Source organism: Coregonus clupeaformis, chromosome 16, assembly GCF_020615455.1.
Source record: "Coregonus clupeaformis isolate EN_2021a chromosome 16, ASM2061545v1, whole genome shotgun sequence".
Taxonomy (NCBI): Eukaryota; Metazoa; Chordata; class Actinopteri; order Salmoniformes; family Salmonidae; genus Coregonus; species Coregonus clupeaformis.
Window position 1 is genome coordinate 56,961,208 of NC_059207.1, and position 280,711 is coordinate 57,241,918.

Consider the following 280,711-nt stretch of genomic DNA (forward strand, 5'->3'; position numbering starts at 1 on the left):
CTTATGTTCCCTTTATCTAATATTAGGTTTTGGTTGAAGATCTGATAACATTCAGTATCACAAATATGCAAAAGTAGAGAAAATTAGAAAGGGGGCAAATACTTTTTCATAGCACTGTATGTATATTTTTAACATACTCCATAATTGACTTTTGAATTGATCCATCACACAAATTATGGCAATGTGTAACCTATTAATAGTTGACATTTATTAGTATACCTGAAACTTTAACAAATACTGTACATAATGAATAAATACAAATTGTATTATTATTATTATTGAATACATTCTAAACAACTTTAAAAATACCCAGGAAGCATCAAAAGAAAGTCAAAGTTTACATTAGCACAGAAAGTCTTTCCTTCACCTTGTCTTCAATGTTCGCAAAGTATTTCATTTGGGCGAAAAGTGCTTTGGCAGCTTGAAACTCTCCTGTTGAAAAGGAAAATTACTGTATATGGAGCAAAAGCAAAAGAAAGTTCAACCATGTGACTCACAAGCACATCTGAAAGCATCTGAATAAATACCAGAAGACTGAACAGTGAGTAGAAGGGAGAGAAACATAACACTTTAGTATCTGAGGGCAACATCCCTTTGTGCAGCGATGCATCTATTTGTTCAGTCAAGTCTTTCAATTTCTCTGCAAGTAAAAGGGGTAAAAAAAGTGTAAATACATTTTGCATTGAAGTGCAATATGGTACAATTTCCAAAAATCACATCCGTGAGCATATCAAAGCCATTACTGGAAAAATAAACAATACACTGATCAATTTTGTTGAACTCACTTCCTGCCGATTCAAATCAACATATTCATGAAGAAAAATAAGTAGGCTGAGTAAAATGACTTTTTGAACCCACACCTTTCATAGAGGCACCTATCTTGTCCAATTCTTCTTTGCTCTGTTCCTCATCCAGTGCTTCGTTGATCTCCATAAGAAACATAGGATTGGCCCCAGTATCCATCCCCTCCTCTATGTACATGCCCTTTAGCTCCAGCTGAAATAGAAGCAGGAAGTCACTTACAAAGACTGATTCAACCTGGAAGGGAAGACAACATTCCACCGGTTGTCACAGATAGCAGGAAGTCACATAAAAAGACAGATTTAAACTGTTCATTTTCTGACATTGAAGGGAACACAACATTCCACCAACTGTCTGGGATGCTACAAAAACAACAAATTAAAAGTCTAGACGGACTGATGGGGGCTTTGTGCTGCTGATTGCTATGTGGGGGGGTCAAGGCTGGGTAAATGTAAAATACTTTGTGACAAATTTTAAAAAATGGTTAAGCTACATAAATACTATTTGATTGATTTAATTGGTTTTAGAAAAGGGACTTAAGTGAAATGGTGCTAACATTAATTCAAAATGGGTCTATTTTAGGGCTCTCCAACCCTGTTCCTGGAGAGCTACCGTCCTGCAGGTTTTCGGTCCAACCCCAGTTGTAACTAACCTGACTCAACTAATCATTAGAATCATGTGCGCTAGATTAGGGGGGTTGGAGCGAAAATCTACAGGCCGGTAGCTCTCCGGGAACAGGGTTGGAGAGCCCAGGGGCCTCATTTATCAACCGTGCGTAGGCACAAACGTGTGTGTAAGCCATGCGTGTGATTTCAACGCAAAGTGCGCATATGAACGTTTGAGTACATTTATGCACAGCCATGAGCATGCGTAAGCACAGTGCCAAGTTGTGGAATAAGCTGAAATAGCCGAATCCACTAATTTGAAGGGGTGTCCACATACTTTTGTATATATAGTGTACACCCATATACATACACTGCTCAAAAAAATAAAGCGAACACTTAAAACAACACAATGTAACTCCAAGTCAATCACACTTCTGTGAAATCAAACTGTCCACTTAGGAAGCAACACTGATTGACAATACATTTCACATGCTGTTGTGCAAATGGAATAGACAACAGGTGGAAATTATAGGCAATTAGCAAGACACCTCCAATAAAGGACTGGTTTTGCAGGTGGTGACCACAGACCACTTCTCAGTTCCTATGCTTCCTGGCTGATGTTTTGGTCACTTTTGAATGCTGGCGGTGCTTTCACTCTAGTGGTAGCATGAGACGGAGTCTACAACCCACACAAGTGGCTCAGGTAGTGCAGCTCATCCAGGATGGCACATCAATGCGAGCTGTGGCAAGAAGGTTTGCTGTGTCTGTCAGCGTAGTGTCCAGAGCATGGAGGCGCTACCAGGAGACAGGCCAGTACATCAGGAGACGTGGAGGAGGCCGTAGGAGGGCAACAACCCAGCAGCAGGACTGCTACCTCCGCCTTTGTGCAAGGAGGAGCAGGAGGAGCACTGCCAGAGCCCTGCAAAATGACCTCCAGCAGGCCACAAATGTGCATGTGTCTGCTCAAACGGTCAGAAACAGACTCCATGAGGGTGGTATGAGGGCCTGACGTCCACAGGTGGGGGTTGTGCTTACAGCCCAACACCGTGCAGGACGTTTGGCATTTGCCAGAGAACACCAAGATTGGCAAATTCGCCACTGGCGCCCTGTGCTCTTCACAGATGAAAGCAGGTTCACACTGAGCACATGTGACAGAGTCTGGAGACGCCATGGGAAAAGTTCTGCTGCCTGCAACATCCTCCAGCATGACCGGTTTAGCTGGCGGTGGGTCAGTCATGGTATGGGGTGGCATTTCTTTGGGGGGCCGCACAGCCCTCCATGTGCTCGCCAGAGGTAGCCTGACTGCCATTAGGTACCGAGATGAGATCCTCAGACCCCTTGTGAGACCATATGCTGGTGCGGTTGGCCCTGGGTTCCTCCTAATGCAAGACAATGCTAGACCTCATGTGGCTGGAGTGTGTCAGCAGTTCCTGCAAGAGGAAGGCATTGATGCTATGGACCGCCCGTTCCCCAGACCTGAATCCAATTGAGCACATCTGGGACATCATGTCTCGCTCCATCCACCAACGCCACGTTGCACCACAGACTGTCCAGGAGTTGGCGGATGCTTTAGTCCAGGTCTGGGAGGAGATCCCTCAGGAGACCATCCGCCACCTCATCAGGAGCATGCCCAGGCGTTGTAGGGAGGTCATACAGGCACGGAGGCCACACACACTACTGAGCCTCATTTTGACTTGTTTTAAGGACATTACATCAAAGTTGGATCAGCCTGTAGTGTGGTTTTCCACTTAAATTTTGAGGGTGACTCCAAATCCAGACCTCCATGGTTGATAAATTAGATTTCCATTGATAATTTTTGTGTGATTTTGTTGTCAGCACATTCAACTATGTAAAAAAAAAAGTATTTAATAAGATTATTTAATTAATTCAGATCTAGGATGTGTTATTTTAGTGTTCCCTTTATTTTTTTGAGCAGTGTATATATAATATATATATATATATATATACACACACACACACACACACACATACATACATACATACATACATACAGCCATATATATACACCCACACATACAGTGGCTTGCGAAAGTATTCACCCCCCTTGGCATTTTTCCTATTTTGTTGCCTTACAACCTGGAATTAAAATTGATTATTTGGGGGTTTCTATCATTTGATTTACACAACATGCCTACCTCTTCGAAAATGCAAAATATTTTTTATTTTGAAACAAACAAGAAATAAGACAAAAAACTGAAACTTGAGCGTGCATAACTATTCACCCCCATACCACAGATTCTCAATTGGATTGAGGTCTGGGCTTTGACTAGGCCATTCCAAGACATTTAAATGTTTCCCCTTAAACCACTCAAGTGTTGCTTTAGCAGTATACTTAGGGTCATTGTCCTGCTGGAAGGTGAACCTCCGTCCCAGTCTCAAATCTCTGGAAGTGTGAAACAGGTTTCCCCTCAAGAATTTCGCTGTATTTAGCGCCATCCATCATTCCTTCAATTCTGACCAGTTTCCCAATCCCTGCCGATGAAAAACATCCCCACAGCATGATGCTGCCACCACCATGCTTCACTGTGGGGATGGTGTTCTCGGGGTGATGAGAGGTTTTGGGTTTGCGCCAGACAGAGCTTTTTCCTTGATGGCCAAAAAGCTCAATTTTAGTCTCATCCTATGGACAGATACTCCAACCTCCGCTGTGGAGCTCCTTCAGGGTTATCTTTGGTCTCTTTGTTGCCTCTCTGATTAATGCCCTCCTTGCCTGGTCCGTGAGTTTTGGTGGGTGGCCCTCTCTTGGCAGGTATGTTGTGGTGCCATATTCTTTCAATAAAAAAAAAATTTGATTTAATGGTGCTCCGGGGGATGTTCAAAGTTTCTGATATTTTTTTAAAACCCAACCCTGATCTGTACTTACATTTACATTTTATACATTTTCGTCATTTAGCAGACGCTCTTATCCAGAGCGACTTACAAATTGGTGCATTCACCTTATGATTTTTTTTTTTTTAATTGGGGGGGTGGGGTAAGGCGGGGGTAGAAGGTTTACTTTATCCTATCCCAGGTATTCCTTAAAGAGGTGGGGTTTCAAGTGTCTCCGGAAGGTGGTGAGTGACTCCGCTGTCCTGGAGTCGTGAGGGAGCTTGTTCCACCATTGGGGTGCCAGAGCAGCGAACAGTTTTGACTGGGCTGAGCGGGAACTGTGCTTCCGCAGAGGTAGTGGGGCCAGCAGGCCAGAGGTGGATGAACGCAATGCCCTCGTTTGGGTGTAGGGACTGATCAGAGCCTGAAGGTACGGAGGTGCCGTTCCCCTCACAGCTCCGTAGGCAAGCACCATGGTCTTGTAGCAGATGCGAGCTTCAACTGGAAGCCAGTGGAGTGTGCGGAGGAGCGGGGTGACGTGAGAGAACTTGGGAAGGTTGAACACCAGACCGGCTGCGGCGTTCTAGATGAGTTGTAGGGGTTTAATGGCACATGCAGGGAGCCCAGCCAACAGCGAGTTGCAGTAATCCAGACGGGAGATGACAAGTGCCTGGATTAGGACCTGTGCCGCTTCCTGCGTAAGTAGAGCATGAACCTACAGGATCGGGTCACCGCCTTGATGTTAGCGGAGAACAACAGGGTGTTGTCCAGGGTCACGCCAAGGCTCTTTGCACTCTGGGAGGAGGACACAACGGAGTTGTCAACCGTGATTGTGAGATCATGGAACGGGCAGTCCTTCCGCGGGAGGAAGAGCAGCTCCGTCTTGCCGAGGTTCAGCTTGAGGTGGTGATCCGTCATCCACACTGATATGTCTGCCAGACATGCAGAGATGCGATTCGCCACCTGGTTACTTCTCCATAACTTTGTCCCTGACCTGTTTGGAGAGCTCCTTGGTCTTCATGGTGCCCCTTGCTTAGTGGTGTTGCAGACTCTGGGTCCTTTCAGAACAGGTGTATATATACTGAGATTATGTGACACTTAGATTGCACACAGGTGGACTTTATTTAACTAATTATGTGACTTCTGAAGGTAATTGGTTGCACCAGATCTTATTTAAGAGCTTCATAGCAAAGGAGGTGAATACATATGCACGCACCACTTTTCCGTTATTTATTTTTTAGAATTTTTTGAAACAAGTTCTTTTTTTCATTTCACTTCACCAATTTGGACTATTTTGTGTATGTCCATTACATGAAATCCAAATCCATTTAAATTACAGGATGTAATGCAACAAAATAGGAAAAATGCCATGGGGAATTAATACTTTTGCAGGGCACTATATATATATATATATATATATATATATATATATATATATACATACACACACACACAGTATCTCACAAAAGTGAGTACACCCCTCACATTTGTGTATATATTTGAGTATATCTTTTCACGTGACAACACTGAAGAAATGACACTCTGCGCAACAATGTAAAGTAGTGAGTGTACAGCTTGTATAACAGTGTAAATTTGCTGTCCCCTCAAAATAACTCAACACACAGCCATTAATGTCTAAACCGCTGGCAACAAAAGTGAGTACACCCCTAAGTGAAAATGTCCAAATTGGACCCAAACTGTCAATGTTTTGTGTGGCCACCATAATTTTCCAGCACTGCCTTAACCCTCTTGGGCATGGAGTTCACCAGAGCTTCACAGGTTGCCACTGGAGTCCTCTTCCACTCCTCCATGACGACATCACGGAGCTGTTGGATGTTAGAGACCTTGCACTCCTCCACCTTCCATTTGAGGATGCCACAAAGATGCTCAATAGGGTTTAGGTCTGGAGACATGCTTGGCCAGTCCATCAGCTTTACCCTCAGCTTCTTTAGCAAGGCAGTGGTCGTCTTGGATGTGTGTTTTGGGTCGTTATCATGTTGGAATACTGCCCTGCGGCCCATTCTCCGAAGGGAGGGGATCATGCTCTGCTTCAGTATGTCACAGTACATGTTGGCATTCATGGTTCCCTCAATGAACTGTAGCTCCCCAGTGCCGGCAGCACTCATGCAGCCCCAGACCATGACACGCCCACCACCATGCTTGACTGTAGGCAAGACACACTTGTCTTTGTACTCCTCACCTGGTTGCCGCCACACACGCTTGACACCATCTGAACCAAATAAGTTTATCTTGGTCTCATCAGACCACAGGACATGGTTCCAGTAATCCATGTCCTTAGTCTGCTTGTCTTCAGCAAACTGTTTGCGGGCTTTCTTGTGAATCATCTTTAGAAGAGGCTTCCTTCTGGGACGACAGCCATGTAGACCAATTTGATGCAGTGTGCGGCTTATGGTCTGAGCACTGACAGGCTGACCCCCCACCCCTTCAACCTATGCAGCAATGCTGGCAGCACTCATACGTCTATTTCCCAAAGACAACCCCTGGATTTGACGCTGAGCACGTGCACTCAACTTCTTTGGTCGACCATGGCGAGGCCTGTTCTGAGTGGAACCGGTCCTGTTAAACCGCTGTATGGTCTTGGCCACCGTGCTGCAGCTCAGTTTCAGGGTCTTGGCAATCTTCTTATAGGCCAGGCCATCTTTATGTAGAGCAACAATTCTTTTTTTCAGATCCTCAGAGAGTTCTTTGCCATGAGGTGCCATGTTGAACTTCCAGTGACCAGTATGAGGGAGTGTGAGAGCGATGACACCAAATTTAACACCCCTGCTCCCCATTCACACCTGAGACCTCGTAACACTAACGAGTCACATGACACATGGGAGGGAAAATGGCTAATTGGGCACAATTTGGACATTTTCACTTAGGGGTGTACTCACTTTTGTTGCCAGCGGTTTAGACATTAATGGCTGTGTGTTGAGTTATTTTGAGGGGACAGCAAATGTACACTGTTATACAAGCTGTACACTCACTACTTTACATTGTAGCAAAGTGTCATTTCTTCAGTGTTGTCACATGAAAAGATATACTCAAGTATTTACAGAAATGTGAGGGGTGTACTCACTTTTGTGAGATACTGTGTATATTATATACAGTGGGGAAAAAAGTATTTAGTCAGCCACCAATTGTGCAAGTTCTCCCACTTAAAAAGATGAGAGAGACCTGTAATTTTCATCATAGGTACACGTCAACTATGACAGACAAAATGAGGGGAAAAAATCCAGAAATTCCCATTTTAGGATTTTTTATGAATTTATTTGCAAATTATGGTGGAAAATAAGTATTTGGTCAATAACAAAAGTTTCTAAATACTTTGTTATATACCCTTTGTTGGCAATGACACAGGTCAAACGTTTTCTGTAAGTCTTCACAAGGTTTTCACACACTGTTGCTGGTATTTTGGCCCATTCCTCCATGCAGATCTCCTCTAGAGCAGTGATGTTTTGGGGCTGTGGCTGGGCAACACTTCATCTGACCATATGACATTCTCCCAATCCTCTTCTGGATCATCCAAATGCACTCTAGCAAACTTCAGACGGGCCTGGACATGTACTGGCTTAAGCAGGGGGACACGTCTGGCACTGCAGGATTTGAGTCCCTGGCGGCGTAGTGTGTTACTGATGGTAGGCTTTGTTACTTTGGTCCCAGCTCTCTGCAGGTCATTCACTAGGTCCCCCCGCGTGGTTCTGGGATTTTTGCTCATCGTTCTTGTGATAATTTTGACCCCACGGGGTGAGATCTTGCGTGGAACCCCAGATCGAGGGAGATTATCAGTGGTCTTGTATGTCTTCCATTTCCTAATAATTGCTCCCACAGTTGATTTCTTCAAACCAAGCTGCTTACCTATTGCAGATTCAGTCTTCCCAGCCTGATGCAGGTCTACAATTTTGTTTCTGGTGTCCTTTGACAGTTCTTTGGTCTTGGCCATAGTGGAGTTTGGAGTGTGACTGTTTGAGGTTGTGGACAGGTGTCTTTTATACTGATAACAAGTTCAAAAAGGTGCCATTAATACAGGTAATGAGTGGAGGACAGAGGAGCCTCTTAAAGAAGAAGTTACAGGTCTGTGAGAGCCAGAAATCTTGCTTGTTTGTAGGTGACCAAATACTTATTTTCCACCATAATTTGCAAATAAATTCATTAAAAATCCTACAATGTGATTTTCTGGATTTTTTTTCCTAGTTGTACCTATGATGAAAATTACAGGCCTCTCTCATCTTTTTAAGTGGGAGAACTTGCACAATTGGTGGCTGACTAAATACTTTTTTTCCCCACTGTATATATATATATATATATATATATATATATATATATATATATATATATATATATCTCTTATGTAACTATACCAAACATAACATATCATACTAATTTGAGTGTCCCGGATTTACATTTACTATGTTACGTCTAGTCTATGAGACCAGGATGGACTAGGTTGTGTGCGTGTGTGTGTGTGCACAAACATAGTTTATGCGTTAGAAATGCGATATGATCACTCACCAATCCATCATCTGGAAGAAGGATGCTCCCTCATTTGGAGGCTGGACAAAGTTACAATATAAACATTAGAAGGCTGGAGTTTGTTCAACAGACTGTCCACAGTTCCAACAGTTCTGCTTCACAGAAGCTGTGCAGAAAGTCCTTTGCAGTGAATTGACATGTTTCATCTTGTTGTTGTTGTGCCTCGTGCCCTTACTGCTAGTGAAGGTGGGAGTTGTTGCATAGCGAAGCCTTAGATACGCATTGTCTGTTCGCCAATAATTTGGGTGAATGCTGAAGAGCCTGTGATGTGCAAATAATCCGCAAATTGTTCAGTGACAGCATTGTTGCCAGCTAAAAACGTGGTTAGCTCGCTGGTTATGAGGCTACGTCTTCTTCTTCGATGAGGTTTAACGGCGGTTGGCATCCAATAAATGTTGCATTACCGCCACCTACTATACTGGAGTACAACTCCCTTATACTTTGCTTGAAAATATATATATACAGTGGGGAGAACAAGTATTTGATACACTGCCGATTTTGCAGGTTTTCCTACTTACAAAGCATGTAGAGGTCTGTAATTTTTATCATAGGTACACTTCAACTGTGAGAGACGGAATCTAAAACAAAAATCCAGAAAATCACATTGTATGATTTTTAAGTAATTAATTTGCATTTTATTGCATGCCATAAGTATTTGATCACCTACCAACCAGTAAGAATTCCGGCTTTCACAGAACTGTTAGTTTTTCTTTAAGAAGCCCTCCTGTTCTCCACTCATTACCTGTATTAACTGCACCTGTTTGAACTCGTTACCTGTATAAAAGACACCTGTCCACACACTCAATCAAACAGACTCCAACCTCTCCACAATGGCCAAGACCAGAGAGCTGTGTAAGGACATCAGGGATAAAATTGTAGACTTGCACAAAAGACCTCTACATGCTTTGTAAGTAGGAAAACCTGCAAAATCGGCAGTGTATCAAATACTTGTTTTAAAAAAAGTATTTAGTCAGCCACCAATTGTGCAAGTTCTCCCACTTAAAAAGATGAGAGAGGCCTGTAATTTTCATCATAGGTACACGTCAACTATGACAGACAAATTGAGAAAATTTGTAGGATTTTTTATGAATTTATTTGCAAATTATGGTGGAAAATAAGTATTTGGTCACCTACAAACAAGCAAGATTTCTGGGTGTCACAGACCTGTAACTTCTTCTTTAAGAGGCTCCTCTGTCCTCCACTCGGTACCTGTATTAATGGCACCTGTTTGAACTTGTTATCAGTATAAAAGACACCTGTCCACAACCTCAAACAGTCACACTCCAAACTCCACTATGTCCAAGACCAAAGAGCTGTCAAAGGACACCAGAAACAAAATTGTAGACCTGCACCAGGCTGGGAAGACTGAATCTGCAATAGGTAAGCAGCTTGGTTTGAAGAAATCAACTGTGGGAGCAATTATTAGGAAATGGAAGACATACAAGACCACTGATAATCTCCCTTGATCTGGGGCTCCACGCAAGATCTCACCCCGTGGGGTCAAAATGATCACAAGAACGGTGAGCAAAAATCCCAGAACCACACGGGGGGACCTAGTGAATGACCTGCAGAGAGCTGGGACCAAAGTAACAAAGCCTACCATCAGTAACACACTACGCCGCCAGGGACTCAAATCCTGCAGTGCCAGACGTTTCCCCCTGCTTAAGCCAGTACATGTCCAGGCCCGTCTGAAGTTTGCTAGAGTGCATTTGGATGATCCAGAAGAGGATTGGGAGAATGTCATATGGTCAGATGAAACCAAAATAGAACTTTTTGGTAAAAACTCAACTCGTCGTGTTTGGAGGACAAAGAATGCTGAGTTGCATCCAAAGAACACCATACCTACTGTGAAGCATGGGGGTGGAAACATCATGCTTTGGGGCTGTTTTTCTGCAAAGGGACCAGGACGACTGATCCGTATAAAGGAAAGAATGAATGGGGCAATATATTGTGAGATTTTGAGTGAAAACCTCTTTCCATCAGCAAGGGCATTGAAGATGAAACGTGGCTGGGTCTTTCAGCATGACAATGATCCCAAACACACCGCCCGGGCAACGAAGGAGTGGCTTCGTAAGAAGCATTTCAAGGTCCTGGAGTGGCCTAGCCAGTCTCCAGATCTCAACCCCATAGAAAATCTTTGGAGAGAGTTGAAAGTCCGTGTTGCCCAGCGACAGCCCCAAAACATCACTGCTCTAGAGGAGATCTGCATGGAGGAATGGGCCAAAATACCAGCAACAGTGTGTGAAAACCTTGTGAAGACTTACAGAAAACGTTTGACCTGTGTCATTGCCAACAAAGGGTAAATAACAAAGTATTGAGAAACTTTTGTTATTGACCAAATACTTTTTTTCCACCATAATTTGCAAATAAATTCATTAAAAATCCTACAATGTGATTTTCAGGATTTTTTTTCTCATTTTGTCTGTCATAGTTGACGTGTACCTATGACGAAAATTACAGGCCTCTCTCATCTTTTTAAGTGGGAGAACTTGCACAATTGGTGGCTGACTAAATACTTTTTTCCCCCACTGTATATATATACAGTGAGGGAAAAAAGTATTTGATCCCCTGCTGATTTTGTACGTTTGCCCACTGACAAAGAAATGAGTCTATAATTTTAATGGTAGGTTTATTTGAACAGTGAGAGACAGAATAACAACAAAAAAATCAGGAAAAACGCATGTCAAAAATTTTATAAATTGATTTTCATTTTAATGAGGGAAATAAGTATTTGACCCCCTCTCAATCAGAATGATTTCTGGCTCCCAGGTGTGTTTTATACAGGTAACGAGCTGAGATTAGGAGCACACAAGGGAGTGCTCCTAATCTCAGCTTGTTACCTGTATAAAAGACACCTGTCCACAGAAGCAATCAATCAATCAGATTCCAAACTCTCCACCATGGCCAAGAACAAAGAGCTCTCCAAGGATGTCAGGGACAAGATTGTAGACCTACACAAGGCTGGAATGGGTTACAAGACCATCGCCAAGCAGCTTGGTGAGAAGGTGACAACAGTTGGTGCGATTATTCGCAAATGGAAGAAACACAAAAGAACTGTCAATCTCCCTCGGCCTGGGGCTCCATGCAAGATCTCACCTTGTGGAGTTGCAATGATCATGAGAACGGTGAGGAATCAGCCCAGAACTACACGGGAGGATCTTGTCAATGATCTCAAGGCAGCTGGGACCATAGTCACCAAGAAAACAATTGGTAACACACTACGCTGTGAAGGACTGAAATCCTGCAGCGCTCGCAAGGTCCCCCTGCTCAAGAGAGCACATATACAGGCCCGTCTGAAGTTTGCCAATGAACATCTGAATGATTCAGAGGAGTACTGGGTGAAAGTGTTGTGGTCAGATGAGAACAAAATCGAGCTCTTTGGCATCAACTCAACTCGCTGTGTTTGGAGGAGGAGGAATACTGCCTATGACCCCAAGAACACCATCCCCACCTTCAAACATGGAGGTGGAAACATTATGCTTTGGGGGTGTTTTTCTGCTAAGGGGACAGGACAACTTCACTGCATCAAAGGGACGATGGACAGGGCCATGTACCGTCAAATCTTGGGTGAGAGCCTCCTTCCCTCAGCCAGGGCATTGAAAATGGGTCGTGGATGGGTATTCCAGCATGACAATGACCCAAAACACACAGCCAAGGCAACAAAGGAGTGGCTCAAGAAGAAGCACATTAAGGTCCTGGAGTGGCCTAGCCAGTCTCCAGACCTTAATCCCATAGAAAGTATGTGGAGGGAGCTGAAGGTTTGAGTTGCCAAACGTCAGCCTCGAAACCTTAATGACTTGGAGAAGATCTGCAAAGAGCAGTGGAACAAAATACCTCCTGAGATGTGTGCAAACCTGGTGGCCAACTACAAGAAACGTCTGACCTCTGTGATTGCCAACAAGGGTTTTGCCACCAAGTACTAAGTAATGTTTTGCAGAGGGGTCAAATACTTATTTCCCTCATTAAAATGCAAAACAATTTATAATATTTTTGACATGCGTTTTTCTGGATTTTGTTGTTGTTATTCTGTCTCTCACTGTTCAAATAAACCTACCATTAAAATTATAGACTGATCATTTCTTTGTCAGTGGGCAAACGTACAAAATCAGCAGGGGATCAAATACTTTTTTCCTCACTGTATATATATATATATACCCTACCATCTAACACTACACTCACAAAAAAATAGAATAATAATAATATTAATAAAATAACACCACCCTACTCCACTATTTAAATATATTTAATCCTACCTCAGGCCAACAACCTGAAAGGATGGGACACCACCACTTAACACACCGTGGAACTCTTCTGATGTCAAGTCTCGCACACTCAAATACCTCTCTGCAGCTGCCACCACAACCTCAATTTTCTGCCACTTACGTTCCATCCCTGCAGTACAGTTGATAACCATTGCTATAAATGCTAAAAATCCAATCTTACTGAAACATATATCACTTCTTGGCCTATCCCTCTGTACTGGTACAGTTCTACTACTCACACCACTCTTCTCAGGATCCCTCCCCCTTGACCCATCTTCCTCTACTTTCTTCACTGCCTCATCATATGACAACTTCTGCACTACTATAAACCTGGAATCCTCAACCTGCCTCTCTTGCATGGGACATCTCTGATCCCCAGCCCCATTGGCACCCCTACAATTAACACATACCACTACTTTCCCCAATGCTACACATTCCTTTGTCTCATGCCCTTCATGCACACTTCTCACACCTAGGAACCTCCCTCCTACACGCTACTGCCACATGCCCATAAGCTTGAAACCTGTAACAACGTAACGTATTCGGCACAAAAACTCTTACAGGATAACTTATATATCCTAACATCACTTTGTCGGGCAAAGACTCAACATCAAAACTCAAAAGAACAGACAATAACTATTCTGTTTCACCACTCACGCCACCCTGTTTGCGTCTCACCAAACGACAAGCATCACAAACAGTAATCACTCCTTTCAATGGCGCCCTTTTCTTGAGAGCGAACCAATTCACAATTCTTTCCCCCATTTGTTTAACTCTGAGCGCCTTCTCCCTCTGACCAACAGAAACACAAACAATTATCACTAGACCACTTCTGGTTACCCTCACCGATTCCACTATACCCAACGCTTTTTTCACCCAACCTGAAACCACAAATGGATCAGCCAAAAGGCAAGGGCCCACTCTTTCCAAAAACGTCACTCCTACTCTACTGTCAGACTCATCTTTATCCTGACACTCTGTGCAAGCCTCAGGCTCCGTGTACTTCACCACACCTACCACCTCTGATACTTCACCCTCATTCTTCCTCCCTCTCTCGCTTAGACCTCCTCTGCCTCTCTTTTTCCCTCCATTCCACCTCCATCATCTAAGTATACTTCTCCTTATGATAATACTGCACTTCTCCTGACATACATCTGTTTCTTGCTTTCTCAAGGGACGCCATTTACGAGGCTCTGCCTTTACCACACTTTTTCCCATCCCTCTCTCCTCCTGTCTTCAGCTCACTCTGCTTATACTTTCTACCATTCTTCTTTAACAAACCATCTCCCTTTTCCCGCCATTTTCCCCCGACTCAATCTCACTCTCTTTACATTTACATTTTAGTCATTTAGCAGACGCTCTTATCCAGAGCGACTTACAGTTAGTGGGTGCATACATTTTCACTATTCCTCTCTCTCTCTTAGACCTCCTCTGCCTCTCTTTTCCCCTCCATTCCTCCTCCGTATCGCTGGTTATGATCATCTCAAAACATAATCATAGAGCATTTCCTAGAGAAGCAGATGTTTCTTCTTCTACGGTGTGACAACCAACAAAAAGCGTACTAGTGCCACCTATAGGAAACTGGCATAGGTGCAGGCTGTAGTGCTCTGTTAAAGACAACAGATGAACAGAAGACAAGCTACCCCCACACCAAAATGTATTTCTGTTAGCCTGTGGGGGAGCTAAACTGAGTAAGTTTTCTAGTAAATAGACTCTAGTTAGCTAAAACGATAGTCAACACAGGCCTTAATTCTCTGGAGTTGTTTGTACTAATGCCGGTCAATGTAACGTTAGTGTGCTGGCTATGCTAGCTAGCTAACATGCTGACAAATCTCAGTTAGAAAGCTAAGTTATCCAACTAGATAACCATCTTAGCTATTTTAGCTGCAGTAGTAGTTAACTAATGTGATGCAAGCTATCACTAATATGATTATTATGATAACGTCAAACACTGGCTAATTGTCAGTCGATTATAGCTAGCTAGCAGTTGAACTTCACAATGGTCTGCGCACAATAGACCCACAGATAGAACAATGCGAAAGACCGGTTTTATCTGGCATGACTTGGCCAGCTAGCATGGTGATGTTAGCTAAGCTAGCTTTGCCATTAATTTAATGACAAGACAAAGGCTAGCTAGCTATTATTTCACCGTAGAAATTGCATTTGTCTTTAGAATTTTGTGAGACTATAACGTTACTTGTATCATTTTTGTCCGATTTTGCAAACTTCATCTAACATCATCAGACTACTGAATAAACTACTGTTAGCTATGTCATGTGACGTTAGTGTCACCCTTCAAGTGCTTAAAAAAAAGTATTAAGGAATGGGATGTTCGATTTATGTAAGCTTAAGCTATTCGTGTTATACACAAGTATAATTATTGCAAGTCTGTTTGCTAGTGAGTTTGTCTGATAGGTATGAATTTACTTGCATACGGTAGCTAACCCCAGTACTACAAGACCAGACATCATGAAAGAGTTGCTTGCTAGTCCTAATTATTCTTCGCTTCTCTTTTCCTTTTGTTTTCAGATCAGCCACCCACCCATTCCTATGGAGATAAAAGAGACCTGGGCTCATGAGGATTGCTGGGAACACACCGAGTGGGATATCCACCAAGCACTGGAGGACAGATAACACTGCACTACCACCACTGTGGTAAGAGCATCAGATGTTTTGATACCTGCACAATTCACATAAATCAGGCTAATCTCCCAGAGATGTCCTCTAGACATTCTTTATTTATTTACTTGGTTTTCTATTCTCTGTACTCTTATCAGAATGCTTGTGTACTTTGTTTTACACAAGAATACGAAGTTGAGTCATATATTTGGCTACGAGTCCCTCACCGAGTGCTGATTAATTTAGGTTCTAATGGCCCTGTAGAAAGAAGTCTTACCACTCAGTGCTTTTTATCAGCACTCTAATGGGATGTCTGGTCTCATAATAGGGTGAATTGGGCTGAATTGTGGTGATGTTGTGTGTGGGAGTAGACTTATATGGGAGGTCCGACTGTGCTGGGCTAGTCTGTGGTGGGGCCAGGCAGGCATCAGACTTCTCATCTCCACAGGAAGTCTGTTCTGTCTGTCTTCCTCGCTGAACAGATGAGTGCCAAGTGATGAGGGGCAGGGATGGTACCCTACATTCTCAGGAATTTGTTCTTTAGAATATGTTCCAAAAACGTTTCTTCAATCCTACAGCATTGTATGTACTTTATTATTTATTGGCAACGTTGCAGCAGTCATTTTGGAACAGGTTCTAAACAACTAAATAACATGTTCCTGAAAATATAGCCTAGTCTAATGACCATCCAGAGAGGAGAAGGGCCATTAGGTGAGGGCCAGGGTACAGACAAATGTTTCTCCAAGCAGGGAGACAGCCAAGGGTAGGAGACAGTGTTAGGCCTACTGTGAGACGGGCTGGAGACAGCCAGCGCTGCCTCCTCCTCTAAGGTAAACAGGATCTCCTCCTGAAGGTCGTTGGAGCGTTCCTCAAGGCCACTGGAGACAATGCCCTGGGTTTTATTATCAGAAACGACTAAGAATAGAGAGCAAGGTGGTTGTCGTGCTTTTGGTTTGTGTTTGGACCAGACGAGCCAAAACGGAAGATTCCTCTATAGAAGTGTTACGGTTGTGAAGATAATGTTCTGGAAGGGTGTGGCACGTGAGTGACAGAGGGAGGAGGGGTGGGGGGCGCACATGGTAAAATGTCTGAGGTTTCTCAGCCTGTCTGTTATGGAACTTTTCAAGATTTTGAGTTCTAGGCCTAGCCCTAAATAGAGAAGACATATTTTGTACGCTTTTCACAAATGGAGACTTAATGTTCTACTGTAATTTATTCCAGATTTTGTTAGTTTTGTTATTTTAAAATATGGAATACTGGGCATATAGGATAGACTAGCTAGACTACAAAATAAATGTACTCATACATGTTATTCGATCATTTCAACCAAACTGCTCGCACGCGTCAGCAGGCTTCTCCATAGCCAGGCGCTAAAATAGAACTTGGTTCTATTTCAGATGCTTGACGCGCTGCAAGTCCCGCTTCTCCCATCTACTCATTGGTTTTCACGAGCATACTAACCCACGTGGGTGAATAAAATATGAACGAGGAGAGACTAATCAAAGAAAACAAACTAAAAACTAACTAGATTTCCCTTTTTATCTGTGGATTAATTGTCGGAGTAGACAACACATGATTTTGTGACTCAAATAGGGTCAGAATTCTACAAAGATCCAGCAAAAAAAAAAAGAACCATATGCATTTCAGTTAAAATAACAACCCAATGTTTATCTCCCAGGACAAATTAGCTAGCAACAGCAAGCTAGCTAAATGTCCATGAGTGTTTCATGTGTCTTTTGACCTCTCCCCAAATTAATATAGTTGGTTTTGGGATTTTAACCTCCGTGTCTTGAATGCGTCTGGTGGGGAAAGACAAAATCAACATGTGCACAATGGCACACGCGGGGTCAGTTTGGTCAAGGTGTCAGTGTTTCTTTCTTCATAATTGAAGTGATTTACAAGGTGGACCACACACTTAAATGACTAATCTAACCACTTATAAATTAGAAAATTAGATTACTGCTAAACTGACTTTGGTCTTCTGAGACATAGTGTGTGTTTGCCAGGGTAATGAAGATGCTGTCCAATACCTGCCCTATGGGAGCTAGATTAATTGGACCTGTTTAACAATGGTGAAATCAATAGCAAAGCAAACCCCAGTGTAATGCATCAGAGATTCAGGTGTCAGAACATGCACGTGATTGTCAGTCTTTTCATTTCATTGATACACCTTTCAAATGATCCATTTAGTATTTTCTGATGGATGACCTAACATGATGCCATTGATTTATGCTGCTGCCACTATAGGATATTTAGTACACATCACATTCATTCAACATAGAATGCTATGGTAGTCTTCATTGAGTTGAGTGTTAAATTGCTAAAAGAATGTAGCCTGTTATTCATTGCAGTAGCTAATCTATATGTTCCATATGCCATTATTATTTGTTATGGCATAATAGGGGCTTTCCATATTTTTGTTATTGTATTGGAGGTGGAGCCCACCATTATAAATGGCAAGTATTTCAGAAAGTTTCTTGATATTCTGTAATTTGATCATAAGATAACTTTGAACTTGAACAGATCATGAAACAGGCTGTGTTTCAAAATTCATACTTGTGTTCTATTTAGAGCGTATAGCAAGTACGGACGTCAACTGTCATTTTTCAAGTACGATTCCAAAAGTAAGTATGTGAAAAGGCAAGTATGGACTTAGTTTACCGGAAGTTCCATAAGCGTACTTGGCAGGTCTGGATAACAAAGCACGCGTGGGAGCATACTTTTTTGTTCCCTTCACCAGGGAGGCTATCCCATAACACCTTGCGACGCAGCGAAAATCAATTTCCAGAGCATTAAGGAATAACTTTGTAAAATGTAAGTATTACGTTTTTATTCAACAAATGTTCAACAAATTACTTTCATATGAATTTTGAATTTAAATGTTGCGTCACTGGTGTTTATCAGCCTGCTAGCCAAGATAGTTAGCTCGTCGGACGTCATAGGTAGCTAGCAGGTGATCTCCTCAGTGTTGCCAACTAATTTTCAGGGGAAGTGGCTAGAGACAGGTCGATTTGTTGCTAAATGACGTTGTGATGTCATTACGTAATAACATAAAACTGTGTCATTACGTAGAATACACGATAACGTTACTCAAATTGACTGGCCAAACCTGGTCAACAAATATGATTTAACATTTGTTAGTTTAGATTTGTTTTTATTATTATCACATTTTTATTTGTAAAAGTAATATAAACACAACACATTTTATATGATCAGATATTTTTATTTTTAAACAACACATTGAATTATTGAACAATTACAAATAACACATTATTGAACAATTCTATTTTATTAATTTTCTTATTAACTAGTAAATCTACGCATTCTGAACAATTATAGTTTTAAGCAGTGTATTGGTAGTTAGTTAACATGCTACCTAACTGATCAACAATTATAGGTACAAGCTAATAACAAGGTATATATATGCTATCTTATTGAACAAGCAACTTAACCCAAATAATGATGTGTGCGCTAGGCATCTCTCTCCAGCTCTCTACAGGTTGTTGTGCTGCTTGGCTGGCCTGCTGCTGCCTGTGCACGAGCTGAGCGCCTGCTGCTGACGTCACTCTCAATGCACTTTTGCAGCAGGCACGTGTGTTGTGACAGAGAGTTTTTGTGTCATTTAGAGGGAAAATGCGTGCATTTTAGCGTTTGAGTCACTTTTCAAAAGTTGCTAAAAGTTCCAAATAAAATGTTTAAAGTAGCTAAATTTGTTGCTAGGTACTGTTTGAAAAAAAAGTTGGCAGGGTAGTCTGAAAAGTTGCTAAATCTAGCAACAAAATTGCTAAGTTGGCATCACTGCTCGTCCTGCTTATCAGCTGTTTAGAGATGAGCAACTAAACTAACTAATCGTAAAGTCAGCAATGTGTCAAATGTCAAGATCCAGACAGTTTTTTAAATCCTGAATTGGTATACTTGCTAGCCAGCTAATGACAAATGTAGCAAATTGTTTTTTGCCCATTTGTTTTCAGGGACAGATGGCAACTTATGCTTTCTTTTCACCCCATGGCATTGGCTTGGCAGGACAAAAGTTGTGAACCACAACTGATTCATCTAGGCTTGCTAGCCAGCCAAGTTATTTTTGCATTCTTTCATGATCGTTCAATACATGCATGTAGTGTCTGTTTACCTAACATTAGCTGACTTTCTTCTTGTCATTTTCCTCTCCCCTCTTGTGTTGCACCATTTGCATATAAAGAACATTTGTTGAATTATGAAATGATCAACTAAAAGTAAATCGGTGACAACTTGATCAAGCCTATGAATATGCAAAACTGTTTACAAAACCATTGCACATTAGTAAAGGTAGTTGTGTTTCTAAGCAACTTGAACTAGGGGTGTGATCATGAGTCCAAACTAAAACGAGAGTTTCTATTGGACAAATTCGGGTAGGTTCCGCCCCGTTTTGTTCCGTTTGCTTCCATTTAAGAAACGTTTTGCAACAGAATCGGCAGAATTAATACACCCCAGCACTGAAATTTGAGCAGTAATGTTAATTTCTCCACCCTTTATGTTTCTGCTCTGTTCTCCTCAGGTTGAAGCACATCCCACCCTAACACCCAGACACATGTAAAGACCTTGGAAACCTGCCGTAAAATCACACTATCCCTGGAGTTAATTTCAGCAGTGTGCAACATCACTACATTAGATCACAGTAGATCCACACATTTTATTCGCTATCATGTAACTTATGAAGCTCATTCTAAAATACAGTGAATTCTGTCCCAGGTGCAAGTTTTTATTCCTGCCCTGCACAAACACCTTATTCAACTATTCGTGGTCTAGAAGTTAAACGAGAATTAGTTGATTGAGGTGTTAGTGAAGGGCTGGAACAAAAACCTCTAAACTCCTGTCCTGTGTAACAAAATAATAATAAATAATAATAATTGGCTGTCATGACAAAATTTGCCCTCATGTACTGAACAAGCTTTTAAATGTTGGAGGTTCATCTCCTTGAGATGTCCCTCACTTGGGGATGACTTCTCTTGTACAATGGACTGTGTTCTAAGGATTCATGCACAGATACAGGAAAACAAATAAAAGTGATAATATTTATAAAAAATGACAAGCGTTGATGTCTCCCCACGGTTCTGGTTTTGAGGTTTGGGTATCTGGGGGCTGCAGTTAATCTGTCTAATTCCTTGCAAGGAGAGAGAAATGCATTCATAATATTACAATGGTGTAATTATTTAATGTAATTCCTGTTTGATATGCATGCATATAATTAAATTGGACACGTTCTCCTTTATAATGTGTTTGTTTTGTATCCAATGCATTTACACGTAGTTTACATTAGGATGAAGTAGCCTAGGCCTTCTAATCTAGTTATATTGCATCATCACTCCAATCAATATTAGTTATTAATGCATAAGGTGAATATAAAACCAAGCTGTCTTGAACATCATATGCATGGATGTTATGAATTTAGCACTGAAAGCCTGCTCATTAGAAATAAAACACCAGCAGAACTAATGCAATGTTAGATTCACAGTGAAACACCAATATTCTGCCTATTTATCATTCTTAAACAGTAAGCAAAATAGCTTATTTTAAATTATAGTTACCTGTCATACGTCCACAACGATGTAGCAGCAGACCAAGCAATGTGTGAGAGGAGGACCCCACATAAAATTATTATTCTGGTTGGTGTTAGCTTAATTCACTAACAAGTACTGAGGAGAAAGATTCTGTGTAAACAAATGTAGCTAGCTGGCTACGTGATGATGCGGTTTCCTGTTTAGGTTAGTCCCGTCGAAGTACGTTTTAAATGTTAACGGATTTTAAGCACTGGGCATTCTCCATACTAGACAGTATGCTCTCTCAGGTGTTCTTGGAAGTTCACCGTTGAAAGAACGGGTGAACGCAAGTGCGCATTTTCAAACACAGCTGTATGTCATACTACTCTCCTCTTCCCAGGTAAACCATGATCCCCATCACTGAGCTGCGTTACTTTGTAGACTGTCAGCCGGCCTACCGTATCCTGAAGCCATGGTGGGACGTCTTCACTGACTACATCTCCATAGTCATGCTCATGATCGCCGTGTTCGGGGGAACGCTGCAGGTCAGTGAGCGGACATTCCCTTTTTTTCTATGTACTTGATCTTCTTTTTGTCTAGCTCCTGTTACAATTCTAATTCAATTGTATTGTTATATGCACAGGATACAGCGTAATGTACACCGTACAATGAAATGCTTACTTTATTATTTTCGATGTATCTAAAATGCTCTCGTTTCACTCTACAGGTCACCCAGGACAAGATGATCTGCCTGCCCTGCAAGTGGGTGGTCAACCAGACCTGCAGGAGGTATTTCAACGCCACCCTGTCAGCCCCGCTGTTGTTGGAGCCCAAAGGGATCCAATACAACCTGGATCGCCACCAGTACAACTATGTAGACTCCGTCTGCTACGAGAACCGCCTGCACTGGTTCGCCAAGTACTTCCCCTACCTGGTGCTACTCCACACCCTCATCTTCCTGGCTTGCAGTAACTTCTGGTTCAAGTTCCCCCGGACTAGCTCCAAACTGGAGCACTTTGTGTCGATTCTCCTGAAGTGTTTTGACTCTCCCTGGACCACCAGGGCTCTGTCTGAGACGGTGGTGGAGGAGAGCGACCCCAAGCCGATGAAGATGAATGGCTCAATGGATAAGAAGGTGTCGTGTATCAGCGAGGATGTGGAGGCTAGCGTCCCCATGCTCCAAAGGACAAAGTCTCGCCTGGAGCAGGGTATTGTGGATCGCACTGAGACAGGGGTCCTGGATAAGAAAGAAGGTGAACAGGCAAAGGCCTTGTTCGAAAAAGTGAAGAAGTTCCGCATACACGTGGAAGAGGGAGACATTGTGTACAGGCTCTACATCCGACAGACTATTATCAAAGTCATTAAGTTCATTTTGATTATCTGCTATACAGGGTATTATGTGCACAATATTCAGTTCAGCGTGGACTGTAGTGTGGATATAGAGAGCCTCACGGGGTACAGCATGTATCATTGTGCTCATCCTCTGGCCACGCTGTTTAAAATCCTAGCCTGTGTCTACATCAGCTTAGTGGGGGTTTACGGCTTAATTTGCATGTATACCCTCTGTTGGATGCTACGGCGCTCGCTGAAGAAATACTCCTTCGAGTCGATACGAGAGGAGAGCAGTTACAGCGACATACCGGACGTAAAGAATGACTTTGCTTTCATGCTGCACATGATCGACCAGTACGATCCACTGTACTCCAAACGCTTTGCCGTCTTCTTGTCTGAAGTGAGCGAGAACAAGCTGCGGCAGCTCAACCTGAACAACGAGTGGACTCTGGACAAACTGAGGCAGAGGATCACCAATAACTCCCAGGAGAAGCTGGAGCTGCACCTGTTCATGCTGAGCGGCATCCCAGACACAGTGTTTGATCTGATAGAGCTGGAGGTAGTTTGTGTAGAATTACCTGTGTTCCTTGTTGTCTGTGCCTTTGTTTTGTCTATTTTTTAATGCCCACACTGTAGCAACTTTGTGATTTGTTGTACAATTTAGGAAAAGCACTTTCACATCTGAGTCGGCTTGTTGCAGGTGTGTGGGAATAATTAGATGATATCTTAAAAGAAGAGAGAAACTCGCACAGTGCTCTTGTCTGTGTCACTTCAGTTTATTGGGCTTAGGTATCGGCCTTTCAGCCCAAATGTATTACTTTTGTTATTATTGATATTATTCTAGGTGCTGAAGCTGGAGCTCATCCCAGACATCACCATCCCTCCCATCATCGCCCAGCTGGTCAACCTGAAGGAGATGTGGCTGTACCACACCCCGGCTAAGATCGAGGCTCCGGCCCTGGCCTTCCTCAGGGAGAACCTTAAGTCCCTCCACATCAAGTTCACGGACATCAAGGAGATCCCTCTGTGGATCTATAGTTTGAAGAACCTGAGCGAGCTGCACCTGACGGGGAACCTGAGTGCAGAGAACAACCGATATATTGTTATTGATGGGCTACGGGAGCTGAAGAGGCTCAAGGTAAAATGCACTTTCACAGACTAGCACACTCATCGATAGTCCTTATCCGTGAGGCCTTTTTTAGCACCTACTATTGTTATTTTAACTGCCTTGTATTTCTTTCACCTTATGTATGTAGAGCTTTGAGTTTTCTCTAATGCTATAATTAAATGCATTTATTATTAAGGTCCTCCGGCTGAAGAGCAACTTGACCAAGCTACCTCAGGTGGTGACGGACGTGGGGGTGCACCTCCAGAAGCTGTCTGTTAACAACGAGGGCACCAAGCTGATTGTTCTCAACAGCCTGAAGAAGATGGTGAACCTGACTGAACTAGAGCTGATACGCTGTGATCTTGAGCGCATCCCACACTCCATCTTCAGCCTGCACAACCTGCAGGAGATTGACCTCAAGGTAATTTGTAATTGCTGTTTGTTACAATCAGTGTACTTTTACATGTTCTCACACATTTTATTATGCGATTGTCTTGTTTTTATTCATCTTGCTGATTTTATTATGTAAAGTGACTTTGGTTTCCCGGACACTAAGTCTAGTCCTGGTCTAAAAAACATGCTCAATGGAGATTCTCATTTGGAATTGTTTTTTAGTCTAGGACTAAGCTTAATCTGTGTCTGGGAAACTGGCCCTGGATGTTTTGAAAAGTATGAATAAAATGTATTATTATTGTCATCATTGAAGGACAACAACCTGAAGACCATCGAGGAGATCATCAGCTTCCAGCACCTGCACCGTCTAGTCTGCCTTAAACTCTGGTACAACCAGATTGCCTACATTCCCATCCAGATCGGCACCCTCAACAACATGGAGAGGCTCTATCTGAACAGGAACAAGATCGATAAGATCCCCAGTCAGCTTTTCTACTGTCGTAAGCTACGCTTCCTGGACCTGAGCCACAACAACCTCACCTACATCCCAGCAGACGTGGGGTACCTGCAGAACCTCCAGTACCTGGCAGTCACAGCCAACAGAGTGAGTTCTTTCGTTTTCAGCTTTGGTTTGTTGGACTAAACATTTCTGAGGGTTTTAAATACAATTTATTCTGGATGAATTATTTCTGAGGAATGTGTTTACTTATCTGAGAACTGTGAATCAAATCGCATTAACACTGTGATTTGGGTTTCATTTATTTGTTTATGTTTTCTTAGTCTGTTATGACTAGGAGGTTTAACACCTGGTGTTTTGTCTGATAATGACAGTTTTACACATTGTAGTGTTTGTGTCACATATCCACCTGATACTATCTCTCTATCCTACTTCTCCCTTTTTTCTACCTCTTACCCCATTTAGATCGAGACCCTGCCCAACGAGCTGTTCCAGTGTAAGAAGCTCCGTACTCTGAATCTGGGGAACAACTGCCTGACATCTCTGCCGTCGCGCTTCGGGGAGCTGACGGGGCTGACCCAGCTGGAGCTGAGGGGGAACAGGCTGGAGTGTCTGCCCGTGGAGCTGGGGGAGTGCAGGCAGCTGAAGAGGAGCGGCCTGGTGGTAGAGGAGGACCTTTTCAACACCCTGCCCACCGAGGTGAAGGAGCAGCTGTGGAAGGTGGACAAGGAGACGGCCTGAACAGATAAGGGTCGGAGGTGGATGTTAACTAAGTTGAAACAGACACAGGCAGGACCCCTGGAGGACTGGAGAAGACTACACAGAGCCAGACAGCTCGCTTTGACTCTACTGCAGGGCTGCTTTTCAAGGGAATCTATGCTAATGTCCCACCGCCATGTTACTTTTTTTTCCTGCGAAACCGTTTTAAAATGCAGTTTTAAAAGGGACATTGTTAAGGTAAAGGGTTATGTTTTACAAGATGTGTGCGCGTTGAATGAGATGAGATATCATTTTGACTGTGTTGCATATGAGGTTGCAAAATGCAAACGCGATATTCCTGTAAGAGAAAGGACTTAAATAATTAGCCAGCAGATGCATTTTCTGGTGGGCAGTGTTATTGTCATTCAGACAGGGTATATTATCCTGCTATACCATATCGTAACCCACTTATATAACACAATACAGTAGACCACCCTTGATCCAGATTCTCTAGGGTAATAAGGGACAGTTAGAGATTTACGGAACAGGGACATGGAGAAAAATGGGGGAGGGACTCGGACCATGCTTTTTAAATTTCAGTCGCAGGGAGGGTTTAGAATATTTTTTTGGTGTCCTGTAATTTGTAATTGATTAAATGATATTTAATCTGTTTTAGAATTAGATGCTTATTATATAACGATTATATAATCTCAATCAAATTATCCATAGTTTATAGGCCTAGGCTATACGAAATGCATGCTTGGAGAAGCACAGGGCAAAGTTCTATTTGTAAGGAAATTAACTTCCTGAGTGTTTTGTGCTGCTCTGATGGTGTAAATAAAACTAGGATACACTGCAATGGATATTCCAATCAAGAACCCTGCTCTGCTCTTGCTGATCGAAACCTTTGTGTGCTGTCTAACCAATGGCTGTGCTGTGCAAGGTGGCAGTTCAGGAGGCGAGTCAAAGGCTTCTTCTGAAAATAATTTTTGATTAGTTTTTTTTTTTAAACACTGGTGCACGCAGACTACTGCTGTCCTGTTCGGTTTGAGAGGGAGAGCGTGAATATTAGGAAGACCGGAGGTTAACTTTGATAGCTTGCTACTTTCATTTTAATTAAAACTATTTGTATGCTGCTGAAAGTAGGCTAATTCAGGCTATTTTGAGTAGGCCTAATTCATTTCAACAGTCTTAATTTTAATTTGACTTTACTAACAAGAGGGCTTTGTGATAGAGCCTATTTCTTCCTATTTAAGAAATGAGGTAGGCCTACCTGTTTGACAGACAAAATTATAGGATGCTATCCATAGATTTTCTCGGCCAGTTCCTCCACCCATCATGCACTCTTTAAATACCTCTGTGTGTGTCAGTGAAGGGCTTGGTGTGTTAAGTCAAAACCACGGCTCGAATTGAGGGGGTAGGTGAGGGTATGCCATACCTTTTGTTAAAGAAAATGGCAAAAAGCATTTTGAAGAAAATAAAACTGACCCTATTATATAAAGCGATCTATAATGGTGCTTTAGTCCATGATGCTTTATGCTAGAAAAAGCTGTAAAATACACGGGAAAGACGTGACTCGGATGCATATGGGGATATATTTGGTTTGTCTCTTTGACATTGAGGCTGACCTACAACCTTCTATAGCCGAGGAGACAAAAAAAATTGACTCTAAAAGTAATCTAATGTGTGATTCTGTCGCTATCAATTGAGCTATTCACTTTATGTAAAATGTTTAAACTCTAACAGCTTTTAGGGAAGCATGCAAGTTCAGTATGCAAGGTCAATGCATGCCTCTGACACAGCAAAACACCATGTGCATAAGAGGAGCCTGCTTGTCATCAGAAACGTGGATTATAACACAGCTGTACACAATTAACAAAATATTAACAAAATATGCACTAATGGTTTTATGACCAAAGTACAACAAATACATCATAGGAATGATGGCTGGCTATCGCTACGTAAACCTGGCATTGCATGTCACGCACTAATTGCTATAGTGTGCAATACTACCTTTGCTCCTTCTAGCCAAAGGTTAATACAGTATGATCCCCCGAAAGGGGATTCTTTTAAATTGGCAGTGCTTGGATATTTTCACATTTCAGTTAATGGGAGGAGAGATGTGAATAAGAAGTCAAGAAAATTTAAAGGGATTTATGAAAAATGTATATATTGCACTAGATGGATGAAATCATCTTATCTACAGTAAGAGGATAACCTCGTATTACACAGTCGGGCAAATGCACAAATACCACAGTGTGTAGGCTATTTATGTTACTGGAGGTTATTATGAAATGCAATGCTGGCGTAGACAATCAACTCTAATTTCACAGTGTCTTTTCAGTGACATTATACATGTTTGAATGGAATGATGTACATATTAATGCTAGATTACATAGAAAGTGAGACAAGACTAAAAGTAAGGGCCAGATTAAGCCTAGTCCAGGACTAAAAAGCATTCTCAGTCTCAATGGAAATTCTCATTTGAAAGAGGTTTTTATTCCAGGACGAGGCTGAATCTATGTCTAGGAAACCGGACCTGCCCATCATCAAGTGTGGGGTGTCTTGAAGAAAGTGTGTCCCCTTATGTCTTGTGCATGCAGTTTTCAATATGGAAACTGCATTCGGTGTGCGGGGTGTTTGTGTTGAAGTCTGTGAATCAATGTGTCGTCCCATAGAAACCCATTTAAATATATTTTTTAAATCTACTCTCACTCACTAACCTAACTCACTAAATCAATCTTATTGAAGCCACTTTAATTTTTGTGGATTTTCAATTGCTTGAAAACAATTCCGAGGATGCCTACATAAAAAAAGAAATTGACGATTTATTTTGTGTTGGGTAGTGTAATCGAGTGGTAAATGCAATGCAAGCAATACTTTATGATATTAATTTGAAAAATAGTCGCACTTAGACATTCCATTTTTCTTCAGTGTTGACAGCTATTAGTACAGTACAACAAAACCTTCTCAGGAAATTGGCATTCAATTTTATCCTTGCATTTCTTTTGTTGCCATTTTCTTTTTTTCACTCAGTATTTTGATGTTAATTTAAACAGTTGTTATACCACACATTTTTATATTTCTATACTTTTTGAAACATTGTTTTCTAGTTTTTGTTAGCATTTAATATAATAAGAATTGCTGGTTCGAAATTATGTCGAGCTTTGAATAAAATAAATCTGAAATCATACATCACACTTGTAGCAATTCATTTCTATGTCTTCTGTTTGTTAAATCGGTATTGTTTCAGAATGTAACTATGTTAAAGGTTTCTTTTGTTTCTCACTTGAATTAAGAGTATGGAAGAAATGTATGTGTATGTTTCATGTAGTTCTGTTTTTAATCTGAATTGTCATCCTCCCCAACATGTCATTTTGACACAATATTGTTTCATTACTTTATTGAAGACTGACAACCCCAGTTTTACATTTCATTCAGACACAGTGACTAGCAGTCAGTAGTGTAGCTGCAGTATTACATTTATTATAAAAAAAGAATCCAGCACTTTAGGAAAATAACTTTGCTAGTTTGTTTAAATGACATGAAAGTTGTGAACTGTGTGTAATCCTAATTATGTCCTGAAGCATTGTCACCATTCCCCTCCTCCTTTACTCCTTCATTCCTGTTCTGAAATTATAGTATAATAAATGTAATTATGCACATATAATGGTCTCATTTTACCATTTGCTTCCTGAATCAATTTGTTTGGATAAATTGAGCACTTTATGCTGCCTAACCATGACAACCACAAAAATCAAGAGGCTTGATATGGTTATGAAATTACATTTTTGAAAAAGAGATTTCAGATTTTCTAATAGACATTTGAAGATGTTGTTCTTTGTGTACAGAGAGAACCAAAGGTCTCAGCACATTTAAGGAACTTGACAAAAACGTTATTTTCATGGTGTTTCATTACTTTAACAGAACGTTTCCTTTAATTTTCCTTACGTTTTTGGTAATGTTCTTAGAATATTCGTCAAGTGGTTTGACATGTTTTCATATACAGTGGGGAGAACAAGTATTTGATACACTGCCAATTTTTCAGGTTTTCCTACTTACAAAGCATGTAGAGGTCTGTAATTGCATGTAGAGGTCTGTAATTGTTATCATAGGTACACTTCAACTGTGAGAGACGGAATCTAAAACAAAAATCCAGAAAATCACATTGTATGATTTTTAAGTAATTCATTTGCATTTTATTGTATGACATAAGTATTTGATACATCAGAAAAGCAGAACTTAATATTTGGTACAGAAACCTTTGTTTGCAATTACAGAGATCATATGTTTCCTGTGGGTCTTGACCAGGTTTGCACACACTGCAGCAGGGATTTTGGCCCACTCCTCCAGACAGACCTTCTCCAGATCCTTCAGGTTTCGGGGCTGTCGCTGGGCAATACGGACTTTCAGCTCCCTCCAAAGATTTTCAATTGGGTTCAGGTCTGGAGACTGGCTAGGCCACTCCAGGACCTTGAGATGCTTCTTACGGAGCCACTCCTTAGTTGCCCTGGCTGTGTGTTTCGGGTCGTTGTCATGCTGGAAGACCCAGCCACGACCCATCTTCAGTGCTCTTACTGAGGGAAGGAGGTTGTTGGCCAAGATCTCGCGATACATGGCCCCATCCATCCTCCCCTCAATACGGTGCAGTCATCCTGTACCCTTTGCAGAAAAGCATCCCCAAAGAATGATGTTTCCACCTCCATGCTTCACGGTTGGGATGGTGTTCTTGGGGTTGTACTCATCCTTCTTCCTCCAAACACGGCGAGTGGAGTTTAGACCAAAAAGCTCTATTTTTGTCTCATCAGACCACATGACCTTCTCCCATTCCCCCTCTGGATCATCCAGATGGTCATTGGCAAACTTCAGACGGGCCTGGACATGCGCTGGCTTGAGCAGGGGGACCTTGCGTGCGCTGCAGGATTTTAATCCATGACGGCGTAGTGTGTTACTAATGGTTTTCTTTGAGACTGTGGTCCCAGCTCTCTTCAGGTCATTGACCAGGTCCTGCCGTGTAGTTCTGGGCTGATCACTCACCTTCCTCATGATCATTGATGCCCCACGAGGTGAGATCTTACATGGAGCCCCAGACCGAGGGTGATTGACCGTCATCTTGAACTTCTTCCATTTTCTAATAATTGCACCAACAGTTGTTGCCTTCTCACCAAGCTGCTTGCCTATTGTCCTGTAGCCCATCCCAGCCTTGTGCAGGTCTACAATTTTATCCCTGATGTCCTTACACAGCTCTCTGGTCTTGGCCATTGTGGAGAGGTTGGAGTCTGTTTGATTGAGTGTGTGGACAGGTGTCTTTTATACAGGCAACGAGTTCAAACAGGTGCAGTTAATACAGGTAATGAGTGGAGAACAGGAGGGCTTCTTAAAGAAAAATGAACAGGTCTGTGAGAGCCGGAATTCTTACTGGTTGGTAGGTGATCAAATACTTATGTCATGCAATAAAATGCAAATTAATTACTTAAAAATCATACAATGTGATTTTCTGGATTTTTGTTTTAGATTCTGTCTCTCACAGTTGAAGTGTACCTATGATAAAAAATGACAGACCTCTACATGCTTTGTAAGTAGGAAAACCTGCAGAATCGGCAGTGTATCAAATACTTGTTCTCCCCACTGTAGTTTGAGAACGTTGAGAAACAACGTTCTTCTGTGGGAATTTCAGCACCTCAGCATAATGTTTTCTGCAGGTTTCGTCATGGTTCTATTTAAAGTCATGTTCTCAGAACATTAAGAAAACTTTTGATAAAAACCACAACAACACAGTAACATTCGGAGAACGTTCGAAGAATGTTATTTAAAAACATATACATTCCTTCAACACAACTCTCTATCCTCGATCTTGTTAAATGACCTTAATGAGTGCTTGTTTCCTTTGAAATGGGGTCTGTTTGAATAGACTGAAATGAACAGCTTTGCATGCATTTAAAAAAACATAGCATGCTAGCTTCAAACTGGTGGCGCAGTGGATTAATTCCATGGCTTGAGAGCAGAAGATCATAGGTTTTAATCTCACTGACGCCGTGCCGCAATAAAAAAGGAATGTGTTTGCATGATTAATGCCTAAGCAAATTCATTTCCATGTGTCCCATCTGTGCTTGGAGTTCAAAACAGTTAACCTAAGCTAGCAGTGTTATTAAAAGTCTTATTGTAACATTTAGTGAAAGTTTTAAGGAAGTAAAAAAAAAAAATCAAAATAACCTTTACATTTAATTCCCCAAAATTCACAACATTTAGAGAATGTTCCCAGAATGTTATTTAATTACCTTCAAATAACCTATAATTTCCATTCTCAGAACGTTAATAAAACCACCCAGGAAAACTCTTAGGGGACCAGAGTAAAACGTTCTCAGAACATTCCTGCAACCAAAAAATTGTAGTTCCCAGAACAGGTGAAATTTTCACTTCCGTTATAAGAAAGTTTTAAAAACTTTCAGTTTTACCGGTCAGGAAAGTTATGGCTTTGTTACCAGAACCAGTAGGAAACCAAAAACGTATGCTCCCACAACTTCCAAGGAACCAAATGTGCTAGCTGGGTAGAGCTTGAGACATTAAGGAATATAAATACACAGGTAGAGCTTATCTGTGAAATCAGTTTGAGTTGCAGCAGTAGCAGTCTCTACATCATAGCACCATCGGTTCAGCTCTGAACTCCACAACAGGGTGTAGTCCAAGGTCACTGTCACAGAGCTATTGGCAGTGCCTTGATAAATATAACATAGTAAAACAAGGCATTGATTAAAACTGTTTATTTCGAAGATGTTTAGTAAATGCAGTAATGGTTCTCAGCAATATTTAGATTTTTGATCACCTGTAAAAAGAAGAGAACACATGAGAGTTTGTAGTCTCACACCTATTCATTTGATTTAAAACTCAGACACTCAGGTAGGATTGTCAAATGTTTGCCTGCTGACAGTACTTGGCACCTCTGAACAGTGTCGGCAGTCAATCTCTTTGGTGTTTACACAGCAAAGACCCAATGATGTATATAAACCCTTGATTGCTGATACTATGTATTGGCCATTGAGAGGCTTTGAAGCCACCAGTCGGTTAATAACGTGCTTTTACATTTCAGATTTTTTTTCCAATCCCACAAAAATTGCAACAAAGCGCCTATGAAAATCCCTCACTCTGTCACTCAGAAAACTTATTCCAGCTTCTGCCTGACAGCTAGAAATCTTTGCCTGTAGGTGTGCGTGTGTGTAGGCTAACTGCCCCTCCCCTCTGAAGCATAGGTTACTGTAGCCTATTGATGATGTTACAAGCATAATTCTGAAATTAGGGAGAGATGTTTAATTAGAGAAGAATGGATTGACTTTTTCAATGCTAGTTACGGATACAATAGTTATCACGTTTCACATTGGATTTATTAACTACAAAAAGGTAAGATGTGTTTTTAATTCTAGTGCTGCTCTGCACACACAAGCTTGTTAGCTATCTTGCTAATGTTTGTTCTGGTCCAACGTTAAACCAACTCGGAAGTTCAAAGATTCTGCAATCTAGAATCGGTAGGTTTGTTGCTACCAGGTCAGTACCAATGATTTATATAAACACTAGGTCTCTGATGGGGGTGTTGTGTTGAAGCCATGGTGCCTCCATCTTGGCACTCCCACAGCATTGTAAAACATATTTTGGAAGCTATAGAAATGCATTTATTAAAGTCTATTTTCTTTTCTTCTTTTTCATTTAGCAGACACTCTTATCCAGAGCGACTTACAGGAGCAATTAGGGTTAAGTGCCTTGCTCAAGGGCACATCGACAGATTTTTCACCTAGTCGGCTCAGGGATTAGAACCAGCAACCTTTCGGTTACTGGCACTGTGCTCTTAACCACTAAGCTACCTGCCGCCCCAGGTAGCTTAGTGGTTAAGAGCACATTCGTTTTTGCCATATGTATTATATTGCAGACACATTTATGCATACTTTGAAATTATATTTTGTGACCTAAACATACAAATACAAAATTAAAAAATATATTAAAACATTTTCCTTGAAGTATATATTTTTTAGATTACTGCCCCAATACAACAACAAAAAATATATGTAATTTGGTCCTTGAAACATTTACAGTGGGGAAAAAATAGTATTTAGTCAGCCACCAATTGTGCAAGTTCTCCCACTTAAAAAGATGAGAGAGGCCTGTAATTTTCATCATAGGTACACGTCAACTATGACAGACAAAATGAGAAAAAAAATCCAGAAAATCACATTGTAGGATTTTTAATGATTTTATTTGCAAATTATGGTGGAAAATAAGTATTTGGTCAATAACAAAAGTTTCTCAATACTTTGATATATACCCTTTGTTGGCAATGACACAGGTCAAACGTTTTCTGTAAGTCTTCACAAGGTTTTCACACACTGTTGCTGGTATTTTGGCCCATTCCTCCATGCAGATCTCCTCTAGAGCAGTGATGTTTTGGGGCTGTCGCTGGGCAACACGGACTTTCAATGGGGTTGAGATCTGGAGACTGGCTAGGCCACTCCAGGACCTTGAAATGCTTCTTACGAAGCCACTCCTTCGTTGCCCGGGCGGTGTGTTTGGGATCATTGTATGCTGAAAGACCCAGCCACGTTTCATCTTCAATGCCCTTGCTGATGGAAGGAGGTTTTCACTCAAAATCTCACGATACATGGCCCCATTCATTCTTTCCTTTACACGGATCAGTCGTTCTGGTCCCTTTGCAGAAAAACAGCCCCAAAGCATGATGTTTCCTCCCCCATGCTTCACAGTAGGTATGGTGTTCTTTGGATGCAACTCAGCATTCTTTGTCCTCCAAACACGACGAGTTGAGTTTTTACCAAAAAGTTATATTTTGGTTTCATCTGACCATATAACATTCTCCCAATCCTCTTCTGGATCATCCAAATGCACTCTAGCAAACTTCAGATGGGCCTGGACATGTACTGGCTTAAGCAGGGGGACACGTCTGGCACTGCAGGATTTGAGTCACTGGCGGCGTAGTGTGTTACTGATGGTAGGCTTTGTTACTTTGGTCCCAGCTCTCTGCAGGTCATTCACTAGGTCCCCCTGTGTGGTTCTGGGATTTTTGCTCACCGTTCTAGTGATCATTTCGACCCCACGGGGTGAGATCTTGCGTGGAGCCCCAGATCGAGGGAGATTATCAGTGGTCTTGTATGTCTTCCATTTCCTAATAATTGCTCCCACAGTTGATTTCTTCAAACCAAGCTGCTTACCTATTGCAGATTCAGTCTTCCCAGCCTGATGCAGGTCTACAATTTTGTTTCTGGTGTCCTTTGACAGCTCTTTGGTCTTGGCCATAGTGGAGTTTGGAGTGTGACTGTTTGAGGTTGTGGACAGGTGTCTTTTATGCTGATAACAAGTTCAAACAGGTGCCATTAATACAGGTAACGAGTGGAGGACAGAGGAGCCTCTTAAAGAAGAAGTTACAGGTCTGTGAGAGCCAGAAATCTTGCTTGTTTGTAGGTGACCAAATACTTATTTTCCACCATAATTTGCAAATAAATTCATAAAAAATCCTACAATGTGATTTTCTGCATTTTTTTTCTCAATTTGTCTGTCATAGTTGACGTGTACCTATGATGAAAATTACAGGCCTCTCTCATCTTTTTAAGTGGGAGAACTTGCACAACTGGTGGCTGACTAAATACTTTTCTTCCCCACTGTATATTCAATCCAGCCCTTATTTAGCAAAAACACTCATGTTCAGTTTAAACTCTGTTCAACCCCTGCTCTCCCTGGCTTGACCTTAAGATTGATTGTTGGACATGACAAGTCCACACTCAATCTTTCGAACGTACCCAAACCCACTCTTCTCTTCCCTCCCGTCATGCTGTAATTACTCATGATTAGTATAAACTCTGTTCAACTCGGGCGCCGCTCTTTCCACTTTGTTTGAGGAGAGAGGCAAAAGGTCACAGTCTGGTTTCAGTCCCTGATAAGGTAGGACAGCCATGGATTAGGTAAGAACGAGGAATTCGACCCTAGGTCAGATCCCCACTTCACACACACACCCAAACCCAGTGAAAGAAACCATTCAAGTTCTTGCCTAGCAACAGAGAATCCTTACTATATGTTCGTCATGTCTGTGATTTAACTTTGTTTATCCAATAGTTTACTAAAAAATCTTCATAATTGACAGTCACATTTTCTGATCCCTGGCCTATAACTTGTCTAGTATCGTCATCTGCTGTAGAGGGCCTCTCACCATCACCATAAAACAGAACCAACCAGTGAGAAAGAGTAGATAACCCATACATGCAGTCAGCATGAAGAGGGGGAGTCTCAATTGGTTGTTTTCTCCTCGACTCCTCCGTCCTCCTCCCCTCGGTGACCCATAAACCGATAAGTGGTCACCATATGGAGGAGAGTGTAAATTCGTTAATATGTGAGCAGAGGAGTTTCCTCCTCTCCTCGATTGCCTCCTTTGGCAGAGGATACTGAAGTGCATCCTTCTTGTATCATTTGCGGAAGAGTTTGGAAATATACCACACCCACATTGAAACAGCTGTTTACATGGAGGGAAAAAACATGCACACATTTAAAAACGGTATGCTACTTATCCTTTTATCTATAAAATGTCTTGCACAACTAGCTATATTTATTTTGACCACTTTCAGAGGTGGAAAAAATAACCAATTGTCACACTTGAGTAAAAGTAAAGATACCTTAATAGAAAATGACTCAAGTAAAAGTGAAGGTCAGCCAGTAAAATACTACTTGAGTAAAAGTCTAAAAGTATTTGGTTTTAAATATATTTAAGTATCAAAAGTAAATGTAATTGCTAAAATATACTTAAATCAAAAGTATAAATAATTTAGAATTCCTTATATTTAGCAAACCAGACGGCACCATTTTCTTGTTTTATTAATTTACGGATAGCCACTCCAACACTCAGACATAATTTAGAAACGAAGCATGTGTGTTTAGTGAGTCTGCCAGATCAGAGGCAGTAGGGATGACCAGGGCAGTAGGGTAGACCAGGGATGTTCTCTTGATACAGTGGGGAAAAAAAGTATTTAGTCAGCCACCAATTGTGCAAGTTCTCCCACTTAAAAAGATGAGAGAGGCCTGTAATTTTCATCATAGGTACACGTCAACTATGACAGACAAAATGAGATTTTTTTTCTCCAGAAAATCACATTGTAGGATTTTTTATGAATTTATTTGCAAATTATGGTGGAAAATAAGTATTTGGTCAATAACAAAAGTTTCTCAATACTTTGTTATATAGCCTTTGTTGGCAATGACACAGGTCAAACGTTTTCTGTAAGTCTTCACAAGGTTTTCACACACTGTTGCTGGTATTTTGGCCCATTCCTCCATGCAGATCTCCTCTAGAGCAGTGATGTTTTGGGGCTGTCGCTGGGCAACACAGACTTTCAACTCCCTCCAAAGACTTTCTATGGAGTTGAGATCTGGAGACTGGCTAGGCCACTCCAGGACCTTGAAATGCTTTTTACGAAGCCACTCCTTCGTTGCCCGGGTGGTGTGTTTGGGATCATTGTCATGCTGAAAGACCCAGCCACGTTTCATCTTCAATGCCCTTGCTGATGGAAGGAGGTTTTCACTCAAAATCTCACGATACATGGCCCCATTCATTCTTTCCTTTACACAGATCAGTCATCCTGGTCCCTTTGCAGAAAAACAGCCCCAAAGCATGATGTTTCCACCCCCATGCTTCACAGTAGGTATGGTGTTCTTTGGATGCAACTCAGCATTCTTTGTCCTCCAAACACGATGAGTTGAGTTTTTACCAAAAAGTTCTATTTTGGTTTCATCTGACCATATGACATTGTCCCAATCCTCTTCTGGATCATCCAAATGCACTCTAGCAAACTTCAGACGGGCCTGGACATGTACTGGCGTAAGCAGGGGGACACGTCTCGCACTGCAGGATTTGAGTCCCTGGCGGCGTAGTGTGTTACTGATGGTAGGCTTTGTTACTTTGGTCCCAGCTCTCTGCAGGTCATTCACTAGGTCCCCTCGTGTGGTTCTGGGATTTTTGCTCACCGTTCTTGTGATCATTTTGACCCCACGGGGTGAGATCTTGCGTGGAGCCCCAGATCGAGGGAGATTATCAGTGGTCTTGTATGTCTTCCATTTCCTAATAATTGCTCCCACAGTTGATTTCTTCAAACCAAGCTGCTTACCTATTGCAGATTCAGTCTTCCCAGCCTGGTGCAGGTCTACAATTTTGTTTCTGGTGTCCTTTGACAGCCCTTTGGTCTTGGCCATAGTGGAGTTTGGAGTGTGACTGTTTGAGGTTGTGGACAGGTGTCTTTTATACTGATAACAAGTTCAAACAGGTGACATTAATACAGGTAACGAGTGGAGGACAGAGGAGCCTCTTAAAGAAGAAGTTACAGGTCTGTGAGAGCCAGAAATCTTGCTTGTTTGTAGGTGACCAAATACTTATTTTCCACCATAATTTGCAAATAAATTCATTAAAAATCCTATAATGTGATTTTCTGGAAATTATTTTCTCAATTTGTCTGTCATAGTTGACGTGTACCTATGATGAAAATTACAGGCCTCTCTCATCTTTTTAAGTGGGAGAACTTGCACAATTGGTGGCTGACTAAATACTTTTTTCCCCCACTGTAAGTGCGTGAATTGGATCATTTTTCTGTCCTGCTAAGCATTCAAAATATAACGAGAACTTTTGGGTGTCAGGGAAAATGTATGGAGAAAACAAGACTACAAGCAAATTGAAAAAGCGTGCTGATACTTGGAGTAGCTGTCCTTGGAAGTTGTGGGAATGTATGTTTTTGGTTTCACACTGGTGGTGGGAACGAAGCCATACATTTCCTGACTGGTAACAGAAGTGAAAATTTTGCCTGTTCTAGGAATGTTTATTTTTAGGTTGCAAGGAGGTTCTGAGAACGTTTTACTCTGGTTCCTTGAAAGTTTTCCTGGGAGGTTTTATTAACGCGTTCAGAATGGAAATTATAGGTTATTTTGAGTTTTTTTTAAAGGGGAACCGCACCCGCTGATTTGGCTCGTTTTTTATCTTGCTCCTCAGGAAATGCTGGCGGCCATGACAGAAACCAAACGTGAGTTGGCTTGGGGTGTGGTTTGATGTGGGTGTTTTTTGGGTGTGTCCTTGCCACCACCAAGACACACCCATCTGTCAGAACTTTCTCTGCAGCTGTTTCCCCCCACTCAATCACAACAAACAAATCTCCTGCAGGTTGAGTTCAATAATTACAGGCAGATGTATGGTGAGCTTTTTGTTATTTATGTATTCTTTATTTATTCAGGGAAAACCCATTGAGACCAGGGTCTCATTCACAGGGGTGACCTGAACACAGCAACACAACAATCAAACACAATATGAAACAAAACAGTAATCAAATGACAGCAAATTACCTTTGAATAATTAATTTATAAAGCCCTTTTTACACGAGCAGATGTCACAAAGTGCTTATAAAGAAACCCAGCCTAAAAACCCAAACAGCAAGCAATGCAGATGTAGAAGCACAGAGTAATATGCGAAAAATGCAATTGCTGAATTTATGTAGATATTCTAAAGTAAGTGTTTTGATAACTTTCAAATGTAGTAACAGGTCCATGTAGAATAACCAACCCTGTACATAATACCATAGAAGCAGGGTTCAGCTAATATAACAATGTGCACCTTTCATCTTTCCTTGTCATTCCCAGCCGATACAGATACTGTGCCTATCAGCATTTTGTCTGGTGGTAATGTAGCTACCTTGGCAAACATGTCAGAGTGGTCATACATTCCTCTGTGGTGTCCTGTATACAACAGGAGTTTCCTGATCCTGGAAATCCACAGTGTTTCTCCTTCCCCATATTGACTGATACCATTCAATTGAATAATAAAAAAGACAATACAAGTAAGGGTTGTGTCTAGTAAAATGTGTATGCAGAGTGCCAGGTCTCTCTCCATTCAGAGACATCAGTATCAAGCCCGTCACATCATCTTGCAAGTCTCCATGTGCTGCCTCCATACATGTTTCTGTGAACACATACACACATAGTCACTGTTCTATTCCCAATGGCATTTAGGATAGGTAATATCTGACACACAAACATGTACTATGTTGAAGTTTGAACAGGTCAGATAAAACCTACCCAATTATGGTCTCCCCATCAAATGACTGAGGCTGCCATCTGGCAAAAGCATCTCCAGTCCATCTGCAGAAATAGGCAGAGTTGAGGCAGAGTTCATCAGTGACACATGGAATGAAAAGGGTGTTGCTATTACTGGACATTAGTGCTGTGCTGTATTATTAGTAATCATCTCATTGTGGATGTGTTGAGGGCCAGGTCTCTCTGCGTCTCATGCATCTGTGAACACATACACACAGTCACTGTTCTATTACCAATGGCAGTTAAGGATAGGTGATATCTGACACACAAACATGTACTATGTTGAAGTTTGAACATGTCAGACTAAACCTACCTAATTATGTTCTCCCCATCGATGACCGTTAGTAAGCAGGCAAGAGGTGAGGTTGGACGTGAGATTTTTGCCAGAGCCCCATTAATGGGCATGGCAGCGTAGATCAGCTCCTGGCCCCTCATCAAAGATACTGGTCAGTCACACACAAATACATTCACACATAGAGCACTGAATACATTATCAATGGTGGTTATGATTATCCTGGTGGAACCAACCTGATCGCTACGTTCACTTTTCTATTTGACTTCAGATATCATAAAATGTAAAGTGAAATAGAACGTTGAACACAGCGAACAGGCTGGTTCCACCAGGCTAATCATAACCACCATTGATAATGTATTCAGTGTGTATGTGTATATTTGTGTGTGACCGACCAGTATCTTTGATGAGGGGCCAGGAGCTGATCTACGCTGCTATGTTCCAACAGGCTAGGTTATGCACTGGACATTATATGCATCTAAGAAGTAGAAAATAAGCAACAAATAATGTGTTTACATATATTATGTTTCAAAATGGGGTTATCAAATGTTTCAAAGTAATGAAGTGGGTTACCTTCTGTATTTGTACAAATTATGAGCCTGTGAAAGCTGTTGCCACTGACAGGGGAAGGTTGCTGGCCGGATACTTGCCAACATGTGGCTGACTGTTCCATTCATAGGAATGCTCACAGCAACTTGATAGTTTATCAAGTTGGGTCTTTTTTAATACAACTTTTCACATTTCACATAACACACATAAGCTGTCTTTGTTGATGAAGCTGTCTGTGTCATCAGGGCAGTAACTCGGTTCACTATCAGAGGCTTCATGATGGCATGTCCTTTTCATAGGAGTCAAGGGAGACTGACAACAACGGAGGTACTTGTGTCGCATTACACACTTTTATTCTGAGGTCTTGCCTGACAAGCTGTGAAAATAGCAAGTGAACAGTGAATGAAATTATTTTTGGAGGTTGCTAAACCATTGCAATCACATTGCTGGACATGTTATCATACCCACCTTTGCTCCTTCTGGTAGGTCCCGGCACCCGTTCATGACAAGGGGTTCAGTCTGACACCCAACTGTGCACTTTGTCTAACAGAAAAACAGGTTCAACGATTGTCATCATCCCTTAATTATATACTGTAACTCGAGAAATAACGTTTGGAAGCTAATTCTATGCTTTACAAATGTAGACTGACTGACTCCAGATTGGATTCGATTCAGGCCGGTGACGCCGTTACACTATGCAACCAACTGTGACAAATGTTTTGCTATGGCCCTGGGTTGGTTTGAGTGTGTTGCTGTTAGTTAGTACATGGTTGTAGTTAGACATGAGTTAGTTAGTACCACCATAGCTGCATCTAATATTTATTTGTGCCCTAGACATGGTTTGCACCTTGGAGGCTAATGTGTCTATTTTGTCTAAATTACACACATTTAGAGTGGCATGGAAATACGATGGCATTGCTAAAGTACGCCATATTATGATGTTGTCAAATTTACTTTAGAGAGATGGCAATGTTGCCATTACTGTTACTATTAAAGTTTGTCAAAAATAGCTAGCAATGCTAATGTTAGCTAGCTAACATATGGTGGTCCCCTCAATCTTAGTTAGCTGGCTAAAGTCATACTGCATCTAAAGTCAATCTGGTAACATCACAATCATGACAAAAGGTTTCCTTCTAATTATTTGCCTTCTTTTGAAACGTTATCGTGTTTCCAAGCCAAATCTGAGTTGTATTGAATGTAGCGGGTTTACTAACATGTTAGTTCTAGTAGCTATGTTGATTATGACGTTAGCTAATATGGTGACAACGATGTAGGCTGTGTGTAGTGGTTAGCGGTTATGATATGAAGGTTTGGCTTGGTCACAGACAGCTGATGTGTTGTGCACTGAAGTCCACAAGCAAAGGGACAAGGTGAGAGGAGGAGAGCGTGTAGATGCGATAACTAATTATACAACGATCAAAGGGATCATGATGTTTGTATGTGGCTGCTATGAAAGTAAACTGTGTTTGCATGTGCTCAGGGGCATATTCATTCCACCGATTCGGTTGAAAAACATTTCTTAATCGGAAGCAAACGGAACCAAATGGGGATAAACATGCCTGAATTTGTCTAATAGAAACTCTCGTTTGCAACTGTTGGACTAATGATTACATCCTAGATCAGCTAGATGCAGGCAAGAGTGTGTATTGAATGTGTCACTGTCTGTTACCTTGACATTCATAGGTTAGGTTGTAGCAACCTCATGATGAAATAGGGAAATGTTGAGTATCATGTAGTAGCCTAAAGCTATCGATGTTACATTGAGCTGGGTGAATGGAATATGAATGACAGTCATCCAATATGCTGTAATAGAGGCCATGCTCCTAAAAAAATGTATCATCCTCCCTCATCTTAAACGGCACCGACCACCACTGGTACACACACATAGCCCAATATTAGACCTCTGATTAATTAATAAGTTGAGGTCTACGGCCATTCCATAGCGAATGCGTTTAAGACTTTGTTAAAACTCATGATCCAATGACTGTACCTGCTAGCAGCATGTCCCAACACTATCTGCCATAACGCTGTGAGGTCGCTTAGGCAGAGTGCTCCTTTATATTTTGTAAATATTTAATAATTTGTAAGTGTTTTTTGTTATATTTTTAAATGAACTTTTTTGTTGTTGATAAATCTCTGTTTTGATCACATAAATATGGTGGTCTTCAATGTCAAAGTTACAGGACTTTGGTGTTAAATCCGTTTGCCTTGGCTAGCTAGCTAGCTGAATGGCTAAAGTTTGCATTTAAATAATGCAGCAGCAGCTCAGGCTATTTTGTTTCACCTGCGGGTTGGAAGGTGGAGTCTGGGGTGTCTGAGATGTCAGAGAGGCAGAGGGACTTTTCCTGACCACTGCTGATGTGTGGTTGATTTTCTGTCGCTTTACTGCAGTCTGACAAAGCGATGGGCCCTGATGGCCCTGATAAAGAGCTCCTGGCTTGTCTGACAGACTGACTTTCTCATTGGCTGTACTGTACCATCGATGCACCCTCTGCTCAAGCCATACTGACTTTTCCGAACTGCCTCAACACCATTTGTTTTCCATCTTTCATTTATTGTTCATTTTTTTATAATATATTCTGTTTACAAGAGGACTGCAATGGAAAAAAAGTTTTTTTGTTATCCTCTATGATTTTTAAATGCATTGTATCCACATGTGTTGTTGTATTATATATTTTTTAATGGTCAAATAAATCAAATCGTATATATCCCACGTCTGAAGCTACATCCATAATCGGTAGACCGTTCTGATTGGAGAATGAACAAGAAACTATGAAAACCAGTTTTTAGCGTCTATGTTTTGTGCTAGAGGTCTAATATTGGGCCAACACACATGCTATGATTCTAAACAAATTCTGTAATTCAATGCTTGCAGATTTGTTTCTCCAATAATATTATTTTTGTTTGATATATTATTGTGTTTTACATTTTGTACCAAATAAAATATTTGTAATAAAGTGTGTATTTTAATTTGTACATCATGATGATAAACTTGACTCTCCTTGGTTTGTGAAATCCATAAAGAAAACTACATTCTGCCATTTCTGGTCTCATTTTGATGACGTCAGAAACTTGCGTAAATACCGTGGGACAGAGTTGCTGAGCACTGCCACGAGTGAATTTGACAGATTTCACTGATTTAAACCTAATTGTGGTCATTTAAAAGCAGTTATGGCTTCAGAGGAAGTATTTAAGGTGAGTCCGAATGATTTGTGCATGCTCATGTTGGATTAGCACATTGTCAAACGATGCCTATTGCCTTATCTGTCTGCTAAAATCTGTTGTAAACTCTCGCAAGCAGCAGATCCAGATGGTAGCTTCACTGGACGTTAATGTTTTTGTTTACATTGATTTTTGTCTCTTTAGGTATCATCTTTGAAAGGCAAAGTGACTCTGATCACAGGTGCCAGCTCGGGCATCGGGGCAGGGACAAGCATCATGTTCGCTAAACTTGGTGCCTTACTCGCATTGAACGGGCGCGACGTGGAAAACCTCACCAACATAGCCAAACAGTGCACGGACCTGGGTGCTGCCGAGGTACAGTCCAGTGTGCAATTCATGTCATTGTCATGTTGATACAATGTAACAGGTCGTTTACGCTGACATGGTGTTGTGCTTGTTACAAAGTAGCTAGCTATAACGTTCTACATTCAGTCCTGCTGCATAGGTGTGTGGGTTGTCAGTATAATGGAATGGATTAAATGAAAATGTGCAAAATCCGCCCACTAGTGCCCGTGGCGTGCTATATCGAACGCTCCTAATTGCAATAGCTGTATTATGACAACACCACTGTAACAAAAGTGATGAATGAGTAACATGCTCTGTCCATTGCTGCCCACCAGCCCTTGCTTGTACCAGGGGACCTGACTAACGAGGACACTGTAAAGAAGACCGTGGAACTGACCATTGCCCACTTTGGCCGGCTGGATGTGCTGATCAACAGCGCTGGCATCCTGGCCATGGGCAGCATTGAGACAGGTGACCTGGCTCAGTATGACAAGGTCATGAACGTCAACGTCAGGTAGGATTAGCAGACCTGTAATACCCTGAGGAATAGACTTCATGATAGACTGTAATGTAGGGCCTTGAATGACATATCTAGGGCACCACAAACTATCCATGTTCTGTATTTATTCATTGCAGTGCATTGTTATGCAAAATCATGTACTAGAAGATCATGTCGGTATGTTTCAGACACTAACATCTCTACTTGGACTGTTCCCCCCTTTTCTTTCTGAACCTTTTGTTATTCCACAGATCAGTGTACCATCTGACTCAGCTGTGTGTGCCCCACCTCATCAAGACTAAGGGTTCTATCGTCAATGTGTCCAGCGTCAACGGGCAACGATCAGTAAGTATTACCAGACCATCGTCTGTGTGTTGCTTTATCAGTCTGTTGTAGCGGAGGTGAGTCGGACTCATTCTCTTGATGAGGTAGCCCTGCCTTTGACAAAAAATTAATAATTAGTGTCACCTTCTGCCCAAGATGGAAATGTACTCTTAGCCTAATGGTTAAGACGTTGGAGACTGAGCTTCAGATCCCACCTGCGACAGTCTATTCCAGTATGATTTCTGATGCACACAACATTTTTTTCTAGTTCCCAGGTGTCCTTGCCTATTGTATGTCCAAGTCCGCTATTGACCAATTCACAAGATGCATAGCACTTGGTAAGAACAATTTGTTTTTCACTTTTCATTCTACTTTCTGTAATATGTATTATTATGCCGGGGGAAAATACAGGAGGTACTCATACGACTCATATTTCTTCCAGAGCTAGCGTCGAAGCAAGTGCGAGTGAACTCTGTCTGGTATGTGAAGTCTATGTTTTGCTACCTAATTATTACGTATTATGTAGTTATTACAACATATTGATCTCCCTCTCTGTTGTCTTTCCCCCTCCAGTCCTGGTGTGATCATAACAGATGTCCACAGGAGAGCAGGGCTGGATGAGGAACAGTATGCTCAGGTAACCTACTATGTTATACAGAGGGACCTCACACATCATGTTTTACAAGGTTGTGTTCACTGGTTGGGGTTCCAAAGTGTATGTATACTGTAGAATTTCAATGTTTAGAGAGCACATGGCTTACTATATGACAGAATTTTGTCAGTCACCTAGCTATAATGCAATCGTTTTCTATTTCTCTGTCTCACTCAACTCAATCACTCACTCACTTACTGTCTCCTTCTACCCCATCTCTCTTTCTCTTCATTTTCCTCTCTCCTCCCCTCTTCAGTTCCTTGAGAAGTGTAAGCAGACCCATGCCCTGGGGAGACCAGGTGAGGTGGAGGAGGTGGCCCATGCCATAGCCTTCCTCGCGTCAGACGCTGCCACTTTCATTACCGGGGTCAACCTACCCGTGGACGGTGGCCGCCACGCCATGTGTCCAAGATAATATCCTGTGACGTCATCAGTGACTGGCAGCCAATACAAACCTGAACTGTCTCACTTGGTTTGTGTCATTTTTTATTTTTATTTATTTTTATCTATCAAGTCTAGACAGACAGAATATAATGAACTGTAGAGTATGGCCTAGTCTAGGGCTATAAAATATAAATAATGTCAAGATCCTTTAGTTCTTCTGCGTTCATCTAGATGACTGTACGCTTAGATGGGAGATTGGGTTTCAAAATGGGACATGAGTGCCCTCATGTGGTAAATATGTGAAGTGTAAGACTTGACACTTCAAAAGGAAAAACCTTTCATATTTCAGTTGCAATAATACATTAGCTATACAAAAATGTAAAGCCTCAGAGTATGCACTATGATAATAATGAATTCAATATTTTATTGAAAACTAACTCCGCTAAAGGTGTCTTTGTAGCTGACAATTTAAGTTGATTGATGATTACCTTATATGAGAGAATGACTCGATTGAAACACATTGATCTTCTTGGGTTTCAAATATTTATTGAACACCTGAATGTTGAAGAAAATGAAAGTGTTGAAAACTAGAAGCTGCAATATTATGAAGCTGACAGACAGAGGACCTGCAAAGATGAATGAATGAACATTATAACCACTAATAACATCTATCCCTTCCCCTAAACATAAATCTGCTGTTTCACTCAGTAAATGTGTTATGCTTATAGTAATGAAAGAAATGCAAATGTAGGGCTCTTTTGAGTTGTGTGATATGAGAGGTATTCTGAGTTTATGGTTGGTTGGCCTGTAGAGTATCACAAACATGGTCAACAATAAGGTGTAAAACAGTAAGGTGTAAAAGCATTGAAAACGGTCCAAATACAGTACAGTTTTGATTTTTTAAAACAAACAAATATAAAACGAAATCCATGAATCCCCAAATGTATACAAAATAAAAAAAATGCTCTGCTGATGATAGGAAGTGTAATAGATGACAGATAGTCGCAAAACCCATGGACATTAAATAACATAAATTAGCATGTTGGGATCCACTGTATAAAACAAAGCTTTGCATAATTATACACATTTATACATTTTCAACAAATCGTAAAAATAAGACCTACATCTTCCATAATAGCTTCAGACTCGTAGAAAGGGGGTAAAATAATGATGCAGGGGGAAAACGCTGTTTTGCTAGCTTGAAAAGTGAATGTAATAATTTTTCTTCTTCTTTGCATTCATAATGTATAAAAAAATATTCCCTTTTGAAGTATAAAAGGCATGTAGATATATTCTGTCAGGATTAAACAAGACCCACCACAGGAGTCAGTTAATTATTTTAGCTGAAGGTATCAGGTATCATCATCTCTGTTTCTTTTTTATTTGAAAGCACCGAAGCTAGTTGAGAGATGGGAGGTAGGCAGACTATCTGACACTTCTGGATCCACTCTCTTACCTCAAGCTTCAATTCACTAGTTTTTCATGACTGGTGGGCATTTCGTCTGCACCTAGTCACAAGTAGATTCATACCTCATCTGCAGACTAGGCAGGAGAAGATGGATGGGAAGCATACACCTGTGGATGTATGCTAGGAACTATGCCTACACCTGAATGTTATGATAATATTATATCCAATGTTTTGAGATCACTGTAAACCTGAATTGCTTTGAAAAACTGCAGAACGAGATATATATATTGCACTTTTATATTAAGATATACATATAACATGTATAAATAATATATGTGTATGTATGACATTTTAAAAAGACAAGATGTACTGCATAATATGCTAATACATGTATAATCGTTTCCTATCACTTTACACATCTTTCATTACATGTTGAGTTCAGACCATGAAAAGGAATAAGTTAAAAAAAACGTTGTCCAAGTGTGATGATGTCAGAAGAGAGATTGTCATATTATTTTTCTCTCTCACTCTGGCATTCAGGGCTCGTGCCGTGCAACAGTAAAACAAGTCCCTGAAAGAAGCCAAAGCTTAATATCTTCTCCTCGGGCAGGCGGTAGGAACTATAGTGCGAGACGCCCCAGTATCTCTGCAGTTTCTCCTGGTCCGTCCCTCAATGGCGCCTCCTTTATGTTTCTGCAGTCCGAGCATATGCTGGAGGGTAAGGGACCTGACCTGCCCTGCATCTTCTGATGGGCCCCAGTATATGGGGACAGGGAGCCCCTCCTAACCTCCGCCATCCCCCCTTAAGTCACTCCTATGAGGAGGCTGTGTATGTACTGTATTTTGGGTTTCTATAACAACAGGCCTCTATAAGAAGCACACAGGGCCCACCTCTAGGTGGTAGTGCGAGCCAGGCTCTGTGGCTGGTAGGTTATACACGTCCAGGATAGGGAGTAAGTTGGGGTCCTGGGTCTGGAAGATGAAATGGGTCTGGTGCCAGCGGCCATCTTTGATCTGAAAGACAAGCAAGTTCAGCTGGTTAGAAAATCTTTGTGAGATGTGGAAATAAGAGAACAAAACAGTTTGAATATTGGAGCACGGAGTGCATAACATAAAATGCAGAGACTGAACAGTATTTCGTCATGCTTTGCACTATTTGCAGATTGATATGATATACAGTGCCTTCAGAATGTATTCACAGTCGCACCCCTTGACTTTTTCTGAATTGTGTTGTTACAGCCTGAATTTAAAATGGATTTAATTCAGAGTTTTGTCACTGGCCTACACACAATACCCCATAATGTCAAAGTGAAATTATGTTTTTTGACATTTTTACAAATTAATAAAAAATGAAAAGCTGAAATGTCTTGAGTCAATAAGTGCTTAACAAGTCACATTAATTAGTATGTACAGACTCACTCTGTGTGCAATAATAGTGTTTAACATGATTTTTGAATGACTACCTCATCTCTGTACCTCACACACAGAATTATCTGTAAGGTCCCTCATTCGAGCAGTGAATTTCAAACACAGATTCAACCACAAAGACCACAGAGGTTTTCCAATGCCTCAGAAAGAAGGAAAAAAAACAGACATTGAATATCCCTTTGAGCGCGGTGAAGTTATTCATTAAATTTTGGATGGTGTATCAATACATCCAGTCACAGAAATGATACAGGCGTCCTTCCTAACTCCGTTGCCGGAGAGGAAGGAAACCACTCAGGGATTTCACTATGAGGCCAATGGTGACTTTAAACAGTTATCAAGTTTAATGGCTGTGATAGGAGAAAACTGAGGATGGATCAACAACATTGTAGTTACTCCACAATACTAATGTAATTGACAGAGTGAAAAGAAGGAAGCCTGACAGAATACAAATATTCCAAAACATACATCCTGTTTGCAACAAGGCACTAAAGTAATACTGTAAAAAATATGGCAAAGCAATTAACTTTTTGTCCTGAATACAAAGTGTTATGTTTTGAGCATGTCCAATACAACACATTATTGAGTACCACTCTCCATATTTTCAAGCATAGTGATGGCTGTATCATGTTACGGGTACGCTTGTAATCGTTAAGGACTGGGGAGTTTTTCAGAAAAATAAATAAACGGAATAGAGCTAAGCACAGGCAAAATCCTAGAGGAAAACCTGGTTCAGTCTGCTTTCCACCAGACACTGAGAGATGAATTCACCTTTCAGCAGGACAATAACCTAAAACACAAGGCCAAATCTACACTGGAGTTGCTTAGAAGACAGTGAATGTTCCTGAGTGGCCGAGTTACAGTTTTGACTACAATCTACTTGAAGACCTGAAAATGGGTTTCTAATAATGATCAACAACCAATTTGATAGAGTTTAAAGAATTTGGAAATAATAATGGGCAAATGTGGCACAATCCAGGTGTGGAAAGCTCTTAGAGACTTACCCAGAAAACTCACAGCTGTAATCGGTGCCAAAGCTGATTCTACAAGTATTGACTCAGGAATGTGAATACTTATATATATTAGATATTTTCAATACATTTGCAAAAATTGATAAAAACATTTTTTCACTTTGTCATTATGGGGTATTGTGTGTAGATGGGTGAGAAAAATATATTTTGAATTCAGGCTGGTAACACAACCAAATGTGGAATAAGTCAAAGGGTATGAATAATTTCTGAAGGCACTGTACAACTGGGTAATTACATTCTGGTTAGATAAGTAATAATATAGTATCCTTATTACATGGTATAATGGCACATTTATGCAAAATGTTGCAGAACCATCTTTAACTGGTCAACATACCCAGCAGTCATCTCTCACTATGTGGGGCTCTAAGAGTCCTCCAGCCTGGATCATGTCTCCGCTCCAGGCCTTGAAGCTCACAGCGGTGGGAGAGGGCTCCAGGGAGGAGCTGTTGGCCCACACAGGGACGTTCAGGCAGTGGATGGTGACGTGTTGCACCGCCTCAGAGCTCAGGAGGTGGAGGAAGTTCATTTGGATGCGACCTACACCAATCTCCAGCTGCAGACGGAGACAAACATCAACTACCGTTACAATTCCATCCCTAGTCTCTTGTGACAGACGAAACACCAGCAGGCATGCAAGATCTGGTTCTAGGTGCCCAGATTACTAAATCCCCCAAAATCCTATTTGAGGTTAAAGGTTAGGGCTTGTCAAAAAGCCACAAAAGACAGGAAATTCAACTGAGCCAGATAATGAGAGAAATAGAAGTTGATGCTGACCTTGGATACTGTGATGGGTTTCAGACAGGTCTGGCCGCCGCTGCTGAAGTTACATGTCACTTCGATTGTGTCAGCCGAGCAGCCGAGGTTTGGGTCGATCCAGTAAGTGCCTTTAGGGATGGAAAAGAAACTGAGTGAAAAGGGAGTTTGGATACAGGAGTAGTGTAATTTCACCAGAGTGGACACATATTGACAGCTAAGTGCTGAGGGGCTATGGCAAGGATGTAGTGCTTTTGGAAGAGGCGTCACTAGCTTCGTCAGGTGTATAGACTTATTCTTTAGGCCGTAGTTATAGCACATACAAGCCCAGAGTTTTTCCTTGTAAAGGCACGTGCAGGCTAAACTATTGGCCCTAGGGCCTAGTAACTGAATAAATGAACCTTATATTTTTCTGTGGAAATAGTGTCACAGCTTTTCCTGTCATTCAGACGACATTAGTTCCAACTTCTTTACCATCGTTCATCCTCTGTTCACAGTCCTTGAGGTCTCGGCAGACGCGTGCGGGGTTGTCGTGGGTGCCTAGCGGGTTCTTCAGGCTCTGGATCAGTGTGCTGAGGTAGTGGAGGGTCTTGAAGATCTCTGTACCCTGATGGTCCAACATGGGCAGGTCCATGTCATGGTAACTCTAGAATGGAACGAGGACAACGGTCACACTAAGCACCAACCAAACTGCCACTGTATAGGCAGACATGATAATGTGCTAAAATGTATGAAGACAAAGTCAACATATGGGGAGCCTACAGTAGCCCATAATCATTGATTTGTAAGAGGCTTACTTCAGTTTTGTACATCGAACTCCATATAACGGGCACCATGTTTGATGTGCACCACATTTGACACACTAACATAAACACACACAATTATCCTCTGGCCACATTGATCAATTGTCCTCTGGCCACATTGATCAGTTAGCCTCTGGCCACATTGATGAATTCCCAAGGGATCATCTCACAAAGAACTCACCTCTGACCTCAGTGCAGTATGGGAATCAATAATGACTTGGAAAGCAGCTCCAATAGCCTCCTTTCTCTGGAAAAGAAGACACAGTGACACAGTAAGACCACCCTGGAACACCTACTTTCACCCATCCTCTTCATCCTTCCTGAGACAGTCAAGCTTTAACGTAAGGGTAAAGCAGACTTACAAATGTCAGAGAACCAGGGAGACCCTAGAAACCAAAGGAAATAGAAAGGAGGGGTTTAATGCATGGTACAGTCATAGTACAGTGTACAAAATAATGAATAATACAATTAGGATAACACTGCCACAGAGTTACATAAATAACACAGAGGACTTACTGGGGACCCAGGCAGTCCACGAGGACCAGGAGGGCCCCTTGGTCCTTGCACCCCCTGTTTGTGAAAAGAAACAACAGACAATAATACTTCAACTGGGGACTGGTCTTGACCTATCAATATAATGAATTTCGTCATTTAAACTCCTTTACCAGGAGAAGCAAAAGCAGCATCAAGCAGCAGCCTGGCAGTGATCCCTCACTCTGAAATTATTCCATAACAGAGGAGCACTAAGGGAAATGAAAAGGCCTTTGGGTGTCGAAGCTAAATGCACTCTAAGTAGAGTGCTCTCCATACTAAGCACCCTATCCTTCCTGTGGTCAATGCTAAGCATGGGTTGTGTCCAAAATGGTACCCACTATTTGGGGAATAGAGTGCCATTTCAGACACAACCTCTTCTATAGGGGATAGGATTCATCAAAGATATGGACACGCACCATCTCCCCTCGACTCCCTTTGTCACCTTGGGGTCCCTGATGGAGATAGAGAAAAGAAAGAGGGGAAATCACTCCATCATTGCCAAATAAGAGAGAGGGTTAACATGTTTTGCATATCAGAGGGTATGAGATATGATGATGTACATACTGGACTACCACTGGGGCCGATGATACCAACTGGGCCTATGGCACCAACATTACCCTGGAGAGAGAGAAAATAATGGTGATAAAGTAGAAGTATAGGTAGATATCTGATCAGGCAGTTTGACAAGGCAGTGACAATAGGCAGAGAATCATTTTTCACCTGGCCTAACCAGGGAAAAAAACGGGCTTTATAGTTACAACTACGGCCCAGAGTTTTCCCTGGTCAGGTAAAAACTCTGGCTCATAATGTCCACATTTTTTCTAAGCTCTTCTTACCATCAATCCATGTGGCCCTTTTGGTCCTTGTATCCCGGCTGGGCCCAGATCTCCTGGAGGTCCCTATGGAGATACAACAGCCAGGTCACTCATTATACAAGTCAGTATTCGACGTCCATCCATGTTTGAGGATGTCGGGAGATGATGCGGAAACGTTGTTTTTGATATTTTTGTTTTAAGCTTATCCCAAACCTTAACTCTTACCTTAACCATTCGGAGTTAATGCCTAAACCTAACCTTAAACACTTCGAAATGTGACCTTTGGAACAACTTCGAAATGTGATGTTTGAGAAACATGGATGAACATCTAATTCTGACGTGAGACTGTGAGAACTTGTTGGATACAAATATATGTTTTGACAAACATACATATTGATAATGCACACTTAATGTGAAGTATGACGGTCTGGGCCAAATGAGTGGAAGGTTACACCATATGGGCATATCATCTGCTTAGCATCCTCTGTGTTGTGTGAATGTGCATACACTGTATATCAAACTGAAACACTGTAGGAAAATCTCCAAGTGGAGCACTGGCAGTCATACGACACACGAAATTACTGCCTAAAAGTACAGTAAAGCCTGCTAACGTCTCTGTTTTCTCAGCTGGCCAGCACCTGCAGAGCAACATCACTACAGAGTAGCAGAGTAACAAAAGTTATGGCGTGTTAAGTGACATTACGCGTGGGTGCGTTAAACTTCTTGTGGACCGTTCTTCTGTCCCAATGCAGCAGTCTTTAATTCCGATTTATCCCTTTCAGAGCAAAAACAATAAATGCTACCAAACCATTTGAGGCTTTAAATTCCTTTCAAGCTCTTTAATAATGTCCAGCCAATCTCTGATTAACCACTGAAAACGGGTTATGCTTTTTGCCGTTGTTTTATCAGAAACATATTTTTGGCCAACTGAGAAGGTGATGGTCCATCACTAGAGACATTTAACTATTTTAAATGTTTATGCAAGTATTTATTCAAGAGCAAGATGTGTTTGTTGTGTTTCATTCACCATTGCAGGATTCTTTCTGGATCAAAAAAGGGCATGGGTGGTGGGCGTGGCAGGGGGCGTGGCAGGAGGCGTGGCAATGAGTGCGGTCGGCCGTTGCGCGGCTACATTTGAAAGAACATTTTAGAGGCCCCTTTCTTGGCGCTGCAGAGAAAAAAGCCAATTTCCTGCAATTCTACAAATTTTGCCATGCAGCTGAGAGAAAATGTTGCAGTCTTAAACTAATTTCCTGCAATTCTATATATTGTGCCATGGAGTTGAGATAACATTTTGCAGTTTTAAAGCTAGTTTCCTGCAATTCTATGCATTTTGCCATGTTATCCAGTTTTGCTGTGTTCTTTTGCTCAAACATAACACAATTAATACTGCTAAATTAATTGTTTTTGGAATTTTCAATTCTCCCTGGAACACACTGTCATACACGTTGATCCAGAGTATCCCAAACATGCTCAATGTGTGACGAGTCTGGAGAGTATGCAGGCCATGGAAGAACTGGGTCATTTTCAGCTTCCAGGAATTGTGTACAGATCCTTGCAACATGGGGCTGTGCATTATCATGCTGAAACATGGCGGCAGATGAATGGCACGACAACGGGCCTCAGGATCTCGTCACGGTATCTCTGTGCATTCAAATTGCCATCGATAAAATGCAATTGTGTTCGTTGTCCGTATCTTATGCCTGCCCATACCATAACCCCACCGCCACCATGGGCACTATGTTCATAACGTTGACATCAGCAAACCGCTGGCCCACACGACCCCATAAACGCTCTCTGCCATCTTCCCGGTACAGTTGAAACATGAATTAATCTGTGAAGAGCACACTTCTCCAGCGTGCCAGTGGCCATCGAAGGTGAGCATTTGCCCACTGAAGTCAGTTTCGACACCGAACTGCAGTCAGGTCAAGACCCTGGTGAGAACGACGAGCACGCAGATGAACTTCTATGAGACGATTTCTGAGAGTTTGTGCAGAAATTCTTCAGTTGTGCAAACCCACAGTTTCATCAGCTGTCTGGGTGGCTGGTCTCAGACGATCCCGCAGGTGAAGAAGCCGGATGTGGAGGTCCTGGGCTGCCGTGGTTACATGTGGTCTGCGGTTGTGAGGCCGATTAGTCGTATTACCAAATTCTCTAAAACGACGTTGGAGGCGGCTTATGGTAGAGAAATGAATATTAAATGATCTGGCAACAGCTCTGGTGGACATTCCTGCAGTCAGCATGCCAATTGCACCCTCGCTCAAAACTTGAGACATCTGTGGCATTGTGTTGTGTGACAAAACTGCACATTTTAGAGTGGCCAGCACAAGGTGCACCTGTGTAATGATCATGCTGTTTAATCCCCACATTTGTGGGATCTTTTATTTTAGCTCATGAAATATGTGACCAACAGTTTACATGTTATGTTTATATTTTTGTTCAGTATACATATATATATATATACAGTATATATATATATATATATATAGTTTTCCACACCTGGATTGTGCAACATTTGCCCATTATTCTTTCAAAATTCTACAAGCTCTGTCAAATTGGGCTCCCGAGTGGCGCAGCGGTCTAAGGCACTGCATCTCAGTGCTTGAGGCGTCACTACAGATCCCCTGGTTCGATTCCAGGCTGTATCACAACCGGCCGTGATTGGGAGTCCCATAGGGCGGCGCACAATTGGCCAAGCGTCGTCCGGGTTTGGCCGGTGTAGGCCGTCATTGTAAATATGAATTTGTTCTTAACTGACTTAAATAAAGGTTAAGGATAAAGGTAAAATAAAATACAAAAAATTGGTTGCTGATCATTGCAACCATTTTCAGGACTTGCCATAGATTTTCAAGTAGATTTAAGTCAAAACTGTAACTCGGCCACTCAGGAATAGGGCTGTTGTGGTGACAATATTACCACCACACCGGCGGTCTCAAGTCATGAAGGCAGTCAAATTCCACATGACCTTTTAGTGACGGTAATTAGGCTTCTCCAAGCTCTGATGCTGCTGATGGTCATTAGTAGCCTATCAAGCTTGCTAACTGCCTGGTCCTCAGCACTCTATTGTCCCTCTAATCACTCTGACATCAATGCAAATCTAATCGAAAATCTAATCAAACACTTAATGAGAGCCCATGAGCTCATGTTGTGCAACATTTCTATAGGCTATGCAATTGTGTGAGAAAACAGAGTGATGGCCTCTATTAAAAAGAGAAGGATCCCATCAGCTTTCTATAGGCTAGGCCTACTATATTTACTTCTCAACTTTCCTAATATTAAGCACATTGCTTATCTTTACAACAGGAGTATAGCCTACCTGGCTGGCATGAAAATGAATCACGGGAAAAGTGTCCTCCATTCGCTATTTAAGTGCATAGATTACATGTATTTTTTACCCTGCCCCTGTTTCGAGACAGGTGCATGATAATGGTCCATTCTAAATAAAACAAATTTCACACATATATTATTTAGTATATGTAAAGTCTAGATTCAATCAATATTAGCCTATCACTATATTATCAGTTGTGAATGATGCCCAGCGTAAGGCAAGAAACAATGCCTTGTTTTTGGTTACTTTTTCGAATCATAGTCGCACACCTCATGTAGCCTAGCCCATAGGCCTATATGTTTTGATAAGGTTTGTATCACAACTAAAGTGGCCAAATAACTTCTTAAAATTAAGCACATTCATCCGCTTTACAAGGGGTGTAGATCCTAACTGGCATACAGAAGCAGCGCGTGAGTTTCAAGTTTTGGGAAGATCATTTTCACCATAAAAATGCACCTTCATAATAAAAGCTTACATGCATAATCGCATTTGCGGTCACTTTTGATAATGGTGTTTTCCCACTAATGGAACATTCACGCTTATAGCCTACTGCCGTGTGTGCATTGCTGCGCTTATAATGTAAAGAAATAGCCTAATAGTTTATCAAAATTTTAAGCTAAACATACTGATCTGTTGCGTCAGCCTCATTGCGTAAAAAATATTTTTTGGTGCTAGTGGTTGTAATAATTTGGGATCTATCTATCGCATCCCACAACTGTCCCAGACTATGTTTGGAATATTTATTTCTTGCACAGAATAGGTCAACTTTTGTACTATGGGGGATAGTAGATTGACATAGGCTAGTGCTTTTGCTGTTTGTTAGGCCTACTCATCTTGTTGGCTGACGAAAAGTAAATGTGGACAGTTCTTCCAATATCTTCAATATGCACCTCAGAATTGGATAAGGATGCGCGCAGTTGCCTCCCCGATGCGTCTGTCTTCACTTGTAGCCTGTGAGATAGACCCGATCACGTGATGGAGAGCCATGTGAGTGAGAGGTGCTTCAGAGAAGGGCACAACGCAGCACTCCAAGCCAAGGGCACAACGGCCACTGGCAGCAAAATGCATGTTTTTTTTAGGGTGCATTACGGCCACACAAAGGGGATGCGGCTGTGAAATTTGAGGCATTATCAAGTGCTTGTCAAATTGTGAATGAGAGACTGATGAAGTGTGTACAGCCTTTGCAAAAAAACAAAGCAGAGCTCATGACTTTCAAGCGACTATTTTCAAATCATCATTAGAGTTGCATCATGCAGCCTTACAATGTATTAAACATCAAAACATATAGCCCAACGTTTGTAGAACAACTAAAGTTACATGAATAACTCTAAATTAAGCATATAGGAGTACCTATTTCTTTGTTAACCGCTCAACACAGAATAACCGCATGTGCGCACACCCTACATTTTCTTCATATCACGTTTCTTTAGACCTGAGGTGGATGCTATATTACATGGATTTATTATACTTTTTTAAATGTAGATGTTCTAAAGGTCTGCATCAGTGGCTTGTAGGCTATGTGTGGAAGCCAGGAGATTCTAAATGTGTTTATGTTAATTAACGGTCAATTACTGAGAGACCGACAGTTATTTGCTTGACAATCACCGGCTGACGAAATTTAGTGACCGACACAGCCCTGCTCAGGAACATTCACATTATTTTTGGCAAGCAACTCCAGTGTAGATTTGGCCTTGTGTTTTATGTTATTGTCCTGCTGAAAGGTGAATTAATCTCCCAGTGTCTGGTGGAAAGCAGACTGAACCAGGTTTTCCGCTAGGATTTTGCCTGTGCTTAGCTCCATTACGTTTCCTTTTTATCCTGAAAAACTCCCCAGTCCTTAACGATTACACGAATAGCCATAACATGATGCAGCCACCACTATGCTTGAAAATATGGAGAATGGTACTCAGTAATGTGTTGTATTGGATTTGCCCAAAACATATATATTTTTTAATGTTATTTATTTAACTAGGCAAGTCAGTTAAGAACAAATTCCCCTAACCCGGACGACGCTGGGCCAATTGTGCGCCGCCCTATAACACTTTGTATTCAGGACAAGAATGTAATTGCTTTGCCACATTTTTTGCAGTATTACTTTAGTGCCTTGCTGCAAACAGGATGCATGTTTTGGAATATTTGTATTCTGTCAGGCTTCCTGTCAATTGGGTTAGTATTGTGGAGTAACTACAATGTTGTTGATCCATCCTCAGTTTTCTCCTATCACAGCCATTAAACTATGTAACTGTTTTAAAGTCAGCATTGGCCTCAGTGAAATCCCTCAGCGGTTTACTTCCTCTCCGGCAACTGAGTTTGTGGTGACTGGGTGTATTGATACACCATCCAAAGTGCAATTAATAACTTCACCATGCTCAAAGGGATATTCAATGTGTGCTTTGTAATAGGTGCCTTTCTTATATATTTATTTTTTTCTTGCAGATAGATTGTAACTTCCATCAATGTAATTGTCTGCATCACTTCCAATCCCCCACATTTTCTCGCAAATATATATATATATACAGTGGGGAGAACAAGTATTTGATACACTGCCGATTTTGCAGGTTTTCCTACTTACAAAGCATGTAGAGGTCTGTAATTTTTATCATAGGTACACTTCAACTGTGAGAGACGGAATCTAACACAAAAATCCAGAAAATCACATTGTATGATTTTTAAGTAATTAATTTGCATTTTATTGCATGACATAAGTATTTGATCACCTACCAACCAGTAAGAATTCCGGCTCTCACAGACCTGTTTGTTTTTCTTTAAGAAGCCCTCCTGTTCTCCACTCATTACCTGTATTAACTGCACCTGTTTGAACTCATTACCTGTATAAAAGACACCTGTCCACACACTCAATCAAACAGACTCCAACCTCTCCACAATGGCCAAGACCAGAGAGCTGTGTAAGGACATCAGGGATAAAATTGTAGACCTGCACAAGGCTGGGATGGGCTACAGGACAATAGGCAAGCAGCTTGGTGAGAAGGCAACAACTGTTGGCGCAATTATTAGAAAATGGAAGAAGTTCAAGATGACGGTCAATCACCCTCGGTCTGGGGCTCCATGCAAGATCTCACCTCGTGGGACATCAATGATCATGAGGAAGGTGAGGGATCACCCCAGAACTACACGGCAGGACCTGGTCAATGACCTGAAGAGAGCTGGGACCACAGTCTCAAAGAAAACCATTAGTAACACACTACGCTGTCATGGATTAAAATCCTGCAGCGCACGCAAGGTCCCCCTGGTCAAGCCAGCGCATGTCCAGGCCCATCTGAAGTTTGCCAATGACCATCTGGATGATCCAGAGGAGGAATGGGAGAAGGTCATGTGGTCTGATGAGACAAAAATAGAGCTTTTTGGGCTATACAACCCCAAGAACACCATCCCAATCGTGAAGCATAGAGGTGGAAACATCATTCTTTGGGGATGCTTTTCTGCAAAGGGGACAGAACGACCACCGTATTGAGGGGAGGATGGATGGGGCCATGTATCGCGAGATCTTGGCCAACAACCTCCTTCCCTCAGTTAGAGCATTGAAGATGGGTCGTGGCTGGGTCTTCCAGCATGACAACGACCCAAAACACACAGCCAGGGCAACTAAGGAGTGGCTCCATAAGAAGCATCTCAAGGTCCTGGAGTGGCCTAGCCAGTCTCCAGACCTGAACCCAATAGAAAATCTTTGGAGGGAGCTGAAAGTCCGTATTGCCCAGCGACAGCCCCGAAACCTGAAGGATCTGGAGAAGGTCTGTATGGAGGAGTGGGCCTAAATCCCTGCTGCAGTGTGTGCAAACCTGGTCAAGACCTACAGGAAACGTATGATCTCTGCAATTGCAAACAAAGGTTTCTGTACCAAATATTAAGTTCTGCTTTTCTGATGTATCAAATACTTATGTCATGCAATAAAATGCAAATTAATTACTTAAAAATCATACAATGTGATTTTCTGGATTTTTGTGTTAGATTCCGTCTCTCACAGTTGAAGTGTACCTATGATAAAAATTACAGACCTCTACATGCTTTGTAAGTAGGAAAACCTGCAAAATTGGCAGTGTATCAAATACTTGTTCTCCCCACTATATATATATATATATATATATATATATATATATATACATACACACATACATACATACATATATCATATATCAATTTGTAAGTCGCTCTGGATAAGAGCGTCTGCTAAATGATGTAAATGTAAATGTAAATATACAGTTGAAGTTGGAAGTTTACATACAATTACGTTGAAGTCATTAAAACTAGTTTTTGAACCACTCCACAAATGTCTTGTTAACAAACTATAGTTTTGGCAAGTCGGTTAGGACATCTACTTTGTGCATGACACAAGTAATTTTTCCAACAATTGTTTACAGACAGATTATTTCACTTATAATTCACTGTATCACAATTCCAGTGGGTCAGAAGTTTACATACACTAAGTTGACTGTCCCTTTAAACAGCTTGGAAAATTCCAGAAAATTATGTCATGGCTTTAGAAGCTTCTGATAGGCTAATTGACATCATTTGAGTCAATTGGAGGTGTACCTGTGGATGTATTTCAAGGCCTACCTTCAAACTCAGTGCCTCTTTGCTTGACATCATGGGAAAATCAAAAGAAACCAGCCAAGACTTCAGAAAAAAAATTGTAGACCTCCACAAGTCTGGTTCATCCAAACGCCTGAAGGTACCACGTTCATCTGTACAAACAATAGTACGCAAGTATAAACACCATGGGACCACGCAGCCATCATGCCGCTCAGGAAAGAGACATGTTCTGTCTCCTAGAGATTAACGTACTTTGGTGCAAAAAGTGCAAATCAATCCCAGAACAACAGCAAAGGACCTTGTGAAGATGCTGGAGGAAACAGGTACAAAAGTATCTATATCCTCAGTAAAACAAGTCCTATATCAACATAACCTGAAAGGCCGCTCAGCAAGGAAGAAGCCACTGCTCCAAAACCGCCATAAGAAAGCCAGACTACGGTTTGCAACTGCACATGGGGACAAAGATTGTGCTTTTTGGAGAAATGTCCTCTGGTCTGATGAAACAAAAATAGAACTGTTTGGCCATAATGACCATTGTTATGTTTGGAGGAAAAAGGGGGTCATTGCAAGCCGAAGAACACCATCCCAACCGTGAAGGACGGGGGTGGCAGCATCATGCTGTGGGGGTGCTTTGCTGCTGGAGGGACTGGTGCACTTCACAAAATAGATGGCATCATGAGGAAGGAAAATGATGTGGATATATTGAAGCAACATCTCAAGACATAAGTCAGGAAGTTAAAGCTTGGTCGCAAATGGGTCTTCCAAATGGACAATGACCCCAAGCATACTTCCAAAGTTGTGGCAAAATGGCTTAAGGACAACAAAGTCAAGGTATTGGAGTGGCCATCACAAAGCCCTGACCTCAATCCTATAGAAAATGTGTGGGCAGAACTGAAAAAGCATGTGCGAGCAAGGAGGCCTACAAGCCTGACTCAGTTAAACCAGCTGTCAGGAGGAATGGGCCAAAATTCACCCAACTTATTGTGGGAAGCTTGTGGAAGGCTACCCGAAACGTTTGACCCAAGTTAAACAATTTAAAGGCAATGCTACCAAATACTAATTGAGTGTACGTAAACTTCTGACCCACTGGGAATGTGATGAAAGAAATAAAAGCTCTCTACTATTATTCTGTCATTTCACGTTCTTAAAATTAAGTGGTGATCGTAACTGATCTAAGACAGGGAATTTTTACTAGGGTTAAATGTCAGGAATTGTGAAAAACAGAGTTTAAATGTATTTGGCTAAGGTATATGTAAACTTCCGACTTCAACCGTAAATACATATACATATATATATATATATACATATTATTTAAAAAAAATTAATTCCCTTTATTACTTTCCAAACCCACCACCATTTCCCTAATTGGAGCAAACTAGTGAACAACAATGCTTAGGCCTCTACTTCCAGCTTATACATACTATATACATTTTATGAACACAGTCAATCCCACAATAATTCTACCTTGCTCGTTTTTACTCCTGAACCTCCTCCACCCTCAACCTCTCCGATCATTTTCATGATGTCCATCCGGTTTGCTTCTATATGCCATATCTTTCTAACTGTGCTCTTTCACAAAAGCTCTCAACCTATAACCTATATACTTATTATGGACACAGTATGCTTTACATTAGTTATCTTGTTGTTATTCGTTTTTGTTAATTGTTATTAGTCCCATCCTTCAGCTCCATTCAACACCTCCCATTTATCTCCTAACACTATCCATATTGGATTTCTAATTGCCATATATTTTTCAAATGTACTGTAACATTTTTGCTAAAAGTATTATTATATTATTGATCGATTGACTATGACTTTTCAGATCACCCATTAGTGCTATCTGCAGGGTTAGCTCCAGGTAAATATTGCAATCCTTCAGCCATTCCTGGACCTGTGACCAAAAACAAGCTACAAATGGACAGTACCAAAACAAATGATCTAATGATTATGTCTCCTCGCAGCAACATCTGCAGAGCTTGCATCCCCCATATAAATAACATTCTATTGGTAGCAGGAATTATGTATAATAATTTAAATATTATTAAAAATAGTTTTGAATCCGGTGTCGTTTTGCGTATCAGTTCATAAACACTATGCCATGGAATCGGTACATCAAAAATCTCTTCCCAGCTATTTTGCAATCTCCAGTTGAAGTCGGAAGTTTACATACACCTTAGCCAAATACATTTAAACTCAGTTTTTCACAATTTCCGACATTTACTCCTAGTAAAAATTCCCTGTCTTAGGTCAGTTAGGATCACCACTTTATTTTAAGAATGTTAAATGTCAGAATAATAGTAGAGAGAATGATTTATTTCAGCTTTAATATCTTTCATCACATTCCCAGTGGGTCAGACGTTTACATACACTCAATTAGTATTTGGTAGCATTGCCTTTAAATTGTTTAACTTGGGTCAAACGTTTCGGGTAGCCTTCCACAAGCTTCCCACAATAAGTTGGGTAAAGTTTGGCCCATTCCTCATGACAGAGCTGGTGTAACTGAGTCAGGTTTGTAGGCCTCCTTGCATGCACATGCTTTTTCAGTTCTGCCCACACATTTTCTATTGGATTGAGGTCAGGGCTTTGTGATGGCCACTCCAATACCTTGACTTTGTTGTCCTTAAGCCATTTTGCCACAACTTTGGAAGTATGCTTGTGGTCATTGTCCATTTGTAAGACCCATTTGCGACCAAGCTTTAACTTCCTGACTGATGTCTTGAGATGTTGCTTCAATATATCCACATCATTTTCCTTCCTCATGATGCCATCTATTTTGTGAAGTGCGCCAGTCCCTTCTGCAGCAAAGCACCCCCACAGCATGATGCTGCCACCCCCGTGCTTCACGGTTGGGATGGTGTTCTTCGACTTGCAAGCCACACCCTTTTTCCTCCAAACATAACGATGGTCATTATGGCCAAACAGTTCTATTTTTGTTTCATCAGACCAGAGCACATTTCTCCAAAAAGTACGGTCTTTGTCCCCATGTGCAGTTGCAAACCGTAGTCTGGCTTTTATATGGAGGTTTTGGAGCAGTGGCTTGCTGAGCAGCCTTTCAGGTTATGTCGATATAGGACTCGTTTTACTGTGGATATAGATACTTTTGTACATGTTTCCTCCAGCATCTTCACAAGGTCCTTTGCTGTTGTTCTGGGATTGATTTGCACTTTTCGCACCAAAGTACATGCATCTCTAGGAGACAGAACGCGCCTCCTTCCTGAGCGGTATGACGGCTGTGTGGTCCCATGGTATTTATACTTGCATACATTGTTTGTATAGATGAACGTGGTACCTTCAGGCATTTGGAAATTGCTCCCAAGGATGAACTAGACTTGTATCCTGTTTCAGTAATAATGAAATCAGACCTTCTTCTTGAGTGTCTGATAATCTACCATTTACATAGGAGTGGTTAAAACATGCTAATAACGGCCCTCTGAGTATATCAAAAAAGGTTTGGTATACCTCGACCAGTATGCAATCCAACCCTGCATTTTTCCCGGACTTAATGTCTTTAATTGCATCCAGAAGTTCCTCCTCTGTAATTTCATCTTCACATGAGTCTTTCTGTATGGCTGTTAATTTTACATTATCAATACAAAAAAATCCCTACAATTAGCTTCAGTTAGAGGAGATGGAGGCGACTGAAATGAAACATATGCTTAAAGTACTTTGCTTCCTCCTTCAAAATATAATTTGGTGAATCATGGGTGCGCTTCTTTGTAAAGCATTAAAAAACCTCCCTGGTCTCTGTGGTTGACTCTGTGTTTGAAATTCACTGCTCGACTGAGGAAGCTTACACATAATTGTATGTGTGGAGTACAGAGATAAGGTAGTCATTCAAAAATCATGTTAAACACTATTATTGCAAACAGGGTGAGTCCATGCAACCTATTATGTGATTATTTGTGAAGCAAATGTTTACTCCTGAACTTATTTAGGCTTGTCATAACAAAGGGGTTGAATACTTATTGACTCAAGGCATTTCAGCTTTTCATTTGTAATGAATTTGTAACAATTTTGAAAATCATTATTCCACTTTGACATTATGGGGTATTGTGTGTAGGCCAGTGACAACAAATCTAAATGTAATCCATTTTAAATTCAGGCTGTAACCCAACAAAATGTGGAAAAGGTCAAGGGGTGTGAATACACTGTAATTAGTTAATTGCTCAAGCCACAGCATAAAACAGGTGTGTTCAGAATGTTCTAGAGAGTCCATGTCTGAAAGGGGAGCTGTTGTTTTAGCACCTGATAATGCCAAGCTGTTTTATTGTTTTATCTTGCTCCTTTTGCACAATAAATCTTAAAAGTTTTATTCTCAGTGTACGTTTTAAGCCTTTAAGTGCATAAGGTGACGGCCGGCCACGTTTACGGCTTAGAAGGTAATTATTGTGGGGGAAACCTTATAGATGATTAATGAATTGTTTCATTCGATCACGTGACTCATGTGTGAGATGAAAACGGAGGGAAGTGTAGCGTACCTTTGGTCCGAACATTCCGAGAACCCCTGGGTACCCTGATTCACCTGTGTCACCCTGAGGAGAGGAGAGAGACGGAAACATCTTCATCATCATCATCACCACCATCATCACATATTCTAGTCATTACCATAAGTATATGGTCATTACGCATTACCAACCAAATAGCCTTTGAGATACAGATGCAAACATTGACAAACCACTTTGGTGACCAAGAATTTTCTATGTAGATGTCAAGAGAGAGTGAATAGGGCTACATAATGAGTAACTTCTTCTCTGACTCCGCACTATTGCTATGTTACTCACAGGCTGTCCTTTGGACCCCTGGTCACCTTGTTTCCCTGGCAACCCCATTCCACCAATGTGGCCTCTTTTCCCTGAAGGTCCAATTTGGCCTGGGAGACCCCTCTCACCCTGTGACACACACACATGGACAGAAACCAGTTTTAATGGAATAACAAGCAAAGTGCATCTTCCTTTTTCTTAACACCTTAAACAATGTCTAACATGATGGGTCTCTATAGTTCATTGCAGCACGTTCTCTCTTCTCTCTCACCTTCGGTCCGAAGGAGCCCTGATCGCCTGGAAGCCCTGGTACGCCTGTTTTACCGTGGTTTCCAGCTTTGCCGATAATGCCAAACTCTCCGTCGTCCCCTTGCTCCCCCTGAGGAGTAAACACACAGAGCTGATGATGACTGAAGCCTTACAGAAAACACCCTCTGGGCCTCGTTTCCCAGTTGCAACGTAACCTGAGCATTAAGATGCATCGTTATTTACGAGCCAACTTTTTAAGAGTGTTTCCCAAACAAGCACGTAGAGAGAACGTTCGCTCTAAGTGTTTCATTAGACCATGCTTTGATACTGATAGGATCGAAAGAAAAGGAGTGCTGCTCTCAGATGAGCCTTCTCCATTTAAATCTTACCAAAACATTAGAATTATTCCACAATACTGACGACGAATCAGCTCCTAGAGAGATATTACAACCTATGGCTGCAAATAGGCTATAGAAGCAGCTTATTATGCTTACTCAATAATAATGCACTACATCACAGATTGGGCACATCATTGCACATGTTGTCACACATCATGAAACACATTGAGGCAAAAATTACAGACAGTAGCATTGCATCAAAATACTACTCATGTCACGGTTTCGGCCGAGGCTGCTCCTCCTCCTTGTTCGGGCAGGCTTCGGCGGTCGTCGTCCCCGGAGTACTAGCTGCCACCGTTCGATGTTTTATGTTTGTTTGGTTTTGTCTGTTTGTACACCTGTCCCTTGTTAGTGTTTGATTTTGTTTCCTATTTAGTTATCGTGTGTTGGGGCAGGTGTTATGTGTGATTGTTATGTCAGCTGTTGCTGTTGATGGTTTTTCTCTCTCGTGTTGTTTGTGTCGAGAGTCCACACTGCGAGCGCCTTTTCTTGTTTTACGCACTGTTGTGTGTGTGTGCGTAATTTGTTCATGCCTCCCGGTTGGGTTGGCTATTCACCTGTTTGGAGTTACTATTTTGGATTACTAAAGTCTGTTGACGAACACCCTTGTTCCTGCGCTTGATTCCCTGCAACACATCCACACTCAGCGTTCTGACAGAATCACACATCACACCATGGAATCAGCAGGAGCAGCCCTCCCGCGGAGCCATGTGTATCCCTTGTCTCAAGAGGAGAGGAAGGCAATGGAAACTTACATCGCCGAGTCTCTGAGACAGGGATACATACGGGCCTCCACTTCACCCGCTTCCTCGAGCTTCTTTTTTGTGAAGAAAAAAGATGGAGGTCTGCGCCCGTGTATTGATTACCGCGGTCTCAATCAGATTACGGTGAAGTACAGCTATCCACTCCCTCTGATTGCGACTATGACGGAGTCATTACACGGTGCTCAGTTCTTCACAAAATTGGATCTCAGGAGCGCATATAACTTGGTGCGCATTAGAGAGGGCGATGAATGGAAGACAGCGTTTAGCACGACCTCCGGACATTACGAGTATCTCGTCATGCCATATGGGTTAATGAATGCTCCCTCAGTCTTCCAATCCTTCGTCGATGAGATTTTCCGGGACATGCAGGGACAGGGAGTAGTCGTGTACATAGACGATATTCTGGTGTACAGTTCTACCCGAGCAGAGCATGTAGCCCTGGTGCGCCGAGTGTTGAGGAGGCTGTTGGAGCATGACCTATATGTCAAGGCAGAGAAATGTCTGTTCTTTCAGAAGTCGGTCTCCTTTTTGGGTTATCAGTTGTCTGCGTCAGGGGTGAAGATGGAGGTTGACCGGGTGTCAGCTGTGCGTAATTGGCAAACCCCAACCACTGTGAAAGAGGTGCAACAGTTCTTGGGTTTTGCGAATTATTACCGGAGGTTTATCCGGGGTTTTGGACAGGTGGCAGCTCCCATAACGTCTCTGTTGAAGGGGGGTCCGGTGCGCTTGCGGTGGTCAGCTGAGGCGGACAGGGCTTTTGGGAAACTGAAGGACCTGTTTACCTCAGCGCCGGTGTTGGCGCATCCGGATCCCGCTTTACCTTTCCAGGTAGAGGTAGACGCGTCCGAGGCCGGTATTGGGGCCGTTCTCTCACAACGGTCTGGCACACCACCTAAACTCCGCCCCTGTGCTTTTTATTCTAAGAAGCTCAGTCCGGCGGAGCGGAATTATGACGTAGGGGACAGGGAGCTGTTAGCCGTGGTACAGGCCCTAAAGGTGTGGAGGCATTGGCTTGAGGGGGCTCAACACCCTTTCCTCATTCTAACTGACCACCGTAACCTGGAATACATCCGGGCAGCTAGGAGACTGAATCCTCGCCAGGCCCGGCTGGACTATGTTTCTAGCCCGGTTTGTGTTTAAAATCACTTACATCCCTGGGTCCCAGAACGGGAAGGCAGATGCCCTGTCTCGGCGGTATGACACGGAGGAGAAGTCCGTTGAGCCCACTCCCATACTACCAAAGTCTTGTCTGGTTGCACCGGTGGTATGGGAGGTCGATGCCGAGATCGAGCGGGCGTTACGCACCGACCCAAGTCCTCCACAGTGTCCAGTGGGTCGGACGTACGTTCCGCTCGAGGTACGCGATCGCCTCATTTATTGGGCTCATACGTCCCCCTCCTCTGGACATCCAGGTATCGGCCGGACAGTTCACTGCCTTAGCACTAAGTACTGGTGGCCAACGTTAGCCAGGGATGTGAGGATTTATGTCTCCTCCTGTTCGGTGTGTGCCCAGTGTAAGGCGCCCAGACATTTGCCCAGGGGTAAGCTACAACCCCTGCCCGTTCCACAACGACCCTGGTCCCACCTCTCGGTGGATTTTGTTACAGACCTTCCCCCCCTCACAGGGGAATACTACCATCCTGGTCGTTGTGGATCGGTTCTCGAAGGCCTGTCGTCTCCTTCCCATGCCGGGTCTACCTACTGCCCTACAGACCGCTGAGGCTCTGTTTACCCATGTCTTCCGGCATTACGGGGTACCCGAGGATATAGTGTCTGATCGAGGCCCCCAGTTCACCTCCAGAGTGTGGAGAGCGTTTATGGAACGGTTGGGGGTTTCGGTGAGCCTTACCTCGGGTTACCACCCGGAGAGTAATGGGCAGGTTGAACGTGTTAACCAGGATGTGGGTAAGTTTCTGAGGTCTTATTGCCAGGGCCGGCCGGAGGAGTGGGCGAGATACGTTCCTTGGGCCGAGATGGCACAGAACTCTCTCCGCCACTCCTCCACCCAACTAACCCCTTTCCAGTGTGTGTTAGGGTACCAGCCGGTTCTGGCACCTTGGCACGAGAGCCAGATCGAGGCCCCTGCGGTGGATGAGTGGGTGCGGCGCTCGGAGGAGACATGGAACGCTGCCCACGTTCATCTGCAGCGGGCCATCCGTCGGCATAAGACGAGCGCCGATCTCCACCGCAGTGAGGGGCCTGTGTACGCACCTGGAGATCGAGTCTGGCTCTCGACCAGAAACCTGCCCCTCCGCCTGCCCTGCCGGAAGCTGGGTCGGCGGTTTGTGGGGCCATTCAAAGTCCTGAGGAGGTTGAACGAGGTGTGTTACAGGTTAGAACTGCCTATTGATTACAGGAATATTAACCCCTCGTTCCATGTGTCTCTCCTCAGGCCGGTGGTAGCTGGTCCACTCCAGGACTATGAGATAGAAGAGACTCCTCCGCCCCCGTTGGACATCGAGGGGGCTCCGGCGTCACACTGTGAGGTCCATCCTTGATTCGAGACGCCGGATGGGGGTCTCCAATATCTCGTGGAGTGGGAGGGGTGCGGCCCGGAGGAGCGGTGCTGGGTGCCGAGGAGGGACATATTAGACCAGTCCCTGCTGACCGAGTTCCATCGGGGTCATCCTACGCGCCCTGCTCCGCGTCGTCCTGGTCGTCCCCGAGGCCGGGATCGGCGCACGGCTGGAGCCGCGCGTCAAGGGGCGGGTACTGTCACGGTTTCGGCCGAGGCTGCTCCTCCTCCTTGTTCGGGCAGGCTTCGGCGGTCGTCGTCCCCGGAGTACTAGCTGCCACCGTTCGATGTTTCATGTTTGTTTGGTTTTGTCTGTTTGTACACCTGTCCCTTGTTAGTGTTTGATTTTGTTTCCTATTTAGTTATCGTGTGTTGGGGCAGGTGTTATGTGTGATTGTTATGTCAGCTGTTGCTGTTGATGGTTTTTCTCTCTCGTGTTGTTTGTGTCGAGAGTCCGCACTGCGTGCGCCTTTTCTTGTTTTACGCACTGTTGTGTGTGTGCGTAATTTGTTCATGCCTCCCGGTTGGGTTGGCTATTCACCTGTTTGGAGTTACTATTTTGGATTACTGTCACGCCCTGGCTCGGGGGACTCTCGTATGTTGAGCCAGGGTGTTAGTTTCTATGTTTTGTGTTGTGGGTCTAGTTTACTTATTTCTATGTTGGCCTGAGTGACTCCCAATCAGAGGCAACGAGTGTCAGCTGTCAGCTGGTTGTCTCTGATTGGGAGCCATATTTAAACTGTCGGTTTTTCCTTTGGTTTTGTGGGTTCTTGTTTCAAGTTGGTTTAGTTTGACCGTGAACTGTCACGTTACCGTCTTTGTTGTTTTGATCGTGTTTTCGCTCAATAAAGAGTATGTTTGCCTGCAACGCTGCGCCTTGGTCCTCATCTCTGGTCGACGATCGTGGCAGAAGAAACCACCAAGACCAGACCAAGCAGCGTGGCCAGGAGTTATCGCTATCAGATCTCCGTGGCAGTCTCGACTGGGTCAAGCCGAGTGAGGAGCAGAAAGAGTGGACTTGGGAACAATGGAGGAAGAGCCTCGACTGGGTCAAGCCCATTGAGGAGCTGAATAGCGGGAGGTGGAAGCAGAGGAGCGAGAGTTGGGCGAGAATTATAGAGGCCTGACCCACGGGGAGTAGAGAACCCCAGAAAATTTTTAGGGGGGGGCTCACGACGTGGACGACGGGGCAGCAGGAGGCCGCGATGGAGCGGTCCAGCGGGTGTGCAGAGAAGGCCGCCAGGTTAAGGGGGCCACTGGTCACAGAGGAGAGGGAAAGTGTGGAGGCACGGCGAGAGGTACTGGGGTGTGTTACCAGTCCGGTCCGGCCCGTTCCTGATCCCTGCGTAGGGCCAGTGGTGTGTGTCCCCAGTACGGTCCGGCCTGTTCCTGTTCCTCGCATCGAGCCTGTGGTGCGTGTCGTCAGCCCGGCCCGGCCTGTTCCTGCTCCCCGCACCGAGCCTGTGGTGCGCGTCGCCAGCCCGGCCCGGCCTGTTCCTGCTCCCCGCACCAAGTCTGTGGTGCGTTTCGTCAGCCCTGTCCGGCCCGTTCCTGCCCCTCACACCAAGCCTACGGTGTGCGTCGCCAGCCCAGCCCGGCCTGTCCCTGCTCCACGCACTAAGCCTACGGTGTGCGAAGCCAGCCCAGCCCGGCCTGTTCCTGCTCCACGCACCAAGCCTACGGGGTGCGTCGCCAGCCCAGCCCGGCCTGTCCCTGCTCCACGCACCAAGCCTACGGGGTGCGTCGCCAGCCCAGCCCGGCCTGTCCCTGCTCCACGCACCAAGCCTTCGGGGTGCGTCGTCAGTCCAGCACGGCCCGTGCCTGTTCCCCACACCAAGCCAGTGGTGTGCGTCGTCGGTCCGGCACGGCACGTGCCTGTTCCACTGGTGCCTGGTCCAGCGCCGGTCAGATGCGTTACGCCGGAGCTAGAGCAATCCGCTCCACCAGTGTGCAGTCCAGCTCCGGTCAGCAGGGCCAGACCGGACCAGGGGTACTTTGGGGGGTTAGAGAGCGAGTGGGGATCATGCCCGGAGCCGGATCCGCCGCCTAGGCGGAGTGCCCACCCGGTCCCTCCCCTGTTGTGTTTCGTTGGCGCGGTCGGAGTCCGCGCCTTTAGGGGGGGGTACTGTCACGCCCTGGCTCGGGGGACTCTCGTATGTTGAGCCAGGGTGTTAGTTTCTATGTTTTGTGTTGTGGGTCTAGTTTACTTATTTCTATGTTGGCCTGAGTGACTCCCAATCAGAGGCAACGAGTGTCAGCTGTCAGCTGGTTGTCTCTGATTGGGAGCCATATTTAAACTGTCGGTTTTTCCTTTGGTTTTGTGGGTTCTTGTTTCAAGTTGGTTTAGTTTGACCGTGAACTGTCACGTTACCGTCTTTGTTGTTTTGATTGTGTTTTCGCTCAATAAAGAGTATGTTTGCCTGCAACGCTGCGCCTTGGTCCTCATCTGTTCCTGACGATCGTGACAATTACTAAAGTCTGTTGACGAACACCCTTGTTCCTGCGCTTGATTCCCTGCACCACATCCACACTCAGCGTTCTGATAACTCAATTGATTGAACATGAAATTGATTTAAATATGATTGAAATAGCCTATATAGGCCCATTTAGCCTTGAACCAGTACCTGGGCTTGACTAGACGAGATCCTTCAATTCAGTCCCATTAACCAGCTCTGCAAACGTTATAATGTCAAAATACAAATCGGTACTCACCAAAATATGGAGTTTCACAGAGCAACTATCATCATTAATGCCATTATGCACAGTATGTACTTCCAAAAACGGTCTAAATAAAAATGATCTATTGTTTTTTACCAAGTACGCTTGCGCCAAATCCACCTTCGGCACCTCCAATAAAATCACTAATTACTGCCATGCATATGTCGGCTGGTCCAGCAGCAGTACAGTATCCCGAAAGATAATTTATTTGATTTTTATTTAAACCTTTTTTGGAAGTACATACCGTGCATAACGGCAGTAATGACGATAGTTGCACTGCGAAACTCCATTTTTTGGTGAGTACCGAAAGTCTTTTGATGTTATAACATCTGCAGAGCTGGTTAATGGGACTTTGAATTGAAGGATCCTGGGCGTCAGAGGAGATCGCATCTCCTCAATCCCAGGTACTGGTTCATTGTAGCCTATGTATCTATTAATGCAGTCATCTCGGTTTTCATTTGAAGCATCATTTTATCCTTCACTTGTTTGTAACAATTGCAAATACTTTGGCAACTTTGTATTTGTAGTCAACTTCGTTCTGAAGTTATCAGCAGTCACAGTCAGACAGATAGCTTAAATATCTTGATTCTATGTTCAGTGGAGATCTTCTGTGAATAAAGTGACGTGGAAGGGGGAAAAAAGCGTCTAACGATGCACTGTGGCTGCTCTATGAGTGTTCTGGATCACTGGTAGATGTGCAATGGTTTTTAAGAGCCACGTTACTAACGAAGGCTCTGGGAAACACCTTGGCTACTAAAGATACATCGTAAGAAGGTTCTAACGATGATCTTAACGCTGCGAAGGCTCTGGGAAACAAGGCCCTGGTCATTTCAGTCAGTGAGGAGAACTCACAGATTGGTCTGTTCTTACCTTTACTCCTTTGTCTCCGTCTTTCCCAGGAGGGCCGTCCATTCCAGGCTGGCCCTCAAGGCCCTCTCTGCCCACAACTCCCTTTGGGCCAGGAGGCCCCTCTGGACCCTAGGAAATACACAGAAATAAACATATATACTGTATCATAACCTGCATTCTAGTACATTCAATCAATGAATCAATCAATTAAATTAGGTACATGTTGCATTCTAGTACATTCAATCAATGAATCAATCAATTAAATTAGGTACATGTTCCATTAAGTGCTTTACAAACTAGGTGTCCCACTTACCGGTGGTCCTTTGGTCCCAGATTCACCTCGCTTCCCCCATTTGCCTTTCTGACCCTGGAGTAGATCAGAGTAAACAGTCAACAAACAACTGTGACATGATGTCATCATACCTTAGGTTAAATCAATCACACTGTGTCATATTGGTATAACAGTGGTTCAAACAGGTGTTGTGATGTAAAATGATCAGGTGTTATGGTATACAATGACACTGGATACTACAGTTTTGTTGTTACTTGTCAAGGTCTGTTGTCCTTACTTGATCACCTTTGGATCCTTTCGGCCCCTGTATTCCCCTTTGCCCAGGATGTCCCTACAATAGGAATGCATACATGATAAATAGCTGGATACTGTATTTATGTGGATACTGTCAGTGTAAGTAATCACATATTAGCAAGTCATAAACATAACCATTGGCTCACAGGTAGTCCAGTTGCTCCAGCCTTGCCTCTTTCTCCGTCCACTCCTGGCTGGCCCTGAGAGGTAGACGTGTGTTAACATTTCCACGCATGAAGCAAGAGTTTATTCAAGTAAAGTTACTTTCTTACTAGGTTGGTTATTACCCCTGTTTTATACAGTATATCCTGGCCAATGAAAGAATTATGTCATACGACTTCCCACTCACTAAGTATCCGGGGTCACCTGGTTCTCCTCGGTCTCCCCTGTCTCCAGTAGGACCCTGGTTTCAGATGAGAAACATACACAATGAAGCATATAGATCCCTAGCTACAGTAGTACACCAACACCAAACACTGCTGTAGGCGGAGGGATACATGATGTGAGGAACTCACTCTGTCACCTTGTGGACCAGGAGGGCCTTCCACCTTACTGTCTTCCCCCTGTTCACCCTGGAAAGAATTATACAGGAAAACAAATGTACGTTTTTATGCATTTTATGTATGATCATTGCTGCAAAACCAATTTGCCTCCAGGATAATACATTTAAACTTGAAACTTGAACTTGAGACTGTGTGAGGTGAAATTATGTGAAATGTCATTACATTCCAAAACATTGGAGTATTCTAATAAATTGAGGGCTTTTGTTGATGGCAATAGGTCCCTTCCAATTAAATTTAATCTAGATTGCATTAAACGTTCCAGTGACTTTACAGGGACTGATGACTGATGTGGGATGCTTGTAGTGTTTCATAGTGCATGTGCTGTTTATATGCTTGGTGATATAGAAGAGGAAACAGGGGAGAAGGGATCCAAAACTAAACTATTTATGAGCAGTGGCACAATTTGGGTCTCATTAGAAAGTAAGCAAGGTTGTCAAATGTCATTATGAGTTGATCATTATCGGTAAACAGGAAACTGCTTAATATCGAAGTCCTATTTATCACAATTGAACCATGATTAATCTCCTGAATAATGATGACAAGGAGTATTCAAAAGCAGTTGAAAGCAGTTTGTGGCCAATGATCTAAGTTTGATAGCATTTCCCCTGAGTTAATGAGATGTGCCTTGGTGCATGCCATCAATCAATTATATTTGATCACTTCTTGCAGGATTATAAAACTAGAACAGCAACACAGGCAGTGAGATTGACTCTCTCAGTGTATGCACACATGCAGCTATTACCAATGGGTAGGGCTAGGAGTTTTTCCTGACCACCTGACCTGACCAGGATAAACTCTGGGCCCTAAAGTTTTGTACCTACGTAGTCAGGAAAGACTAGCCCTACCAATTTGTTATAACGAGATATGTGGGACATAATGTGGATTGACCATAGGACAGACAGTCAAAAGAACGGACAGTGTTGGGTCAGTCATCACTAGACCTAAACCTTCACAGTCCAGACCCACTTGGATGGTACAATTTGAGAGAGCTATTAGAAACAGACAGGACTGTGGGAAGTGTACCTTTTCACCTTTTGGTCCAGGAGGTCCCAGCGGGCCCTGTCGTCCTGTGTGGCCCTAAAATAACAGAAGACAATAGAGAGTGTAATTCATCACACAGCACAACTCAACACTTTTGACTTAGTTTGGGCAACCTATTGTGCAAAATATCACAGATAGCAATGCTCTCCATTTATCAATCATCTGACTATCTTTAGTTTTTTTCTAGATTCTACAAAAATATTGAGTCAAAGACACCTATTTCAATGCTATAAGCATAATTCTTACCTCGTATCCTGTCATGCCTGGTTCGCCTTGTTGGCCCATTCTACCCGGGGCGCCCTGTGAACATCAGATGATCAGTCTTAGTGACCTACAGCACTAAGAAACCTTCACATCAGAGTCAGATCTGTACAAGAGCCTTACCACTGGTCCAATGGTTCCTCTCGATCCTTTCGGCCCGACGAATCCTGCCTCTCCTTGTTTACCGATTGGCCCAGTCTCTCCCAGGTGACCCATATGACCCTTGCTGCCCTGGAGAAGGGTCGCCATAGAACAGGCATGCAAAATGAGCAAGGTCACCTTTCAGTCACTGAGAAGTGGTGTGTGGATAGTTTTACTATGTCAACTGTCCATTTTAATCTGCCCATTGGCTGAGCACCTTAATCATAGTGTGGTGGCTAGGAAGGACATTGACCTTTATGTCTGTTGACCACAATTACAAGCAGTCATCAAACTTTCTTTACAAACCAAGACAGATATGGTAAAACAACTAACAGGTTTCAGTGAATTAAATGAATGAGTGTGACAGATGGAGGCCTATTAATTAACTGCAGGAACTGAGCTGACATACAATACATACCTTCTCCCCTGGTTTTCCTCTTTCACCAAACTTGCCAGGTTTACCCTCCTGACCCTGGAAGACATGAGTCAACAAACATTTACTTGAACTGCAATAAACATATAATAACAAATGACGAAGACAAGGCAATGGTCAGAACATTGTCATAAGCAGTTTGTTTTCTACTCAAAAATAATAATACAAAGTTTGTTGGAGAGACAAATTAGTGTTATGAATCCTATTTGGCACATAGTAGCCTACATTATTCATCCAACAACCAGTAAAGTGAGTTAAGTCATCAGTCTGACTTACGTGAACCTGGGAGTCAAGTACAGGAAATGTAAGGTTATATTTAGGAACGTAATAATCGTACGTTTGGACACTCACCCTCAAGCCCACTAAGCCAGGAGGTCCGGGAGACCCTTCCTTTCCTTTCAGTCCGATCTCACCCCTCTCTCCTTTACCCCCCTCAGGTCCCATGTCACCCTTCTCGCCCTGAGCACAGAACCATAGGGAAGATACACTCAGACATGACCAGATACAATACTTCACTGGTGTAGATCTTGGTGGTAGTAACAAATATTCAAATAAGAACTTTGAAGGCCGACGTGGAGAAGTGTTCCATGTGAACAGCAGTTGAATATGGGACAGACTTGCATCTGTGAGTTTTAAGGCATTAATCCACTGCACTAATAGTAGAGTTGTCCTGCATCATTTGACTGACAATTGGTAATATGTCGATTGCTGTAGAGAGGATGATGATGCGCTTGTGTGCGAGCGAACACAACACTTACTATCCAGCAGCTTAGCTCAGATGGATATGAAAGCTCCTTGTGCTTACTCTGAATCACCACTGTATTTCTATCACAACTCCTTCCAGACGGAAGAGCTCAAAATAGGCCAGCTGCCTATTTATTTTCACTCAGTGTCAACAGCATACAGTACATATACAGTACTTGAGTCTGACTGAAAATAATTGTAATTCCAGCTAAGTGTACAGTACAGTTCATTAGCTTCATATGTAGCTCAATTGGTAGAGCATGGCGCTTGTAACGCCAGGGTAGTGGGTTCGATCCCCGGGACCACCCATACGTAAAAATTTATGCACACATGACTGTAAGTCGCTTTGGATAAAAGCGTCTGCTAAATGGCATATTATTATTATTATTATTATTATTATTGGTTACGACATGATTCAATATGTGTTATTTCATAGTTTTGATGTCTTCGCTATTATTCTACAACGTAGAAAATAATAAAAATTAAGAAAAACCTTTGAATGAGTAGGTGTTCTAAAACATTTGACCGGTAGTGTATATCACCTCCATATGTGAATCTGAATCCTGATACAAACCCAATCCTTCATATGCGACCTCTGTCTGGATGCACAGATCAGATTTGTTTTGCACATGCCCTGCTGTTACCATGACAACCACCCCAAAATGTAAAGGAACAGTGACAGGAAATGAGCATTGCATGTGTGTGCCATTTTGGAGGCTACATCAGTATGAATGCGCAAAACTGATATGAGTCACATGTAAAACTGAGTGTGGACAGTCAGACATTATTTGGGGATATAGAAATAAAATCAGATTTGGGTTCTTAGGGTAAAGAGACAATGACTGTCAACTCTTGGCCAATACTTTCAACTCAAGTTAGGATCCATCACAAGGACTATTACCATAGTGTTATCTCTTACCTTGGGTCCATCAGGTCCACTCTGACCAGCCTCCCCATCGATCCCCATCTCACCCTGAAGGAGAGGAGGGTTCAAGTACAAGTTAATAAGGTCAAAGTTACTACTAGAAGAATCAACATGGGTACAAGTGAACTTTGGGGTACCCACCCTCTGTCCGATGAAGCCCTGCTCTCCGAGGTTTCCTGCTGGTCCAAGGGCACCCTGTCACACAGATAAACAACACACTAAACACATGGACACTTAACACAGGTCAATACTACACTAAACACATGGATTGTGTGGCCTATGGTTATGTATACAGTAGATTGATAGACAGACTATTACTGGTTCTGTAAGTTATGTCATTGGAAGTGAGATGTTGAGTGACCCTTGATAGAAGTGTTGTTGAATACATCAACTATTTTGCTGAGCAGTTGAGGGTATTATCTTACCTTCTCTCCTGGTTCTCCTGGCAATCCCCACTCCCCAACCTTTCCAGGGGGACCCTGTCATAGAAAAATCACCATTGACAATCAAATTAGACGGATAGGCATTGGTCACTGGAGCCTGAACACTATGTGAATGGCACACTACACAAGCAATTACAAATAGCTATAGAAGCCACAATACTACCGTTTGGCATGTTTATGTAGTGGTGAAACTTACCTTGAGGCCCATCTCTCCCAGTGGACCCATTGTTCCTGGTGGCCCAGTTGGTCCCTAGGATGATAAGACAGAGGCAGTGTAGTGATGACTAAACACAAAAATACATAGGCCTATGCAGCCCTTATATCATAGTAACTACACTTGAATAACTAAGTACATTGTGGATAAAAACTACACTAGAACAACTAAGTACATTGCAGATAATAAGCAAATGGGAAAAAGGGAAAACAGCGAGGATAGAAATGTGAAAAAGACGTTGAGGATAAAACATGGAGTGTTGGAGATAAATTCATCTAGGCTTGAGATCCAGATCATTTCCCACTGCTGGAGACTTAGAACAAAGAGCCAAAGCGTCTGTAGGTTATGTGGTGGAAACAACCCAATGTTCACATACAGTGGGGAAAAAAAGTATTTAGTCAGCCACCAATTGTGCAAGTTCTCCCACTTAAAAAGATGAGAGAGGCCTGTAATTTTCATCATAGGTACACGTCAACTATGACAGACAAATTGAGAAAAAAAAATCCAGAAAATCACATTGTAGAATTTTTAATGAATTTATTTGCAAATTATGGTGGAAAATAAGTATTTGGTCACCTACAAACAAGCAAGATTTCTGGCTCTCACAGACCTGTAACTTCTTCTTTAAGAGGCTCCTCTGTCCTCCACTCGTTACCTGTATTAATGGCACCTGTTTGAACTTGTTATCAGTATAAAAGACACCTGTCCACAACCTCAAACAGTCACACTCCAAACTCCACTATGGCCAAGACCAAAGAGCTGTCAAAGGACACCAGAAACAAAATTGTAGACCTGCACCAGGCTGGGAAGACTGAATCTGCAATAGGTAAGCAGCTTGGTTTGAAGAAATCAACTGTGGGAGCAATTATTAGGAAATGGAAGACATACAAGACCACTGATAATCTCCCTCGATCTGGGGCTCCACGCAACATCTCACCCCGTGGGGTCAAAATGATCACAAGAACGGTGAGCAAAAATCCCAGAACCACACGGGGGGACTTAGTGAATGACCTGCAGAGAGCTGGGACCAAAGTAACAAAGCCTACCATCAGTAACACACTACGCCGCCAGGGTCTCAAATCCTGCAGTGCCAGACGTGTCCCCCTGCTTAAGCCAGTACATGTCCAGGCCCATCTGAAGTTTGCTAGAGTGCATTTGGATGATCCAGAAGAGGATTGGGAGAATGTCATATGGTCAGATGAAACCAAAATATAACTTTTTGGTAAAAACTCAACTCGTCGTGTTTGGAGGACAAAGAATGCTGAGTTGCATCCAAAGAACACCATACCTACTGTGAAGCATGGGGGTGGAAACATCATGCTTTGGGGCTGTTTTTCTACAAAGGGACCAGGACGACTGATCAGTGTAAAGGAAAGAATGAATGGGGCCATGTATCGTGAGATTTTGAGTGAAAACCTCCTTCCATCAGCAAGGGCATTGAAGATGAAACGTGGCTGGGTCTTTCAGCATGACAATGATCCCAAACACACCGCCCGGGCAACGAAGGAGTGGCTTCGTAAGAAGCATTTCAAGGTCCTGGAGTGGCCTAGCCAGTCTCCAGATCTCAACCCCCATAGAAAATCTTTGGAGGGGAGTTGAAAGTCTGTGTTGCCCAGCGACAGCCCCAAAACATCACTGCTCTAGAGGAGATCTGCATGGAGGAATGGGCCAAAATACCAGCAACAGTGTGTGAAAACCTTGTGAAGACTTACAGAAAACATTTGACCTGTGTCATTGCCAACAAAGGGTATACAACAAAGTATTGAGAAACTTTTGTTATTGACCAAATACTTATTTTCCACCATAATTTGCAAATAAATTCATAAAAAATCCTACAATGTGATTTTCTGGATTTTTTTCCCTAATTTTGTCTGTCATAGTTGACATGTACCTATGATGAAAATTACAGGCCTCTCTCATCTTTTTAAGTGGGAGAACTTGCACAATTGGTGGCTGACTAAATACTTTTTCCCCCCACTGTAGAGCTGCCTCTCTGCCTCTGCAGGAAGCTCAGAGTAAATCATATAATTCTCTCTAGTAGAGAAAAACCCAAGGAAGGGTATTTGTATGGAGACAATACAGTAAACAAAGTTAGGGGAAGTAATGAAATCAAAGACAGCTTCCTGGCTTGAAGGTGAAATATAATGCAAACCTGATGTGACATTAAGTGTTGAGCTCTGTAGGAATTTAAACACAGGATATAACTCCCATATCCCTGGCTGGGCCGTAGACACTTAGGACTGAAAAGGATTTGGGAGATAAAGCCTCAAAATATTTAGACATAAAAGGACTTACCAGCTCTCCTGCTATTCCTTTGGCACCTGGAGGTCCTGAGAGTCCTTGGCGACCCTGAAAGAATGTAAACCAGTTGTTATGAATGCAGATAGCTAAATGCTAAGGGCACATGAAGACAGTCCATTTCCACTATACACATCCCACCCGTAGGCTAGTTGGTCTCGTAACACCCAGACATTAAGGCCACTCTCAAATTAATTTACAGCTTTAATGTACTAAGTGCTACTCACAAGCCTCTCTTTTCCCATAGCTAATGGTTGTCCCCAAACCCATAGCAACTCTCAACTTCATATATATATATAACGACCTGGGGAATAGTTATACAACTGCATGCCGTACGTGCTACACACAAGCCTCTCTTTTTCCATTGCTAATGGTTGCCCCTCCAACCTGTGTCCACCCTAAGGGCATGACTAACCTAAAAGAGCACTCTGTTAGCCTCAATCACTTACTGGAAATCCTTTAGGCCCAGGTTCCCCAGGCTCCCCAATCTTTCCCTGGAGCAAAAATAATATGGAGAGAAATAAGGGTTGAAATTAATAACAAGCAAATAATATCGTCATTAAGCAGAAACATTATGGTTGTTTAGCAGACACATTTATCCAAAGTGACGCACATTCAATTCATGTATTTAGTATGTGTGAATATCCCATACGTCACACTCTAACTAAATGAGCCATTGGGCCATTGGAACCTCTAATGAAAATGTGTTAACAAGTTGAACATATGATATGAATGGGCTCTCATAACTCATAGTCCTACATTATTCATTACCAGCCAGGAAATGATGTGATCACTAAATGAGGGGTAAAGCATGCAAAGTAAACACGCAAAGTAAGGTAGGAAAGCCTATACCCAAAGGCCCACAAGTTGGACATAGCCATGACTGGGAACAGGGGAGTGGGAGGGTATGAGCAAAAACTGTTATTAAAAACATGGTGATCTTGAAATTGCCTGTACGTACCATCTCCCCTGGGAAGCCTAGTTTTCCTGGTGGACCATCAGTACCCTGTAAGAAAACACGTGTCAATCTCACTTACAGCTTCACACACTGTACACCCAAGAGCTCTTGTCTTAGATTCCCCCTTGTGTAATAATTCTACTAACAGCTTCCAATTCCTCTAATTAAAAGTTTTCCAAAGTTGGCAAAGAAAATGTACCTAAAAGATAGTTGTGTCCCTAAAAGAAGAAAGTGTCCCTAAAAAGTGTCTTTAAGATGTTGAAAATAATCAAACTATTTAAAAACTTGTGAACAAAGCCAATTGAAAATGTTTTATATGGACATATTTAAGTATCAAATTAAGACACAAACCAATGCCGCATTGCAGTCCATAGGGCGGCAGGTAGCTTAGTGGTTAAGAGCGTTGTGCCAGTAACCGAAAGGTCGCTGGTTCTAATCCCTGAGCCGAGTAGGTGAAAAACCTGTCGATGTGCCCTTGAGCAAGGCACTTAACCCTAATTGCTCCTGTAAGTCGCTCTGGCACAACGTGAAGTAGGGGTGCTAAAGGTACTGCAGCACCCCCTGATAAATTGAAATAATTTTGTCAAAATTATACTGTATAATTACTCCTGTCTGAAAACTCGCAATTTGACTGGTAAACTCATTGGTACACTCAAAATGGCTGCCAGTCCTGACTTGAATGGGCGCTTTCATTCTATGGATTCTATTTCTATGGATTCTATTTCTCTTCACGCTTTCAGTGAATAGCAGTAGGCCTTTCACAAATGTCTAAATACAATCACGGGAAAGCAAATGCCAACTGCTGAAAAGAGAAGACTAATCTGTCAGTCGAAGCTACCATTTTCTTTCTCAACAACTCGGACGAACAGCACTGTTTTTAAAAGTCTTGAGACCATCACCAGTCAGAAGCCTACGCTACGCATATTCATGCTATCTTCATCATTGGGTGAGTCAGTGCCTCTGGAAAGTTGATTTAGTAGCCTACAGTAGCCTATAATATACAGTATATTTCCTCATAATATTGTACAATCTGTGTGTCTCCCTTTTTTCAATAGCCCTGGGTCAGGTCAAGACTAGTTCATATTTATTGATCTGTTTGACAGTGTTAGAGTAGCCACTCATTTCGGTCATTTGTGTAGTGTTCAAAAATATTCTGATAATGTCTCCTGTCACATACAGTGAGGGAAAAAAGTATTTGATCCCCTGCTGATTTTGTACATTTGCCCACTGACAAAGAAATGATCAGTCTATAATTTTAATGGTAGGTTTATTTGAACAGTGAGAGACAGAATAACAACATAAAAATCCAGAAAAACGCATGTCAAAAATGTTATAAATTGATTAGCATTTTAATGAGGGAAATAAGTATTTGACCCCCTCTCAATCAGAAAGATTTCTGGCTCCCAGGTGTCTTTTATACAGGTAACGAGCTGAGATTAGGAACACACTCTTAAAGGGAGTGCTCCTAATCTCAGTTTGTTACCTGTATAAAAGACACCTGTCCACAGAAGCAATCAATCAATCAGATTCCAAACTCTCCACCATGGCCAAGACCAAAGAGCTCTCCAAGGATGTCAGGGACAAGAATGTAGACCTACACAAGGCTGGAATGGGCTACAAGACCATCGCCAAGCAGCTTGGTGAGAAGGTGACAACAGTTGGTGCGAATATTCGCAAATGGAAGAAACACAAAATAACTGTCAATCTCCCTCGGCCTTGGGGTCCATGCAAGATCTCACCTCGTGGAGTTGCAATGATCATGAGAACGGTGAGGAATCAGCCCAGAACTACACGGGAAGATCTTGTCAAGGCAGCTGGGACCATAGTCACCAAGAAAACAATTGGTAACACACTACGCCGTGAAGGACTGAAATCCTGCAGCGCCCGCAAGGTCCCCCTGCTCAAGAAAGCACATATACAGGGCCGTCTGAAGTGTTGTGGTCAGATGAGACCAAAATGGAGCTCTTTGGCATCAACTCAACTCGCCGTGTTTGGAGGAGGAGGAATGCTGCCTATGACCCCAAGAACACCATCCCCACCGTCAAACATGGAGGTGGAAACATTATGCTTTGGGGGTGTTTTTCTGCTAAGGGGACAGGACAACTTCACCGCATCACAGGGACGATGGACGGGGCCATGTACCGTCAAATCTTGGGTGAGAACCTCCTTCCCTCAGCCAGGGCATTGAAAATGGGTCGTGGATGGGTATTCCAGCATGACAATGACCCAAAACACACGGCCAAGGCAACAAAGGAGTGGCTCAAGAAGAAGCACATTAAGGTCCTGGAGTGGCCTAGCCAGTCTCCAGACCTTAATCCCATAGAAAATCTGTGGAGGGAGCTGAAGGTTCGAGTTGCCAAACGTCAGACTCGAAACCTTAATGACTTGGAGAAGATCTGCAAAGAGGAGTGGAACAAAATCCCTCCTGAGATGTGTGCAAACCTGGTGGCCAACTACAAGAAATGTCTGACCTCTGTGATTGCCAACAAGGGTTTTGCCACCAAGTACTAAGTCATGTTTTGCAGAGGGGTCAAATACTTATTTCCCTCATTAAAATGCAAATCAATTTATAACATTTTTGACATGCGTTTTTCTGGATTTATTTGTTGTTATTCTGTCTCTCACTGTTCAAATAAACCTACCATTAAAATTATAGACTGATCATGTCTTTGTCTGTGGGCAAACGTACAAAATCAGCAGGGGATCAAATACTTTTTTCCCTCACTGTAGAATTGCATAATATGCGTTTATAAAGGCAACCCAACTCAAGACATCTTCCCGCGGCTGTGGCAGTATCCATGTTTTTTCCATTGGCTGCGGCTAGTGTGTTCCGTAAAGGAATTACAAAGTCGCAGCATTCAGTAACTGAGGGAGTCAGGTCAGATGAAGTGGAGCTATGGAGCAGAAATACTATACTAATAGTGTAACCTTTGACATATGAACTTTGAACTTCATCCTCACCTTTCCTCCAACTGACCCCTTCTCCCCAGCTGGACCATCAGGACCCCTCGGACCCTGTAGGAGAGAGAAGGAGGGAGGGAGAGGGAGAGAGAAAGAGAGAGAGGGGGGGAGGGAGAGAGAGGGGGGTGGCAAGAAACAAGAGAGAGAGAGACAGAGAGAGAGAGAGAGAGATGAATTCACTAAATATGAAGTATCCTCTTCTCCATGAAGGGCTCTTCAGCCAGAAAGGCTTTACCAGCATGGGCTCTAACAAACGTTTAAATGTTCCCACTTAAATGTTCCCATCCTAATGGCAGTGTTAATTTGGGAAATTGCTTAAAAACACAAATCCGTGGTTACTGAGATGAAAGTTATTATTAGAGACAGAGGAGGGAGATGTGACTGTGGTTGGTTCAGTAAACGCTAGTGGTTTTCCCTATACAATGCACACTGATGTCTATGTTCTTCTCCCATCTTTTTTCCATGACCAGCTATTGTATTCAACTGAACATTGGGAACAGAGTCACACAGAGAACCCATGACCTTTACAAGACTAGAGTCTTACTGCTGACTAATCCTGTCATGACCTTTCCATCTGACTGCTGACTAATCCTGCCATGACCTTTCCATTTGACCCTACCAATTAGATGTGAATGCCTATACGGCTCCATACTAGGATCACTGTGGAAAAACGTATAATATAATTGAACGGTTTCACAAATTCCTATCCATTTTGATAAAGAATTTAAGAAATGCTATCCATGTGCTTCAGGCATCTAGCATGAGTACATAGGAGATTAGATACTATTCTGAAACTTGGAAAAGTTGTTGGATGGATAACCACAGGGGAAATAGGAGGTCTAAGAGCCATATCCAACAGTGAATCGGGCTCGGAGTAGATAGTACTGCTAGGACAGCCCTGATATCCCCAGAGACATTTCAGCGATCTGATGAGGGTACTGTATTCCATGACACAGGAACAGACAAGAATGTGAATAGAGTCATTCAGTTTGCTGAGTTCTCCCATCTCTCTCTCTCTCTCCTCTCCCGGAGGACCTGAGCCCTCAGGACTACCTGGCCTGACGACGCCTGGCTGTCCCCATCCCCAGTCCACCTTCGTGCTGCTGTTTTGGCTGCGGCTATGGAATCCTAACCTTTTCACCGGTCGTGTTACCTTTTCCCGGACCTGCTGTTTCGACCCTCTCTCTCTCTCTCTCTCTCTCTCTCTCTCTCTCTCTCTCTCTCTCTCTCTCTCTCTCTCTCTCTCTCTCTCTCTCTCTCTCTCTCTCTCTCTCTCTCTCTCTCTCTCTCTCTCTCTCTCTCTCTCTCTCTCTCTCTCTCTCTCTCTCTCTCTCTCTCTCTCTCTCTCTCTCTCTCTCGCACACCTGCTGTCTCGACCTCTGAATGCTCGGCTATGAAAAGTAAACTGACATTTACTCCTGAGGTGCTGACCTGTTGCACCCTCTATAACCACTGTGATTAGTATTTGACCCTGCTGGTCATGTATGAATATTTTAACATCTTGAAGAACGGTCTAGCCTTAATGGCCGTGTACTCTTATAATCTCCACCCAGCACAGCCAGAAGAGGACTGGCCACCCGTCAGAGCCTGATTCCTCTCTAGGTTTCTTCCTAGGTTTCTGCCCTTCTAGGGAATTTTTCCTAGCCACCGTGCTTCTACATCTGCATTGCTTGCTCTCTGGGATTTTATAAGCACTTCTGTATAAGCACTTCGTGACAACTGCTGATATAAATAGGGCTTTAAAAATACAATTGATTGATGGGAAATGGCCAGTCCTGTTTCTTTTGGAGCAGAGATGATCATAACGCTGACGATCCTTCCCTCACTACACTGGGCAATTCTCTCCACTAGCAGGGAATGCCATGATTCGTTCTGCATCGTATCTAGTCAACCAGACCATGTGTTACTGCTGGACTGTGTCCCTCGTTCATTTGCATCTCTGTGAATGCTACGGCTCTTGGTCTTAGAGACTGGATGTATGGTTGAGTCAAAGATTCAAGGTGGCCAACATGTGCTTGGTAATTGCACACATAGGATTCAACAAAATGCATCCCTTGAGGATTGAAGTCATGAAGATAACTCACGCCAGAGGCGGTTAGAGTCAACGACAGAGCTGAATGTATAATCTACTTGTTCCTCTCTAACCTAATTTAAGCCTCACTGGCTTCGTCTGTTCAACCTCAACATACGCCAGTACACACACTTAACATAGGAGGACTTGGAGTGATGCTATAGAGTAAACAGTACTATCTGTTGTTGAAGAAGTGCTCTTACTATCCTTCTCTCAGACATAAACGGTATGTCTCATCTCTCTCCCTGCTGTGGTACTATCTGGCAGGGTCTGAGTCAGGGCAGATATTTGTTGGTGGTACTTCCCTGCTCTATATAAGATATGATTGTTTCCTTCTCTCATCGTTCTTTCTCAGACACATACTGAATCTATCATCTCTCTTCCCAGGCTGTTGTGGTACTGGCTGCTGGAGTCATTGCAGAGCTTTGTTGGTGGTGCTTTGATGATCTAAAGGATATCACTGTCTGACAGGGTAAATCTATATTTGAGGTACTTTCTGAATACTGGTCTATATACTGTAAGATAGGATTGTTTCACTACTAATGAATCTCTGCCCCAGAACCAGCTGGTGATAATGTTGTACATTAATCTCAGTAGGCATAGGAGGCCTTTGGTCATCTTCCCAACAGAAGACGCTGAGGGGTATTTTCCATCGCTTAATGTGCATGATCTGAGTTTAATTGCATTGATCTTCTATGGTTTATTTTTATATACCCTTTTATAATGAACTGCTATTATAGCTTATTAAATATTAAATCTGTGATTGCTTAGAATATTAAACAAGTTATGCAAAATTATTAAATATTAATAAGCATATTAGAGAGATCAATCATGCAGTTGAGCAGTCCTACAGTGCAATAAATGGTGAGGTAACCAACCTCCCCCCCCTCCTCCCTCTCTGTGGATGACTTCGTCAACCATTTTGAAAAGAAGGTTGACGACATCCGATCCTCGTTTGTTAAGTCAAATGACACCGCTGGTCCTGCTCACACTGCCCTACCCTATGCTTTGACTTCTTTCTCCCCTCTCTCTCCAGATGAAATCTTGCAACTTGTGACGGCCGGCCGCCCAACAACCTGCCCGCTTGACCCTATCCCCTCCTCTCTTCTCCAGACCATTTCCGGAGACCTTCTCCCTTACCTCACCTCACTCATCAACTCATCCTTGACCACTGGCTATGTCCCTTCCGTCTTCAAGAGAGCGAGAGTTGCACCCCTTCTCAAAAAACCTACACTCGATCCCTCTGATGTCAACAACTACAAACCAGTATCCCTTCTTTCTTTTCTCTCCAAAACTCTTGAGCGTGCCGTCTTTAGCCAACTTTCTTGCTATCTCTCTCAGAATGACCTTCTTGATCCTAACCAGTCAGGTTTCAAGACTGGTCATTCAACTGAGACTGCTCTTCTCTGTGTCACGGAGGCTCTCCGCACTGCTAAAGCTAACTCTCTCTCCTCTGCTCTCGTCCTTCTAGACCTATCTGCTGCCTTTGATACTGTGAACCATCAGATCCTCCTCTCCATCCTCTCCGAGTTGGGCATCTCCGGCGCGGCTCACTCTTGGATTGCGTCCTACCTGACAGGTCGCTCCTACCAAGTGGCGTGGCGAGAATCTGTCTCCGCACCACGTGCTCTCACCACTGGTGTCCCCCAGGGCTCAGTTCTAGGCCCTCTCCTATTCTCGCTATACACCAAGTCACTTGGCTCTGTCATATCCTCACATGGCCTTTCCTATCATTGCTACGCAGACGACACACAATTAATCTTCTCCTTTCCCCCTTCTGATAACCAGGTGGCGAATCGCATCTCTGCATGTCTGGCAGACATATCAGTGTGGATGACGGATCACCACCTCAAGCTGAACCTCGGCAAGACGGAGCTGCTCTTCCTCCCGGGGAAGGACTGCCCGTTCCATGATCTCGCCATCACGGTTGACAACTCCGTTGTGTCCTCCTCCCAGAGTGCAAAGAGCCTTGGCGTGACCCTGGACAACACCCTGTTGTTCTCCGCTAACATCAAGGCGGTGACCCGATCCTGTTGGTTCATGCTCTACAACATTCGCAGAGTACGACCCTGCCTTACACAGGAAGCAGCACAGGTCCTAATCCAGGCACTTGTCATCTCCCGTCTGGATTACTGCAACTCGCTGTTGGCTGGGCTCCCTGCCTGTGCCATTAAACCCCTACAACTCATCCAGAACGCTGCAGCCCGTCTGGTGTTCGACCTTCCCAATTTCTCTCACGTCACCCCGCTCCTCCGCACACTCCACTGGCTTCCAGTTGAAGCTCGCATCTGCTACAAGACCATGGTGCTTGCCTACGGAGCTGTGAGGGGAATGGCACCTCCGTACCTTCAGGCTCTGATCAGTCCCTACACCCAAACGAGGGCACTACGTTCATCCACCTCTGGCCTGCTGCCTCCCCTACCTCTGCGGAAGCACAGTTCCCGCTCAGCCCAGTCAAAACTGTTTGCTGCTCTGGCACCCCAATGGTGGAACAAGCTCCCTCACGACGCCAGGACAGCGGAGTCACTCACCACCTTCCGGAGACACTTGAAACCCCACCTTTCTAAAGAATACCTGGGATAGGATAAAGTCATCCAACTGAGAACTCGGAAATAACGAGATTCGACTAGGTAAAATCGTTTTGAACAGTCATCCAACTCGGAATTCCAAGTTGGAAACTCTGGCATTTCTAGAGCTCCGACTTTCCGACCTGAAGATCACTGACATCATGTTTTGAGTTCCCAGTTGTCTTGAAAGCACCATCACCATCAGATGCAGATACCATCAGTCCAGTAAAATACAAAAACTAATTATTTCAATTTATGCTCCGCAGTGCCTCGCAAGTGCTACACCAACTGATCTATTTTGTTATCAAAGCTCAAGTTTTGAAATATAATATGGTCGGAGAAATAACAATATTGACAGGCCAGGCATATAGCCAATATGCTGTGATAATGTATTAGACCTACTGCCCAAACCTCATTCCTACAGAACTGTTTTTATTAGGTTCATGTTACATTTTTTAAGTCATGTTAAATCAAAATCTGAGCGGCAGATTTCGCTTGCTTTTTGACTGCGAAAGTGATCTTGGCTCAGAAAAGGTTGGTGACCACTGATCTACATCAATGCCACCTTGTGTTACACAGCAAGTTCAAAACAATCCATAACAATTCATAGCAGAAAGAAAAGACGCTTAAAGAGGAAACCTTATTCCTTACCCTCCTGCCTTTGGGTCCTCTGATCCCACCGAGACCCCTTGATCCGGCTTGGCCCTACAGGCGGAAGAACATACAACACATTATATGACGGAAGGCAATAACGTCACCACACTCACTGAGACGAGTTGTAGGACTGACTAATGAGACTGGGATTGGGTCTCCAGGATGCTAGTGAATGTCATTCATCCCCTATCATGGCCAAAGAGCTGAGATCATGCACTTGAAGGACATGTGTTCAGTCATGCCTGTACAAGAGATCCTATTGAGCTGAAGCATGTAATTTTCAAAGAACACCTGGTCAGAAGAAGTCGAAGGGCATTTTCCACCTTTTACAGTAAAGTACTCGCCTGCTGTCTTCTGTGCAGTTTGCTAAAGCAGCTCTGAGACAGTCCAGCATGTCTTGCCACAACTTGTGTGATGTCAGTGCACGGCGTAAAGAGACTAGAGACATGTAGACATGCTATAAAAGCAAAGGGTGGGAGCCGCATTAGCTTTAGCCAGAGGTACTAAAGAAAAGTTTACAGCTGCCTGTTTGAGTGACTGACTGTCACTCTCACTCCCCATCAACATCAACAGAGGTATGTGCTAGGGGGAATTTCTCCCAACCGCCCCTTGTGTGAACAACTCTGTCTTTGGTCTCCAAATGAGCGAAGAGTAAATGGTTTTAGCGGTGTAACTATGTGGGCCTCCTTACAGACCTTTATTGGTTATGTTTACGTAGCTGGATTCCAAACAAGGAAGGCAACAGACCTTTGAGGAACCAGAATGGGTATTAGGCTTAGAATTCTAGTCTGACCTTGAAAGACACTTTAATAAACTACACTCACTCTATGCCAAGCTGTTGTGCCAAATATGACACAAGTTCTAACTTGAAGTCTCATTCAGTTTGTGACTCATTTTTTGTTTACAGCAGTGATGCCTTGCTTCTGAGTTCATTCTGCCATGCAGTATCCAATGCCAAATGACAAAGGATGGTATTTTAGAGTAGTATTGGTGTAATGGGGTTTGTTCTTGTAAAGCTACAGGGAACATGTCACGATCGTCGGGAACAGATGAGGACCAAGGCGCAGCGTTGCAGGCAAACATACTCTTTATTGAGCGAAACGCGATCAAAACAACAAAGACGGTAACGTGACAGTTCACGGTCAAACTCAACCAACTTGAAACAAGAACCCACAAAAACAAAGGAAAAACCGACAGTTTAAATATGGCTCCCAATCAGAGACAACCAGCAAACAGCTGACACTCGTTGCCTCTGATTGGGAGTCACTCAGGCCAACATAGAAATAGGGAACATAGATCTACACACCCTGGCTCAACATAACAGTGTCCCCAGAGCCAGGGCGTGACAGTACCCCCTAAAGGCGCGGACTCCGACCGAGCCAACTAAATACCACAGGGAGGGACCGGGTGGGCACTCCGCCTTGGCGGCGGATCCGGCTCTGGGCCCGATCCCCACTCCCTCTCCAACCCCCCAAAGTACCCCTGGTCGGTCTGGCCCCGCTGGCCGGAGCCGGACTGACGACACGCACCCCTGGCTTGGTGCGTGGAACAGAAACGGACCGGACCGGGCTGACGATGCGCACCCCCTGGCTTGGTGCGTGGGTAGCAACTGGCCGGACCGGGCTGACGATACACACCCCTGGCTTGGTGCGTGGAGCAGGAATGGACCGGACCGGGCTGACGATGCGCACCCCTGGCTTGGTGCGTGGAGTAGCAACTGGCCGGACCGGGCTGACGAAACGCACCACAGACTTGGTGCGGGGAGCAGGAACAGGCCGGGCCGGGCTGGCGACGCGCACCATTGGCTTGGTGCGGGGAGCAGGAACAGGCCGGGCCGGGCTGGCGACGCGCACCATAGGCTCGGTGCGGGGAGCAGGAACAGGCCGGGCTGGGCTAGCGATGCGCACCATCGGCCTGGTGCGGGGAGCAGGAACAGGCCGGACCGGGCTGGCGACGCGCACCATAGGCTCGGTGCGGGGAGCAGGAACAGGCCGGGCCGGGCTGGCGACGCGCACCATAGGCTCGGTGCGGGGAGCAGGAACAGGCCGGGCCGGGCTGACGACACGCACCACAGGCTCGATGCGAGGAACAGGAACAGGCCGGACCGTACTGGGGACACACACCACTGGCCCTACGCAGGGATCAGGAACGGGCCGGACCGGACTGGTAACACACCCCAGTACCTCTCGCCGTGCCTCCACACTTTCCCACTCCTCTGTGACCAGTGGCCCCCTTAACCTGGCGGCCTCCTCTGCACACCCACTGGACCGCTCCATCGCGGCCTCCTGCTGCCCCGTCGTCCACGTCGTGAGCCCCCCCCTAAAAAATGTCTGGGGTTCTCTCCTCCCCGTGGACCAGGCCTCCCTAGTTCTCGCCAGACTCTCACCCCACTGCTTCAAAGTCCAACCTCTCTGCTCTTCACTTGGCTTGGCCCAGTCGAGACTCTTAATCCATTGCTCCATAGACCAGCCTCTCTTCTCTTCACTTAGCGGGGCCCAGTCGAGACTCCTACTCCACTGATCCCAGGTCCTTCCTCTCTCCTCTTCCCGCTGCTTGGTCCAGTTTTGGTGGGTTCTTCTGTCAAGGATGTAGTAGGTGGGTGTGGTGGTGGAATCAGGCGCAGGACGCAGAAGTATATTCCAAAGACTTTAGTGAAAATACTCACAGTACCAACACTAGATAGCCCGAAGGCGAAACTCCGCACGCAGGCGAAACAAATACGCGCGCACAAACAGGTGCGACGAAAACACTCCAAACTATGGAGGAACAGCTCAACCGAGCAAAATGCACAATACGTCTGGCAACAACCAAGACAGTGGAAACATGAACCCACAAAAACAAAGGAAAAACCGACAGTTTAAATATGGCTCCCAATCAGAGACAACCAGCAAACAGCTGACACTCGTTGCCTCTGATTGGGAGTCACTCAGGCCAACATAGAAATAGGGAACATAGATCTACACACCCTGGCTCAACATAACAGTGTCCCCAGAGCCAGGGCGTGACAGAACAGGACGTTTAAAATGGTACCAAACCTTATGGGCCGGTTTCAAAGACCCAGTTTAAGACTACTTCATGGACAAAAAAAAATCTCAATTGAAAGTTGTTTTTAGTCCAGGATTAGGCTTAATCTGTGTCCGGGAAACCCCTACAAAGGTAAAGTGAGCAGGTTTTACTTACTGGTATCCCTAGAGGTCCAGAGGGGCCACACTGTCCAGGAGTTCCAGGATGACCCTGACAGACAGACAGAACAATACAACACCATGAAGACTTCCATCATACTTCAAACCCATTTAACCCCTTTTTTACATACTCTAAATAATACTGAAAATGAACTGGTGACTATTGACAATATGTTGTCTGTTCAGCAATTTAGATGTAATGTATCTATTCTTAGCCTGCATGATGTGGCTGACTGGACAGTTTGTTAGTTTAGATACTGAGTCATACTGTATCTGGCCTACTGTAGTTCTCCTCAATAGCTGTATCATTATGTTTGTTGTCATACAATAAACAGCTTGAGTAAAAAACATTTTCTACCCTTATTTTACCAGGTAAATTGACTGAGAACACATTCTCATTTACAGCTACAACGTGGGGAATAGTTACAGGGGATAGGAGGGGGGATGAATGAGCCAATTGGAAGCTGGGGATGATTAGTTGGCCATGATGGTATGTGGGCCAGATTGGGAATTTAGCCAGGACACCGGGGTTAACATCCCTACTCTTACGATAAGTGCCATGGGATCTTTAGTGACCTCAGAGAGGACACCCGTTTAATGTCCCATCCGAAAGAATATGTTGTGAAGATATGTACAGTCGTGGTCAAAAGTTTTGAGAATTACACAAATATTAATTTTCACAAAGTCTGCTGCCTCAGTTTTTATGATGTCAATTTGCATATACTCCAGAATGTTATGAAGAGTGATCAGATGAATTGCAATTAATTGCAAAGTCCCTCTTTGCCATGAAAATGAACTTAATCCCCAAAAAACATTTCCACTGCATTTCAGCCCTGCCACAAAAGGACCAGCTGACATCATGTCAGTGATTCTCTCGTTAACACAGGTGAGAGTGTTGACGAGGACGAGGCTGGAGATCACTCTGTCATGCTGATTGAGCTAGAATAACATACTGGAAGCATTAAAAGGAGGGTGGTGCTTGAAATCATTGTTCTTCCTCTGGTTACCTGCAAGGAAACACGTGCGGTCATCATTGCTTTGCACAAAAAGGGCTTCACAGGCAAGGATATTGCTGCTAGTAAGATTGCACCTAAATCAACCATTTATCGGATTATCAAGAACTTCAAGGAGAGAGGTTCAATTGTTGTGAAGAAGGCATCAGGGCGCCCAAGAAAGTCCAGCAAGCGCCAGGACCGTCTCCTAAAGTTGATTCAGCTGCGGGATCGGGGCACCACCAGTGCAGAGCTTGCTCAGGAATGGCAGCAGGCAGGTGTGAGTGCATCTGCACGCACAGTGAGGCGAAGACTTTTGGAGGATGGCCTGGTGTCAAGAAGGGCAGCGAGGAAGCCACTTCTCTCCAGGAAAAACATCAGGGACAGACTGATATTCTGCAAAAGGTACAGGGATTGGACTGCTGAGGACTGGGGTAAAGTCATTTTCTCTGATGAATTCCCTTTCCGATTGTTTGGGGCATCCGGAAAAAAGCTTGTCCGGAGAAGACAAGGTGAGCGCTACCATCAGTCCTGTGTCATGCCAACAGTAAAGCATCCTGAGACCATTCATGTGTGGGGTTGCTTCTCAGCCAAGGGAGTGGGCTCACTCACAATTTTGCCTAAGAACACAGCCATGAATAAAGAATGGTACCAAAATACCCTCCGAGAGCAACTTCTCCCAACCATCCAAGAAAAGTTTGGTGACGAACAATGCCTTTTCCAGCATGATGGAGCGCCTTGCCATTAGGCAAAAGTGATAACTAAGTGGCTCATCGAAATTTTGGGTCCATGGCCAGGAAACTCCCCAGACCTTAATCCCATTGAGAACTTGTGGTCAATCCTCAAGAGGTGGGTGGACAAACAAAAACCCACAAATTCTGACAAACTCCAAGCATTGATTATGCAAGAATGGGCTGCCATCAGTCAGGATGTGGCCCAGAAGTTAATTGACAGCATGCCAGGGCGGATTGCAGAGGTCTTGAAAAAGAAGGGTCAACACTGCAAATATTGACTCTTTGCATAAACTTCATGTAATTGTCAATAAAAGCCTTTGACACTTATGGAATGCTTGTAATTATACTTCAGTATACCATAGAAACATCTGACAAAAATATCTAAAAACACTGAAGCAGCAAATTTGTGAAGACCAATACTTGTGTCATTCTCAAAACTTTTGACCACGACTGTACAAGTAATTGCCAAAATAAAGGAAACACCAACATAAAGTGTTTTAATAGGGCTTGGGACACCACGAGCCAGAACAGCTTCAATGCACCTTGGCATAGATTCTACAAGTGTCTGGAACTCTATTGGAGGGATGCGACACCATTCTTCCACGAGAAATTCCATCATTTGATGTTTTGTTGATGGTGGTGGAAAACGCTGTCTCCGGCACCGCCCCAGAATATCCCATAAGTGTTAAATTGGGTTGAGATCTGGTGACTCATCAAACCATTCAGTGACCAATCGTGCCCTGTGGCTGGGGGCATTGTTATACTATGGGGGCATAGCCATGGTAGTCAAAATAATGGCCAGCCCAACATTTTTAGACATGACCCTAAGCATGATGGGATGTTAATTGCTTTTAATTAACTCAGGAACCACACCTGTGTGGAAGACCCTGCTTTCAATATGCTTTGTATCGCTCATATACTCAAGTGTTTCCTTTATTCTGGCAGTTACCTGAAGATTAAAACAATATGGCACCTCCAGCTGTCTTTCTGCTGTGTAAGCAAATGTGTCTGCATTTACCATACTGAGTATTGAGTTGAGAGGCTTGTATTATATTTACATTTTAGTCATCTAGCAGACGCTCTTATCCAGAGTGACTTACAGTTAGTGAGTGCATCCTTTTTTTTTATACTATTTTTCATACCCCCGTGGGAATCGAACCCACAACCCTGGCGTTGCAAACGCCATGCTCTACCAACTGAGCTACATCCCTGCCGGCCATTCCCTCCCCTACCCTAGACAACGCTGGGCCAATTGTGCGCCGCCCCATGGGTCTCCCGGTCACGGCCGGCTACGACAGAGCCTGGATTCGAACCAGGATCTCTTAGACCACTGCGCCACTCGGGAGTAGAGTATAGAGTATTGAGAGGAGATATAAAAATAACTTATTTGGAAACTTCTGCACACTTAGATCCAACATAAATACTATTCTCGCTACAGTTAATCTCAACATGAAGTCGGCAAGTATGACCTAACAAAAACGTAATTTCATACAAGATATACAAGCTCAATACATAGCTCTTTTCAAACAGAATGATACCTATCTTAGTACCCCATTCCTCATCTCCAAGCCCCCACATGACACCCTGTCCTACCCCCTAATCCTAGACCCCCACATGGAACATTACCCTACCCATATAGAGTTGAATGCCCCTGGGAAGAGAGACGGGGTCCAGACTTACTCCTTACCATCGCCCCCTTTTCCCCTGGCGGTCCAGGCAAGCCCATCTCCCCACGGTCCCCCTGGGAAAACAAACATAACTATAAAGACCCTGTTTCACATAGATAAGGCCAGGAGTTTTTCCTGAACACATGACCTGACTAGAAAAACTCTGGGCCTGGAGTTAGTCCTAGTCAGGTCACAAGGTCAGGGGAAACCCAGGGTAATAGTGACAGTGCCTTCAGAATGTATTCATACCCCTTGACTTATTCAACATTTTGTTGTGTTACAGCCTGAATTCAAAATGGATTAAATATTGTTTTTTTCTCACCCATCTACACACAATAGCCCAAAATGACAAAGTGAAAACATGTTTTTAGAATTTTTAGCAAATGTATTGAAAATGAAATAAATAAATATCTAATTTACATAAGTATTCACACCCGTGAGTCAATATATGTTAGAATCATCTTTGGCAGAGATTACAGCTGTGAGTCTTTCTGGATAAGTCTCTAAGATCTTTGAACGCCTGAATTGTACAATATTAGCACATTATTCTTTTTAAAACTGTTGAAGCTCTGTCAAGTTTTTTTCTTAATTTTTTTTTAGGGGGTATATCAGCTTTAATATTGCAGATAGATTGTAACTTCCATCAATGTAATTGTCTGCATCACTTCCAATCCCCCATATGTTTTTTTTCTCTCGCAAATATATATATATATATATATATATATATATATATATATATATATATATATATATGAAGTCGGAAGTTTACATACACTTAGGTTGGAGTAATTAAAAATAGTTTTTCAACCACTCCACAAATTTCTTGTTAACAAACTAGAGTTTTGGCAAGTCGGTTAGGACAACTACTTTGTGCATGACACAAGTCATTTTTCCAACAATTGTTTATAGACAGATTATTTCACTTATAATTCACTGTATCACAATTCCAGTGGGTCAGAAGTTTACATACACTAAGTTGACTGTGCCTTTAAACAGCTTGGAAAATTCCAGGAAATGATGTCATGGCTTTAGAAGCTTCTGATAGGCTAATTGACATAATTTGAGTCAATTGGAGGTGTACCTGTGGATGTATTTCAAGGCCTACCTTCAAACTCAGTGCCTCTTTGCTTGACATCATGGGAAAATCAAAAGGAATCAGCCAAGACCTCAGAAAATAAATTGTAGACCTCCACAAGTCTGGTTCATTATTGGGAGCAATTTCCAAACGCCTGAAGGTACCACGTACATCTGTACAAACAATAGTACGCAAGTATAAACACCATGGGACCACACAGCTGTCATACCGCTCAGGAAGGAGACGCGTTCTGTCTCCTAGAGATGAACGTACTTTGGTGCGAAAAGTGCAAATCAATCCCAGAACAACAGCAAAGGACCTTGTGAGGATGCTGGAGGAAACAAGTGCAAAAGTATCTATATCCACAGTAAACCGAGTTCTATATCGACATAACCTGATAGGCCGCTCAGCAAGGAAGAAGCCACTGCTCCAAAACCGCCATAAAAAAGCCAGACTACGGTTTGCAACTGCACATGGGGACAAATATTGTACTTTTAGGAGAAATGTCCTCTGGCCATAATGACCATCGTTATGTTTGGAGGAAAAAGGGGGTTACTTGCAAGCCGAAGAACACCATCCCAACCGTGAAGCACGGGGGTGGCAGCATCATGCTGTGGGGGTGCGTTGCTGCAGGAGGGACTGGTGCACTTCACAAAATAGATGGCATCATGAGGAAGGAAAAATATGTGGATATATTGAAGCAACATCTCAAGACATCAGTCAGGAAGTTAAAGCTTGGTCGCAAATGGGTCTTCCAAATGGACAATGACCCCAAGCATACTTCCAAAGTTGTGGCAAAATGGCTTAAGGACAACAAAGTCAAGGTATTGGAGTGGCCATCACAAAGCCCTGACCTCAATCCTATAGAAAATGTGTGGGCAGAACTGAAAAAGCATGTGTGAGCAAGGAGGCCTACAAACCTGACAACTTATTGTGGGAAGCTTGTGGAAGGCTACCCGAAACATTTGACACAAGTTAAACAATTTAAAGGCAATGGTACCAAATACTAATTGAGTGTATGTAAACTTCTGACACACTGGGAATGTGATTTGACATTTCCATATGTTTTTGTTAGCTCCATGTGCGACATAACTCCACCAGTCCTACCGATGATATCATTTACGAAGATTATACATTTTTTAAACATTTTGTCAAAAAAAACGTTTTTTTTATCAATTAGTATATTTGAGTTTAACCACAATATTGGTTGCATTATTTGTTCTGTCGTTTCTGGAGGATTAAATTGAAATTGCAACCAACTTTCTATGGCTTGTTTTAGAAATAGTGATATTTGGGAGATTATTTTCTTTTCAAATAACTGAAAGTGAGAGGTTGTAATCTGAATAAAGGGAAAAAGGCCATTCTTGAACATTGGGTGAGACAATCTTACTAATTTGCTAGAGAACCAGTTCAGATTTAAGTATAACTTTTGTATGACTAAAGCTTTTAGTGATAGGTCTAATGCTTTAATATTTAATAATTTATGTCCTTCGAATTCATATTCATTATATAAATAGGCCCATTTAATTTTGTCTGGCTTGCCGTACAAAATAAAATGGAATACGGTTTTCTCATATAATTTAAAAAACTGTTCACTAGGCGTAGGCAAGACCATAATGCAAATAGGTAGACTGGGATAATACTAAAGAGTTCATCAGGGTGATTTTTCCACTAATTGACAGGTATTTACCTTTCCATGGTAGCAAGATCTTATCTATGTTTGGGTGTTGCGTGTTGTTGTAATATTTGTCGATATATTTATCTAGCCTTATAATTTGTTTTGTGTTATTATCCAGATTGAATGTTATTACCCTCAAATATATGAAATGTTAATATTTAGTCTAACTTACTGATATTGAATATTATGTTTTTATTTTGAGGTGATTTGTACCGCTGTGTATTCAATACGCCATCTTGAAGCCGATTTAAGTCAAAACTGTAACTAGGCCACTCAGGAACATTCAATGTCATCTTGGTAAGGAACTCCAGTGTATATTTGGCCTTGTATTTTAGGTTATTGTCCTGCTGAAAGGTGAATTTGTCTCCCAGTGTCTGTTGGAAAGCAGACTGAACCAGGTTTTCCGCTAAGATTTAGCCTGTGCATAGCTATATTCCGTTTATTTTTATACAAAGAAAACTCCCTAGTCCTTGCCGATGACAAGCATAGCCATAACATTATGCAGCCACCACCATCCTTGAAAATATGAAGAGTTATACTTAAGGATGTGTGGTGTTGGATTTGCCCCAAATATAACGTTTAGTATTCAGGTTCAATTCTTTCTTTGCCACATTTATTGCAGTTTTACTTTAGTGCCTTGTTGCAAACAGGATGCATGTTTTGGAATATCTTTATTCTGTACAGGTTTCTTCTTTTTACTCTGTCAGGTTAGTATTGTGGAGAAACTACAATGCTGTTGATCCATCCTCAGTTATCTCCTATCACAGCCATTAAACGATGTAACTGTTTTAAAATCAACATTGGCCTTATGGCGAAATCCCTGAGTGGTTTCCTTCCTCTCCGGCAACTGAGTTAGGAAGGAAGGATGCCTGTATCTTTGTAGTGACTGGGTGTATTGATACACCATCCAAAGTGTAATGAATAACTTCACTATGCTCAAAGGGATATTCAATGTCTGTTTTTAATCATTTTTAACAATATTATTGCACAGTCCATGCAACTTATTAGGTGAATAGTTAAGCAAATGTGTACTCCTGAACTTATTTAGGCTTGCCATAATAAAGGGGTTGAATACTTTTTTCAGCTTTTAATTTGTAATAAATGTGTAAACATTTCTAAAAACACAATTCCACTTTGACATTATGGGGTATTGTGTGTAGGCCAGTGACCAAAAAAATCTCAATGTAACAAAATGTGGAAAAAGTCAAGGGGTGTGAATACTTTCTGAAAGCACTGTATATCACAAGACATCAACAGGAAGCAATCCCAGCAGGCAAAACTGGTTGAAATTACTTAATAAGAACCAGATTACAACTGTTTGTAATAACGTCATTTCAACCAGCTTTGCCAGCTGGGAAAGTAGAACTATAACATATATGAATCAGTGTCTCTTTTAATATGACAACATAAGATATATGACATGAGAAGTTTTCCTGTAATGTCTAACGTAAAGATACACATCTAACCTTTTCTCCTGCGAGGCCTGTCTCCCCAATAGAACCGATGAAACCCACGAGCCCCTGAAGAGAGCAACACAGGAAAAGACACAATCAAAGTCCTGTACTTACACCATTACCTTCGGAGCGGTGGGGCAAAAGAAAAACACAAACAGAAACACTCACACAGAGAGAGAGAGAGAGAGAGAGAGAGAGAGAGAGAGAGAGAGAGAGAGAGAGAGAGAGAGAGAGAGAGAAGAGAGAGAGAGAGAGAGAGAGAGAGAGAGAGAGAGAGCTCATATGCTAAATATACTGCCCCCAGAGTACACAGTACACACACACACAGAGTAAAGTAAACAAACAGAGAGAGAGAGAAGCCTTTACCCTCTCTCCAAGCTTTCCGACCTCTCCAGTTATTCCAGTCTCGCCCTATAGCAGAAGACTGAATTAGCATTCATTAACAGATTCAGACTTTTTAAAAGTTCAGATCAGCCAGAGAGAATGTGGTTAGAGGCCAGTCCCCCTGGTAGTAGAAAATTAACATCAAATGTACACACAGTTAAATAAGACTTTACAGGTTGGGAGAAAGAGAGACAGAAAGAGAGAAAGAGAGAAACAGGCAGAGAGAGAAAAAGAGAAACAGGCAGAGTGAGAGAGCAGGGGAGACCATGTTTAATGACAGATAACAGTGATAGTGATAGACTCAGGTGGATGGAGAGAGAGAGAGAGAGAGAGAGAGAGAGAGAGAGAGAGAGAGAGAGAGAGAGAGAGAGACTCAGCCAGTTGAATGGTGCATCATGTTAATAGGATCTGACCTTCAATCCTTCGGGACCTGTTTCCCCCGGGAATCCCTGCCTTCCAGGTCTGCCCTGAACAGAAAACAAACATGAACCATAGTACAGTACTTCATCAGATTCAGATTCAGAGTGTTTAATAGTCACAGGTACAGGGTTGCAGGTGTGATAGGGTACAGTGAAAATCTTAGGCTCCGAGCTCCAACATGCAGGACACAGTGAAATAAAATAATGAAAATGGTAATAAAAAAACAACAATCTAAATAGAAATAGCACTATATACATCATAACAACTGTAGCAGTGATTAATAAATGAATGTCCATTGGGGTGGAGGCAGAGTAAAGATTGTTGAGGGGGTGGGGGAGAATATCCATATGGTGATAAGAAAACATTAAGAGCACCATTAAAGCACTCAGCTTTTACACAAATTTGGTGGAATGTCTTCTGCTATTGTCAAAGTTTAATGTGCAAAACAATCTGTGATACTTTTGTAGGGTTTTTGCGTAAGTCTTTTTCCTGGCAGAGAATTGAAACGTCACTATCCCACTCTATATTCTTCAATGACTCATAAATACATCAACAATAGAATCCATCAGCATTAGGAAACTTTGAAGCTGAACAAATTCAGCATCAAAGTTCCCTAATGCATTACAGTATTAAAGGCCCAATGCAGACGTTTTTATATTAATATGAACTCATTTCTGGGTAACAATGAAGTACTTTACGAACTAGGTTTCTTTCCATCCACAATTTGTAAGCGAGTACCGCAAGTCATACCACATTAAAAAAGAAAACTGCTGATTAGTAGGTCCTGTATTGTATTTTCAACCAGCAACTATCAGGGAATAACACTGATCACATTTTTTCACACTGTTAGAGTGTTAGTTTCATCAGCTATACAGGAAAAACTAAATGTTGACTGCACTGGGCCTTTCAAATATAATGGGATCAAATGTGTTGTGTGTAATATTGAATTAGTATATTCAGTTAGTTGTGGTTTCCGTCTTTTGGAGATGGCAGTTAGGAATCCTCTGTTCTTTAATGTGCTTACTCAGATGTATGAGTATGAACTTGGGGTGACTCCAGACTAACTCTTTATTCAGGCTGTGATGGATGCAAATTGGATGTCTCTGCAAGAAGATGCAGTACAGTGGAATCCAAGGCTACTGTCTGCGTCCCAAATGGCACCCTATTCCCTATATAGGGCCACCCCTGGTCAAAAGTAGTGCACTTTATAGGGAATAGGGTGCCATTTGGGATGCATACACTGACTGACACAATCAGAGGTTTGGCTTTCAGACCTAGCTTAATGGATCTAGGAGAAGAGGAAGAGAGAGTCTATCCTCATTTATATCCAGATGTTTATGATTATTTAGAGTAAGGAATGGGGAATCTATCTGTCTACATTGGAGGAGTTTGACTTAACAAGCTCACAAAATATTAGGCAAGAGAGACTGGAGAGTTATTAACAGCCATTCCAACTGATGTTATTTTAAATAAATTGTTCAGTATTTTAATGAAGGCTTGACATTTACTATCAGTGTTTAGCAAAATGGCTGTGTTCTGAAAGCAACAACTTAAAAAATGAATGCAGGAAGCAGATATTTGGACGGTTTCTTATTTCAAATAAATCATAATTCTCTAACTGGGATAACTGACTAGGTACATAAATGAGTGGCTTTATTTTCATTGGTTTAAAACCATAAAGCTTTGTTTTTTATAATCCCATCTCATCCAATGGTGTTGTTTTTGTATTATAGATGAGCACCATGTGGAGATGTGGCAGAGCACAGCAATTTTACTGACCAAACCGGTGCCACAAATGCACAATAAGCAGTGAGCCATCTATCAAAATAGATTTTCTGCACAATAGACTGAAAGCTAGCCAAGGGCTGCTGGTATATAGCTAACCAGATCATAGTGATTCAGCTGGATTTAAACATGGACTGCAGCAAATTGCCTCCCACTCTGAAGTGTCATTGTTATGAAACAGGCTTTTGGATGGTGGAGGTGGACATTTGGGGGTTTTCATGTGCTGAGTGACCCATATTGTGTTTTCGGATTTCCTTGTTTTGGTTTTGTGCTGTCCAATCAGCACTCACCTCCGGTCCTGTTGGCCCAGGTGGTCCCAGTGGCCCCTCATCACCCTGGAAAACAATATGGAAACAGAGGGTCAAGACAGGGACAAAAGTACTGTGCATAAAAAACACTTTGTATTATCACTGGCCTATGTGACAATGCCAGATTTCTGTCTTATCTCTTACATACATACTACATACATAGCCAAAATAAGACTAGATCTTGACATGTTTAGTAAATACAGTACACTAAAGACAATCCCACCTCTAGTCCAGCTGTTCCTCTAGGCCCTGGTAAACCTCTGTTCCCTGGCTTCCCCTGAGGAGAATGATACAGAATGTTAGATTGTGTAAGGACCCCATGTTGCTGTCCATGATGCACCATTGGCAATAAAACAGGACTGGTCCCCAGCAGTCACCACGGTCCCCAGAAAAGGCCTCCATGGTCCATGTGCCTGCTCCTTGCCAACCGCTGTTCTTGGTATTCACTAAAAACCAACTGAACCTCCCAGACCACTTCTCAACACTAAGGGCTACTATTGCTCATAGAAGTGCTTGATCCAGCCGACTATGCCAAATGAAGATGCTAAGTACACAACCATTGTTTTCCGACAGATGCTGTCACTCTAACCGACTGCATTGCCATGAACTATGTGAAGATGGAATCTTCGCACCATCTGACATAAGACAATGGTGCATTACTAGATATGCAGAAAAATAGTGCCTAAAAACTGACCTTTGGGCCTTCAGGGCCATTGTGACCTGGTGGGCCGATGTCTCCTGGGAATCCCTGAGGACAACCAGAGAACAGGTTGAATATAATCCATCACATGAAGATAATATAGGTCATGTGTAATCTTTCCACCCACACACAGATCCTTACCTCTTGGCCGGGAGGGCCAGGTATACCATCAGGTCCTTGGTCACCGTTCACCCCCTAGGAGAGAGATTTCAAAAGTGATAACCTAGTAGTATACTTTACATAGTCCCAGGTACACAGATAGGTCTCTATAAAGGTTAATGGACTCACCTGTGGCCCTGGTTTCCCTTGAATGCCTGGCAACCCAGGTGAACCCTGGATACCCTGTAAAACAATGAGAGCATTTCTGTGAAAATAAGTTATCCACAGTTAAACCCCAGACACAAAGACTCAAACGACAAACATCAGCACCATCTGTTAGGTGGTAGCGGAGTGAAATACCTTGTCACCTTGGAATCCATTCTCTCCTTGCTCTCCTGGAAGACCAACTTCACCCTGAAGAGTGAGACAGGTTAGAAGGTTAAGAATACACTAACAAATGTACACTATAAATCCTCATCTCTATTGATGAGTACTATAGCCAGCTGTCGGGCAGATTCAGTATGGCCAGTAGGCTGTCATCTGGTGACCTGTCGACTGCATAGGAACACTGCACATCTGCCGTTGTTATTGGCTGAGTACAGCATGTGTATGTGTGCACTTTTACTAAGAAAAGCACATATTTCTCAGTACCTTATACATATGCGTGATACATGGAGCACATAGCAAGCCCAAGCTTTAAATTTGCAGTGATTGATGATGAGTGTCATCGTGTAGGCTTGGGAAAGTCTTTAAACTGTTCCTGAATCAGATTGCTAGAGATGTCTGTAGTTTTAGCGCATGTAACCTCATCCCCAGAGAGCCAGGTAGTGGACGAGACTATATTGCATGCATAATTTGATCTGATAGCATGGTTTATTTACATACAGTAGGCTAATAATGAGGTATTCAGATCACCTTATCACCTTTCAGTCCTGGTTCCCCTGGGTTTCCTGGTACCCCCTGAAATTTAACCAATCACAGATGAGCAAACAGGCCTGGTGTTGCCCTGAGAGAAATTATGACACCTCCTGCATTGTATTAAATGTACAACATTTTGTAACAGCATGTACAGTAGACGTGAGTAAAGCAGTAGGTCAGTTACCTTGAGTCCACATGGTCCTGGCAAACCCATCATCCCTACAGGACCCATGTCTCCCTGCCACCAACAACACACAGAACACACACTTAGAACACTGTAGACGGAAATGCAGCCCTACAGCTGTAGGACAATTATGTCATGCACATTCCTAACATATGTATACAGTAGTTAAGTTGAATGATGGAGTAATGCTCTTGCTCTATGTTCTTAATGGCAACATTTGGGACATATATTTAGCTCTGTTTATCACCAACAAGACTGCAACAAGACAAACTATAATCAGGCATCCCCAAACCAATCAGTGTCCTAGAGATTACAGTGGAGCAGAGACTGAAGGTGCACACTTAGAAAAGAGGTGCTATCTAGAAGCACAGAGGGTTCTACACGGAACCACAAAATGTCTAGCTGGAACCAAAAAAGGGTTCTACCTGGAACCAAAAATGGTTCTTCAAAGGGTTCTCCTATGGTGACAGCCGAAGAACCCTTTTAGGTTTTAGATAGCTCATTTTTTTCTAAGAGTGTGCACCTTCACTCTCTGCTCCATTGCACTCTCTAGGACACTCTGCATGTAGAACCCTCCACAGACGGTTCTACATGGAACCCAAAAGGTTTCTACCTGGAACCAAAAAGGTTCTACCTGTAAAGAAAAAAAGGGTTCTCATATGGGGACATCCGAATAACCTTTCTGGAACCCTTTTTTCTAAGAGTGCACATGCCACATGGGTTTTTATACTCACAATGAGGCCGGGAACTCCATTAGGACCAGGGGCTCCCAGCTCGCCCTAAGAGAGAGAGAGAGAGAGAGAGAGAGAGAGAGAGAGAGAGAGAGAGAGAGAGAGAGAGAGAGAGAGAGAGAGAGAGAGAGAGAGAGAGAGAGAGAGAGAGAGAGAGAGAGAGAATTTCTAAGGTTATAGGCTCTATTCCAAACAAACACAGGCAGAAGAGAGGCACAGTGTTCCTTACGCTTCTGGGAGTAGGAGGGGGAGAGACCCTAGATCTCAGAATGTATGTGTGTGTTGTCCCCCCCCGCTTGTGTAATCTCCAGCTCCCATCTCGTGGGTCAGGCCAGGCTAATGAAAGGGGGGCTGGCGCGACACACAGAGAGGGGCTTGTTGTCCCCGGTAACTACCCCACTGATACGTGCCATGCCCACATCCTCTCCAGGTAGAGAGAGAGAGAGAGATACTTGATCTGTGAACTGAAATAAAAACAAAGCCGAAAAAAGCTGAAAAAGCTTGGAAGAAAGCTTTTTCAAAAGAAGAAAGAGATTTTCAAAATGGAGATTATGTACCATACAGATGTATTCTCTTTAAAGGCAAAGAAAAACGTTAAAAGTAAAATAATGAGAGAGTCACCCGAGACTTCTCAATACTATAAGGGAAGAAAACCACAATAAATCTCTTATTTCATACTGAGAGCCCCTCAGCCTGGCACCCTGCTGTGCATGAAATACCCAAAACATGGAAAAGGCAGACAGATAACAATCAATGAGGACAAACTGCCCCTGCCTCACCATTAACGTCTATCATAACGGCACCATCATGATCCAGCCAAAGCAGCCTAAGGAAGTTCCAGGAAGAGTTCTAGTCCCTAAGAGAAGACACAAAGGAGCAAGCAGCCTCTCCACAGATCAACATCCAGGAGAAGACCACCCGTCCAAGCCCTGACAGCAGACTCGTCTCTCTAAGACTCTCCTCCCACATCAAATCTCTCAGAAAGTCTATCTGTTCTAGAAAGAGACTTTTCTGAGTTCAGGGAGAAATCATTGACCTGCCAGAGCAGAGGCAGTCAAGAGCCGACAGAGGAGGAGATCAGCCTGGTGACTCAGTGGAAACAGCAGCCTAGTGAGATCAGGGAGCTACAGTCAGCCACGAGAGAACTGGAGGAGGACAACCAGGCCCTCAGAATGTAAGTGTGTCGCCTGAGAGAGATGCTGGCCATCACTGTCAACAACAGCCACTTGCAAGACCTACAGAGAGAGCTACAGGAGCTGAAGGAAGAGGTCATCAGGCACCAGCCCGGCCACACTGCAGGGAAAGAGTCATCAAGCTCTGGTGCCCTACGACATACACTGCCATGGAGTTGCTGTCAGAAGAGAGACTGAAAGAGGCAGAACACATCCATATTTACTCCGGGACAAACAGCGTGACAGCATGCAGGGACAACCTGGCCAAAGCTCTGAGACAAGAGGCTACCAAAGCTACTAAAGATTTCCCTTCAGCCAGAATCATCCGAGAGTCATCGACACCATCAACACAGAGGTATCACAGCAACACAGAGGTATCACAGGCCTGTTGCTCTCTGACAAAGGTGCATCTGGTGCATCACTAGGACATTCAGCCTCATCACTTCTATGACCACGTGCACCTCAGCAAGAACAGAGTCACGGTCTTCACAAAAGCCCGGAAAGACACTGCCGGGGACAGGACCCCCTCCAATACCCACACCATGCCCAGAGACTCTAACCAGCACTACAAGAGTCCCAGGGCCCCTCCTCAACGTACAAGGAGCCCCAAATTACAGGGAGCCCACATCCCCACTGGCCCCTGTCACCATGCTGCTCCTGGTCCTCATGTCCCCCCATGAGTCATCCCTGGCAGAGTACCCACCCAGCCAGCCACAACAGGCATTACAGAACAGTTACGCAGTAGTGACTACAACAGGGTCCTCAGTACAGGACAACCAGAGCCAGATAAGAGACCTGTTGGCTCTAATCTGCTTTAAGATAGGCATACTGAACTAAAAACATACATCCACTACAGATGACATCCAGGGTAAAGTACTAATGTATGCATAGGATATGTAGAACTATTATTATTATTAATGAATATTTAAACACTGTTTATTTGTTTTATGCGGATAACATGTTATAACACATGATAACACCCACAATGATAACAAATTGGTTCACAGATTAAGCATTCCACTGTTAAACACATAAAGGACTTGGCATATAGGATCCTTAAGTATACGCAGCTAAAACATTCAGGGTTTGTGCTCTTCAACCTTTGGTGTGAAAAGCACAGACCCAGACTTTGTAGATACTGTAAAGTTTCCTGTTTCAGCATTACAAAGCCCCTGTGCACAAAGCGAGGTCCATACAGAAATGGTTTGTCGAGTGCGGTGTGGAAGAACTGCGAGCCAAGCCTAATCCCCCAACATCAGTGCCCGACCTAACTAATGCTCTTGTGGCTGAATGGAAGCAAGTCCCAGCAGCAATGTTCCAACATCTAGTGGAAAGCCAGCAAAGGGGGGACCAACTCCATATTAATGCCCATGATTTTGGAATGAGATGTTCATTTGCCTGTTTTATAGACTTTCAACATCTAGCAATGTTCCAACATCTAGTGGAAAGCCAGCAATGGGGGACCAACTCCATATTAATGCCCATGATTTTGGAATGAGATGTTCATTTGCCTGTTTTATAGACTTTCAAAAAGCCTTTGAAGGTATGTTCTTAAAACTCCTTCAAGGAGGCAATGTGTATCACATTATTAATGTGATCTATAAGCAAAACCAATGTTGTATAAAAGTTGTCAAGAAAATAAAACGATTCTTTAGTCAGGACAGAGGAGGCCGCAATATTAGTCCAACCTTATTCAATATTTCTATAAATGAACTGGCTACCATATTAGAACAATCTACATCTCTGGGACTCACCTTAGAAATAAAGTTTATTTTATATGCCGATGAATTAGTAATCTTGTCAACAAAAAACAGGGGCTACAACCATAGCTGCGGGAAGTAGGGGTGCTGGGGGTACTGCATCTTCCCCTGATAAATTGAAATAATGTCTGAACAGACATAAATATAATCATTCAAAATACTATACCAGAGAGCATGATTTACTGTAGCCACAGAAGATCAATAGCTTCTACAAAATTGCTGTGGATTAAGTTTTAATCCTTTGCACTTTGTTGCAATTTGGGCAGCGTGACAAATATATACTGAACAAAAGAATATAAATGCAACATGCAACAATTTCAACGATTTTACTGAGTTACAGTTCATATAAGAAAAAAAGTAAATTGAAATACAGAAAATTCATTAGGCCGTAATCTATGGATTTCACATCACTGGGAATACAGATATGCATCTGTTGGCCACAGATACCTTAAAAAAAAAGGTAGGGCCGTGGATCAGAAAACTAGTCAGTATCTGATGTGACCACCATTTGCCTCATGCAGCGCAACACATTTCATTCGCATAACGTTGATTGTGGCCTGTGGAATTTTGTCCCACTCCTCTTCAATGGCTGTGCGAAGTTGCTGGACATTGGCGGGAACTGGAACATGCTGTCGTACACATTAATCCAGAGCATCCCAAACATACTCAATGAGTGACATGTCTGGTGAGTAGGCAGGCCATTGAAGAACTGGGACATTTTCATCTTCCAGGAATTGTGTACAGACCCTTGCGACATGGGGCAGTGCATTATCATGCTGAAACAGGAGGTGATGGCGGCGGATGAATGGCCCAACAATGGGCCTCAGGATCTCGTCATGGTATCTCTGTGCATTCAAATTGCCATCGACAAAATGCAATTGTGTTTGTAGTCCGTAGCTTATGCCTGCCCATACCATAACCCCACCGCCACCATGGGGCACTCTGTTCACAACGTTGACATCAGCAAACCGGTCGCCCACATGATGCCATGCTCGAGGTCTGCGGTTGTGAAGCCGGTTGGACGTACTACCAAATTCTCTAAAACGACGTTGGAGGCGGCTTATGGTAGAGAAATGAATATTCGATGCTCTGGCAACAGCTCTGGTGGACAATCCTGCAGTCAGCATGTCAATTGCACACTCCCTCAATACTTGAGACATCTGTGGCATTGTGTTGTGTGACAGAACTGCACACTTTAGAGTGGCCTTTTATTGTCCCCAGCACAAGGTGCACCTGTGTAATGATCATGCTGCTTAATCAGCTTCTTGATATGTCACACCTGTCAGGTGGATGGATTATCTTGGCAAATAAGCTTTTTGTGCGAATGGAACATTTCTGGGATCTTTTATTTCAGCTCATGAAACATGGGACCAAAACTTTACATGTTGCATTTACATTTTTGTTCAGTGTAAAACAGCTTGTTGCATTGTGGCCGTAGACATATAATCCATAGAAGGATTTTGGAACCTCTAACCTTGGCACTCAGACTGTTAAACTCATTAGTACACTAGCAATGGCTGCCAGTCCTGACTTGAATGACTTTCAAACATTTCTAAATACAATCCCGAGAAAAACGTAGGCATACCGTTTGGAAACCAAATGCCTACTGCTGAAAAGAGAAGACTAATCTCACCGTAGAAGCCAACCATTTCTTTCAAAACAACTTTTGAGCGATTCTGAGCGAACAGCACTGTTTTTCAAAGTAGCTTATCTTGAGACAGGCTATTGGCATCGGCCATCACCGGTGAGTAGCCTAGGCTTCATCTTCATCATCGGGTGAGTCAGTATCACTGAAAAGTTTATTTTGTAGCCTACTGTGGCCTATACAGTGGGGAAAAAAAGTATTTAGGCAGCCACCAATTGTGCAAGTTCTCCCACTTAAAAAGATGAGAGAGGCCTGTAATTTTCATCATAGGTACACGTCAACTATGACAGACAAAATGAGGAAAAAAAATCCAGAAAATCACATTGTAGGATTTTTAATGAATTTATTTGCAAATTATGGTGGAAAATAAGTATTTGGTCAATAACAAAAGTTTCTCAATACTTTGTTATATACCCTTTGTTGGCAATGACACAGGTCAAACGTTTTCTGTAAGTCTTCACAAGGTTTTCACACACTGTTGCTGGTATTTTGGCCCATTCCTCCATGCAGATCTCCTCTAGAGCAGTGATGTTTTGGGGCTGTCGCTGGGCAACACGGACTTTCAACTCCCTCCAAAGATTTTCTATGGGGTTGAGATCTGGAGACTGGCTAGGCCACTCCAGGACCTTGAAATGCTTCTTACGAAGCCACTCCTTCGTTGCCCGGGCGGTGTGTTTGGGATCATTGTCATGCTGAAAGACCCAGCCACGTTTCATCTTCAATGCCCTTGCTGATGGAAGGAGGTTTTCACTCAAAATCTCACGATACATGGCCCCATTCATTCTTTCCTTTACACGGATCAATCGTCCTGGTCCCTTTGCAGAAAAACAGCCCCAAAACATGATGTTTCCACCCCCATGCTTCACAGTAGGTATGGTGTTCTTTGGATGCAACTCAGCATTCTTTGTCCTCCAAACACGACCGAGTTGAGTTTTTACCAAAAAGTTCTATTTTGGTTTCATCTGACCATATGACATTCTCCCAATCCTCTTCTGGATCATCCAAATGCACTCTAGCAAACTTCAGACGGGCCTGGACATGTACTGGCTTAAGCAGGGGGACACGTCTGGCACTGCAGGATTTGAGTCCCTGGCGGCGTAGTGTGTTACTGATGGTAGGCTTTGTTACTTTGGTCCCAGCTCTCTGCAGGTCATTCACTAGGTCCCCCGTGTGGTTCTGGGATTTTTGCTCACCGTTCTTGTGATCATTTTGACCCCACGGGGTGAGATCTTGCGTGGAGCCCCAGATCGAGGGAGATTATCAGTGGTCTTGTATGTCTTCCATTTCCTAATAATTGCTCCCACAGTTGATTTATTCAAACCAAGCTGCTTACCTATTGCAGATTCAGTCTTCCTAGCCTGGTGCAGGTCTACAATTTTGTTTCTGGTGTCCTTTGACAGCTCTTTGGTCTTGGCCATAGTGGAGTTTGGAGTGTGACTGTTTGAGGTTGTGGACAGGTGTCTTTTATACTGATAACAAGTTCAAACAGGTGCCATTAATACAGGTAACGAGTGGAGGACAGAGGAGCCCCTTAAAGAAGAAGTTACAGGTCTGTGAGAGCCAGAAATCTTGCTTGTTTGTAGGTGAACAAATACTTATTTTCCACCATAATTTGCAAATAAATTCATAAAAAATCCTACAATGTGATTTTCTGGATTTTTTTTTCTCAATTTGTCTGTCATAGTTGACGTGTACCTATGATGAAAATTACAGGCCTCTCTCATCTTTTTAAGTGGGAGAACTTGCACAATTGGTGGCTGACTAAATACTTTTTTCCCCCACTGTATATATATATATATATATGACCCATTCCAGGAAGCTAGGCGTGTGTCGCACATCACTACTTCACAGGAGAGGCATTTGAACATAAATATATATATTTTTAATCAAAACGCATTTTTTGCCAGAAATGCCTTCTGGAACATGTGAAATTTAATGTGCCTTAATAGCAAACTTATATGCCATCTGCAAATACGAATAAAATGGTTAAATTACGAGCCTAGTTGGTTTAGCCAAGGAAAACGTCAGGAAACTTCCCGCTAGCCATGATTGGCTGAGATAATGGATGGGCTGGAAATGCCGAGAGATAAGTTTGGATTGGTCTGCCATGTAGCATGCTTCTGTCTCTAACATGAGCTGCTCAGTATGTGTAGATAATCGTTTCTACTGTGGCTTTTTTTAAAGATATCATGAAGAACTGCAAAAGTTCTTCATGATAGGTTCTTCGTGGTCCACCCACGCAGACAGTGTAGTGAAGAAGGCACAACAGAGCCTCTTCAACCTCAGGAGGCTGAATAAATTTGGTTTGGCACCTAAAACCCTCACAAACTTTTACAGATGCACAATTGAGAGCATCCTGTCGGGCTGTATCACCGCCTGGTACGGCAACTGCACCGCCCGCAACCGCAGGGCTCTCCAGAGGGTGGTGCGGTCTGCCGAACGCATTACCAGGGGCAAACTACCCGCCCTGCAGGACACCTACAGCACCCAGCCTGTTCACCCCGCTATCATCCAGAAGGTGAGGTCAGTACAAGCTGGGACCAAGAGAATGAAAAACCGCTTCTATCTCAAGGCCATCAGACTGTTAAATAGCCATCACTGGCACATTAGAGGCTGCTGCTGCTTATTGAAATCACTGGCCACTTTAAGAAATGGAACACTAGTCACTTTAATACTGTTTACATATCTTGCATTACTCATCTCATATGTATACGGGGCGGCAGGTAGCTTAGTGGTTAAGAGCGTTGTGCCAGTAACCGAAAGGTCGCTGGTTCTAATCCCCGAGCCGACTAGGTGAAAAATCTGTCGATGTGCCCTTGAGCAAGGCACTTAACCCTAATTGCTCATGTAAGTTGCTCTGGATAAGAGCGTCTGCTAAAATGTAAATGTATACACTGTATTCTATAATATTATACTGTATCTTAGTCCATGCCGCTCTGTCATTGCTTGTCCATATATGTATATATTCTTAAATTCCATTACTTACTTAGATTTATATGTATTGGGTAAATTGTTAGATATTACTTGTTAGATATTACTGCACTGTCGGAGCTAGAAGCACAAGTATTTCGCTACACCTGCAATAACATCTGCTAAACACGTGTATGTGACAAATAAAATTTGATTTGAAGTGTTGCTACTGCTCTCAACATTGCTGCACTGAATTTAAGATCAGTGGGAAAAAGTTGTGATGGACTACTTTTTGGAGGACTCTGAAAATGAATCAGACGATGAGGAAATCCCTGATTTAGGTAAAAGTGTTCATCCACGGGTAAGAGTCTAGCTACATTGTCAGGCATGATACGTTTCAAATTTTGTCAGAAAGTTATTTTCATTGCAAGTTTAAGCGTACTGTTAGCTAGCTAGCTAACGTTAAATTGCTGGTTCGCTAGCTAACGTTACGTTATGTAGTAACATTATTTGTTGCTCAGAAATCCATTTGCATTGCTAGTTATAGCCTAATGTTTGCTAGCTAGCTAACATTGAACCTAGTTGGTTAGCTTTAGCTACCTGCAGATTCATGCATGGTGCATGGTAGTATGGGTTGGCATTATGGGTCTAAACAAAAGACTCCACTATGCAAGAAACCATTTCACTGTACTGTTTACACCTTCTGAGTCTCTACTTTCATCAATTGATTGAGCCAATTGGAAGCTGGGGATGATTAGGTGGCCATGATGGTATGAGGGCCAGATTGGGAATTTAGACAGGAAACCGGAGTTAACACCCCTACTCTTACGATTACTGCCATGGGATCTTTAATGACCACAGAGAGTCAGGACATCCATTTAACATCCCATCCGAAAGACAATTGGTATCAAGGGACCTAACGTGTGCCAGGAAAACATTTCCTGCACCAGTACACCACCACCACCAGCCTGTACCGTTGACACCAGGCAGGATGGGTCCATGGACTCATGCTGCTTACTCCAAATCCTGACTCTGCCATCAGCATGACGCAACAGGAACTGGGTTTCATCGGACCAGGTAATGTTTTCCACTCCTCAATTGTCCAGTGTTGGTGATCGCATGCCCACTGGAGCCACTTCTTCTTGGCTTTAGCTGATAGGTAGTGGAACCCGGTGTGGTCGTCTGCTACAATAGCCCATCCGTGACAAGGATCGACGAATTGTGCATTCTGAGATGCCGTTCTGTACACCATTGTTGTACTGCACTGTTATTTGTCTGTTTGTCGCCGGCCTGTTAGCTTGCACGATTCTTGCCATTCTCCTTGGACCTCTCTCATCAACTAGCTGTTTTCGCCCACAAAACTAGATGTGTTCTGTTTGTCGCACCATTCTCGGTATACCCTAGACACTGTTGTGTGTTAAAAGCCCAGGAGTATGTCCATTTTCAGATACTGGATCCGGCATGCCTGTCACTGACAATCATACCACACTCTAAGTCGCTTATGTCACTCATTTTGCCCATTCTAACGTTCAATCTAACAGTAACTGAATGCCTCGATGCCTGTCTGCCTGCTTAATATAGTAAGCCACGGCCACGTGACTCACTGTCTGTAGGAGCGATCCATTTTTGTGAACGGGGTGGTGAACCTAATAAACTGTCCTGTGAGTGTAGATATACACTACCAGTCAAAAGTTTGGACACACATACTCATTCAAGGGTTTTCTTTATTTTTTATATTTTTTATATTGTAGAATAATAGTGAATACATCAAAACTATGAAATTACACATATGGAATCATGTAGTAACCACAAAAGTGTTAAACAAATGAAAATATATGTTATATTTGAGATTCTTCAAATAGCCACCCTTTGCCTTGATGACAGCTTTGCACACGCTTGGCATTCTCTCAACCAGCTTCATGAGGTAGTCACCTGGAATGCATTTCAATTAACAGGTGTGCCTTCTTAAAAGTTAATTTGTGGAATTTCTTTCCTTCTTAATGCGTTTGAGCCAATCAGTTGTGCTGTGACAAGGTGGGGGGGGTATACAGAATATAGCCCTATTTGGTAAAAGACCAAGTCCATATTATGGCAAGAACAGATCAAATAAGCAAAGAGAAACGACAGTCCATCATTACTTTAGTACATGATGGTCAGTCAATCCGGAAAATGTCAAGAATTTTGAAAGTTTCTTCAAGTGCAGTCGCAAAAACCATCAAGCACTATGATGAAACTGGCTCTCATGAGGACCGCCACAGGAAAGGAAGACCCAGAGTTACCTCTGCTGCAGAGGATAAGTTCATTAGAGTTATCAGCCTCAGAAATTGCAGCGCAAATAAATGCTTCACAGAGTTCAAGTAACAGACACATCTCAACATAAACTGTTCAGAGCGGACTGTGTGAATCAGACCTTCATGGTCAAATTGCTGCAAAGAAACCACTACTAAAGGACACCAATAAGAAGAAGAGACCTGCTTGGGCCAAGAAACACGAGCAATTTGACCGGTAAAAAGGGGGGGTAGAAGGATTACTTTATCCTATCCCAGGTATTCCTTAAAGAGGTGGGGTTTCAAATGTCTCCGGAAGGTGGTGAGTGACTCCGCTGTCCTGGCATCGTGAGGGAGCTTGTTCCACCATTGGGGTGCCAGAGCAGTGAACAGTTTTGACTGGGCTGAGCGGGAACTATGCTTCCGCAGAGGTAGGGGAGCCAGCAGGCCAGAGGTGGATGAACGCAGTGCCCTCGTTTGGGTGTAGGGACTGATCAGAGCCTGAAGGTATGGAGGTGCCGTTCCCCTCACAGCTCCGTAGGCAAGTACCATGGTCTTGTAGCAGATGTGAGCTTGAGGTGTGCGGAGGAGCGGGGTGACGTGAGAGAACTTGGGAAGGTTGAACACCAGACGGGCTGCGGCATTCTGGATGAGTTGTAGGGGTCTAATGGCACAGGCAGGGAGCCCAGCCAACAGCGAGTTGCTGTAATCCAGACGGGAGATGACAAGTGCCTGGATTTGGACCTGTGCCGCTTCCTGTGTAAGGCAGGGTCGTACTCTCCGAATGATGTAGAGCATGAACCTACAGGATCGGGTCACCGCCTTGATGTTAGCGGAGAATGACAGGGTGTTGTCCAGGGTCACGCCAAGGCTCTTCGCACTCTGGGAGGTGGACACAACGGAGTTGTCAACCGTGAATTTTGATTTGTTTAACACTTTTTTGTTTAATACATGATTCCATATGTGTTATTTCATAGTTTGATGTCTTCACTATTATTCTACAATGTAGAAAATAGTAAAAATTAAGAAAAACCCTTGAATGAATAGGTGTGTCCAAACTTTTGACTGGTACTGTATATATATTAGGCACCGGACCAGGGTTTCCATAATGAAAATGTGGCGCCTGACATTTGACCAGTAGCATTTTAATTTACCAGATATTTGAGAAATTTACTTGGTGCTTAACCTGATTAGGGCGTCCACCCACAGTGCTCAGAATGACAGAAATCACATTTAGATTATGGTAATTCATCTTAACAGAACATGCAAGTCGATGCGCACTTTGAAGATGTTAGAATAACAGTCCACATTTAATTTTCCTCTGACAACAAGACGAGTAACGAACAGCAAAATCACTAGCTTATGTCAATCTACTGTCCCCCATAGTAGAAAAGTTTACCTATTCTATTGGTCAGATTGTGGAGAAAGAAATAGCCTATTCCAAACAGACTCTGGGACAGTTGTGGGACAATAGATTCCAAATTCATACAACCAGTAGGCCTAGGTTACATAAAAAAAGTTTAAAAGCAATGAGTCTAATGCAACAGATTTGAACAATGCTAATAGTCCGAGGAGCAAAGATTAGCTGTTCAGGAGTCTTATGGCTTGGGGGTAGAAGCTGTTAAGAAGCCTTTTGGACCTAGACTTGGCACTCCGGTACCGCTTGCCGTGCAGTAGAAGAGAGAACAGTCTATGACTAGGGTGGCTGGAGTCTTTGACAATTTTTAGGGCCTTCCTCTGACACCGCCTGGTAAAGAAGTCCTGGATGGCTGGAAGCTTGGCCCCAGTGATGTACTGGGCCATACGCACTACCCTCTGTAGTGCCTTGCGGTCGGAGGCCGAGCAGTTTCCATATCAGGCAGTGATGCAACCAGTCAGGATGCTCTCGATGTTGCAGCTGTAGAGCTTTTTGAGGATCTTAGGACCCATGCCAAATCTTTTCAGTCTCCTCAGGGGGAATAGGCTTTGTCGTGCCCTCTTCACGACTGTCTTGGTGTGTTTGGACCATGATAGTTTATTGGTGATGTGGACACGAAGGAACTTGAAGCTCTCAACCTGTTCCACTACAGCCCCGTCGATGAGAATGGGGGCGTGACCAGTCCTCTTTTTCTTCCTGTAGTCCACAATCATCTCCTTTGTCTTGATCACGTTGAGGGAGAGGTTGTTATCCTAGCACCACACGGTCAGGTCTCTGACCTCCACCCTATAGGCTGTCTCATCGTTGTCGGTGATCAGGCCTACCACTGTTGTGTCGTCTGCAAACTTAATGATTGTGTTGGAGTCGTGCATGGCCATGCAGTCATGGGTGAACAGGGAGTACAGGAGGGGACTGAGCACGCACCCCTGAAGGGCCCCCGTGTTGAGGATCAGCGTGGCAGATGTGTTGATACCTACCCTTACCACCTGTGGGCGGCCCGTTGGGAAGTCCAGGATCCAGTTGCAGAGGGAGGTGTTTAGTCCCAAAGTCCATAGCTTAGTGATGAGCTTTCAGAGAACTATGGTGTTGAATGCTGAGCTGTAGTTAATGAATAGCATTCTCACGTAGGTGTTCCTCTTGTCCAGGTGGGAAAGGGCAGTGTGGAGTGCAATAGAGATTGCATCATCTTATTGATGAAGCCAGTGACTGATGTGGTGTACTCCTCAATGCCATCAGAATAATCCCGGAACATATTCCAGCCTGTGCTAGCGAAACAGTCCTGTAGCTTAGCATCTGCATCATCTGACCACTTCCTTATTAACTGAGTCACTGGTGCTTCCTGCTTTAGTTTTTGCTTATAAGCAGGAATCAGGAGGATAGAATTATGGTCAGATTTGCCAAATGGAGGGTGAGGGAGAGCTTTGTACGAGTCTCTGTGTGTGTAGTAACGGTGGTCTAGAGTTTTGTTTCCTCTGGTTGCACATTTAACATGCTGGTAGAAAGTAGGTAAGACGGATTTAAGTTTCCCTGCATTAATGTCCCCGGCCACTAGGAGCGCTGCCTCTGCATGAGTGTTTTCCTGTTTGCTTATGGCCTTATACAGCTCATTGAGTGCAGTCTTAGTGCCAGCATCAGTTTGTAGTGGTAAATAGACAGCTACGAAAAATATAGATGAAAACTCTCTTTTTAAATAGTGTGGTCTACGGCGTTTGATGGGACGGCAGCGCGATGTAAGGTATTTCTGCTCCAACTAGAGTTGTATTTCTCCAGCATCAGGCCGGCGCCACTGGAGCGGGAGAAGGTATCCGTCCTCGTTTCCTGCCTTTGTGGGAGAGCCCTGGAGTGGGCCAACGCGGTGTGGAACAAGGGAGGTGCCGCGTTGGAGGACTACGGGGAGTTTGCTCGCCTCTTTCGGGCCGTTTTCAATCACCTGAGGGTCGAGAGGCAGGCAAACGACTGATCCATCTGAGGCAGGGGACGAGGACTGCAGTTCCTGACGCTGGCAGAGGAGTCCGGGTGGAACGAGCGGGACCTGATCGACCATTTCCGGTCCCACCTAAGGGAGGACGTCCGACGGGAGCTAACCTGCCGTGATGCCATGCTATCGTTCTCCCAACTGGTGGACATGGCAATCCGGCTGGACAATCTGCTAGCAGCCAGAGGACATCCTGGTAGGGGTCCGGACGACTCTGACCCCAAGCAGATGGAGCTGGGGGGCGCCGCCGGTCGAGAGAGCGCAGGAGGACAGCGACAGTGCCACTCTGGTGGCACGAAGGGACAATCCACCTCACATCGCAGTCAACATTCTTTTGGGTCTGGAGGCGGTAGGCAGGGTACTCACGCATCAGCCCAGGTAACGAACACCCAAAATTGTTCAGAGCCCTTTGCGGCGCACTGTACCTTATCTATCTCCTTTCCCGATCACCTGGTAGTTTCCCAGTGTAAGGCGCTAGTCGATTCAGGCGCAGCTGGGAACTTTATGGACAGGGCATTTGCACGCCGGCAAGGCATTTCATTGGTTCCCCTATCCATTCCACTCCCCACCAGAGCACTTGATAGTCGACCATTAGGGTCCGGGTTGGTTAAGGAGGGTACTGTACCAGTCACCATGATTACACAGGAGACACATGTTGAGCAGATCACTTTTTTGATTATTGAGTCTCCTGCTTACCCTGTAGTCTTAGGTATTCCATGGTTAGCCCTTCACAACCCCACTTTTTGATGGCCGCAGAGGGTTCTTACGGGGTGGTCGCATGAGTGTCCGGGTAGGTGTCTAGGTGTTTCCGTTGGTGCGACCATGGTGGAAAGTCCAGATGGTACCCCCACCGTGTGCATTCTCCCCGAATACCATGATCTGGCGCTCGCGTTTTCCAAGACGCAAGCGACTAAATTACCACCTCATCGGGAGGGGGATTGCGCGATAAACCTTCGGTTTAGATGCTGTAACTCCCAGGAGTCATGTGTATCCCCTGTCGCAGGCTGATACGGAGGCTATGGAAACATACATCACGAGTCCCTGCGCCAGGGGTATATATACGTCCCTCCACTTCCTCGAGTTTCTTCTTTGTGAAGAAGAAAGGTGGCGGTTTACGCCCATGCATTGATTAACGACCACTGAATAAGGTGACTGTACAATTTAGTTATCCTCTTCCCCTCATTCCTTCAGTGATTGGGTCATTTTACATTTACATTTTACGTCATTTAGCAGACGCTTTTATCCAGTGCGACTTACAGTTAGTGCATACATTATTTTATATTTTTCATACTGGCCCCCCGTGGGAATCGAACACACAACCCTGGCGTTGCAAACACCATGCTCTACTGAGCTACATCCCTGCCGGCCATTCCCTCCCCTACCCTGGTGCGCCGCCCCATGGGTCTCCCGGTCGCGGCCGGCTATGACAGAGCCTGGATTCGAACCATGATCTCTAGTGGCACAGCTAGCACTGCGATCCAGTGCCTTAGACCACTGCGCCACTCGGGAGTACACTCGTTCAATGCATGGGGCACGCTTTTTCACCAAATTAGACCTCAGGAGTGCCTACAACCTGGTGCGTATTCCGGAAGGGGAAAACCGCATTCAGCACAACCTCGGGGCATTATGAATACCTGGTGATGCCCTACAGTTTGATGAATGCTACATCCGTTTTCCAGTCCTTTGTGAACGAGGTGTTTCGGGACATGCTTGGTCGCGGTGTGGTGGTCTACATCGATGACATCCTGGTGTATTCCGCTACGCGCGCTGAGCATGTGTCCCTGGTTCGCAAGGTACTGGTCCGACTGCTGGAGAATGATCTTTATGCCAAGGCAGAGAAGTCTGAGTTTTTCCAGCAGTCAATCTCCTTCCTCGGATACCACATTACTACCACAGGTGGGGAGATGGAGGGAGATCGCATTTCAGCCGTGCATAATTGGCCGTCTCCAACCACGGTGATGGAGGTGCAGCGCTTCCTTGGCTTTGCCAACTACTATCGGAGGTTTATTCGGGGCTTTGGCAAGGTCACAGCTCCCATTACCTCCTTGTTGAAGGGTGGGCCGTCCCGGCTCCGCTGGTCTGCTGAGGCTGATTTGGGTTCAGTAGATTGCGGGATCTGTTCACCTCAGCCCCGGTACTGGCTCACCCCGATACATCACTACCGTTTGTTGTGGAGGTGGATGCATCCGAGGTAGGGATAGGCGCTGTCTTATTCCAACGCTCGGGCACGCCACCCAAGCTCCGCCCCTGTGCCTTATTTTTCGAAGAAGCTCAGTTCGGCGGAGCAGAACTACGGCGTTGGTGATCGGGAGCTGCTGGCTGTTGTCCGAGCTTTGACGGTGTGGAGGCATTGGCTCGAGGGGAAAAACACCCTTTCCTCGTCTGGACAGACCACCGTAACTTGCAGTACATTCAGGCAGCGAGGAGGCTGAATCCTCGCCAAACCAGGTGGGCCCTTTTCTTCACCCGGTTTGATTTCACACTTTCATACATTCCGGGTACGAAGAACGTGAAGGCAGACACACTGTCTCGGCTGTATGACACAGAGGAGAGGCCCAGAGACAACACCCCCATACTCCCGGCCTCATGCATTGTGGCGCCGGTAGTATGGGCGATGGACGTGGATATAGCGCAGGCATTACGCTCAGATCCATCTCCACCGCAGTGTCCAACTGGGCTGCAGTACGTGCCTGCGCTTATCCGTGATCGTCTGATCTACTGGGCACACACGACATCCTCCTCTGGTCATCCAGGTTTCGGACGTACAATGCGCTGCCTGACCGAGAAGTACTGTTGGCCTACCTTGGCTAAGGACGTGAGGGTGTATGTACCCTCCTGCTCAGTGTGCGCCCAGAGTAAGGCACCTAGGCACCTCCCAGCGGGTAAGTTACAACCTTTACCAGTTCCACAACGACCATGGTCTCATCCACAGTCCTACATACTGCGGAGGCTCTGTTTACTCACATCTTCCGGAACTACGGGGTACCAGAGGATATAGAGTCCGACCGAGGTCCCCAGTTCACGTCTAGAGTCTGGAAGGCATTCATGGAACGTCTGGGGGTCTCGGTCAGCCTGACCTCTGGATTTCACCCCGAGAGTAATGAGCAGGTGGAAAGGGTGAATCAAGATGTGGGTAGGTTCCTGCGGACCTACTGCCAGGACCGGCCGGGGGAGTGGTCGGAGTTCCTGTCATGGGCAGAATACGCTCAGAACTCTCTCCGCCACTCCTCCACTAACCTAACAGCCTTCCAATGTGTTTTGGGTTACCAACCGGTCCTGGCACCGTGGCACCAGAGCCAGACCGAGGCTCCTGCGGTGGATGACTGGTTTCGGCGCGCAGAGGAGACTTGGGACGCTGCCCACGTTCGCCTCCAGCGCCGTGCGTCGTCAGAAGGAGAACGCTGGCCGCCACCGCAGGGAGGCCCCGGTTTTTGTACCAGGAGATCGGGTCTGGCTCTCGACCTGGAATCTACCCCTCCGCCTGCCCTGCCGGAAGCTGAGCCCGCGGTTTGTGGGGCCGTTTAAAGTCCTGAGGAGGATAAACGAGGTTACATACAGGTTGTTACTCCCCCCTGGTTACCGTATTAACCCCTCGTTTCATGTGTCTCTCCTCAGGCTGGTGGTAGCTGGTCCGCTCCAGGAGTCTGAGATGCGGGAGGTTTCTCCACCTCCTCTGGTCATCGAGGGGGCCCCGGCGTACTCAGTCCATTCCATACTGGATTCGAGGCGTCGGGTGGGGGGCCTTCAGTATCTCGTGGAGTGGGAGGGGTATGGTCCAGAGGAACGGTGCTGGGGTCCCAAGGAGGGACATCCTCGATCCCTCCCTGTTGAGGGATTTCCACCGTCGCCATCCGACTTGCCCTGCTCTGCGTCCTCCTGGACGTCCCCGAGGCCGGGGTCGGCACACTGCTGGAGCCGCGCGTCAAGGGGGGGGGTACTGTCACGACTTCTGTCGAGGCTGCCTCCCCTCCTAGTTCGGGCAGGTTTCGGCGTTCGTCGTCACCGGCTTACTAGCTACTGCCAATCCCATTTTCATCACTCCACTTGTCATGTCTTGTCTTGTCAATCACACACACCTGGTGCTCATTCCCCTAATTAGTATGTGTATAAGTATTCCCTCTGTTCCCCTTGTCTTTGTGAGTGATTGTTTCATTGTGAGAGCGAGTATACTCTTCCATTTGTTATTGCCAAGTTGGAATATTTCCCTTGTAATAGTTTCGTATTGACGCTGGGTGTGTTTTATTCATGTAAACGGAATAAACTCTGGACTTCTGTGTTTTACCTCCTGCGCCTGACTCCTTCATTCACACTTCTTCACAAACATATTGAAACAAAACACTTGCAAACTGGTTTAAACCTTCACAAAAGTTTTGAACAGGCTATATTGCAGTTAATACCAAGAAAGGCTAGTGCCTACCGTACCCAACAAATGACAGCAATAGGCTAATTATATTTATTTTACAACAGGCCTACTTAAAACCTATCTTAAACTAAATTCGGAACACACAATTCAAAAGACAGATCAAACTTGTCTCAACAGAATGAAACAAAACACGTTTTGCATTGGCTATTTAAAGAACTGTCAATTGTTGCTGTTTGTTGTATATTATTTTCCATGCATATATTATTATTGTTGCCCAAACTTATTGTCAATTTATGTGATACTTCATATACATTCCTTTGGCAACAGTGGCAACCACCCATTCATGCCAATAAAGCATTTATTGAATTGAGAGAGAGAGAGAGAGAGAGAGAGAGATTTTTCTAAAAGGGGAGATAATAATTCATAGTTACACTATACTAACAACATGTAACTGTTGGTAATTGCAGTCTGTAATTACAGAAGTGTACCAACGAATGCATTATTATCATGCTTGTTACAAATGTTCAAGTTTCCGATAGCAACCGAATGCAAAATTTTTCAGTCTACACAAACCACGTGTTAGCAAATTGAAAACGAACCACCTCATTGACACAACTCTGCTATAAAGAGCTCTGGAGTACAGCTTTTGTTCGAAATGCAATGAAGCTTATGAGCGCTATTGCAAAAAACGGGTGGGTGGGTGGGGGGGGGGTTACATATTTTTAAACAATTGTTAAATAATTTAACGTTACATTTGACCTTGAAAGCAACAGTAGCTAAGGAGGGCAGGGCTTGACAACGGGTGAATTACTTTACTAAGCATCAATCAAACATTGTTTACACATTAATAAACAGTTATGGCTCTTAATAAACAGTTATTAATAAAATTGTGAGATAGTCATTCAGTGCTGACCAAATTGTTAGCCCATTAAGCTTGGTTGAATATTGGTTTATAAATGCACAAAAATGGTCGTAAGACAACCTCTTATTTCATCATGTAACCTTGCAAAGGATTCACGATTGAAGAACATTCTCGCTTTTGGATGGGATGCATTGGTGAACTTACTTATTTGTCCAAGGAATTAAAGTAACTGCCCAATGTTTCCCGATTTCTATGAAATATGACTTATAATTACTTACAATATGAGTGAAATAGTTGTCCTTCCATTTGTTTTTATTAAGTATGTTACCCCAACAACAGAATGGTGTGGGGGCATATTTAGGTCATAAAAAATATTCATGCAAGTAGACTACTGATTGGCCAGTTCATCCTCCTCTCGACTGCTGATTGGCCAGCTCATCCTCTTCAGGGAGATGACGACCTATTCTATGAGGAAATACCAAGCATTTTTGAAACAGTCTGTTTGAGATACAAGTTTGAGGTGAGGTTTTTTAAGTGTTTTTTCTCCAATTTATGTTTTGGCCACAAGTACGAGTACAGATGTTGGATCTTAATATGACCCATTTCGTCACAGGAGGAAAATAATCCTGCACCAGGAAGATTTGAATGAATATTGAATATTTAGAATCACCGCCAGGGGGCAGCTGGAAGCGGTGTTTGTAGGCTATCGAATGCAGTATCCTACCTAGGGAGCTATGATTTTGGGAAGGCACTGCAAACCAACCGACCTCATACCATCAAGTATCATCAAGTATTCTCACAGCTTGCTACAGTTTTGTGAACTGCCATAGCGCAGTGGCCTGAGCAGCAGGCTTTGGCTCCGAGCATCACAAGTTTGCCCCCAGTGCTCGGCAATCGTTTTGACACTTTGTATGAATGGAAACTAATGTTGGTGTAGCCTAGTGTTATTATTTAACCAATCCAAAGGGACCTACCTTAGTAGGTAGCACTTTTCCAGTATGTTACTGCCATTTGGGACGGGATACGAAGGCAGCATCAGGTGATAACGCATTTACATTCCACTGAGCGCGAGACGTTTGTAGCCACATTGTAGCCACTGTAGCAGCGTGAGAAACTAGTGCTAGCAATTCAGTGAACAACTATCCCAAAATGGAAATATCTGACACGAATAATAAGTAAACAAGTAACAGAATCAATCTCCTCAGTACCTATTAATGAATGAAGTTGACACCGACCAGAATAATTAGGGTCCTCCTCTTGCATATTGCTTGGTCTACTGCTCCATCATTGTGGACATGACAGGTAAGCTTGCCTGCATGATATCATACAGGCTACGATTTTTTGAGATAGCTAAATAAGCAATTTTACTGACTGTTTAAGAAAGATTAATAGCCAGAATAGTGGTGTTTCAATGTAAAGCTAATATTGCATTAGAGCTGTTGTTTTTTCTCCTCTAATGAGTAGGCTTGCTTTGTGATTAATTTATAGAACTATCACACCCGTACATATTATTAAATGTCACCAATGATCAAGATATCATGGTTTTATATTCGTTGACAACTAATATTGAAAGGTGATATGATGCAATCTAACTACATTAGGCCTAAGCTACTTCATCCTAATGTAAGCTAAATGCATTGGATACAAAACAAATACTGGCATGTGATAAAGGATAACATGTCCAATATAATTATATAAATGCATATCAAACAGGAATATATATTCAATGAAATGAATACAGTATTGTCATATTGATACCTTTCTCTCTCCTTGCCGGGGATTAGACAGATGAACTGCAGTCACCGGATGCCCAAGCCCCAAAAAGAAACGTGGAGACATCAACACTTGTAATTTTGAATAAATGTAAAAATGTTTATTGGTTTTCCTGTATCTGTGTATGAGTCCTTAAAACACAGTCCATTGTACAAAATAAGTAATTTCCAAATGAAGGCTATAAAGGAGATTAACCTCCAAATTTAGACAGCCACAGGTTTTTTTTTTTTATAGACAGGACAGGAGTTTACAGGTTTTTGTTCCAGCCCTTGACTAAAACCTAATTCAACACATTTCTGTCTAAATTGAAGACTTGCACACAGTGCAATCCCCTGTGACAGAAATCGCGTCTGTATTTTAGAATGAGCTTTACAATGTCCTGACAAATCTGCATTATAAACAATAACATGGGTGAATCTATTTCTAATTTCAGTGCTGTTTCAAGTTGCTGAAAGCACAATTCCCTTTATTGATGTGCAATCGTTTTGTTAACAATTGTGCATATTTTTTGGCTTGGTATAGTTGTTTACAGTAAGAGTAGAATAACTTAGCCTCTAATTTTAACTAGTAACACCAACCCCAATGGTGCAACACAAAAGGGGAAAGGGAAAGTGGCAAGAGAAAGTTAGCTAACGTTAGCTAGGTAAACAGACACTGCATGCAGCTAGCTGTCAAAACAGACTCATCACCAGAATTCTCAAATAACTTGGCTGGCTAGAAAGAACACCGTTGGCTGCATTTCCTAAATTTTTTATCAGATGTTGTTAAAATGTCTTACCTCCAAAAAAGTGTTTTCTCCTGCCATGCCAATGCAATGGAGTAAAATGCGATTACAGTTACTCAACAGTTGAATTCAAAATTCACATGAAAGTAATTTGTTGAACATTTTAACATAATTTGGTGAATTATACTTACATTTTGCGAAGTTATTACTTATTCTTCAGGAAAATGTTATCCCAAGCGGGGACTTCTGTACGACATTAATTATGATTTTTTATTTTTATTTTGCTGCACCACAAAATGTTATGGGATAGCTTCTCCGACTAAGGATACATGGGATTGGGACATGCCAATTTTGACATCCTGCCTAGAAATTCTGCCTCAAAAGGAAGCATCCTTATTATCGCCAGCTGATGTCTCGTTAAACCATCAATACGCACTAAATTCACCCGCACAGCTGATCTCAATTGCAACTATTATTGGTCACCTCATTATCGCTCCCTAAAAGTGTCCTGCTTGCAAGTCTTTCAAGATATGTTGGTATTGTCGTCTCAACAACTTATGTCATAGCCTAATGGAGACCAATATCTATCTTGTGTTATTAAGCTATATAAACGACGGTTGTTGATGTGTATGGCTGCATTTCAGATCCATTTTAGTACATTTGAATGTTGCTGTAATAGGACCTAGGCCTAGCATTTGAGCGAGCGAGAGAGAACATTATTTTGATAGCGAGCCCTGATCCCAATGACTCGACTGCCCCCACATGGAGAGACGGATCTGAATTTCCTGATGGATCAGAAAAATTATCTGCGAAAAAATAATGTGATCAAGTTAAGATCCGACATCTGTATAGGACAAGTAAACAACATTATTTGGATATGAGTTAACAGAATAGGAACTTTTAAAAATGAGATTTTCACTGGGAAGTTAGTTTAAGGCATCACGTCAAGATCTGTCCATCTGCGCAATGCGCTCGAAATAACGACGACCTCGAACTTGCCCACAATTTATGTTTACACTGACTCATAGTGACAGTGTGCAAAGAACTGGGATCAATAAGAAGGTCATGTGTAAAATCCAGACATAAGAAATCCAGACACAAAGTGTTTTAGAGGAGACAAAAAACTTCCACAAAGGAGAGAGGTAGGTAGGCTTTCCATGCAATTTGTTTTGCTTTTTGTATACTTGTGGTAACTCACCTATGAGTAGTTCCTTTTCAATGTAAACACTAGCTAGTTTATTAATGTTAGCAAGCACCATTATTAGTATAATGCTAGCTGTGTACCATAACAATTAGGTAGCTAGGCCTAGCTATAGGCCTAAACCCTAAATTATAGAAATCATGATAATGATGATAGCAGACATATTGGAGGAAGGTTTCTATACCGTCTCTGATTATAGCTAGCTAGTAGGCTAATTGTAGTGTATTTGCTAAATTGTTATACATTATTTTTCTCCATCACATATTTCCATAAGGTCTCAGAGTCCAGGATGGGAAATGCTTACAAGAAAGAAACAGATGAAGACAGAGATCTTGTTGATTTCCTAGACTTGGCAGCCAATAGTGTGCACTATCGTCTAGGATCAATGGTTCTTTACAGGTCACAAAAGGGTTCTTCACTCTTTTAATGATAATTGAAATGTAGGGGAGGCATCTTAATCAAATATTTGGGGGTGTGGTTTGCACACAGCTCTTTATATGCAACCGTGAGTGAGAGTGTCATTCCAGTTTACCTATTGTGTTGTGTTATGCCATTACATACAGTATTATATATTACTATTACCAGTGACAGTGTCTTGTGAAAGACTCACATATGGCTTTGTGTCAATTGAGAACGATTGAATAACTCAGTCAGTGGTTGTCAATGCTCTACTCAGGGGTCAGAGGAGGCTGGAGGGAGGAGCTATAGGAGGACGGGCTCATTGTAATGGCTGGAAAGGAATAAATGGAACGGTACAAACATATGGAAACCATTCCAGCCATTACAATGAGCCCATCCTCCTATAACTCCTCCCACCAACCCTCACTGTCAGGGACCCCCAGCTGTTCCAGAGGTAGCTCACTTGATTCAACTGGTCAATTAAACACAATAATAACGCCTATGGAATTTTTACAATATAATATGGCTGACCAGAATAAAAAACCCTGTATGGTTCTTCAAAAGGATCTACAAAGAACCTTTCAGATTGAGAAAGGTTCTTTATAGAAGCATTCTGCATAAAGGTTCTATAAAGAACCATAAGAAAGGGTTCTATATAGCCCTAAAAAGTGTTGTAACCAAAGCAGAACCGTTTTTGAATATGTTAGTAACCTGTTATAGAAAAGTGATAATGCCTTCGAAGCCGGTATTTGGAGGATATTTTGGCACGGTTTGCCGGCCCTCGACGGACAAAATATCCTCCAAGCATTGGCTTCTCTTGCATTATCACTTAATTTTAACTAGCTAAATCCTGTATAACACCTAGTAAATACATTTTACTTATGCAGATAGTACACTGTGGTGTACTAGTGGGTTTATCCTCCCACTTGGATGGCAAGGAGGTTCAGGTTGTCATAATGCAAAACATATACATTAATTATAAGTCATTTTTAAATGTATAATCTGGGATGACAGTTTCTGATCTATTTTTGTAAACTCAACCAAGTTAACCCAGATGATACACTTCCTAGCAACAACATGTGGAGATTTTAAAGAGTGCACATTTACGGGTAGGTAATTAGAGCCTAGGGAGCCTCCAATCTTTCTAAACTTGGACACCCAGTGCATCTGACCACGACAGATTACAACCTTGTGAAAGTTGTTACTGAATCGGATGCTGCCAAGAAGAAACAAAACACTAAATTGGTGAATTTAGTGGAAACATTCCCATTTGTAACAAGCATGGTAACAAGCATTTGTTGTTACACCTCTGTAGATTACAGACTGCAATAACCACAAGTTACATGTTGTTTTTACAGTGTAACTATGAATTATTACAATTAACTACAATACTTGTTACAGTGTAATTACACATGTTATTACACTGTAATAAGGACCCCTTAAAATGTAGTGTTACCGGGTACTCTATATCTCTAAGCTTGTCAATTAATGAGCATACGTATGAATGTGCAATGAACACTTCAGGTTATAGTTCACACTTTCTCCAGATATCACAGAGTCCAGAGCTCCTGGTGTGGAGGGCTGTGGTGTAAATTATCAAAGACCAAACATTGAATGGCTTGGGGCATATAACTATGTAACTAACGGTAACACTCAATAACTAACTATGTAACAACGTCTCAGACTGGAATCACTATGGGCTCAGGACTCAGGAGTAGGAAATCCTCAGGTCTTACTTCCAGGAAGAAACAAGTAAGATGAAATGCAGTGCGGAGGTCTACGTATTTTCAATTCATCAAGTGTGACTTCTGTTTAGCATGTCTTTTCACCATACACATTTTGTGTGTGTGTGCGTGTGTGTGTGTGTGTGCGTGCGTGTGTTTAGTTAAGGACTGCCTGGAAGCAAACAGCCATGGTGTGCAGTTTCACCACTTCAGTGCACTCATGAAGTGATCAAGTACTCTTAACTGCTGAACTGAAATTATGTAAATCGGTCATTCAAATGATGTAAATAAATTTCTGTTGTTTTGCTAATTATTGAATCCAAACAAAGATATTAAATCAAGTAGATCTATGACTTTATAAAAACAACAACAGAAACCTTGAAAAATACATGCTGAAACTCAAATAGCATTTGTTTTCTCTTTGCTTGAGCCTGCCTGAAGCGCCAGATGGGCAGTCATTTCACTTTAGGGACTATTCCAGACGGTCCATCGTGCCAGGCAGACTCAATCAAGTGCAGCTTAAGTATTTGAAAGAAACAATGTAGGCTGTTATTTGAACCCAGGTCTGGAGTGATGGACATAGGTGTTCAAGGGGACAGGGGGAGACCTGCTGTATCACTTACTGGGTTTCCGTCTGGTCCTGGTGGTCCCCGCTCGCCAAAGTCCCCGGGAAACCCCTGAGTGGACAAACACAGAGAGAGGAGAGAACAGGCATGTTATCACTCTGTACAGTACAGTGGTCGCACAGAGCTGTTACACACCATGGAAAAACTCACGAGTTATTACACACTATGGAAGAAACATATAGAAACACAACAGTCTGCAATGCAGCAGGCAACCACATTGCAGTAATATAAATAGAATGTACTAGACCATAATTGACATGACCAACCATTACATACCATTATTTTCCCAAACCCAGAGTTGACCGTGAGAAAATGCTCTTGGAATATTAGGCTTCTGAGTATTAATCACATTGGTGTGGCTATTATCCACAAAGCTACAGTATTACATCAAGTGCACTATTGTGCTTAACATTCAGTTCAACACAGCAGCAGATCAAAACTTTTTTCATAGTGGATGTTTGTTAATGTATGATTAACACATTTCCCACTGTTATGTTACTGTACATATTGACAATATACACTGAACAAAAATATATACACAACATGTAAAGTGTTGGTCCCATATTTCATGAGCTGAAATAAAAGACCCCTGAAATATTCCATATGCACAAAAAGCTTATTTCTCTCAAATTTTGTGCGCGTGTTAGTGAGCATTTCTCCTTTCCCAAGATAATCCATCCACCTGACAGGTGTGGCATATCAAGAAGCTGATTAAACAGCATGATCATTACACAGGTGCACCTTGTGCGGGGGACAATAAAAGGCACTCTGAAATATGCAGTTTTGTCACACAACACAATGCCACAGATGTCTCAAGTTTTGAGGGAGCGTGCAATTGGCATGCTGACTGCATGTATGTCCACCAGAGCTGTTGGCAGATAATTAAAAGTTAATTTCTCTACCATTAGCCACCTCCAACGTCATTTTAGAGAATTTGGCAGTACGTCCAACTGGCCTCACAACCTCAGACCACGTTAATGGCGTGTCGGCAAGCGGTTTGCTGATGTCAACATTGTGAACAGAGTGCCCCATGGTTGCGGTGGGGTTATTGGCAGGCATAAGCTAAGGACAACTAACACAATTGCATTTTATCGATGGCAATTTGAATGCACAGAGATACCTTGACGAGATCCTGAGGCCCATTGTCGTGCCATTCTTCCGCCACCATCACCTCATGTTTCAGTATGATAATGCACAGCCCCATGTCTCAAGGATCTGTACACAATTCCTGGAAGCTGAAAATGTCCCAGTTCTTCCATGGCCTGCATACTCACCAGACATGTCACCCATTGAGCATGTTTGGGATGCTCTGGATTGACGTGTACGACAGTGTGTTCCAGTTCCGGCCAATATCTAGCAACTGCACACAGCCATTGAAGAGGAGTGGGACAACATTTCACAGGCCACAATCAACAGCCTGATCAACTCTATGTGAAGGAGATGTGTCGCGCTGCATGAGGCAAATTATGCTCACACCAGATATTGACTGGTTTTCTGATCCACAACCCTACATTCTTTTTAAAGGTATTTGTGATCAACAGATGCATATCTGTATTCCCAGTCATGTGAAATCCATAGGTTAAACCATAATTCATTTATTTCAATTGACTGATTTTCTTATATGAACTGTAACTCAGTAAAATCTTTGAAATTGTTGCATGTTGCGTTTATATTTTTCTTCAGTATACATTCACATTCTCAAAACACAAATTCTGATCAGCACTAGTCCCATGTTTCTCCACACTGCAGTTTTGTATTTGCGAAAATAAACCAAACAAAACGTCAGCTCTCAGAAAACAAACTCCATCCCCTTCATAGTGGTTTGCAGAATAAAACCCCAAGCAAGCAGCACGTCAAGCTGCACCCTGCAAACAAGCTCCTTGGTCTCTTCATTCCTAGCAGACTGCGTGCGGCGGCAGGAAATTCCATGGCTGAGTGTTTGGGAGGGCTCCATGCTGCACTGAGCCTCGCTGGCAGGAGCCCTAACCAGCCTGGGGACTGACTGGCCTGGCTCTGGATCTGCTGACTGGGCTCTTCCCTTTCCTCCTCCTGGCTCCAACTGTTCCATTATAGAACCAGAGAACAAGAGCTGTGACGCTCCGATAGGCTAGACTAAGGCTCTTGGAGGCTGAGGGTTCTGCTAGGCCACACGCTCAACGTGTGCTGCTTGTCCCATTGCCAAGGTCAACAACAACCTGCTACTGCTTCAGCTTCAGTGTTCACCTTTCTCAACCACAGGAGACAAGCGCTGTAGTTACTGTATATACTGTCTGTATGATTAATGGCACTAGTAGTAGAGGTCTTCTAGCCCCACAGAGTGGGATGGAAAATGTAACATTTGATGAAGGTATGGAGATCTTACTGGCAGTTCTATTACATTAGATATTATTTAGATATATTGTCTAAATGTTTCTGTGGCAGGCAGAGTCTTGAGTTAAGCATTAGTCAAAGATCTGGGGGAAAGTAATAAGTTGGTAATTGCTGCAATATGATGCCATTGAAAATGTGGAAAATTGCACTTCTCTCCAAAACTCCAATAGTACACTCTTAGTAGAACTTAAAAGGGTTCTTCAGCTTTCCCCATAGGATAACCCTTTAAAGAACCCTTTTTGGTTTCAGGTAGAACCCTTTCCACAGAGGGTTCTACATGGAACCCAAAAGGGTTCTCCCTGGAACCAAAAAGGGTTCTACATCGAACAAAAAACAATTCTCCTATGGGGACAGCCTAAGAACCATTTGGAACCCTTTTTTCTAAGAATGTACTGGTTTAAACAAAAACATATGGCTCCTCCTCAGCTCTTGCATTGTTTTTAACTCAAAGATGTTACGTGAAAGATTATAGGTAGTAGGACATCTGCTGCAAGGTAATGCGTCTGATCCCACATTTGATTAACTGTCATATGCAAGTGCCACCGAACATTCCGCTAGTAACTGTGAAAATATGTTCAGAGGACAGAATGTAAAGAGGCAAAATAAGCTACTGAAGATGAGAAGGAGGAGGAGAAAGGCTGGTATGGCACCGCCGAGACAAACACACAGAGATGCCATCATCAAATGCTGAAGTAGCACTCTCCTCAACATCTATTGCTATTCTGTGCCAGCTTTCATTCTCGTTCAATGACCATCGTCAGCTTAATAAACCACTTCATCATGTACCATTGTAAAGCTATGCTTGGAAAAATATCTCTATTACATAAGTCATTGGGAACATCAGGATTTTCCATGTAAGCACAACTCAATATGTTTATGGGAGAATTGAAAATCCCCATGCAGGCGCCAATGAATATACTTCCCTGGTCTGTGGCTAGCTGCTCTGGAATTCCAAAACCAAAAGTTCCTTCACGACATTGAACATTGCTCCAATGTAATGGACTTTGTAATAGTCTTTAGATCAACACAATACAAAACACAGATATGCTCTGTGAACTACCCTCTGAATGAATGCCATTCAGATCTCAATGATATCAATGTTCAACATTACATCATTAAATAAATGAGTAGAACTCTGTGTTAATCATATGTAATAATATACACTGAACACAAATATAAACGCAACATGCAACAATTTCAAAGATTTGACTGAGTTACAGTTCATATAAGGAATTCAGTCAATTGAAATAAATTCATTAGGCCCTAATCTATACATTTCACATGACTGGGAATACAGATATGCATCTGTTGGTCACAGATACCTTAAAAAAAGGTAGGGGCGTGGTTCAGAAAACCAGTCAGTATTTGGTGTGACCACCATTTGCCTCATGCAGCGCGACACATCTCCTTCACATAGAGTTGATCAGGCCTGTGGAATGTTGTCCCACTCCTCTTCAATGGCTGTGCGAAGTTGCTGGATATTGATGGGAACTGGAACACGCTGTCGTACACGTCAATCCAGAGTGTCCCAAACATGCTCAATGGGTGACATGTCTGGTGAGTATGCAGGCCATGGAAGAACTGGGACATTTTCAGCTTTCAGGAATTGTGTACAGATCCTTCCGACATGGGGCCATGCGTTATCATACTGAAACATGAGGTGATGGTGGCGGATGAATGGCACGACAATGGGCCACAGGATCTCGTCAGGGTATCTCTGTGCATTCACATTTTCAGCGATTAAATGCAATTGTGTTTGTGGTCCGTAGCTTATGCTTGCCCATTCCATAACCCCACCATGGGTCACTCTGTTCACAACGCTGACATCAGCAAACCGCTCGCCCACAGGATGCCATACACACTCTCTGCCATCTGCCTGGTACAGTTGAAATCGGTATTTATCCGTGAAGAGCACACTTCTCCAGTGTGCCAGTGGCCATTGAAGGTTTGCATTTGCCCACTGAAGTCGGTTACAATGTCGAACTGCAGTCAGGTCAAGACTCTGGTGAGGACGACGAGCACGCAGATGAGCTTCCCTGAGATGGTTTCTGACAGTTTTTGCAGATATTCTTTGGTTGTGCAAACCCACAGTTTCATCAGCTGTCCGGTGGCTGGTTTCAGACGATCCCGCAAGTGAAGAAGTCAGATGTGGAAGTCTGGGGCTGGTGTGGTTACATGTGGTCTGCGGTTGTGAGGCCGGTTGGACGTACTGCCAAATTCTCTAAACTGAAGTTCGGAGGCGGCTTAGGGTAGAGAAATTAACATTCAAAATGTATCTCTAGTGGATATTCTTGCAGTCAGCATGCCAATTGTAAGCTCCCTCAAAACTTGAGACATCTGTGGCATTGTGTTGCATGACAAAACTGCACATTTTAGAGTGGCCTTTTATTGTCCCCAGCACAAGGTGCACCTGTGTAATGATCATGCTGTTTAATCAGCTTCTTGATATGCCACACCTGTCAGTGAGAAATGCTCACTAACAGAGATGTAAAGAAATCTGTGCACAAAATAAGCTTTTTGTGCGTATGGAACATTTCTGGGATCTTTTATTTCAGCTCATTAAATATGGGACCAACACATTACATGTTACATTTATATGTATAATCACTGGGATATTTGGCAATAGTGTCAATTGGTGCCATAGCTGTAGTCCTTCCAGCTCTCATCCTATATTTACAAATTATATACTGTATGGACTATGGAAATATACAGACTTGAGACTCAAGGGGTAGCCAGCCATCTCAAGAGTGAAAAGACAAGTCTTCAACAGTCTTCCCCTCTGGTTGTGTGGAGGCTACCACAACATAAGTCACAGATTAATGGCTAAAGCCAAGGGGGCTCCATACACACTTAAGACTCTTCCTCTGAATAATAGACATGCCATACCCACTAAATTACCCTAGGCCTACAACTTCTAGGTATGAGAGAATGGAAAAAATAACAGTTGATTTCATGGTATTGGAATCGTTATAAAAAGGTATTTTGAGAGAAAACTTTACCGGCCTACCCATCTTGCCCTTCTTGCCATGAACACCAGGAATTCCCTGAGGAGGTAGAGAAAAATAGGGATGAAAGAAGGAAGGAAGGAAGGAAGGAAGGAAGGAAGGAAGAAGAGGAAAGGTAGAAGAAAGGAAAGAACAAGAAGAGGAGACAAAATGTAAATAATATTTCATATTTATTTTACAAGCAGATTATGAATGGTTCTTAAACATAGCCTACTAGAATCAATACAAATATCAAATATATAAGCTAGTGCAAACATGTCCAAATAGACTCTCTCTACTATAGCCTACAATTCTGCACCACTGGCCTGAGTCCTTCTGGGAATATGAGTCTATGAGTTCTGGTCAGGCTAATCCAAAGCAGCTCTTGCTCTAGTTCCTTAGTATTAGCTCCTGACTATTATCCCAAACAGTAGGGATGGATGGAATTCCACCAGTGCTTGATTCTGTGTAAATATTGTGAGAAGGGCCTAGGGCTACTCCAGTCATCTCTTGGCAGTTTGGTGGAGCGTGCCTACTGGTAGCATTTCATCCAGTGTAAGGCCTTTATTTCACAAACGTTTAGACTCACTAAGAGTCAGACCTGACAATCGTGATTGACAACAAATGCCCACAGGAGGGTTTTCAGCTATTGTGCATTTCCCCCCATAGGACTAAGAAACGTAGGGTGTTTTTTTCCTTGCTAATGCATGAAGTAGTAGTAGTAGTAGTAGTAGTAGTAGTAGTTACGAGAGGTAGAAATCATCATTTTCTTGGATAGTAATTGCTTTTAGTATCTTTGTCCTATTCCTATTTTGAGTGCTGTACTAAGAGTTATTGTGGACTACTTACTCTTTCACCATCAGGTCCAGGAAGGCCAAAAAGCCCCGCGATTCCTATGAAACCCTGCAAAGAGAGTGGTGGAATTGGGGAGAGAGGAGGAGGGGAAGGGGTGAATGGAAATGGGGAGGGGTGAAAAGAGGGTAGGGATAGAGCAGAGGAAATAATTGAAGAAAGGGATAGGATGAATGGATTTTAAGGGATTAGGGATGAGGAACAAAGAAAATACACATTAGAATGAAGTGCTATATGTCTCTTCCTTGGTATCATCCCATCAGTGTTGCTTTAGTCATTTTCGGGAGCTTCTGTTGGCTCCAGGCGGGTGGATCTTCATGAAGAACCAAGCCTTGAGGCAAGTGTATATGCCCATGGACTGCATGGTGCTGCCTTCCACGATGTAGTCCAAGGGCACATACCCTCACGTCAGGGATCTCTGATGAGTCCGGGCCAGGGGGGCTGCTCAGGGATGGAGGGAGAGAGATGGAGGAATGGAAGGAGGAGACGGAGGAGAGAGAGGGGGAGAGCAGGGGGAGGCATAGGGGAACTGAAGAACAAGGGGTGATACAAATGTTAAAGGGGAAAAATACATGAACTGGACCATGTTGAGATTCATATGAGCTATACAAGCAACAACAACAACACCAGCAACAACAATTGACATTCAGGCAACAAGTGATTCAACACAGTATTCAACAGAAACTATTTTCTTGCTAATTACTTGTACAGTACTTTAAATCTCTTGTTGTACCAACATCACCACAACATCATCACAGAGAACTCTGTGATTGTAATCATGCCCAGCTAGCACATTTGGTTCCTTGGAAGTTGTGGGATTATATGTTTTTGGTTTTACATTGGTTGTGGGAACGCAGCCATACGTTTCTTGACCGGTAAACTGAACGTTTTTTAAACTGAAGTGAAAGAAGTGAGAACAGAAGTGACTAAAAAATATGTTAGGTTGCATGGTTCTGAGAACATTTTACTCTGGTTCCTTGAAAGTTATCCAGGGATATTTTATTAACGCTCTGAGAAGGGAAATTATAGGTTATTTTGAGGTTTTATAATAACTTCCTTAACGTTTCAATAAGACTTTTAATAACCTTACTAGCTTATTTTGGATTAACTTTTTTGAACTCCAAGCACAGATATGACACATGGATATGAATTTCCTGAGGCATTAATCATGTGAACACATTTCTTTTATATGTGACACAGCACCAGTGAGATTTGAACCTATGATCATCTGTTCTTTATCCATGGAATTAATCCATTGCGCCACCAGGATAGAGCTAGCATACCATATTTCTTTACACATACAAAGCTGTTAATTTTTGTCCATTTTTTGTATTTTGCCCCATTTTTCGTGATATCCAATGACAATCTCCAATGACAAAACATTCTTAGAACGTTCTCTGAATGTTACTAAAGTTTTCTTGTGGTTTCTATGGAAAGTTTTCGTCATCTGAGAACAGAGTCTAGAGCTTAATGTGTACAATTCCCTTTTTTAGAACATTCCCAGAACTGACATAAAAAAGTACGTTCTGAGAACGTCTCTTAAGACACACCATTTTTGAGAACGTTCCCAGAATGTAGTAAAAATATGACATTAAATAGAACCACAAGGGAACTTGTGTAGAATGTTCTGTGGTTGTACTGAAATTCCCACAGAAGAACGTTGTTTCTTAACGTTCTCGGAACAATTTAAGAACATTAATTTAATCAGAACCATGAGGACACCCGTATGAAACGTTATGCTGAAGTACTGAAATGCCCACAGAAGAACGTTGTTGCTTAACGTTCTCAGAACTATTTGAGAACATGACTTTAAATAGAACCATGAAGAAACCAGTAGGAAACGTTATGCTGAAGTACTGAAATTCCAACAGAGGAACATTGTTTCTTCACACTGAACTATTAGCGAGCATTCCCAATGTCAAACAAGTTGGAGAACGTTCCTAGAACATTAACAAAATTGAAATGATATGTAACGATGTTTGAACTTTTAGGAAATGTTCTGTTAAAGTCATGAAATACCAATAAAATAAAGTTTTTTTTGTCAAGTATCTTAAATGTGCTGATAATGTTCCTAAGCCAAGAACTATACTGCACCATGTCCAGAAAGTTGTGGGAAGGTTGTATGCAAAATAACCATAGGACAACCACTCTCTCACCAAGCTCTAAGAAACATATGGTTCTCATAACGTTATGTGCTAGCTGGGTGGTGAGTTAACAGGGCCGGCTTGTCTTGGACACATGGCATTTAGAGTACCAGTCAAAAGTTTGGAAACACCTACTCATTCAAGGGTTTTTCTCTATTTTACTATTTTATACATTGTATAATAATAGTGAAGACATCAAAACTATGAAATAACACATATGGAATCATGTAGTAACCATAAAAGTGTTAAACAAATCAACATATATTTTATTTTTGAGATTCTTCGAAGTAGCCACCCTTTGCCTTGATGACAGCTTTGCACACTCTTGGCATTCGCTCAACCAGCTTCATGAGGTAGTCACCTGGAATGCATTTCAATTAACAGGTGTGTCTTGTTAAAACTTAATTTGTGGAATTTCTTTCCTTCTTAATGCGTTTGAGCCAATCAGTTGTGTTGTGACAAGGTAGGGGTGGTATACAGAAGATAACCCCATTTGGTAAAAGACCAAGTCCATATTATGGCAAGAACAGCTGAAATAAGCAAAGAGAAATGACAGTCCATCATTACTTTAAGACATGGAGGTCAGTCAATCCGGACAATTTCAAGAACTTTGAAAGTTTCTTCAAGTGCAGTCGCAAAAACCATCAAGCGCTATGATGAAACTGGCTCTCATGAGGACCGCCACAGGAATGGAAGACACAGAGTTACCTCTGCTGCAGAGGTTAAGTTCATTAGAGTTAACTGCACCTCAGAAATTGCAGCCCAAATAAATGCTTCACAGAGTTCAAGTAACAGCCACATCTCAACATCAACTGTTCAGAGGAGAGTTCGTGAATCAAGCCTTCATGGTCACATTTCTGCAAAGAAACCACTACTAAAGGACACCAATAAGAAGAAGAGACTTGCTTGGGCCAAGAAACACGAGCAATGGACATTAGACCGGTGGAAATCTGTCCTTTGATTTGATGAGTCCAAATTTGAGATTTTTGGTTCCAACCGGTGTATCTCTGTGAGACGCAGAGTAGGTGAACGGATGATCTCTGCATGTGTGGTTCCCACCGTGAAGTATGGAGGAGGAGTGTGATGGTGTTGGGGTGCTTTTCTGGGGACACTGTCAGTGATTTATTTAGAATTCAAGGCACATTTAACCAGCATGGCTACCACAGCATTCTGCAGTGATACGCCATCCCGTCTGGTTTGCGCTTAGTGGGACTATCATTTGTTTTTCAACAGGACAAAGACCCAACACACCTCCAGGCTGTGTAAGAGCTATTTGACCAAGAAGGAGAGTGATGGAGTGCTGCATCAGATGACCTGGCCTACAAAATCACCCGACCTCAACCCAATTGAGATTGTTTGGGATGAATTGGACCGCAGAGTGAAGGAAAAGCAACCAACAAGTGCTCAGCATATGTGGGAACTTCGCTTGGAATGCTGTTGGAAAAGCATTCCAGGTGAAGCTGGTTGAGAGAATGCCAAGAGTGTTTAAAGCTATCATCAAGGCAAAGGGTGGCTACTTTGAAGAATCTCAAATATAAAATATATTTTGATTTGTTTAACACTTTTTTTTGGTCACTACATTATTCCATATGTATTATTTCAAAGTTTTGATGTCATCACTACAATGTAGAAAATAGTAAAAATAAAGAAAAACCCTTGACTGAGTAGGTGTGTCCAAACTTTTGACTGGTAATGTACATTATGGCTCTTTTTATGTGACTGCTCTGGTTCTGTTGATTCATATAACATGCTTTTCACAGTTCATTTAACACAGCAATTGGCAAGAGACCTCTGGAACAAAGTCATCTTCAGAGTGGGGTGTACTTTACTGTAAAATCAGAGGACTTGACTGTATGGCTTTTCTCTTTGTCTGCATTCACCTTACTGTGAATCTGACCTGGGTTCAAATAGTATTTGTTTTCTTTCAAATACTTTGAGCATTTAATAATATATGCCATTTAGTACAGACACTTTTATCCAAAGACACTTACAGTCATACGTGCATACATTTTACATATGGGTGACACCAGCAGGAATCGAACCCACAACCCAGCCTGTCTAGGGTATCAGATGGATGGATGGGTTTTGCACTTTTGGGACTCAATGAAGTGTAGCTAAAGTATTTATAAGAAAACAATTAAGACTTAAACCCAGGTCTGCTGTCAATCTGTTACATGGATATGTTGAGCATTCAGGCACTTTGGCTGACAGTGATGCTCTTTGACCATTGAGAGAAGTCAACATCTTCTAGTGCTGACTGTACTGGCAGTGGATTTATACAGTAAGTAAACAGAACATGATAAAAATCTAAACAAACATGACTCATTGAGTAAATAGGTTCATACTGTACATATCATTATATGATTACAAAGATAGATAGATTGCACTAAAACACTTAAACAGAACAAACAGTACACAAGACATATCTTGAAAAAAGAATGAACCATATACAGTACAGAGATATTAATGAACATTTGTAGATCACTCACCCGGACACCTTTGGGCCCCATAATTCCAACAGGCCCAGGTAAACCCTACAGAAAAAAAGCATTCAAAATGACATTAGAAATGCATTTAGATTATGCATTTCATAATGCATACAATAATTTAAATGTCCAGATAAAAGTGTTAGTGGATTGGACTCAAATTGTGATTAGTGCTTACACCATAATAACTAATTGACAATTATTAGTGTTGGCTGAATATTTCCAAGATGTGTTTACCAGCATGCAGATCAGTGGAGTGATAGTCTTGTAACTTAAAGAAAATCTCCATTATGTAATCTTGAAGATGAGCAGACCTTAATCAACATGGACTCTATCTACACTGTCTCAACTCCTAAAGGAGACCAAGTGGTCCAGTGATTCACAGTCTACAGATGGTAGGGGGTGCTAAAACCTAATCCATCAGTCTGGAGTGTGTGTCTAGCTAGGGAGTTACAACAGTGTGTGTGCGCGTGTGTGTGTGTGTGCGTGCGTGTGTGTGTGAGTGTGTGTGAAGTGTGTGTCTATCTGGGGAGTTACAACAGTGACAGAGTGAGCTCACCAAAGCAACAAAGACCCAGGCCTGAACTCTAAGCTATTATAAACATTCTGTAACAAGCCGAGCTAAGAGCTATTTCCCAGCTGCGCGTGTGTGTCGGCGGCATTACAAATGTGCGCTCTGGAGAGTAGGGAGGAAGCATGTTTTACAGTGCAGAGAAACCCACATACTACTCAGCAATGAGGGACTTTATAAAATATATTCAAATGATATTCCCAAAAGAGGCAGTGCTGAATGAAACTCACAGTGTGAGCTCCTGAAGATCGACGAAAACTTATTTGCATTGAGGGAGCAGCTTACATTAATCACAGTTTAATTGTATTTACATTACTTTTTCAGTAAAGGTCTTGCTTACTAAGTAAAAGCCTTTGAAACTTTATTTCAGTCCAGGGGCACCAATAAGCAACCAAAAATGTGCAACCCTAATCCTGACACAGGTGCTCTTGACAGTCTTATACTTGTGTGTCACTCTTTATTTCAAATCACCTACAAAAGTCTCAACAGGTTGTACTGTTTACATTCCCAATCCCAGTACCACTCTCTAACCACTCACTGAAATAGGTTGAGTGTGTTTGGTGTGTGTAGCCCTGCTTTGCCTTTCTGTAAATGTACTGTATGGTGTGTGTGGACCCTTAACCAGCACCGCAACACTAGATTTACTGCACCTGCCTGCCAGGATAACCTTTGGCCCCTGGGCTTCCGTCTGCTCCTCGCTCGCCCTACAGAAAGAGAGAAAAGGAGTGAGTGAGATGGAAGACAAGGTGTTTCATGCCACAATAGCTGTGTCATTCTTAACTTCCCTGGCTTTGAATTGAATATGTGTAGTATAGGAAGAGAATAATGGAGGGAGAGGAATTAGGCACTTGATAAAGTGCCTTTGTGTGGTCAGCATTGCGTTTGGAAGGCAGCAGAATCATTGCGGATATTGGCACTATCTACAGTATAGGCAATAAAATATAATAAATATAAATAGAACGGGCATCCCCATTCAAGTAAATGATGGCATTAAGGGTGGACTTGCAGCCATTGCAAGTGTACACATAGGAGCAAAGCAGGAAGTACAAACAGGGAGTAAAAGCAGGAAGTGTTTCTAGAAATACATTCCATTGCATGAGCCACATCAGTTAACATCATTTGAATGAACATTCTACATTACCATGGGCGTTATTCCATCACAATACCAGGCAGCCGTTGCAAGTGTACCCATTAGTTTACCAGTCAAATTGCCACGGTTAGAGGTTCCAAGCCTGTTCTATTGATTCTATTTCTATGGGTGTGTTCGTAAATTCACTCGGGAGTGCCAGAGTGTGCTCTGGGCGTTCGTAAATTCAGACCGTTGTCAGATTGTCCGTTTGTAAATTCAGAGCGTTTCGCTCTGGCCGAGGAGTAGGGTTGATCTGAGCGTTCTGACCTCACAATGGCAGTCAAGCACCCACGCTAACTGGCTAAAGTTGGCTAGCTTGCTAGCTACTTCCAGACACAAATGAGAGAACACCTCACTCTGACCATTTTACTCCTCCTAGTAGAGCAGATTAGGCTGTTTTTATGTTATTTTGTCACGCCCTGGCTCTGGGGACTCATATGTTGAGCCAGGGTGTGGATTGTCTATGTTGTATTTTCTATGTTTTGTTCTAGTTCGTGTAGATCTACAGTGGGGAAAAAAAGTATTTAGTCAGCCACCAATTGTGCAAGTTCTCCCGCTTAAAAAGATGAGAGAGGCCTGTAATTTTCATCATAGGTACACGTCAACTATGACAGACAAAATGAGAAAAAAAATTCCAGAAAATCACATTGTAGGATTTTTAATGAATTTATTTGCAAATTATGGTGGAAAATAAGTATTTGGTCAATAACAAAAGTTTCTCAATACTTTGTTATATACCCTTTGTTAGCAATGACACAGGTCAAACGTTTTCTGTAAGTCTTCACAAGGTTTTCACACACTGTTGCTGGTATTTTGGCCCATTCCTCCATGCAGATCTCCTCTAGAGCAGTGATGTTTTGGGGGCTGTCGCTGGGCAACACAGACTTTCAACTCCCTCCAAAGATTTTCTATGGGGTTAAGATCTGGAGACTGGCTAGGCCACTCCAGGACCTTGAAATGTTTCTTCCGAAGCCACTCCTTCGTTGCCCGGGCGGTGTGTTTGGGATCATTGTCATGCTGAAAGACCCAGCCACGTTTCATCTTCAATGCCCTTGCTGATGGAAGGAGGTTTTCACTCAAAATCTCACGATACATGGCCCCATTAATTATTTCCTTTAAACGGATCATTCGTCCTGGTCCCTTTGCAGAAAAACAGCCCCAAAGCATGATGTTTCCACCCCCATGCTTCACAGTAGGTATGGTGTTCTTTGGATGCAACTCAGCATTCTTTGTCCTCCAAACACGACGAGTTGAGTTTTTACCAAAAAAGTTATATTTTGACCATATGACATTCTCCCAATCCTCTTCTGGATCATCCAAATGCACTCTAGGAAACTTCAGACGGGCCTGGACATGTACTGGCTTAAGCAGGGGGACACGTCTTGCACTGCAGGATTTGAGTCCCTGGCGGCGTAGTGTGTTACTGATGGTAGGCTTTGTTATTTTGGTCCCAGCTCTCTGCAGGTCATTCACTAGGTCCCCCCGTGTGATTCTGGGATTTTTGCTCACCGTTCTTGTGATCATTTTGACCCCACGGGGTGAGATCTTGCGTGGAGCCCCAGATCGAGGGAGATTATCAGTGGTCTTGTATGTCTTCCATTTCCTAATAATTGCTCCCACAGTTGATTTATTCAAACCAAGCTGCTTACCTATTGCAGATTCAGTCTTCCCAGCCTGGTGCAGGTCTACAATTTTGTTTCTGGTGTCCTTTGACAGCTCTTTGGTCTTGGCCATAGTGGAGTTTGGAGTGTGACTGTTTGAGGTTGTGGACAGGTGTCTTTTATACTGATAACAAGTTGAAACAGGTGCCATTAATACAGGTAACGAGTGGAGGACAGAGGAGCCTCTTAAAGAAGAAGTTACAGGTCTGTGAGAGCCAGAAATCTTGCTTGTTTGTAGGTGACCAAATACTTATTTTCCACCATAATTTGCAAATAAATTCATTAAAAATCCTACAATGTGATTTTCTGGATTTTTTTTCCTCAATTTGTCTGTCATAGTTGACGTGTACCTATGATGAAAATTACAGGCCTCTCTCATCTTTTTAAGTGGGAGAACTTGCACAATTGGTGGCTGACTAAATACTTATTTTCCCCACTGTATGTTGGCCAGGGTGGTTCCCAATCAGAGGCAGCTGATTCTCGTTGTCTCTGATTGGGAACCATACTTAGGCAGCCTGTTTTGCACAGTTGATTGTGGGATCTTGTTCTGTATAGGTTTGTGTTGGTGAACCTTTAGACTTCACGTATCGTTTTGTTGTTTTGTTGTTTGGTGTAAAGTACCTATTAAAAGATGTACGCCTATCACGCTGCGCCTTGGTCTGCCTCTTACAACGATCGTGACAGAAGATCCCACCAAAGAAGGACCAAGCAGCGTGTTCAGGAGCAAACACCGGGTAAGGAACTGGAGAAGTTGGCGATGTCCCAGGTGGGCGAATGGTGGTCTTGGGAGGACATGTTCGCGGGCAGAGGGCCATGGGCAAAAGTTAAGGCCCTGGCGAGAAAGGAGGTTCGGCGCCAACCGTGCCGTCGTCGGACAGGCGAGCGGCAACCCCAAGAAATGTTTGGGGGGGGCACACGGAATGGACGACGGGGCTGCTGGAGGCAGCTACAGGAGGTATCGGCGGATTAGGAGAGGAGGCCACCAGGTTACGGGGGCCATTGGTCATGAGGGGGAAGGAGAGTGTAGAGGCACGGCGAGAGGTACTGGGGTGTGTTACTGTTCCTGCTCCCCGCACCAAGCCTGTGGTGCGCATCGCCAGCCCGGTCCGGCCTGTTCCTGCTCCCCGCACCAAGCCAGTGGTGCGCGTCGCCAGCCCGGTCCGGCCTGTTCCTGCTCCCCGCACCAAGCCAGTGGTGCGCGTCGCCAGCCCGGTCCGGCCCGTTCCTGCTCCCCGCACCAAGCCTGTGGTGCGCGTCGCCAGCCCGGTCCGGCCCGTTCCTGCTCCCCGCACCAAGCCAGTGGTGCGCGTCGCCAGCCCTTTGGGGGGGGGGGGGTTACTGTCACGCCCTGGCTATGGGGACTCTTATATGTTGAGCCAGGGTGTGGATTGTCTATGTTGTATTTTCTATGTTTTGTTCTAGTTCGTGTAGATCTATATTGGCCAGGGTGGTTCCCAATCAGAGGCAGCTGATTCTCGTTGTCTCTGATTGGGAACCATACTTAGGCAGCCTGTTTTGCACAGTTGATTGTGGGATCTTGTTCTATATAGGTTTGTGTTGGTGAACCTTTAGACTTCACGTATCGTTTTGGTGTAAAGTACCTATTAAAAGATGTACGCCTATCACGCTGCACCTTGGTCTGCCTCTTACAACGATCGTGACATATTTAGAGTGTTGGTGACTGTAACTGTGCTGCTGGCAACAATTTAATTTTGTTTTTTTGCCTACGTTTACTGACACCGTTCATATTTAACGGGTGTTGCGCGTTCGTAAATTCATCACTTATTCTACGCTCTGGCACACTCAGATGAGAGTGCTCTGAAATCTGAGTAGATAGCCAGAGTGAATTTATGAACGCACCCTATGTGTGCTGCTGCTACATTGTGGGGGGCATTGCCTAGGCAACCGAAGACTGTTTGCTAGTTTCTTGTTTCAGCAAGGAGCAACAAAGTTTAATCACATTGTTAAGAGTCCATGTTACAGTATATACTGTATATTCATGGTTATGACGGTTATTTTATTTTCATGACGGTCTTCATCCATAACTGTCAGTTACACTGTTATACAGTAATTGTGCCAGCCTTAAGAACTCTGGGCCCTAGTTATAGCCTTTAAAGAGATACTTCAGAATTTTGGCAATTTTGGAAAATTACCTTTATCTACAGTGGGGAAAAAAAGTATTTAGTCAGCCACCAATTGTGCAAGTTCTCCCACTTAAAAAGATGAGAGAGGCCTGTAATTTTCATCATAGGTACACGTCAACTATGACAGACAAATTGAGAAAAAAAAATCCAGAAAATCACATTGTAGGATTTTAAATTAATTTATTTGCAAATTATGGTGGAAAATAAGTATTTGGTCACCTACAAACAAGCAAGATTTCTGGCTCTCACAGACCTGTAACTTCTTCTTTAAGAGGCTCCTCTGTCCTCCACTCGTTACCTGTATTAATGGCACCTGTTTGAACTTGTTATCAGTATAAAAGACACCTATCCACAACCTCAAACAATCACACTCCAAACTCCACTATGGCCAAGACCAAAGAGCTGTCAAAGGACACCAGAAACAAAATTGTAGACCTGCACCAGGCTGGGAAGACTGAATCTGCAATAGGTAAGCAGCTTGGTTTGAAGAAATCAACTGTGGGAGCAATTATTAGGAAATGGAAGACATACAAGACCACTGATAATCTCCCTCGATCTGGGGCTCCACGCAAGATCTCACCCCGTGGGGTCAAAATGATCACAAGAACGGTGAGCAAAAATCCCAGAACCACACGGGGGGACCTAGTGAATGACCTGCAGAGAGCTGGGACCAAAGTAACAAAGCCTACCATCAGTAACACACTACGCCGCCAGGGACTCAAATCCTGCAGTGCCAGACGTGTCCCCCTGCTTAAGCCAGTACATGTCCAGGCCCGTCTGAAGTTTGCTAGAGTGCATTTGGATGATCCAGAAGAGGATTGGGAGAATGTCATATGGTCAGATGAAACCAAAATAGAACTTTTTGGTAAAAACTCAACTCGTCGTGTTTGGAGGACAAAGAATGCTGAGTTGCATCCAAAGAACACCATACCTACTGTGAAGCATGGGGGTGGAAACATCATGCTTTGGGGCTGTTTTTCTGCAAAGGGACCAGGACGACTGATCCGTGTAAAGGAAAGAATGAATGGGGCCATGTATCGTGAGATTTTGAGTGAAAACCTCCTTCCATCAGCAAGGGCATTGAAGATGAAACGTGGCTGGGTCTTTCAGCATGACAATGATCCCAAACACACCGCCCGGGCAACGAAGGAGTGGCTTCGTAAGAAGCATTTCAAGGTCCTGGAGTGGCCTAGCCAGTCTCCAGATCTCAACCCCATAGATAATCTTTGGAGGGAGTTGAAAGTCTGTGTTGCCCAGCGACAGCCCCAAAACATCACTGCTCTAGAGGAGATCTGCATGGAGGAATGGGCCAAAATACCAGCAACAAGACTTACAGAAAATGTTTGACCTGTGTCATTGCCAACAAAGGGTATATAACAAAGTATTGAGAAACTTTTGTTATTGACCAAATACTTATTTTCCACCATAATTTGCAAATAAATTCATAAAAAATCCTACAATGTTATTTCCTGGAAAAAAATTCTCATTTTGACTGTCATAGTTGACGTGTACCTATGATGAAAATTACAGGCCTCTCTCATCTTTTTAAGTGGGAGAACTTGCACAATTGGTGGCTGACTAAATACTTTTTTTCCCCACTGTACATCCTCAAAGTCAGATTAATCTGTGGATAACAGTTTTATCACAGATAGAACAATGAGACAGATATTTCACCGGATCTATAAATGTGAAGCAAACTCTTAGCATTTCCACTCACTACCAAATATGGTACTGAGAGGAAGCCCACTGGACGGCAGTGAGAGAAAATGGAACGATATGGATTTTGGCCGACATTCTGCACATTTTCTCATTGATGAAACATTTGATCTCAATACAGTTTTCTGTTCCCAAAACTAGAATATGTTATGAACAGAGTGGACTAGGTTTTGTAGACTTTACCCTTTGCAAAAGTTTTAAAAAATTGTGTTGTTTTGAAGGAGTGCTAAGCGAATTGAGTTATTGCACACGCGCACTTCACAGAGTAGGCGTGACCTAACGGAAATATGCAGATGCATGCTAGAATGCGCCAATAGGATCTTGCTAGCTCGTGTTTGGCTCTGCCCACCTCCTTGCTTGTTCTGCCCACTATGACTCATTTGTTCCCATTGTAAACGACAGGCTGTGGTCTATCTTGGTTTAGTTATAGAAATATTTGGTTTTATGTCTCTGTGTCCAGTATGAAGGAAGTAGTTGCTAGCAGATACCCATAGACTTCCAGCCATTGCGCTAACGCTGGTTAGTATTGGGTTGCAAAACTACCTCTAACTTCCTTCATACTGGACACAGAGACATAAAAATGGTCTCCACGAGTTCATCTGACTCTGGCGAAGTAGATTAAGGTCCTCATTGCCAAAATCCTGAAGTATCCCTTTAACTAAGGCCAATGTTCTTCCCTGGTCAGGCCACGTGGTCAGTGTACTCTTTGTACTGATAGTACACTACACATTGCACATTCTTAATTGTGATAGTACACTAAACACTATTTGTAGTTTTTTTTAAGGAATCCCAGGGAGTAGTGACCTTAGAGTGTCCAGACTAATTGGCCCACTTTAATCTCTGCCAGAAACTAAATATCTCTGGCCAAGATTCCTTAAGTACTAATGTGTTCATGTGTAACATCCTCCCTGACAAGGCTTAGTTTCCTCCTCTTTCTATTGTGCTTCCTCTCTCTCTCTCTCTCTCTCTCTCTCTCTCTCTCTCTCTCTCTCTCTCTCTCTCTCTCTCTCCTCTCTCTCTCTCCTTCCCTCCCCCTTGCTCTCTTTTCTTCTCATTGTTCAGGAATTTATGTTTTGTTCCTCACGGTGCAATGTGTTCTGACAGCCAAGCCATAGCTTTAGCTTTGTTGGGTAAACAGATGGAGAGTCTATTGTCTGATGTATTCCACTCTAACAGCAGTGGTTCAAACTTCAGACCCAGTCAGGAAGCCAGACACATTAACACCAGTAGAAAGAGATGGAAAGAGCGGAGATGTTAGAATAACCACTGAAACATGTACAACCATATGAGGATGTCATTCATTATGCTAAGATTTATGGGACTTTCCCAAACCAGATTCTGAGCGATCCTAATGTTTATGTATTGTTAAGTAGAAGTTATTGATAAGATATGATCACTGAGGAAAGATAAATGTAATTCTCATACAATAGAAAACAGAATACTTACAGAATCTCCTGGTTGACCGGGGGGACCAGGGTGACCTTTCTGTCCCTGCAGAGGAAAAATAAAGTTAGTCAACTTTAAATTAATATTATTTTGATCACCTAACTCTCCATAATATGCACTGATAGGCTATGCTTCGTTTCAATTGCTGCATCCTACCAAGATACAGACTCACATGTACTCAATCAGAGCCCTCTGGAACATTCGCTAACACAGTGTTGAGAGAAAGAGAGGACGGTAATAACAACCTGCCGGTAGAAGAGTTTCTGATGATCACACACACACACACACACACACACACACACACACACACACACACACACACACACACACACACACACACACACACACACACACACACACACACACACACACACACACACACACACACACACACACACACACACACACACAGCACTGCAGGGTGCTGAAATCATGCCCCTCTTCAGTGTTAAATGTTGGAAAGTCCTCACCTCATTAGCTTATAAAATAAATCATAAACTGTTTATTTAAGAAGCTATGGATGATTTGGCTTAAATAGACCCAAATATCAACAACAACAAACACAGTCCAATGGTCGTGAAAAAGCAGGCCATTAATCAGCCATAAGGCTGAGAAATTGTCTCAGTATAGCTACACAGGTACAATGCTTCAATGTGCAGCACACACATTTCAACTATCCTTGAATATTTATGCATATTACATATTCTAATTTAATATTAACATTGCTGATTACATATAGTAATAAAGTGGTAGCTATTCCAACATAGGGATTTGCATAGGCTCTTGAGGAACTCATACACCTCTGTAAGCTACAAAACTGTCAGTGTTCAACCTTAACATGTGATGACAATACAACAGAACAGATGAACAGGACATTTACTCTCACGGTGGGCAAAAATAAAAGCCACGCCCCTACCAAGCCACACCTCCAGTCTTCTGATCTGACCTGCTGGGTCATATCTTAATAACCCAGCATCAACAACCCAGCATCAACAACCCAACCTGTCTCTTTTTAAATAAAACAACCCAACTAAGTGATTCAATGCCTGCAACCCAGCAGTTGGGTCATCCAAACAACCAAGCATTTGTAAGAGTGTATGCTAGGTTGAAGATACTGTAGTGCATTTGGAAAGTATTCAGACCCCTAGACTTTTTCCACATTTTGTTATTCCTTATTCTAAAATTGATATATATATATTTTTAATCCCTCATTAATCTACACACAATACCCCATAATGACAAAGCAAAAACAGGTTGTTTTTTTTTTAGCAAATGTATTAAAAATAAAAAACAGAAATACCTTATTTACATAGGTATTCAGACCCTTTGCTATGAGACTCGAAATTGAGCTCAGGTTAATCCTGTTTCCATTGATCATCCTTGAGATGTTTCTACAACTTGATTGGAGTCCACCTGTTGTAAATTCAATTGATTGGGCATGATTTGGAAAGGCACACACCTGTCTATATAAGGTCCCACAGTTGACAATGCATGTCAGAGCAAAAACCAAGCAATGAGGTCGAAGGAATTGTCCGTAGAGCTCTGAGACAGGACTGTGTCCAGGCACAGATCGGGGGAAGGGTACCAAAACATTTCTGCAGCATTGAAGGTCCCCAAGAACACAGTGGTCTCCTTCATTCTTAAATGGAAGAAGTTTGGAACCACCAAGACTCTTCCTAGAGCTGGCCACCCGGCCAAACTGAGCAATCGGGGAGAAGGGCCCTGGTCAGGGAGGTGACCAAGAACCCGATGGTCACTCTGACAGAGCTCCAGAGTTCCCCTGTGGAGATGGGAGAACCTTCCAGAAGGACAACCATCTCTGCAGCACTCCACCATTCAGGCCTTTATGGTAGAGTGGCCAGACGGAAGCCACTCCTCAGTAAAAGGCACATGACAGCCTGCTTGGAGTTTGCCAAAAGGCATCAAAAGACTCTCAGACCATGAGAAACAAGATTCTCTGGTCTGAAGAAACCAAGATTGAACTCTTTGGCCTGAATGCCAAGCGTCACGTCTGGAGGAAACCTGGCACCATCCCTACGGTGAAGCATGGTGGTGGCAGCATCATGCTGTGGGGATGTGTTTCAGTGGCAGGGACTGGGAGACTAGTCAGGATTGAGGGAAAGATGAATGGAGCAAAGCACAGAGAGATCATTGATGAAAACCTGCTCCAGAGTGCTCAGGACCTCAGACTGGGACAACGACCCTAAACACACAGTCAAGACAAGGCAGGAGTGGCTTCGGGGCAAGTCTTTGAATGTCCTGAGTGGCCCAGCCAGAGCCCAGACTTGAACCCGATCTAAAATCTCTGGAGAGACCTGAAAATAGCTGTGCAGCAACGCTCCCCATCCAACCTGACAGAGCTTGAGAAGATCTGCAGAGAAGAATGGGAGAAACTCCCCAAATACAGGTGTGCCAAGCTTGTAGCATCATACTCAAGAAGACTCAAGGCTGTAATCGCTGCCAAAGGTGCTTCAACAAAGTACTGACAAAAGGGTCTGAATTCTTATGTAAATGTGATATCTTTTAGTAGTTTTTTCTTTATAGATTTGCAAAGAATTATAAAAACCAGTTTTTTCTTTGTCATTATGGGGTATTGTGTGTAGATTGATGAGGGAAAAAAACAATTTAATCAATTTTAGAATAAGGCTGTAACGTAACAAAATGTGGAAAAAGTCAAGGGGTCTGAATACTTTCCGAATGCACTGTAGCTAGCGACCTAAGCCAACAACACCTAATAATTATCCACATAAACAAACGTCATTACCATCACAATAATATTTTCGGAATTAAAACAGGAGGCTACAGTCATATAATTTAATTGGGATACCTAGTCAGTTGTACAACTGAATGCATTCAATTGAAATGTGTCTTCCGCATTTAACCCAACCCCTCTGAATCAGAATGGTGCGGAGGGCTGCCTTAAATCGACATCCACGGCGCCCGGCGAACAGTGGGTTAACTGCCTTGCTCAGAACAACTGATTTTTACCTTGTCAGCTCTGGGATTCGATCCAGCAACCTTTCGGTAACTGGCCCAACGCTCCTACACGCCAGGCTACCTGCCGCTTGGCTTGACAGACAATGTTGTATTATTCAACATTGCTATTAAAATAGTACTCATATAGGAATGGATCATTGTTTACAAGTTGCTAGCTATCCCATTAAGCCATCGTCATATTTGCATCCTCTTCTGAGTCTGGCAGTGCAACAAATCCAACAGCGAAATAAATTCAAAGTGCTCCGCACGTGCCAGCAAAAAGGTTCCTCCAGGAAGCCTTTGCTACATTGAAACATTAAAGGTTGCTCCAAGAACCCCTCAACTAACCAAAGGTGCAAATATGAACCCATTGACTGCAATGGTTCCTTGAAGAACTCCAGGGTTCCTTGAGAATCTCCAGGGTTCCTCAAGTCACCCCTAATTCTAAGAGTGTATACAAGTGCAATACTTTTAGACAATAAGTAGTCTGCACAAGGCTTTGGTATGGAATTACTTTCTACCAAGAGGCATGCTTTAACACTAGATGGTGCTTACACATTATTCTGAGAACCATGAATGCGGTAATATGAAAATGCCCCGAGGTCTACTGTTAATTAGTGTATCAGGGGACAGCTTGGAAACAACTAGCTGCATTGACAAGACTGAGGGCACTTCTGTTATTTCAGAACCTGCCTATCAGACTCCTGAGGTACTTAGCTGACAAACTCCTGGGAAGACAGAGACAGGAGCGTATCCCCTGTGTGTGTGTGTGTGTGTGTGTGTGTGTGTGTGTGTGTGTGTGTGTGGCGGGCGTGCTATCATGTGTGTGTGTGTGTGTGTGTGTGTGCGTGCGTGTGTGTGTGTGTGTGTTGTGTGCATGTGTGAGTGAATCTATCCCCTTCAGTTGTGCCTGCGGCTGCCACTGCAGGCTCCTGCTAATTAGCATGCCTTTCAGCAGCAGCAGCCACACTGAGTAAACCCCTGCCCTGCATGCCAACACCACCATAGAGACAAACACACCAAACACCACAGCACATATTGCCAAGTCCCACTGTTCACATACAGAGAAGTTGAGGTACTTCTATGAAGCCCAGTCGTTGTCTTAAACGGGTGATTCTAAACAGAAGGCCCAACCGATTATTATTATTTATTTATTTTTTACAAATTGTCCCTGCAACCAATCAGCCAGCACTTGAAGATAGAGAGAACAATTTCCCAGCCTCAGCAGTCCTGGTCTGTGTCCGAAATGGCAACCTACTATATTCCCTTTATAGTGCACTACTTTTGAATAGAGCCAGGACTGCTGAGGCTGGGCAAAATTAGTGCACTACAAAGGGAATAGGTTGCCATTTGGGACTCTGGAAATCTGTTCTATAAAAGCCTCACTACCCAGCCCCCTGGAGCAAAGTAAAAAGCCATGGCTGAGCCACTGCACAACCATGGACAAGGGAAGGGGGGAAGAATGTGTCTGAGCTCCAGAGCCAGCGACATACAGCTGAGTATAGTAAAAGGAGGGACATGCTGCAGTCTCTGATCTGAGAGTCCATGCCAGAGAGACAGAGGAGAGGAGGAGCAGTGTGTGAGCATGTGTCTGAATGTGCAGTCCCGTGTACACAGCCATGGCTCACAGCTCCAGATAGGAATATTGGTATGCTCTCATTCAAGATTAGTTATTTATTAGACTAGCGGATGTGTAATTCCATGGTCCAATTACAAACATTTGCCCAGTTTTGCATCTGTTGGTATTCATTGGAATGTACCTTTTTTATCATTTCAAGGCAGTATGCAAATGTTTTTTGGGGAAAACCATACTTATAACGCAGTAAGGTATTGTATAACCCCTCTTGTATGAAGCAGTAAAATAACTTTAGTAGACAGACAATATTCTTTCCATTGGACTTATTCATTATAAATGAGAAACTGGCTTCATATTCTCACCTCTTTCATCCCCACTATTCAATATTGACTGTGAGAGGGATTATTAGAAAATGTCATTTTGTACAAATTACACCTCTACATCAACATCTCCTGAACAAATAGGAAACCTAACCAAGGCCCAGCCACCAAATGTGTCAGACCATCACCTACGTATAGCCTGGAATATGAGCGGAAAGTCAAGGAGAAAAAATACCTAGTATCTAATAAAAAGAATTCCACCGTGCCAATGCCATCACGGCTGGGCTGGCTGTGGAAAGAGCAGGGTCAGCCAGGACCAGACCCATGTGAGCGAGCACGCACACACACACAGCTCCAACACCGTCCAGATGCTCTACGTAGTGTGTCAGTTTGCCCACCGACTGCCTGCCTCTTCTGATTTGCCAGACAAGCCGCTGACTCAGTCTGTCTGACTGCAGGGTAACTTTGGCCCATTACATCTTTTACACGTTTCCCACCGAGGGAGAGGCTCTGCCAGGGACAAGGCCATGGGGTACAACTTCAATGATGCAATTTAAAACATACATAGTAACTGTCAGTCACCTCCCTCTTTAATGGAAAAAAAAAGTCGCTATTTTCCCATAAACTCCTCTTTCCATTACTCACATCATACAGGCTGCATTCCAAATGGCACTCTATTTGCTATGTAGGCTCTGGTCAAAAGTAGTGCACTAGGGAATAGGGTGCCATTTAGGATGCAACAACAGAGAGAGCTGAAAGAGACCCCCTTCTTCCCTATTCAGATCTGAGTCTATTTTAGAGTGAATGAAACAACCTTGACTGTAGCCTAGACCAGATGATCTTTCACCGTCAGCTTGTCCTATTTCGTAACAGATTGTTGTTACGCCAGGTTTAGACTTTACTGCTCTCGTACAAATGTGTCCAAAACAGACTACATGAGGATTGTGTGTGTCATTTCTAAATTAGCACCCGATCAGCCCTCGGTTCAAATAGTACAGCCATCTGTCACCTCAGGTAGACTCAACCAAAGACTCAAAGTATCTGAAAGAAAACAAATACTATTTGAACCCAGGTCGGCACCAGTTGGTTCGAGGCCTAAAGCTCCCCTGGCTGTACTGTATTCAGAGTTTCTGTTTCTTCCTGCATTCACAGATTTCTTCTCTCTCTGGCAGTGGACCATGTGTGGAAGAACGATGACACACTGCCTGCCAGCAGTAATTTAGGAGAGGTAGTGTCTCCAAGTCTTTTTCCACCAGCTTTTATTTAATTTTCTGGTAATGAATAACATGTGTTTGCTGTAAGGCAGTCAGGTAACTTGAATGTAATATTTTTTGCAAAGATGTTTCAAGTAATGATTTGTGTTGATCCATACAGCTAATGATGTTTTCCATTAGTCAACAGATATCTGTATAGCTAACATGGTATAAACTGTGTGTGTGTGTGTGTGTGCGTGTGTGTGTGTGTGTGCATGTGTCTGAGTGCGTGCGTGTGTGCATGTCAATGTGTGTGTTTGCATGTGTGTGCGTATCTGCTCGTGCATGTGCCTGCGTGCATGCTTGTCAGTGCATGATGAGTATGTGCACTTGGGCACAGAGCAGATTTCCTTCTTCCCACCTGAGTGTGTGCAATAGTCTCCCATGGTATGTGATTAAGCTGTATTACAGGCCCAGGGCAAGGACAGGTCTGGAGTGAACAAGCCCACAGAACTGCATCTTAAGAAAATGACTGATGGATGAACAAATACAGCATGTAAAGCATGTGTGCAGATTGTCACGAGTTACTAAGCCAGAACCCAGAAGCAGACCAGGACAAGGTAAGTTGAAACGAAGGTGAGTGTTTATTTACAAATTCAAGAGTGATGCTGAATCATCCAGGGAACAGAGCGGGCGGCGTTGATTAGTTGTTAGGGGTGTAGTGGTTGATCCAATCATGGCTCGGCAGCCGCCGACCACCAGGCAGAGGTTGGATGAAGGTTCCGGACGAGTGACTGCAGATGGAACAAAACGGAGGTAAGTAAACAACAAACCAACAAGGTGCAAAACAACAAAACTAACGCTAGACGCTCTAAGACTGATACTCTGATAAACCTACTGTTCATGGCTAACGATCCGGCAGGGGAATGGATGTTAGGCCAGAGCCTAAGAAGGGTGATGATCAGAACCAGGTGTGCAGATTGCTGATGGGATGCAGGTGCGGAAATCAAGAGAGCTCCCCGAGCGTTCCAGAACCCTCGGGAAACTGGAGATCCCGAGCAGAAAAACTAGTCCACAGACAGGACCCGACTCAGACTGCCGGGATCGTTACAGTACCCCCCTCCGACGAACGCCACCGGGCGGACTCCCGGAGCGCCAGGATGGAGGCGGTAGAAGTCACGGATGAGGTCAGCATCTAGGATCTGTCGCCGCGGAATCCAACTCCTCTCTTCAGGACCATACCCCTCCCAGTCCACGAGATACTGGAAACCCCGGCCCCGCCGTCTGGAATCCATGATGCGCCGCACCGTGTAGGCAGGACCACCTCCGATCATCCGAGGAGGAGGAGGAGGAGGCGGAGGAGGCAACAGAGGACTGAGGAAAACAGGCTTGAGGCAGGAGACATGAAAGGTGGGATGGACTCTGAGCGTCCTCGGGAGTTTGAGTCGAACTGCCACCGGGTTGATCACCTTCTCCACCACAAACGGACCAATGAACTTCGGTAACAACTTCCTAGACTCAGTCCGTAAAGGAAGATCCCGTGTGGCCAACCAGACCCTATCTCCGATGGTGTAGGTGGGAGCGGGGATCCGGCGACGATTCGCCTGGAGCTGATACCGGTCCGAAACTCTAAGGAGTGCCTTTCTGGCCCGATGCCAGGTCCGGTGGCAACGACGAATATGGGCCTGAACAGAAGGCACTGAGAGCTCCTTCTCCTGAGAAGGGAACAAGGGGAGGTTGGTAGCCATACAGGCACTGGAAGGGAGACATCCCAGTGGCAGATGTAGGGGAGAGTATTGTGGGCATACTCAACCCAAGGCAACTGAGAGACCCAGGAGGTGGGGTTGGAAGAGGCCAGGCAGCGTAGCGTGGATTCCATCTTCTGGTTGGCTCTCTCCGCCTGACCATTAGATTGGGGGTGAAAACCAGATGTGAGACTGACTGTAGCTCCAATGGCCAAACAGAAGGACTTCCAGACAGCAGAGGTAAACTGAGGGCCACGGTCGGAAACGATATCACTGGGCAACCCGTGGACCCTGAAAACCTCCCTAACCAGGATCTCGGACGTCTCCGAGGCAGAGGGAAGCTTGGCAATTGGCACAAAGTGGGGCGAACTTGCTGAATCTGTCCACGATAGTCAGAACGACCGTGTTCCCTCAGAAGCGGGCAACCCAGTGACAAAGTCCAGGGCCAGATGCGACCATGGTCGCCGGGGAATAGGAAGGGGGTGAAGTAGTCCAGAGCTGGGCCGATTGGTACCCTTATTCTGCGCACACACTGGACAGGCAGCAACATAACCCCGAGTATCCTCGGCCATGGCAGGCCACCAAAAACGTCTGCGAAGAAACGCCATCGTCCGAGCCACGCCAGGGTGACAAGCCATCTTGCTGGCGTGGGACCATTTGAGGACCGCAGGACGAACCGACTCAGGCACAAACAACCGACCGGGTGGACCGTTACCGGGACCGGGCTGCGTCCGAAGAGCCGCCATCACCTCCTCCTCAATCTTCCACCTAACAGCTCCCACGACGCAGTTCCGGGGGAGAATTGTCTCGGTCTTGGACCCACCCTCCTCCGTCTTGGAGAACATCCGAGACAAGGCGTCCGCCTTGCCGTTCTTAGATCCAGGTCGGAACGTCAGGGAAAAATTGAATCGTCCGAAAAACAACGACCACCTGGCCTGACGGGGAGTTGAGACGTCTAGCCGATTGCACGTAAGCAAGATTCTTGTGGTCAGTCCAGACAATAAACGGTTGCTCCGCCCCTCCAACCAGTGGCGCCACTCCTCCAAGGCAAGTTTCACCGCGAGAAGCTCCCGGTTACCCACATCGTAATTCCTCTCCGCAGGCGAAAGGCGACGAGAGTAGTAGGCGCAGGGATGGAGTTTACTGTCCGTGGAGCATCGCTGCGACAGGATGGCGCCAACTCCCACATCAGACGCGGTCCACTTCAACGACGAACTGACGGGCCGTGTCCGGTTGAGAGAGAATCGGTGCGTTGGTGAATCGCCTCTTCAAATCCAGAAACGCTCGATCCGCCTCCGGATTCCACTTGAAGCTCCTGATACTGGAAGTCAAGGCAGTTAACGGAGCGGCCACACGGCTGTAATCCCCGGATGAATCTGCGGTAGAAATTCGCAAACCCCAAAAATCTCTGGAGCTGCAATCTCGTACCGGGCTGGGCCCATTCCAGAACCGCTCTAACCTTCTCCTGGTCCATCCTAATCTCTCCCCTGGAGATGATGTACCCGAGAAAGGATGTCGTGTGGGCGTGAAACTCGCACTTCTCGGCCTTCACGAACAGGCGATTCTCCAACAATCGCTGCAGAACCTGCCGGACATGCTGGACGTGGTCGGAAGGTTCCTTCGAGAAGATCAGAATGTCATCCAGGTAAACAAACACAAAGAGACCGATCATATCTCTCAGGACGTCGTTCACCATACTCTGGAATACCGCTGGAGCATTGGTCAGTCCAAACGGCATCACCTGATACTCGAGTGACCCATCGGTGTATTGAAACCCGTCAACCACTCGTCTCCTCTCTGATCCGGACCATGGATACGCATTGCGTAGGTCTAGCTTGGTGAACACCGTAGCACCCTGTAAGAGTCGAAGGCAGAACTCATCAAGGGCAGGGGATACTTGTTCTTGACCGTGATGTCATTCAACCCCCGATAATCAATACACGGTCGAAGAGAGCCATCCTTCTTACCCACAAAGAAGAATCCTGCCCCCCAGGGGTGATGACGAGGGACGAACGAGACCAGCAGCTAGGGACTCCTTGATGTAGGTCTCCAAAGCCTCACGTTCAGGGCGGGAGATACTGTATAACCTTCCCTTGGGGTAGACAGCTCCAGGGAACAGGTTGATGGCACAATCATATGGTCGGTGGGGAGGGAGTGACAGAGCCTTCTGCTTACTGAACACTTCCCCCAAATCGTGATATGTCTCGGGAACCAGGGACAAATCTGGGGGTTTAGCCTCAATCACCTGACTGGGAACCGAATGGGGACAGGCAGTCTTGAGACAGTTAGCATGACAATCAAGGCTCCAACTCGTTACCTTGCCCGTCACCCAATCGAACGTGGGATTGTGTTCCTTCAGCCAGGGGTATCCAAGGACCAGAGGAACATGGGAAGACGGCAGAATGAAGAATGAAATCATCTCCGAATGATTCCCCGACAACAGCATCTTAACCGGTTCAGTCCTCATCGTGATACGTGCCAGACTACTGCCGTTCAGAGTGGTCGCTTCAATGGCTTCCGGCAATTGCTCCTTGGAAAGCCCCAGCTGTTCCACCAACTCGGCATCAAGAAAGCTTCCATCGGCACCTGAATCGATAAAAGCGTTAATCGCTAAGCTCTGATTCCTGTTCACAAGGGTAGCCGGGAAACGGGGTCTGACAGAGGTACTGAGAGGTTGAAACTGGCTCGCTAAAAGTCCTCCCAACTTTAGCGAGCCGGGCAGTTTGACGACCGCCGGGAACAAGTGGAGATGTAATGTCCCGAGCTACCACAGTAGAGGCAGCAGTTGGTCTTACGTCTATGTTGACGCTCCTCCTTGGTTAACCCGTGCCGCCCCACTTGCATGGGTTCAGAATCGGGAGAGAGGACCTCTCCACTAATCCTTTGTGGTGGAGAATGATCGACGTGTTCTGGTCCACCACCCGACCCGACTGGGAACTGAGAAGCTGATCGACTGGACGGACCCCATTGCTTCTCCCTCCTTCGCTCTCGGACTCGATTATCCACCCGAATAGACAAGGCTACCAAGCTGTCCAGGTCACTAGGCTCGGATAGGAGATCAGCTCATCCTTGAGCTGCTCCGACAGACCCTGGTAAAAGGCCGCTTGCAGAGACTCCTCATTCCACCCACTCTCCACAGCCAACGTCTTGAACTCGATCACGAAGTCGGCCACGCTGCGAGTTCCTTGGTGGAGCGAAAACAGGCGCCTAGCTGCGTCCCTCCCTCGGACGGAATGGTCGAAGAGCTTCCTCATCTCGGCCGTGAACCCCTGGTATGAAGCCATGCAGGGGTCTTGTCGTTCCCAAACGGCTGAAGCCCACTCCAGCGCTCGACCACGCAGCAACTCAATCACAAAGGCTATCCTAGCCTTGTCTGTGGCATAAGAGTAGGGCTGTAGCTCGAACACTAACCCACACTGCATAAGGAAAGAACGGCATCTTCCCAGCTCCCCCTCATATTTATCCGGCGTCGGAACCTTGGGCTCACGGAAGGACACCGCTTCAGACGCGGCAGGCGAGATGGGTGAAACCGGTAGTGGATCCTCCACCGGAAACTTGCGCTGGTTCTGGACCTCCGTCAGACCGGTAGAAAGGTTCCGAACTGCCAACGCGATCTCCTGTAGCTCCGTGCTATGATGGCCCAACATCTTCTCCTGATGGGTAATGGCATGGCGAACAGAGTCCAGGTCCGCTGGGTTCATTACTGGCCGGATCGTTCTGTCACGAGTTACTAAGCCAGAACCCAGAAGCAGACCAGGACAAGGTAAGTTGAAACGAAGGTGAGTGTTTATTTACAAATTCAAGAGTGATGCTGAATCATCCAGGGAACAGAGCGGGCGGCGTTGATTAGTTGTTAGGGGGTGTAGTGGTTGATCCAATCATGGCTCGGCAGCCGCCCGACCACCAGGCAGAGGTTGGATGAAGGTTCCGGACGAGTGACTGCAGATGGAACAAAACGGAGGTAAGTAAACAACAAACCAACAAGGTGCAAAACAACAAAACTAACGCTAGACGCTCTAAGACTGATACTCTGATAAACCTACTGTTCATGGCTAACGATCCGGCAGGGAATGGATGTTAGGCCAGAGCCTAAGAAGGGTGATGATCAGAACCAGGTGTGCAGATTGCTGATGGGATGCAGGTGCGGAAATCAAGAGAGCTCCCCGGAGCGTTCCAGAACCCTCGGGAAACTGGAGATCCCGAGCAGAAAAAACTAGTCCACAGACAGGACCCGACTCAGACTGCCGGGATCGTTACACAGATTGAGTTGAGACAGTACATGAAAAAGAACTCAAGCTCTATAACAAAATGGCATTAACATTTCTGCAGAACACTACTGAGTGTTGAGGACAATTGTCAAAGAGAAGGAGTGACAATGTATTTTACACTGCATGGAGAGAATGTGTGATTCCCACTGTAAAACATTCCCGCCCAAAAAAAGACTCTCCTCAATCGCCCTCATTGTGTTGGAAGCATTAATGATGAGGTCACAACCCAGCTATTATATTCCAATCCAGCTATTCCACAGTGTGAGCCTGAAGAAGAGTCTGTCTGAACACAGGTGCACTAACTAATAGTACTACTACGCCTGCACTATGTTAGGCTCCTCTCCAAACAAGAGAAGAAACATCCCGTGAGAAAAATGCTCTTGGCTTCGGTCCTCCAAAACAATATATTTTGAGAAATTTCTGCTGAACACTGCTTATAGGGATTCAGGACTGGGCAGGCAGGGTTTGGGTGTAGCGTATGATTTAGTGCACTTCAATGTGGTGCTCTGTACTCATTCAAAGAATTGGATTCATACAGTATCATGTGTGGCAGGTTTAAGAGTAAAGTGGTTTCCTACCTTTCTGCTAACTTGACCAGTCAGTCCAGGGGGTCCTGAAGAGCCAGGGTCTCCCTAGAAAGATAAGAATGAGTTATACAGTATATACAGTTAAGTCAACATCATACTCTTCATACTCAGGCTAATTGTAAAGTAGCGAATACATGTAAACCCAGTGATTTACATTTACATTTTAGTCATTTAGCATTTAGCTCTTATCCAGAGCCACTTACAGTTAGTGAGTGCATACATTATTTTTTTCTTCATGTCATGAAACATGTCTCTGCTACTTTAGTTGCTGCCTGCCAGCTAAGACAGATAGCACAGTAGGTCATATCGGACAATTGAAATAATTGGGTTATCGCAAAGCGTGTTTCCATTTTGTTGAGTAACTCTCTATGAAAAAAAGCAACATTCTCTGTAACAGATACAGAGATATTACATTATCCGGTATTATTACTTTATCCGGTGTTACACTCTCCCTTTCAGAGAACGACACAGTGAAACATGAAACACAAGATGCTCACTCTTTCTCCTTTTGGTGCTCTGCCAGGTGAAAGGCCAGGGTCTCCTTTTCGTCCCTTGAACACACAGAGACAGAGAGAGCAAAAAACAAACTGTTTAGTTTAGTCAGATTCCGCTGATTCCCATGACGTCTTAGTCTCCAAATAATGAACAGATTAAGAAGGTTCAGGACAGAAACGTAATTCCCCTCAATAGTATTTATTGCTGATGCGTTTTGGGGCAAGCTGCTTCGGCAAAGCCCAGATGTTGATTTCTCCCTTATACTTAGACTTAAAGAGCCTACTCAATGTTATGAGTCAATGTTAGGTCTAAATATAATGGCTTTATTTACATGTTCTCTGCCATGGCATGCGGAACTCAAGCACTAGTTTATATGTAGGCCTACAGTACTCACTGTTAGTCAACGTTAGTGATCTGGTACGCACACAATGGCTTGATGTAATGGTGCATTTACACATTCTCTGCAAAGCCTTGCTGTTTAATCACACAAAGGTGGAGCATTACAGTATACATGCCGGCATGCAGTGTGAGGGAATGGGTTCACACACAATAGTAGCAGTTGTATTTACACAAGACAGAGTCCATTTATATTTCAGTTTACAGCAAGCGTCTTAAAAGCCATTGGGAGTGACCAGGCACATTCCTTGTCCTTTTCAGGCAGTAGTGGGATGTTGTCTGACTTTTGCTGTACTCCAGGGAACTGGGAAGTGCTTACTTTTAAATCTTACTACTGTACCATAAAGACGTTGGACACTATTAATCTATGGCCTCACTCATTTATAGAGCCAGGACCCTTGTGGGGGTCCTTGTAATGACCTTTAATTTATAAGTAGGGCCCAGAGCTTTACTGGTCAAGTCAGGTGGAAAGGAAAACAACCTGGCCCTCTACAACACATGTTAATGGAGCCATTCAAGGACTAACACAGAAACATTTGTAACCAGTAGTAAAATATTTGTTTGTTCAAAGGAATTGGATCAAAGGTAAATTATTGTACAAACACTGGGCTTCTGAAAAAACCCTGTATTGTGAGTAGCTTTTATGAATGCTCTCCTGCAGTTAACGACTTTCTCCTGTGCGCCTACAATAAAAAGGTTGGGGAGCAATTTACATCTCCACCTCTGAATGCACCAGGCCTATTTCAGCAGGTACTCTATTTAACAGTCACGCTCCTGTTGGTGCTAAAACTGTGAAAACACGGACACAAAATAATACAATTATTCTACAAGGTTATTGATGGTGGAAATATAAGCTTCTCCATTATCACCTTCATTGCACCATTAAAGTCTACATTTTCATATAAGCCCCAACTTGGCATGAAAAGGGTATGTGTCCCAAACGGCACCCCATTATCCTTGTAGTGCACTACTTTCGACGAGAGCCATATGAGCCCTGGTCAAAAGTTGTGCACTACAGTATAGGCAATAGGGTGCCATTTGGGACACAACCATGGTCTTTCTTTAAATGTCCTCCAGACCAGCCTCACCTGGACAGGGCGAGGGAAAGGAGGTTGTAGCTGATGCCAACATCTACTCTCAGTAACACTGTAGGATTTCATTGTCCAGCACTCTCTTTTTTCGTAGAGGAAATTTAAAACAAGTGAAGTAGTTTACTAACACTTGAGGGCCAATTGTAAATAAAACAATTTGTTATTTAATTGTTTCTCTTAAAATCTACAAAAGTCTGCTTTCTCCCTCTCACTGTCTTTATCAGTATTGTCACAGGCACAGTTCAAAGAGGACAAGACCACATATTGGGTAGTTGCACTGGGGTTGTGTCAAAAGGGACAGGGGTTGCATACAAATGAGCTTTTTCCACCTTTCAAAGGTTGCATATACACTACCAGTCAAAAGTTTGGACACACCTACTCATTCAAGGGTTTTTCTTTTTACATTGTAGAATAATAGTGAAGACATCAAAACTATGAAGTAACACATATGGAGTCATGTATTAAACAAAAAAGTGTTAAACAAATCAAAATATATTTTATATTTGAGATTCTTCAAATAGCCACCCTTTGCCTTGATGACAGCTTTGCACACTCTTGGCATTCTCTCAACCAGATTCATGAGGTAGTCACCTGGAATATATTTCAATTAACAGGTGTGCCTTCTTAAAAGTTAATTTGGGGAATTTATTTCCTTCTTAATGCATGTGAGCCAATTAGTTGTGTTATGACAAGGTAGGAATTTATAGAAGATAGCCCTATTTGGTAAAAGACCAAGTCCATATTATGGCAAGAACAGCTCAAATAAGCAAAGAGAAATGACAGTCATTACTTTAAGACATGAAGGTCAGTCAATACGGAACATTTCAAGAACTTTGAAAGTTTCTTCAAGTGCAGTCTTAAAAATCATCAAGCGCTATGATGAAACTGGCTCTCATGAGGACCACCACAGGAATGGAAGACCCAGAGTTACCTCTGCTGCAGAGGATACGTTAATTAGAGTTACCAGCCTCAGAAATTGCAGCCCAAATAAATGCTTCACAGAGTTCAAGTAACAGACACATCTCAACATCAACTGTTCAGAATCTCAAATATAAAATATATTCAGATTTGTTGAACACTTTTTTGGTTACTACATGATTCCACATGTGTTATTTCATAGTTTTGATGTCTTCAGTATTATTCTACAATGTAGAAAATAGTAAAAATAAAGAAAAAACCCTGGAATGAGTAGGTGTGTCCAAACCTTTGACTGGTACTGCAGGTCAAAGTGAGATGGACTACCTTTGGTGAGGTGCCAGCTCAACTATTAATCTCCATGCTCTCTCTCTCTCTCTCTCTCTCTCTCTCTCTCTCTCTCTCTCTCTCTCTCTCTCTCTCTCTCTCTCTCTCTCTCTCTCTCTCTCTCTCTCTCTCTCTCTCTCTCTCTCTCTCTCTCTCTCTCTTTCCATTCTAACACATAAATAAATAAATAAGAGTCATGGTGGTATGAACACGGGCTCCAGTCAAAGGCTGGTATCAATTACATTTTACTATTGTGAACACGGAGTGGAAAAAATACCAGTTGAAATTCAATGTGCCCATAATGATTAAGTATGGAACAATAACATGGAAATGTTTCCATTCTAGTTTAGTAACTTATTACTTGTGAATTCATAAAGGACACAGTCAGCAGTCTTGCAGTTATCCATCCATCAATGATTTCAGAGAGTGTGGAACAGTAGGCTATATTTTATGACCGATCCCGGCTGGGTGTACATGTAGTGAATTTTAACAATATATACACTATCTATACATTAAGTATACATTAGCTATACATGCCAGGGCCATTCAAAGATGTCATTCAAGTACAGTAACCTCCAAATGTATTGGCACCCTTGATAAAAATGAGCAAAAAAGACTGTATAAAATATATATTATAAAACTGGTTGTTTGGATCCTGGATGCTGCTTGGATGAGCAGCATTCCAAGCCGTGCTGTATTGGCTATCACAGACACACCTACAGTATGTCTGCTAACAGTTCCATCTGAATATTATCACTGTGCCTCCATAAGAATATCATGTTCATGTTGCTGTCCGAATAGTCTCTTGTACAGTTCCTTGCAAAAATAAACATCCATTTAAATTACAGGTTGTAATGCAACAAAATATGAAAAACGCCAAGGGGGATGAATACTTATTAAAAGTGTTTGTTGCATTACAACCTGTAATTTAAATAGATTTTTATTTGGATTTCATGTAATGGACATACACAAAATAGTCAAAATTGGTGAAGTGAAATGAAACAATAAATTGTTTCAAAAAATTCTAAAAAATGAATAACGGAAAAGTGGTGCATGCATATGTATTCACCCCCTTTGCTATGAAGCCCCTAAATAAGATCTGGTGCAACCAATTACCATCAGAAGTCACATAATTAGTTAAATAACGTCCACCTGTGTGCAATCAAAGTGTCACATGATCTCAGTATATATGCCCCTGTTCTGAAAGGCCCCAGAGTCTGCAACACCACTAAGCAAGGGGCACCACCAAGCAAGCGGCACCATGAAGACCAAGGAGCTCTCCAAACAGGTCAGGGACAAAGTTGTGGAGAAGTACAGATCAGGGTTGGGTTATAAAAAAATATCAGAAACTTTGAACATCCCACGGAGCACCATTAAATCAATTATAAAAAAATTGAAAGAATATGGCACCACAACAAACCTGCCAAGAGAGGGCCGCCCACCAAAACTCACGGACCAGGCAAGGAGGGCATAAATCAGAGAGGCAACAAAGAGACCAAAGAACCCTGAAGGAGCTGCAAAGCTCCACAGCGGAGATTGGAGTATCTGTCCATAGGACCACTTTAAGCCGTATACTCCACAGAGCTGGGCTTTACGGAAGAGTGGCCAGAAAAAAGCCATTGCTTAAAGAAGAAAATAAGCAAACACGTTTGGTGTTCGCCAAAAGGCATGTGGGAGACTCCCCAAACAAATGGAAGAAGGTACTCTGGACAGATGAGACTCAAATTGAGCTTTTTGGCCATCAAGGAAAATGCTATGTCTGGCGCAAACCCAACAACTCACCACGAGAACACCATCCCCACAGTGAAGCGTGGTGGTGGCAGTGTCATGCTGTGGGGATGTTTTTCATCGGCAGGGACTGGGAAACTGGTCAGAATTGAAGGAATGATGGATGGCGCTAAGTACAGGGAAATTCTTGAGGGAAACCTGTTTCAGTCTTCCAGAGATTTGAGACTGGGACGGAGGTTCTCCTTCCAGCAGGACAAGGACCCTAAGCATACTGCTAAAGCAACACTTGAGTGGTTTAAGGGGAAACATTTAAATGTCTTGGAATGGCCTAGTCAAAGCCCAGACCTCAATCCTATTGAGAATCTGTGGTATGACTTAAAGATTGCTGTACACCAGTGGAACCCATCCAACTTGAAGGAGCTGGAGCAGTTATGCCTTGAAGAATGGGCAAAAATCCCAGTGGCTAGATGTGCCAAGCTTATAGAGACATACCCGAAGAGACTTGCAGCTGGGGGGGGGGGGTGTGAATAGTTATGCACGCTCAAGTTTTACGTTTTTTTGTCTTACTACTTGTTTGTTTCACAATAAAAAATAATTTGCATCTTCAAAATGGTAGGCATGTTGTGTAAATCAAATGATACAAACCCTCCAAAAAATCATTTTTAATTCCAGGTTGTAAGACAACAAAATAGGAAAAATGCCAAGGGGGGTGAATACTTTCGCAAGCCACTGTATTTATCTCAACTCACATATCATTTCCCCTTGCTTCCAGCCTAGCATTTAGTTTGGTAGAGCCAGGGTTAATATACTGTATGCCTTGCTGTCTGCCTGTCCGACCTCAGAAACAATGTTTCACTTTTGAATTTCGATCTCTGTAGTACCATACATAGATTGAACATTGCCCAGACAAGACGAGACAACTTTTTCTGAGCCAGTTGAAATCACACATCAACGTCATTATCATGGACATATCCAAGTCAATTGCAATAGAAAAAAAGTTAAAAAACTAAAAATACAGCTAGTGTATGGTCATTCCAGGTTCAATGTTTGACGTGACTGAGTTAGCCGAAGTTGGCTAGCTAGCTAGAAAGTGACAAGAACTTTATGCAGCCTGCATAGCAACCATTTTGTTAAGAACGGATGACCAGTCCAAAGATTTGTATAACTAAATCTGTGACCAGTCCTTTTGCAACTATGTAAAAATAATTAATGACTGGGTTGCGTCTGTATCAACATGACCAAAATAACTAACAACCAGATTTTTTCCGGACTATATCTTCTGGTGGAAGAATGAAATTGTATGAATTGACTTATCAAAATAAAGTTTGAATGAAAATATGTAATTCATTGTTATTTTAATATTTTGGTAACAGTTTTATAAAAGCAAAAAGGCATGCGAGGCAGTGCTGTATCATGAATACAGTCACAGGTAAATGGGTCGACTATGCAATGTCATTTACACCATTTACCTGTGACTGTACTCATGATAGAGCACTGCCTCGCGTGCCTTATTGCTTAAAGATAAAATGCTGAGCTATATTGTATTCTCCAAAGAAAATTGAAATATCTTATTTTATACTAATACAATTGCTCAGAGAAATATATTTTGTTTAACAAGTTGCAAGGGGAGGGAGGCGGATAAAAAATTTGACCTCTATCTTAAAAAAAAATATATATATATATATACAGTGGGGAGAACAAGTATTTGATACACTGCCGATTTTGCATGTTTTCCTACTTACAAAGCATGTAGAGGTCTGTAATTTTTATCATAGGTACACTTCAACTGTGAGAGACAGAAAATCACATTGTATGATTTTTAAGTAATTAATTTGCATTTTATTGCATATATATTATATATATATAATTTATATTACTTGTTAAACAAAATCTATTTCTCTGAGCAACTGTATTAGTATAAAATAATATAATTTCCCCATTTATTTTAGCATTTACAGTGAGGGAAAAAAGTATCTGATCCCCTGCTGATTTTGTACGTTTGCCCACTGACAAAGAAATGATCAGTCTATAATTTTAATGGTAGGTTAATTTGAACAGTGAGAGACAGAATAACAACAACAAAATCCAGAAAAACGCATGTCAAAAATGTTATAAATTGATTTGCATTTTAATGAGGGAAATAAGTATTTGACCCCCTCTCAATCAGAAAGATTTCTGGCTCCCAGGTGTCTTTTATACAGGTAATGAGCTGAGATTAGGAGCACACTCTTAAAGGGAGTGCTCCTAATCTCAGTTTGTTACCTGTATAAAAGACACCTGTCCACAGAAGCAATCAATCAATCAGATTCCAAACTCTCCACCATGGCCTTGACCAAAGAGCTCTCCAAGGATGTCAGGGACAAGATTGTAGACCTACACAAGGCGGGAATGGGCTACAAGACCATCGCCAAGCAGCTTGGTGAGAAGGTGACAACAGTTGGTGCGATTATTCGCAAATGGAAGAAACACAAAATAACTGTCAATCTTCCTCTGCCTGGGGCTCCATGCAAGATCTCACCTCGTGGAGTTGCAATGATCATGAGAATGGTGAGGAATCAGCCCAGAACTACACGGGAGGATCTTGTCAATGATCTCAAGGCAGCTGGGACCATAGTCACCAAGAAAACAATTGGTAACACACTACGCCGTGAAGGACTGAAATCCTGCAGCGCCCGCAAGGTCCCCCTGCTCAAGAAAGCACATATACAGGGCCGTCTGAAGTTTGCCAATGAACATCTGAATGATTCAGAGGAGAACTGGGTGAAAGTGTTGTGGTCCTCCAACCCACCCCCCCAAAAAAATTAATAATAATAATAATAAAAATATATAAATAAATAAAAATAAAGGAAAAAAATACAATATTTTAAAAAAAGGACAAAAAATCAAAAATAATTACAAATTGGAAAATAAAAACAATTATTTACATTGTAAAGTGGTTATCCCACTGGCTATAAGTTGAATGCACCTATTTGTAAGTCGCTCTGGATAAGAGCGTCTGCTAAATGACGAAAATGTAAATGTAAAATGTCAGATGAGACCAAAATCGAGCTCTTTGGCATCAACTCAACTCGCCATGTTTGGAGGAGGACGAATGCTGCCTATGACCCCAAGAACACCATCCCCACCGTCAAACATGGAGGTGGAAACATTATGCTTTGGGGGTGTTTTTCTGCTAAGGGGACAGGACAACTTCACCGCATCAAAGAGACGATGGACGGGGCCAACCTCCTTCCCTCAGCCAGGGCATTGAAAATGGGTCGTGGATGGGTATTCCAGCATGACAATGACCCAAAACACACGGCCAAGGCAACAAAGGAGTGGCTCAAGAAGAAGCACATTAAGGTCCTGGAGTGGCCTAGCCAGTCTCCAGACCTTAATCCCATAGAAAATCTGTGGAGGAGCTGAAGGTTCGAGTTGCCAAACGTCAGCCTCAAAACCTTAATGACTTGGAGAAGATCTGCAAAGAGGAGTGGGACAAAATCCCTCCTGAGATGTGTGCAAACCTGGTGGCCAACTACAAGAAACGTCTGACCTCTGTGATTGCCAACAAGGGTTTTGCCAGCAAGTACTAAGTCATGTTTTGCAGAGGGGTCAAATACATATTTCCCTCATTAAAATGAAAATCAATTCATAACATTTTTGACATGCATTTTTCTGGATTTTGTTGTTGTTATTCTGTCTCTCACTGTTCAAATAAACCTACCATTAAAATTATAGACTGATCATGTCTTTGTCAGTGGGTAAACGTACAAAATCAGCAGGGGATCAAATACATGTTTCCCTCACTGTAATATAGCTCAGTATTTGTATTAGTTCTTTTATACAGTCTTTCTTGCTCATTTTTATCAAGGGTGCCAATTATTTTGCAGGTGAATGTACATTACCAAGCTCTCCAGACAATATTAGAGCATGGTGAGAACCCCAAAGAGAAAAGCTATTCATTCTCGCCCATACACTATCACCTCTAATATTGGCCCAATCTATTAAATACATACCTTGAGTCCGGGGGGTCCGGGGCGACCAGGGTTTCCATGGGGACCAGGAGGACCCTGCAAAACAGGAAGACACAATGTTGAGGAAAATGAAGATTAAGGAGAAAACGGGGTCATCAACCACACATTTGTTTCAGCACGAAAGGAGTGTGTCACTGGAATCACTGTCTGAGTAATCTTACTGTGTGTGGAGTTTCCACTCTCTGGTCAGAGCTGAGCTCTCTCTTGTGTGTGTGTGTGTGTGTGTGTGTTTCTGTAGGTGCTCTGTGGGCCATATGCCAATGCCTGACTGTCTTTCTGTATTTCTGTCTGTCTGTCTCTCTGCCTGCCTGTCTGAGTTATGACATATGGATGTGATTTTCCTCATCACTTTTCCACCAGCATCCCAGGGGCTCACAGAGCAGAGTGAAGGCAAGGCCAGTCACCCATTCCTATAATCACAGTGGATACTCTGTCTCTCTTACAGAAGTTGTACCACAAACTGTGGGTACATGTATAATCCTTTTGGACCAGGCCTGCCAAATGTTTTAGCAGGGGACAAACTAAATATAACAACCAGATATACAGTGGGGAGAACAAGTATTTGATACACTGCCGATTTTGCAGGGTTTCCTACTTACAAAGCATGTAGAGGTCTGTAATTTTTATCATAGGTACACTTCAACTGTAGAGACGGAATCTAAACAAATCCAGAAAATCACATTGTATGATTTTTAAGTAATTCATTTGCATTTTATTGCATGACATAAGTATTTGATACATCAGAAAAGCAGAACTTAATATTTGGTACAGAAACATTTGTTTGCAATTACAGAGATCATAAGTTTCCTGTAGGTCTTGACCAGGTTTGCACACACTGCAGCAGGGATTTTGGCCCACTCCTCCATACAGACGTTCTCCAGATCCTTCAGGTTTCGGGGCTGTCGCTGGGCAATACGGACTTTCAGCTCCCTCCAAAGATGTTCTATTGGGTTCAGGTCTGGAGACTGGCTAGGCCACTCCAGGACCTTGAGATGCTTCTTACGGAGCAACTCCTTAGTTGCCCTGGCTGTGTGTTTCGGGTTGGAAGACCCAGCCACGACCCATCTTCAATGCTCTTACTGAGGGAAGGAGGTTGTTGGCCAAGATCTCGCGATACATAGCCCCATCCATCCTCCCCTCAATACGGTGCAGTCGTCCTGTCCCCTTTGCAGAAAAGCATCCACAAAGAATTATGTTTCCATCTCCATGCTTCACGGTTGGGATGGTGTTCTTGGGGTTGTACTCATCCTTCTTCTTCCTCCAAACACGGCGAGTGGAGTTTAGACCAAAAAGCTATATTTTTGTCTCATCAGACAACATGACCATCTCCCATTCCTCCTCTGGATCATCCAGATGGTCATTGGCAAACTTCAGACGGACCTGGACATGCGCTGGCTTGAGCAGGGGGACCTTGCGTGCGCTGCAGGATTTTAATCCATGACGGCGTAGTGTGTTACTAATGGTTTTCTTTGAGACTGTGGTCCCAGCTCTCTTCAGGTCATTGACCAGGTCCTGCCGTGTAGTTCTGGGCTGATCCCTCACCTTCCTCATGATCATTGATGCCCCACGAGGTGAGATCTTGCATGGAGCCCCAGACCGAGGGTGATTGACCGTCATCTTGAACTTCTTCCATTTTCTAATAATTGCGCCAACAGTTGTTGCCTTCTCACCAAGCTGCTTGCCTATTGTCCTGTAGCCCATTCCAGCCTTGTGCAGGTCTACAATTTTATCCCTGATGTCCTTACACAGCTCTCTGGTCTTGGCCATTGTGGAGAGGATGGAGTCTGTTTGGTTGAGTGTGTGGACAGGTGTCTTTTATACAGGTAATGAGGTCAAACAGGTGCAGTTAATACAGGTAATGAGTGGAGAACAGGAGGGCTTCTTAAAGAAAAACTAACAGGTCTGTGAGAGACGGAATTCTTACTGGTTGTTAGGTGATCAAATACTTATGCCATGCAATAAAATGCAAATGAATTACTTTAGAATCATACAATGTGATTTTCTGGATTTTTGTTTTAGATTCCGTCTCTCACAGTTGAAGTGTACCTATGATAAAAATTACAGACCTCTACATGCTTTGTAAGTAGGAAAACCTGCAAAATCGGCAGTGTATCAAATACTTGTTCTCCCCACTGTAAATCCACTGCCGATTAATGGTAGGATAAGTCCTCCTGGGGAAACAGAACATAAATGTGAAACTAACCAAGTCGGCCCCATTCAACAAGGACAGGGACTGATAGGACCATTTGGAAAATAGCATTGTGAAGGCGTCTTGTGAGTAGCCTGATAAAAAAGTCAATATTAAATGATGTTGGAGAGAGATGAACTGCTGAGCTTAGACAACGTTGGACGTGCTGGGGTTATGTCCATCACAAACACATCTGGTGACAGGGATGATGACAGTTGAAGTTAAGACATAAATGTGTTTATTTAGTTGTACATGAAAATAAACTAGCTAAAAGCATTCTTGAACGCAAAACCCTCTGACTTCCCAGGTTTTCCTTTGTGGAGGAGAGGATCCAGAGTCTCAATCCAGAGGATGAGGAGAGACAGAGGAGAGACAGAGGAGAGACAGAGGAGAGGGACTGACAAAAGACAAAAAAGACAGTGGAGAGACAGGGGACGGCCAAGTACAAGTGTGCGGTTTAGTTTCCCGCCTGCCTCAGTGTCTGTTATTATCTGTGCTTTATTATCAGCCTACTGAGAAGGCAGCAGTTCACTCTCTCCTCCACATGCTGCCCAGTCCCAGCACAATAGCTGCACACAGCACACTGGCTGGACATATGGAGACACTTACCAGAAGCTCATCTAAAGATTTCCTCTATTTAACCATTCAGTGCATCTCACTGCATTTGCATTAGCTCGATATGATTAAATCATATGGAAATCATTATCTCCAAATACAAAGAGGGGAAAGAAAGGGAGGGAGGGAGAGAGAGAGAGAGAGGGAGGGGGAGAGAGAGAGGGAGGGGGAGAAGGGTGGAGAGAGATACAGAGAGAGCGAGAAGACAGAGAGAGACAGAATGGTGGAGAGACAAGTTCGTTAGAAGTAGACACACATGAAGAAAGTAACAGATTAGCTTACACATAATATTCAATGAAGGCATGATAAGTGAAGTGACGTGGCGCAAGTAATGGAAAGGTAGAGATATATTCCCCTTATGGAATTACTCAGTCTATCCTTCAGCCATGCAGTGTGTGGCCTGACATGGGAGGAGTGATCCTCTGTTCTCTCCTGAGTCCTGATAGTATTCGCACTGATCCCTGTAAAAATAGGCCTTTGACTTGCATACAAGGGAAGACCTCTGCCCTGAGTGTGTATATCACACACACACACACACGTCAGCTCATTCGTCACATGCACACACACCCATACACACATGCACACACAAACAGACACGCACACCTGACTCTCTCACCCTGTCCGGGTCCTGGCCAGGTTTACAATGTGGGCCAACGATTTTTACAGGGGTGACGGGTAGAGTGTTATAGTCTTTAATAATAATAATAATAATACTTTAATAATAATTTTATTTTAAGTGCTTTTCAAGACACCCAAAGTCACTTTAAATACACAAGAAAATCAGCAGGATAAAAAGCAATAAAATCATACATTAAAATAAGTAAGTACAGTGCATTCGGAAAGTATTCAGACCCCTTGACTTTTTACACATTTTGTTACGTTACAGCCTTATTCTAAAATTTATTAAAGTATTTGTTTTTCTTCATCAATCTACACACAATGTCCCATAATGACAAAGCAAAAACAGGTTTTTGTAAATGTTTGCTAATTTATGAAAAAATTATAAAAACATATCACATTTACATAAGCATTTACAGTTGAAGTCGGAAGTTTACCTACACCTTAGCCAAATACATTTAAACTCAGTTTTTCAAATTCCCTGTCTTAGGTCAGTTAGGATCACCACTTTATTTTAAGATGGTGAAATGTCAAAATAATAGTAGAGAGAATGATTTATTTCAGCTTATATTTCTTTCATCACATTCCCAGTGGGTCAGAAGATTACATACACTCAATTAGTATTTGGTAGCATTGCCTTTAAATTGTTTAACTTGGGTCAAACGTTTTGGGTAGCCTTCCACAAGCTTCCCACAATAAGTTGGGTGAATTTTGGCCCATTCCTCCTGACAGAGCTGGTGTAACTGATTCCGGTTTGTAGGCCTCTTTGCTCGCACACGCTTTTTCAGTTCTGCCCACAAATTTTCTATAGGATTGAGGTCAGGGCTTTGTGATGGCCACTCCAATACCTTGACTTTGTTGTCCTTAAGCCATTTTGCCACAACTTTGGAAGTATGCTTGGGGTCATTGTCCATTTGGAAGACCCATTTGCGACCAAGCTTTACCTTCCTGACTGAATTCTTGAGATGTTGCTTCAATATATCCACATCATTTTCCTTCCTCATGATGCCGTCTATTTTGTGAAGTGCACCAGTCCCTCCTGCAGCAATGCACCCCCACAGCATGATGCTGCCACACCCGTGCTTCACGGTTGGGATGGTGTTCTTCGGCATGCAAGCCTACCCCTTTTTCCTGCAAACATAACGATGGTCATTATGGCCAAACAGTTCTATTTTTGTTTCATCAGACCAGAGGACATTTCTCCAAAAAGTACGACCTTTGTCCCCATGTGCAGTTGTAAACCGTAGTCTGGCTTTTTTATGGCGGTTTTCGAGCAGTGGCTTCTTCCTTGCTGAATGGCCTTTCAGGTTATGTCAATATAGGACTTGTTCTATTGTGGATATAGATACTTTTGTACCTGTTTCCTCCAGCATCTTCACAAGGTCCTTTGCTGTTGTTCTGGGATTGATTTGCACTTTTCGCACCAAAGTACGTTCATCTCTAGGAGACAGAACGCGTCTCCTTCCTGAGCGGTATGACGGCTGCGTGGTCCCATGGTGTTTATACTTGTGTACTATTGTTTGCACAGATGAACGTGGTACCTTCATGCGTTTGGAAATTGCTCCCAAGGATGAACCAGACTTGTGGAGGTCTACAATTTTCTTCTGAGGTCTTGGCTGATTTCTTTTGATTTTCCCATGATGTCAAGCAAAGAGGCACTGAGTTTGAAGGTAGGCCTTGAAATACATCCACAGGTACACCTCCAATTGACTCAAATTATGTCAATTAGCCTATCAGAAGCTTCTAAAGCCATGACATGATTTTCTGGAATTTTCCAAGCTGTTTAAAGGCACAGTCAACTTAGTGTATGTAAACTTCTGACCCACTGGAATTGTGAAACAGTGAATTATAAGTGAAATAATCTGTCTGTAAACAATTGTTGCAAAAAATACTTGTGTCATGCACAAAGTAGATGTCCCAACCGACTTGCCAAAACGATCGTTTGTTAAAAAGAAATTTGTGGCGTGGTTGAAAAACTAGTTTTAATTTTGTACATTTACGTCATTTAGCAGATGCTCTTATCCAGAGCAATTTACAGTTAGTGAGTGCATACATTTTCATACTGCCCCCCCGTGGGAAACAAACCCACAACCCTGGCATTGCAACCCCCATGCTCTAACAACTGAGCTACAGGTGACTAATGACTCCAACCTAAGTGTATGTAAACTTCCGACTTCAACTGTAGATCCTTTGCTCAGTACTTTGTTGAAACACCTTTGGCAGCGATTACAGCCTCAAATCTTCTTGGGTATGACGCTACAAGCTTGGCACACCTGTATTTGGGGAGTTTCTCCCATTCTTCTCAAGATCCTCTCAAGCTCTGCCAGGTTGGATGGGGAGCGTTGCTGCACAGCTATTTTTAGATGTTAGATTGGGTTCAAGTCCGGGCTCTGGCTAGGCAATTCAAGGACATTCAGAGACTTGTCCCGAAGCCACTCCTGCATTGTCTTGGCTGTATGCTTAGGGTCGTTGTCCTGTTGGAAGATGAACCTTCACCCCAGTCTGAAGTCCTGAGTGCTCTCGAGCACGTTTTCATCAAGGATCTCTCTGTACTTTGCTCCGTTCATCTTTCCCTCAATCCTGACTAGTCGTCCAGTTGCTGCTGCTGAAAAACATCCCCACAGCATACTGCTGCCACCATGCTTCACTGTAAGGATGGTGCCAGGTTTCCTCCAGACGTGAGGCCAAAGATTTCAATCTTGGTTTATTTTGGCAAACTCCAAATGGGCTTCCGTCTGGCCACTCTAAAATAAAGGCCTGATTGGTGGAGTGCTGCAGAGATGGATGTCCTTCTGGAAGGTTCTCCCATCTCCACAGAGGAACTCTGGAGCTCTGTCAGAGTGACCATCGGGTTCTTGGTCACCTCCCTGACCAAGGCCCTTCTCCCCTGATTGCTCAGTTTGGTTCCAAACTTCTTCCATTTAAGAATGATGGAGGCCACTGTATTCTTGGGGACCTTCAATGCTGCAGACATTTTTTGGTACCTTTCCCCAGATCTGTACCTCGACACAATACTGTTTCGGAGCTCTACGGACAATTCCTTCGACCTCATGGCTTGGTTCTTGCTCTGACATGCACTGTCAACTGTGGGACCTTATTTAGACAGCTGTGTGCCAAATCATGTCCAATCAATTGAATTTACCACAGGTGGACTCCAATCAAGTTGTAAAAACATCTCAAGGATGATCAATGGAAACAGGATGCACCTGAGCTCAATTTTGAGTCTCATAGCAAAGGGTCTGAATACTTAAGTAAATAAGGTATTTCTGTTTTATTATTTTTTCTAAAAACCTGTTTTCACTTTGTCATTATGGGGTATTGTGTGTAGATTGATGAGGAACATTTCATATTTAATCCATTTTAGAATAAGGCTGTAACATAACAAAATATGGGAAAAGTGAAGGGGTCTGAATCCTTTCCGAATGCACTGTACATAAAAGTACACTAAACATTAGGACAGACTAACCATGGAGAACACTAAACAAGATGACAGATTAACCAGGGAAATTAACTAGACAGAGGGTAAAAGCTAAGACAACAGAGAATCCAGGTAAGCCTGTATGAAGAGGTGTGTCTTTAGTGTGGACTTGAAAATGTGTATGAATTTTGAGGTTCTGACATGGAGAGAGAGGGAGTTCCAGAGTTGGGGGGCTGCACTGCTAAAAGCAGTTTACAGCCCATTCATACAGAACAGACATTCTAACACACTCTGAGGCCAAACGGATCGGAGAGAGACATGACGCCTGGAGCCAGATTACTTGAAGTCAGATAACAGACTTCTCAACGCTCAAATGTGCTCTACAACATGAGTGTTCAGAAATAAAAGGGGAGAGCATGTACATTCTGTATGTAGATCACATGAAATGACATCAAGGAAGTAACATAATGAAACTGTTAAATACAGTTAACTTAATATTGCAGTGGTTGGTTTTTCCTAGCAGAAAATGTGTGTGTACTGTATAAACAATACCCAAAATGTTATAAACAGTGAATGGAATGCCAGTGCAGTGCTGAACGGCACTACGATCGACCTGCATCAGCATTCTGTCTGAACCACTATGTGGATTGCAAAGTCAGAACAGCAAAGTCCTGATTTGGACCCAGGAACATTCATTTTGATTTCCTCTTCAGTGGCACTACCACGCTTCACTACAGTCAGTTTCACTTTCCTTTCTACAGTGAGCGTAATATTTCAATTAGCAATTGTGCTAATGCCCTATCCCTCAGTCCATACAAGGCCTACTTCAGCAACTGCTTCAGCTATTGAACTGCGCACCATACCACCTTCACACTGCCCCTGCTGCCTGCGCTGCACTGAGCGTCATTTCCCCACCACAAAGCCTCCTTTGATCGTGGCCCAGGCACCAGGCCTTTCCCTATAGGGCTGGGTGATATCCTCCTCAGGCAGGACTTTCTTTGAGCGCTAGCCGGCTAGCCGCCCGCAGGCTTGACGACTGGGCTGAAGAACGCCAGTGTGATGCTCTCACGTGTCTGAAACGGAAGAGGTGGAGGAGGTAGTGGTGGAGGTGGTGAGACTGTCTACCCACAGTCAGACATGACACCTCTCTGTCAAGAAAAGATAGCGGTTAGCGAGCTAGCAAGCTAGTGAGTTTGCTCACGTTCACACAGCACCGACTGCCACCAACGCTACTTCAGAAGCTGAGCTGTGATGATAAATGGCTATACGTCTAGACGGCTCACATGTGCTCTCTCCTCGTGTGTTGAGTGACGGTTGCTAGATTACATCTCACGTCTCTGTGTCAAAGGTGAAAGGTCAAATGAGGTCAAGCGTTTCTAAAGCTTAGGTTTCATTACTTGCTTCAGTCATGTGAAAACAGTTTTCATAATCAGTATCCACCTTCCAGAGCAATCAAGGACAGTTTCAGAAAGATTAGGAGGGTCACAGAAAATAAGTTGTGTTTCACGGTTTATTATGTCTTTGTCAAGAATAGAAGAATCAAAGTGGTCCCTGTGTGTTTGTGTTTGCTGAGCCAGAGAGAAGAGATATCCAGATCCACTTGACAGGCAGGCAGAAACTCAACCACTTATTTTAGCCATCATACAGTCTTGGGGGCGAATCTTAACTTTCACTTAAGTCACATTTTCACTTAGTCTCCCATTGACGTCAATGCATGACTAAGTGAACATTTGACGATTCGCCTGCCCCATACAGTATAAGATATTGCAACGCCAAATCACCCAAGAATCATTCATTCCATAGTGAAATGGAGTAAGTCGTCTCAGGCTCTTGATCATGAATGAACTGTATGGAGGTAGTGTACTGGAGGGAGGTGGAAGTGAGCTCTAGGCTAGCTCTTAAATGCCTTTAATAAGACGGGGACAAAGCCCTCTTTCTTCAGTTAAAGAGATTGGGTTCCCACAGCCTACCCCTCTGAGGCCCCGTCCCAGCCCCCAGCCCACAGACACAGGGCAGGCACAGTAGCACAGTCTCACAGACTAGGCAGGTAGCTCCCGCACACGCACATGCACGCACACGCATGCGCACACACACACACACACACACACACACACACACACACACACACACACACACACACACACACAACCTAGCCAGAGAGCATCTGTCTTAATTCACTTCGTGTACTCCGTCCTTGACATCTATTTATCTCAAACACAGAAGATACAGTATCTTGTTTTTCTAAAATAGAAAATCCCTGACAAGCCAAATAAGAGAAAAGCTGATGCTTTCTGATGCTCTATCTTACATCAACTCTTGATCCACTGATCCACTAGTTTCCTGTGATACTGACATAACTCTGCTGGGGGGTGGATTTAGTCCTGCTTAAAGTCTAATACTGAGCATCTATTTTAATATGACATGGGTTAGATGGGTTAGATGGGTTAGATAGGTCCTACATTGAAAGTGCAACAGCTACAGACAAAAGCATTGCCCTACGAGGTCACAGGGAGTCTACCCCCAACAACAACAACTGTCAGAAAGAAAAAACATCAACACGTTTTTGTTCATAATAACATTAACTTACGCACTTTTCACAAACTCCTATACTGTTCTCAAACGCAGTCACAGATTGAGAATAGGTCCCCAAGTGGAGAAGCCTGGCTATAGTGAAGGATTCGATTTACAGCACCAACACACTGAAGGTATTCATACAAGTAGAAGTAGCCTAACATAGAGGCTAAGTGAAAATGAAGCACTAGCACTGTATAAATACCTGATAGTATGGTATTTTCGTACTAATCCAAAGAGCTTTTTCTAAATTTTGCATAACGTACTCATTCTTTAACACCTGAATTGCTCCTATATACCCCATACATTGAAGACCTTATGTGTTGAACTCAATGACTTCACTCACTCATTTCACTTTGGCGCCATTGACTATCATAGTGTTACAGCTGTTTCTTGCTCTCCAGCTTTAGAGGCATACCTTGGCAGCAGACAAACAGTGTGATCAGAGCCAATGGAAACTAAACCTAGGATGATTTATGCTCCATAATCCAAATATGTTATTGAGTACTTTATCACAATGCTCAAAAAGCATGTCTGTATCAAGTCACTATTACTGGTGTTATTTGTATGCATTGATGTTGGAATATAGACAGTACAATGGATCAGACAAGGGAACAGGCATAAAGGATGTAGCTAGCTACAGTACGTGATTCTGAATGGAAAGAAAGAGTGAAGGATGGGAGGTTTTTATGAAGCTTGTCTGTCATTGGTTATAGTACATAGGTTCTCAATCTTTTCCATTCCAAGGTCCACTGAAACTTTGAAAAAAACTGAAAGCTCTTTGAGGCTCCACGGGGGTCATAGGCTTCCTGGTTGAGAATTACTGTTTTAGTGTACACCAAGAGAATCAGGAACACAACAAAGAGAAACTCACCCGTGACCCACTCTTCCCTGGCATCCCTGGCTTCCCAGGAGGTCCTTGAAGTCCCTGGAATGGGAAAATAAAAGATGTCAATTAATTAAAGCAGGAAGTGCGTAAGAACACTAACCATCTGTGTACAGGAAGGGACTTGAATTGATTGGTTGAATCCACGTGGGAGAACAGTACTTGAATAAGAAGAGTTGTGGAAGAACTTGAGAGTTGGAAATGTAACATGCAATCCACATAGTGACATGTCATTGCTAGGTAAGATAATTGCCTTCATTAGCCTTCATTAAGTTGGCAGTAAAACACCTATCCATATACCCAGTACTGAATATACTTGGCCGCTCAAAACCCTGCCATTCTGTGTAGGCTATTACATTCAGTACAGCTTAGTTTCAACTTGGAACAGTGTTAGCAAAACTCCTTTGTTAGGTCTTGGGTTTAAATGTTGGCAGACTCGCTGAGAGTGTATTGTTAAGCCTGCTACGGCTCACTCCCACTGAAACCAATATTATACCAGTTCCAAAACCACTACAGTGCTTGGATATGGAAGTGTGAGTCATTGTGCTGGGAGCAGGCAGGGTGTCCTGGCCTGGACGGTGGACAGGGTCTGTGTTGCTCAAGTCCAACCACAGCCACTCTTGTTAATTACGGGCATCAGCTAGCTTTAAACCAATTACACACATGGATTAGCCCAGCTCTAAAAGGTCATTGCTAATAAGGGGTCAGCCTCTGCAAAGAGCAGACTATTAGTTTGAAATGTTAGGTTTGGTTCTCATTTCCACTTTTCTACTAGCACCAGGCTCATAAAAACACAGAGGAAAGAGGAAATGAAAAAACAGCGTGATATATGATATACGGTTTTGTTAACATACAGTAGGAACTTAATGGTGTATATATAAAAGACTTGCTCCAGAGAAGTCTTGATAGTTCAGAGAATTGTTGATATTTGGACACTTTAACTACCCTACTAAGACCTTTTTGGGGGGGTAGGGTGGTGGGGGGGTGGTTTCGTCCAGGCCTCAGATGTCGTAACACAAAAGGCCCAAATTTGGGCCAAACACTGGAGCTATGTCTGATAGTGAAAATGCACCACAAGACTACTACGAAGACTACTTTACACAGATAGAGAAACAAGTCTTTATCGAACAAGCCTGTAAGTACCCATTGAAGAGACCTGTTCTCGGAAAGTGCTGCTGGAGTACAGTGCTGAAAGAAGACTGTTTATGCTCTGGTGTGGTCCACAGTTGAAATGACACTGACAGCTTGGATATATCAAAGACCATTGTGGGCTGTGCCAGGACCCATGTGAAACCTCACAGATGCCAAGCTTGCACTACAGTGGGGTTCAACAGTGTTTGAAGATTACAATAGTCAGACTGGCAGTCGCAAACTCACACGTGAGTAAGGACCTCAAACGAAGATTGGCGACAGTTCTATCAAAATTCCAGTACATTTGTACAATTGCACTGCTCTGAAGAATGTCTACTCTATAATTCTACTGACAGGAATAGAAACAAATTGTAGTTGTGGGATTTTTCATTCTGAATGAGAGAGTTATTCTAGCTGGTGTAAACCTAGGAAAAAAGAGCTGTGTTTCATAGCAGTGGAACTTGAAAGGCATTCTTACACATTATCATGCCAGAAGAGGAGACACACACTAGGCCTAGATCCTGGTAATGTCAACCTTGACCAAGCATGAGGGCGATGGATCCAGCTCTGCATCAGCTAGCTCTCCAATAAACATGTTTCTCACAGCTTTAGCTGGCTATGACGTACATAGCAGTGTGGATGCCCTCACTGCAGAAGCATGAGCAGGGCTCTCTGGGCCTCAGTTAACAATGGAAAATGTGGGTAACCATCATCAGTACCCCAGACCAGGGAATTGCTTCACAGCAGGGCCTGTGTAATGTGTGCAAATGTCTTCAATATAACGAGTAACAGCCATTATATATATATATATTTTTTAATGAGCTATGCCATACTTTGAGTACAATGAATGGTCTGAAAGTTCTGAAAAAGTCTGATATAAATATCTGACATCAGTATTTGATTTAGCTTTGGACAGAGTTAAGGGCAGACATTGACGACTTAGTAGCACAAGCAAGTGTTATCATCTACTACATCAACATACAACATTGTGAGAAGATTTTTGACCGCTTTGCATCTTGACGCCACAATATAATACATGAATACATCTGAAATAGTCTATGGCATAGGGACACATGGCCAAGGGCAAGAAGTGTCAGAAATTACTGATAACTCACATTTCATGAGATCTTTCAAAACAAGCAAAGCCTCAAGCCTGCAATCCCATCTGGGCACCATAACATTGCAAGGTTCCAATAAGAACAAATGACCTGCACGCTATGATCTATCAATGGTCTGTTATGAGCTGGACAGTCATGCTTGTTATAGTTTTGAAAGCTGTTCAAACATCTGACATAAGTCATAAAAAGTTTATTTCTTAATACAATGTGAGTTTGCTCTCTTGGAAATCCATTTAACATTTTCATAGTTTTCCCAAGACGATAAACCTTCACTTCACCCCAAAAAACCTCCACCACAACCTCCACTACAGGCTTGAAATCCCAACACAGATTTAACTCAACAAAACGGACCAGAATCATCATCTTAACACACTCAACAAATCCTATTCCAACCCCAATTATCAAGCCAAGCATTCCTTTCACTTCATATTAGTCACTTCATGCAACGTATGGTTGGTTCCAAAACTATCAAATGTTCCGAGGTGCTTTATCCACCATGACCTTTGAACCTGCTCTAAAGTTCTCCATTCTTCCTGCAGTCACAAACCCTTCTGGGAGGAATCTCTCGCCCCGGCGTCAGGCCCTCAGCTCAGACACACAGACCACTGGCTGGCGGGGCCCTTCTGTCGGCCTGACTATTTCTACCCATCCCGCTAAAAAGGAAATCTCACATTAGCAAGCAACGCTATGAAGAGTAGCTAGTAGCTAGCACCGCAAGCATTTTATACTTGATAAGTTGGGCACTAGCGAGCAGGCTATAGGATACAGTGAGGGAAAAAAGTATTTGATCCCCTGCTGATTTTATACGTTTGCCCACTGACAAAGAAATGATCAGTCTATAATTTAAATGGTAGGTTTATTTGAACAGTGAGAGACAGAATAACAACAAAGAAAAACGCATGTCAAAAATGTCATAAATTGATTTGCATTTTAATGAGGGAAATAAGTATTTGACCCCTCTGCAAAACATGACTTAGTACTTGGTGGCAAAACCCTTGTTGGCAATCACAGAGGTCAGATGTTTCTTGTACTTGGCCACCAGGTTTGCACACATCTCAGGAGGGATTTAGTCCCACTCCTCTTTGCAGATCTTCTCCAAGTCATTAAGGTTTCGAGGCTGACGTTTGGCAACTCGAACCTTCAGCTCCCTCCACAGATTTTCTATGGGATTAAGGTCTGGAGACTGGCTAGGCCACTCCAGGACCTTAATCTGCTTCTTCTTGAGCCACTCCTTTGTTGCCTTGTCCGTGTGTTTTGGGTCATTGTCATGCTGGAATACCCATCCACGACCCATTTTCAATGCCCTGGCTGAGGGAAGGAGGTTCTCACCCAAGATTTGACGGTACATGGCCCCGTCCATCGTCCCTTTGATGCGGTGAAGTTGTCCTGTCCCCTTAACAGAAAAACACCCCCAAAGCATGTTTACACCTCCATGTTTGACGGTGGGGATGGTGTTCTTGGGGTCATAGGCAGCATTCCTCCTCCTCCAAACACGGCGAGTTGAGTTGATGCCAAAGAGCTCGATTTTGGTCTCATCTGACCACAACACATGCGTTTTTCTGGATTTTTGTGTTGTTATTCTGTCTCTCACTGTTCAAATAAACCTACCATTAAAATTATAGACTGATCATTTCTTTGTCAGTGGGCAAACGTACAAAATCAGCAGGGGATCAAATACTTTTTTCCCTCATTGTAGGTTACATTTTGGTGAGCTCCTGCTGAATTACTAGATAGAAGAAAAAAAGAAAGAAAGAGATACTGTAGATGAAGCCTATGCAATATGTTCCAAGAAACTGAACATATGCAAAACTGAAGGCCGGTTAGTGACTCTTCTAAGCTTTGTAATTTCCAATGAAAGCCTGCAAAGACAATTTTCTCAGTCAGTGCCTACCTGACTTAATAAGACCACACAAAACAGGGCTCAAGGGGGCACTTCGATGTCTGTAACCCATGGAAGGGCTTCATGTCAGGGGCTTTTTATGAGGGCTGAACCTACTCCAACCACCCAACCCCCTACCGTCTCGCTAGCCACAGATTGACTTTGCATCAGGCTCCCTGCTTGTTTAACACCATGGGCAGAAGAGGGATTGGTGGCAGAACAGTACAGAACAGCTCACAGAGCTCAGTATGTAATATATCAGGAGTTTAAAACATCAGCCTTCTGCCACACATGTAAAAATGTATGCGCACATGACTGTAAGTCGCTTTGGATAAAAGCGTCTGCTAAATGGCATATTATTATTATTAGGTTAGGAGTCCCTAATTTACATTGAAGTATATACACACATACTGTACATACAGTGCCTTGCAAAAGTATTCATCCCCCTTGGCGTTTATCCTATTTTGTTGCATTACAACCTGTAATTTAAATTCATTTTTATTTGGATTTCATGTAATGGACATACATGAAATAGTCCAAATTGATGAAGTGAAATTAAAACAATAACTTGTTTAAAAAAATATTTAAAAAATAAATAAGTGTTGACAGCATATGTATTCACCCCCTTTGCTATGAAGCCCCTAAATAAGATCTGGTGCAACCAATTACCTTCAGAAGTCACATAATTAGTTAAATAAAGTCCACCTGTGTGCAATCTAAGTGTCACATGATCTGTCACATGATCTCAGTATATATACACCTGTTTTGAAAGGCCCCAGAGTCTGCAACACCACTAAGCAAGGGGCACCACCAAGCAAGCGGCACCATGAAGACCAAGGAGCTCTCCAAACAGGTCAGGGACAAAGTTGTGGAGAAGTACAGATCAGGGTTGGGTTATAAAAAAAAGATCCAAAACTTTGAACATCCCACAGAGAACCATTAAATCCATTATTAAAAAATGAAAGAATATGGCACCACAACAAAACTGCCAAGAGAGGGCCGCCCACCAAAACCCACGGACCAGGCAAGGAGGGCATTAATCAGAGAGGCAACAAAGAGACCAAAGATAATCCTGAAGGAGCTGCAAACCTCCACAGTGGAGACTGGAGTATCTGTCCATAGGACCACTTTAAGCCGTACACTCCACAGAGCTGGGCTTTACAGAAGAGTGGCCAGAGAAAAGCCATTGCTTAAAGAAAAAAATAAGCAAACACGTTTGGTGTTCGCCAAAAGGCATGTGGGAGAATCCCCAAACATATGGAAGAAGGTACTCTGGTCAGATGAGACTAAAATTGAGCTTTTTGGCCATCAAGGAAAACGCTATGTCTGGCGCAAACCCAACACCTCTCATCACCCAAGAACACCATCCCCACAGTGAAGCATGGTGGTGGCAGCATCATGCTGTGGGGATGTTTTTCATCAGCAGGGACTGGGAAACTGGTCAGAATTGAAGGAATGATGGATGGTGCTAAATACAGGGAAATTCTTGAGGGAAACCTGTTTCAGTCTTCCAGAGATTTGAAACTGGGACAGAGGTTCACCTTCCAGCAGGACAATGACCCTAAGCATACTGCTAAAGCAACACTTGAGTGGTTTAAGGGGAAACATTTAAATGTCTTGGAATGGCCTAGTCAAAGCCCAGACCTCAATCCAATTGAGAATCTGTGGTATGACTTAACGATTGCTGTACACCAGCGGAACCCATCCAACTTGAAGGAGCTGGAGCAGTATTGCCTTGAAGAATGGGAAAAAATCCCAGTGGCTAGATGTGCCAAACTTATAGAGACATACCCCAAGAGACTTGCAGCTGTAATTGCTGCAAAAGGTGGCTCTACAAAGTATTGACTTTGGGGTGGGGGGTGAATAGTTATGCACGCTCAAGTTTTCTGTTTTTTTGTCTTATTTCTTGTTTGTTTCACAAGGAAAAATATTTTGCATCTTCAAAGTGGTAGGCATGTTGTGTAAATCAAATGATACAAACCCCATAAAAATCCAGGTTGTAAGGCAACAAAATAGGAAAAATGCCAAGGGGGGTGAATACTTTCGCAAGCCACTGTACACACACATGCCAGTGGAGGCTGCTGAGGGGAGAACGGCTCATAATAACTTCCAGAATGGAATGGCATCGAACACCTGGAAACCATGTGTTTGATGTATTTGATACCATTCCAATGATTCCGCTCCAGTCATTACCAGGAGCATGTTCTTACCAATTAAGGTGCCACCAACCTCCTGTGACACACACCTCTATTTAAAAACATGTTCTTACCGCGGGTCCCGGTTCTCCCTTTAGTCCAGGTGGTCCCGGCCCAGCCAGCAGTGAGAACTGGGTCGGTTCCAGGTCCCAGGTTTGGAAGCCATCTGTGGCAGGCGGAGTGACAGAGATAAACAAGTTGGGTTTGACAGCCTCCACACTGGTCACTTTGGGCTCAGGTTTCTTTGCAGCCTGCGCGGTCAGCTGCTTCCTCTGGATGGAGAGGAAGGAGGTGTTTGAGTTTGAAGAAGAAGAAGTGCCTTGTTTGGATGCTGCTGTGGTTTGGAGGTCCGGCTTCTTCTTTAGTGGCCGGGTGGTGGAAAGGGTTGGTGCAGCAGCCAATCTGCTCCCTGTGGGCTTCGGCGTTTTAACACCAGGTTCCACCGCCGTGCTCTTTTTAGCACTGCTGTCGCCATGGGGTGTTGGCTTTGGGGATGTTTGTGTTCCGCTGGTCCTAAGGGGTACAGTAATAGTTTGAGTCTTGGCCACTAAGGGGCGCTCTAATCCTGGCCTGGCCGTTGTCGGGGCGACAGTCGCAGGAAGGGACAGGGACATAGTTCCAGACTTTGGTGTGACAAAACTCTCACGCACAGAGAGGGTTGGCGCCACTGTGGGGCGGTTAGTCGGGACAACAAGCTCAGTCCTGGTTCTGTCCCCAGCCAAGACCAGACTAGGACTCTGGGCTTTCCTGGTTACCTCAGTTGGCAGCAGAGGAGTGTGGAAGGTGACAGTAAGGTTTGGGTTTGAGGGGATCAGAGGTAGCAGGGGTGGGAGATTTACGGGCCTGTAGGTGTCGGCCTCCCTGCACTGTTTCTTTATGTACTTACAATAGTTATGAGCTGCCTTGGCAGAGGGGTAAATATCAAACTGGCAAATGGCGCCCTCAAACTGCACCGAGTTCTGGGCCATCTTACCCAAAAGGAAAGAGCCCTCGGGATCCAGGGCCTCTTCTTTTTTAGAATGCAGATCTGCATGTACACTAGTCTTCCCACAAGAAGTATATAACGAGACCCTCTGGCCTCGGATGTCCAGGGCCAGGCTGTGCCACAGGCCGTTGTGAACATCATAGTCAAAACGGACCAAGTCCTTCTGGCCAACGTAGACCAGGACCTTCCCCGGGATGAACTGGACCCCCAGCTGCAGTCTCCTCCTCTTGGACAGGACGGTGAAGAGGAAGGCGCTGTTGACGCGGTGGGAGCTCAGGCTGAGGATCAGAGAGAGGTTGGTGGTGGGGTAGGAGGCCGGGGGGAGGACGGAAGACAGGGGGGCCTGGACCCGGGCCCGCTGGGTGAGGATGACCCCAGACTTAAAGGGGATGACCCCCTGGGGAGCAGCGCGGGCCCCTGGGGACGATGAACCCCCTCCGGTCCTTGTCCCTGTGAGCCCCAGCTGCTGTAGGACGTCCACATCTACAGAGAACCAGAAGAAACACACATAGTCAGACACATCAAACAATGGACATATCTACAGAGAAAGAGGGCAGAGACAAACAGATCAGAAAAATCCCACCATGTCTACATCTATAGACAAGCAGAAGAAAAACACCATCAGACAAATCACACGTCACATATCTACAGAGAACCAGAAGAAACACACCACAGATCACACAATGACCATATCTCATACAGTAGGCGTGCAAAACATATTCAGACAGTCTAGACAGAAAATGGAAGTTCAATAGGGTTAAAAAGTGTCCCAAAACTAGCGTGTTTTAGACACAAAGACTCAACATCAGGGTGCTTATAGACAGTTTACAGATGATGTCAGATTTCTGGTTGCAAAGGTGTGATGTGACAGCAAAGTGGCATGGTATTTATCATGATGTTTGTCTTTTCTGTGTCCTCTCACTAAAGAAGGATTGGGTAATAGTGATGTGGACTTGACAGAGGAGATCTTGTTCTATGCTAGGACATGTTCCAGGCGTTCAACCATCTTTACAGGATTTCTGAGAGACAGAGAGCCTCTTCAGAGTTGCTAAATGTAAATAATGTGTTTAGTTGAATTCAGTAGTGGCATTCAAATGTTGTCAAAGTCATACACTGGCAATATGGTCCATCAATCATGGCACGCTTTAAGCAAAACAACAGTGAAGATGCAGTGCATTGATTTTCTGTTATCAGACATCACTCATGCACTAAAATAGATGGCGATACCACGTGGACAGTGTTCATCGTATTCAAGTACAGCTGCAGGATCAACTCATCTTATAGTCTTATAGTCCATGGGCCACACCCCCAAATTTGGGCCGTTGGGCTCACTTGGGGTGAGGATGTCTCATAGTGATTTCCTTGAAGGTCTATGTCCCTAGAGTTGGTAAATATGTGATAGCAGTGCAGCAATGGAAGCTTTCTCTGTTATCACTCTTTCTTTCATCACTCCATTCCATTCATTTTTCCCATAGGGATTTCACCCAATGACAAACAATGTCAGTTTACAACAAGTTAATGCTCATGGATACCCTTTAATCATATATCATTGGAAAGCTTCGATTCACAGCTATCCATCAGACATATTTTCACAATGTTCAGGTCAACAGAACTTTGACCTTTGATCTCTAGGGTAGATATGAGAATTACCTGTATAAATTGCTTTTAAAAAACTGATACATGTTTAACTTTGTTTGACAAGTGGTTCTGAAAGATCTTGAAATTAACTTTCAAATTATATATAATATAACCAACTTTGAAATGACCACTTACAACTATAGTAAAAAAATAGCCAATATTGTGCCATTGCCATTAGAATGTTGGAAGCTTAGCCATAGAATTCCATGTAGTGGGGCAGCTATGTTTTTGGATTGTAGCTTTGGTGATAGAAGCACCTAATTGCACACACACAGCTAGAACAGCGTTTAAAATATATTTGTAGATACAGGGCCATCACAGGATTCACACATAATAATTATAATAATTAGTCATTTAGCAGACGCTCTTATCCAGAGCGACTTACAGTTTTAGTGAGTGCATACATTTTTCATACTCACATGAATCCCAAAGAAGCCTTTTTTCAATATGGCTGCCAAACAATTCAAATGGGTATTTTTGGATCAATTTCACATGAACATACCTGTATGAAATATAATTGTAGTATGCCCAATAATATTTACAATTTTCATAGTGATGTAGACTACACAACCAAATGAGCCAGGTGTGCCAGATATATAAAGATGCTAAATTATTCACTGAATTGTGGTAAGAATGTGCCCAAAAAGATGCTGATTTCTAAAGATGTTTCGATCCTTCATCGCAATATTTTATGTAAAATGCATTTGTGCACGTGAAAACTCATGGATATGAGCTGATTAAAATGATATACAATTTTATCCTATTAACTGTTTACATAAAATAGAGGACTAGAAAATTGTAAAATTCCATAGGAATGCCAATGTTTTAACCTAATATCTTGAGGATAAGAGTAGCAAACCAATACACATAGTTAGTGTAAGTTAAGATGTATTCTTCCTATGGGGCCATAGCAGATTGGTCTGTTTCTAGAATACAAAAAATATCAAGAAAATATAAATGGAATGTACGGGGCAGGTTTATAGTCCTCATAATGAAAACAGCTATATTGTATATCATTTTAATCAGCCTACGTGAATACTTCTTATTTATATTTTTTAAATTTTAGAAGATTAAATATTGCAAGTAGCCCTTTCCTGCAGTCAATGACCAAAGCGCCTTCTTTGGCCTCATGGGTGAAATGTTATAAATATTTTTAATAATTTCATAATTAATCAAGATTCTTTCCCAAAAAATTACGAAAATCTAATGTTTCTATGCCAAACAGTTTTGTTAAATTTCATTCTTCTGTGATGTATATCAAGTGTAATATTGGGAAGCAAACTAAAAATTGAATACATTTCAACTCTATATCTGACATGGTACAGGTGTATTCTTTTTTGTAAGCCCATAACCATGTGTGTGAGGTATATACTTTTGTTTAAGACTACCAAGAATCACTCTGTGTGACCCTGATTTAGCCCACTGCAGTAAAATTATAATTTAAGGATTAAAACATCTTCAGAAATCAGTGATTCTGACAGCTTTCTGGGCACATTCTTACAACAATTCTGTGAATAATTTACCATCTTTATATATCTGGCACACCTGGCTCATTTGGTTGTGTAGTCTACATCACTATGAATGTATTAAGATATTATTAGGCATACTAAAATTATATTTTATACAGGTCATGGGAAATTGATCCAATAAGACCCCATTGAGTCTCATTGGATCAACACACACACACACACACACACACACACACACACACACACACATCGGAAAAAGGCTTTTGTGGGGTTAATGCGTGAATCCTGTGATGGCCCTGTACAGATGTAGGATCTCAGTTTGCTAGAGCAGGAATATAATCCTGCAGCAACAGTAAATGTGAAATATTATGTGGATTATGGAATTTATTTTATAGTTGTTGATAAATTTTTCTTTAGGGCAAATCAAGCCTGACATTTTAACGTGGAAATTACAAACTTTTAGAAGCCTTTTTAAACCTCAAATACACTACGAGTTTGCATTTCCTGCTGTGCAGGAAAATTCTCAGCAACATCAGAGTGATCAACTTAAAATCCTACATCTGTTTCTACAAATCTTTTGAAAACCCTGTTCTAGCTGTGTATGTGAAACTTGGTGCCTTCATCACCAAAGATACAATCCAAAAACATAGCTGCCCCACTATATGGAATTCTATGGCTACGCTTCCAACATTCTAATGTAAATTGCACAATATGGGCTATTTTTAAACAATATTTGTAGGTGGTGCTTTCAAAGTTGGTTATATTATATATAATTTGAAAGGTAATTTCATGACCTTTCAGAACCACTGGTCAACAAAGTTTTTTAAATGTATTAGGGTTTCCTTTTTAAAGCAATTTATACAGGTAGTGAGAGACCAAAAAATGTCTCTAATGGTTATCTGTGAATCTAAGCTTTCCAATGATATATGATTAAAGGGTATATATACGTGAGCAATAACTTGTTGTATACTGACATTGTTTGTCATAGGGGGAAATCCCTATGGGAAAAATGAATGGATGAAAGAAAGAGTGATAACAGAGAAAGCTTCCATTGCTGCACTGCTATCACATATTTACCAACTCTAGGGACATAGACCTTCAAGGAAATCACTATGAGACATCCTCACCGCAAGTGAGCCAGACTGACCCCCCTGGCCCATATACTATTACCAGCAACAACTGTTTATGCATACATAAAGATATGTTTATAATGTGATTTCAGGCGTCAAAATGTATATTTCTGCCTAATATCAAAGGATATCATGTGGTAATACGATTTTTCATTTATAACAGAATAAATGAAAAACCTGCGGCTTGAGCCATATCTCAACCTGCTCTGAGTACAATCTGGCAGCAAATCTGAATGGATGAATGGACATCCTGTGGCAAAAACAGCGTAAAAAGATAGCCGGTGATATCCACTGGGGCTGTGCATCAACATCCAACTCCACCTATGGCCCATAAATTATGTAACTATTATATACGTTTTTGTTAGAAAGACCTCTTGAAACAGAAACTTAACGGCTCCCTGGAGAGGAGAGTGATCAGTGCAGTCCAATAATGTCCCTGTTTTTTATACAGTATCTCACAAAAGTGAGTACACCCCTCACATTTTTGTAAATATTTGAGTGTATCTTTTCATGTGACAACACTGAAGAAATGCCACTTTGCTACAGTGTAAAGTAGTGAGTGTACAGCTTGCTGTCCCCTCAAAATAACTCAACAAACAGCCATTAATGTCTAAACCGCTGGATCTGAAAAAAAGAATTGTTGCTCTACATAAAGATGGCCTGGGCTATAAGAAGATTGCCAAGACCCTGAAACTGAGCTGCAGCACGGTGGCCAAGACCATACAGCGGTTTAACAGGACAGGTTCCACTCAGAACAGGCCTCGCCATGGTCGACCAAAGAAGTTGAGTGCATGTGCTCAGCGTCATATCCAGAGGTTGTCTTTGGGAAATAGACGTATGTGTGCAGCCAGCATTGCTGCAGAGGTTTAAGGGGTGAAGGGTCAGCCTGTCAGTGCTCAGACCATACGCCGCACACTGCATCAAATTGGTCTGCATGGCTGTCGTCCCAGAAGGAAGCCTCTTCTAAAGATGATGCACAAGAAAGCCCGCAAACAGTTTGCTGAAGACAAGCAGACTAAGGACATGGATTACTGGAACCATGTCCTGTGGTCTGATGAGACCAAGATAAACTTATTTGGTTCAGATGGTGTCAAGCGTGTGTGGCGGCAACCAGGTGAGGAGTACAAAGACAAGTGTGTCTTGCCTACAGTCAAGCATGGTGGTGGGAGTGTCATGGTCTGGGGCTGCATGAGTGCTGCCGGCACTGGGGAGCTACAGTTCATTGAGGGAACCATGAATGCCAACATGTACTGTGACATACTGAAGCAGAGCATGATCCCCTCCCTTCGTAGACTGGGCCGTAGGGCAGTATTCCAACATGATAACGACCCCAAACACACCTCCAAGATGACCACTGCCTTGCTAAAGAAGCTGAGGGTAAAGGTGATGGACTGGCCAAGCATGTCTCCAGACCTAAACCCTATTGAGCATATGTGGGGCATCCTCAAACGGAAGGTGGAGGAGTGCAAGGTCTCTAACATCCACCAGCTCCGTGATGTCGTCATGGAGGAGTGGAAGAGGACTCCAGTGGCAACCTGTGAAGCTCTGGTGAACTCCATGCCCAAGAGGGTTAAGGCAGTGCTGGAAAATGATGGTGGCCACACAAAATATTGACACTTTGGGCCCAATGTGGACATTTTCACTTAGGGGTGTACTCACTTTTGTTGCCAGCGGTTTAGACATTAATGGCTGTGTATTGTGTAATTTTGAGGGGACAGCAAATTTGCAATGTTATACAAGCTGTACAGTCACTACTTTACATTGTAGCAAAGTGTCATTTCTTCAGTGTTGTCACATGAAAAGATATACTCAAATATTTACAAAAATGTGATGGGTATACTCACTTTTGTGAGATACTGTATATATTTCCACAACAATTATGATAATGCCCTTTTAGTGTAAGAGCTGTTTGAAAACACTTTCAGCCTGTTTTAGTGGGATGGAGTTTTGGCCTATCTGGTGACATCACCAGGCGGTCAATTACTTAATAGACCAATAAGAAAGAGAGCTCCAAACCTCTCTGCCAATATTGGCTAGTTTTTAGTTTTCACCTCCCCACTCAGAACGCTCTCAGACAGTCCTGGCAAAATTGTTTGTTGAGAAATTGCTCTTTGCTAAGAAGCTATTTTTGTTTCTTTTTGACAATTCTCATTGAAAACAATCACAATAAGGTACCTAATTTTTACTCAGAAATGATTTAATATTGATAATTAGATAATTGGACCTTTAACAACAATGGATATCTATAGATCTACAGCGCAGAATTTTATTTTATTTTCTTTGTCTGGAAATGAATAATATGTTTTGCTGAGTACATTATAAAGATGAAGACTGGAACTGACTGTGAGTGGAGGCCAGGTTTAACGGTTATTAAGTTTTATTGTGGAATCTTTACAGTAGCTTGGATGCTCCGGCATTTAATTACATCTTATGGGAAGGAATGGAGGTTAAAGATAATTGTTGTAACCATATCCCAGTTACAGCGCTTTGTTTTAAGTGTTAGTTATTCCATAAATGTTTTATATGTGCAGATTTCAAATCAGTGCATATTTCATGTGAATTGAACTAAAATATAATTTATAGTGACAACCAATGACTCTTAAACCAAGCCTAGAACTACTCTATAGTGAAAGTTTGAAGTTTTCATTTGCCATCATCTGCTGGTAAGAAATACATTTATTGAAAGCAGCTTTACTTACAGGAGATCAAATGGTCCAGAAAGTTTATAATAAATCAGATAAACGTGTTACAACATTGTCACACCTCACTTGGTTTTAAATAGCTGAGATCAACCAGATACAGTCCAGTCCAGTCTCTACACCAGGGGTATTCAACTCTTACCCTACGAGGTCCGGAGCCTGCTGGTTTTCTGTTCTACCTGATAACTAATTGCACTCAACTAATTGCACTCACCCAGGTCTAAATCAGTCCCTGATCAGAAGGGTACAATGAAAAAACACAGTGGAACTAGCTTCAAGGTCCAGAGTTGAGTTTGAGGGCTCTACACTGTTAAAATAGAATGACTCAAAAGACCCTCATTGTGTAATGAAACCATGAAAAGTAATGCACCTAAGCTGAGTTCTGGTGTTTGGAGGGTGTTTGAATGTAAACCCAATGTAAGGGTTATGATACACATAATGTGTTTTAAAACAGAATGGATGTACTCTGAAACATCCACTTGTTCTTCAATCTGAATATTGGTGTTTTTAAGAGAGTGTTGTGAAAAACGTTTTGCTGTTTCAGTGCATGTAAAAAGCAGCATCAAAACACATACAATCAAATGGTTTAAAAATGCAAATGGTTTATAGCCTAAATATTGATTGATGATCATTTTCAATCAATATTTTGCAACTTATTGTAGGCATACAACTTATTTGCACATTAGTTTCCAGCAATTAAGAGACAGAGCTGTCATACAGTATTTTTCCACAATTTGTTAACAACATAAAGAAGATGGATATATTGGAACTAGTGGATATATGGAGGCTTAAATATCCTGACCTAGTGAGATGTACATGGCGGAGGCTCAATCAAGCTAGTCGTCTTGACTACTTTCTTATGTCATTCTCGCTGGCACCAAAAGTTAAAAAGGTGTTGAAAGATGACATAATGCGGTCGGACCATCAAATAACTTGCATATACATTACTCTTACAGAATTTCTTACAGAAAATGGGAGAGGATATTGTAAATTTAATCAAAGCCTATTGGATGATAACTTGTTTTTAACTAGGACAGAAGAATTTATAACTGACTTTTTCTAACATAACATAGGTACAGCAGAACCCTTTATTGTATGGGACATGTTTAAATGTGCCTTTAGAGGCCATCCAATTCAATACTCATCTTTAAAACAAAAGAAATGTAGGTTCAAAATAGTTCATATTAACAAAGGAAATAGGAGGACTAACAGTACAGATAGATAGCAATAAAAACTGTAGCAGAGAGGCTCAGAATAAGTTAGAGGAAAAACAGAAAGAACTGGAGGAACTTATTCAAGAATCTTCAAGTGTAATGTATTATAAAAATATAGCGAACTGGATGGAATATGGGAAGAAATGCACCAAATTATGTTTTCATCTTCAACATAGAAATGCTACCAAACAGAATTTAGTGAAACTTGTTACAAATGACGGAGTCACCCATGATTCACCAAACAATATTTTGAAAGAGGAAGCAAAGTACTGTAAGCATATATTTTCATTTCAGTCTCCTACATCTCCACTAACCAAAGTTAATTGTATGTATTTTTTTCTAATACTAATGTAAAAGTAACAGCTGTACAGAAATACTCAAATGAAGGCCAAATTACAGAGGAGGAACTTCTTGATGCAATTAAAGCCTTTAAGTCCAGGAAAACTCCAGGGATGGATGGCATACCAGTTCAGGCATACCAAACCTTTTTTGATGTACTCAGAGGACCGTTATTAGCATGTTTTAACCACTCCTATGAAAATGGTAGCTTATCAGACACTCAACAAGAAGGTCTGATTTCATTATTACTGAAACAGGACCCAAGCGGTAAATATAAAGATCCAGTCCATTAAAAAAATTGGAGGCCCCTTACACTTCAGTGTTGTGATGCAAATATTCTAGCAAAATGCATAGCGCATAGAATTAAAAAGGTATCTTCGGATATTATTCATCCTAATCAGACAGTTTTTTACATGGATGATACATTGGAGATAATATAAGACAAGTACTGGAAACAATAGAACACTATGAAAAATCAGGGAAACCAGGCCTTCTATTCATAGCTGACTTTGAAAAGGCTTTTGATAAAGTACGACTGGAATTTATATATAAATGGAGTGGTGGAAATTGAACGTGAGGATGATTTAACTGACAAGTGCGGAGAGGACCACCGAGTTTGAGCGTCCTGATTATGAAAAAGATGATTCTGGCTCAGTGGGAGTGAGATTTTTGGAGAGAATGTGTGTTGTCGGGTTGGGTGGAGAGAGGTTGGGGAATGTTGGATTGGTGAAAGTGACTAAAAATTGAATAGTCTAGATTAGTTTTTTATTTCTGCCGTCCAGAGGGAGCATGCTCTCCGCACCACGCGACTGGAGACAAGTACTGTGACTTGCTTTCCTTTCCGGAGCAGCGCGCCGTTGAAAGCAATGATAACTGGAATGGTGTTAAGTGTTGAGGAGGATCAACTGAAGTTGAAGATTCCCGGAGTCTTTGACACCTGCAGTTTGGTGCGAAGCAGACCCGGTGGAGAGCTTGGTGAAACAGAGAACATACTGTCTGTACTACTGAGTTTTGATGCAATGTCTTTACCTGATAAAGTTAAGTTAGGATTTATCCATTATACTGTGAGAGCATTTGCCCGAATCCATTACAGTGTTTTAGGTGTCTTGTGGCAGCAGTGTGTAGGAGGGCGATTCCTAGATGCAAGAAGTGTGCAGGAGGACATGAGACAAAGGAATGTGTAGTATCGATGGAAACAGTTGTGTGTGTGTAAACTATATGGGTAATCAAAAGGGGACCAGCGCTCTCTTCCAGTAGCTTGGCTGGTGCGTAAAACCCGCAAATTCAGACAAACAAAAAGGTGTAATGGGTCCGCACTAAACTGTATGGGTACCCATGGTGCTGGAGATCAGAGGTGTCCGGTGAGAATAAGGCAGGTTGAGGTTGCCAAGATCAGAGTAGTGCAGAAGGTGTCGTATGCTGAGTCAGTGAAGAGAGTAGTAGAGGAAGATAGGTCCAGGGTGAAGGATCCTAAGAGGATCCCTGTGAGTAGGCTGAGGCCAATAGAGAGTAATAGGAATAACATGTGCTTCAATAAGGTTGTTTTTTTGGCGTACATGGCCATGGTTGTCAATTGTACCGCAGGAATGGAACGTAAATCACAGAGGATAGATGTTGTGGTGGCAGCTGCAGAGAAGTACTTGGGTGTACAAGATTTTACTGTAGAAGAGTTACAAGATGTTTTGAACGATAGTGTCCCATCCTCCCAGACTGCTAGCCTGCAGTAGGATTAGAGGGTGCCAAAGTAGTAGAATAGGTGAGGTTTTAATGGGTGCAGGGCTCGTTGGTAGGGCAGTTTTTTCACAAAGTTTAATGAATTCATACTGCAGAATAGTAGGCTGATACACAGCCAATAGAGTAGGTAGTGGCATGCACCTATACAATTCTTTTTGGGGGGGACTGCCATAATACTAAAGAAGAAGAAGGCACCTCCCCTCAATTTCGGTCCTTCACGAACTCAGAGAGGTGAGAGCACACCAAATACTCAGGTGAAACTCTCTAAGACAATCCAAGAAAATATGCGGCAATGAAAACGTGAGTATCACATTAAAGAAGTCAACAGAAAAGGAATTCACAAGGAATTCAACAAGAACATTTGTTTTGTGTAGCATGCTAATAGTCCAAGTCAAGCAGCCATTTTGATTAATTGATCCGTTTTGTTGATGCTACATGTAGGCTGGTAAATTGATACATGTCATTGTTTGCACCTTTATTGCATTCATTTTTTATTCAAATTAACACCAGATTTGTAGTTAATACTGCTGGCTCGTTTGCCTACTAGCTTTATGAGCTTTATCTATGGGGTGGCGCACAATTGGCCCAGCGTCGTCCAGGGTAGGGGAGGGAATGGCCGGCAGGGATGTAGCTCAGTTGTTAGAGCATGGCGTTTGCAACGCCAGGGTTGTGGGTTCGATTCCCACGGGGGGCCAGTAGGAAAAATAAAAAATTTATAATGTATGCACTCACTAACTGTAAGTCGCTCTGGATAAGAGCGTCTGCTAAATGACTAAAATGTAAATGTAAATGTAAATCTATTGTTTGATGTTTGTCCCACATGTTATATGCTACACTAAATAGCCACTGCAATAAAGCCTGTTCTAGCTTTAGCTTACCATGCTACATGTTATTGCATCCCACTTTTGACATTCATATTGTTATTTTGTTGCTATATTTGCATAGCTTTATTCATTATGTATTTGAATATTGCTTTTAATATGTTTAAGTATTGTATATTCATTTAGCAGTTTATATTATAGCAGTTAGTTACTAATTATGCATTCATGTACTGTCATTATTGCTCTCTGTCACACCCTGGTTCTGGGACTCATTATGTTGAGCCAGGGTGTGTGCAGTCTATGTGGTTTGGTTCTATGTTGGGTGTCAAAGTGTTGTAATTATGTTGATTAGTCATATGACTCCCAATCGGAGGTAACGAGTGTCAGCTGTCGGCTCGTTATCTCTGATTGGGAGCCATATTTATTCTGTATGTGTTCTTGTGGGCATTGTGGGTTATTGTTCCAAGTTCAGTTGTGTCACTGAGGACTTCGTTATCGTCATTTGTTGTTTTTTCGTGGTTGCTTTATAAATAAAGTCATCATGTTCACTCCACGCGCTGCGTATTGGTCCGCTCCTTCCGACGATCGTGACAGAATAACCCACCAAAGAAAGACCAAGCAGCGCGTCCAGGAGCAAAGGGTCTGGACATCGGAGGAGGCGCCGGGTCAGGAGAGAACGTTGGTGGATGTCCTCCTCGGCTGGGGACATATTACCCAGGAGGAGGCCGTCCGGTACCGGAGGGCGATGAAGGGGGAGAACCTGGCAGGAGAGGAGCAGGGCCATCGTCGGAAGGACGGGAGGCAACCCCAAAAAGTTTTTGGGGGGGGGCACATGGCTTGGGCGACTGAGCAGCAGGAGGCTGCCACAAGGCAGATTCAGAAGGCTACCAGGTTAAGGGGGCTGACGGAGGCAGAGAAGGAAGGTGTAGAGGCACGGCGAGAGGTACTGGGGTGTGTAACCAGTCCGGTCCGGCCCGTTCCTAATCCCGAGGTACAGCCAGTCGTGTGTGTCCCCAGTACGGTACGGCCTGTTCCGGCCCCTCGCACTAAGTGTACGGTGCGCGTCGCCAGCCCAGCCCGGCCTGTTCCTGAGCCTCATACGAAGCCTACGGTGCGCGTCGCCAGCCCAGCCCGGCCTGTTCCGGCCACTCGCACCAGGGATACGGTGCGCGTCGCCAGCCCAGCCCGGCCTGTTCCTACTCCACGCACCAGGGATACGGTGCGCTTCGCCAGCCCGGCCCGGCCTGTTCCTGCTCTCCGCACTAGGCCTTATGTGCGTCCCCAGGGCCAAGCATGCCCTGTTGCTTCTCCCCGCACTAGCCCTGAGATGCGTGTACTCAGCCCGGTACCTCCAGTTCCGGCACCACGCACCAGGCCTACGGTGCGCCTCAGACGGCCAGAGGCTGCCGTCTGCCCAACGGGGCCTGAACTGCCCGTCTGCCCAACGGCGCCTGAACTGCCCGTCTGCCCAACGGCGCCTGAACTGCCCGTCTGCCCAACGCCGTCTGAAATGCCCGTCTGCCCAACGCCGTCTGAACTGTCCGTCTGCCCAACGCCGTCTGAACTGTCCGTCTGCCCAACGCCGTCTGAACTGCCCGTCTGTACTGAGCCTGCAAAGCCGCCCGTCTGCCATGAGCCTTCAGAGCCGTCCGCCAGACCGGAGCCGCTAGAGCTCTCCGCCAGACAGGATCAGCCAGAGCCTTCCGCCAGACAGGATCAGCCAGAGCCTTCCGCCAGACAGGATCAGCCAGAGCCTTCCGCCAGACAGGATCAGCCAGAGCCTTCCGTCAGACCGGATCAGCCAGAGCCTTCGGCCAGACAGGATCAGCCTGATCCGTCGGCCAGCCATGAGCAGCCAGATCCGTCGGCCAGCCATGAGCAGCCAGATCCGTCGGCCAGCCATGAGCAGCCAGATCCGTCGGCCAGCCATGAGCAGCCAGATCCTTCAGCCCGCCATGAGCCGTTCAGCCAGGATCCGCCAGAGCCGTCCAGCCAGGATCCGCCAGAGCCAGCCAGCCAGGATCCGCCATTGAGTCAGGTGCTGCCCCTTATCCTGGTGCTGCCCCTTAGTCCGGTACTGCCCCTTAGTCCGGTGCTGCCCCTTAGTCCGGTGCTGCCCCTTAGTACGGTGCTGCCCCTTAGTCCGGTGCTGCCCCTTAGTCCGGTGCTGCCCCTTAGTCCGGTGCTGCCCCTTAGTCCGGTGCTGCCCCTTAGTCCGGTGCTGCCTCTTAGTCCGGTGCTGCCCCTTAAACCGGGGGGGGTCATTTGGAGGAACCTACGTAAGCGGGTAGTGACGATGGTGGGGTGGTGGTCTAGGCCGGAGCCAGAACCGCCACCGAGGAGGTATGCCCGCCCAGCCCTCCCCTGTTTGGGGGTTTTGAGGCGCGGTCGCAGTCCGCGCCTTTAGGGGGGGGTACTGTCACACCCTGGTTCTGGGACTCATTATGTTGAGCCAGGGTGTGTGCAGTCTATGTGGTTTGGTTCTATGTTGGGTGTCAAAGTGTTGTAATTATGTTGATTAGTCATATGACTCCCAATCGGAGGTAACGAGTGTCAGCTGTCGGCTCGTTATCTCTGATTGGGAGCCATATTTATTCTGTATGTGTTCTTGTGGGCATTGTGGGTTATTGTTCCAAGTTCAGTTGTGTCACTGAGGACTTCGTTATCGTCATTTGTTGTTTTTTCGTGGTTGCTTTATAAATAAAGTCATCATGTTCACTCCACGCGCTGCGTATTGGTCCGCTCCTTCCGACGATCGTGACACTCTCCCTGCAGAAAACCATATACTATGTTACCCACCGGCTGGTCAATCCTATCCAAAGCTAATCAAGGATCACAAACTAATGCCAACTGAACTGTTAATGGTCAACCATACCATCTAACTCAACTGTACTGTGATTCAATCCATCTGAATACAATGTATATATTAATATAATATAGCTCCACAGTGGAGGTGTTATAATACCCACAAAACCTAGTGTTCAAACAGGGAAATGGTTCCAATCATTTTTCCATCGTTCATTTTTCCCATAGGGAATTTTATAAACACTTCAAATAAGGCCTGTGTTTCGTGTAGGCTTTCCCTTGCATGACATTTTGATAACCTTGTAAATCTTTCTCGGACAAGGTTACTTTTAGTAGTGCTGCCACCCCTACACCACGCATTGTCCCTGGAGGGAGTAGTTTGATTGCTGTTTACGCCACTCACTTTCTGTGATATCTCTTTCTCATCAATCTCCCCATCTCCATTTTTAACCTGTATCTGTCCCCAAAACATTTTTAAACTCTGCACCAGGTTGAAGTAAGGTGGTTGAAACGGTTAATCCTCTTTGTGACCCACATAAAGACGACAGTACATGGCTTCAGATGTGAAAGTACAACTTCCCCTTGACTAATGCAAAACAAATGTGGGCAACAGTCAACTAAACACTGAGTTGAATTATAGTGCTACAATAGAGAGGAGGAACTACATAATAGTGCAGACACTGCAGCTATGATTCTTAAGGGCTGTTGAGCCATAAGTCATGTTAGGGGGGAAGGAAGGGGGTGGGCTGTATATTATGCAGTGTCCCAAATGACACCCTGTTCCCTATTTAGAGCACTACTTTTGACCAGGGCCCATTGTGGTGGACTATATAAGGAGTAGGGTGCCATTTGTGACGCTTCTATGTGCAGGCAAATGGCAGGGAGGGCATGATCACTAGACAGACCCCCCTACACATGGAATGAACATCAAACTGAAGCTGAACTTGAAGACAAGAACAAAAACGTACTTCATCAGCAGAATATCCCATGATACTGTAGCTTAAAATGATCTGGTTTTAATTTTGAAACTTTAGATGGATTGTGTGAATAATCTGTATAATGGTTCTGGGAGATTATTGTACAGTCCGCTATTTAGCTAATAAGTGCACTTAAAAGATACATGATGAAATGTAATAACATAATGGGATTAAGTAGTTTGCTATAGGAGAGGGGACAGTGAATGCCAAGACTCTATTATATCCAGATCTCCACAAACATCCTCTATTATAAAATATTGGCAGAGTTCCACAGTAAATGCAGCCGTTGCATCAGAGACAGAGGAGGATATCAGAAGATTCCATAACATCCCCGTCGAATCTTCAGCACACATCTCCCACTCCCACCATCGAAATAAAACAGAGAGAGTTTTATCTCCACTTCCACACCAGAAAGAGATAAAGGAGATAACAACCCTATCTCCCACCGTAGTGGCTATCTCTCTCAGAATAAACATGTTTCAGCTGAGCCTCTAGACTAGATAGATAGATAGATAGATAGATAGATAGATAGATAGATAGATAGATAGATAGATAGATAGATAGATAGATAGATAGATAGATAGATAGATAGATAGATAGATAGATAGATAGATAGATAGATAGATAGATAGATAGATAGATAGATAGATAGATAGATATTTCCCCAATGACACTGGCAATATGCAATACGATGTTCTGCTGTACAGCTATACTAAAACTAAATACAAATGCATGATTCGATTTCTGAATCCTCACTCCAGAATGAAATAATGAAACCTCACCTTCAGGGTGTGCTTGAGCTAGGCCCAGGAAACAGGTACAATAGAGAATAGTCCAGAGTATCAGAGCTCTCCTGTGGGGTAGAGAGAGAACATGGTTACACACACACACACTCATCCATAGAGTATAGGTTATAACAGGGGTTGTAGAAGGTTTATAAATTAATGTCTACACTCATTTAATCCTTAGTTTATAAGTAGTATATACATTGTTTATAACATCATTGCTCCTGGTCAGATCTCATGCATAGTAACCCATGGAGGCAGCAGCATCAGCAGCACCAGCATCAGAAGTATTGCTTCTACCCAAAGCCCATCCAGCTGGTTCAAGTCACTGGGACACTTTGTTATCCACTGGGCAGATAATTTGCCACACAGGGGGACTAGGTGAGTACTGCTCCCCCTTAGTCTCCCTCTGGCTGCTTTGCAAATGAGCCCCTCTTCCCTTTATAGTGCAATACTTGAGCACATAGGGCTCTGGTCAGAAGTAGTGCACTACAGTGCATTCTAAAATTGATTATCAATCTACACACAATACCCCATAATGACAAAGCGAAAATAGGTTTTTAGTTATTTTTGCACATTTATAAAAATTAAAAAAACGGAAATACCTTATTTACATAAGTATTCAGACCCTTTACTATGAGACTCGAAATTGAGCTCAGGTGTATCATGTTTCCATTGATCATCCTTGAGAAGTTTCTACAACTTCATTGGCGTCCACCTGTGGTAAATTCAGTTGACATTATTTGGAAAGGCACACACCTGTCTATATAAGGTCCCACAGTTGACAGTGCATGTCAGAGCAAAAACCAAGCAATGAGGTCGAAGGAATTGTCTGTAGAGCTCCGAGACAGGATTGTGTCGAGGCACAGATCTGGGGAAGGGTACCAAAACATTTCTGCAGCATTGAAGGTCACCAAGAACATAGTGGCCTCCATCATTCTTAAATGGAAGAAGTTTGGAACCACCAAGACTCTTCCTAGAGCTGGCCGCCCGGCCAAACTGAGCAATCAGGGGAGAAGGGCCTTTGTCAGGGAGGTGACCAAGAACCCGATGGTCACTCTGACAGAGCTCCAGAATTCCTCTGTGGAGATGGGAGAACCTTCCAGAAGAGAGACCTGAAAATAGCTGTGCAGCGATGCTCCCCATCCAACCGGACAGAGCTTGAGAGGATCTGCAGAGAATAATGGGAGAAACTCCCCAAATACAGGTGTGCCAAGCTTGTAGCGTCATACCCAAAAAGAATCGAGGCTGTATTCGCTGCCAATGGTGGTTCAACAAAATAGTGAGTAAAGGGTCTGAATACTTATGTAAATGTGATATTTAAGTTTTTTATTTGTAATACATTGGCAAAAATTCTAAAAACCTGTTTTTGCTTTGCCATGTTGGGGTATTGTGTGTAGATGGATAAGGGGGGGGGGGGACGACAATTTAATTTATTTTAGAATAAGGCTGTAATGTAACAACATTTTGAAAAAGTCAAGGGGTCGGAATACTTTCCGAATGCACTGTATATAAGGAATAGGGTGCCATTTGGGAGACAGCCTCTGACTAAGGCCTCCAATGGCTTTTATTGCATTACCCCCACCAATGGTTCTTAGAAATCAAGGAGGCAAAGAGAAGGGGAAAAATGAGGAAAAGTCCATCATTTACAAGTGCAGGGGGAGACAAATATCTGGAAACATCAACACTAAGAAACTCAACACAATAAATCATCAGTCAGCACTTACAGTTCAGAGTCAGACAGTGACGTCACATAACAGGGTTATATTATCCTGTGAGTTTGTTTTTCAGTACCATGACTACGTCCTTCAAACTTAAGACACGGAAAGTGGATGTGGCCAAAGGATGAGTCTCAATGATGGACTGGGAATATCACCGAGTAGTTTTCAGCCTGGATGTTGGCTTGGATAAGTGTTGGAATACATCAAAACCAAAGTGTAAAAGTGCATGTTATGCCTGTATTTGGTTTCACCAGTAATGCAGTATTCACCAGCAATGAGTATTTCAGCTGGATGAGAGTGCTTTACAGTATGTGGTTATGGCACACCTACTTGTCCACAATCTGAAAGACTCATTGACTTCTGTGGTTTCCTCTTACAGAGTGAGGCCTCTCAATGACCTGCAGGCCTGGAGATTCCAGCCAGGCAGCCAGGGAGGCAGAAAGTCACCAAGTGACCACAGGCTTATTACACTTACTACTGCTATAGTCACTTCTACATTCTCAGCTTTCTGCACCTTCGCCTCATTCAATATTTTCACACTACATCCAACATTTATATTTGCAGAAAAGCATATAAGACATCGAGTGTGGTTTGTTGAGTTGTGACGACAACTAGTTTGAATGTAATTAATTGTGTATTCACCCACCCACTCATTGAACTAGCCAACCAACAGAGTGAGATCTAAGAATACATTGTTTTGTGATTTTTTAAAGAACTCAGTCAGGGTCTCAACATACTGTTGTGAGTTAGAATAGTAGAATACACAAGGTGCAATTTCAAAATTTGGTTGTGCATCAGCAGTTTTTCTTGTTATGTCAGTCACTGATAGTCAGTCAGTTAGCCCATCTCAGCAAGAAAAAAGTGATTGCTAAATTAGTTTAGCGGCCAGCTATCTAAACTTGTTATCATGGTCGAATTACCGGCCGGGGGGCCCACATTGATTTTGTTAGTCAGTCTCACTCAGATATCATATTAAAAACTGTAAACATTTCTCTCCACCCTATGGCAAAATGTGTAGAATTGCAGGAAATTAGTTGTAAAACAGCTGATTTTCCTCTCTGCCCCATGGTAAAATGTGTAGAATTGCAGCAAACTTGCTTTAAAACTGCAACATTTGATCTACACACCATGGCAAAATGTGTAGAATTGCACAAAAGTAATTAAAAAACTTAAAATATGTCTCTCTGCTGTCAAGAGGGGTGCCACTAAAATGTTTTGCTTGCAATGTGTGTGTGTATGGGGGGTATGGATGTGGGCACGCAGACCCGCGATCAACTGCGGCCCATCATGATGAGTTCTGATTTTTTGTGGCCCCACCCCCATCAAAGTTGCCCAACCCTGCTCTAAACCATCCCAACAACTCACTCCCACAGCGTTCATTTGGCAGCAGTGCACAGCTGCATAAGTAGCAGAGTGCCACTTCAAGTCCATTGGTCCAGCTGAGTTTATAAAAGGGGAATTCTTACACTTTCAAAAGAAAATATTTTGAATTGGAAGTTGTATCTTACTTACACATTGCAATGCACTGAGGCTGAAATCCAAAATGTGTTATTGCTATCATTAATAACTATAATAATTATTGATAGTATATAGCCACCAGCTCTACTGGAATCCAGAACACTTTTCACAGGCTATTCAACTTTCCTCTGACAATGTTTCTGCAAGCAGGGCCGGATTAATGCAGGGCCTTACCGGGGCTGAAGCCCCTGGGCCCAATCCTGTGGTGGTCCCAACAGGCAGAAAAAAAGTTATTACTGCAAATGCCAACCACAAGAGGATTCAGGAGCCCGCTCTCAATGAGTGTAGACAGCCTGCTGCTCTGCTAATCATCAGATGGGGGGAGGAGAGGAGGTAGGGGCACATGTGGGTAACTGGGGGGCCCTGCCTTGATTGTGTAACTGATTAATACAAAAAAATGAAAATAAACTGCATAATAAATACATGTGACTGGACAATTGTCTGAGTCAGGGGCTGGGCACAAGTCCATAGGGGGCCCAAGAGGCAATAATAAAATCACGTTCTTCGCGGAGCAGTGCAGAGCTGTTGTCAAGGAAGTTAGTTTGTGTTTATTCAGGACCTCCCTCCCCCATCTACCATCAACCAATCATGTCAATGGGGAGCTATACAGAGCCCTCTGCATTGTTACAACATTTGGGAGGCGCACGGTGATGCGTACGGAGCTCATTTTGGCCTCTTCATGCCTCAGGAGGCTCCGCAAATGCGTCACACCCTCCATATGGAGCCTCCAACCACATTTTCGGATCAAGCATAAATTGGCTTTTAAAGGGTGTTTGGCCACCATGAGCTGCCAGAAAAGCTTAAATGCGCCTTGGCATAGATTCTACAAGTGGACCTAAACCATGCCAGGAAAATGCACCCCACTCCATAACATAGTATTTGTATCCCTTATTTACTCAAGTGTTTCCTTTATTTTGGCAGTTACCGGTTGCCTACGGTTGGGAAGGCCACAATTTGGCCAGCATGCGTGCCAAATATACAGTTTGTTGCGTTGTGGCCATAGACATATAATCAATCCATAGAAGGGTTTTGGAACCTCTTACCCTGGCAATTTGACTATTAAACTCATGGTTACACTAACACTAGTCTGTTTGCCTTTTGCAAATTTAAAAACACAATCACGGGAAAAACGTACAGTTTGGAAAGCAAATGACTACTGCTGAAAAGAGAAGACTAATCTGTATATTATATATATATATACACTGTATATTGACTCCTAATATTGTACAATCTCTTTGTCGCTTCATTGGCCTGGGCTATTGTCTGTTTGAATTCAAGACGAGATTGATCTCAGTTTGTCAGTGTCAGAGTAGCCACTCATTTTGGTCATTTGTGTGGTATTAAATAAGATTCAGCTAACATCTTCTATCATGTAAATGACGTAGAATTGCATGAAGTTCGTTTTTCAAAGGCAAATTTTTTTCCGTATCCTGCTAACAAATGTTCCCCATGTGTGGAAATCCTAAAAACGCCTCTCCTCAACAGTAGCCTATGACACATGGCAAATATTATTATGGCTTTATTAAAAGGGATTTTTCTTCAACAGTAAATCTTCTTTTTTTTAAGGAACACAGTCCGGCTTTCAACTTACTCTTGAAATCTTGAAAGTTGTAATAAAAAATTAAAAATGTGGTAGTGCATCACCAGTTTTTCTCTTGTCATGTCCGGCAGTGCATACCTTAGAGCAGGGTTTCCCAAACTTTGAGACCCCCTGCATGTTTTGGTTTTTGCCCTAGCACTACACAGCTGATTCAGATAATCAAAGCTTGATGATGAGTTGGTTATTTGAATCAGCCCCAGGATCGAGTTTGAGAAACCCTGCCTTAGAGAGCTATTTATAACTACATGACAAAATGTATAGAATGGCAAAATAAATTGCTTTAAACCTGCAAAATGTTCTCTCTGCCAACAAGAGGGGTGTGAACAGTTTGTGTCATGAACAGTGCTTGTGCCCATAGAAATATAGTTCCCCAATGCTGGAAGGGGGGCCTGAGTGTAAACGTTTGGGAACCCCTGTTCTAAAATATGGGCTTTTAGTTTAGACAAATAATGTGTTTAAGTCATAGCTGACAAATCCAAAATTAAAATGGTAAGGCAAAAGATTAGCCTACACATTGGGATCACATAATAGGGATCATTCATTCATTGACACCGACAATTTGTACTCACCCCCCGACTCCAGATGTTTTGAGTTTGGAGTACGGGGCATTGTCCGGCTCCATAGCGGTTACTTCATTCTTTCTTAAGAGTTTTTACAACGGTCCAGACGTGGCAGGAGACATACGCGAATTATTTCCATTCCATCTGATCCTTAAAACTTTGACAGGGAACCAAAAAAGCACCGGTAATAAGAGATAAATAAATCAATATAAAGTGTCATCCTCCTTTCTCAAGGTCGTTCCGTTATCTTCCTCGATCTACAGAGCTCCATCCAAGTGTTACTTTTCCGCGCTAGGGAACCGACTCCCGGTGTGGGGAGAAGTCCAATCTCTTACACACTCATACGAGCACCGTGGAATGAATGTATGGCGACCGCCTTATACGCCGACGTTTCTAATATGCAAGATATCGTGGAGTGAGTGAGGGAATTCTCTGCTCGGGACTCAGAGAAACACACCTCCCTCAGTCGCCTCAGCTGATATTGAAGGAGGAAACAAATGTAACACACATGAATGGTGTAAAGAAGAAGAGACGTTTCATTGGAAGGTGTGTCTTGCTTGGAAAGCAAAACCTTCTAAAATTGCATTTTGCCTTAGTAAGGAGACCATGCATGCAGATTTAATTCAGACCTCTGACCTCATCAGAATCAGTCTTGTCAGCCTGGTCTCATAGACTAGACTTAACATAGTAAATGTAAATCCGATACACCCAAATCAAATCAAATATTATTTGCCACATGCGCCGAATACAACAGTGAAATGCTTACTTACAAGCCCTTAACCAACAATGCAGTTTTAAGAAAAATATGTGTTAAGTAAAAAATTGATCAGTAAAAAATAATAAATAACAAATAATGAAAGAGCAGCAGTAAAATAAAATAACAGTAGGGAGGCTATATACAGGGGGTACCGGTACAGAGTTAGTATGCGGGGGCACCGGTTAGTCGAGGTAATTGAGGTAATATGTACAGTGCCTTGCAAAAGTATTCATCTCCCTTGGCATTTTTCCTATTTTGTTGCATTACAACCTGTAATTTAAATTGATTTGGGGGGGGGGGGGTTGTATCATTTGACTTACACAACATGCCTACCACTTTGAAGATGCAAAATATTTTTTCTTGTGAAACAAACAAGAAATAGACAAAAAAACAGAAAACTTGAGCGTGCATACCTATTCACCCCCCACCCCAAAGTCAATACTTTGTAGAGCCACCTTTTACAGCAATTACAGCTGCAGGTCTCTTGGGGTATGTCTCTATAAGCTTGGCACATCTATCCACTGGGATTTATGCTTATTCTTCAGGGCAAAACTGCTCCAGCTCCTTCAAGTTGGATGGGTTCCGCTGGTGTACAGCAATCTTTAAGTCATACCACCGATTCTCAATTGGATTGAGGTCTGGGCTTTGACTAGGCCATTCCAAGACATTTAAATGTTTCCCCTTAAACTACTCGAGTGTTGCTTTAGCATTATGCTTAGGATCCTTGTCCTGCTGGAAGGTGAACCTCCGTCCCAGTCTCAATGGTGTTCTCGGGGTGATGAGAGGTGTTGGGTTTGCGCCAGACATACCATTTTCCTTGATGACCAAAAAGCTAAATTTTTGTCTCATCTGACCAGAGTACCTTCTTCCATATGTTTGGGGAGTCTCCCACATGCCTTTTGGGGAACACCAAACATGTTTGCTTATTGTTTTCTTTAAGCAATGGCTTTTTTCTGGCCACTCTTCCGTAAAGCCCAGCTCTGTGGAGTGTATGGCTTAAAGTGGTCCTATGGACAGATACTCCAATCTCCAATATCTTTGGTCTCTTTTTGTTGCCTCTCTGATTAATGCCCTCCTTGCCTGGTGGGTGGACTCTCTTGGCAGGTTTGTTGTGGTGCCATATTCTTTCAATAAAAAAAAAATGGATTTAATCGTGCTCCGTGGGATGTTCAAAGTTTCAGATATTTTTTTATAACCCAACCCTGATCTGTACTTCTCCACAACTTTGTCCCTGACCTTTGGAGAGCTCCTTGGTCTTCATGGTGCCGCTTGCTTGGTGGTGGCCCTTGCTTAGTGGTGTTGCAGACTCTGGGGCCTTTCAGAACAGGTGTGTATATACTGAGATCATGTGACACTTAGATTGCACACAGGTGGACTTTATTTAACTAATTATGTGACTTCTGAAGGTAATTGGTTGCACCAGATCTTATTTAGGGGCTTCATAGCAAAGTGGGTGAATACATATGCACGCACCACTTTTCCGTTATTTATTTTGTATAATTTAAATAAAGTTATTTCTTTCATTTCACTTCTTCAATTTGGAATATTTTGTGTATGTCCATTACTTGGAATCCAAATAAAAATATTTTAAATTACAGGTTGTAATGCAACAAAATAGGAAAAATGCCAAGGGGGATGAAAACCTTTGCAAGGCACTGTACATAAGACAGATGGTTACTTAACGCAAATACGAAAGTAGGTTGGTTGGGCATATAACTTGAACATCTTACAACCCAAAGGTTGTGTGTTTGAATCTCATCACGGACTTTAGCATTTTAGCTAATTATCAACATTGCGACTATTTACTACTTTTTAGCTACTTTGCAACTACTTAGCATGTTAGCTAACCATTCCCCTAAACCTTAACCCTTGAACCTAATTCCTAACCCTAACCTTAACCCCTAACCCCTAGCCTAGCTAACGTTAGCATTAGCCACCTATCTAACGTTTGGAATGCGTTACATATCATATGTTTTGCAAATCGTAACATATTGTACGAATTGCAATTCAAAACATATCATACAAATTGTAATTCATAACATATCATATGAAATGGATAATGGACATCCACAAATTAATACATACCATACATATCATACAAATTGGAGTGTCGGATTTACATTTACTGTGTTACGTCTACCCCTGAGTCAAGGTTGGTCTTGTCTCTGGATAGGTATGAGTAGCCTTCAGCTGTCCAGTTATTTATGGGCCAGGTGACGAGTCTAGACTGTAGGCAGATGCATGGCTGGTTGTTTGTTTACCCAGCACACTTGTTTTGTCTTAGGCAAGGTGCCTGGTGCCACCTTGGTGTTTCACTGCTCTCCAACACAGCCAAGAATAGGACATTTACATTAGGGGAAATGTGTAAGAGAAACAGGTATCGGTAAAAAATAAATAAATAATGCAATACCTGCTGTGAAATAATGACAAAAAAAGTATCTCCTCATTCCTTCTTAGTCCTTGCAGTACCGGGCTAGTTTGTTTCTACAGTCTCCTGACCCAATGAAAAGGACTACAATGCATGCATGGCGAGCTGGCATTGACGATTTCATTTCTCAGGAGATATCCTCTGAAGTTATGAGCGGCCTGTCATCCTTATCCTGCTCTACAAACCCAGAGAGTCAACAACTACGGAGAAGTCACAGTCAGATGGCGGGGTGGCGAGGCGCTGGTGAGATGACTTCAATGAAGAGTGAACTGTGCTCCTGCCTGCGGAGGACATGCTCATCTCCCCCATTGACCTTCTCCCTCTAGTTCCATCTTAACTGTCGCTCCATCTGTTGGAGGCTTGAAACACCCAAAGCTTTCATCTCAGGCTGAAAATCGTAGTCCAGACCTACTCTATCATATATCTTTATTATTTGATTATTGTTTGTTTTGAGCTTTGCTGCCTACCTAGCCCAAAGGCCGGCAGATGGCGATATTGAGTCGTTTCCATCTTACCATCCAAACGCATTGTATGCAGCTGGCAATATACTCCTATCCCCTGTGGACCGGTTTGTACCTAAAACATTCTCCATTTAGGCTGCAAAGGCATCGATTTCCTCCTGAACTAGATTTAATGGCGAGAAGGTGAAGAGAGAAAAAATTGGAAAATATGCGTACTTTATCAAACATCATTTTCCACCACAATGCTAAAGTGGCTAATGCTTAGGAATGCTAGTCCTAGATGTTGCGGATCGCGTTCAGTCAATCAGGCTGCAGCAGTCTGTTGTTTACCCCTGGCTGAACGCAGGGCACAACATCAGGAAGTAGCATTAGCCACTAGCATGGTGTTGGAAAATTGTATTTTTTTCTTCTTGACATTATCTGAGGAGGAAATCGATGCCTTTGCAGCCTGAATGGAGAATGTTTTAGGTACTAACTGGTCCACGGGGAATACGAGTGTATTGCCGGCTGGAGATAATGCGTTTGGACGGTAAGATGAAACCATCAATACCAGATCAAATGTCGCCATCTGCCGGCCTTTAGGCTACTGCCTACCCTGCTGCTGCTGCAGTCCTGTGCTGTGAAATTCCTCTGTCCTCATTGACCCGCCCTCAACAAACACGCAGTGACAGTGTCCAGCCGAGCCCCAACAGAGCGCCGATTCAGGTCCCTGCAACAGGATCCCCCGTTCCTGAGCCTGGGCTCCCAGCACACAGAGCCCCTCACAGTTCTCCACTCACAGCCAGCTAGGACTAAGGCTGCATCCCAAGTGGAACCCTATTCACTACTTTTGACCAGCTCTGGGCACTATAAAGGGAATATGGTGGCATTTGGGAAGCATCCCAGGAAGTGTGCACACCACCTTGAAAGAGCACTTCCCATGTACCTGTCTGAGCTTACATGTCTGATGGTAGATTTTCTTACTTCAAACTTTTATTTCGCAGACAAGGGAGGCAATGTCAGAGAAGTCGGAACAAAGCAGGCACAGCAGAGCAGTTAGGTTTTAAGTGTTTATGGTTTTTTGTTTCAGCACTGCAGGTTTGTGATGAGTGATAACTTAGATTACTGTACGTGAGTCGTGAGAGCAAGTGCCAGAATAGGTAATAGTGCATAGCCTATATTTCAGTTTCTCTATTTCCACCCCAGTTCTATAAGAGAACTCAGCCAATCGTCTAAACATTGCCTTACATCGAGAACGCGTTAGATTCGATTCATGAATGAATTGTGGTGGATGAGTGGACAGCTACAGTACCCCTTGACTTTTTCCACATTTTGGTGTCTTACAGCCTGAATTTAAAATTGATAAAATTGATATTTCTTTTAATGGCCTAAGCACCCCATAATGTCAAAGTGGCATTATGTTTTTTGACATTTTTACAAATGAATTAAAAATGAAAAGCTGAAATGTATTGAGTCAATAAGTATTCAACCCTTTGTTATGACAAGCCTAAATAAGTTCAGGAGTAAAAATGTGTCACATAAGTTGCATGGACTTACTCTGTGTGCAATAATAGTGTTTAACATGATTTCTGAATGACTACCTCATCTCTGTACCCCACACATACAATTATCTGTAAGGTCCCTCAGTCGAGCAGTGAATTTCAAACACAGATTTAACCACAAAGACCAGGGAGGTTTTCCAATGCCTCACAAAGAAGGGCATCTACTGGTACATGGGTAAAACAAATAGCAGACATTAAATATCCCTTTGATCATCATGAAGTTATTAATGGCACTTTGGATGGTGTATCAATACACCCAGTCACTACAAAGATACAGGCGTCCTTCCTAACTCAGTTGCCGGAGAGGAAGGAAACCGCTCAGGGATTTCACCCTGATGCCAATGGTGACTTTAAAACAGTTATCAAGTTTAATGGCTGTGATAGAAAGCTGAGGATGGATCAATATTATATTTACGCCACAATAATAACCTAATTGACAGAGGGAACAGAAGGAAACCTTTACAGAATAAAAATATTCCAAAACATGCCTTCTGTTTGCAACAAGGCACTAAAGTAATACTGCAAAAACGTTTTGCCCTGAATACAAAGTGTTATGTTTGGGGCAAATCCAATATAACACATCAGTGAGTACCACTCCATATTTTCAAGCATAGGGGTTGCTGCATCATGTTATGGCTATGCTTGTAATCATTAAGGACTGGGGAGTTTTCAGGATAAAAAAAGAAACGGAATGGAGCTAAGCACAGGCAAAATCCTAGAGAAAAACCTGGTTCACTCTGCTTTCCACCAATTCACCTTTCAGCAGGACAATATCCTCAAACACAAGGCCATAGCAGGTAGCTTAGTGGTTAAGAGTGTTGTGCCAGTAACCGAAAGGTCGCTGGTTCTAATCCCCGAGCTGACTAGGTGAAAAATCTGTCTATGTGCCCTTGAGCAAGGCACTTAACCCTAATTGCTCCTGTAAGTCGCTCTGGATAAGAGCGTCTGTTAAATGCCAAACAAAAAAAAAAGAAGACGGTGAATGTTCCTGAGTGACCGAGTTACAGTTTTGACTTAAATCTACTTGAAAATCTATGACGAGACCTGAAAATGGTTGTCTAGCAATGATCAACAAGCAATTTGACAGAGCTTGAAGAATTTTGAAAAGAATAATGGGTAAATGTTGCACAATCCAGGTGTGGAAAGCTCTTCGAGATTTACTCAGAAAGACTCACAGCTGCAATCTCTGCCAAAGGTGCTTCTACAAAGTATTGACTCAGGGGTGTGAATACTTATGTAAATGACATATTTCTGTATTTTATTTTCAATCATTTTGCTAACATTTCTAGAAACATGTTTTCACTTTGTTATTATGGATATTGCGTGTAGATGGGTAAGACAAATAAATAATTTAATCAATTTTGAATTCAGGCTGTAACGCAACAAAGTGTAGAATAAGCGGTATGAATACTTTCTGAAGGCACTGTAGCACACAGTACCAACAAATGTCATACAGTAAAACCAGGTTTTTAAAAGAGAGAAAGGCCAAGACCTGGAGGCCAGTTTCTATATTAGAGTTTTATGAGTTGATTTTCTTCAACTCATCACATATGGCTGCCATGCTGGAACCCCTGTCTTTAACCATTGACAGGTGTGGACGACTCTGTGATCATTCTTTATTCCAGACTAGCGGCGGGTAATGGAAGTCATCTGGCCCTTTATACCCTGATATTACAATGGAAGGTAGAAGTTCAGTGTCCACAGGAAATTGGAGGATTTTCCTGCAGACAGAGTCAGTGTGTATGGCCAGTAACCCTATACCCTATCTGTCCAGTGTCCATATGGATCACATGGACATAATAGACCAGTCAGGTATATAATTGATGAGCTAAATATGATTGATATACAGTGAGGTCCAATATTATTTATACCCCTGATAAAAATGAGCAGTAATGACTGTATAAAATAAATAGTTCAAATACTAAGCTATATTGTATGCTCCAAAAAATGGGGAAATTATATTATTTTATACTAATACAATTGCTCAGAGAAATAGATTTTGTTCAACAAGTACTGTAATACTTTTTTTCTCTCAAAAAGGTAGGGGTCAAAGTTTGTGACACCCCTAAAGATTTGTATGAATAAAGTCGTCAAAAATGTAGTATTTGGTCCCATATTCCTGCATCAAGCTTGTGACTCTACAAATTTGTTGGATGCATTTGCAGTTCGTTTTAGTTGTGTTTCAGATTATTTTGTGCCCAAAGTAAATTAATGGTAAATAATGTATTGTGTCATTTTGGAGTCACTTTGATTATAAATAAGAATATAATATGTTTCTAAACACTTTTACATCATGATTACATATAATCCTGAATGAATCGTAAATAATGATTAGTGAGAAAGTTACAAGGGGTCAAAGATCATACCCCTAAGACATGCTAACCTCTCACCATTACCAATAACAGGGGAGGTTAGCATGTCTTTGGGGTATGATCTTTGACCCTCTGTTACTTTCTCACTCATAATCTGAAACACAACCAAAAAGAACTGGAAATGCATCCAACAAGTTTGTAGAGTCCCAAGCTTGATGTCGTCACTGCGTGCTTGGAATAGGGGACCAAATACTAAACTTTTGACTACTTTATTTATAAGAATCTTTAGGGGTGTCAATAATTTTGACCCCTACCTTTTTGAGAAAAAAAATTACTTATTTTTAAAAAATCTCTTTCCCTGAGCAATTGTATTAGTATAAAATAACATAATTTCCCCCCCTTTTTTTTGCATTCAATATAAGTCAGTATTTTAATAATGTATTTTATACAGTCATTATTCCTCATCTTTATCAAGGGTGTCAATCATTTAGGACCCCACTGTATATGTTAGTGATAAGAATAAGAACTGGATTTCCATGATCTAAATCTTTATGATAATGTTCTTTATATAATAGAAAGAAATATCTACCTCAGCAAATTGAATGAGGTGTCATGATTTATGATTATATGATTTTTGTTAAGATCCTCATTAGCCGACGCCAATGGCAAAACCTAGTCTTCCTGGGGTCTGACACATAATGAAAAAGACAAAGACATTAAAATGGCTTGCGAAAGTATTCAGCACCCTTGGAATTTTTCCTATTTTGTTGCCTTACAACCTGGAATTTATTTTTATTTTTTGTGGGGTTGTATCATTTGATTTACACAACATGCTTACCACTTTGAAGATGCAAAATATTTTTTTTTGTGAAACAAACAAGAAACAAGACAAAAAAACAGAATACTTGAGTGTGCATAACTACTCACCCCCCCAAAGTCAATACTTTGGAGAGCCACCTTTTGCAGCAATTACAGCTGCAAGTCTCTTGGGGTATGTCTCTATAAGCTTGGCACATCCAGCCACTGGGATTTTTGCCCATTCTTCAAGGCAAAACTGCTCCAGCTCCTTCAAGTTGGATGGGTTCTGCTGGTGTACAGCAATCTTTAAGTCATACCACAGATTTTCAATTGGATTGAGGTCTGGGCTTTGACTAGGCCATTCCAAGACATTAACCAAAAATGTGTTAAACAAATCAAAATATATTTTATATTTCAGATTCTTCAAATAGCCACCCTTTGCCTTGATGACAGCTTTGCACACTCTTGGCATTCTCTCAACCAGCTTCACCTGGAATGCTTTTCCAACAGTCTTGAAGAAGTTCTCACAAATGTTGAGCACTTGTTGACTACTTTTCCTTCACCATGCGTTACGGTGGGAAATACACATGCAGAGACCATCTGTTCACCCACACCGCGTCTCAGAAACACATGGCGGTTGGAACCAAAAATCTCATATTTGGACTCCAGACCAAAGGACACATTTCCACCAGTTTAATGTCCATTGCTCGTGTTTCTTGGCCCAAGCAAGTCTCTTCTTATTATTGGTGTCCTTTAGTTGTGGTTTCTTTGCAGCAATTTGACAATGAAGGCCTGATTCACACAGTCTCCTCTGAACAATTGATGTTGAGATTTGTCTGTTACTTGAACTCTGTGAAGCATTTATTTGGGCTGCAATTTCTGAGGCTGGTAACTCTAATGAACTTATCCTCTGCAGCAGAGGTAACTCTGGGTCTTCCATTCCTGTGGCGGTCCTCATGAGAGCCAGTTTCATCATAGCGCTTGATGGTTTTTGCGACTGCACTTGAAGAAACGTTCAAAGTTCTTGAAAGTTTCAGTATTGACTGACCTTCATGTCTTAAAGTAATGATGGACTGTCGCTTTTTGAGCTGTTCTTGCCATAATATGAACCTGGTCTTTTACCAAATAGGGCTATCTTCTGTATACCACCACTACCTTGTCACAACACAACTGATTGGCTCAAACGCATTAAGAAGGAAATAAATTCCACAAATTAACTTTTAAGAAGGCACACCTGTTCATTGAAATGCATTCCAGGTGACTACATCATGAAGCTGGTTGAGAGAATGCCAAGCGTTTGCAAAGCTGTCATCAAAGAAAAGGGTGTGGAATTGGAATTTTGTTTACTTTCTGAATTAGGTCACATGGGGGAGAGGCGTTTTGCATTGAAGTGTTGCTTTATTTGTTTTTTGAAATCAGGTTTGCTTTTCACTTTTCACATATGAGATGGAAGGGAGTTCCATGCAATCATGGCTCTATATAATACGGTACATTTCTTGAATTTCTTCTGGACCTGGGAACTGTCAGAGATACATTTAAAGTCGGAAGTTTACATACACCTTAGCCAAATACATTTAAACTCAGTTTTTCACAATTCCTGACGTTTAATCCTAGTAAAAATTCTCTGTCTTAGGTCAGTTAGGATCACCACTTTATTTTAAGAATGTGAAATGTCAGAATAATAGTAGAGAGAATTATTTATTTCAGCTTTTATTTCTTTCATCACATTCCCAGTGGGTCAGAAGTTTACATACACTCAATTAGTATTTGGTAGCATTGCCTTTAAATTGTTTAACTTGGGTCAAATGTTTCAGGTAGCCTTCCACAAGTTTCCCACAATAAGTTGGGTGAATTTTGGCCCATTCCTCCTGACAGAGCTCGTGTAACTGAGTCAGGTTTGTAGGCCTCCTTGCTCGCACACGCTTTTTCAGTTCTGACCACAAATGTTCTATAGGATTGAGGTCAGGGCTTTGTGATGGCAAATCCAATACCTTGACTTTGTTGTCCTTAAGCCATTTTGTCACAACTTTGGAAGTATGCTTGTGGTCATTGTCCATTTGGAAGACCCATTTGCAACCAAGCTTTAACTTCCTGACTGATGTCTTGAGATGTTGCTTCAATATATCCACATAATTTTCCTTCCTCATGATGCCATCTATTTTGTGAAGTGGACCAGTCCCTCCTGCAGCAAAGCACCCCCACAGCATGATACTGCCACCCCCGTGCTTCACGGTTGGGATGGTGTTCTTCGGCTTGCAAGTCCCCCTTTTTCCTCCAAACATAACGATTGTCATTATGGCCAAACAGTTCTATTTTTGTTTCGTCAGACCAGAGGACATCTTTGTCCCCATGTGCAGTTGCAAACCGTAGTCTGGCTTTTTATGGCAGTTTTGGAGCAGTGGCTTCTTCCTTGCTGAACGGCCTTTCAGGTTATGTCGATATAGGACTCGTTTTACTGTGGATATAGATACTTTTGTACCCGTTTCCTCCAGCATCTTCACAAGGTCCTTTGCTGTTGTTCTGGGATTGATTTGCACTTTTCGCACCAAAGTACGTTCATCTCTAGGAGACAGAACACGTCTCCTTCCTGAGCGGTATGACGGCTGCGTGGTCCCATTGTGTTTATACTTGCTTACTATTGTTTGTACAGATGAACGTGGTACCTTCAGGTATTTGGAAATTGCTCCCAAGGATGAGCCATCCCATGATGTCAAGCAAAGAGGCACTGAGTTTGAAGGTAGGCCTTGAAATACATCCACAGGTACACCTCCAATTGACTCAAATTATGTCATTTAGCCTATCAGAAGCTTCTAAAGCCATGACATCATTTTCCAAGCTGTTTAAAGGCACAGTCAACTTAGTGTATGTAAACTTCTGACCCCCTGGAATTGTGATACAGTGAATTATAAGTGAAATAATCTGTCTGTAAACAATTGTTGGAAAAATTACTTGTGTCATGCACAAAGTAGATGTTCTGACCGACATGCCAAAACAATAGTTTGTTAACAAGAAATTTGTGGAGTGGTCAAAAAACGACTTCAACTGTATATGTAAGTTGATTATACAGACAATTTGGAATTTTCAACACATTCATATTTCTCACAAAAACAAGTATTGAAGCAGTCAATCTCTATTCTACTTTGAGCCAAGAGAACAAGACATGTATATTGTTGAGATTAGCCCTCTGTGAACATTGAAGGGCAAGATGCGCTGCTCTGTTCTGGGCCAGCTGCAGCCTTTTTAGGTCCTTCTTTGCAACACTTGACCATATCACTGGGCAATAGTCAAGATTAGATAAAACTAAAGTGTGCAGGACTTGTTTGGTCGACTGTGGTGTTAAAAATGCTGAGCATCTCTTTATCACAGACAGACCTCTCCCCATCTTTACAACAGTTAAATCATTATGCATTGACAATGACAATTTACATCTAAGGTGATACCAATAAGTTTAGTTTCCTCAACTTGCTCATCAGCCACATCATTCATTACCAGATTCAGCTGAGGTCTAGAACTTAATGAATGTTCCAAATACAATGCTTTTAATTTTAGATATGTTCAGGACTAGTTAATTACTAGCCACCCATTCCAAAACTGGCAGCAACTATTTGTTTAGGGTTGCAGTGATTTCACCAGCTGTGGTTGCTGATGTGTAAAATGTTGAATCATCAGCGTACATAGACGTACAAACTTTGTTTAAGGCTAGTGGTAGATCATTAGTAAAAATAGAGAACATTAAAGGACCAAGACAGCTGCCATGTGGAATACCACACTTTACAATTATTATATTAGAGAAGCTTCCATTAACAAAAAAAATCTGTGTTTTATTGGCTAGCTAGCTCTCAACCCATGATATGGTAGATGTAAAGCCATAACACATATGTTTTTCCCATAACAGATTATGGTCAATCAGTTACTGCTCATCAGCAACAATATTACTGCTCATCAGCAACTGTTGTGTCTCTGTTATCTCCACACATTATATAGTCTAATCTTAGTCCCCCCCAGACATCTTCTATCAGATACAGCAGTCGTTTCATGTCAGGTTAGTATGATAACAATGGGAAGTCTTGTATGATTAACACAGATGCTTTTGTTTTTACTCCCATGTCTTTAGGAATTAGGCCCAGCTGAAAGCCTCTATCTGGACACAGCTGGATTCAGTATGGCAGCTCCCGACGCAACACTCTGTTTACCCATTACATACATTTAAACAGGAAATTTGGAGAAAATATCTATTCATTTGTGGTGGATTACTCCCTTTAGATTCAGAGTGAAAAAGTTTAGCATCTTACCTTACCATGTAAATATTGACGTATGAGCCTATATTGAGCGTATACCTGCACTGTATATGTGTTATGGTGAATGTGTGAGGTAAGTACAGTTCATATTAGCACACCTCAGAGGGTTTCATATTGGCACACCTCAGAGAGTGGCTTAGTACCTTGACTTTTGAAACACTGATGAAGAACAAAAGAACAATGCTATGTTGTCATTTGTCATTCTCGGATGCATATTTTTGTGTTTTTTTGTGCATCCAGAATAGAGTAAAGACTTGAAATAAAGTGAATATCTCATGACGTCATCTGGTCTGGAGAGGAACCATACCGACGCCATTTGTGTGTTATTCCAGGCATGTCAGGTGTTGAGGATGACTGTGGTTTTTGAATAGATCCTACTTGTGAGCGCGTGAAAGGGAAGAACGGTGTGCAGACCGGCACTTGAGTGGGTGGTTAATGTGTGTGTGTGGTCATTCCTGTGAGGGGGCTACATACCAGGAAATGTGTTGAGATTGACAGCAATAAATATGGCCTTGACTGTACTTGTCACACCCTGGCTCTGGGGACTCTATATGTTGAGCCAGGGTGTGTAAGTTCTATGTGTTTTGTTCTATGGTGTATTCTATGGGTGCTATTTCTATGTTGGCCAGAGTGGCTCCCAATCAGAGGCAACGAGTGTCAGCTGTTGCGGGTTGTTTCTGATTGGGAGCCATATTTAAACTGTCTGTTTTCCCTTTGTGTTTGTGGGATCTTGTTTCCGTTTGGTTTGTGTCTGTGTTAAACCGTAGGACTGCACGTTTCGTTTATTGTTTTGTTGTTTTATTATCACTATAGATAATAAATAATAAAGTTAATTATGTTTGCAACTAACGCTGCGCATTGGTCTACTCCATACGACGATCGTGACAGAAGATCCCACCATACCAGGACCAAGCAGCGTGTCCAGGAGCAGGCAGCCTGGACGTGGGAGCAGATCTTGGACGGGCAGGGGTCCTGGACCTGGGAGGAAATCCAGGCCGGGATGGATCGCCGGCCATGGAGGGAGACGGTAGAGGCGCGACGGAGAGAGGAGCAACGGCGTAATCAGTGTCGTCGTCGGACGGACGAGAGGCAACCCCAAAAAATGTTTAGGGGGGGGCACAGGGCATGGACGACGGGGCTGACGGAGGCAGACAAGGGGCGAATTCAGAAGGCCACCAGGTTACGGGAGCCATTGGTGAGAAGAGGGAAGGAAGATGTAGAGGCGCGGCGAGAGGTACTGAGGTGTATTGCCAGTCCGGTCCGGCCCGTTCCTGATCCCCATTTAAGACCAGTGGTGTGTGTTCCCAGTACGGTCCGGCCTGTTCCTGCCCCTCGCACCAAGTGTACGGTGCGCGTCGCCAGCCCGGCCCGGCCTGTTCCTGCCTCTCGCACCAAGTGTACGGTGCGCGTCGCCAGCCCGGCCCGGCCTGTTCCTGCCCCTCGCACCAAGTGTACGGTGCGCGTCGCCAGCCCGGCCCGGCCTGTTCCTGCCCCTCGCACCAAGTGTACGGTGCGCGTCGCCAGCCCAGCCCGGCCTGTTCCTGCCACTCGCACCAAGCCTACGGTGCGCGTCGCCAGCCCGGCCCGGCCTGTTCCTGCCACTCGCACCAAGCCTACGGTGCGCGTCGCCAGCCCGGCCCGGCCTGTTCCTGCTACTCGCACCAAGCCTACGGTGCGCGTCGCCAGCCCGGCCCGGCCTGTTCCTGCTACTCGCACCAAGCCTACGGTGCGTGTCGCCAGCCCGGCCCGGCCTGTTCCTGCCACTCGCACCAAACCTACGGTGCGCGTCGCCAGCCCGGCCCGGCCTGTTCCTGCCACTCGCACCAAGCCTACGGTGCGCGTCGCCAGCCCGGCCCGGCCTGTTCCTGCTACTCGCACCAAGCCAGGGGTGCGAGACGTCAGCCTGGTAAGGCCCGTTGCTGCTCCACGCACCAAGCCAGGGGTGCGAGTCGTCAGCCCGGGAAGGCCCGTTCCGGCTCCACGCACCAAGCCAGGGGTGCGCATCGTCAGCCCGGTCCGACCGTTGCTGCTCCACGCACCAAGCCAGGGGTGCGAGTCGTCAGCCCGGTAAGGCCCGTTCGGCTCCACGCACCAAGCCAGGGTGCGCATCGTCAGCCCAGTCCGGCCCGTTCCGGCTCCACGCACCAAGCCAGGGGTGCGCATCGTCAGCCCGGTCCGGCCCGTTGCTGCTCCACGCACCAAGCCAGGGGTGCGCATCGTCAGCCCGGTCCGGCCCGTAGCTGCTCCACGCACCAAGCCAGGGGTGCGCATCGTCAGCCCGGTCCGGCCCGTTCCTGCTCCACGCACCAAGCGAGGGGTGTGCGTCGTCAGTCCGGCACAACCCGTGCCTGGGTCACCGGTGCCTGGTCAGGTACCGGTCAGCTGCTCCACGCCGGAGCTGAAGCTATCCGCTCCTACGATGTCCAGTTCAGCTCCAGCCAGCGGGGCCAGACCGGACCAGGGGTGCTACGGGGGGATTATTAGAGGGTGGTGGTCTAGCCCGGAGCCGGAACCGCCTCCGAGGAGAAATGCCCACCCAGCCCTCCCCTGGTTTGTTGATGTTCAGGCGCGGTCGCAGTCCGCGCCTTTGGGGGGGGGGTACTGTCACACCCTGGCTCTGGGGACTCTATATGTTGAGCCAGGGTGTGTAAGTTCTATGTGTTTTGTTCTATGGTGTATTCTATGGGTGCTATTTCTATGTTGGCCAGAGTGGCTCCCAATCAGAGGCAACGAGTGTCAGCTGTTGCGGGTTGTCTCTGATTGGGAGCCATATTTAAACTGTCTGTTTTCCCTTTGTGTTTGTGGGATCTTGTTTCCGTTTGGTTTGTGTCTGTGTTAAACCGTAGGACTGCACGTTTCGTTTATTGTTTTGTTGTTTTATTATCACTATAGATAATAAATAATAAAGTTAATTATGTTTGCAACTAACGCTGCGCATTGGTCTTCTCCATACGACGATCGTGACAGTACTAAAACTATTTTAATTGTATTATGTATGACTAACAGTGACAGAGACCACTGTTAATGTGTTAGTGGTTTTTACTGTATTATAATATCATATAATTTTTTTTATTAAAGTTCATTTTCACATTCGTTCATGTGAAGTACGTCTTGGACTTGATTAGGCCTACTCTAACTCATTCTTGAGGAAAATGCAGAAAATGTCTGTTGCATGTCAATTGTGTATAATACTGCTCTTAGCAATGTAGTTAAGAATAATGTAGTTGATATCATTCCACATAGACTTGTTTAAGAGAAGAGTGCCCACTGTGTGAGGTGGAAAGGAGAAAAGATGTCACAACTGAGAGGTTCGACCTGGGTGTTCTGTGGTTTTCCATCACCCTGAGTCAGTCAGATTCAAGGCCAGTCTATCTACTGTATAAGACAGAATCTTCACCAGAGCTCAATGAACACTGACAACACACATGGTGTTGATCTCAAAGAAAAGTAGGGGTTGGGTGAGACCTTACCCTTATTCAGCCCTTTGATTATTTTTAATTTAAGGCTCTAGGTGGGACCTGTAAGGAGAGAGTCTTCACTGTACAGTAGCTGAACTCAATTTAGAAAAACCATGAGGCTAGGAAGGTACACAAAGTATTTATGTGTGCTGTATGTTGTGCTGTAAATGGGGTGTGAACACTTTCATCCCAAAATAATTTAATTGACATGCATTCCTAGTCTATAAGTACTGGTAAGTACCTGTTCCGATCAAAACAAATGTGAAAGAAAGTATTTCTCCACTAGTTGCATCATACATGACTGTCAAATACTGTTAGTGTAAAATGTTGATGTACCTTTTAGCAATTATTGAAGGTCTGTAACAGTTGCCATGATAGATAGCCACTGATGAATTGCCCCATGTACCTTTTGGAGAGACAGAGGATATATGTAGTTGCCAAGTCATAGAGATTGCTGTGGTGATATTTTATGGGCGGATCAAACACGAATGAACTACTGTATATTGAACGCATGTTATTTTTGCCAAATGTCAAACAGTAGCATGAGCCATTGTTTGTGGAACGGGCCATTGACATTTTCCAGTGAAATTACCAGGAGACGGTGGTGAATAGAAAATAAATGGCAAAGTGGCATACAAACTTCCAATAACCCATATAGGTGGAATTTCAGATTTTCATGTTTCACTGGGCAGTAATAAAATAAAATAATTGTATTGATACATTCTCTCGATATGAAGAAAATCTGCCTATTTAATTTCAAACCTCAACTGGTAATTTTTTCGTTTCAAACAAATATCCCCCAAAAGCCATCTATTAATATCTCTGAAGCCAAGTGGAGAATAGCTCCATTTTCATCATGTGTAATGGATTTTCTATTTGTGTTGATTTTACAGTACCCCAGTAGGTCAAAGTCTGGCTGTTCTACACAGAGCCGGAGCCCTTCTATAAATCATTGTACAGTGAGCTCTTCGCTCCAGCCGGAGCCTTCATCCCTCCCCAGCCAGAGCCTTGGTGGTGGGCTGCCCAGCAGATAAACAGAAATCTCACTGTAGCGCTACATCTTACAGATATATAGCTACCTTTGTCTCATCCTCAGCCAAGCGTTAGCCTGTCCACAGGCATCGTCTAGCTATTCTATGCTGGCTGGGCCAGTTCTGGGACAGCTCTTTTTCACATACTGGGGTGATGAGGAGGAGGAGGAGGAGGATGATGATTATGATGATCATGATGAATAGAGAACTTCATTACCTGTTGGGAGGTGGAAGAGTTCTGTAATATCATCATAACGGTTACCCTGTTTTGTGTCGTCCTATTAATACCAGAGCAATATCAGGCATACAGTGTCAAATGGAAAACGTTTATTCCTGCATCCACTGAATGGCAAACAGGAATGCCTTACAGTTACACAACTAACGGACAGGCTACCGTAAGCACTGGCTCTGCTGGCTCTTCACGACACTTGTTAAACAATTATTTAGAGTTGAAAGTAAACAACGTGTTGGTCAAACGATGCCAGTAACATCTGATTGGCTCCGACCAGACAAAAATAAATTAGGCTGGTGTACGTGTAGAACCAGTACAGCATGAACCCAAATGCACTCAACAGAGGCTCTGCTGTTCAGCCACAGTTACCAGTCTATACACCGCCTCCAGGCCTCTGTATACACAAACACACTGACTGGCTCTTTAAATGGAGGGACTGGGAGAGACCAGGTCTACAGTACAGTACAGTACAGCACACACACACAAACACACATACACAAACACACACTCCATCCAACCCCTTTCCTATTCCTGAGACAGAGACAGAGGGCTGACTGACCCTGAATGGCCACACTGACCAAAGAATGGGCACAAACCGTCCTCTTATGGTCCCTACTATTTGTTTATGGTGGTGATGTGAATGGGATGGTTGTCTGAAGGTATTGGTATATTCTATTAACCATACTGGACAGTCACAGTACCATGTCTGTCTTTGATAGCATCCTAGTGTGTACAGTTGCCTGAGAGAGGTTAAGAGAATATTTTAATTACTGGAATAAACCAACCTTATTTCCTCATCTAAACCTCATTAAACCTGTCTCGGTCAGTTTGTTGACATGTGTGTGTTTTGCTACTGTAGTCCTACTATACAGTCATTCTGATTTCAATCACTACGGGCAGAAACTCTCACCTGCTGCCCAGACAGACGTCCACATAGGTTTGACCAGGGAATTTTCATGTGTCAGCTCAGACATAACCTTGAAAGGTCAGAAGGATCCACGCACAAAGAAGTACAGAGAGAGACCTGTGTGTGTGTGTGTTTGTGTGTGTGTGTGTGTGTGTGTGTGTGTGTGTGCATGTGCGAGGCCTATATTGAGTGTGACCTGTTAATGTCTATCAAAAGGAAGGTTTTGTTTGTTACAAAGATGCTCAATTTTTTCTGCGTTATTTTTCACTTCATACTGTGTAATGTCTGTAATCACAATGCAGTCAATTACAAAGACTGTACCCTGTAGATACAATACCAAGCATTGAATAGAAAGACTTGATTTCACAAGCATACCTGTAAATGCCTTGAAGATGGAGGTTCTATTATCGGGCCCTGTCTTTGGCAGAGAGAGCAGTTGAAAGAGTCTTGAGAGCCTTGTAACATTACAGTTGTCTGCAGGCAGAGAGAGAGCGCAGTTGAAAGAGCCTTGTAACACTACAGTATTCGTTTCAGGGCTGGTTTAGATAACATTGGTGGGGAGACAATGGGGTCACTCATCTGGGTCCAGCTGTAACAGAAAAGTCTGAAGGTCTTATCTTTAGTCAGTGGATTACAGTCCTTCCTCTTGTTGGCCAGGCTGGTTTAACAATAAGAAATTGCATGGAGTGAGACAGTCATTTTAGTCGTGGGACATACAGACAAAATGAAACATGGATGAATTGATAAAAATGAGTGTTTATATTTATTTAGCTGGACTCCATTGTTTTCCCACCAAAGAAAGTATGATACTTCCTGAATGTGGTGTCATTGTAGGAAGGGGTTGTTTTCTTAAATGTAGAATTACAACAAACTAACAGGGTGGAAAGTTATATCAGGGACACACAGAAAATCTTAAATAATAATAATAATAAATACAATAATCATGAAAAAAACATTCTTGATAAGAGAGAATTGAACTAGGACGATCAAATAATTAAGATAGATTTGAAGTATTTTATTATTTTATGGCTTATATTTTCTCATGGAAGTTGATGAATAAAACCCAGGGACATGGCAAAAATGCCCAAATCCACTGACAAAAAGTGTTCAAAATGCATAACATTATCTTTCAAGATCCATATTTTTGTGTTTTTATGGTAAAGGTCACCTGATACATTTGACACTAAATAAGAAGTGAGATTTCCTGGGGACAGAAAAGGCACTGCAGAGTAGGAATGACCCCTTTGACGATCAAGGTAAAAACAATAAGCTCTGCTGGTTAGAGCACAGATGCATTTTAGTAGGCCCCTGAAGTGTCACTATAGAAATGGTTCAGAAATGAATAGGACATAATGATCTTTTGACTTTCCTATCAAAGAGATACATTATCCATCCAGGACCTATATACCGGGCGGTGTCAGAGGAAGGCTCTAAAAATTGTCAGACTCCATCCACCCAAGTCATAGACTGTTCTCTCTGCTACCGCACGGCAAGTACGATGCACCAAGTCTGGAACCAACAGGACCCTGAACAGCTTCTACCCCCAAGCCATAAGACTGCTAAAAAGTTAGTTAAATAGTTAACCATTAGCTACTCGGACTATCTGTATTGACCATTTTTGAACTCGTTTGACTCATCACACACTGCTGTTACTGTTTGTTATCTATCCTGTTCCCTGTTCCCTAGTCACTTTATCACTACCTATATGTACATATCTACCTCAATTACCTCGTACCCCTGAATATCGACTCGGTACTGGTACCCAGTGTATATAGCCAAGTAAGGTATCGTTAATCATTGTGTATTTATTCCTCATGTTATTATTTTTCTATTTTTCTCTCTGCATTGTTGGGAAGGGTCCATAAGTAAGCATTTCACTGTTAGTCTACACCTGTTGTTTACTAAGCATGTAACAAATAAAAATTGATTTGATTTATGAGGAGTTTTACAGAACTGAAATAATAGCCCAGTGAAGATACAACGAAAGTTGTACAAAATGTACGGCATGACTGAAAGAGCATGACGGGACAAAATCAAGACAATATACATTCCACAATCATTTCCACACCATCCTGTCAGTGTGAGCTACTCTACAAACATATTGAGCTAACTGTCTCATCTAGCTGAAATCCTCAGCTAGGCTCTGTAATCTTCAGGTGCACCAGTCAGTCAGTCAGTCAGTCAGTCTCATCCATCCGTCTGTCAGCCCACATAGAGGCTCATAAAGGATCCTTATCAGGGGCTGCAGAGAGGAAACCAGGCCAGGGGAGGAGGACTACAGAGGAAGGATGGAGGGATTGGTTTCAGAAGCATGGAGGAATGGAGGGATAGAGGGATGGAGGGATTGGTTTCAACACAGCAACTATTGGCAGCAGCCTTGACCCTGGGGGTAATCACTACGACGACAAGCTTTGATCAGATGAATACAGTTATTCTACAGTTATTCTCAGAATGTCAGTTGGTCCAAAGAACAATACCATGGTCCATACCGGGGCCAAAACGCTCTCTCTGATAGCTTACATTTTGTGCTTGTTTTCGTCTGATTCTGAAAGGAAGTACTGTATAACTTATGAAGGATTGAGACCACTGAAATTAGGCTATACATGACATGGTTTGGCTTAGTTCTTAGTAATCCCTTTTTGATTTGTAAAAAGTTTGTTTTCTTAGACTGGAGACAATGATCTATTGACTGACAGCTATTTAAACCCTATTCTCAACTAGCTGGTAGAGCATGTTTTGACAATGTATTTAGAAGTGGATATGATATTTTTTTCACTTGAACTTGGTTGGTCAACTCCCTGAGCCCTCCTTCACCAAATAACATAATTTGTATCCTTTTGGGTTGCTGCAGTTCAGTGTTGTGGCACTGTAACTTTGCCCACTCAGAGGGCTGTGAAGAAACTCAAAATCAGTCACCAAAGACAGCAGGAATTCAGTTGATGAGGGATTAATATTGCACCATTCCTGTTAGTAGAGACCTTGGAGAGTAGGAATATGAAAATAAATCGTTAAAATGTACAAATACTGAAAAGCATATTTTTTTTTGTTGATGTGCTCAAACAGGCGGTTCATTCTATGTGAGTAGAAAGTACGGTGGACTAAGAATAGGGTACATTTATTTTTTATATAGAAAATATGTATTTTAGTGAAAAATATGATTGAACACTACTGTATATTAGGCAACATAAATAGGTTTAACTACATTTCATGACCCATGGGGTCAATTAATCAATATTCAGACATAAGGTTGCCTATAAAATAATGCCTATAATAGTAATAAAAAACTGCACTTTATCTAAAAATGTAGTCTGGATCATTTGAAATGTAAGAAAACCATTTTGAAGGACATTGCATTATACACCACCTGGAAACGCATTTATTTCAATGTCATTTAATATTCATGTTTAGACATACAAAATTACCCTAATTTGTTCAAATTTGACATCAGTCCTCATTTAAAAATGATTACCTACCTATACAAGCCATTGACGCAGACCTAAAGTAATTTTTGTAATATTGTTGAGATTAGTAAAAATGCTATGCAAATTCACATTCTGTTATGGCATTGCTGGTATGACCCTCTTTTGACTTCTCAACCGCCTTGTAGAGCTCTGTTATTTCCAAAGGTCTTCTTTGAGTTGTTAGTAATAGGAAGTTAAGGATAAATATTTTTTCAAGAAGAGACAGTTAAAGGGTTAAAATACAGTGTATAGTGTACATTTCAGATTTAGATAGAAGATAGAAGATACAGTATTCCAAAATACTACCATACTGTAAACAGTAAACAGTTAGTGCCTTGCAAAGAAAGTTTGGTAAGTCTTTATTTACCTAGTGTCCATTATGCTAAAATATCCCTTAAAAGTAGTTATTTGGTAATTATTGAGTAATTACCATTTTAAAGTGTAGTTTTGAGGTAAATACCAAGTAAATAACACCCTATAATATAAAGCGTACCAATTATTCTACTTAACTTGTTTCCTCATGTGTACCCCACTGAACACTCCCACACATATGTGACTTTTTCCCCTCAAATCTTGAGCCACATAGAATAAAAGCATTGTGTCTTCTTTTTCAGGAAAGAAGCAGCTTGTTTTGGGCTAAATCTTAGTATTACACGGTCTTCATGTTCCCACTATCCACCATCTCATTTCACTCAAAGAGACTAGTGACTTTGTGTGTTTCTTATGACTCCACCTTCAGTCCACCTTAGGCTGCTCTGTCAAGTGCATTTCCTACTGAAACCAAACATCCTGCATCTTGGAAGAACTCCCTGCCCTATACCCTCTTTCTCCCTCTCCCTCTATCTCTCTCTCGCTGTCTCTCTCTTTCCCTCTCTCCATTGACACACACAAAAACACGCAAAACACGTTTGGTCATTATGTCAACAAAAGTATGGATATATTGTGTGATGGATATATTTATTTTTTATTCGCTTTTCTTTATTTCTGCCTTTAACAAAAACATCTAATACAGTATATACTGTAGTAATAATTTTTTACATTAGTCTCTAATAGGAAGTACAGTTAAATAGTGCCACTTCATGTTTGCATCACCATGGTTACGAGATATGGACATTTCTCCAAACAACATTTTCCAGGGGATTACTAAACTCTAGGGAATAACAAGCGTCAACAAGGAGGAGATTGTGGTCCTGAAGGCAGCATTAGTGCATAAATCGGGGTGGGGAGAAAATAGCACAAGGTAAACATCCTGGCCTGACCTCACCACAGGCGCTGGGAAGAAAGACTTACTTTATGGGGCTTTTCTCTGACGACTCATCCAGACCACAGAGCAGCCTAGATAAATCACAACACACTCCTACCTGCTGAGCTGACGGTCATATCCGTGAGCTTTACAAAGATATTTAAATCAGGGCCACCTACAGTAGCAAAGGGAAAGGACCTCCATGTGTGTTGGCGAGAAGAGTTTTCTTCCACTGACCTGCAATCTACACTGACTGAGCTCCAATTGAGATGATTCAACATAGATGTGAGAAGTAAGTTATTAACAGTGAGGAATAGTCTAGTCTCGTCTACGGTAGCTAGATGCCGATCTTGTGTAGAAATAATCAGACAAATCCATATTATTTTGTCCTTTCAGCAACATCTCTTTTGACTGTTCCTCCTTTGTGCTATGGGCTGTGCCCTTCCTTGTTCATAATTTTGGATACATTTTGTCAGTTAAATCTCACTTCCTGTTGTATTCTACCCATTAGTCCGGCGCTGATACCATTCCCCTCCAGACTCAGGTGTCTCAGCGGAAACTGTGTCCTACAAAGCAGTGCCTCTATGATGTCACTTCCTCCCACCTCACCAATCCCATTCCTGTCCAGATCCACCTGCCTCAGGCTCTCATTGTCTCTCAGCATGTCAGCGAATAGCCTGGCTCCCTGGTCTCCTAGGTTAATCTCATCTAGGATAATATGGCTGAGGGTCACATTTCCCTTCAGAGAGTCAAACAGCTCCCGCCATGCCTCTAGGTCCGCACCAGTGGTCCGGGCCAGCCCCAGGTACTGCAGTCTTGAGTGGAGTCTCATGTAGGACGTCAACACCCTCAGGCCATCGCTGCTCAGCCCATTCCCTCCTATGTCCAGCTCCAACAGTGAAAAGGGGAAGAGAGTGCCCTCGGTGGTTGGAGGGAGGGTGACAACTGGGTGTGTTAACAGGTTCTGGCCCTGGACCTGTGGGTCTTCGATCCAATGTAGTGATGTTGGGTCTCTCATTGTTATCTCCTGGAGTTGAGCCAGTCCACTAAGTAGTGTCAGAACTCCAAGGTCTCCCAGTTTGTTTCCAAACAAGCTGTAGAGAAGAAGAAGAATCAGCAGTCAATCACACCTTCCAACTAATATATTCATTTTTCTTTGAAGTGGCTCACCTAACAGATAAAGCTTTCTTTGGACAGCTGTTGTTACCAGGTTTTCCCATTAAAGTCCAAACATCAATTTTTCAAGGGAGACCTCTCACCTGACAGATCTTCTTGAGAGATATAACGTGTACGCTTGTGCGGCCATGGGTCAAGCAATAGTTGCTATAAATTGTGACATATTAGCTGGAACTAAACATCAAAGGCTTTGTGACACTGAGTCACAGCAACCCTCTGACCTAGGGCTTGGCCCACAGCAGGACCTTGTTGGGAGATATGGAGCCTACTCTTGTCCTGATCACTTGTATGTCCATGGATTTACAGTATGTCATTGGAGTCCTGGAAAAACCTTCTATCTTCAAAAAGTAAACTTCATTCACAAACTTTCAGAGAACAATTTATGTATAAGAGAGAGTTATTCACACACACACACACACACACACACACACACACACGCAGTGACTCACAGCAGTCCTTTGACCTGGGGCTTGGCCCCCAGTAGGTCCAGGAGGATGTGAGCCCCGTGGGGTCCGAGGTGGTTGAGGTTGAGATTGAGGAATGTGACCTCCGAGGGGCTCCTCTTCAGGGCCGTGGCCAGGCTCAGTAGGAGTGCATCTGTCAGGCCAGTGTTCCTCAGCACCAGCTGCTCCACCTCATCAGACGTGTTCAACACCCGCATCATGGCATCCAGCTAGAAACAGAGATAATGACAGTGAAAAGTAATCAGAGATATAACAGAGAGTCAATGTCAACGAAAACCGATACATGAAAAAATAAAATATTTACATACACTTAGGTTGGAGTCATGAAAACTTGTTTTTCAACCAATCCACACATTTCTTGTTAACAAACTATAGTTTTGGCAAGTCGGTTAGGACATCTACTTTGTGCATGACACAAGTAATATTTCCAATAATTGTTTACAGACAGATTATTTCACTTATAATTCACTGTATTACAATTCCAGTGGGTTAGAAGTTTACATACACTAAGTTGACTGTGCCTTTAAACAGCTTGGACAATTCCAGAAAATGATGTCATGGCTTTAGAGGCTTCTGATAGGCTAATTGACATCATTTGAGTCAATTGGAGGTGTACCTGTGGATGTATTTCAAGGCCTACCTTCAAACTCAGTGCCTCTTTGCTTGACATCATGGGAAAATCTAAAGAAATCAGCCAAGACCTCAGAAAAAAAAATTGGTGACCTCCACAAGTCTGGTTCATCCTTGGGAGCAATTTCCAAACGCCTGAAGGTACCACGTTCATCTATACAAACAATAGCACGCAAGTATAAACACCATGGGACCACGCAGCCATCATATCGCTCAGGAAGGAGACTGGTTATGTATCCTAGAGATGAACGTACTTTAGTGCGAAAAGTGCAATCCCAGAACAACAGCAAAGGACCTTGTGAAGATGCTGTAGGAAACAGGTACAAAAGTATCTATATCCACAGTAAAACGAGTCCTATATCGACATAACCTGAAAGGCCGCTCAGCAAGGAAGAAGCCACTGCTCCAAAACTGCCATAAAGAAGCCAGACTACGGTTTGCAACTGCACATGGGGACATCGTACTTTTTGGAGAAATGTCCTCTGGTCTGATGAAACAAAAATAGAACTGTTTGGCCATAATGACCATCGTTATGTTTGGCCGAAGAACACCATCCCAACCGTGAAGCACTGGGGTGGCAGTATCATGCTGTGGGGGTGCTTTGCTGCAGGAGGGTCTGGTGCACTTCACAAAATAGATGGCATCATGAGGAAGGAAAATTATGTGGATATATTGAACATCAGTCAGGAAGTTATGGACAATGACCCCAAGCATACTTCCAAAGTTGTAGCAAAATGGCTTAAGGACAACAAAGTCAAGGTATTGGAGTGGCCATCACAAAGCCCTGACATCAATCCTATAGAACATTTGTGGGCAGAACTGAAAAAGCATGTGTGAGCAAGGAGGCCTACAAACCTGACTCAGTTACACCAGCTCTGTCAGGAGGAATGGGCCAAAATTCACCCAACTTATTGTGGGAAGCTTGTGGAAGGCTACCCAAAAAGTTTGACCCAAGTTAAACAATTTAAAGGCAATGCTACCAAATACTAATTGAGTGTATGTAAACTTCTGACCCACTGGGAATGTGATGAAATAAATAAATGCTGAAATATATCATTCTCTCTACTATTATTCTGACATTTCACATTCTTAAAATAAAGTGGTGATCCTAACTGACCTAAGACAGGGAATTTTTACTAGGATGAAATGTCAGGAATTGTGAAAAACAGAGTTTAAATGTATTTGGCTAAGGTGTATGTAAACTTCTGACGTCAACTGTATATATACACTGTGTATTGAATGAAAGAGTAGCACCCTCATGATGGGTCCAGATAGGGAGATGACAAGGAGTGTAGGCAGATTGATAACTCTTCTATTTAGACTGGTCATTAGATCTGTCAGAGGTTGTTTATGTTATATGATTGAACGAATATGCAGCACCCATCATCAATTTATGATATCCAGCTATGTGAAGTTTTGGATGGTTCTACAGTGCGCAGATTCTGAAATACATCTGTCTCATCCTATTGAGGAATTACAATCCATATCTACTGGCTAGAATTATGTAATACTGAGACTTTTCGGAATTCAGACAGCAATTCCTCATATTGGCACAGACTTCAATAAATCCAGCGATTCCTGTCGGCACCCCAGTGTGATGTGGTGATTTGAAGGAGTCAGGCGCAGGAGGGTAAATCACAGAATAACAGGATTTATTCCGGAATACAAAGTTACACAATAAAGCATCAAAACAGTCCAGTGCGCAAAACAGGCGCACTGAAACCACGAAGGCACACGGGGAAAATAACCCGGTGATAAAAAATACAAGGAGCTCCACCGAGCTTCACTAATCTCACAATATACAATCACACACAAAGACAAGGGGGCAGAGGGAACACTTATACAGGTACTGATGACGGGATATGAACCAGGTCTGTGTAATAAACAAGACAAAACAAATGGAATGAAGAGATGAGGAGCGGCAGTGGCTAGAAGGCCGGTGACGACGAATGCCGAAGCCTGCCCGAACAACGAGAGGAGGCAGCCTCGGAGGAAGTCGTGACAGTACCCCCCCTTGACGCGCAGCTCCAGCAGCGCGCCGACACCGGCCTCAGGGACGACCAGGAGGACGCGGAGCAGGGTGAGCCGGATGGTGATGGTAGAAATCCCGCAACAGGGAGGGATCGAGGATATCCCTCACCGGGACCCAGCACCGCTCCTCCGTATCCTCCTGCCAATCCATGAGGTACTGAAGGCCCCCCACCTGACACCTCGAATCCAGGATGGAACGGATGGAGTACGCCGGGGGCCCCTCGATGTCCAGAGGGGGCGGAGGGACCTCCCGCACCTCAGAGTCCTGGAGCGGACCAGCCACCATCGGACTGAGGAGAGACCCATTGAACGAGGGGTTAATAGAATAATCTGGAGGGAGTAATAACCTATAAGTAACCTTGTTTATTCTCCTCAGGACTTTGAACGGCCCCACAAACCGCGGGCTCAGGTTCCGGCAGGGCAGGCGGAGGGGAAGATTCTGGGTCGAGAGCCAGACCCGATCACCCGGTACAAAGACCGGGGCCTCACTGCGGTGGCAGTCAGCGTTGGCCTTCTGGCGACGCACGGCATGTTGGAGGTGGACGTGGGCAGCGTTCCACGTCTCCTCCGCGTGCCAAAACCAGTCATCCACGGCAGGAGCCTCGGTCTGGCTCTGATGCCATGGTGGCAGAACCGGCTGATAACCTAAAACACATTGAAATGGTGTTAGGTTAGTGGAGGTGTGGCGGAGAGAGTTCTGGGCATATTCGGCACATGGCAAGAACACCGACCTCTCCCCCGGTAAGAGTGTAGGACCGCAGGAACCTACCCACATCCTGATTCACCCCGTTCTACCTGCCCATTAGACACGGGGTGAAAACCAGAGGTCAGGCTGACCTGGATGTGAACTGGGGACCCCGGTCAGAGAATATGTCCTCTGGCACCCCGTAGTGCCGGAAGACGTGTGTAAACAGGGCCTCCGCAGTCTGCAGGGCCGTGGGGAGACCGGGCAGAGGAAGGAGGGGGCAGGCTTTGGAAAAGCAGTTCACAATGACCAGGATGGTGGTGTTACCTTGAGAGAGGGGAAGATCAGTAAGGAAGTCTCTATGTCCGCGTCCATCGCCCATACTACCGGCGTGGCGAGGGTTCAGCCTCCTCGTTGCCCGGATGTACTCCAGGTTACGGTGGTCCGTCAAGACGAGGAAAGGGTGTTTCGCCCCCTCGAGCCAGTACGGTCAGGGCTCGGACAACAGCCAACAGCTCCCAATCACCAACGTCGTAGTTCTGCTCCGCTGGGCTGAGCTTCTTGGAGAAGAAGGAACAGGGGTGGCGCTTGGGTGGCGTGCCCGAGCGTTGAGACAGGACAGCGCCTATCTCTACCTCGGACGCATCCACCTCCACTACGAACGGTAGTGATGGATCGGGATGGGCCAGTACCGGGGCTGAGGTGAACAGAACCCTCAGGTTACTGAAGGCTCTGTCAGCCTCAGCAGACCAGCAGAGCCGGGACGGCCCACCCTTCAACAGTGATGTGATGGGAGCTGCGACCTTGCCAAATCCCCGGATAAACCTCTGATAGTAATTGGCAAAGCCAATAAAGCGCTGCACCTCCTTTACCGTGGTTGGAGTCGGCCAATAACGGACGGCTGAAATGCGATCTCCCTCCATCTCCACACCTGAGGTGGTAATGCGGTATCAGAGGAAGGAGACGGACTGTTGGAAAAACAGACACTTTTCTGCCTTGGCATAAAGGTCATGTTCCAACAGTTGGGCCAGCACTTTGCGAACCAGGGACACATGCTCAGCACGTGTAGCAGAATACACCAAAACGTAATCGATGTAGACCATTACACCACGACCAAGCATGTCCCGAAACACCTCGTTCACAAATGACAGGAAGACGGATGGAGCATTCATCAAACTGTAAGGCATCACCAGGTATTCGTAATGCCCCGTGGTTGTGCTGAATGCTGTCTTCCACTCGTCCCCCTCTCGGACACGCACCAGGTTGTACGCACTCCAGAGATCTAATTTTGTGAAGAAGTGTGCACCATGCATTGACTCGATCACAGATGGAAGGGGGTAGAGGATAACTATAACATATTGTCCCCTTGTTCAGTGCTCGATAATCAATGCAAGGGCGCAGACCTCCGTCTTTCTTCTTCACAAAAAAGAAACTTGAGGAGGCGGGTGAAGTGGAGGGATGTATGAACCCCTGGCACAGGGACTCTGAGATGTATGTCTCTATAGCCTCCGTTTCAGCCTGCGACAAGGGGATACACATGACTCCTGGGAGGCACAGCATCTACCCGGAGGTTTATCGCGCAATCTCCCACCCGATGAGGTGGTAATTTGGTTGCCTGAATTTTGGAAAATGGGGGGAACGCGCACGGTGGAGGTACTGTCTGGACTTTCCATCAACGCCGAAGCCTGCTCGAACAAGGAGAGGAGGCAGCCTCGGAGGAAGTCGTGACACCCAGTCACATTTGATTGATATTAAACAGATTTTGGAACCTTAATCTGTGAGCAGAGGATCGAGACATTTGCTGTTTGTCTGTGAGGATAACTGAGGAACGTCTTAGACAGGGATCTGACTGGGACTGTGGTGGTATGGACCGAGGTATGGAGGTATGTAGTGAGCATACCTGGGTTCAAATACTATTTGAAATAATGTAAAATACTTAAACTGTGCTTGATTAAGATCTGTCTGTTGCAATGCAACCAATAGAAAAGTCCCAAAAGTGCAAACCACACCCACCTGGCACTCCAGACAGGCTAAAACAATAGCTCAAAAATATTTCAAAGATTTCATATAGTATTTGAACCCAGGTCTGGTCAGGGGGGAGACACTAGCTAACTTGAGAAACTAACGTTATGGTCTGGCCACGGTCCACATGCAGCAGGCCATCTTGCTAGACTGTGTGGAATGTTTCAGCCTGCTATATCAGGTGATCATATGATGGACACGGTTGAACTGAATGCTCCTTCATCATCTGAAGGTGATGATGAGCTAAGCGTCTGTAACAGACACAGTAAAAGACACAGTAACAGACACAGACGCCCTTTGACAAACTGCACTGTTTTAAATTTACTGTATTCAGCTTCATGTCATTGTGGGGTGTATTTTGGAGTACCTTCCAAAGGGAAGTTTCTAATTGTTTTTCTACACCTGTTCTCAACAAATTAGCACCATTTAAATTTTTGGTGCTTGTTCTGTTGCTTTTCACTTCCTAGAAGTATGTGTACAGAGTTGCTATAATCGCAGCTTGTTTATTTCACACCATGTAGCCTACCTGGGCCTGTAGATCTTGTTCTATCGTTGAAATGTGTGTTTGACCCATGTTGAGTACAGCGCTGTCCTGGTCCCCTGTCTGCCTGTCTGGGTGCAGAGTGCTGTCGCTCTCCTCACTGAGCTCCACATCTGAGCCCGAGGGGTTGGGAAAAGATAACAGCTTCTTCTCCAGACGCCGCCTCTCCAGGACTGGACACACAGACATGGACCACATATAATTCACCGCCTGTTCACTGATTGGATGAAATGGAAAAGTGGTGGATGGATGTCTAAATACATCGTCAAATAATCATTAAACACTTAATCATTCTCAATTCAGAAAGCCATTGATATTAGGTTTATATTCTAGATCAGGCATTAGTATGTGTATTACAGTGTATATAAATCAGTTACAGTAAGTACTCTGGGGGTATCCCAGCCCGTACTGAGCCATGGTTTATTTACTCACTGTTTGCCTTGAACCAGTGCTGTTTGTTTGGGCTCAAGTCCAGCCCAGTGCTCATTTCCACACATTCTTTATAGAAGTCCTTCAGTCTTTCCCCATTTCTGCTTTTTCCATTTGATCCCAAATCCTTATTTTTCGTCCCGCTCTGCTTACTCAGAGCTTCTTCATCCTGCAATGAATCTTTAAAAAGCAACACTCTGATTCGTTCCAATTTCTTTCCAACTCACAAAGTACATAAATGGAAATACCTTCATAAAGATTAATGGTGGGTCATCTGTATCTTAACTTCAAAGTATGGTAGCATGATGCCAGACTCTTCTGCCATTAACCATTCTCTCATCTCTAGGAATGAAGAATCACACACACATACACACAAACACACACACACACACACACACACACACACACAGGAGGTAAAAATTGTAAAATAATACTTACCAAAGACTTTGACTCTGTTATTGGACTCTTTCTGTGGGGTCTTGGCATTGTCTTTGTCTTTCTCTGGGGTCTTATTAACTTTTCTGGTCTTTTTCTGGTGCGCTCTGCTCTCTGGGCTAGACAGGGATAGGTCCTCGTGCTCACCTGTGACCCCTGACCCCACTGACCCCTTGCTGTCTTCTCTCTCATTAGCCAGGGCCTTCCTGTCTTCTCTGGGATTGGCTGAAGCCTTGCTGTCCTCTCTCTCATTGGCAGTATCCTTGCTGTCTTCTGTCTGACGGGATTGGCTCTTGCGTCTTTTGGGCTTCCCTGGCTTCCCGTTCTCCTTCATGTTGGTACAAGCAGGATTTCCACTGTCTGTAGACCAGCTGCCTGTGCTCCCGTCCTTCAGGTTCTTCCTAGTTCTCCTCCTCACAGCCTTCTTTGGCTTGGCTTCTGGTTTAGCTGGGAGAAACACAGGAGACGAGGGACAAGACTCCACTATGGTGCCTATACAGAATAAATATTATTATGGTACAGTTTTTTATCACTTTGGTGCAAAGTACAGTATGTGGTAAATTTCCACAACTCTTAGTACAAAACTCAAAACAGATCATCAAAGAGGCAGTTGTTTAAAACACAACACAAAATCATACAGTCACTTTTTCACCAAACTTAATCAGTGTTTCATCTAGAAATACGTTTCACATTGCAATACATTTTTATATAAGGTATTTGCGTTTCACAGTACAATTATCACATTATGTTTAATATGATTATCTTCTCTTTTGTTAAAATACATTTTACTATAACTTAATCCGACTGCTCTTAATTGATGATCACTTAAACATTTGGTAAACCTATAGATTTTATATCTGGTTTGTCTACTACAGATTTTGAGATCTACATAATGAAAATGTATGTCTGTAAAGTAGAAACATAAAAAGTATGATATATACTCAAATATACTACTATGATGATGACTAATATGATTTTACTCTACAGTAAGTTAAACATATACTGTATATACAGTGCATTCAGAAAATATTCAGACCCCTTTTTCCACATTTTGTTACGTTACAGCCTTATTCTAAAATTGATTAAATAAAACATTTCCTCATCAATCTACACATAATGATGAAGTGAAAACAGGCTTTTAGAAATGTTTTGCACACTTATAAAAAATAAAAAACAGAAATACCTTATTTAAATAAGTATTCAGACCATTTGCCATGAGACTCAAAATTGAACTCAAGTGCATCATGTTTCCATTGATCATCCTTGAGATGTTTCTACATTGAAGTACACCTGAGCTAAATTAAATTGATAGGACATAATTTGGAAAGGCAAACACCTGTCTATATAAGGTCCCACTGTTGACAGTGCATGTCAGAGCAAAAACCAAGCCATGATGTCGAAGGAATTGTCCGTAGAGCTCCGAGACAGGATTGTGTCGAGGGTACTAAAACATTTCTGCAGCATTGAAGGTCCCCAAGAATACAGTGGCCTCCATCATTCTAAAATGGAATAAGTTTGGAACCACCAAGACTCTTCCTAGAGCTGGCCACCCAGCCAAACTGAGCAATCGGGGTAGAAGGGCCTTGGTCAGGGCGGTGACCAAGAACCCGATGGTCACTCTGACAGAGCTCCAGAATTCCTCTGTGGAGATGGGAGAACCTTCCAGAATGACAACCATCTCTGCAGCACTCAACCAATCAGGCCTTTATGGTAAAGTGGCCAGACGGAAGGCACTCCTCAGTAAAAGGCACATGACAGCCCGCTTGGAGTTTGCCAAAGGCACCTAAAGGACTCTCAGACCATGAGAAAAAAGATTCTCTGGTCTGATGAAACCAAGGATGAAGTCTTTGGCCTGAATGCCAAGCGTCACATCTGGAGGAAACCTGGTACTATCCCAACGGTGAAGCATGGTGGTGGCAGCATCATGCTGTGGGGATGTTTTTCAGCGGCAGGGACTGGGAGACTAGTCAGGATCGAGGGAAAGATGAAGGGAGCAAAGTAGAGATATCCTTGATGAAAACCTGCCCCAGAGCGCTCAGGACCTCAGACTGAGGGCAAAGCATCACCTTCCAACAGGATGACGACCCTAAGCACACAGCCAAGACAATGCAGGGGTGGCTTCTGGGCAAGTCTCTAAATGTCCTTGAGTGGCCCAGCCAGAGCCTGGACTTGAACCCGATCGGACATCTCTGGAGAGACCTGAAAATAGCTGTGCAGCAACGCTCCCTATCCAACCTGACAGAGCTTGAGAGGATCTTCAAAGAAGAATGGGAGAAACTCCCCAAATACAGGGGTGCCAAGCTTGTAGGGTCGTACCCTAGAAAAATCGAGGCTGTAATCGCTGTCAAATGTGCTTCAACAAAGTACTGAGTAAAGGGTCTGAATACTTATGTAAATGTGATATTTCTGTTATTTTTCATTTATTTTTATTAGCTAAAATAAAAACATAAATAAAAAATTGCTTTATTGGTCATTATGGGGTATTGTGTTTTGATTGATGAGGGAAAAACACAATTTAATCAATTTTAATATAAGGCTGTAACGTAACAAAATGTGGATAAGTCAAGGGGTCTGAATACTTTCCGAATGCACTGTATATATGTACATGATCAGAGCTGTACCGTACTGTAAATGTAAATGTACTGTATGTAACAAATACCGTTTTTTTAATCGCTTTGGTACTATTTTCACAAGTACAATACACAATTACAATACAGGTGGAAGATGTATGATTGCCAGTCCCATGAGTGTACCACCCTCCTTCAGGCCGTGGATGAGGCATGCAATGATTTCAATCCAGACCTACTGTATGTCAGGCTTGGATTCGCCATGCAAAAGGTTTTTCCCCAGGTGCATGACCAGAACCTGTGGCCAAATGATCAAGACAAGCTTGATGCAAATTAGTGCCTGGTAGACATTGTTTCCTTCATTTATTTAATTTGATTACATTCAATGATCAAACCTGCGATCACACATGGAACAGAAATTATGGAAATGTGATCAGTCAATTTTAATGGGTAGTGCAAGTGTCTTGCCTAATGGAAAAACAGTGTAATGTACAGTAATTTACAATACTGTAGCATAATACATTCAAAGGGCAATTTTGAAACATGTATCTTACATTTTTTGCTATTGGATTAACTGGTTGTTAAAATAACTAAATTGAGGCCTCCCGAGTGGCACAGCGGTCTAAGGCAGTGCTTGAGGCGTCACTACAGATCCGGGTTCGATCCCGGGATGTGTCACAGGCGGCCGCATGAGGCGATGCACAATTGGCCCAGCATCGTTAGGTGAGGCCGGCCGGGATGTCCTTGTCCCATCGTGCGCTAGCGACTCCTGTGGGCAGGCCGGGCGCATGCACGCTGACACGGTTGCCAGTTGTACGGTGTTTCCTCCGACACATTGGTGCGGCTGGCTTCCGGGTTAAGCGAGCAGCGTGTCAACAAGCAGTGCGGCTTGGCAGGGTCGTGTTTCGGAGGCAGGGTCGTGCTCTCGACTTTTGCCTCTCCCGAGTCCGTACAGGAGTTGCAGCGATGGGACAAGACTGTCGCTACCAATTGGAGAGAAAAAGGGGTAAAAAGTATATAAAAAACAAACAATTGTACTAAATTGAGAAGATATCGTCATGTTGTGTTTTGGTGAATAATTCAATGTTCTCGTTATATTTCACAGCAAACTTATATTTTGGATCAGTGGTTGTGTGGTGAAAGATGTCTACAAACAAAATGAATGCACAGTGAAAGGTTTTGAATGTAAGACTACAAGTGTTTGGAGTTTTGTACTAAGAGTTTTTAAAATTCAGCACATACTTGTGAAAATAGTACCAAAGCGATAAAAAAACGAACTTAGGGGGACAAGATATTCAATCCATTCATACACATAGCATGCTATTAGAACAATCAAATAAATAATACAATTGAATAACTTTTCGAAATGTGTGCTGTGCTGTGTTTCTAAAATTATGACTATGCAGAACAGTAAAACAGGAATTGGACCGTCTCCCAAAAAGTTGTTGATGAATGAGTAGGAAAATTGATTACTTTGAGACAGCCCTTTATTTCCATGCTTAATACCATTGCCAGGGTTCTGGTCTGGAGGCAGACTAAGGTTCTCTTGTGTGCCATTGTTCAGCTGCTGGTAAGAGCTGTATTTGTTTCGGAAACTTGTACATCTGAAAATAATGAAAAATAAGTGTTGAACATGACTTGTAATATTTCCACAGTAGGTCGGTCAATAGGAACACAGTGGGTGAAGCCATTGCTCACTGCCATAGGACATGGACTTGGATCTTCTTGCTTTCTGTCAGTCTGTATTCAGGTTTTTATAGTAAACATAAAACATTGTTATAGCCATGGCTTTGGTTAAGGGTGACATTGATGTATAGGCTAGAGGTTAAAGTGATACTTTGGGGATTTTGGCAATGAGGCCCTTTATCTACTCCCCCAGAGTCAGATGAACTAGTGGATACCATTTTTATGTCTGTAGGAAGGAAGATAGAGTTAGGTTTGCGAGCCAATGCTAACTAGTGTTAGCGCAATGACTGGAAGTCTATGGGTATCTGCTAGTATGGTAAAATCCCGAAGTATCCCTTTAAGCTGAAATAGATTTTTCAGGGACTTTAAAGCCTATCATATATAAGCAATTTTTACTGACTATTTATTTATTGATTGGTTTGTGTGTGTTTATTGTTTGAGAAATCGAACAGAAAAATCCAATAAATGGCTATAAATAAACTTGAACTAGGTTGAATGCTGACAATAATTTGTAGGTGAAGAAGTTGAGCTGACATTATATTCATTTGTAGTCTGAAAGAGGTTGAATCATATATACTGTGTATATATATAATATTGATATATTGTCTATCTATGGGTTGAATGCTCACCTATAGCAGGGCATCCCTCCAGCCAGCCAGGTGAGTCTGAAACAGCTCTTCTTGCCCTGCTGGAAGCCCGGGGCATAGCGGTACTCACAGCAGGAGCTGATCCTAGCAGCGATGAGCCTGTTCACGTACATGGTGCCACTAAAGGGGTAACCCCAGTGCCTCTGGGAGACCCACTGGAACTGCTCTACAGGAGGGGACACAGGAGACAGAACAGGGGAGTTAGAGGTGAGGATATAATGTAAAGGGATATAAGAGGATTAGTTCAACAAAGCTACAAACTTTACCTTGGTTCTCCCGTGAGACATAGTTTTCTCCCCTCACCCCCTTTATTCCCAATCCCCTGAGACACACATATAAAAACAGCTCACCGAGAGGCTGGAGTATGAGAACAGGGTATGCCACAGTGCACCTGGATTTAAGTTTAAGGGCTGTGTCATCTACAGGGCGCACTTTTTCCCAAAAATAATTGAGATTCAGTGCTATAGGGAGAAATCCACACAGAGAAGCAGTGTGGAAAATATAGTGCATTTTTTTGTAGAAGCTAAGTTGAAATGCCCCAAAATAAAATCAACACCATTTTGGTCGCATATGCTCCTAAATATGTTTGCTGTGATCTGGAATTTTGATTTGGTAGTGGTGTGGAACAGGTCAGGGTTCCCGGCACAGCCAGAAGAGGACTGGCCACCCCTCAGAGCCTGGTTCTTCTCTAGGTTTCTTCCTAGGTTCCTGCCTTTCTAGGTAGTTTTTCCTAGCCACCGTGCTTCTACATCTGCTTTGCTTGCTGTTTGGGGTTTTAGGCTGGGTTTCTGTTGTCACGGATTCAGCCGAGGCTGCTCCTCCTCCTTGCTCGGGCAGGCTTCGGCGTTCGTTGTCCCCGGAGTACTAGCTGCTGCCGATCAGTGTTTCGGTGTTTGTCTAGTTTAGTCTTTATTGTTTACACCTGTTCCCCATTATGTTTGATTGTATTCCATATATTTACCCCTGTCTCTCATTTGGAAATTGTGTGTTATTGTTCATTGTTATGTGTGTCATTGGTGAGCGGGTTAGTTCCTCCCTGTGTGGAGGTATTCTGTGTTGTGTTCTTTACTTCGTTTAGTAAAGTACGTTTCTTAGAGTTTCTGTGTCCTGCGCCTGACTTCTTCCACCGCATTACACTGACATTCGTGACAGAATAACACACCACGACATGGAGTCAGCAGGAGCGGCGGATCACTGGAGGAGCGCGTTTTACAACAGGCGGCTATGATCCAGGATCTTGGCACCGCCATGGAAGGGGTGATGAACACTTTGAGGCGATGGGAAAGAGGAGGTTTGCCCACACCTCCTCCAACAATACCACCACCATCAGCCATACCCATCGTTTCACCTCTGGAGTCCAGTGGGATTCGGCTCTCGCTCCCGAGGGCTTATGATGGCACCGCGGCCGGGTGTCAGGGTTTCCTGCTCCAAGTGGAACTCTACCTGGCAACCATCCACCCGGCGCCCTCGGGATACGAGAGCATGTCCGCCCTCATCTCCTGTCTGTCCGGCAAGGCACTGGAGTGGGCCAATGCCGAGTGGGGGGGAATAGATGCCCCTACAGTAAACTATGCGGAGTTCACCCGCCGCTTCAGGGCGTGAGAGAGAGAGGGAGGGGGAGTGAGAGAGAGAGAGAAGAAAAAAAAGAGAAAGATAGAGGAGAGATCAGATGAGGGAAGAGAGGCTGAGCACGAGGTTACAACCTCTACCCGTCCCCCAGAGGGGAAGGCGGCGGGTGAGCATCTGTTCCACCTCAGACAGGGGAAGAGGAGCGCGCAGGAGTTCGCACTGGACTTCCGGACTCTGGCTGCCAATGCGGGATGGAATGAGAGGGCCCTCATCGACCACTACAGGTGCAGCCTAAGGGAGGACGTTCGTCGAGAGTTGGCCTGCAGGGACACCAACCTAAGTTTCGATCAGCTGGTGGACATGTCGATTCGCCTAGATACCCTGTTGGCTACCCGCGGGCGTCCGGAGTTGGGGCTGTCCGTTCCATCCCCCAGCACTTCCGAGCCGAGCCCTATGGAGCTCGGGGGTGCTGGTGCTAGGGAGACTAGGAGAGAGGCCGTCCCCTGCACCAACTGTGGCGGCAGAGGACACACTGCGGTTCGGTGCTGGGGAGGGTCTCCTAGGAATTGAGGCAGTAGGCAACGCACTGATGAGTCATTCCAGGTGAGTAAGCACCCAACTCACCCAGAGCTCTCTGTTGTACATATGTGTATTAAAGTTGTGTTTCCCGAGGTTTCTTTTCACTCCCAGCATAAGGCGCTAGTAGATTCAGGCGCAGCTGGGAATTTTATTGATCACCGGTTCACATATAAGTTAGGGATCCCTATTGTATCAGTTGATGTGCCCTTCCCCATCCATGCCTTAGATAGCACCCTTTGGGGTCAGGATTGATTAGGGAGGTCACAGCGCCACTTAAGATGAAGACGCAGAAGGGCCATGAGGAGATTATAGAGTTGTTTTTGATTGACTCTCCTGCGTTTCCCGTGGTGTTGGGGCTTCCCTGGTTAACATCTCATGACCCCAACATTTCATGGCAACAGAGGGCTCTCAAGGGATGGTCTGATCAGTGTGTCGAGCGGTGTGTAGGTGTTTCCGTAGGGGCAACGACGGTGGAAAGTCCGAACCAAATTCCCACAATGCACATTCCTCCTGAGTATGCCGATTTGGCACTCGCCTTCTGTAAAAAGAAGGCGACTCAATTACCACCTCATCGACAGGGGGATTGTGCGATAGACCTCCAGGTAGGCGGTGCGCTTCCTCGTAGTCATGTGTATCCTCTGTATCAGGAGGAGACGGCAGCTATGGAGACATACGTCACCGAATCTCTGAGACAGGGATACATATGGCCGTCCACTTCCCCTGCGTCCTCGAGTTTCTTTTTTGTGAAGAAGAAGGATGGGGGTTTACGCCCGTGTATTGATTACCGTGGTCTCAATCAGATTACAATTAAATACAGCTATCCTCTCCCTCTGATTGCTAGTATGACGGAGTCATTACACGGGGCGCGATTCTTCACAAAACTGGATCTCAGGAGCGCTTACAACCGGGTGCGCATTAGGGAGTGGATGAGATGGATGAGATGAGTGGAAGACAGCATTTAGTACCACCTCGGGTCACTATGAGTACCTCGTCATGCCATACGGCTTAATGAATGCTCCTTCAGTCTTCCAATCATTAAGCCCACTCCCATACTTCCGGAGTCGGACGGTGCACTGCCTTAGCGGGAAGTACTGGTGGCCCACCTTAGCTAGGGACGTGAGGGTTTACGTTTCTTCCTGCTCGGTGTGCGCCCAGAGTAAGGCGCCTAGACACCTGCCCAGAGGGAAGTTACAACCTCTACCCGTTCCACAACGGCCGTGGTCTCACCTATCGGTGGATTTTGTCACGGACCTTCCCCCCTCCCAGGGGAATACCACGATCTTTGTCGTTGTGGATCGGTTTTCTAAGGCCTGCCGTCTCATTCCAATGCCAGGTCTTCCTACAGCCCTACAAACGGCCGACGCCCTGTTTACTCACGTTTTCCGGCACTACGGGGTGCCTGAGGATATAGTGTCTGATCGGGGTCCCCAGTTCACCTCTAGAGTTTGGAGGGCGTTTATGGAACATTTGGGGGTCTCGATTAGGGTGAAAACCCGAGGTAAGGCTAATCGAGACCCCCAAACGAGTAAACCAGGATGTGGGTAGGTTTCTGAGGTCCTATTGCCAGGACCGGCAGGAGGAGTGGTCGGGGTATATCGGCAGAGAGTAAACCAGGATGTGGAGAGAGTAAACCAGGATGTGGGTAGGTTTCTGAGGTCCTATTGCCAGGACCGGCAGGAGGAGTGGTCGGGGTATATCCCCTGGGCAGAGATAGCCCAAAACTCACTCCGCCACTCCTCTACTAATCTTACGCCTTTTCAGTGTGTGTTGGGTTATCAGCCGGTCCTGGCACCCTGGCATCAGAGCCAGATTGAAGCTCCTGCGGTGGATGAGTTGTTTCGGCGCTCGGAGGAAACATGGAACACTGCGCAAGTCCATCTGCAGCGGGCTATCAGACGGCAAAAGGCGAGCGCCGATCGCCACTGCAGTGAGGGTCCGGTTTATGCACCGGGAGATCGGGTCTGGCTCTCGACCCGAAACCTGCCCCTTCGCCTGCCCTGCCGGAAGCTGGGTCGGGGGTTTGTGGGGCCATTTAAAGTCCTGAGGAGATTGAACAAGGTATGTTATAGGTTACAACTGCCCATTAATTACCGCATTAACCCCTCGTTCCATGTGTCTCTCCTCAGGCCGGTGGTAGCTGGTCCACTCCAGGAGAATGAGATACGAGAGGCTCCTCCGCCCCCACTAGACATCGAGGGGGCTCTGGCGTACTCAGTCCGTTCCATCGTGGATTCGAGGCGTCGGATGGGGGGTCTGCAGTATCTCATGGAGTGGGAGGGGTACGGTCCGGAGGAACGGTGCTGGGTCCCTAGGAGGGACATCCTAGATCCCTCCCTATTGAGGGATTTCTACCGGAGTCCTCCTGGCCATCCCCGAGGCCGGGGTCGGCGCACAGCTGGAGCCGCGCGTCAAGGGGGGGGGGTACTGTCATGGATTCAGCCGAGGCTGCTCCTCCTCCTTGCTCGGGCAGGCTTCGGCGTTCGTCGTCCCCGGAGTACTAGCTGCTGCCGATCTATGTTTCGGTGTTTGTCTAGTTTAGTCTTTATTGTTTACACCTGTTCCCCATTATGTTTGATTGTATTCCATATATTTAACCCTGTCTCTCATTTGGAATTTGTGTGTTATTGTTCATTGTTACGTGTGTCGTTGGTGAGCGGGTTAGTTCCTCCCTGTGTGGAGGTATTCTGTGTTGTGTTCTTTACTTTGTTTAGTAAAGTACGTTTCTTAGAGTTTCTGCGTCCTGCGCCTGACTTCTTTCACCGCATTACACTGACATTCGTGACATCTGTATAGGCACTTTGTAACATATGCTGATGTAAAAAGGGCTTCATAAATACATTTGATTGATTTGGTAGCATCGTGCGCCAAACAAATATTCACCCAGATAATGGCAAAATTATATGTATTCTAAGAGTTGTTATATTTGTATAATTTGAGCAGCGCACATTGCGAGCAAGTCGATACTGTATTATTTCACCTCACCTGAATGAGTGAAGAGGAAATTCAGCAACTGGAGCATCAGCCTTCATCAACTCAAGGTGTTACAGATCAAATACTGAAGGAGGGTTTATATATTTTAAACTGGCCTAGATTTCCCGTGTAGCTCAGTTGGTAGAGCGTGGCGCTTGCAATGCCAGGGTTGTGGGTTCGATTCCCACAGGGGACCAGTATGAGTACAGTTAGTGAGTGTATGCACTCACTAACTGTAAGTCGCTCTTGATAAGAGTGTCTGCTAAATGACTAAAATGTAAAACAAAACATGATGTGATTGGTAAATGAGTTTAAAAAATCTGACCAATAGGATGCCATTTTAAAATATGTGAAAGCCTCCACTTTCTGAACTGTAACACAGTTGGGGTGATAGGTGGCTCGGGGAGATGGCGGAAGCAGAAGTGTCTTTTGAAGCTGAAAACACGTCTAGTACAGTTAGCGAGAAAGATGAGTGGACAACAGTGAAATCCAAGAATGGAACAAAAAGGGAAAATGAGTCTGATGAGTACGTTTTTTGGAAACTGATGTTTATTTGGAAAACCCTTTTGAAGTCACAAGGATGGTGAAGAGGGCGTTGGGAAAAGTGGATGCAGTCAAGTAACCTGGAGTGGTTAGTCAGCCACCAATTGTGCCAGTTCTCACACTTAAAAAGATGAGAGAGGCCTATAATTTTCATCATAGGTACACGTCAATTATGACAGACAAAATGAGAAAAGAAAATCCAGAAAATCACATTGTAGGATTTTTTATGAATTTATTTGCAAATTATGGTGGAAAATAAGTATTTGGTCAATAACAAAAGTTTCTCAATACTTTGTTATATACCCTTTGTTGGCAATGACACAGGTCAAACGTTTTCTGTAAGTCTTCACAAGGTTTTCACACACTGTTGCTGGTATTTTGGCCCATTACTCCATGCAGATCTCCTCTAGAGCAGTGATGTTTTTGGGCTGTCGCTGGGCAACACAGACTTTCAACTCCCTCCAAAGATTTTCTATGGGGTTGAGATCTGGAGACTGGCTAGGCCACTCCAGGACCTTGAAATGCTTCTTACGAAGCCACTCCTTCGTTGCCCGGGTGGTGTGTTTGGGATCATTGTCATGCTGAAAGACCCAGCCATGTTTCATCTTCAATGCCCTTGCTGATGGAAGGAGGTTTTCACTCAAAATCTCACGATACATGGCCCCATTCATTCTTTCCTTTACACGGATCAGTCGTCCTGGTCACATTGCAGAAAAACAGCCCCAAAGCATGATGTTTCCATCCCTATGCTTCACAGTAGGTATGGTGTTCTTTGGATGCAACTCAGCATTCTTTGTCCTCCAAACACGACGACTTGAGTTTTTACCAAAAAGTTATATTTAGGTTTCATCTGACCATATTACATTCTCCCAATCCTCTTCTGGATCATCCAAATGCACTCTAGCAAACTTCAGACGGGCCTGGACATGTACTGGCTTAAGCAGGGGGACACGTCTGGCACTGCAGGATTTGAGTCCCTGGCGGCGTAGTGTGTTACTGATGGTAGGCTTTGTTACTTTGGTCCCAGCTCTCTGCAGGTCATTCACTAGGTCCCCCCGTGTGGTTCTGGGATTTTTGCTCACCGTTCTTGTGATAATTTTGACCCCACGGGGTGAGATCTTGCGTGGAGCCCCAGATCGAGGGAGATTATCAGTGGTCTTGTATGTCTTCCATTTCCTAATAATTGCTCCCACAGTTGATTTCTTCAAACCAAGCTGCTTACCTATTGCAGATTCAGTCTTCCCAGCCTGGTGCAGGTCTACAATTTTGTTTCTGGTGTCCTTTGACAGCTCTTTGGTCTTGGCCATAGTGGAGTTTGGAGTGTGACTTTTTGAGGTTGTGGACAGGTGTCTTTTATACTGATAACAAGTTCAAACAGGTGCCATTAATACAGGTAATGAGTGGAGGACAGAGAAGCCTCTTAAAGAAGAAGTTACAGGTCTGTGAGAGCCAGGAATCTTGCTTGTTTGTAGGTGACCAAATACTTATTTTCCACCATAATTTGCTAATAAATTCATAAAAAATCCTACAATGTGATTTTCTGGATTTTTTTTCCTCAATTTGTCTGTCATAGTTGACGTGTACCTATGATGAAAATTACAGGCCTCTCTCATCTTTTTAAGTGGGAGAACTTGCACATTTGGTGGCTGACTAAATACTTTTTTACCCCACTGTACGTCCTCCAAGATGTATGATAAGTTACTATTTTACGAACGCTATTCCATTCAGAATTTAACCTAATGTAACGTAACATATCATACTAAATGGATGTCACATAATAATATGAATTGCACTGAGACCACATTGCATTTATTGCAATGGTGATAACTGCACAGCGCAAACAGAGAATACATCTGAGAAAATAGGTATAATTGTAAGTGCACCTAAATAATTTTTGGGGCTCAGCGATTTCACAGCCGAGGCCTTGCAAGGAATCCTGTCGACGAATGTTCCGCCCTCACAGGCCCTTGAGCCTGTGTAGGGATGTGATTTGGATTGGACTGTGAAAGAAGGAGAGGGATGGGTGTTGATTAATTTTTTTATTTTATATGATGTCATTGTGAAATGATACAATGTATCAACTTTGCTCGGTTGAAGCCTGATTCTGTATATGGTCTGTGGTTGCACCTTTTTAAATGCTGCTCTTCTAGCCCAAAACTGTTCAAAAGTCATATTAGCTACCGGAGCTACATCGTTTTTTTTCTATTGCGGTTTCACAGTGTCAGCTTCCTGCCTCCTGTTTGTCTCCGGGCCTCTAGAGGTCATCTGTGTTCCCCTCTGCCTTAGTTCTTCCTCGTGTGTGTCAGCTTCCTGCCTCCTGTTTGTCTCCGGGCCTCTAGAGGTCATCTGTGTTCCCCTCTGCCTTAGTTCTTCCTCATGTGTCCTAATTAGCTTGATCCAGGTCACCTGTGCCTTGTTTCCCCTTGTGTATTTTAGCTGTGTGTTTTCCCCTTGTTTCTCACTTGGTTATTGCGTCCTGACTATGTGTCTCCTGCTTTGTCCCACCGTGTCAGTCCTAGTAAGTTGTTCAAAGTTATCTTTAGTTTGTTTTTCTCCCCTCGTGGAGTTGTTTTGTTTTGCCTCCTGTTTTGGAACATTAAATCTACTTTCCTGGAGTATTGCCTTGGGTGTTTCATTTGGGTCCTACAACACCTCCTCTGTGGCTAAGGGGTAGTACCCCCAGCTCTCCACATCTGAGACCGGAGTTTCTAGCCCGGCTTGTGACAGAATAACCAAGTCAATCATGGACCCAGAAACACTCAGTTCCCCGGACCTGTTGGCGGTGATCACTCGACATGAGGCTTCTTTCCAGCGCCATGAAGCCGTTCTCAGCCGACAAGAGGAGCTGATGGCTAGTCATTCTCAACTCCTGGCCGAAATGATGAGTTCCCTCCGCCAGCTCTTTGAACGCCTCCCTGGTCCTCTCCCTTCCCCCAGGTCACCCCCCAGTGACGACAGGTCGTCTCGGTTGGCGGAGCCCCGACTACCACCTCCCAAGCCCTTTTCTGGGGATCCAAGCTCTTGCCAGGGTTTCCTCACCCAATGCTCCCTCACCTTCGAGCTCCAACCCTCAAGTTTTCCCACAGACCGTTTCAAGATTGCCTACATCATTACCCTTCTTTCAGACAAGGCGCTCGCCTGGGCTTCTGCGGTGTGGCAGTCCCAGGAGGCCTGTTGTGACTCCCACGCTGCATTTGTAGAAGAGTTCAAGCGGGTGTTCGATCATCCTGTCAGTGGGCGGGAGGCTTCCAAGCGCCTACTGTCTCTCCGTCAGGGGCCCCGAAGCACGGCAGATTTTGCCATTGATTTCCGGACCATAGCAGCAAGGAGCGGATGGAATGATGAAGCGCTGAGGGTCTGCTTTCAGGGAGGGTTATCTGAGCCCCTTCAAGATGAGTTAGCCACCCGAGAACCAGCTGGTGATCTCGAGTCCCTCATAGCCTTGGCCATCCGCCTGGACAATCGTCTAAGAGAGCGGAGAACGGCTCGCCGTCAGGTGTCTCATTCCCAAGTTCCTCTGAGCAGCTCTGTTTCTCCTGTTTGGACTCAGTCATTCAGAGCGTCCCCGGCTCCTGAACTGCTCCAGGATTCCCCGGAGAGCATGCAGTTAGGCCGTTCCAGGCTTTCTCCCAACGAAAGGGAACGTCGCATGAGGGAACGTCGGTGCCTCTACTGCGGGGTTGCCGGCCACTTCCGCTCCGCTTGCCCCAAGCTTTCGGGAAACGCCTGTCCCCGCCCAGCTACAGGAGGGCTGTGATGGGGAGAGTTAGAGCGCCTCCTACTAACGCTGTCCTGGCTATTCCAGCCACTCTGTCCTGGGGGGGCCACCAGCATCGGGTCCAGGCTATGATCGATTCCGGTGCCGCAGGTGATTTCCTGGATGTAACCTTGGCTAAGGAACTTAAGATCCCTACCCAACTACTTCCTCAACCCCAGGCAGTTACAGCCTTAGATGGCAGACCTCTGGAACCAGGAAAGGTTACCGAGGCGACTCAGTCCCTGCGACTTACCATCTCTCAACACCAGCAGGAGGAGACCTTCTATCTCATTGACTCTCCCGAGTATCCTATTATCCTGGGTCACCCTTGGCTATGCAGACATAATCCCCAGATCGACTGGCCTACGGGCACCATTCTAAGCTGGGGTCCCGCCTGCCAACTCACCTGCATGCTACAGAGTCCCTCAGCCCCTAGTACCCAGTTTCAAGAGTCTGTTGACGTCTCCCGAGTCCCCAGTGTTTACCATCGGTTCAAGGCAGTGTTCAGCAAGGCCCGGGCTACTTCCTTACCGCCTCATCGCACGTATGACTGTGCCATTGATCTACTCCCTGGGTGCTGCCCTCCTAGAGGTCGGATCTTTTCCTTGTCCTCCCCGAGCACGCAGCTATGGACACCTACATTAAGGAGTCCTTGGCAGCCGGCCTCATCTATGCCTCTACTTCCCCGGCTGGGGCGGGCTTCTTTTTTGTTGAAAAGAAAGACGGGGGTCTTAGGCCTTGTATTGATTACCGGGGACTCAACAAGATCACGGTTCGGAATCGATACCCCCCTTCCTCTCATGGCCACTGCTTTTGAGCTGCTTCAAGGGGCTTCCATTTTTACTAAGCTGGATCTCCGCAATGCTTACCATCTCGTGCGGATCCGGCAAGGAGACGAATGGAAGACGGCGTTTCAACACGCCCACGGGGCACTATGAATATCGGGTGATGCCGTTCGGGCTCACCAATGCCCCCGCAGTATTCCAAGCCCTGATTAATGATGTTCTCCGGGATATGCTTAATCTGTTCGTCTTCGTGTACCTGGACGATATCCTCATCTTCTCGAGGTCACTGAAGGAGCATGAGGGGCATGTTAGCAGGGTTCTCCAGAGGCTCCTTGACAATCACCTCTACGTTAAGCCTGAGAAGTGTGAATTTCATGTTTCTCAGACTCAGTTTCTCGGGTTTATTGTCACTCCCGGGCACCTAGAGATGGATCCCAAGAAGGTCAAGGCGGTCCACGATTGGCCCACACCTGCCACGGTCAAGGAGGTTCAACGGTTCATTGGCTTTTCTAACTTCTATCGGAAGTTCATTAAGAATTTCAGCTCGGTGGTAGCTCCCTTGACGACGCTTACCAAGGGAGGAGGGACCAAGATTCACTGGGGTCCGGAAGCAGCAGGGGCCTTCGAGGATCTCAAGCGCCGCTTCACGTCTGCTCCGATTCTGGTGACCCCTGACCCAGAGAGACCTTTCGTGGTGGAGGTGGACGCCTCAGAGGTGGGGGGTGGGAGCCGTCCTGTCACAGAGGGGTGCGGATGGGAGATTACACCCTTGTGCCTTCATGTCTCGCCGCCTGTCTGAGGCCGAGCGCAACTACCACGTGGGGGATCTAGAGTTGCTTGCGGTAAAACTGGCATTGGAAGAGTGGCGCCATTGGCTTGAGGGGGCTCAGCACCCTTTCCAGGTTCTCACAGACCACAAGAACCTGGAATATCTCCAACAGGCTAAGCGGATGAACCCTCGGCAAGCACGATGGTCCCTTTTCTTTAATCGATTCCAGTTCCTCCTGACTTACCGACCTGGCACCAAGAACGTCAAGCCGGATGCTCTGTCTCGAGTCTATTCTCCCGAGTTACAAGAGAAGCCCTTGGCATCGATTATTCCGAGGTCTAGGATCGTCGCACCTCTTCAGTGGGAACTAGAAAGAGGGGTACGAGAAGCTCTTGTCCAGGAGCCCGATCCAGGCGGTGGTCCTGCCGGGTCGCCTGTACGTTCCTCTCTCTGTTCGGGGCCGCGTCTTGCAGTGGGGTCATGAGTCGCCCTTGACATGCCATCCAGGCAGTGCTCGCACACTGGAGTTCCTCCGACGGCGGTTTTGGTGGCCGTCCATCAAGAAGGACGTGCAGGTCTATGTTGAGGCCTGCCCTGTGTGCAACCAGGGAAAGTCGACACGCCAGCGACCCCAGGGACTGCTCCATCCCTTACCTGTTCCTCGAAGGCCATGGTCACACCTTTCTCTGGACTTTGTTACGGGACTTCCTCTATCCCAGGGCAACACCGTCATCCTAGTGGTGGTAGACCGGTTCTCTAAGGCTGCCCGGTTTATTCCCCTGCCCAAGCTGCCCTCGGCTAAGGAGACTGCTGAGCTCCTCATGAACCATGTCTTCCGGATATTTGGTATTCCCCTGGACGTGGTCTCTGACCGAGGTCCCCAATTCTCGTCCCGGTTTTGGGGGCCTTCTGCAGGCTTGTTGGGGCCACAGCCAGCCTATCGTCGGGGTTCCATCCAGAGTCTAATGGCCAAACGGAACGGATTAATCAGGATCTGGAGACCACCCTGCGGTGTATGGCGGCCAGTAATCCCACGTCTTGGGCCACCTATATCATTTGGGCTGAATATGCCCACAACACCCTCCAGTCCTCAGCCACCGGATTGTCCCCCTTCGAATGCCAGTTCGGTTACAACCCTCCATTGTTTCCAGAGGAGGAGGCGCAAGTTGGTGTTCCCTCGGCCCAGCGCTTTGTCCAACGCTGTAGGCGGACCTGGAAGAAGGCCAGGCGTGCCCTCCTTCGGACCTCCCAGAGATACCAAAGTCAGGCTAATCGCCACCGCCGGACGGCCCCTAGTTTCCGAGCTGGTCAGAGAGTTTGGTTGGCCACTAAGAACCTGCCCCTCCGGGTCGAATCCAGGAAGCTTTCCCAGAGATACATCGGGCCTTTCCGCATTGCTAGAAAGGTTAACCCTGTGTCGTATCGTTTGGTTCTCCCTCGCTCCCTTAGAGTTAACCCCACTTTCCATGTTTCACTCCTTAAACCTGTCTTGTCTTCTCCCTTTGCCCCCCCACGCAGACCCCGCCACCTCCCAGGATCATTGACGGCCAGCCAGCCTACACAGTCCGCCGGATACTGGACTCCCGGAGGGTCCAGAACTCTCTGCAGTATCTGGTGGACTGGGAGGGCTACGGGCCGGAGGAGCGCTCCTGGGTTCCAGCCAGGGACATCCTGGACCCAGGTTTGATCCGAGATTTTCGCACCCTGGGGCCAGGGTGTTCTGGAAGGAACGTCAGGAGTCGTTCCTAGAGGAGGGGGTCCTGTCAGCTTCCTGCCTCCTGTTTGTCTCCGGGCCTCTAGAGGTCATCTGTGTTCCCCTCTGCCTTAGTTCTTCCTCGTGTGTGTCAGCTTCCTGCCTCCTGTTTGTCTCCGGGCCTCTAGAGGTCATCTGTGTTCCCCCTCTGCCTTAGTTCTTCCTCATGTGTCCTAATTAGCTTGATCCAGGTCACCTGTGCCTTGTTTCCCCTTGTGTATTTTAGCTGTGTGTTTTCCCCTTGTTTCTCACTTGGTTATTGCGTCCTGACTATGTGTCTCCTGCTTTGTCCCACCGTGTCAGTCCTAGTAAGTTGTTCAAAGTTATCTTTAGTTTGTTTTTCTCCCCTCGTGGTGTTGTTTTGTTTTGCCTCCTGTTTTGGAACATTAAATCTACTTGCCTGGAGTATTGCCTTGGGTGTTTCATTTGGGTCCTACAACACCTCCTCTGTGGCTAAGGGGTAGTACCCCCAGCTCTCCACATCTGAGACCGGAGTTTCTAGCCCGGCTTGTGACACACAGGTCACATTTTTTTATTTCAGAAACCCTTTTGCAGGAAGTTATCTATTTATTTGATAACAAACAACCTTGTCCAGTCATATTACTATATAGCGGGCTACCTGGTAGCTCTCGAAACCCTTATTCTCCGTATGTAGTGTTTTCAGCGGTTACATTCGCCCACGGTTGGCTCTGTGTGGATTACAATTCCAACGCTGTGTTTTAACATTTACAAACGTCAATAATCATCGCGTTCTAAATGATTTTCTAAACATATGCTGATATGCATCTTATCTTTCATGTCAGCGAGAAAGATTCTTTCAAATAAAGAAGATACACTAATTGTAGCAGTTTTGCACAGATCCATACGCTGTGTGCCTCCAGTTGACGAACTACACTTCCTCCCCAGTTACTCTTACACACAGGTGTTCGGAGCTCGCTACATAGCTAATTAGCACAGATGGCCGCCTATGTCTTCTGTCTGTCTTCCGTAACGCAGCGCTGTTACATGGAGATATGGCCGTGTAGGAACACTAACCCTAACCCTATAAAGGTGTGTAGTAATTTACCCTTTTTGTTTTTAGAAAATGATTTTTCGCTGGTATGAAAGATACATTCCTTATGTTTCCAAAACAGTACCGCAAGCAATGCGTGTTAACTTTCAGACCGAGCGTCGGGGCTCTAAACAAAACTATGAATGGGGTAGCTACCTGGTAACTTGACAGCACTGGAAGAAGGGGGGCTCCTGGATAGCTACTAATGTAAGCTAGGGCCTAGGCTATATAATCATTTTAAATCAATACATTTTTTTTGTGCTAAATACTATTTGGTGCTTCTAACTTTTTAAAGTTAATTTAGTGCCCTGAATGGACCTACCTCCTGGTCGTACCAAGCCCTTGAAGACACAGATGTTCTCTCCTCCACAGATCTGCTGGAGCACTTTCAGCTCGTCCTGCTGTGTCCCTGCGGACCCTGACCCCGGGTGACCAAGTGACCCCAGGTAGGTCATCGTCACGGTGACGTTGGATCGCTTGGCCTCCTTCAATGCCTTTAGGTTACTCTGATACAGTGGCCCAAGGTGAGATTATATATTTTCTCAGATTTGTTTGAATGCATCTCAGTATCTTAATATTTGTTTGAATGCATCTCAGTTATGAGTCAGTCAGACTAGTTACCTGTTTGTTGTTGTTATAGGCTGCAGTTCTCTGTGAGCCTATAGAAGAGAAGGATCCTCTGTGTTTGCTGTACAGATAAGGGCAGGAAGCACTTAGAGACCCTCTGACTGAAGCCAGACTGGAGGCCTTGGCTGTGATGGCAGGGAGGTAGACAAGTCCCATCCCGCCTACCCCTGGGTGAGCCACTGGTTTATTAAGCTGTGAAAAATTATGTCACAACCTGTTATGGTGAAAGCTGAAACAAACCAAGAGACCAGAGCGAATATTTTGATTATAATTAGTGTGGAAAGGATGTTTGTTTATTTTAAGTGTTTTGACATGTTTTGGTTATATGTCCTTAAACTCCTTACGGTAGACTGGATATGAAACCTTCAGACATGCACCTTCAAAACTGGAAAAACTGTCTGAAATGTTATGACTAGGGCCGTCATAATGAGAATAAGACAGTGAATACAGAATATATGTTTAATTGTCACATACGCCGTAGATTTCCACAGTGTCAGGGCTTTCCAGCAGAAGAAGCTTGCTCTTCCCACTGATGATGCTGGCAGCTACAGTCTTATTAGCAGTTCCGTATTGAGCTGGTATCTGTAGGAAGATGGAGAGATCACATACATGCCAGGTCAAGATTTTTCCATTTATTAAGAGAAATACCAAGACACATTTTTCCACCCTCTTGACATATGCACTTACAGGTGTGTCTCTGTCCCCAGCTTGAACACCCTTGTAGAAGAGATCCTGAAGGAGACTCTGGCTGTGTCTTCTCATCCACCCTCTGGCTGTGTCCTTCTGATATGACTCCATCATTGCTGGTTGCTGTTTCCCCTGCAGGAAACCACACTGTATCCAGACACAGAAATATAATAGTTTTGCCTAACTCTCTTAATATTAACTTTCAATTTTGAAGCTGGTCAAATTCACTACACAAGAGGAGAAGGAGATGAGATGCCACTCAACTGAGTTTGCCAGACAGTGCTAACAAATTAGCATTGTCACTGACATGGATAGTGAATTAGCAACATTTGCTCTATTTGTAATCTAATCACAGGCCGTGTCATCTGCTAGACAGATCGGAGGAGTAGAGCTGGAACAGGAGGCAGCATGCTGCCAGCATCCACACACACAGACAGTAATCTCATCTGGCCCAGCGCTTACGTTACAGTATGCATGAATGACCACAGAATCAGATGTTTGGTAACAGGTATTGACTGTAGGCTGCTCTTATTATAAGACACTACTAATAGCCCTGCTGGTTTTGCTGGTGACCAGCCTTCGCTGTGTTTTTGCTGGTGACCAGGCTTCGTTGTGTTTTTGCTGGTGACCAGCTTTCGCTGTATTTGTGTTGGTGCCTTCGCTGTGTTTTTGCTGGTGCCTTCGTTGTGTTTTTGCTGGTGACCAGCCTTTGCTGTGTTTTTGCCGGTGACCAGGCTTCGTTGTGTTTTTGCTGGTCACCAGCCTTCGCTGTGTTTTGGACACTGGTGACCTGCAAAAGCTGGTCACCAGCATACCAGTATGCTGGTCACCAGCAAAACCAGCATCTAATCACATTATGCTGGCTTTCAAAGTGATGTTTAATTCCTATTGGAATCCAGCCAGAGTGGGGATATCCAACAATTTGAACTTTTATTCACCCACAATCTGCATTCAGAATGAATACCAGGTTTAGAAAGACAATTACGTGAAACTGGAACAACCATTCAGTAACGGGTGCAATAAATCCAACAGATTGGATTAATTGAAAAAAATGTATGTTATTTATCTTTGTGTAGCGTAAGATGAATTAATCAATGTACATGCAAAAATGCTATAAATAAAAAAGGTATTGAAACAAACCCTAAAATCTAACTGCAATAGAGCATGCTGGTAAATATGATAATGATGGCCATGGTTTTGCAGACCAGCTAGACCATGCTGGACCAGCATAGACCAGCTTGGTCACCAGCATCACCAGTTTGGCCAGCCTAACCAGCTAAACCATGCTAGTCAGACCAGCTTGACCAGCTAGAACAAGGATGGGCAACTGGCGGCCCTTGTAGGCCCACGGATCAGTCGGGGTCTCAAATTACAGTTGAGAGTTAGAATAGTAGAATGCACAAGGTGCAATTTCGAAATTTGGTCATGAATCAGCATTTTTCCTCTTGTTTCACTACATGACCAAAAGTATGTGGACACCTGCTCGTCAAACATCTCATTCCAAAATCATGGGCATTAATATGGAGTTGGTCCCCCCTTTGCTGCTATAACAGCCTCCACTCTTCTGGGAAGGCTTTCCACTAGATGTTGGAACATTGCTGCGGGGACTTGCTTCCATTCAGCCACAAGAGCATTAGTGAGGTCGGGCATTGATGTTGGGCGATTAGGCCTGGCTCTGTGCAGGCCAGTCAAGTTCTTCCACACCAATCTCGACAAACCATTTCTGTATGGACCTCGCTTTTATGCACAGAGGCATTGTCATGCTGAAACAGGAAAGGGCCTTCCCCAAACTGTTGCCACAAAGTTGGAAGCACAGAATCGTCTAGAATGTCAATGTATGCTGTAGCATTAAGATTTTCCTTCACTGAAACTACGGGGCCGAGCCCAAACCATGAAAAACAGCCCCATACCATTATTCCTCCTCCACCAAACAGTTAGCACTATGCATTGGGGTAGGTAGCGTTCTCCTTGCATCCGCCAAACCCAGATTTGTCCGTCAGACTGCCAGATGGTGAAGCGTGATTCATCACTCCAGAGAACATGTTTCCGCTGTTCCAGAGTCCAATGGCACATGGTGATGTTAGGCTTGTGTGCGGCTGCTCGGCCATGGAAACCCATTTCATCAAGCTCCCGATGAACAGTTATTGTGCTGACATTGCTTCCAGAGGCAGTTTGGAACTCTGTAGTGAGTGTTGTAACCAAGGACAGACGATTTTTACGCGCTACGCACTTCAGCACTCGGCGGTCCTGTTCTGTGAGCTTGTGTGGGCTATCACTTCGCGGCTGAGCCATTGCTGCTCCTAGACGTTTCCACTTCACAATAACAGCACTTACTGTTGACCGGGGCAGCTCTAGCAGGGCAGAAATTTGACAAACTGACTTGTTAGAAATGTGGCATCCTATGATGGTGACACATTGAAAGTTCCTGAGCTCTTCAGTAAGGCCATTCTACTGCCATTGTTCGTCTATGGAGATTGCATGGCGGTGTGCTCGATTTTATACACCTGTCAGCAATGGTTGTGGCTGAAATAGCCGAATCCATTAATTTGAAGGGGTGTCCACATACTTTTGTATATACATTTTTTTTTTCAGTCACTGAATTAGCCCATGTCAGCAAAAATATATATATTGATAAGTTAGTCTAGCCAGCTATCTAAAATTACAGGTCCCCCATTGATTTTTTTAGTCATTCTCACTCAGATATATGAAAAACTGCTAACATTTCTCTCCACCCTATGACGATATGTGTAGAATTGCGTGAAATTGGCTGTAAAATTGCAAAATCTTCTCTTCCCCCATGGCAAAATATGTAGAATTGCAGCAAACATGCTTTAAAACTGCAAAATGTGTAGAATTGCAGGAAATTTACTTATTGTTTTCTCTCCATTGTCAAGAGGGGGGTCTGACTACATGTGTGGGTATGGATGTGGGTACACATACCCGCGAGCCACTGTGGCCCCTCATGATGAGTTCAGATTTTTGTGGCCCCCATCCCCATCAATGTTGCCCATCCCTGAGTTAGACCATGTTGGTCAACCAGCTAGGCCATGCTGGTCAGACCAGCTTGACCAGAATCAGACCAGCACAGAGCAGCGTGGACCAGCTTGAAATGTATGCTGGTCTTCTGGGTTTTTGCAGTGAGAGGAGGTTTGGCCGCTGATACCTAGGAATAGTCTTTTGTTGCCGTACTTGTTGATTTCAATCAAGTTTACCTACTCATCATGTGTCAATATTGATTTGAAAAGTCATACAAGCATACACGACCCATAATCAATGGTGACTTACAAGTAATTGGGCTTTACTCACTCCCATTCCCAAATAACCTCTGTTGTAAAACAATAATCTACTAATCTAACTTCTACCATCAATGATACAGATTCTACTGTTAGAGCAACTGTAATTGCAACAAACCACAAGGAAACTGCTGTCTTACCTGTTATCTTGCAGAAAGGTATATATCTGTACATCCAGCTCAGCCAGGTAAAAGCTCCCTCCAGGTGATCTGATACCCATCCACCTGTTGATCTCCCGTTCTCTGCTCCCGTCTCACACCACACCACTGACAGTGACACCTGAGCACACCTGAGCAGCTGACAGCTTTGACGCCAAGTCACACTGGTTCCTCATGCATCTTTAAACACCCTGACCTTATGTCCTACTGTCTCTGCCTAGCTACATGTGCTGTCCTTTCTAGCTCTTTCCTGTTGCTTTGTTGCATTGGTCATTGTGTTGTTATTTGCAGATGTGTCTGGCTTATTTTGGCATAAACTGTGGTTAATTAATTTGGGCATTGCTGCTGGGTATATGGCTTCTGTTGCTTGTGAAATTGATATTATAGTATTTATTAGATCATTTTCATATGTGAAAACATAGTAGTTCAGAATAGTTTATATTGTGATTAGGATTTGTGATCTTTGATAGTCTAATCAAGTTGACGTCTTACAGTAGGTAACCCTACTGTATTTGTGACACACTGAACTATTCTTAACCTTGTTCGCCTCATTAAAAACAGGAAACTCTTATATCAACAGAGAGCTCCCTAAGGCAGAATCCCATAGGATAACACCAGATGCATTTATTTGGATTCATCCTAATGGCCTTCAGTCATATGGTTTAGACATTTAACAGGAATAAACTGTATCTTTATAGTACAGTATCTCCATAGAGATCTCCTCATCTCTCCCTCTCTGCTGTGACCTGCTGTGAGCTGTGTAAAAATGCTGCTACTGTACAGGACCATCTCCTGGCATCCATTTTGGCTCCAAACGGTTTTTTGGTTTCTTATGCTCTGTGCTGTTCAAAGTGATCCTGGAGCGACTGGGCCCGGGTTTCTGCCTGCCTGCTGGATCCATTGCATCCATATAAACAGACAGGGGCCTCTGTGTTGTGCTTGGTAGGCCTGCGTTTGCTTTCTGCCATTCTCAATGAGGCGATGTGTCCGTTTGTGGAGCTACTGTCCGTATGCTCCTGCTCCCAAGCTTCATGGGGATGCATTATGTGAATAGTGCATTATATTTAACATTTTAATGTAACTTTTATTTTAACAGGGAAGACATATTGAGACCTAGGTCTCTTTTGTAAATGCACCCTGTATAATACAACATAAATATACACATCATACCCAAAATATACAGTGCATTCGGAAAGTATTCAGACCCTTTCACTTTTTCCCCAACAAATTACGTTACAGCCTAATTCTAAAATTGATTAAATTGTTTTTTCCCCCCTTATCAATCTACACACAATACCCCATAATGACAAAGCAAAAATAGGTTTTTAGAAATTCATTAAAAATTGAAAACGGAAATATTAAATGTACATACGTATTCAGACCCGTTACTCAGTACTTTGTTGAAGCACCTTTGGCAGCGATTCGCCCAAATCTGAGGTCCTGAGCACTCTGGAGCAGGTTTTCATCAAGGATCTATCTGTACTTTGCTCCGATCATCTTTCCCTCAATCCTGACTAGTCTCCCAGTCCCTGCCGCTGAAAAAAATCCCCACAGCATGATGCTGCTACCACCATGCTTCACCGTAGGGATGGTGCCAGGTTTCCTCCAGAGAATCTTCTTTCTCATGGTCTGAGAGTCCTTTAGGTGCCTTTTGGCAAACTCTGAGCGGGCTGTCATGTGCCTTTTACTGAGGAGTGGCTTCCGTCTGGCCACTCTATCATAAAGGCCTGATTGGTGGAGTGCTGCAGAGATGGTTGTCCTTTTGGAAGGTTCTTGGTGGTTCCAAACTTCTTCCATTTAAGAATTATGGAGGCCATTGTGTTCTTGGGGACCTTCAATGCTGGATAAATATTTTGGTACCCTCCCCCAGATCTGTGCCTTGACACAATCCTGTCTCGGAGCTCTACAGACAATTCCTTCGACCTCATGGCTTTGTTTTTGCTCTGACATGCACCGTCAACTGTGGGACCTTATATAGACAGGTGTGCCTTTCCAAATCATGTCCAATTAATTGAATTTACCACAGGTGGACTCCAATCAAGTTGTAGAAACATTTCAAGGATGATCAATGGAAACAGGATGCACCTGAGCTCAATTTCGAGTCTCATAGCAAAGGGTCTGAATACTTATGTAAATAAGGGATTTCTGTTTTCATTTTGTCATTATGAGGTATTGGGTGTAGATTGATGAGGGAAAATGTTTCTTTAATCCATTTTGGAATAAGGCTGTAACGTAACAAAATGTGGAAAAAGGGGTGTGAATACTCCGAATGCGCTGTGTATACACATTAAAATACAAAAACACAGTCATGGGAAGCACAAAATAAAACATAACAAATCACCCAGAAAAACAGTTACATTTCTCCACAAATAAGTCCCCAATCAATACTTTAAATTGCCCGAATGGCACCAGAACATCAACATAAATGTATTTTGAATTTTGTTCCAGCAATAAGGTGCATTAAAACTAAAAGCAGATTTACCTAGCTCGGTGGCGACCCTAGGATCCTCAAGAGTTAACTAATCCTGTGAACAGGTTAGGCAACTCAGGTGTCTATACTTCAATAGCAAAGTTAGATAAGACAGAAGTTTATGAAGTAGGGCCTTGTAAACAAAAAGGAAGTAATGTAGAGATCTACGGGTCTTTAGCTAAGTCCAGCCAACCTTTTGATACAGGATGCAGTGATGATTATCAAAACTGTCACATGTAACAAAATGAAGGGCACTATGGTAGATGGCATCCAAAGGTTTAAGAGTAGTAGCAGCTGCACTTTGATATATAACATCACCATAATCAAGAACAGATAAAAAGGTTGACTGAATAATCTGCTTCCTACTGATTAGAGAAAGGCACTATCTGTTTCTGTAGAAACAGCCAACTTTAAATCTTAGCTTCTTAACTAGCTCATCTGTATGATTTTAAACATCAAATCCATATCAATCCAAATACCTAAGTATTTATATGCAGGAACACGCTCGATTGGAGAACCATCTAATGAGTGGGATGCATTTTCATATTCATATGATAGCCTTTTCTATTCTATTCTACATTCCAAGTGTCAAGTACAATAGGTGAGAGACCGCAACACAGTATTGAACAGCTGGATTCCATAAAAACATGAACTACTGTTTATAAAAAGAAAACAATTACAGTAAAGCAGCTGTTAAATCCCAAGCCAACAAACAGATGGGAACGAGTTTAATCATGCAACGCATTCATAGTTTAGTCATACACAGAAGGAAAATCTCCTGTATTTCAAAAACTTCACCACTAGAGAGCAGAAGAGGACCCAACTCACCCAGCCAATCCCTATCATCTCTTCCATTTACAGTGGAGCCTGGCTGGTTCCTGGTTGGCTGGTGTCCCTGACCCTCATTGTGCTCTTTTATTCTCCTGTGGCTAATTATCTCTCTCTGTTGTGCTGCATCATCTGTTTCTGCTGTCAACACCACTAAAGCGCCTTCCCTTATTGTGGCCAGCTGGCCGTTCAATTCCAGTTGTTGACAGATAGTTAAGCTGATGTAATGTGTGGGACTGAGACATACCGCTGCTGTTGTACCCTGGGCTAAGCAGTGACCAGCAATACTGGACACACAGCACATTCAATCACAGCTCTGACTCACCCACACAATGAGAGAGCCTTACAAAACACATCTAAAGCAGTTGCAGTTGTTTTGGTTGTCATGATACTACTTGCTAAATAAAGATTAGAAGCCGCATTTAACTTGTGCACAGAAGCTAGATATCTGATGGACAATTACTTAGTCCAAAGGGTATCTCCACAAACTGATGAATGTCATAACCTTTACATTACATGACGTTTACATTAAGACTAGCACATAATGAAACCTCACTGTCGCAAGAATCTGACATCCACACAACCGAAGACCACATAGTGTCATACATAGCATATGCCTCCAATAAAGCTGACATCCTCATCCATACTGTATCAGCCATATGTATCCAATAAGTCAGATTTGCGAAGTTGCACACTTAGAGAGACAGTTCCCTTCTCCCTCATTAGAGATCCATCCTCTGTCTGCTGGCCTGGCATGCTGTGAGCCCCTCCCCCCTCTGTGACAGTCTTCCTCCCCATCTCTCCACCTCTAACCCAATAACTTTCACCCCCCTCTTTGACAGCATTCCCCCTCTTTCTCACCTCTTCCCCGCTCTCCCACCTCTGTGGACCAGACACAGGTGCGCGAAAGACCTGCTCTGCTCCTGCTCTGCTCCATCTGTCCACAATCTATCTCAATCTGTCTCTGTGTCTGTCTGTCTGTCTGTCTGTCTCTCTCTCCCTCTCACACACAAACACACACACACAGGCTCTCTCTCTCTCTCTCTCTCTCTCTCTCTCTCTCTCTCTCTCTCTCTCTCTCTCTCTCTCTCTCTCTCTCTCTCTCTCTCTCTCTCTCTCTCTCTCTCTCTCTTTCTACCCCCTTTCACTCCTTCACCTGCCTGTCTGGCTGGCTTGTTGGTTCCCACACTCACCTTCAAGGGGATGATTCATACACACACTCAATAACAGGGGAAGCAAACCTGCTCCAACTTCCGGCGTGTGTTTAAAATCAAATTGAATTGTATTTGTAACATGCGCCGAATACAAAAGGTGTAGACCTTACAGTGAAATGCTTACTTACAAGCCCTTAACCAACAATGCAGTTTTAAGAAAAATAAGGGTTAAGTTAAAAATAAAAAAATAAAATGTTTAAATAACAAATAATTATAGAGCAGCAGTAAAATAACAGTAGCGAAGCTATATACAGTGGGTACCGGTACAGAGTCAATGTGCGGGGGCACAGGTTAGTCGAGGTAATTTAGGTAATATGTACATGTCGGTAGAGTTAAACTGACTGTGCATTGATAATAAACAGAGACTAGCAGCAGCGTAAAAGAGGGGATGGGTAGGGAGGACAATGAAAATAGTCCTGGTAGGCATTTGATTAGCTGTTCAGGAGTCTTATGGCTTGGGGGTAGCAACTGTTAAGAAGCCTTTTGGACCTAGACTTGGCGCTCTGGTACCGCTTGCCATGCGGTAGCAGAGAGAACAGTCTATGACTAGGGTGGCTGGAGTCTTTGACAATTTATAGGGCCTTCCTCTGACACCGCCTGGTATAGAGGTCCTGGATGGCAGGAAGCTTCGCCCCAGTGATGTACTGGGCCGTACGCATTACCCTCTGTAGTGCCTTGCGGTCGGAGGCCGAGCAGTTGCCATACCAGGCAGTGATGCAACCAGTCAAGATGCTCTCGATGGTGCAGCTGTATAACTTTTTGAGGATCTGAGGACCCATGCCAAATCTTTTCAGTCTCCTGAGGGGGACTATGCTTTGTTGTGCCCTCTTCACGACAGTCTTGGTGTGTTTGGACCATGATAGTTTGTTGGTGATGTGGACACCAAGGAACTTGAAGCTCTCAAGCTGCTCCACTACAGCCCCGTAGATGGGGGCATGCTCTGTCCTTTTTTTCCAGTAGTCCACAATCATCTCCTTTGTCTTGATCACGTTGAGGGAGAGGTTGTTGTCCTGGTACTTTATGACAGAGTGATAGACCGTTTCGTCAACATGAAAGAGAGGAGGATAGCATTAGCGTTTCTCTACAAGTAGGGTGAGTAAACATGTTTTTTCTACTTGCACGAACGTGCACACACACACACACACACACACACACAGAAATCAGAAACATGGACAGCCACATCATATTTAGTTGACATTGATTGGACTAAATTGTTGTTGGTGTATTTTAGTTGTCACTGTATTAGACTAAGCATTGGTGATTTGTTGACGTTGAAATGTTGAAGTTGAAATGGTGCTGGAATAGTGGAGGCAGCTTGTGTTTTCTTTGCGACTTGCGGCAACTCTCCATGGTTCTAAATCAATAATTGTTTAGTGGTCTGAAAATGTTGTAAACATTAACTTGCTTGACCATGCTGTAGGTCATGTAACTGTTTGTTACATGCAATATGCTTTGTGGACTTCACCGGACAGAGGTTGCTCTCCGGTGATGAAACAAAGGTGTGGTTGATTTTATTCTGCCACTGTGTCTTCTTATTGTCTCGGCCTTTAGGCCTATACAGTGCATTCGGAAAGAACTCAGACCCCTTGACTCTTTCCACATATTGTTATGTTACAGCCTTATTCTAAAATTTATTAAATAACACATTTCCTCATCAATCTACACACAATACCGCATAATGACAAAGCAAAACAGGTTTTTAGAAATAAACAGAAATACCTTACTTTCATAAGTATTCAGACCCTTTGCTATGAGACTCGAAATTGAGCTCAGGTGAATCCTGATCTTCCTTGAGATGTTTCTACAACTTGATTGGAGTCCATGTGTGGTAAATTCAATTGATTGGACACGATTTGGAAAGGCAAACACCAGTCTATATAAGGTCCCACAGTTGACAGTGTATGTCAGAGCAAAAACCAAGCAATGAGGTCGAAGGAATTGTTCGTAGAGCTCCGAGACAGGATTGTGTCGAGGCACAGATCTGGGGAAGGGTACCAAAAAATCTCTGCAGCATTGAAGGTCCCCAAGGACATAGTGGCCTCCATCATTCTTAAAACGAATAAGTTATGAACCACCAAGACTCTTCCTAGAGCTGGACGCCGAGCCAAACTGAGCAATCGGGGGAGAAGGGCCTTGGTCAGGGAGGTGACCAAGAACCCGATGGTCACTCTGACAGAGCTCCAGTGATCCTCTGTGGAGATGGGAGAACCTTCCAGAAGGACAACCATCTCTGCAGCACTCCACCAATCAGGCATTTACGGTAGAGTGGCCAGACGGAAGCCACTCTTCAGTAAAAGGCACATGACAGCCCGCCTGGAGTTTGCCAAAAGGCACCTAAAGGACTCTCAGACCATGAGAAACAAGATTCTCTGGTCTGGTGAAACCAAGAATGAACTCTTTGGCCTGAATGCCAAGCGTCACGTCTGGAGGAAACCTGGCACCATCCCTACGGTGAAGCATGGTGGTGGTAGCATCATGCTGTGGGGATGTTTTTCAGCAGCAGGGACTGCAAGACTAGTCAGGATCGAGGGAAAGATGAACGGAGCAAAGTACAGAGATATCCTTGATGAAAACCTGCTCCAGAGCGCTCAGGTTCACCTTCCAACAGGACAACGACTCACACAGCCAAGACAATGCAAGATTGGCTTCGGGACAAGTCTCTGAATGTCCTTGAGTGGCCCAGCCAGAGGCTGGACTTGAACCTGATCGAACATCTCTGGAGAGACCTGAAAATAGCTGTGCAGCGATGCTCCCCATCCAACCTGACAGAGCTTGAGAGGATCTGCAGAGAAGAATGGGAGAAACTCCCCAAATGCAGCTGTGCCAAGCTTGTAGCGTCATACCCAAGAAGAATCTAGGCTGTAATCGCTTCCAAAGGTGCTTCAACAAAGTATGGAGTAAAGGGTCTGAGTACTTATGTAAATCTATATTTAAAAAATAAAAAGCTAACAATGTAGAACGTAAATACAGAATGACATTCCAATACAATAACCCCAGGCTAAATGCTATATACATAGGTTCTGATGAAGAAATTATGTGACAGTGTGAAATATATAGCCACCCAAGCCTCCTGATCTTTGCTCTGAATGACATTACAACAAATGATATAACCCTGTCAGGTTGATACTGTCTCTAGATGAGACTAGCTGTCCTTGAGCCTAGAAGATGGTTGTACTGTGCACTGGACTGTATGTTCCATGGGCTTTACGACCTGCAGATATCGTTTCCTCTCCTTCCATCTTTAACCTAACCACACTCCCATCATGTTTCCCTGCCTCTCCTTACTGATGTCCCCCAGCCGTTAGCAGTTAGAAAGTTACAGTATTCTAAAATGGGCTTTACGACTTGCAGATATTGTTTCCTCTCTTTCCATCCTCATCACCCTCCTCACCCTTCTAGTCCCTGCCTCTTCCATTGCAGTCCCCCAACACTCAAGGGGTGCTAGGTTTGTTCCAATATTCTGAAATGGGGTCACACCGTATGTCCAATTCGTGGGTCCCCCTTGACCTAGAAATAGTTGAAGGTGAGAGCAGAATTGAGGTAAACCAGCTGGGTTTTCACCTGTCCAGTTCTTTTAAACCAGTGTGGGCTAGGAAACATGAAAGGAAGCCACCTTAGAGTGTTAGGACACAGCCCCTGTCTCCAAGCAGACTTTAAGGATCAGAGTGTTATACCCCACCCTGTCCCCCCTCCACTGTCCCATTGTTCCCCTTTGTCCCTCCTCCCCTGCTCTTACACTACAGTGACCCGAGGCATGAGAGCTGTAGAGCTGAGGACAGATCAGTGTTTTACGATGTGTTTAGATCCTCTTCCCACAGACTGGCCTATCAGGTTTCCCTTGGCAAGATGTTTGCGTCAGCACAGCACATAATTTAACCATGACAGTAAGACAGGCTCACGTGTCCTCCTTACCCCATTGGTTGTGAGGGGGTCGTCTCCTCTCGCAGGCTGCGTCCCAAAAATGGCACTCTATTCCCTTTATACACTGACTGTACAAAACATTAAGGACACCTGCTCTTTCCATGACATGGACTGAATCCAGGTGAAAGCTATGATCCCTTATTGATGTCACCTGTTAATTCCACTTCAATCAGTGTAGATGAAGTGGAGGAGACAGGTTAAAGAATGATTTTTAAGCTTTGAGACAATTGAGACATGGATTGTGTATGTGTGCCATTTAGAGGGTGAATGGGCAAGACAAAAGATTGATGTGCCTTTGAACGGGGTATGGTAGTAGGTTCCAGGTGCACCGGTATGTGTCAAGAACTTCAACGCTGCTGGGTTTTTCATGCTCAACAGTTTCCCATGTGTATCAAGGATGGTCCACCATCCAAAGGACATCCAGCCATCTTGACACAACTGTGGGAAGCATTGGAATCAACATGGGCCAGCATCCCAGTGGAACGCTTTCGACACCTTGTAGAGTCCATGCCCCGAAAAATTGAGGCTGTTCTGAGTGCAAAAAGGGGGGGTTGCAACTCAATATTATGAAGGTGTCCCTATGTTTGGTATACTCAGTGTAGTGAGACTCCAGTGTCTCTTCTTCTAAGGTCACAGCCACTGCCATGCAGAATATAGATGTGAAGGACAGGTTGTACTTCTTGTATTCTAGTAGTGACCAAGGCAGGCATTTATATTATTTTATTTTGAAATGTTGAAATACTATATCAACTTAACAACCACTGACTCTATAGTTGCCTTGACGCCCTAGTAGCAGCCTAAGCACAGAGCTCCTGTAAATTTGTACATATTTAGTTATTTTTAGGTGTTTTTATTTGTTTTTTTTTAATCAGCTTTTTAGTTTTTGATAACATTGAGTTTTTATTGCAAATATCTGCCGTTTTTGAGCCACGTATTGACCGACAGGTTAAAAATGCATCGGGACACATATCGTCTTTTTTGTTTCACCTGGCTGCCAATTCCTGTTCTTTTGAGAACATCATTTGAGGAGTCGCCTGAAGCGTGAGAAAATAGGAGATCGAGGAATACAGCAGTGCTGAGGAAGAGGGCTCGTAGAGAGGAAGATTGGCTACTATTCTGAACTTTATGTGGTGAGCTTTCTGGCACCCAGAGCTGCTGAGGCATCAGCCAAGTGGGTGCTACACAGAGTGGAAGAGGAGAAGTCCAGTGGCTGTAAGACTCAGGCTGGGTCCCAGACTTGCCCTCTACAATGATCACGGGGGCGGCAGGTAGCTTAGTTGTTAAGAGCGTTGTGCCAGTAACCGAAAGGTCGCTAGTTCTAATCCCCGAGCCGACTAGGTGAAAAATCTGTCGATGTGCCCTTGAGCAAGGCACTTAACCCTAATTGCTCCTGTAAGTCGCTCTGGATAAGAGCGTCTGCTAAATGACAAAAAAAAATTACCATCATCTACTATCCTCTGTCTAGCTCCCTTCGCTCAAGCCATGAACTGACCCTCTCCATCTTCGGAGGATGCAGCTTTCAAAGACTTGGCCTGTATTGGTTGACCTGTAATGATATACAGTATATAGCGCTTTGAGAGTCTATGAAAACCTCTACAGAAACGTAGTAAATTATGTATTATTATTATTCATATTGTTATGTAATGCAGTATAAAATAACTGTTGCTATAGAGAATGGATAGTGAGGAGATTATATTGGGTCCTACAGTATAGTAGAAATATTATCATATCTGTAGAGTATTAAAAATGTATGTACAAGTATGTACAGTCGCTAGTGAAAGTCTACACACCCCTTGCACAGTCTTCACATTTTTCTGCTTCAAAATTAAATCTAAAAAGGGAATGGATTGCATTTTTTTCCTAATGATCTACACGACCTACTCCACATTTTCAAAGTGAAAGAAAAATGATAAAAATGTTCCAAATGAATAACAAATAAAAAAAACTAAGATGTCTTGATTGCGTATGTATTCACACCCCAGAGTTAATACTTGGTGGAAGCACCTTTAGCAGCCATACAATTCAACCAACTTTGCACAAATCTTAAGGCAACATTTATCCATTGTTTTTGTCAAAATTGCTCAAGCTCAGTAAATGTGGTTGGGAATAATTGATGGAGAGCAATATTAAAACCTTGGACTAGATGACTCAAGAACATTCAACATCTTGGAAAGCCTTTCTGATGTGTCTTTAGAATTAAAATGTGTGTAATTGTCCCGCTGAAAAATAACTTGCAGGGTTAGTTTGCCAGGATCAACAGAAATATGAAAGGAGCAAAGCCCAGATAAAACGTCTCAGTCTTCTGATTACCTAACACAGGGATGGTTTTATTTTTCAGCGGGACAATACACACATTTTAATGCCAAAGACACATCAGAATGTCTTTGCAGAGTGCTAAATTCCCTGTCTGGGCCTCAAGTTATTCCTGCCTGTCCCCCTCTCTCTCCTCTCGTCCTTAGACTGAATAGGGGTTGTTGCAGGGCATTTCCATTGAAAAGGACCCATGAGCATCAACATGTGAAGTTCACAGGAGCATCAAATTGGGTGTCAAAGGAAAGCTAAGAGTCTATATTTTTGGGAAATTAAGGCATAGATACATTTTTCAACCATTTTCCATCTTAGAAATTAGGCATAAGTAAAGGCTTTGATTTTTTGATAAACAGATGGAAAAGGGGTCTTAGAAAACATCTACCAGAAAACGTCTTAAAATGGTATCAGAAATACATCAAAACACAATAATGTTGACGTAAAGACCCCTGCCAACTAATATCAACACTTATATTTAGTTTTGAATAAATTCTTTACCTTGTGTAAGTTTAAGAAATATTGCCTTGTGCCTTGCAATTCCTTTACCAAAAACCCACATATCTTTAGGGAGGATAATGAAAGTTCACAGAAGTAACAAGGTAGACTTATGATTTAGTTATAGTGATTTTACTGATACACATTTTGTTTACGAACTATTAAGTGATTAAAACTCATAATTCTGTTAACGGAATTACAAAAAAATCTGTAACAGAATAACTGCAACTGAATTGGCTACAATGGGAAATCATAATAATCACAAATCACAGTTTGGTCACCTGCTACTGTCCTCCCTTCCACTGGCATACTGTTATGTTCAGCTCATTACTGTTTTCTTTGTCTTTATGTTGTCTGGTGGTGAAACTAAGGGTGCTATAACAGTCTGAGTCGGGACAACCCCTCTCTCTCTCTCTCTCTCTCTCTCTCTCTCTCTCTCTCTCTCTCTCTCTCTCTCTCTCTCTCTCTCTCTCTCTCTCTCTCTCTCTCTCTCTCCAGTTAATGTCACCTCTCCCAGCTCTTACTGACACCTACCCATGAGCCCCCTCTCTTTCGATTTAATGTAACCAGCATCCTCACCCACTGAGTACCGACCGACATGGACGTTGAAAAGCAGTTGAAATTTGTTCAGTCCACCCTGGCCTTGATGTTAACGTCCACAGACGGACCGGACTGGACCAAAGTTGAACCCATCATAGACGTATGTTTCACAAGTTTGGATAGTACAGTACAGTACAGTACAATACAGTACAATACAGTACAGTACTGAATAATGTACAGTGAGCAGAGCACAGTAGAGTACAGTCCAATAAAATACAGTACAGTAAAGAAAAGGAGAGTATAGTACAGTAGAGTACAGTATATTGTACTGTATTGTAATATACTTTACTGTACTGAACTTTACTGTACTGTACTCTGCTTTGCTGTTTTGTACTGTACTGTACTCTGCTGTGCTGCGCTGTGATGTCCAACCTTGTGAAACATGAGGAGAATGACATTAATATCCATAATTATGCATTTCTGTGTAGTATAGATCAGAGACCCATGATGTAATTCTATGACCATAATTCTGTCACAGGGTGTAAATCCATTTCACTTACTGTAGTTCAATAACCAAAAGAGATTTGTTCAAACTCAAGATGTCATGTTATAGCTGACATCTTTCTGCAGACATCTTTGAATCTTAATTGGGAGCATATATTTAACAGAGTTTTTAAAAAATATGGTTGCATAAAAACCTGAGGGAGATTTTACCGTAATTCCGTTTCCAAAGTTTGCATCTGCACAGTTCTTCCACTAAATTCATTTTTGTACATGTTTCATTGGAAATTGTTCAACATAGTCCTTGTGCATAGAGTTGTACGGTTTGTTAAACTTTGAAATCAATGTTTTTTTGTTTGGCATAAAGTGAAAAAACTGAGTCAAAGCATAATTATGGTACCATGGAATTGCCCTGCAGTATTGTGTGTGTGTGTGTGTGTGCACGTGCGCGCGCATGTGTGTGTGTGTGTGTGTGCGCTCGCACGTGTTGAAGGGAGTTCAATAATGCCAACATGCTTGCAAGTGATTGATACAATTACCAAGCCATGCAAGTGTGAAATGTCCACCTCACTTTCACACCCAACGTTGTACAGCTACACTACCGACACCACCAACACTGAAAACATTAGTGCTGCTACCCAGCTACTGTGGCTGTGGCTGCCAGCTGGTGCTTAAAGGGCACGGATGGATCACTTGCAGTGGACCTTTCGGCACGTCTTTGTGTTATGACGCAGGTGATTGGCAGCGAGGGCAATGGGACAGCTGCGACGGGCTAGGGTGTTGCTGGCTGGCTGACTGGCTACAGAGGGTTTTGCTGGGTTTCGTTGCCTGGCTGGCCTGGCAGTTCCCTGGTATGTGTATCCTGGGTCAGCCACCCAGTAGCCTCGTACAACCATCCTGGAATCTTTCGAGCTTTCATCAGGATGGTAATACGAGGCTAGCCCCCCCAGGGGATCTCAGGACACTCAGCTGGATGTAATGAATGGGTCTTTCCCCACAATGCCAGTCCAACCCACTGGGTGATGCAAATGATAGACATTCTATGACTGGACTGTACAGAACATAATGTGGAAAGACCAAAAGAATGACAAATATCAGTAGTATTTATAGTCTTCCAACTCAAACAAAATGTGTACAGTTCTTGAAAATCCTTTCCTAAAATAGGATAACCCACAACTACAATTTGTCACCCTTTCCTGTTTGGTATCAGGACATTTAGTGAGTGAACATTGTCACATTTGCTCCAAAAAAAAAGGCCACTGGCTGGTGATTTACGGCAAGCTTCGATTTCTTTATTTGTAACAGCTACTGCATGGACTCAAAGGGCTGCTCAAAACAGACCTGGGTTTAAGTACTATTTGAAATCTTTCAAATACTTTGAGTGTTTGCCTTAGTCTGCCTGAAGCACCAGGTGGTCTGAACTTATCCATTGGTTCCATTGCAACAGACAAACTCAATCAAACCCAGATAACGTATTTTTAAATTATTTCAAATATTATTTGAAACCAGGATATATCTGACTATACTGGACTGATGTTTGAGACCTTTCACTGTATTATAATCCATCAAGCTCATATCTGAGCCTCATGTCTGAGCAGTAACCTCACCACATCCTTAGCATCACTCACACACTGGGAGTCTGACTCTGGGTAACTTGGAGGGTCTCTGGTCAACCTGGATTTGACTGCCACCTGGTCCTGGGGCCTGTGTCCAAAATGGCAACCTATTCTCTATATAGTGCACTACTTTTGACCAGAGCCAGATGGGCCCTGGCCAAATGCAGTGCACTACAGGAATACACTGATATTTCAGATGCAAGCTGCCACCTGGTCCCCCTCTCTTATGGCTCCCTCTGGAACCAAAATGTCTGCCAGTGCCAACAGTTCTGTGGGCTCCATTCGGCCCTGTCTTTAGTCTTTCCATGGTTTTTCAGAGTGTAGAATGATTCTGATTTCATTGCTATCTAATGTGTTTTATATACTGTATCCAGGATTACTGTTGTTATGTGTCACAGAGAGGTGGAATCATCCATGTTTCTGTTACACAGAAACTAGAGGCCATGAGTAACTTGGTCAATTGACCCCTTCGCCGGCCCAAGGATTTTAGGAAACCAATCTTAGCACTCCAATGGATAGCAACTGTCGTCGAGTCCAACACCTCGGAAAAGCTCACTTTTGAAACACATGAAAGCCGATGAGGGCATTACAAAGACAGAAAGTTATCACCAAAACACAAATTGTTTAAATGGATAAATAACTTAACAGTGGTAATTGCTACTGTGATTTGAATCCAAAATAATAATTGTGTTACATTATTTGCTAGCTCAGCTGGTTAGCTAGCTCTCAGTCTTATTGACCACCCTACGTTGCTAATGTGACGCACACAAAATGTATGGTCACAGTTTTATGTTAATTTTATGTTTTATTTTAGAGATGTGGACCTTATTTAAATATTCAGTTTAGGAAAATATGTCTTCCAGACGTTACATTGGAAGTCATTTATACCGAGTATCACCACAAGGGGAGACTAACATTTGGGTGCTCTGTTTGGTGATGTACTTTGACCTTGGCGCTACTTCCTCATTCGCGAAGCTGTCCATGAACCAGACACCGTATTTCCATTCTCATAATTTCTCCTGTTTTACAGGTCGGTATTATGTATAAACTTATGCACTTTATCGTTACTTGTAAGTAAAATATATTTTTTATTTATAAACAAATAAAATCAATTATTAACCCATCCCTCTTCGGAAGATACTTATCTTTTTTTGTTTTTTACAGCTTTTATGCTACATATACATACATTTTACATACACATTTTGCATACACATTTGACATACACTGTACTTTTATATACAGCAATCACAGAACAATAATACATTACTGAACAGAAGCTCCTTAATGCCACCCCTCAGCCACTCTCAGCCCATCCCACCTATCACCATAGACAACCCTCGTTTCCATGTGCCATATATTTTTCAATTGTGCTGTGATGTTTTACATACATTTTGAACCTTTCTAATCGTATAGTATCCACAGATTGGATAAACAGGTTTTGAGAAATGTTTGCAAATACATAAAAAATTAAAAACAGAAATATTACATTTACATACTGTAAGTATTCAGACCCTTCACTCAGTACTTTGTTGAAGCACCTTTGGCAGCAATTACAGCCTCGAGTCTTCTAGGGTATGACACTACAAGCATGGCACACCTGTATTTGGGGAGTTTCTCCCATTCTTCTCTGCAGATCCTCTCAAGCTCTGTCAGGTTGGATGGAGACCGTTGCTGCACAGCTATTTTCAGGTCTCTCCAGAGATGTTCGATCGGGTTCAAGTCTGGGCTCTGGCTGGGACACTCAAGGACATTCAGAGACTTGTCCCGAAGCCACTCCTGCGTTGTCTTGGCTGTGTGCTTAGGGTCGTTGTCCTGTTGGAAGGTGAACCTTCGCCCAAGTCTGAGGTCCTGAGCGCTCTGGAGTAGGTTTTCATCAAGGATCTCTCTGTACCTTGCTCCGTTCATTTTGCCTCGATCCTGACTAGTCT

General features: G+C 43.6%; 3 protein-coding genes and 1 long non-coding RNA gene across 7 annotated transcripts; 2 read left to right on the forward strand and 2 right to left on the reverse strand.

Annotated features, from left to right (window-relative positions):
* Nucleotides 1–226: 226 nt before the first annotated feature.
* Nucleotides 227–9,157, reverse strand: LOC121584254. The gene is made up of 3 exons (XR_006003686.2): nucleotides 8,751–9,157; nucleotides 861–996; nucleotides 227–640 (listed from the first exon to the last, which is right to left on the reverse strand). It is a non-coding gene; the product is annotated as an uncharacterized LOC121584254 (long non-coding RNA).
* Nucleotides 9,158–14,624: 5,467 nt separating this feature from the next.
* LOC121585204 (volume-regulated anion channel subunit LRRC8A) lies at nucleotides 14,625–26,032 on the forward strand. Of its 4 annotated transcripts, XM_041901641.2 has the most exons (10): nucleotides 14,625–14,724; nucleotides 15,563–15,688; nucleotides 18,224–18,276; nucleotides 18,393–18,466; nucleotides 21,569–21,713; nucleotides 21,896–23,059; nucleotides 23,345–23,638; nucleotides 23,805–24,029; nucleotides 24,315–24,605; nucleotides 24,924–26,032. In XM_041901641.2, the coding sequence occupies exons 5-10, from the start codon at nucleotides 21,576–21,578 to the stop codon at nucleotides 25,197–25,199; spliced, it is 2,388 nt and encodes a 795-aa protein (XP_041757575.1). In that variant the 5' UTR covers nucleotides 14,625–14,724; nucleotides 15,563–15,688; nucleotides 18,224–18,276; nucleotides 18,393–18,466; nucleotides 21,569–21,575; the 3' UTR covers nucleotides 25,200–26,032. The 4 variants fall into 4 exon arrangements, with proteins under 4 accessions (XP_041757575.1, XP_041757574.1, XP_041757572.1 ...); XM_041901640.2 differs by lacking the exons at nucleotides 18,224–18,276; nucleotides 18,393–18,466 and having other exon boundaries at nucleotides 20,187–21,713; XM_041901638.2 differs by lacking the exons at nucleotides 18,224–18,276; nucleotides 18,393–18,466.
* Nucleotides 26,033–43,181: 17,149 nt separating this feature from the next.
* On the forward strand, nucleotides 43,182–45,557 carry LOC121585203 (3-oxoacyl-[acyl-carrier-protein] reductase FabG). The gene is made up of 8 exons (XM_041901637.1): nucleotides 43,182–43,305; nucleotides 43,477–43,647; nucleotides 43,953–44,131; nucleotides 44,368–44,461; nucleotides 44,709–44,778; nucleotides 44,883–44,919; nucleotides 45,014–45,077; nucleotides 45,349–45,557. The coding sequence occupies exons 1-8, from the start codon at nucleotides 43,282–43,284 to the stop codon at nucleotides 45,505–45,507; spliced, it is 798 nt and encodes a 265-aa protein (XP_041757571.1). The 5' UTR covers nucleotides 43,182–43,281; the 3' UTR covers nucleotides 45,508–45,557.
* A 439-nt stretch (nucleotides 45,558–45,996) lies between these two features.
* LOC121585202 (collagen alpha-1(XXVII) chain B) lies at nucleotides 45,997–210,557 on the reverse strand. The gene is made up of 60 exons (XM_041901636.2): nucleotides 210,120–210,557; nucleotides 204,709–204,779; nucleotides 188,190–189,583; nucleotides 181,781–181,834; nucleotides 171,479–171,532; nucleotides 163,029–163,082; nucleotides 162,523–162,576; nucleotides 149,867–149,911; nucleotides 142,421–142,474; nucleotides 141,203–141,247; nucleotides 136,567–136,620; nucleotides 135,733–135,777; nucleotides 130,361–130,414; nucleotides 105,549–105,593; nucleotides 104,815–104,868; nucleotides 104,628–104,672; nucleotides 104,073–104,126; nucleotides 103,902–103,955; nucleotides 103,755–103,808; nucleotides 103,608–103,661; nucleotides 103,137–103,190; nucleotides 102,896–102,940; nucleotides 100,814–100,867; nucleotides 100,383–100,427; nucleotides 100,029–100,082; nucleotides 95,830–95,883; nucleotides 92,415–92,468; nucleotides 89,232–89,285; nucleotides 83,943–83,996; nucleotides 80,985–81,029; nucleotides 80,473–80,517; nucleotides 80,021–80,074; nucleotides 77,708–77,761; nucleotides 77,494–77,547; nucleotides 77,210–77,263; nucleotides 77,063–77,116; nucleotides 75,751–75,858; nucleotides 75,385–75,438; nucleotides 74,949–75,056; nucleotides 74,811–74,864; nucleotides 74,547–74,600; nucleotides 73,476–73,532; nucleotides 73,310–73,363; nucleotides 73,107–73,160; nucleotides 72,944–72,997; nucleotides 72,688–72,741; nucleotides 72,396–72,503; nucleotides 65,153–65,260; nucleotides 64,903–65,010; nucleotides 64,600–64,653; nucleotides 52,267–52,329; nucleotides 51,995–52,048; nucleotides 51,847–51,882; nucleotides 51,413–51,466; nucleotides 51,259–51,282; nucleotides 51,078–51,143; nucleotides 50,568–50,739; nucleotides 50,115–50,224; nucleotides 49,675–49,893; nucleotides 45,997–47,898 (listed from the first exon to the last, which is right to left on the reverse strand). Exons 1-60 carry the CDS (start codon nucleotides 210,170–210,172, stop codon nucleotides 47,752–47,754), a joined length of 5,193 nt encoding a protein of 1,730 aa, XP_041757570.2. The 5' UTR covers nucleotides 210,173–210,557; the 3' UTR covers nucleotides 45,997–47,751.
* Between the last annotated feature and the right edge of the window lie 70,154 nt (nucleotides 210,558–280,711).

Coding starts and splice junctions, on each gene's coding strand:
- LOC121585203 (XM_041901637.1), top strand. CDS start 43,282: ATGGCTTCAGAGGAAGTATTTAAG. Junction 43,648..43,952: donor CGGACCTGGGTGCTGCCGAG/GTACAGTCCAGT, acceptor GCTGCCCACCAG/CCCTTGCTTGTACCAGGGGA. Junction 44,462..44,708: donor GCGTCAACGGGCAACGATCA/GTAAGTATTACC, acceptor ATTTTTTTCTAG/TTCCCAGGTGTCCTTGCCTA.
- LOC121585204 (XM_041901641.2), top strand. CDS start 21,576: ATGATCCCCATCACTGAGCTGCGTTACTTTGTAGACTGTCAGCCGGCC. Junction 23,639..23,804: donor GGGAGCTGAAGAGGCTCAAG/GTAAAATGCACT, acceptor TTTATTATTAAG/GTCCTCCGGCTGAAGAGCAA. Junction 24,606..24,923: donor TGGCAGTCACAGCCAACAGA/GTGAGTTCTTTC, acceptor TACCCCATTTAG/ATCGAGACCCTGCCCAACGA.
- LOC121585202 (XM_041901636.2), bottom strand. CDS start 210,172: ATGGAGCCGGACAATGCCCCGTACTCCAAACTCAAAACATCTGGAGTC. Junction 189,584..204,708: donor AGCTCAAGCACACCCTGAAG/GTGAGGTTTCAT, acceptor GGTTCTCTGTAG/ATGTGGACGTCCTACAGCAG. Junction 100,428..100,813: donor CAGGTCCCGAAGGATTGAAG/GTCAGATCCTAT, acceptor CTTCTGCTATAG/GGCGAGACTGGAATAACTGG.